The 237,483-nt window shown below is 42.8% G+C and overlaps 3 protein-coding genes across 3 annotated transcripts; 2 read left to right on the forward strand and 1 right to left on the reverse strand.

Annotated features, from left to right (window-relative positions):
* The first annotated feature begins 42,693 nt into the window (after positions 1-42,693).
* On the forward strand, positions 42,694-88,221 carry Echs1 (Enoyl-CoA hydratase, short chain 1). Its single transcript, XM_080277165.1, has 7 exons — positions 42,694-42,867; positions 53,089-53,292; positions 56,373-56,559; positions 68,236-68,378; positions 76,145-76,264; positions 81,465-81,532; positions 85,737-88,221. The coding sequence occupies exons 1-7, from the start codon at positions 42,732-42,734 to the stop codon at positions 85,800-85,802; spliced, it is 924 nt and encodes a 307-aa protein (XP_080133291.1). The 5' UTR covers positions 42,694-42,731; the 3' UTR covers positions 85,803-88,221.
* Positions 88,222-91,447: 3,226 nt separating this feature from the next.
* On the reverse strand, positions 91,448-169,391 carry LOC145405985 (tectonic-like complex member MKS1). The gene is made up of 13 exons (XM_080277167.1): positions 169,260-169,391; positions 166,952-167,155; positions 163,521-163,671; positions 151,666-151,739; positions 147,398-147,544; positions 145,410-145,520; positions 141,245-141,353; positions 134,971-135,145; positions 126,289-126,417; positions 122,597-122,695; positions 120,475-120,629; positions 113,297-113,393; positions 91,448-91,805 (listed from the first exon to the last, which is right to left on the reverse strand). The coding sequence occupies exons 1-13, from the start codon at positions 169,325-169,327 to the stop codon at positions 91,690-91,692; spliced, it is 1,635 nt and encodes a 544-aa protein (XP_080133293.1). The 5' UTR covers positions 169,328-169,391; the 3' UTR covers positions 91,448-91,689.
* Positions 169,392-180,479: 11,088 nt separating this feature from the next.
* Positions 180,480-218,734, forward strand: mRpL18 (mitochondrial ribosomal protein L18). The gene is made up of 4 exons (XM_080277166.1): positions 180,480-180,725; positions 201,451-201,625; positions 214,076-214,307; positions 218,129-218,734. The coding sequence occupies exons 1-4, from the start codon at positions 180,674-180,676 to the stop codon at positions 218,300-218,302; spliced, it is 633 nt and encodes a 210-aa protein (XP_080133292.1). The 5' UTR covers positions 180,480-180,673; the 3' UTR covers positions 218,303-218,734.
* The last annotated feature ends 18,749 nt before the right edge of the window (positions 218,735-237,483 follow it).

A 237,483-nucleotide genomic window follows, 5' to 3' on the forward strand; every position in this document is an offset into this window, starting at 1 on the left:
AATACTGTATTAGGGTAGGTCTGGGGCTGGTCCAGACTTATTGCACCCCCTTCGAATCCACCACTGTAGGGTCAGGAGGGAATGTGAGAAAATTACCATGCATACATTAGGCCGCTTGGAAAAAGGTAAAAGCAGCGTGTTTGATGTTTGTGATAACCCGGTTAGCATAGTGTAGCAACCGAGCAGACACCCTGCATGACGTGTTTCTCACATTATGGGGCGGCTCCTCAAATTGCTCACGACTCAGAGGGAAAAGCTGGCCAGTCTGCTTCACTTTCTGCTTTTCACTCTCACCTCGTTGTTCTTGTTGGTCACCCGAAATGCAGTCTAATATTCTGACTTTTAACTGCAAATATACTGCGAAAGTGTTGTTATTGCGACTCCTTTTCCGTTTTATTTCATCACAGTTGATAAGCGCTTATTTATTATTGTTGTTGGTATTGTTGTTGGTATTCTTGTTGTTGTTGCTGCTGCTGCTGTTATTGTTTTCTTGCCCTGCCTTACCACACATCACCATCCCAGCACACCTCTCTCACCCATCCCCAACTTTTTTTTTTTTCTGCTTTCCAAACGGAATGTCTGAGGAAAATCTTCGTAAGGACAACGCCGTGCTTCATAAACGTCCATTTTCACAGGATGTACTCGTCCCACCTCCCACCGCCGTCCCAGTCCATCCCATTTGCCCATTTCTGCTCACTCCACCTGTTTCCTGATTCAGTAAAGAACATTCAGTTTCTAACTGCTGAATCAAGTGCACTGCAGTTTTCCACATGTATCGGCATCACCCATCCCTCCTTAGTTGCCAACTTAGGTGTTAATTGGGTGCGGTCATTGACGACACGTGCCCAGCTTGTACAATAGGTCCACACCACATAACACATACTGTATAATGGGGCACTGCGCACCAGATGCCACATGAAGACGCAAACACAGTATCAACGGTGTAAGGAACCTATGGTGCGGCCCCATAGGGCGGTAGTTCTCAACTGGTGGTCCATGGTGACTTTTTGGGTGGGCCACAGGACGTTCACTATATTTGGTAATAAACTGGAGATTAGTGCATATATTTTTGAATTTACTGAAAACTCAGTAAGAGAAATTTTATCAAAATAAATAATTGGCCATTCATTTTATTGTATTATTCCTATTGATTATTCTAGTATGACTGATACTTACAAATCTGTCAACACATGCAGTCAGATGTCTTCTGCCATTTGCATCAACTTCCATGTGTGAGGCAGATTTTCATACTCGTATTTGTTGCACATTAAGTCCAAACAGAGGAATCGGCTTGCAGTGGAAAGCAATATTCATTGTGCATTATCAAGTACCACTCCTAACATTGAAAAGCTTGTCAGTGAGAAGAGAATCCAAAAGTCTGGTTGCAAAGAAAAATGTTAGTTGTATACTCCTACATATTTTCAAAATTCTGTTTGTTAGAAATAAATTTCACAGCAAAATGTTAGAGAAGTATTCATGTATTTCTGGAAATTTTGTTTGGAAGAAATATATTTCAGAACAAAATGTCAGCTGTCTACTATTTTATATCATTTCTCGAAATTCTGTTTGTTAGAAATATATTTCTAACCAAAATGTTTGTTGTCTATGCTTTATTTATCATTACTCAAAAATGAAATGGTCCACGATAGCTTTTTTAATTGGGCTGGTGGTCCATGGCCTGAAACGAGTTGAGAACCACTGCCATAGGGGAAGTTGCTTGCCTGCGATAGACTGGTATGCTCGGCCAGGCGGACCTGGGTTAAACATCAGCAACTCTGCAGTGAAGGGATTAAATTATGAAAAGGGAAGTGAACACGGTCTCCTATGATCCACTAAGCTGAATAAAATCGTCCGGCGTTGGCGAAATACTAGCACTGTGCTGGTAAAATATTAACATTGTGTTGATCATGAGGGAGTTAATGGTGGAAGTATTGACGCTCCTAGGTTCACTCTCAGTTAAATGAAATCATCTGGTGTTAGCCGGAACAGAATAACTTGGCTTGTCCCAATCGTGAGAGGGTTCATGTTAACATAATTAGCACTGGCAGGCTCCTGGGATTCAGTATCAGCTGTATATAATAACCTGCCATTAACCGGACTAAAACATTGGAAAGGACGTGATCATGACAAGGTTAGTAATAGTAATAGTAGCCCAGGTTCTCAGACACGTGTACTCGTACCCGCTGGACTGCAGACTAAAGTTTCGCTTCTCCGACAGTCCACCATCTCCCTTTCTGTGGTAGGGAGGGAATTGAGAGACTTTTGTATATCCGGACAAGGGAACCGCTATTATATCGGTGCCACCAAGTGAAGGCACCCTCACCAGCACCAACATGGAACCCTTATACTCCGTGTTTAAATTTCGCGGCACCGTCAGATTTTGTGCATAAAAGACGGTCTAATAAATTAATCGGAGTTTACTGCCCAGATCACGAGGTACATTTTATTCCTGCCGTCTCCAGTCCACTTATTCCACACCTGACAAGTGACCATTCTACCTTCATTTAGTGTGTGTGTGTGTGTGTGTGTGTGTGTGTGTGTGTGTGTGTGTGTGTGTGTGTGTGTGACATTTGAGAACACCACACCCACCTGCCTCATCCTCCCTCCCTTTCACTTCTTCCTTCCTTCCTTCCCTCCTTCCTTCTCTCTTTCATTCCTACCGTCCGTTCTTCCCGCCTCTTAATTCCTCTTCATCTATCCTTGCACTTTATACCTCTCGCTCTCTCTCTCTCTCTCTCTCTCTCTCTCATCCTTCCTCTTCATTTTTACTTCCTACCTGCCATCCTCATTTATCATTTTTTTCCTTCCATCCAACTATCCTTCCTATTTCTTTCTTCCCCTTTTTTCCTTCCTTCCTCCCTCACTCCCTTCCTTCCTCCTTTCCTTCCTTCCTTCCTTCCTTCCTTCCTTCTTATTATTCTTTCTTTTCTTTCTTCTTCGTTTCTCCTCTTCATTTCTTCATTGCATCTCCTTCTTGCTTACCTTTTTTCCTACTCTTCTCCCTTCTATCTTCCCTCTTCCTTCGCCTTTTCTTTCTCCTTTCCCTCTTTCCTCTTCTTCCTTCCGTTCTTCCCTTACCCTGCTTTCCTTCATTCCTTCCATCCTTCAATCCTTCCATCCTTCCTTTCTTCTGTCCATCCTTTCATCCTTCCTTCCTTCCTTCACTAATTCATTCGTTCCTTCCTCTTTCTCCTTCCTTCCTTCCATCCTTCCTTCCTTCCTTACTTAGTTAATTACTTATTCTTTCCCCCTTCCATCCTTCCTTCTTTCCTTCATTCATTCAATCTTTCATTCCTTCATTCCTTTGTTCTTTCCTTCCTTCCTTCCTCCCTCCCTCTTGCTATTTTCCCTTCTTCCTTCCTTCATTCATTCAGTCATTCATCTCCCTTCCTTTTCATCCCTTTTTTCTTTCTTTCCTTCTTTCTTTCTGACTGCCTTCTTTCCTTCAGTCAGAATCGACAAGCTGCTGACATCTGACTCTGTGTGTGTGTGTGTGTGTGTGTGTGTGTGTGTGTGTGTGTGTGTGTCTCTCTCTTTCTCTCTCATGAAGTAAGAGATCCATTCTACCACAATCACTGGCACGCTTCCCACCACAACCACCACCATCATTTACCACATCATTAGCTACCACAACTACCACCATCATTTACCACACCATTACCTACCATAACTACCACAACCACCACCATCATTTACCACACCATTACCTACCACAACTACCACAACCACCACCATCATTTACCACACCATTACCTACCACAACTACCACAACCACCACCATCATTTACCACACCATTACCTACCACAACCACCACCATCATTTACCACACCATTACCTACCACAACCACCACCATCATTTACCACACCATTACCTACCACAACTACCACAACCACCATCATCATTTACCACACCATTACCTACCACAACTACCACAACCACCACCATCATTTACCACACCATTACCTACCACAACTACCACTACCACCACCATCATCTGTCACAACCACTATGTACCATTGTCTCCTCACCTACCACACTACCACACTACAACCACTGTCCAGTTACCACTACTGCCACAACCATCATTACCACCACCGTCATCACCACAACTACCACCAGCATCACTACCACCACAACCACAACAAATGCTATTACCACAACTATTACCCCTGCCGCTGTTACTACCACTACCACAATTACCACCACTACCTGCAATACTACCACAACTACCACCACCACCAGCACAACCACACCAATTACCACTGCTGCTACTACTACCACCAATACCACAGCGACCACCACTACCACCACCTCTACCACATCAACCACTACTGCCAGTACTACTACTATCGATATTACCACCACAACTACCATTCATTACTACCAGGATCACAAATACTACAACTACCATACCCATCACCACCAAAACTACCACAACTACCACCATTATCACAACTACAACCACAACCACAACCACTCTTACTACAATATTAACACAACTATCAAAACTACAACAACTACCACTACCACAACTACCACTCCCTCTACCACTACCACAACTACCACTCCCTCTACCACTACCACAACTACCACTCCCTCTACCACTACCACAACTACCACTCCCTCTACCACTACCACAACTACCAACATCCGCCTAGAACTAGTTTCACCGTTTTCACTCCTACCCAAGTTTTTGCCACCGTTGTGTGTTTGTGTGTGTGTGTGTGTTTAGCTGCGTGTGCGTAAATATAATGATGCTTATGTGGGCAGGTATGTGTGTGTGTGTGTGTGTGTGTGTGTTTGTATGTATGTGCTCCTGCATGTGTGTGTGTATGTGTGTGTGTGTGTGTTTAGCTGCGTGTGCGTAAATATAATGATGCTTATGTGGGCAGGTATGTGTGTGTGTGTGTGTGTGTGTGTTTGTATGTATGTGCTCCTGCATGTGTGTGTGTATGTGTGTGTGTGTGTAATTATTCACCAGGTCGGTCAGGATCACTTGATGGTCGTGATCGTCAGCTTTTACCCTCCCGGAAGGGAGCTGAGAGCTCATATAGTCCGATCTAAGGGCAAGGCTGTGACCTTCACACACGCACACACCCGTCCCCTTGCTCAAGGGGGACAGTAACCACCCACTTCGTCAGTGAAACTTTTCGCAACCTGAGCGAGGCGCGAACTCCCGTCCACCAGTTGGCAAGCGGGAACGTTACCACTGCACCAGTGAGCGGTGTTGCACCAGCGAGCAGTGTGTGTGTGTGTGTGTGTGTGTGTGCATAACTGCCTGTGCTTGTGTCCAGGTGTGTTTATGTATGTGTATGTGTGGTCCTGCGCATATTTTGTTTTGTTGTGTGTGTGTGTGTGTGTTTACAAGCTGTTGTGTGTGTGTGTGTGTGTGTGTGTGTGTGTGTGTGTGTTTACAAGCTGTTGTGTGTGTGTGTGTGTGTGTGTGTGTGTGTATATATATGTCTATGTATATATATATGTATGTATATATATATATGTATGTATGTTTATATATATATATGTGTGTGTGTGTGTGTGTGTGTGTGTGTAGGTAGTTGTGTGTGTGTGTGTGTGTGTAGGTAGTTGTGTGTGTGTGTGTGCGCGTTTGCTTCGTCAAAGGTGCGTGTGCATGTAAATATGTGTAGGTATGTGTATGTATGTACAGTATAAAACAATTTTCGTGTTGAACTCCTGCACATACCTCCCTAAGCCCCAGCAGTCTTTCGTGCCCCACTTTTCACATGTCATTACATCGCCACTGTACCCACCGTCCATACTGAATACATAAAAGAACTGTCTCATTCAAGGCTAGAAACATTTTATTAGCAGGGGAGTTTTCGTGTCTCGTATAGGGTAAGTGAAATCTGTTCCTAAAAATTTCATTTCAAAGCGTTTTCTGCATGCCTCAGTCTAGGATCGAACTCACGTCCTTCAGAACAGGAGGGCCTGAATGAATAAGCTAAGATTAAGCCTCAGGGATCTGTTCATACGCGCCTCCTAGAAGCCACCCGGCACGTCCCTAAGCAGGTTTTGCCGCTAGACCCGACTTTGGAGACATGCCAACTTTAGCCACGGAATTGTAACTGTGAATCTGGGCCAAAATAATGCTGGATATTAAGTCTTAAGAATTTATTGTCTATTTACTGATACATATTACAATGGGAGAATACAATTATGATGTCGGTATTTTATTTATATTTCTCATTTTCCTTTCATCTTATTTATTTCATCTCGTTTTCTATTTGTTTTTCTATTCTCTTTCGCCTCATTTTCTCTTTCCTCTTGCACTTCTCTGCTTTAAACTGCCTCTCATTTTGTCTCCTTTCCTTCATCGTCCCTCTCTCTTTTCTCTTGTACCATTTTTCTTCGTTTTCTCCATCCTCTTTCATTTCCTGTCATCTTATTTCCTTTAGTGTCCTTTTCTCTTCTGTCTCCTGTCTTTTTCTCTTTTTAATTCATCAGTCTTTTCACTTTCGCTCTTTCATATTCCTCTTTTTGCTCTTTTATTTTCTGGTGATCATCTGTATCTCATTTTCTTTAATTCTCTCTCTCTCTCTCTCTCTCTCTCTCTCTCGAGAATTCTCTTTCAACATCCTTGTCTTTTTCTCAACCATTTATTACGTGACGGGAATTGCCTCGTATAAAAGCAGATATATCCTACTTAACAACTATACAGATATTCCCTGATTCCTATATTACCTCCAATGCTATTAATATTCTTATCTCTAAAAGTATTGAAATTCTCGGTCTTTCGCTTAATAATACCCTCAGCCACATTAGATTACTTGTTAAAATCGCTTCGAAGAAACTAAAATTATTGTGCAGAATCCGTAAGTTCTTCATCGTCGAGCAGTTAACTGTAATTTAGAAGTCACCCTCTCAGCTCGAATACTGCTCACCCTTGTGGGGTGGATGTGGAGAGGTTGCACTAAAACAACTAGACAAAATTCAGAACAAAGTTATAAGACTTATTAATAACCTACTATTACTAATGAACTACCTCCCCTACAAGCAAGACGGAATGTTTCCTCCCTTGCATTATTTTACAGATACTTTTATGGGAAATGCTCTGACGTAGTTGCATCCATGGTGCCACCTCACCACGCCTTCCCCCGCGCCACACGGGCATGTGGTAGAGCAAATGACTATTATAATGCCATATCGTAGAGCTTTTGCCTATCAGAAATGTTCTTTATTCTCTGAACTACTTCACTCTGGAACTTGCTTCTCTAGATTAGTGTCCCCTCAGGCTTCAACTGACAGCAGTTCAGGTCCAACTGTTACAGATTTTTTATGGATGAATGACACCTGTAATCTGGTATATGGATTTTTTATTTGTTTTCCCTTCCTCTGTCCATCATATATATATATATAGATAGATAGATAGATATAGATATAGATATAACATACATACATACATACATAGATATCATTATAATACATAAGCAGTAGTGTGTAAGTTTTTTGTCGTAAGAAGGTAAACTTACTCATCGTTTATCTCCCTAAGTTGGCGAAAAATTGTCTGCTGATGACTCTGACCTCGCTATTGTTGAGTCATTTTCATTCCTACTAGTTTTCCTAAGGCAATGAGGCACCTCCCTGGCCAGACCTAAAATATTCGTGCCCTGGAAGCAGTCGTAGGACGTTGGAGCTTTTGTAGATAAATCAACGAGCCTGCGATCATTCCTGTTACTTGGTAAAGTTCCTGAGACCTTCTCTGAATACTTGCCCAGACCACTTCCCTAACCACTTGACCACCTAAACGCCCCTCTCAGTGTGCCAGTCAGTCCTTTTGTCCCAGTTAATTGTTTCCTTCTGACATCCACCAGGCAGTTCTTTCAGCTGAGGCAACGCAGGTGTGATGTATTAGCATAGTGGCTGGAATGACACAACCAACCCCCCCGTGATAGCGTCTTCCCTTGTATTTTATTCCAACTAATGAAGGAGGATTTTATTCAGCTGTGAGTGAGTAACGGGAACCTAAGAGTGTTAATACTGGCACCATTAACCCTTCCATGGTAGAGATAACTGTATTATACTATTTCCAGCTAATGCCAGACGACTTTATTTAAACCAAGTCACTGGGTCCCTTTAGCGCCAGGACGCATTTCTTTTCTTCTCTTTTTTTCTTTGCGCCACAAGATTATTAAATTTTAGTCATCCTAGTAGCGCACCCCAGTAGTGGAAATAACGCAGACTATAGCCACTCCTCCCTCAAAGTCAGAAAAGTGTGTCTTGAACTGAAAAAAACAAAAAATCACATGAAATAAGCGAGAATGAGACGAAAAAGACGTGATCGCAGTGGGGTTCGTGGATATACAGCAAATGCCTTCACTTCGATGAGGCGACATTTTTTTCTCTTTTTTTTCAACTGGCCAGCAATTTCATTCAGCTTAGAGACACTCCTCGTTGTCAAAGGGTTGTAAACATTCTCCTGTAACTTCTTCTTCTACTTCTTCTTCTTCTACTTTTTTCCCTCTTCTTCTTCTTCTACCACTACTACTTCTTCTTTTCTCTCTTCTTCTTCGTCTTCTTCTTCGTCTCTTCTTCTTCTTCTTTTTTCTTCCTCCTCCTCCTCCTTCTTCTCTAGATAATTATTTCTCTGTTAAACCATTTCGGACAGACGAAGTAACGTTATTATTATTATTCCTTCCTCCAGGCAATTTTATTCAGCTGAGGGGTGACTCATCGAACTGCGGAAGGTAAATATAGCCCTAATTAACCTTTCTCACCTCCACAGTGCCTTCCCAGCGTGAGCAAAAACTAGTGCTGGCTTGATGGAAATGAGAAGTACTGGTATGTAACTGGACTGAGGGGTTACTATTGAATTTTTGCACTGAAGAGGTTAACTGAAGCCTCCATTAACCCCTCCACGACCAAGGGCTTACCTGAGACAAAAGAAAATCATCAGGTACCAGCAAGAAAAATGTGCACAAATCGTCATGGCAGTGAAATAACACCCATCTCAAGTTCTATACCCTCTTCACTCTAACCTGGCCCAATATTGCCATCTCCGTCTTCATTGCTGAGTTGTGACTAGAGATTAACACTAGAATATGATGCTGGTCACAAAGAGGTGCTATGGAAAGGATGTAGAGCCGTAGTATTGTCCTTTTTCTGCCATAGAGTTACGTAAAAGAAGCTGAAAGAAGAAGAAAATCTAGACCAAGTTAGAGGAAAGAGTATAGTATCATATCATCCGGAACGTGATCCCAAGCCGAAGCTGTCCTAATCCCGCAGTCGACCATCCTTTTCTCGGGGGATCAGGAAGGTGGTGAGGTGTCTTTTTCCAACAATTCACCTCAGCCAAATTGTATTATAAATCCTTGTATCATTTTCCTGTGGTAATTGAGAGGTGATTCTGTTCAGTCGAGGGGGAACCTTGAAGTGAAGAAGTAGGAGAGTGGAGAGGATGCAGTGACGGTGATAGTGTATGTGAGTAGCAGTGACAGTGGGTGGAGTGACAGTGACAGTGGGTAGAGTGACAGTGACAGTGGGTGGAGTGAGTGTGGCAGTGGATGGAGTCAGTGGCAGCAGGTGGAGTGACAGTGACTTGGTGGAGTGACAGTGACTGGGTGGTGACAGTGACAGTGGGTGGAGTGACAGTGACAGTGGGTGGAGTGACAGTGACTGGGTGGAGTGACAGTGACAGTGGGTGGAGTGACTGACAGTGGGAGTGACAGTGACAGTGGGTGGAGTGACAGTGACAGTGGGTGGATGACAGTGACAGTGAGTGGAGTGAGTGACAGTGGGTGGAGTGACAGTGACAGTGGGTGGAATGACAGTGACGATGGGTGGAGTGAGTGACAGTGGGTGGAGTAACAGTAGCATCGATATTAACAGTGAGTGATAGTGATAACCGTGACAGTGACAGTGACTGACAGTGACAGTAACGGTGAAAGTAACAGCAACAATAATTACCTTGACAGTGCGTGGAGTAAGTGACAGCGACAGTGAGGGACAGTGATTGCGACAGTGACAATAACAGTGGATGGAGTAACAGTGGCAGTGAGTGGAGTAAGTGACAGTGATGGTGAGTGGCAGTGGTGACAGTGAGAGCCACCATGACAGTGACAATGACAGTACCAATGTGAGAGCAACAATGACAGTGAGCGAGATTGACAGTGACAGTGACAGTGAAGATGATACACAGTAGGTGGAATGGTTGACGGTGACAGCGATATTAACAGTGACATTGACAGTGATGTGAACGAGTGAATCACAGTGGGTAGAGTTTCAGTGCCACTAACGGTAGCTATAAGAACGACAGTGATAGCGACAGTACCAGGGACTAACAGCGACAGTCACAGCCGCAGTGGGTGGAGTAAGAGTGACAGTGGGTGGGCCAGACGTTCCACCCTAACCACGTAGCCACCCACCACCCACCCATCAGCACTTAGCAGCGTCACACAAACACCTCCCTTAACTAGACGTGCTAATCATTGCTCTTATACACCTAGTCATTTGCATACAGTAATGAACAAGAACTTAAAAGGTGATCATGTGGGTATAAAATTTGCAGTTAAGGGAAAATAGAAAACTGAAAAGAAAGTGGAAAGTGTACAGGAAGTGAGAAAATGTGTCGGAAAAAAAAAAAAAAAAAAAAAGAGAGAGAGAGGAAAGTGGAAAAGAGGTATTTGTAAATCTGACACTAAAGGTAAGGCGTGGTGCGTGAGGGTAAGGCGGGGTGTGTCGTGGTGTGGATGTAATGGGGAGTGTGTGGGTGTTACCTGTTGCCTCCACACCACACCACATCATATAGTACCACCCATAACACACTACACAATACCACCCTGCACCACACCACATCACACCATACCATACCATACCATACTACCCCCACCTCTGTGTTTTGTGTGTGTGTGTGTGTGTGTGTGTGTGTGTGTGTGTGTGTGTGTGTGTGTGTGTACTTGTCTCATTAAGCCAGAACAACAAACCAGAATTACAAACAAGTAACCCTCGGAGTGACGGGAATGGGCCATTTATAAGATCTGTAGCTATTTGTTTACCATACGGTCGCAGCCTTTCCATATTTCCTATTGAAATGAGTCTTTCACAGATTACTTGTTATTATTCCAGGACTGCCACAGCTTCTGGACGTTATTATAAACTTACCTCTGAAAGTCATAAATGAGGATTTACAATGCGTAGATATTCCGCCGACGTCTGCCAGTAGCCGGCCATAATTAACGTTCTTAACGCGCAATTTTTAATTTGAAACCTGATTGTCAAATGCAGATGAGGTTTGGTTGGATTATCTTTAGTTTGGTTAGGTTAGGTTTGGTTAAATCATTAAGTTTCCCACTGTTTTGACACAGGATACGTTGACGCGGCCAGTCGGTGAGTTCGACGGTAAACATTGCCGCCGCCGACCTGGCCCCTTCATTAAATATCAAAGAATAGGCATATTTTGTCTTCTTGCAACCACTCCTGTCAGTCACAATTCAGCAGTTAACTATCTGTGTTGCACATGTACCAAAATTACATACTTGAGATCGTGGGTTTGTTATAATATAAGTGGAATCTCCATGAATGTTTGGCAAAGAATTATCAATCTTGAAAATAGTATCAAGTTAAACCTTGCCAGCAGTCATATATAAATGCATATTAATAGCTGGGATGTACCTGTTTCATAAATATGCTGATAGACACTAGCATATTAGCATACTGGTGTCTCAGTCAAAGATACACACACACACACACACACACACACACACACACACACACACATAGATAGATAGACAGATATACAGTTAGATAGATAGATAGATAGATAGATATGAGAAAATGGCTGTTATGTGACCGCCCTGATAGTGGCGATAGAGGCAGAAAAATATTACACAATGCCGGGAAGGTGGGATAAGGGAACCACCTACACTCCTCTCCCTCCACCGCTTACCTTCACCCCACTCCCTTACCTTCACCCCACTCCCTTACCCTCACCCCACTCCCTTACCCTCACCCCACTTCCTTCACCCCCTCACCTACCCTACACCCCCACCCCAACCAGGCACTACGCAAATCACTTCATACACACACCACCAACACACCCCTCCCCACACCCTCCCCCACACCACCACCCCCACTCCCACTTTCCACTCGTATATACTGAGTTGTTAAGCGATATGAAAGGATAATTGTGTTTTATGAACGTATGCAGATCAACGTGTGTGTGTGTGTGTGTGTGTGTGTGTGTGTGTGTGTCTTTCTCTCTCTCTCTCTCTTGGTGATTGTCATTTTCTTTCCCTTTCTAAACTTAAGAATCAACAGCGATAGTAATAGTAAATCTATTGAAAAAATGTGTTGAGATTAGTTTTGCACAGGTAGGGATGAAGAAACACTACCACTTTCGGCATCACTATCTTCATCACAGCCTCACTACACTCCGACATCACCACTCATCACACCTACCACCATTGGAATCACATACTAGTGCATCACCGTCACTACAAACATCGCTACTGCCATTACTATCATCATCACTATTATCATCAACATTACCACCATCGCTACTACCACCAATATTATCACCATCACTACTGTCACCAACATTATCATTACCACTACCACTGTCACTACTACAATCGCTACTACCATGGCTGCACCCATCACCACAACTACCACCGCTTCCACCATCACTACCAATACCACAACCTCACCGTAATCACTACCAGCATCACCAGCACTACAACCTCCACCATAACTAGATTACTGCCATCGCTGTCACCACCACCACCAATCCTAGTGTCACCATCACCCCTGCCATAGTCGCATCATCTAGTGTTCCATCACATAACCCCATACGAAATATTTCAGCTGGGAATGTCACAAGAACATGATAATTACCGTGTACGTACTGTAGGTGACCCATGAGGAATGTGTGTGTGTGTGTGTGTGTCAATTCGAGGAGGATACTTTGACACCTGTAGTTGCAAAAGTCTTTTCCAAAATCTTGTTGAACAGAATAGAGCCAGTAATTGATAAAATTTGAAGAGAAGAACAAGCGGGATTTGGAAAGGGTCGAGGTTGTAATGATCAGAATTTTATTGTAAGGCATCTAATGCAACAAGCTAATGAGATGAAAATGCCACTTAGTATGTGTTTTGTGGATTTCGAAAAGGCGTTTGATAGTGTTTCACGTGGAGCTATGTTGAAAATTATGAGATTCTATGGCATACCAGAAACGTTTGTAAATATTATTAGAAGCCTGCATGAAGGTACTTTTTGTAAGGTAATGGCAGGTAGTTCTTTGAGTGATCCATTTGAAGTTAGGTCAGGCGTGATTGAAGGAGGAGTTCTTTCGCCATTGCTGTTTGTTTTGGTTATGGATTATGTTATGAGAAAGGTTGTAAGGAGAACAGGTGCAGGAATTAACTGGAAAGGAAATAAGAAGCTGATGGATTTGGACTATGCTGATGATATTGTACTGATTTGCGGAAGTATTTACGAGATGCAGAGGGTGCTTGATTCTCTGGTGGAGGAAGGAGAAAAAGTGAGATGGGTAATAAATTGTGGAAAGACTGAAATTATTAATATGAACGTGGAGAACCAAATCGATTGTGTAATTGGGAAAAATGTGGTGAAGAATGAAGAAAACTTTAAATATCTGGGAACGATTGTATCATCTAATGGATCATTAAACAATGAAATTGAGGAGAGGATTAGACAGGCTTGGCGAGCTGTTGGAATGTTGAAATCTGTTTGGAATAATAATATGCTTTCGGTACATACTAAAGTGAAAATTTACAAGTCCTTGGTTAGACCAATTTTAATCTATGGGCATGAGTCATGGTACAGTACAATTGCAACAGATCAGAAAGTGTTGGGATTTGAGAATAAAATACTGAGAAGGATTCTTGGGGTAAAGTGGCAAGACAGAGTTACAAACGAAAGAGTAAGGGATATTACGAGAGTGGAACCAGTTAATGAATATGTGAGACTGTCTCGCTGGAAGTGGCTGGGACACATATACAGAAAAGAAGGTAGTTTAATACAGGATGTGCCAGAGTGGACTGCTAGAGGAAGAAGAGGTAGAGGTAGGCCGAGGGAAACCTGGTTGAGGACAATGAAAAAAGAAGCAGGAGAGGAGTGTTGGTGGGACCTGAAGGAGATGGCAAATATATATATATATATATATATATGTGTGTGTGTGTGTGTGTGTGTGTGTGTGTGAACCAGCAGCAACCCGGTCAGTGGCCACCTCCAGTCACTTTCCCCACTGAGGGGGAGGGGGGGGGAGTAAGTCTTTCTCCCTCACCACACACCAGCGCGATAAGCTCCACTAGGCACCGCTCTTTATTTAATCTATTATTATTATTATTATTATTATTATTATTATTATTATTATTATTATTATTATCATTATTATTATTATTATTATTATTATTATTATTATTATCATTTGTGGGACTAGTAGTATTAGTAGTAATCAGTGACTCTAGTCTGTGCACTTAGTGACAGACCAAATGGTTTTCTGTAGCCCAGGAAACCATTTACTACACTGGAGGGTAACCATATAGTAACCATAGAAGCAAGTAACGTCAGGTAATGTACTTCGTTAAGGCGCCTCAACCAGCCGATAGGAGTTACGTCACAGGGATGCTGCTCACCTTAAATGTCTGAAGTGACTAGTTTAGCCTCGGACCCCTACGCTCCTAATGGAGAAAAAATGAATGACAAATTAATTGATCTCTATTAATCCTAGTAGTTGTAGTAATAGTAATAGTAGTAGTGGTAGTAGTAGTAGTAGTAGTAGCAGTAAGAGTAGTGGAAGATGAAGGGAGGAGGGCGGTCTGGGCCTGCAGTCCACTGGGATCAAGTTTCAGCTGAATATGGAGCCACAACAACAGCATCTCCTCATCCTTATCCTCATCCTCTTCCTCACCGTCATGGTCATCCTCTTCACGCACGTCAGTCAGGTAAAGCAATAGAGAAAACGATGATGAACTGATGCTGTAGAGAGATGGACAGTAATTGGAGAGACTGATTACCTGATTGATGCTGAGAGAGAGAGAGAGAGAGAGAGAGAGAGAGACAGAGAGAGAGAGAGACAGAGAGAGAGAGAGACAGAGAGACAGAGACAGACAGACAGACAGACAAAAGATAGATAGGTAGACAGACAGAGAGATAAGTAGACAGACAGAGGAAAAGAGACACAGACACACAGACAGATCAGAAGACAATATATGTGTGTATCGGAACATTCTCTGTACGAACATGTGTGTGTGTGTGTGTGTGTGTGTGTGTGTGTGTGTGTGTGTGTGTGTGTGTGTGTGTGTGAGGGGCAGACTAGATGAAAAGTTTGGAAAAAAAAAGGGATCATATTCTCTTCCTCTCACCTTCTTACACCTCGCTTCTCTCCTCTTCCTTCCCTCCACCTCCTCTCTCTCTCTCTTCCCCCTCCTTCCCTTTATCCCTCTTTCCCCTTCCCTACAACATCCCTTCCTTCTATCCCTTTTTCTCTCACGTTTTCCTCTTCATCGTCCTCTTTCAAATTTCTGACTCCACTTTCTCTCCGTGTTCTCTCCCTCTCTCCTCCTCTTCCTCCTTCATTTCTTCCTCCAATCACCCCCCTCCCTCTTAATCTCTCTCCTTCACTTCCCCTTTCGCTGCCCACCTCCCCCTCCCGTTCCCTCTCCCCTTTCCCCTACCCACCTCCTCCTCTTGTTCTGTGTTTCCTACTCTCCCTTCCTCTTCCTTTCACTTTTCTTCTTTTTCCTTTCTCACTTACGTACCCTATTTCTTTCAAATGGGCTTTTTTGTTTTTCATTTTTATCAGTCCACCACCAGACGATTTTATTCAGCTGAGGGAGGACAACTGGCTATCCAAGTGTTAATGAAGGTTTATCTACTCCTTCCAGGTCGAAATATCTCGCCTACGCTAAATAAAATCGTCTGAAAATAGCGGTCAAGATTCCCCTCGTAGCGAATGGGTTGGTGTACCTGTAAGAAAATGTGCTCCGTATACATCTAAGAAGTAACATTAATCTCCATTCCAGTACATTTGCAACCTAACCTATCGTAACCTAATTAAACCTGACCATACCCAAACCCACTCGCATACTCATACTCACAAACCAAACATACTCGAACCTACTCATACACAAACATACTCAAACCTAACTCGCCCCAGTGTAACCCAACCCAGCCCACCCCAAGTCAACCTAACCTAACTTAAACCAACCCAACCCAGCTCGAAGTCAACCTACCCTAACCTAACCCAACCCAACCCACCGCAGGTCAACCTTATTTAACCTAACCTACCCACGAGGCGGAGGAATGAGGGCAACCGTAATGAGGCTAAGTGGGGTTGACGGCTGAGGCGACATAAAAGCACGCTTCCACAATGGCTGTTTTTTGCTAAGCTGTTAATTTCTCTGTTTCCGCTTGCACAGCCACGTTTGCCGGGGATGTTGGTGAGCACAGGGACGTCAGGTAATGTCAGCTAATTATACTCTTTTTACTCTAACTTGACCTAACATTGCCATCTCTCTACATACCTGAGTTTTAGCAAGAAATATAAACTATAATATGATGCTGTTCAGGAAGATGAGATGGGAAAAAGATGTCGAGCCGTAGTCAAGGCCGGTTCATGGTACAGGCGGTACAAACGACGGCTTGGGGCTCTATTTGTCTCTAGGGGACCCCCAAGACTGCCTCATGAATTAGTCATCATATGTATCAGTGACAGGGCTGACAGGCAGCTTTCTCATGATGAAGTTATGGATGACTTTGCAGCCAAGAGAGCAAGAAAAAAAAATTGAAGGCTTATATAAACGTCAATGCCCGTGGCCATTCATTTATTTTTTTTTAGTAATCAAGTGTCCTTCCATTAATAAAAACACTTGTGTGGTCTCATCCGTTTACAGAACCATTTAATATTGTCAGATGTTTTCAAGAAATTCTGACCTTTCATTTGGCACTTAAACAGTATCATCAAGTAAAAGAAGAAAAAATTTGTTTAATTTTCAGGACCTTAAACCTTTTCAAGTACTCAATATTCTTCCTAACTTCATTTTTATATGCCCTTTTAACAGTAATAAAAGAAAGCTTATCTATTCGTACCTATCTGAATCTTGCAGAAGAGCCATTAATGCCGATGACTATTGATATTACTGTAATGCTCATGTGGGTTTACCTGCCACACGGTAACTTACAGATGGGGTACATCAGGAGGCCCCAAATATTATGATATTTCTTTGGGCCACCACAAGGCTGGAGTTGGCACTGGCCGTATATATATATATATATATATATATATATATATATATATATATATATATATATATATATATATATATATATATAATGTGGTAGGTTGGGGCGCTCATCATACACTCACTCGATGTAGTGCTGCTCTCGGATGTCTCCCTTTTCCTCTCTTCCATCGTTCTTTCCTTCCATCCTCTTCTGTCTTTCTTTCCGTCATTCTTCCCTTGTCTTTCTGCCTACGGGTGACTTTACACTCCCTCTTCTCTCTGTCTTTCCTTCGTTCTTTCCTCTTCCTTCTGCCTGTGGGTGACTCTACACTGAGTGACAAGCCAAATGGTTTCCTGAACACCAGGAAACCATTTACCACGCTGGGTGGTAACCATATAACCAAATTGGTCCCTGGTGGTTTAGTGGGTAATTATTGCGCTCCAATCAGATTGAGCCGGTGAAGGTTTATATCCAAGGGGTGGTTGGGGTTGATTGCTCATGTAATGCCACTCAGGGATGAGTGAGGCTGGTCACTCTCATCTTAAATGTAGGGAACAATTGCCTAGCCCCGGGCTCCTACGCTCCTCATGGGGCAATGTAGGATTGGATGATGGATGGATAGATAGATAGATAGATAGATAGATGGATGGATAGATAGATAGATAGATAGATGGATGGATAGATAAATAGATAGATATAGATAGATAGATAGACAGACAGATAGATAGATCGATAGATATAGACAGATAGATAGATATTTAGACAGATAGATAGTTAACGCTAGGCGATTGTATTCGGCTGAGAATGAGTCATACCAGTCAGAGAGAGTTAACCCATTAGTACCCAGGGTTCCTGTGTGAGGGACTGTGCTGGAAAAGCACTAAGCGTACCGCCCTCCACTTATCGGCTCATAGTCGCGAAGCTCATAGGTCCGTACGCCTGGGTTCCTCCTTTTATAAACTTTTGAAAAAGCCCAGTTCCGTCCAATATGGAGGACACTGAACACAAACGGGGTAATACCGTCACCTTTAACTTTCACATGGTCATGAAAACTAGTGGACTATTCCTGTTAACACCAGGAGGTTTTATTCCGCTGACAGTGAGTCATCGGAGCCTGAAGGAGTTAAAATGAAAGACAGTTGGAAAACGATACCAAAAACATTGCTTTTATTCACATGATCGCCAACATCTTGAGACATTCCACTGCAGATGAAGGCCTCGCCCACCTCTCTCCTCGCTAACCAGCCCGGCTATTAACCTGGTCCACCAGGTCTTGGCGAATCTCCGAATTTCATCTCTCCGTCTTCTCTGTCTGTCTCGACCTCTCACTCCATCTCTTCATTGATATTCAGTTACCCGGGTTTTCCATCTGTTATCTGTTCTGCCAAGGACATGACGTCTCCACATCCTCTTTGCCTTATAAATACAGTGATTATATTCTCCACTTCCGTCTGCTCCCCGATCCAAGAAGCTATTTTCTCTCTCCACTCGCTATTTAACTTAAGTCGTTCCATTCCTCTTTGAGTAATTATGTGTTTTCATTCCAAAGAGTTTGTTACATTCCACATTTCTGATCTGTAAGTGAGAAGAGGAGGACACTGTATATACAGTTGCCATATTTATAACATACACTGTTTAGCCTTCATGATGCTCCAGCGGTATCCATAAGCTCTTCGTCTCATTCCTATTTTTCACTTGATTTCGTTGTCATGGACCGGAATCGCCTGAACTACCCTCCCTAAAATACGCATTCTTATTCACATTCTAGTTTTTCATCGACCTTTTTTTCTGAGAGGAGCTGAAAATGTTACCACGTTGAGGTTGAGGATATATTTAATCAATTTTCACTACCTATAAACAGTTTTACCCGGATGAGGATAGACTTCTCGCTTCGGAGGATGACATACAGCCTCCACCGATCCCTTCACTGCCTAACAGATCTCCTAAATTATATAGAAATCTTTTGAGTTTGACTGCAGGACGAACAAAGTGCTGATTGAGTGGCATAATTTCTGTCGTATTCTATCTTTAAACTCTCTCTCTCTCTCTCTATGCCAACTATCATTTCCCTCATTTTCGTCTCTGATTCACTAAGACAAACTTATATCATCAGCAAATCTAATGTTTTTAATTGTTTACGAGTTGTGTTAGTTTCTTGCCAGCCCAATCTGAGTAATTTCCCCTAGATCTGTACTGAAATAATTTGAATGGTTTTGTCTGTCTAGTATTTTCCATATCTGTGTTTTCTGATAGTCCTTAAGGTTTGTAACATATCGCTCTCTTTATAAATGCCTTCTATAATTCTTTTACCTTAACTTATCCCAGATTTCGTCCTTTTGCAGCTTATTTCACGTAGCTCAGTGGCGAAAAAGACTTCTATGGCTTTGCATCCTTTCCATAGCACTTCATCGTACCTAGCATCGTGTTATAGTGTTAATCTGCTGTTACATCTCGGCATTCAAGATGAAGAGATGACAATTTTAGGCCAAGTTAGAGTCAGAAGGGTATAGTACATTAGCATAAGTTCTTTGCACGCCTTTCCCGTCACTTACTTTCATCACTGCCGCTATGTTAACTGAACCACATACTTTCTCATAGTCAGTAAATACCATGCATAAAGGTCTACGAGTATTATGCCTATCTGGTTATTAACGTGCATTCGGTTTGTTCTCTAGGCTGGCTCGCAAAAGGTGTAGTGCTGATTTGATTTCTAGAACTTTCGAAAAAAAGGAATTTGTAGACAGTATGGACATGACATACTGGACGATGGTTTGTTTTTTGGGTTTTTAATGTCACTTGCAATGTGGTATAAAACAATATACGCATTTTTCCTTGATCTGGGTACCGCTTGAATTTATAAATATTTGGTTAATAGTTTTATAAGTTTATTTGCAGCACAGACACCTGCAAACTTACCCTTCTCACGGCCAGAACAGCAAAACGATTTTATTCAGCTGAGAGCGAGTTATGGGAGCCTGAGAGTGTTAATACCGCCATCACCTTCTTACCCCTCTTCACTCCTCTAAGACCTCGCTCTCTATGGCTGTAGTAATTAAGGAATATATGGTCAGTAGTTTTCATTACGCTGTTACTTTATAAATATCCGTCTCATAACATCATTCTTGAACTCACACAAATTTACCTTCTGATATTCCACTCCTGCGAGATGATGACGATGATGATGATGATGATGATGATGATGATGATGATGATTTTCCACTTCCTGTTCGGCTTATATTCATTCAGAGAGCGAAGGGGAAAGGAAGCCGTGGGGTCGAAAGGGCTGTGTGATTTATGTCATTTACTGTGACTACCTCCTTCTTTCCTTCCGTCCTTCCTTTCTTACTTTATTACTGTATTTCTTCCTTCCTTCCTCTCTCCTTCCTTCCTTTTCTTCTTCCTTCTCTTTTTCTTTTCTTCCTTCCTTCCTCCCTTTCTTCCTTCCTTCCTTCATCCATCCGTCCATCCCCCTTTCGTCTTTCTTCCAGTCTCCCTACCTTCCTTCCACCTTCCCCTCCTCCTTCCTCTCTCATTTCCTCCCTCTTCATTACCTTCACTCCCTCCTCCCTCCCTTCCTCCCTCCCTCCTCCCTGGGGCCATAGCTGACATTTTGCTCCACATTCCTCCCTTTTTTGTTCTCTTTTTTGGTAGACTCGCTTTCCCTTTCTCTCTCCCTTCCTGCCCCTCCCTCTTTCTTCTCCCTCCATCCCCTCCCTCTCTCTCCCTCCATCCCCTCCCATCCTCTCTCCCTTCCTGCCCCTCCCTCTCTCCTCCCTCCATCCCCTCCCTCTCTCTCCCTCCATCCCCTCCCTTTCCCTCCCCCTCCATCCCCTCCCTTTCTCTCTCCCCCTCCATCCCCTCCCTTTCTCTCTCCCCCTCCATCCCCTCCCTTTCTCTCCCCCTCCATCCCCTCCCTTTCCCTCCCCCTCCATCCCCTCCCTTTCCCTCCCCCTCCATCCCCTCCCTTTTCCTCCCCCTCCATCCCCTCCCTTTCCCTCCCCTCCCTTTCTCTCTCCCCCTCCATCCCCTCCCTTTCTCTCTCCCTCCATCCCCTCCCCTTTTCTCTCCCCCTCCATCCCCTCCCTTTCCCTCCCCCTCCATCCCCTCCCTTTCCCTCCCCCTCCATCCCCTCCCTTTCTCTCTCCCCTCCATCCCCTCCCTTTCCCTCCCCCTCCATCCCCTCCCTTTCCCTCCCCCTTCATCCCCTCCCTTTCTCTCTCCCCTCCATCCCCTCCCTTTCTCTCCTCCCTCCATCCCCTCCCTTTCTCTCTCTCTCCATCCACTCCCTTTCCCTCCCCCTCCATCCCCTCCCTCTCTCTCCACCTCCATCCCCTCCCTTTCCCTCCCCCTCCATCCCCTCCCTTTCCCTCCCCCTCCATCCTCTCCCTTTCTCTCCCCCCTCCATCTCTCCCTATCTCTCCCCCTCCATCCCCTCCCTTTCTCTCTCTCTCCATCCACTCCCTTTCCCTCCCCCTCCATCCTCTCCCTTTCTCTCCCCCCTCCATCTCTCCCTATCTCTCCCCCTCCATCCCCTCCCTTCCTCTCTCTCTCTCTCTCTCTCTCTCTCTCTCTCTCTCACACACACACACTGTTTACTGAAAGATGTGTTTGACCGCCGGTATTGTCTTCATGATCTTCGGAGAGTGATAAAAATGATAATAATAATAATAATAATAATAATAACAATAATAATAATAGTAGTAGTAGTAGTAGTAGTAGTAGCAGCAGTAGTAGTAGTTGTAGTAGTAGCAGTAGTAGTGGTAGTAGTAGTAGTAGTAGCAGTAGTAGTGGTAGTAGTAGTAGTAGTGGTAGTATTAGTAGTAGTAGTAGTAGTAGCAGTAGTAGTATTAGTATTAGTAGTAGTAGTAGCAGTAGTAGTAGTAGTAGTAGAAGCAGCAGTAGTAGTAGTAATAGTAGTAGCAGTAGTAGTGGTAGTAGTAGTAGTAGCAGTAGTAGTAGTAGTAGTAGTAGTAGTAGTAGCAGTAGTAGTAGCAGCAGCCGTAGTAGTAGTAGTAGTAGTAGTAGTAGTAGGAGAAGGAGGAGGAGGAGGAGGAGTAGTAGTAGTACCAGTAATAATAGTAGTAGTACCAGTAGTAGTAGTAGTAGTAGCAGCAGCAGCAGCAGCAGCAGCAGTAGTAGAAGTAGTAGTAGTAGTAGTAGTAAGAAGAAGAAGAAGAAGAAGAGGAAAAAGAAGAAAAGAAGACGAGTCCACTGCCTCCTGACAACACGACACAAGCATCAAGAGAACAATATCCACCATACTGGAATATTAACTGCATATATCCGTACTAAGACACACTGCAGAGTCCACGGTTATTTTGTATTATAACCCAGTGTGGACAGAGCGGTACTTGGGGATGTTATTCTGATTATATCCAAATCTTCTTATTTCACGTTAAAGCCCAGCACCACAAGGAGTTAAAATGCTTTACTCCATTTATCTTAACTTGGCCCAGATTTTCGTCCTTTTGCAGCTTATTTCACGTAGCTCAGTGGCAGGGTAACACAATACTATGGCTCTCCATCCTTTCCATTGCACTTCTTCGTGATTAGCACCTTATTCCTGTGTTAATCTCTTGTTACAACTCAGTATTCACGAAGGAGAGGTGTCAATTTTAGGCCAAGTTAGGGTGGAAAGGATACAGTACATAAATTAGTGCATTATCGTAACAGAAAAGCAAAGCATAGTATTATCCGCAGTTCGCTGTCCTAAAACCCCGCCTAAAGTTGATCTATGAAATCCATCAGGACGATAATCTATAGGTCTGGATGTGATTTGAAGTTAGATTTTTACAGCAGAGGTTAGAAAAGTAGACATAGAAGTAGGTAGAAAGGTAGGCAGGTAAGTAGGTAGGGAGGTATGTTTGGTAGAAAGGAAATTAAGTAGGGCTATGGGTAGGAATGGAAGTAGGTAGGGAGGTAGGGAGACTGATAGGTAGGTGGGAAAGAGTGATAAGAAGTACATGTTAATCCTTTCGTTGTTGAAGATTCACAGGTGTGGCACAAATAGCCGTTACGTGTGCTTCAGGGCTGGAACCGAGAATTTCGCAGGTTTGAGGATGAGTCAGTGGATGGATGGATCATTTCACTGGCCACTCTCTTGATGACTGCTGTTCTTTGTACTCTCATTTCAGGTCTGGATGGTACCCACATCATTCACTAGAGGAGGAGGAGGAGGAGGAATAACAACACAATACACACCAGGCAAATTCCACGTAACAAAAGAAAATTTGAAAGGACAGATAAGAAGTTTGTTATTCTGATTTCCACGTAATCCAGAAAACTTTATGAATCACCATCACAACACAAAATCCTGAACACAGTAGACAATAAGTTACTGATACAATATGTCAAAAGGAAATAATTTAACACAAAAAACTATCAAAAGAGCACTGCCTATGACACACACCATCAACAAGCCCTCCTGGTACTTCCCAACAGTGCCCCGCCTCTTATTAAAGTGATGCAGCAAGAAAGCTACTATCACCTGACGATGATCTTAAGAGCAAAATCTGCTGAAGAAGGCAATGGACTTTCTACAGCAGAGCAAACATGGAATACCCAAAGACTTCCTACTTTTAGAAATGTAGGCATCTATCTCAAACAACAGACAATCTCTTCATACAACAGATCCCCACATATCCTTTGTTCCCCTCAGCGCTACCACAGCATAGCATCACACTTCACAGGAAACTAAAACAGCCACGCTCTTTCCTGCTGGACCCTCAAAGAAAGGGCCTTTTTTTTTTTTTCTTTAATTAGGGTCTAGCATTTTTTTTTTTTCCACAAGACAAAATCGAGAGCACTGGAGCGGTTGAGACAAAACTGATATTCCCGTTCACGCTTTACAGGCCACAGTTGTAGATCTGTTTGGACGCCTGACGTGTCAAATATACCCTCTCAAGTGGACAGTGTGCCTGCCCTCGTCTTAGTGGTCGACACGCTCAGGTCAGCCCCAAGGTCAGTGGTCTTGGAAAAAATCATGGTCATAGAGCAAATCTCCCTATTTATGCGATGATAGGGATAAAATTGATATAGTTGGAAAGGGCACTCCAAAGTAAGTAGCCTAATGCGTGTCATCACAGTTTTTATACAGTCCACTAGATTTTGGCATATTCCAAAATAATGATAATCTATCTATCTATCGTCATAAGCCATAATCCCATACAGTGGCGTACCTGAGGGGGGGCGGGGGGGTTGTTTGAAACTGCCCCCCAGGCCCCCTAGCCCCCCGGGCCCCCAAATCTCTAGGTACGCCCCTGATCCCATAAGGGGTAGCCGTTTGTCTTTGAGTTAATGGATTTAATCATTCCCGAGCTAAGCAACTATGGCCATATAGCCCCGCTAGGTTACAGGAGCGCGCTACCACTCCCGGCAACGGTGACCCGTCAGAGGCTCGAACTAGCAACCTCGCGATTACGAGTCGGGCTCTGTACCTCTGAGCCACCGCCCCCCCTTTGACTTAATAGTTTTTCGAGGAGGGGCACTAACTTTCCACCAACCCACTTGCTGACACGTAGGGAACACGTGTGGGTTGGTTATCTGATTACCACCCAGTGTCGTCAATGGTTCCTGGTTTACAGGAAACCATTTGGCTTGTCACTCAATGTAGAGCCACCTGAAAAGGAAAGAAAGATAATAAAACGGGACAGGAAAGCTGGGAGAATTAGGAAGAGAGGAGGGTGGGCACAGAAAATCAGTGATGGAGGTGAAGGAAAAAGCAGGCAGCATTCACACAACTTCAGTACTAAGTTGCCTCATGAAATTCAGTTAACCTAAGTTATGGGATTAGACTGGGTCTCCTTGGGTACTTACCAAATCAACCTTCCAGTCTGACTACACTTTGTTATCGCCTGAGCTGAAAAGGGGTTACGAATCTGTCAGTAAGAGAAAACGATCAATATGTTAACAAGAATGGGTCTGGCGGTGCATAAAATGAAGGAAAGAGGTGGTAATGAGAAGCTGGTGGTGAAGCATTTTGTGTTTAGATCTTCCTAGCGCCAGATAATTATATTCAGCTAGACATTTTTCGGACTACTGGGTCATATGCAGCGTTCACTAACTCCTTCACCACGAGAGGTTTCCCCTTAAACTGAATGAAGTCGTCTGGAGGGAGCAAGAATAAAGTAAAAAGTTCGTCACTGGACTAAAGGAATTAAAGATTGCAGCGGGTTTTATTATAGTACAGATGAGTGAAGTAGTCTGACGTTAGCTGATATAAAGGTCGACGCTCTTTACTCACAGACAAAATAATACAGCCTTTTTATTTTGCGGCAACTTTCCACCGGTGATATAGTTTTTGTTTTATTGCCTTCAGACGAGATGTAGATCTTTTTTTTTTTTTACTATTGATTATTCAGCCTTCATTAACCCCCTTTACTATCAGGGTGTTCGCTTAATCTAAAAACAGTCGTGTGGCAGCATCAAGATATTTATAAACACCTACTGGGATCGAAGAGGCTAATACACGGAGGGAATAACACATGGAACAGTGAAGCCATAGGACAGGACTGACGGTGTACTGCGTCACTCAACCCATACTTTTTTTTCTTCTTCTCTGCGATGAATTTTCCCTTCCCTCCTCCTCGACGGACATAAAGCACGACAAGAAAGTTCTTTTTGGCCTGACAAAGATCCCCAGCTCCTTTCAGCTTAGTGGATCATCATTTGTAGCCAGACTGGAAGGTATTGTGCATAGTAACCAAGGAGATTTATTCCCAAGTCATAACTAAGCTTCATCAATTTTCATACAACCACGGCAAATTTTTCATATTGTGGGAATGTTCTAGATCCATCATGTGAAAACAAACCGTCTGCAGTAGTATATACAGTAGTTTATGGCGGACCGTATTCAAATTTTTCGAGAATGTCTCTCCAGAATCATCGTACAATTTTTCATTTGATTTTTTCATTTTCTCTGCCTCTCGTCTCCCTCTCAGCATGTGGGCCCAGGATACCTGGTGGACCCCACCCCTGCCCCGCCTACAATCCATACGCCCTAGAAAAAGTATTTCATAGAATATCCTTTATTTAACTCACAAAACTATTTTTTTTTTAATGGCAAATGAGGGAATACCTTGGTTACACCACAACACAGTTATACAGTTTTAACCGTCACGATGAAGGAGTGAAGAGCAAATTATAGCATCTTGCTGTTAAAGATGTTTATTAAAAACTTAGCCTCAAAAACCTAGTTTATCCTGCAAATTTTTATCGTTACAGGCAGTGTACGTACACTGAAATTTGTTATAATGCATTCATTTACTGTTGCCCAAATGGTTAGATTAATTGTTCCATGTCCGAAAAGACGCAAGTCTGGAAGGCCAGGGCAGGGACCAGTTTGATTACCTGGCATTTGAATTTTGTTGAAACAGATATTAGCGTTCTTTCTGCTAACGTGTCATATTAACACCCCCACCAATACCGTCACACCAGTCCTGAGTGACAGTGGGGATTGGCACCCAAATGATAACATGTGAAAGTGTGTAGCTCCGCGTGTAGAAGGGCTCCGGGGTCTAGAAGTACGTACTGTCAAGTAATGCCAAGAACAGTACACATTAATATATATATATATATATATATATATATGAATAGTAGAGCGTGTGTAAGAGTGGGAAATGCTGTGAGTGATTGGTTTCCTGTGAGAGTGGGGCTGCGACAGGGATGTGTGATGTCGCCTTGGTTATTTAACATTTACATGGATGGTGTTGTAAGGGAGGTGAATGCAAGAGTTTTAGGTGGAGGTCTGAGTCTGGTGAATGTTGATGGTGGAGAGTGGAATCTGAAGCAGCTGCTGTTTGCAGATGATACTGCACTGGTGACTGATTCAGAGGAGAGATTGAGACAGTTGGTAGAGGAGTTTGGAAGGGTGTGTGAAAGGAGGAAATTGAAAGTAAATGAGAATAAGAGTAAAGTGATGAAGTGTACGAGGTTGATAGATAGTAGGGGGATGAATATAGTTTTGAATGGTGAGTTGCTTGAGGAGGTAGATTGTTTTAAATATCTAGGGTCACATGTTGCTGTGGATGGAAGAATAGATGCAGAAGTGAAGTTTAGAATAAATGAAGTAGGAAAGGTGCTGGGAGGAATGAAAAAATTGTTTAAATGTCGTTCGCTTAGAATGGATGTAAAGAGAAGGCTGTATGAGGGTGTTGTGGTACCGACTGCATTATATGGGGCTGAAACATGGAATATGGGTGTAGCAGAGAGGAAAAGTTTGAATGTAATGGAGATGAGATGTCTGAGGAGTATGTGTGGAGTGACGCGTATGGATCGGGTGCGAAATGATGAAGTGCGAAAGAGAACTGGAGTTGTTCGGGAGATGGCTGGTAGAGTTGAGCAGAGGGTGTTGCGATGGTTTGGGCATATGGAGAGAATGGATAATGAGCGATTGGTGAAAAAGATAACTAGATCTGATGTGAGAGGTGTAAGACTGAGAGGAAGACCACGAATAGGATGGATGGACAGTGTGAAGAGAGCGCTGGATGCGAGAGGGATGTCTGTTGAGCAAGGAAGAGTGGCTGTGCGTGACAGAAATAAATGGAGAGAAATTGTAAATGAATAAGTGATGACGCAGCCCTGAGGGGATATTCTCCCGCATTTGGTCTGATCAGCTAGTCAGGTCAGGTGCGGGTAAGGGGATGGGTCTGTTATGATGTGGCAGGGGTAAACCAGTTCTGCTGTCGGGCCCTGCTGTGGATGTCACTGATTGCATTGCGCAGTTGACCCTTGTGTGGTGTGATGCGGTGAGGATCTGTCCGTTCTCCCCTTTGGGGCTAAGATGCGAATGAATGTGTTTGAATGGATGAGTAAATGGAGAGTGAGTCGTCCTGTCTCGGCTACCTCCCTTTCCTTGGGGGAAGCAGCCTAGGTATATATATATATATATATATATATATATATATATATATATATATAAGCAAATAATATATAAGCAAATAAATAAACTAGTAGTACTGATTAGTGATCAAAAACATTAAATTTAAAAAAAACGTCATATACAATGAACATAGTGCCTAACATGAACTAGCAAGATAAAAATCAAGCTTTCCTAATCTGGCAGCAGTAATTACAAATTCAATCAGCTGCTTCACAGGAAATCAACTTCTCTTTACGTTGTCTTTTTAAACATCATTTTCTTGTCAGACGGTGGTTCTCGGGTAGGATTCTCAGCCAAATTTATGATCGATTCCTTGTCGAAACCATGAATTATGTTTTGCGGAAAGAACTGCAGACATGGAAAGTTTATAGCGTGTGTGTGTGTGTGTGTGTGTGTGTGTGTGTCCTTCCAGATACGGCAGTTTTCCTCTCGTAACCAAGAACTGTTTTGGAAGAACGAAAACAAGAGTACAAATTTACTAGTGTCACTGACCATCCTGAGAACCTTTGAAAATCCCGTCCCAGGTTAGGAGTGAGTGCTGGCGGCAGGGTTGATGTGCATAAAATATAACCACTCCAGTTTCAAAACTCCCTCGCTCTTAGCTTTAACGGTCTGGCATTACCTGAAATAGAATACTAGAATTGTCCTGAGCATGAGAGGGATAACATCCTCTGAAAATTAGGTCGATAATAATAATAATAATAATAATAATAATCAGTATAAAGGACACAGGACAATATGACCCTTTCAGTCTGATGACGTGATGATGATGGTGATGATGATGATGATGATTTTCTTTAGTTTAGGATAGATTTTGAATTAGAAAGGTTAAGGCGCGATTCCACCGAGGCAACATTTTGGCAACAAGTGGCATGCTACATTGTGGCATAGGCCAAGTGTGTTGCAACCAGTTCAACACAAGGCAACATGTGGCATGCGACTGTGTGGCATGCAACAGGTGGCAACAAGTCGCCCGTAGAACGTGACGCATGCGACAAGATTTAGCCTGTTGCCTAGTGTTGCCCGCCTTCCCACCAGTCGCGGGAAGGATTCCATGTTGAAAGCAACAAGATGAATTGGTCTCAAGAATAAAACCGTAGAATTTATAGAAGAATATAGAAAACTTGTGGTTCTATGGGATATACGCTTGGAACAATACAAGAATAACCAGGCTAAACTAGATGCATTGCGGGGATTAGCCAAGAACACACACACACACACACACACACACACACACTGTCAAAGAAAAACACAAACAAAAAACATTAAAAAAACACCCCCTCACACGAAACCTCAAAGTTAGCCTTAAGGAGAAACCAAAATCAATAAAAACGAAAAAGCTGATGTTTTCTGTACGTAATGTGTTGCCCAAAGTTGAGAGAGAGAGAGAGAGAGAGAGAGAGAGAGAGAGAGAGAGAGAGAGAGAGAGAGAGAGAGAGTTATGAGTTGATGTTTCACTGATATGTTCGTCTGTAAATTACTGTGTGTGTGTGTGTGTGTGTGTGTGTGTGTGTGTGTGTGTGTGTGTGTGTGTGTGTGTGTTTTACACGGTATCTACCTGTATGGTTTTTTTGTTAAGCTCTGTCTGTCTTCATATCTGTCTGTCTGTCTGTTACATGGTGTTGACAACTGGCTCAGTTTTTGTTGAATCGGTGGAAAAGGTTTTGTGGCATTCAACATAAACATTGGCATGTAGCATGCTACATGAAACAACAATGTTGACTTGTGGCAGTCAACATGTCTCCTGGTTGAATGTCGCATTATACATACATGTTGACAGCCAGGCAAGTCGCATGCTACGTGTTGCCTGTGTTGCCCCGGTGGAATCGCGCCTTTAGATATAGAGCACCCATCACCCCATTAACTTCCAGATGCTATATTTCGTTCACTTTAACTTGGCCTAGATTTTCGTCAATTTGCAGCTTATTTCACGTAGCTCAGTGGCAGAAAAAATCAGTGCCACCCTCGCCACAACACTTCTTCGTGACTAGGATCATCTTCTAGCGCTAATCTCATATTCTAGCTCAGCATTCAAGATGAATTGGCATTTTTTGGCCAATTGAGAATAAAAAGACTGTAGTAATGAGAATAAAGAGTTTAAAGTGTGATATTCAATTAAAGTCGCTAAAGTGAGCAGCTACTAATACTGCTACTGCTACCGGTAATAATGTTGGTAATAATAATAATAACAACAGCAATAACAACAACAACAATAATAATAATAATAATAATAATATACCCACTTCACTTTAGCTTGGCTTAAATTGGCCATCTCCATCATGAATGCAGAATAGTTACAACAGATTAACGCTAGCATATTGTCACGAAGGAGTGTTATGGAAAGGATGAAGGGACGCAGTACTGTCTTCTGCCACTGAGCTACGTAAAATAAGCTGCAAAATAACGAAAATCTATGGCAACTTAGCGTAAAAGGACCATATACAATATCTCCCTAGCCAATCAGAACACAACAGATAACTCACAGTGCAGTATTTTGGTTTATATTTAGTTAATACTTTCTCTGTATTATATCCTTTATTTGGGACGGAGGGGTGGGGGACCTTAGTTTTTATGGGGACTCTCTCTCTCTCTCTCTCTCTCTCTCAGGGTCTTATAACTCCTTCACTACGATGACGTCTTTTCTATATTATTCTTGCCATTCGCAGACAATTTCACTCTGATCTGGAGAGAATTTTCGAACCGGGGAATTTGAATACAGTCACCATTAGCCCTTTCAGTACGAGATGCCTTTCTTTCGTTGAACAAAATTGTCTGTAGGAAAGAAAAATAAACCAATACAGTATGTCATCTGTTTCAGGGACCTGCTCCTTCAAATCGACGGTGTATTTTCTGCTATATTCTTGCTACAGTCTGCTTTATTTAGCATAGGAGAGACTTTTCGTTTTGGTAAAGTTCGGTACCGACTTGACTGGGCGCGTCACTTCTATGGTGCTGATGTAAAGCATATAAAATCGTCTGGTTGCATCAAGAATGAATTAGAGATGTGGTCCTCAGGCTGAAGGAGTTAAGACTGGCAGCGTCAAATCATTAGCAGGCCACTTATTTGCCACAGTTAATTACGAAATGCGTTTGAGGACAGCTTTTTACCTGTTTTTCACTTGATGTAATGCAACCAATATCTTTACTTTAACTTGGCCTAAAATTACCAGCTTCTCATCTGTGTACGCTGATAACAATAGAGTAATGCTAGAATATGATGCTACAAATAGTCACGAAGAATGCTAGAATATGATGCTATAAATAGTCATGAAGAAGTGCTACCGAAAGGATGCAGGGCCATAGCACTGCCTATTTCTGCCACTGAGCCACGTGAACTTAGATGCAAAATGACTATTAAACCAGTAACGAAGATTATTTCCTTTTTATCTTTGTCTTGTTTAAAAAGTGATGCAAAATTAGATTTAGCTCTCGACAATCTAATTATAAACCCTTCAGTACGGATATATATATATATATATATATATATATATATATATATATATATATATATATATATATATATATATATATATATATATATATTCATTTTATCCCTCCTGCCTTCAGACGATTTTATTCAGTTTAGTGGTGTTGGTGATGATTTCTTCCCGGAGAGAGAGAGAGAGAGAGAGAGATGGTCGGCCTACAACTAGCCCTGGCCTACCTGGGGGCTAGTGGCTATATCCGGGTTCAGACCTACCTTTAATACTTTTTATCCGAAGTATGTGGAACAGAAGAGGTGGATGGGAGTGGGGGGGAGGGGGCGGGTAGGTATGCAGGGGAGAAGTGGGGGGAAAGAAGGGAGAACTGATTCTTTTTTTCTGCGACCAACACTAAGCATTGCCTTAATAAACCAATCCCTGTGGCCCAAGAGTCTTACGTGCCACACACCTTCACATGTCACCACCTCGCCACTAATACAACTATTAGTATCGAAATGAATGGATCTTGAATTTGGCTCTCTCTTGTATTTGGTTTTTCTATTGAAGGGAACTGTTACTGAGGGCTCGTGGCCTTTGGTTCCTTCTTCCTCGCATAAAAAAAAGCGCCTCGCGGCCCTACCGGGCCGCTCAGCACTTGTCCATGTGAGAGCCGTTTCTGAACTGCACTTCGCTTGAGCAAATGCTATGCGGCCCAGTACAGCCGGAAAACACTTGTCCAAATGAAAACAGTTTCTGAACAGCTACCATCACCACCATGATCATCATCACAGCTTCCTCCACCACCACCACCACTACCATCATCATCACAGCTTCCTCTACCACCATCACCACCATCATCACAGCTTCCTCTGCCACCACCACCATCACCATCATCATCACGAACACCTACTGTATAGCACCACCATCACCACCACCACAGTTACCACCACCATCATCACAGCCACCACCCCGACTATCATCATAGCTATCACATTTTCTGCTGAATAACATCGTTTGTTCGTAGCATCAGTTAAGTACTAGACATCACACAGTAGATGTGCACCTCTCTCTCTCTCTCTCTGAGCGTGCGTGTGTGTGCGCGCGTGTGCGTTGGTGCCCGTGTGTGTGTGTGTGTGTGTGTGTGTGTGTGTGTGTGTGTGTGTGTGTGAAAGTCCACGGAAATGCCCCGCCGTATTTTTCGGCATATTCACTAATAACATGTAACACCATTGGCGACAAGTACTGGAGGCCACAACACCCCTTCAGAAATTATTAAACAACATGAAATTGAAACAAGCCCATCTGGGAGCAGTTCCACCATCCTACCAAGTTCCATCAAAATCCTTTTGCTACATTTGTCTGCGCTTCACACACACACACACACACACACACACACACACACACACACACACACACACACACACACACACACACACACACACACACACACAACGATTATAGTAAACTACTGTTTGCCCACAAAAATATGCGGGACTAACTAACTGCCTTCCTGGCGCAAAATGTCTTCAAATGCCATTATCTTTATTTCCATGCCATTACTGAGCCAGTAATGACCATTTCTGACCAAAAAGGAGAAAAAATTATTTTCGCATATTTTCGCATGCGGCGATTTCAAACAACTTCGCGCCGCGCACGATGGCAAAAATTTTTTATTCGTATTTTCTCTGACCTTCCCTGGACTTACCCCGACCTGATGCAAAAAGAATCAAGCTGATCGCTGTTACTGTTCTCGTGAAAGAATCAAACAAATAATCTTCGCATGTCGCGATTCTCGAGTTTTTTGCCGTCGGGTGACGGGCGATCACCAACATTTGTTTGGGATTTTTCTGACACTCCCTGGACTTATCCCGATATAATGCAAATAGAGAAAGTGGATATCTATTACCGTTCTGGTGAAAGAAACCAACGAACAAATGCACAGACAGACACACCAACACAGCCTGACTTTATGATTTAGACTGGCTGCATGCTAAAAGTGTCTCATTCAGGGTTGGTGTGATGATATTAGTGGGGATGTTTTTGTGACTTGCAGGTGGGTCTTGAGGATCAGCAAAGTCAGCTTTAGCGAAATTCAGATCATCAGAATGTTCCCTGTTCCAGACTGGGACTGAACTCGCATCCATTCTTGCAGCAGATCACTGTTCTAACCACTTGACTATCATAATTCCCATGCACAAGTGCTGCCAGTAATTCGTGTACATTCAAAAATATGCCAAAACCTAATGTCGGCCATATACAGGGTGGTGAGGGTGGGCCATGAAAATCGCAACTTGATTCTTATGTGTTGAGGTGTTGGCTCAGCGTTACAAGTGTCAGCCCTGCATCAATTTTTTTTTTTTTACCTTCCATAGTCCTGTTCAGGTTTTTAAATCTTTACGTCCATTGATTGCATGGTTGATAAATAACGTCATGAGGCAGCCAAGATGTACTTCCTCCTCACAAAAGCAGACTGAACACACAAGATTAGACAGCTCATTTGAAGTACCACCCTCTGCATGACTCCTAAAACACAACTATCTACCCAGTTCAGGCTTTAGAAAATCTACACCTGGCGAAATACAATGCAAACCCCATCTCTACTGGTGCATGTTTCAAATGATTCGATTTTTCCACTATATATTCGTCAAACTTTGGGAAGATACTTGAGTCTTAGATCGTGCATTACAATAACGCTTACTAGTTCTTGGAGGCTGTCTCGAAGCTGTCAAAACTTACATATATTAAAACTGTGTGTGTGTGTGTGTGTGTGTGTGAACCGAAACTGGAAAAAGAGCCTTGATGAAATGTGGCAGGATGGGTCACAGATGGGCTTGTTTCAGTTTGCGTCAATTAAAATTTCCCAAAGAGGTGTTTTGATCCCTAATTGTTCCCATTGGTTTTACATTATGTGGGATGTCCTGGGGATTTGCTGGTGATATTCTTGCGCCTGTATCGACACATAAAGCGTTGGTTTCGAGCAAAGCGAAGCGCGGTCCAGAAACGGCTCTCATCTGAACAAGTGATGGACGGTCCTGTAGGGTAATAAATCGCTTGTAACTTACTGAATTAAGGTTTTTAGGCTTCTGTAGCTCACTCTCACTCGTCTGGCGATTGTTGGAATAAAATACTCCGGCAGAACTCGCCCGATCGTGAGGGAGTTAATGATGGCTGCACACTCACTCTCAGACTCCTATACCCAACTCCCACCTGAATCAAATCGTCTGGCGCTACCTGGAACAGAACAAGAGTTGTCCCGATTATGAGATGGTTAGTAGTGACCGCATCAATGATCTCGGGTACCTTTGCTCACTCAGTCGAACAAAATAATTCGGCGTTTGGTGGAAGAGAATACAAGAACTGTGCCGACCATGAGAGGGTTAAAGCTGTGGTACTAGATAAAATATGAAAGGTTATACTGTCTCCTTATTATTCCGAACCCGAGAGCTGTAAAGGGATTTTTAACATCTACTGTATACCTAAAACAGACAAGTTCACACACACACACACACACACACACTGAGATGAAGCCTATCAATATATTAACAACAGATTATGTTCCTAGTCACAAAGAAGTACCTCGGAAAGGCTGCGGATCCGTAGTACTGTCTTATTATGCCACTGAACTAAAATTAATAATTAACACTAGAATACGATGATAGTCACGAAGAAGTGTTATGGAAAGGATGGAGAGCTTTAGTATTGTCATGTTCTGTCAATGAGCTGTAACTAGAGAAGGGCAACAGAATATGGTGATGGCCAAGAAGTACTGTGGAATGGATGTTGAGTCGTAGTATTATTCCGCCCTTGAGTTAACAAGAATGTGCTGTTGGCCACGAAGAAATACTATGGAAATGATGTGGAGCCCAATGTTCTTATTCTAAATGTTATCTAGTTCTACCAAATGTTGTCTTTTTCTGCCAAATGAGTGACAGGGAATCAGCTGCATAATCTCGGCGAACTCGTACAATAGGTTAACCCTTCACAACGATGACATATTTTGTAGTTAATTTTTGCTATTACCAGATCGTTTTGTTCAACTTAGGGCGAGAAATCAAGCTGTAATGGGGTTGATGGATATTGTTTCAAACCCCGTCTCTAGAAATGGATTATCCAAAGTTTAAAAAAAAAAAAAAGTCTGGCTCAAAGTGGAAAGCATGAACTGATTAGAAAGGCGACATTTGCGAGCAAGTTCATGACATTTCCCAAAGTTTCCTTCTAGAATAGCATCCCCCTATGCTAAGTGCAAGATCACTTTTCTCCTACCTGTATATCAGGCAAGGACCAAAGACACGTTGGACTCGAACTTGGCCTGCCCATTTTTAGGTGACTCGTGCCTTTTAAAAACACTTTTTGGCCTATTAAATCATTTTAAAGACATAAGTTGAAAACCTGAGGAAGGGGACTCGAGGCACCCGACCCAGAAATAAGTAAGGCCCAGAAATAAAGTCGTGAGCCCGAGGCAGCGAGCGTTAAGAACACACCAATACCAGCACCAAGAAGAAACAGACAAAAACAGAACACTCTTCCTTTGGTGGTGGTGGCTGTGGTGATACATATTGTTATGCAGCGTGTTCTGAGTCCAACTGCTTGTCCTCAGAAAACCGGGTACGGACTTGGGTTCTTTCTCAGGACCGGGTCTAGAGCATGCAACAAAGAAACAGGGCTCAAGCACAGGCTAAAGGGGGTATCACACAGTCCCTGAAATCATGGTTTGCCGACGGAACGCGTTCCTGGTTTGCTGGAAGCAGGCACAAACCCTATCACACACGTTCCTCGAAGCTGCCGACGGACGGCAAAAATGTAAACAAAGCATACAGGAGTCTGTCCCACCGTCTCACACGAGTCACACGTATCAGACGCAATATGGCTTTTCTTGAATTTGCTGACGGCAGAGTAATTGCTGCATTGGCTCTTGCAGTGGTGGTACTTGTGAAGAAAGAAGCAGCGGCACCCAAAACCACGAGAAGGCGGCTCAAGGCGGCTGTGGAGCCACCTTCTCGTGACAAGGGAATGGCCTTTTTTTTCTATGAGGGCAATTTCAGCAGCCCTTTTCCATACTATCTGTCCAGATGCTATCGTATCTGCAGTGTTGAACGAACGGCGAGATACATACTGTTATGCGGGGTGTTTTAGTCCGACCTCTTGTCCTAAAAACGCCCGAGACTGAGCGGGGTCCTCTTTCCGGACCGGAAATAAAGCGCCAACAAAGGAACAGGACATAATAACTCAGCAGTATACACCTTACAATATGAAACAAAGAGTTACTGGATACAGGATGGACAGGGTGACAGAGTTTGGCTTCAGATACAAAGTGCACAGACACAACAGTGATGTCGGGGACAGATTATACTGGTGATTACTTGTACAGATTCTGTCAGTCACTAGAGCACGGTACGGTTGTTAGTTTTTAGACATAATTAGGCATTTAATACATTCTATCCGAAGTGCTACATAAGAATGGAATAATGGGGCAGTTGGATCGATATTTCTATAAGGTCGTTATGGCGCGAGCCGCGGCACTCGGAAGTGTCACTTAGCCGCGGCGACACTATTTTTCTGGTATTACTATTATGGACTTAGTCTTTTTCCTGTGCGCCACTAGTATAGTCACAACACTGTTTATATATCACAACTGTCTCTGTCTCACAGTCCGTGCTCCTGACCCTTGCTTTCTGCCCTTGTATAGATATTCACTGTTCATCACTTTATATTGTATTTTCACGGTCCCACTGTCACTCTCTTTCACTTACTTAGGCACGACTCGAGAGGTGCGTTGGAGTCGCCACTATGCCCCTGGTCTCTGGGCTAATAGAGGTGGCGTCCGGGCGTGGGAGGGGGACCTTTTGGGCCCGGCAGTGTACGGGAAAAGTACACTACTCTCCAGCAGAGGGAATGCTCGCCAGAATCGGGGTGGGACTTACAGTGGAAAGTTCCCAGGCACACCCTCGGAAAACCGAGTCTTCTGGATTGGCTCCACACCTAAGTGAGGACTCAGGAGGAGCCTCTAGGGTTGCTATTCCCCTACCTAGACTGAAGGAGGGCACACTTCATCGGAGCTGTGGCGAAAGCCAAGAGAGGACGTCCAACCTCTTCCTTCCAACGTTACAGGCACAAGACCTTCCCACACGGAAGGAGGGCACACTCCGTCAGAGCTGTGGCGAAAGCTGAGAGAGTACGTTCGACCTCTTCCTCCTGATGTCCCCGGGACACGTAACCCCAACCCGACAAAGGGAGGGCACGCTCCATTGGAGCTGTGGCAAAAGCCGAGAATGTACGTCTGACCTCTTCCTCGCGACGTCTCCAGGGCAGGAGGCCCTAGCCCTATGACAGTAGTGCCCCTGCACCACCTGATCCACGTAGGAGCACAGGCAGTGCCCGACGGGGCTGCCTAACGAAACGAGTCACCTCTGGCTCGCCCCACCGCCCTGGTGTTAGAGCAAGGTACCACTCTTTCCAGCTCTCTCCTTGGAAGGCTGGAATCTCTCCCCCTACAGGCTCCCCACCTGAGTCCGGACCAGACGAGGTGCCCTGAGGCCTGGAATCCAGTCCCTGCAGCCCGGGCCACCCCAGACACTGATGGGCTCTGCCAGGACCAGAGGCTGCAGCCCTACCCTGTCGGCCTCCCCCTGCAGCAGCCAGCGGGCCTCCCCAGGTGCTTGCCGAGGCCGAAGGGCCTCCCCCGACGCAAGAGGCTGTAGTTCTCCCCTGACAGCTGCCCCGGCCCGGGGTATGGGCCGCCCTACCTCGGTGGCACCCTCTTCCCGGCTGACCCTCAGGCCAGGCCTCCACCAGGTCCTCCCCCGGACCCCAAAGATGACCAGGGGCCAACGGCATACAGCCCGACTTCTGGCCCTCTTCGGGCCCAGTCCCAAGCGCCCTGCCTCCTGCAGGGCCAACGAGGAGAAAGCCGCCCCGGGTGCCGCTCCATTACTCCCAGACTAGTGTCAACTCCACAGATCCCACTGTTCTGCACAACTCCCCAGAAGGCCTGCCTCCCACGCCTGGCCACTGCCTTGAGCTCCCTGCATTGGCCCTTTCCCCTGTGGGCCGTGGTCTCCTCTCCGTCAGAACTGTGAGTGACAGGTCTCGGATTATATACCTTCCCAGTGTTGTGAACCCCCCCCCACCTTTTCAGTGAACTACCAGTGAATCGTTCTCCTGTGTTCCTCTCCCCTATCCCCACACGCGGCACACACACACACCCCTGTCAGTGTCCCCCCCCCCCTTGCTGACGAATCGAGCCCCTGTGAATCACGTGCGGAGTGTATAACCCCAGCCCCGGGGTGAGCCCCCCCCCCCTTCGGACAGGACAGACGAGCCCGTATCACTCACGTAACACAGCAATATCTCAGCACTAGATCCTCCCCCTCCTCTCCTCCCTGCCCCCGGCCCGGCCCCACAGAGAGAAACCCTCCCTATCCTCAGTAAGCCCCTCGCCCCCCCACTTCCCCCCAATGTGACCTACGGTATATTCTCGACCTGTGTGACGCATATATAGAGACTAAGTTAGCTAGGGACTGCTGTACATATCACGCGGAGATGATATATTAGCTAGGACCCGTCTATGTCACGCGAGCACCTAGGCTTAAGAGCTGTCCCTGTGGGTATACTGGGTTGTGTTGTATGTAAACCTCTCTGTGTTGATGTATTATCTATACTGGCGCAATATTGCCTGTGATACTGTGAGGAAATAACCCAGATGTGAGACAAAGATGCTGAACTAAGTGGACAGTGATTCAGATCAACATCAGTGTAAGGCACTGTGTAATTTCGACTCTGGTCATAGAATATTGTGTGTGTAATTGTTTCTCTGTTAATATATTGGTGTATTTGTTCACTCGTGGTGTTTGTGTTTCCCTTCCTTGCTAGTGCTGACCCGGTCAGGAATTAAGGACACAGTTGCACCGTGACTGGACCCGAGAAGTCGGGACACAGATCACTCTGCATATCATTCACATTTTCTTCTCAGATAACTAATTTACACTGCTCTCACACCTGACTTGTGTCCTTCCAACAGGGTCCAAATTTCGCTTCCATACGTTTGAATATGGATCACATTTTTGTCATGCAACGACTTTTTTTACTTCTATGTTCTTTTCCCATTTCCTTAACATTGCTTCCAGTGAACCCTTCATAACATCTATTGGGCTTGAAGTGTTTTCAGTATCTTCATGGTAAGAATATGAAAACCTCAGGCGGAGATTCTTTGAAAATGTTTATCATGTCATATCCGACTGGTAATATGTCGGTAACAATGATTAAGTCACTGGCAACTTGCCGTTTACAATGTTAAACAAATCTGTTAGTCTATTAACAGGAGATTCAGATGGTTGGACACCTCATCTGTCGTTTGTTTTTTTATCATCACTGTCTAGTTTTTGTCGCTTTGTACCCTCGTCTTTATTGTCCCAGCGGTAAATGCCGACTTACGTCCAACTTGGTGCATGGAATCGAAAGCATTAAGGGTAAACTGCTGGCAGAGCAGTGGTGCAGGGCTGGGAGGCACAGGCCCACCCCATGATATTGCTGGGAAGGGGCAATGTACGCATGGGGCCACCCGGTATTTTTGCACTAAATTGTCATAGTGCCCAAAACTTTGTACTGTGACCTAGATAACCACCTACGTCCAGTACATAACATTCTTAAAAGAATTTTTTTTCATTTGAAAATTCCCCCATACTGCCTCGATCTGTTCCTTACCATCAGTCATTAAATTTTAGAGCTCTAGTCCATAAGACGGTCCACAGTGAATATTTTATTGAAATATACCGTACTTAACCAGACAAAGGATGTACAGCTACAGTAGTGCGCAATGGGGACAGCGCAGTGGCATTGCGGCCCAGGACAGCGAAGTGGCCCTTGTCCTGAGGAGAGCGCTAGAGAGTCCTCGACTCCTAGCGGCTCTCCGGGCTCTCCCAACAGTCACGTTTCATCCGTGTCAGTGAGTGTGTACGTACATGCCCCAACACTCCGTCTGGTATTTAAATATTTATTTATGCAGTAAATTTAGTTATCTTTAATGGAAAACCCAGCAATATTACGACTTTGACAATTTCCTCTCATTGTTTTCGTGAGCGATACTTTCCACACATGCCATCAGTCTCACTAATATAGTTATTTTTTCAGTATTTTTTGAAACATGTACAGTAATACATTTGACCATAATACAGATGATGTATTGTGATTTACATCAAAGGGACACATTACTGTAAATTACGAATAGAAGTAATTACTCTTATGTACTAATGGGCCATTGGCATTGCCGGAGGGGGGGGGGTCAAAGGGGTAAGCAAATCCCACATGAGCAAGACCGAGTCCTATATCAATCAATCAATCACTTCCTGTGGCACCCCACGGGATGCATAGGGCCTCAATGAACTCTCTCCACCAATATTTGTCTCTTGCCATCTCCTTCAGGTCCCACCAACACTCCTCTCCTGCTTCTTTTTTCATTGTCCTCAACCAGGTTTCCCTCGGCCTACCTCTACCTCTTCTTCCTCTAGCAGTCCACTCTGGCACATCCTGTATTAAACTACCTTCTTTTCTGTATATGTGCCCCAACCACTTCCAGCGAGACAGTCTCACATATTCATTAACTGGTTCCACTCTCGTAATATCTCTTACTCTTGCATTTGTAACTCTGTCTTGCCAATTTACCCCAAGAATCCTTCTCAGTATTTTATTCTCAAATCCTAATACTTTCTGATCTGTTGCAATTGTACTGTACCATGACTCATGCCCGTAAATTAAAATTGGTCTAACCAAGGACTTGTAAAGTTTCACTTCAGTATGTACCGAAAGCATATTATTATTCCAAACAGATTTCAACATTCCAACAGCTCGCCAAGCCTGTCTAATCCTCTCCTCAATTTCATTGTTTAATGATCCATTAGATGATACAATCGTTCCCAGATATTTAAAGTTTTCTACATTCTTCACCACATTTTTCCCAATTACACAATCGATTTGGTTCTCCACGTTCATATTAATAATTTCAGTCTTTCCACAATTTATTACCAATCCCACTTTTTCTCCTTCCTCCACCAGACAATCAAGCACCCTCTGCATCTCGTAAATACTTCTACAGATCAGTACAATATCATCAGCATAGTCAAATTCCATCAGCTTCTTATTTTCTTTCCAGTTAATTCCTGCACCTGTTCTCCTTACAACCTTTCTCATAACATAATCCATAACCAAAACAAACAACAATGGCGAAAGAACTCCTCCTTGAATCACGCCTGACCTAACTTGAAATGGATCACTCAAAGAACCACCCACCATTACCTTACAAAAAGTACCTTCATGCAGACTTCTAATAATATTTACAAACTTTTCTGGTATACCATAGAATCTCATAATTTTCAACATAGCTCCACGTGAAACACTATCAAACGCCTTTTCGAAATCCACAAAACACATACTAAGTGGCATTTTCATCTCATTAGCTTGTTGCATTAGATGCCTTACAATAAAAATCTGATCATTACAACCTCGACCCTTTCTAAATCCCGCTTGTTCTTCTCTTAAAATTTTATCAATTACTGGCTCTATTCTGTTCAACAAGATTTTGGAAAAGACTTTTGCAACTACAGGTGTCAAAGTTATCCCCCTTTATGTTAATTCCTTTTTACATTCTGTGTGACAAAAGCTTAATTGTTTTTTTGTTACTTATTTGTACTTCGAATATACTCTAATACCCAGTGCATACGGCCTCAAAGCGTCCCTTAAATTGGTAACTTTTCAAAAATTTCCCTGGGGGGATACTCACAGAGCCCTCCCTCCAGATCCCACAGCTGTTTGGGCTGGCTTCGCTCGCCATCCCCCTGTCTTATGCCTCCCCTGTGTCACACTGTTCCTACGCCTATGAATTTTATTTTTCATACAGGTTGCGGAACTCTTTAATTCTGATGCATTTACTGTTCATAAAATATCCTTTAGTTTACCCTAGTTTACAAGGTTTTCTTTTATACAACATGTTTTGATTTTCATATGGGCATAACCATAGAAAAGAAAGAAATTTAATGTTTTTTTTATTATTAATATACCTTGAAATCTTTTGATTGGTTTTGAAAGAAATTAGGAGCATGTCTTGAAAATTATAATTTTTCTCACTGGAAGCACTGATCTATGCGTTATCATGAAGGCGGTGGCAGACGTATGAATAAACCGCAGTCCGATCGGCCGGCGGTGTTATAGTTGGGTTAGAGGTCCATATAATTCATAAAAATGGCAAGTATAACGAGAGCCAGAATAATGCAAATCTCCAGAATGCTTCGACCTGCCGTGCAGAGTCACCAGAATGTCCCACAGGTCCGAATTAAAGCCTTAGTGAGCCCTGTGGCGTCCAGATATATGTCTTCAGGTGGGTGAACTAGGCAGTCCCTGTTGCTCTGTATTTGTGGTATATGCTTTGATATGATAGCGTGTCTTCAATTTTCAGGCTAAATATACGATACTATAAGGTGCTTTGATTCATGGCGAGTAGGTGTTTTAAGCAGCAGTTTGTTCAGAAAGATGGTGTTTCTTGTAGATAATCTGACCTTGACGTGCTTGAATTGTCGTCAAGGGAGTGATAATAGCCAGTTAGGCCTGTGACACATAATAATGCTAACATATACTGCCCCACCAGCTGATGCCAAAATTCTTATGTAATTACGGTATATGATATGGTTAGAGTTATGCTCCTTTTCATGTGTTTGTGTTTACCTAGCTGTAGCATACAAAATTTGAGCCAAAGCTGTATTGTCCTGCTTCCATACAGTATCTACTTTTATCTGTCCATCTGTCTATTGCCAGACGCCTCAGTCCCGTACGGGGTGGCCACAAACAAATCGCCTCCACGTCGCCCTGTCCCCTGCCATTTCACTGCCCTGCTCCCAACTCACACCCCCCTCTCTCATATACCTCCACCCCATCCCTCCATCTCATCCTTGGCCTCCCCATCCCTCTCCCCCCCCCTCCACCTCACTCACATACACTCTCCTCGTCAGTGTCTCACCCTCCATCCTCCACATGGCCAAACCACCTCAGTGTGTTCCTCATAACGCTTCCTATCACATCCACCTCCACACCACAATGCTCCTTTATATCCTCATTTGTCAGCCTGTCTCTCCATGTGACTCCACAGGCTTCTCTTAAATAATTCATTTCCACTGCTCTCACTCTTGACTTGTGTCCTTCCAACAATATCCAAGCTTCACTTCCATACGTTAGAGTTGGTATCACAATACTGTCATGTGGTAACTTTTTCACTTCCATGCTCACTTCCCTGTTTCTTATCACTGCTTTCAAAGAACCAGCAACCTTTCTTCTTTGTTTTACCCTTTCAAGCACTTCACCCTCCAAACTTCCATCCTTACTCATCACACTACCCAAGTACTTAAACGTACTCACATTTTCCAATTTCTCACCATCCAACCTCACTGTACATTCACCAACTTCACCTTTCTCAAAGACTTTTATCTGGTCTAATTTTAAATACGGTATATGGATGTGTTTTGGGTACGTCGCCTCCTCATGCAACCCATTCCAGATATCTGTACTTCAGTTGGGAAACTATGATAAAATATTTTCACATCGCTGAGACCAGGGTTGGCATAATTTAAATCAAGTGATTTAAAACTGGTTTAGAATATGCTTTAAATCAACAAGTTTTTGACACATTAAATGTGTCATAAATGTCAGAAATGCATATGGTAATTTCACAAGCAGTTTTATTTATTTGGCATTTTATTTATTTATTAATGCATAAGAAAATGCCGGCATTTGTTTTACTTATTTATTTATATATAATAATAACAGCTGAACAGTGAGTTGCAGTTGTGTAATCCTTTAATATAGCCAAAACAAATCATGGAAAGCTGTGATGGACACCAGGACTATCAGGTGAGACATTTTAGTACCGGTAGTGTATTATTTGTCATTATCTGACATTTATACTGTAGCTGTGGTATTGTGGGACAGCTTGAAATAGAGCTTTATGTACTGGTAAATTTTCATGTTTTTCAAATGTACAGCATTTTACTTTTTTTGTGTGAATTTATGACTTTTTAAATTTGTGACATTTATGACATGATTTAAATCACTGTCTTGTCTCTCTCATCTTCTCCCCTACCTCTACTCGCTAACCATTCACTATATCAATCAATCAGTCATTTCCTGTGGCACCCCACGGGATGCATAGGGCCTCAATGAACTCTCTCCACCAATATTTGTCTCTTGCCATCTCCTTCAGGTCCCACCAACACTCCTCTCCTGCTTCTTTTTTCATTGTCCTCAACCAGGTTTCCCTCGGCCTACCTCTACCTCTTCTTCCTCTAGCAGTCCACTCTGGCACATCCTGTATTAAACTAAGGTACCTTCTTTTCTGTATATGTGCCCCAGCCACTTCCAGCGAGACAGTCTCACATATTCATTAACTGGTTCCACTCTCGTAATATCCCTTACTCTTTGCATTTGTAACTCTGTCTTGCCACTTTACCCCAAGAATCCTTCTCAGTATTTTATTCTCAAATCCTAATACACTCTGATCTGTTGCAATTGTACTGTACCATGACTCATGCCCATAAAAATTAAAATTGGTCTAACCATGGACTTGTAAATTTTCACTTCAGTATGTACCAAAAGCATATTATTATTATATTATTATTCACTATATGCCTTCTTCTTTTGTTCCACAGCTTGTTTCACCTCATCATTCCACCATGCTGTCTGTTGCACACCCTTGTATCTCCTCCTCTCTCCACAAACCACCTCACATGCTGCTCCTATCTCTTCCATGAATATCTTACATATGTCTTCCACCTCTTCCATCTGCTCTATCTTATACCTTCCCAATCTTTCTTCCACTATACTCTTATACTCTTCCATTTTCTCACTATCTTGCAAATTCTCCACTCGTCTCACAGGAGCTGTTTCCTCCTGTCTTCCACTTCATCTCCTTAACCATTTTCTTTGCAGCTTTATCTTGGCCATCACTAAGTGATGGTCCGAGACTCCATTCCCCCACCCTCTCCACACTCTTGCATCCAACACTTGTCTTCTCATTCGCTCATCCACACACACATAGTCTATCATTGCCTTTCGTTCAACAAGTTCACCATCCATCCTCCTCATTACTCTCCATGTATACCGGTGGATCATCTTATGCCGAAAATAGGTGTTGGCTATTGTCAACCCTTTACCAGCACAGCTGTCCACCAAAGCTCTACCATTCCCATCTACTTCAGCTGGCACACCCCACTGACCAACCACTCCATCCACTCATACATTCCCAACTTTGCCATTCATGTCTCCAGTCAAAAGCACTCTCTCGCTCCTCTCAAATTTGTCCATACATGCTTCTACTCTCGCCCAAAACTCATCTTTCACTCTTGCCACTCGGTCCTCTGTCAGAGCACACACACATACAATCGCCCACGCTTGTATACCTACTTTCATCCTCACCCATACAATCCTTGCACCCACTGTTCCATACTCTCTTATATTCTCCTTCCACTTCTTGCTTGTCATCACACATACTCCCTGTCTTGCCCTCTCATTCTCATTAACTCCCACACAGTTATCTGTGATGAGTGTTTGCTCCCAGGGCCCAAAACATATTCCACGGCCAAATATGCCAACTGAAAATCGGTTATACCGGTATAAATGGTATACCCTCATCTTTGCTGGTGTTTATTTTATAAGATAAGCTAATAAAAACACATAAAAATGATAAGTAAAGGTACAGAAATGTAGTGAGGATAAAGTGTTCAGGAGTAAAACCATCTATCTATCTATCTATTGCCAGACGCCTCAATCCCGTTCAGGGTGGCCACAAACAAATCGCCTCCACGTCGCCCTGTCCCTCGCCATTTCACTGCCTTGCTCCCAACTCACACCCCCCTCTCTCATATACCTCTGCACCCCATCCCTCCATCTCATCCTCGGCCTCCCCCTCCCTCTCCCCCCCTCCACCTCACTCACATACACTCTCTTCATCAGTCTTTCACCCTCCATCATTTCCACATGGCCAAACCACCTCAGTGTATTCCTCCCAACACTTCCTATCACATCCACCTCCACACCACAATGCTCCTTTATATCCTCATTTGTCAGCCTGTCTCTCCAAGTGACTCCACAGGCTTCTCTTAAATAATTCATTTCCACTGCTCTCACTCCACGTTTGTCCTTCCAACAACGTCCAAGTTTCACTTCCATACGTTAGAGTTGGTATCACAATACTGTCATGTAGTAACTTTTTCACTTCCATGCTCACTTCCCCGCTTCTTATCACTGCTTTCGAGGAACCAGCAACCTTTCTTCCCTGCTGTACCCTTTCAAGCACTTCACCCTCCAAACCTGCATCCTTACTCATCACACTACCCAAGTACTTAAATGTACTCACATTTGCCAATTCCTCACCATCCAACCTCGCTGTACATTCACTGACTTCACCTCTCTCAAAGATCATCACTTTACTCTTCCCTACATTCACCTTTAGATTCCGTTTCTTACACACTCTCCCAAACTCATCCACCAAGCCCTGCAGCTCCCCTTCGTCTTCACTCAACAACACAGTATCATCTGCAAACAACAGTACAGGGAGTTTCCAAACACTACCCTCTCTCACCAGGGCCACTCCAACATCCACTACCCTACCTTGTACCTCTTTTATTACCCCATCCATGTACAGATTGAACAACCATGGAGACATGACACATCCCTGTTTCAACCCAACCTTCAAAGAGAAAAATTCACTTAGTTCACCATCCACACGCACTGCAGCCTTAGCACCATCATACATACTCTTCACAGCATTCCACAACTTCCCACCTACTCCATATATTATTAATACTTTCTGCAATCCTTGTCCATCCACCCTGTCATATGCTTTCTCCAAATCCATGAAAGCCGCATACAACTTCTTTCCCTTCTCTAGAAACTTCTCCACTAAAGATCTAAGAATGAATATCTGATCTACACAACCTCTTCCCTTCCTAAAACCTCCCTGTTCTTCTCCAACTAATTCCTCTGTTCTTTCTCTAACTCTGTCAATAAGTATCCTACCATGCACTTACCTTCATATAACTTCCCACTATCCTAGTGCAAAACTTTGCTAGCACCTTCCAACAGTTAAGCATATGTCTAGATGCAGAATTTCATGAGCTTTCTTGTGGTTTTTGTGGAATTTCAATACAACCAATAGTATTCAAATGAATCTCAAAAAAATGTGAAAACTCACGAGTCAGTGTTATCACCACGGAGGAGGGTCGGGACTGAGGGAGTGAGGGGGGGGGGGCTGGGAGGGTATGGAGGAGGGATGGGAGAGGGGGAGAAGCGAGGCTGTGGGCAGGAATCTCCCCCTTCTGCCAAGAGGTGGACGGGTGCTTTTACTGCACATTTACTCGTGGCTTGCAGTCTGTTAGAATTCGAGTGGCCATGCGGAAACACAACTCATGGTGACCGGGGGACTTTCGATGTTCCGTAGAGAGGTGGACGGCCACTGTCGCTGAACATGTATTCGTGGCTTGTGGTCTGTGCTCAGTGGTGGTGGCTTTTGGGAAAAACAGCCCCATGGCCGCGGGGTATTGAACATTTGGTTGGGAATGCGTACGGACGTTTTGACACCGCTTTCGAGTTAGTCATATTACTTGGGTGCTGGAGGTTTGTTGGGAGTGATCAGACAAACACGCGACTTTGATCAGTACGGTATATATGCAGTCATTACTCGTTTTACGATGGGGTTACGTCAGGTCATACCTTATCGTATACCGATTTTATCGTAAATCGGGAGATTGAAATCCATTATAAAATGGGGATTACGTCAACTCAACTTCCCAAAGTCACCTAACCAAGACTGGACCATAAATGACAACCCACCTTCATTCCTTCCTGTGTTGGTCCAAGTCGTCTCCAAGTCGTCCGCCCCAAGGCTGGGGGACAGCCTGTGCTTACAGGCACTAGTGGTCAGCCTCAGAGTCAGACAGGAACAGGTTAGGGGGAGAGGAATCTGGCTCATACCTACACAGACCTTAGCACTGGAACCCATACCAGCACCAACCACAAGTGCGGGGTGAATATCAAACAACAACAACATAGCACTGGGGACTACACTGGCACTGACCTTACCACTGGACACACAAATCCACAGTACAGGTAAGCCCTTAATTCACGCGAACTTTTTTCACGCGATTTCGGTTATCCACGAATTTATCGTACAATAATTAAAACATAAAATTATAGTATTCAAATAAATCATTTTCATATACAAGAGAAATAAATAAAATATAAAAATGCCTACCTGCTGTCTGTGTGCATACATGTGTCTGTGTGTGTGTGTGTGCAGAAGGTCGGTCCACACAGTCTGTTTGAATCCGATGGTCGAACCATGTATGACTCGCGAATCGTTATTTGTGGCTTATTTTTCTGCCTTTCAGTGATTGCTTGCCTTGTCTGCCAACCTGGGGCCTAAGCATACTGCTAGTGATGCATGTGGTAACACACCAAAACGGACTCGTAAAGTGATGTTGCTGACAGAGAAAGTTAAAGTGTTGGACAAACTTAAGGGAGGAATGTCGGCGACAATTCTCCGTCAGGACGATTCCCCATCATTTATTTACATACCAGTTTATTTAGCAAGTACAGTACACTAGTTTTTTACTTATATGAGATATAAAATCTACCTGAAAATTAGTTATTAAAGTATTAATTAATCAATAATAAGTATAATTATAGAATGACGGAATCATATGTTTTGATGGTGAATTGACTTCATGGTGAATTGTCTCTGAACCGTGTGTTTGGGGTGAGTCAACTGTTCTTACAATAAAGAAGACAGAACGTAGCATACGGAAGTCAGTGAGGGCTAGTGCACGAGACTGTGCTAAAGTGTCTTCACCTACGCCTGTGAACTGGCTTGGAACCGTATGTTTGGGGTGAATGAGTCAACTGTTTGGACAATAAAGAAGGCAGAATGTAGCATATGGGAGGCAGTGAGGGTTTGTGCACCAGACTGCTGAAGTGTCTCCACCTACGCTTGTGCTTGTCAGGTTTCAGTGTTAAATTTCTTACATTTTTGTTGTTTTTCATACTTTATGCTAGTTTATAAGGTGTATGTAATGCATAAACAGTATTATTCAGATGTAATATACTTAGTAGACATGCGTAATTATGTGCACACAAGGGCAGAATGTATACGCGAATTTACCACATACGCGAAGGGTTTGGGAACGTAACCCTCGCGTGAATTAAGGGCTTACCTGTACTATAGTATGATGTTTGGCTGAGAGGTGACGATAACAGGGGGGCACACATGAACAAGTTGAAAAGACAGGACTTTGAAGGGGTTTCGGGACCTAAACCATAACAATGCCTGCACGCCAGGGCTGCCATATTGCCGGAGACAAGCGACGGTCACCTTGCATGTGCCTGGCGCTTTCCGATGGCAAAATCATTATAGCAGGAAATTTATTGTAAATCGAATTTTGGGGTGGAACTTTTCTATTATTGTTGTAGCAAATTATTGTAAACCGAATCCGTAAAACAAGTACAGTAGGTTCGCACAGTGCGCGTCATCAGTGTGCAATTCGCATTGTGCGCGAGTGACCAAAAATCATAACCAAAAACCCTTGAATGCGCGAGTTTACCGCACAGAACGCGAGGCAGAGGCAAGGAGTGGCTCAAAAATGCCATTTTCTATTAGTGTGCGACCACCCCTCACACAGCGCGTCACGTGTCGTCATGTTGATGCGCAGAAATTCCCAGGCATTCTACTGTTGAGGATGAAGAGGATGCAGTGTCAGAAGTGTCAGCATTGGACTTTGAAAGGTTTATGGCCGAAGTGAGTGACTTTGATGCTCCTGGGGAGGGTGGTCAAGAGGAGTCTGTGGAGGGAAATGTTGGTGCGGTGGGGAGTGCGGCGCTGTAAGTGTTGCTGCGCCTCGGAACCCCTGTTATTTAAGGTCATCAGGCCTGTTGTCTACTGTTGTTAAGGTGACTACCCATATTTTTGTTATTGTAGCAATAGCTTTAGTACAGTGTCTGAAAAATATGACCTTTATTATGTCTCTAAAGGCCAAAAAATGTCCAGGTATGAGGGGGTACCACCCATATGTAATTATTCCCATAAGATTATGTATTCCCAGTGCGCGAGGTCGTGGACCGCCCAATCTCTCGCACACTGTGCGAGTCTACTGTATATACAGTATATATGTATATATATAAATACCTTCATCTCAGCATTCAGTTTCCTTATGAAGTAGCCTGTTCTTCTTGGCCTTCTATGCCTCCTTCTACTTTCAGACTTACTCATATTACGTGCCAGGTAGCACATATAACACCTGTTTCATTTTTCCTTCATTGCTGTTTCTTCTGTATCTTACTGGACTGTTCCTCATGTTAGTGACATTATTGCAGCACTGCACATGGCTTTTGCATTCCTAATCATTGTATGTACCCACAGACTGTACTTATGCAGGTGGTAGGTGGTGGCGACCATCATCCACTCACTTGATGTAGTGCATCCTACTCTTTCCTTCACCTTTATCATTCCATGTCTGTGTCTGCCCTTCTCTATTCCTAATTCTGTCTTTTCTTCCTATCACTGTTTATTACTCTTTTCATTTCAAGTTTATGTACACTGAGTAATGAGCCTCATGATTTCTCATAACCCAGGAAGCCACCTATTTTTCTGAAAGGTAACCATATAATCAAATTACGGGGTGAAGTAGAGCCTTCTGTGGTGCCCCTGTTAACTGGGCGGAGAGACCGAAGTGCATTGTTCATGCAAGAACCTTTACACTTTTCCTCACGCCTAGCTGTAGCAAGATGCTGTCTGTCACAAGAGAACATAAGTTCATTGCTTGAAATGGTTCTGTAGGGGAAGTTGCTTGCCTGTGGTTGATGGGTCTGTTTAGCCAGATGCACTTGGGTTGATCAACAACAACTGATATTGTAATATGCAGTAAATATTTTTAACAGGAACCCTTTAATAATTTCAGTTTTCATAGACTGCATAATTGAAACTCACTGTTTTACCTTCATGAAAATGTAAGGTATGTAAATAGACAGCCACTTTTCACATTACACGGACTAGAGTAGTGTACAAGGTTATAGAAGGGTAAGGAACCCTCAGGATTTGCCCACAAATTCAGTGCATCCTATTGGAGGGAATCATATATGAGCAGGGAAACATACCAAGCCTCTGTTAGGATAGGAATACTAAGTATTGTATTAACCAACAGAGGAAAGCATAATTTAGAAATGATGAAACAGGCAAATTTTTGCCCCAGCTGTAGTTATATTGGCCATGAACTACGAGTGGAGTACAGTAAGTCCTTGTATTTGGACGCATTTTACTTCGACTCTTTTGTTTTTCGCACAAGAAAAAAGTTTCCGAGTTGTCTCACAATTCGATGCTCCCAGCCAGCAGCCAACATTCAGCAGACGATGCGTACCAATGCTCAGTCTAGGCGCTGTTCATTTTTCTATCCAACAGTTTTCCGTGATCTTCATACAGCAGGTCCAGCGGGGCAGTAGACACACGTGAGTTTGTTACTGTTTATGATCATAACGAATGATCTTCAGCTGTGTCGTGCTACTATTTCTTAACAAAGAATCATTGCATGTTTCTCGTAACACTATTTATTTTTGTTTTGATGGACAAATACCTGAAATGGATGTAAGATAAAGCTTATCGATATTTAAGGAAGGAAAGAATAATCCAATCATCCATCCATCATCCAATCCTATAGTACATTGTCCCATGAGGAGCGTAAGAGCTCAGGGCTAAGCAGTTGGTCCCGATATTTAAGATGAGATAACTGTCCCAATTCAGAGATGGTAGACTCAGCCCACCAATTTTTTATTCTGTTTGACTATATTACAGCCTCTCTTCCTTGTAGCAGTGAGTAAAATAATGTTGTTATAATTTCTCCCTTCCTTTTAGTGACGAAGAGGGCACATAAAATGACCGGGGTTTAGTTAACTGACTTTGATGTCGAAAGTTTAATAATCTGGTGAAAAGTGGCAGTTTTTCCTTGGTTGGTGACACAGGGAACTAGCCCATCCACCCTCAACACACCTTCACTTGCCACTCAAGCCAGTCTTCACTTTATTTCTGGTAAGGATTTTTGGTGTTGCAGCTCATTTTAACAGTTTTAATGTCTTTTCAGTTACATGTTTATTGTGTTATGCTGTTTTAGCACTAGTAAACATCTTCATTTAATATTGGGTAGGGCCTGTCTGGTGCTTTAGTACTTTCTGATAGGGTAGGTGCATGTCGCACCGGAATGCTCCTCTGTTTTTCCCATTGATTCTTAACTTCACACTTCGACATTTCGTCATTTCGTGTTTCGTGTGGTTTTGGTGGAACATCCAAGCTGCGAAAAACGAGGATTTGCTGTATATAACTGGTATTGTAAATTGTGGGAAACTTGCAGATCAGCTTTTTACACAATAGTAAAACTATAGCTAATATGCTGTTTCTCTGCAGTTTATATGGATTTATTAGCCAATTTAAAGGGGGGGGGGATTTACTAGAGAATGCTAAGATGCATTGGCTGTGAGATATTAGAGTATGATTTTGCATGATCTCTACTACCAGATGTGGGTAGCTATGAGCACGTGTTGGTAGAGAAGCGTGGTGATGGCGGGTGTGTGGGTCTCATCACCCTCAACCGCCCTAAGGCCCTGAATGCCCTGTGTGACGCTCTCATGAAGGACCTGAGTGGTGCACTTGCTGCCCTGGATGCTGACCCCAAAGTTGCTGCCATAGTGCTGACTGGCAGTGAGAAGGCCTTTGCTGCAGGTTAGTCTGTGTGATGGTTGTGTCTGGTACTCTGTTGTAATATTGCAGTGTTTTCCAACACATCTCTGTTTATCTGTGGCAGTGGAAGGTACTGTGTGAAATATTTTTGTGATAGCAGTGTGAAGCATTGGTCAGAGGATAAGAAAAAGGACTAAGCTACCATACCTGACAGGATAATCATAATGTGGAAGTACATTCAGATGGCATTCAGCAGTGGAAATTACGATCATTCTTTGTACGGTCAAAGAAATACTGGCTGAGGACTTTTTTTTTTTTTCCCCACAGATTTTGCTTCTTAGGAGAACCAACATATCCAAGTAGGGTGGGTGACAGGAAAGGTCACTAACGTAGTTGTGTGATTTGTGGAACCCAGTAAAAAACATCGATTGACAGAGTAATCAGGTTTATTTGTAAGAGGGAGGTCAAGTAGCATATCATCAAACTCCTTCCAAGTCACAGGTATGGCTAGGGTGCTGTACAAGCTGCTGTGGGTTGTTAAGATCTGGAGAAGGTATAGGAATGTTCACCCGGTGGATCAGTAATTGGAGAAGAAATCCCAAAGTGAACGTGAACATCTAATTTTAAAATGGAGATTTTAGAGAAGAGAGAAGTCGAAAAAATGTGTAGAACTTTACCAATGAGATAGTATAAGAATTTGGGATAGTCACTAGGTACAAGGTAAGTAAACAGCACAGATATATGGTATGGGATAAGTAGACCACTAGAACATGAGAACAAGTTAGATGATTGCATTCATACATGCAAAAACAACCCTTAGCTCTGAAATGGTTATAAAGTAGGAATATACAGACTAGGTTCTGTTGTCTGTGGCATCACTGAGCTTAATCATAGTTAAGAAAAGAAAATGAGATTAAAGAAGGGTGTTCAGCAGAGAGATACTATTAGGAAAGGCCATGAAAATGTTGTAGATATTGATGAAAAGTGAGTCAGATATTGGTCCAGAACTGGTGGTCATCAGAATAGGCAGAGTGACGGAGATATTTGTGACCCTCTCCCATGGTAACTGAAATTACAGAATGCTATACAATACAGTATTTTAATTTTAGAACATTTTTTCTTGTATACTATATGCGAATAGTTTGGTTCTCATTGTGTTAGGCATTCACCTAAGGTAGTCTGCTGGACTACAGTGGAGTCTCTTTTATCCAAAAATCATGGGACTTTCAAAGTTTCATTTAATCAATTTTTTCGGATAAAAGATACTGTAATAATATGTAGGATACAAGGGAACAGTATTGTACTCACCCATCACCCATTTCTGGCGACGTCTAGCTCACCACCGCCACCATCACTGAGCACCCCAAAAGCCACTGAACCATCACCAAAACACTTAATACACTGTAGTAACTACGAATGTATGTAACTGCACTTTTATAACTTTAATAGAAACTGTTAACTTAAATAGATCTTCACTCAAATAAACTTAAATAAACCTTCACCAAAACAATTACGTCATTCACTATAAGCAATTCGAACAAATAAAGTCTTAAACGCTCGCTCTAGTGACTAGGAGAGCAACCGTTAACTAACGCTAGTGGCACGAAACAAGCCCGCCGTGTTTGAATTTTTGGATAGATTTCAGAGTTTTGCGGTTAATCGAAATGAGAAAGTTTTAGTAAAACTTACGGTTAATGGCAAGTTACGGTTAAAAGAATTTCGGATAAAAGAGACTCCACTGTATTTTCCATAATAAAACACTAGAAAAGGTAAGCAGAGGAAGATTGCTAGGAGTTGGGTCCTGAGTACAGTACTAGTAAAACAGGAGCCCCACTTCTGCCTATAGCCAGCATTTATCTGCCTCAAATGTACTGTCTTTTTTAACTGATGTTACAGCCTGATGATGTGGTGATGGGGGGGTGGTGGAGGCTGGCTCGTGGATACCACACTTCCGCACCGTGAGGCCTCCACCACCCATTCATTGCCATAATTACTACCGTCATCACTACACCTAACATCATCATCACATTCAGTATTGCCTCCTAAATTTTATCAGTAATGGTAACACTTGTTCCATTTTACCCATTGGTTTTATAGGTGTCTAATATTTGGTTACCTCAGTCCAGAACATTTTAAGGTAGGACACTAGCATACACCCCCACTACAGTGAAGTCACATGCAGCAAGCAAAGAACTGTAGTGTGTAAGTACTGTACTGGTAAACAAAATAATGAAAATAGTAGTGGGTATTATTAGAATGTGAAAAGAGCAAAAAACTTCATCCATCCATCCATCATCCAATCCCACATTGCCCCATGAGGAGCGTAGGAGCCCGGGGCTAGGCAGTTGGTCCCGACATTTAAGATGAGAGTGACCAGCCTCACTCATCCCTGAGTGGCATTACATGAGCAATCAACCCCAACCATCCCTTGGATATAAACCTTCGCCGGCTCAATCCGATTGGAGCACAATAATTATCCACTAAACCACCAGGCGCCAAAATTTGATTATATGGTTACCACCCAGCGTAGTAAATGGTTTCCTGGTGCACAGGAAACCATTTGGCTTGTCACTCAGTGTAGAGTCACCAACAGGCAGAAGGAAGAGGAAAGAATGAAGGAATGAAAGACAGAAGAGGGAGTGTAAAGTCACCCGTAGGCAGAAGGACGAGGAAAGAATGAAGGAAAGAAAGATAGAAGAAGATGGAAGGAAAGAAGGATGGAGGAGGGGACAGGGCAGACACCCGAGAGCAGCACTACATTGAGTGAGTGGATGGTGAGCGCCCCCACCTACCACATAAAATGCCAGAAAATTATGGACTGATGGTTAGACCTGGTAGATGAAGCAAGGATTCCAGTGCTTGAATCATGTGTGAATGTGTGGATCATTTCTCTGGTTATACTGTTAATGGTATCCTTCTTTTGTACTTTCACATTCCTGGTGTTCTAGACCCATCTTGTTGTGTGAACAGGTTGGGGGAAAAGGTCAGGATGATAATGTTGATCTTAGCTTTGGTTACAGGCATATACTTACTATACTGTTTTAATTATTTATTTTTAGTATTTATTTATTTTTTTACAACACTCTCTCATATTCTTGCTAATTCCTTGCCATCTCTACCAGGTGCTGATATTAAGGAAATGCAGAATAAAAAATTTGTGGACTGCTTCCTTGGAGGTTTCTTGGAAGGGTGGAACTTCATCACTAAGATGAAGAAGCCAGTCATTGCTGCGGTCAACGGCTACGCTCTTGGTGGTGGCTGTGAGGTGGCCATGATGTGTGATATAATTCTGGCAGGCGAGAAGGCAAAGTGAGTGGTTTATGTGGCATCAGAGGAGGAATATATATAGTTGTAGTTTTGGTGAATAAGTTTGGGAGTGTGTGAATGAGTTTGCGAGTGTGTGTAATAAATGGAATCTAAAGTGAACGTAGGGAAGAGTAAAGCGATGATCTTTCAGAGAAATGAAGTCACTGAATGTACAGTGTGGTTGGGTGAAGAGGAAATGGAAAATGTGAGTGCATTTAAATAGTTGGGTAGTGTGATAAATAAGGATGGAAGTTTAGAGGGTGAAGTGCTTGAAAGGGTACAACAGGGAAGAAAGGTTGCTGGTTCTTAGAAAGCAGTGATAAGAAATAAGGAAGTGAGCATAGAAGTAAAAAAGTTATTACATGACAGTATTGTGATACCAACTCTGGCGAATGGAAGCTTGGACCTTATTGGAAGGACACAAGTCAAGAGAGAGAGCAGTGGAAATGAGTTAGTTGAGAGGAGCGTGTGGACTGTGTGGACTTGGTTACGACTGAATCCTTAACCCTATTCACACACTCACACACTGATCAAACCATAAATGCACTCTCACTCTGCTGGTGTGGGCATAAAAATAGTCAAATTGGGTATTTGTTTGGTGTTATGTAAGGCAAGTGCAGTAAGTCTTCATTACTAAGTTGGTTGTTTTGATGCTTTTTTTTTTGCATACAGGCAGTTGTCATTGTAAGTCAGGGATATGTTCTGAGATATCATAATTGTTTCTTCCTAATCATTAGAGCTGGAGATTTTGGTTGGGAACTGTCAAACCAGTTTTATAGGTAGCAGTAGAATTTGGGATAGCAGTATTCATTTACCATGCTATATACATAGTAGCAGCAAAAAAGAACATCAAAACAGACACCATATAATAGATACCTTCTGTATAAAATACTTTATGTAGCTATCTTGTGATGTTACCATTTTTGGTTTAACTGTAAGTGTAAATAAACTGACTTAAAATTTCATTGCTATAATGCTTAAAAACCAGTTTCTTATGTTTTATAGCACCGGTCATGGTTCAGTGATCCCTTGCTTATCGCACATAATTGGTAGTGCGCCTAGTGCGTGATAATGAAATTACATGATTATGGAAGCATTGAATCATCATCATCATCGTCATCATCATCCAGACCTCCTTTCCCACCCAAGGGCAAGGTGAGGAGTAGCAATGTCGAGACAGCACAAACTTGCCCAATCCAAATAGGCCACGCTTCCATTCACTCATCATTGAAGCCCCCAGAATCCTGGCTGTACCGGATACGCCAAAAGCATTCACCACATTCTGCAGCTTCACACAAACGTATCCAATCGAGTCAATCCAGGCGCTGCCATCCTCACAAGAGGTGCCAAAATCCCTGGTCATGCACTTCTCACAGCATTCATCCAGCCAGCTCGATCTCTTGTCAGTTTCCTGGCCTCACCGACTTCCAAACCTCTCTTCCACAAACACTCATCCACCATATCTCTCCACCTTCTCCTTGGTCTACCTCGCCTCCTCACTCCTTCAAATTCGCTCAGGTATACCTTTTTCACCACTCTATTGTTATCCATTCTTTCCACATGACCATACCATCTCTGGACACTCTTCGATTCTGGTGTCCACCGACTTCCTCACCCCACACCTTTCACGAATCACATTATTTCGTATCCAATCCACCCTCTGTACCCCACATGCATTCCTCAGCAGTCCCATCTCCACTGCTCTTACTCTTGACTTTTCATTTTCATGCCACACCATAGTCTCACACCCATATGTTAAAGTTGGCACTAACACTCCCTCATGTAAGCCTTGTGTAGCTGAAACACTCAAGCTTCTGTTTCTTATCAAGGCCTTCATTGCACCAGCTACTTTTCTTCCTTGTGTCTCTCTACTTTCAACTTCTTTTGCACATTTTCCTCTCTTTTTGATCACTGTACCCAAGTGTTTGAACTCTCTCACCAATTCCAGTCTCTCTCCATTCACTGTGACATCACACTGGGAGTCGCCTTCTCTCTCAATAACCATCGCTTTACTCTTCTCTACATTTACTCTCAAGGCACGACACTCACAGACATCAGCAAACTCTGCACTAGCCTACCAAGTTCTTGTCAGGAACTTGCAAGCAGTACTGCAACATCAGCATGCAACAATTTGAGATATTCCATGTATCACCTTTCATTACCAGCACCATCCCTCTCTCCATTACTTGTGTTTTTACTTCTTTCATCACCCCATCCATTTATGAATTGAACAACCATGGGGACATCACACAACCTTGTCGCACGTTCACACCAATCGTGAACCATTCACTTAGATGCCCATTAACCCTTACACATGCTACACTACCATCATAAAAACTCTTGACAGCACCTAGCAGCTTACCGTCTACACCATACATGTGCAAAACTTTCCACAATCCCTCTCTGTCTGCCTTGTTGTATGCTTTTTCCAGATCCATGAAAGCCATTAATACCTTATGGTCCTTCTCACAAGCCTTCTCTGCTATCTGTCTCACTTCAAATACTTGATCCACACATCCTCTGCCACTCCTAAAGCCACCCTGTTCATCACTCACTAGGACTTCTGATATTGCTCTTACTATCTCTATAATAATTCTTCCATATACCTTCCCTACCACACTCAATAAACTTATGCCATGATAATTTTTGCACTGACTTCGCTCACCTTTATTTTTGTACTGGGGTACAGTCACAGCCTTTTTCCACTTTGCAGGCACAGTTTCACTCATCCATGCCTTCTTACATATCTCCAACAAGCACTTCAATCCACTCTCTCCTCTACACTTAAGCATCTCTGCATACACCTCATCAACCCCAGCTGCTTTCCCATTTTTCAGCCATTTCACAGCACTCTTCACCTGTGCGAGTGTCACATCTCATGGCACCGCATTCCTTCTCTGCACACTCCCAAATCCAATCATGTTTACAGCTACTCTGCTCTGTCTGTTCCCATTCATCAGGCTTTCAAAATATTCTTTCCATCTGGTCCTTACTTCATTTCCATGGGTTAGTAACCTACCACCTGCATCCTTTACACCATCACATTTCTTTCCACTTTCACTTCTTCATTTCTGCACCTCTTTCCAGAATAACTTTGTATTTTCAGAGAAGTTCGCATTCATTTTTCTTCCCAGATCATCATTTACCTCTTCCTTTTTCCTCTTCACTAGTCTCCTTACGTGCTTCTTGCTCTTGATATACTCAGTTCTTATTTCAATTGAACCCCTATCCTGTAACCATTTTAGCCACTTCTTCCTCTTTTCCTCCACTGGTCTCTTTACCTCCTCATCACACCATGCCATACCCTTCTTTTTTGTTGATACTCATGCCACACCACACATCACTTTAGCATTCCTAACTAAGCAATCACTATATGCATTCCACATGCTGTCCTGATCCAATTCATTCCAGTTCACTGATTCTAACACATCCTCTACTTTGATCCTGTAATCATCTGCCATTTCTTTGATCCTCAGCTTCTCAACTTTTAGTCTTTCTCCATGATTGCTCCTCTCTCTCTTGATCCACCTCACTCCTCTCAGTTTGATCTTGCATACCTCGATCATATGATCTGACAGACCTCCACATCATCCTCTCACAGCCCTGGTATCAGCAACCATTCCCATCATCCATCTTTATGAGCATGTAATCAGTCAGGCTTCTTTCAACACGATCCCCATTTCCTCTATACCATGTATATTTATGTGCATCTTTGTGTTTGAAATACAAATTACGAATGCACAACCTCCTCTCCTGACACATATCTTTTAGTCGATTACCATTATCATTTTCTCCTGGTACTCCATAACAACCCATTATGTCATCCTCAGGACCAGTGCCTACTCCTCCATTCATATCCCCCATCACAATCACTTTATAGCTTCAGGGCGTTTCTCCCACTACTTCACCCAGCTCATCCCAAAGCCTGTCTTTTTCTCTCTAACTCCTGTCCTCACATGGTGCATATGCTACAATCACTGCCACTTTCACCTTCTCAAACTTGAACTTGACATACATACACCTCGAGCTGACACATTTGTAGTCTCTCATTCCACTCTGCCACACTTCATTCATCAACAAAGCAACTCCTTCCTTACATCTTCCTCTCCCATTCATTCCCGATCTTACACATTTCACACCCTTCCTCTCCTCCACTACGCACTCTTTCATCTTTGTTTCACACAATGCCATCACAGCATATCTCGCACTCTTGAACACATTCACCACTTCCGCCCTCTTGCTCTCCTCATTCACACCTCTCGCGTTCCACATAGTCATGCGAGTCTGCCCATTTGGTTGGGGCCCTGGGCAGGTATTGGGCCCTCCGAGGCTCTCTGAAACAACTGCCATGATTAAGTGATTTTGGATTGGGGAATTGGGGGGACACTTACCCCTGCCAGAAACCCCGGTTATGTGGTTACTACCCAGCGTAGTAAATGGTTTCTTGGGTAAAGGAAATCATTTGGCTTTTCACTCAATGTAGAGCTCATATGGCATCACTGTACATTGAGTGAGTGGATGATGGGCACCCCCACATACCACAACATAGAACCCAAATTTTCCCTTTTACGACAGTTTAGACTCACTCAATGCATACATGCTATTTTTGGTAAGTACATGTATCAGAAACACACACTAGCATGGTTAGATTAGTAGGAAATTATGAAAAGTGCACAATTAGGAAAAAACACATTCCGTATAGGGACCTGGGATGGGCTTCAGGTAAGGGGTTGTGAGGCTAGGAGGTGGAGAGTTACGGCCGTGGTCTTAACCCTTTAAGTCCGGGTCGGGTCTTAAGACGGGTTCTCTTGATGGATTCCGGGTCGGGACTTTTGAGTAAAAGAGCCTCAGGCAACGGGTGGCATCGTTTGATACCCCCAACCTTCCACGTTGCACTCAGAGGGGTCTGGGCTCTGACGTCATATGTAAACAAACCTGCTGGTACAAATGTACCGGGTTTTAGGGTGGATTTTTTTTTAATTTTCGCATTTTATGCTCAAATAATTACCTAAAAATGACTCATAAACCATAAGATAATTTTCTACAAACAAATATATGCCTAAAATCCTTCAAAAATATGCTGTAATAACAGTACATGTGACCGATTTTTTTTTCACGTCTGCAACGCGCGGAGGTTAGGCAGCGCGATTGTGTGTATCGTGGAGTTAGAGGGAAGTCTTCACTTTTCGCCCTCAGCACAGTATTCAGATGAGATGGCAGAACCGGACAGCAATTTGCAGAACTCTGAAGTGACTAGTAGACTTGATGAAGAGAGGGAAGTGCATGACATCACCGATTTTGAAGGATTTTCCGACAGTGATACACAAACTCCGTCAACCTCAGGGGTATCAGTGAGTAGTGCTGGCGTGAAACGTAAGTTATCGCCAGGTTTGGAGTACGATAGTGATGACCAGGAGAGTGGTAGTGACAGTGAGGGGATGGCACAGGAGAGTGGTAGTGACAGTGAGGGGATGGCAGACAGTGACAGTGATGGATTTATTCCCGTGAGTGACGAGAGTGATGATGATTCAGACCTAAGTGATGATGATGATGATCCCAGGGTGTGTGACCCTCCCCGTAGGCCTGGTGGTATTGGTAGTGCTGGTGGATCTGGGTTTATCTGGGCAAATGGTGATAGATTCTTACCAAATTGCTATAGATTTGATGCAACTCACAGTGGAGTGACAAGGGCTGCTGGAGTAGACAAAAACAGTTCTGAAATGGAGTATTTTCTCCTGTTTTTTGATGGTGAAATTCTTGATTATTTGGTACAAGAAATAAGTTTTTCTAATAAGAAAAGAATGTTCTGTTCAAACTATAAGAAGAAGAAAAGTTTTGTTGAATGAGAGGAAATAAGTTCTGTTCTAATTACTGGTAGCATTAGTAAAGTTCAGAAGTTGAAATTACAATTTTTTGAATATGGAAACAAGTTCTGTTTTGAAAATAATTGTACACAGAAGCAAGAAATAAGTTTTTCTAATAAGGAAAGAATGTTCTGTTCAAGCTATAAGTGAAAACACCAGATAGAAAAAAGTTGTTTGTTTACTTTCTGCGGCATCCTCATGGATTACCCATACTGCATTCATCAGCTTCATCAGCTGTAATTTCAGTAATGGGTAGGTAAAATATATTTATTTTATTATTTTTATTGATATTTCATCATTATCCATCATCCCAAACACATAAATCATAAAAATATGACATGTCAAATTTCCCGAAACTTTTGCCTCCCGGGGCATGTCTGCGGATTCTGAATTGCCTCACAGAGGGGTTAAACTGTGGGAAAGCGTTCACCTTGCCCTATCCACATCTTTTGGTAGTCTTAAAGCACGAAAGGGAGAGCATTCCCTGGTGAACGGGAAAGGATACCACAGTGTAGTAATGGAATCCGCGGGGGGTCTCATAGCACCCCTTCGTATGCCCCTTCGTCATATTATAACAGCCTTGTGCAAAGAGAACTACGTAGAATTTGAAGGACCCTATGGTGTGTGTGATAGGAATTTTAATTTAATGATAAAAACATCGTGTAAAGAAAACTTAAGCATTTAATATTTTTATAATTTTAAAAGACTTCACCACTTCTCCAGGGATGGTTGATTTACGACGAGACGAAAACAAAGATGAGATACTGTATCCACTTCATTTTATTTCTCAATATTTCTGCCAAGCTGTTTTTCAGATATGGTGCATGATACTTTTATAATTAGTTTGATTAGTACATGAAATAATTCCAACAGCAAAGAATGGCCGAGTACTACCTAAACAGACGACTAGTGCACAGCCAGTTAGCTTGAATTACGAAGTCTCATGTTTGCGTTCGGTGAGCTTTTACGAGTCCGCACTATTTTGTTTTGGTTTGGCAGTATATTTTTCTGGTGTATTTTGGTGTGATCTGAACGAATTTGGCTTTTTTTTTTTTTTTTGGTGTTCATGCTTGGTTTTCAAATTAACCTCCCCACCCCGTGTCTTGGGGGGTGGGATTTGGGGGTTATGGGTGAGAAGAATGGCAAAAACAAGCATTTAGGGCAGAAATATGGTCAAAATCGGTATGACCAGCCAAGGCTTTTTCGTAAGGTTATTACTGACCACATGAACTCCTTTGAAGCTATGTCTGTCACCGAATTTTTCCAGCGGCACAGGATCTCCAAATCCTGTATGCATACTCATATACAGAGTATTTAAGAACAAATGCCAGTCTTTAATAAGTGAATAGGTAAGACTTGTAATCATTAATAGATTTTATTGTGCGTGAATCTTAGAAACTGTCATATGTATTGTTTTCATTTTAAGATTTTGAATTTTAAAATTAATCAATGTTACCAACTCATATGGTAGAATACTCATTGATAGGGTTAGGTATATGACGGAGGAGCTAGTTGGAGAAGAACAAGGGGGATTTAGGAAGGGAAAAGGGTGTGTAGATCAGATATTTGTTCTAAGATGTTTAGTGGAGAAGTATCTAGAGAAGGGAAGGAAAGTGTATGCTGCCTTCATGGACTTGGAGAAAGCTTATGACAGAATAGATAGGCAAGGTATGTGGAAGGTATTAAGAATATATGGAGTGGAGGGGAAATTGTTGAGTGCTGTGAAGAGTATGTACGAGGGAGCTAGGGCTACGGTGCGAGTGGATGGTGAGCTGAGTGAGTTCTTTGATCTCATTGTGGGACTGAAACAGGGGTGTGTGATGTCTCCATGGCTGTTTAATATATATATGGATGGGGTTGTAAAGGACGTGCATGGTAGGGCAGTGGATGTGGGGCTGGCCCTAATGAATGAGGGTGAGATTTGGAAGCTTCTGGTGTTGCTGTTTGCTGATGATACAGTATTGTTGAGTGAAGATGAATGGGAGTTGCAAGGTTTGGTGAATGAATTTGGGACAGTGTGTAGGAGGAGGAAGCTGAAAGTTAATGTAAACAAAAGTAAAGTTATGGTGTTTGAGAGGAATGAAGTCACAGAGTGTGCAGTGAGGTTGGATGGTGAGGATATGGAGAATGTGAGTGCATTCAAGTACTTGGGTAGTGTGATGAGTAAGGATGGAACTTTGGGGGATGAAGTACGTGAAAGGGTACAGCAGGGAAGGAAGGTTGTTGGTACACTGAAAACAGTGATGAGAAATAGGGAGGTGAGTATGGAAGTTAAGAAGTCACTGCATGATAGTATTGTGATCCCTACCCTGACGTATGGAAGCGAGGCGTGGACCTTGCAAGAGGGGAACAAGTCAAGAGTGAGAGCAGTGGAAATGAGTTACTTGAGAGGAGCATGTGGAGTGACATGGAGGGACAGGTTGAAGAATGAAGAAGTGAAGGAACGTTGTGGGGTAGATGTGGATGTGGTTGAGAAGATTAGGAGAAATACACTGAGGTGGTTTGGACATGTGGAGAGAATGGAGAATGAAAGACTGACTAAGAGGGTGTATGTAGGTGAGGTGGAGGGAGGGAGAGGGAGGGGTAGACCGAGGATGAGGTGGAAGGATGGAGTTGAGAGGTATATGAGGGAGGGGGGGGTGAGTTGGGGGGAGGGTAGTCAAATGGTGGGTGACAGAGTGACTTGGAGGCGTTTTGTCTGCGGCCACCCTTTGCGGGATTAGGGCGTCGGGCTATAGATAGATAGATAGACCAGCTCATTGACACGCCTACCCACACGAAGGGGTGCGCTCTCCCGCTTTCAAGATTACCACTTACGTTGAAGGTGTGAGCTTCCACCTCGAGTGGGGTGCAGGAAGGGTAACCCCTGCCCTCAGTTTCAAGACTACGGGCGTTAGTGGTCTCACCACCTGGGATTAACCTTTCAAGTAGGGACTCAACTTTTAATCCCTCAAAGCCATCAGAAACCACAACTTTTGCACCATAATTCTCAGCTGAAATGAGCTTAAGTGCAAGATAAATTTTATATTTACAGTATATATATAGCCCCAAAATGCATGGTATCAGCAGCAGTGCAGATTTTCATATAGCACCGATAATGAAAATTGTAATAACTAAGTTCACAGAAAACCAAGAGATCACGCCACATATATGGAAAAAGCTGTGCTATAGTGATACCTCTTTATTACAGACTAATTTGGGGAAAAACCAGATAGTGTATCTGACAATATGGTACTGTAATCTCTCATTTATCTGATGTAACAGGGCTCTTGCTAACTGCCAATGGTTGCGAGCCACTTGGCTCCTAAGGTTTGAGATTTACAGGCCAAATAAATTTTTAGTAGCCAAACTGACTATGAGCCACAGTATTTATAAACAAACCATTTCTGGAACTTTCGGGCTTTAGTTTGGGTACGCTCGGCAGTGTTCGTTGGTCAGTTTTTAAACATTCACAGTGGTGACAAGGAAAGACTTAATAATCAGACACAACGTGCTTTTTTGTTCATTTAATTGAGATTTACTTATTTTGTACTTTAATGGGTTTTGAAGTGGATGTATTTTCTCCTCGTCAGAAAGCGACTTGCTTGTAAAATTACTTCGTCAAAGGGAAAAAATATTCGCATTTGCAAGCTGTGGCTCGCCAAACAAGAGCCCTGTGTAATAGAACCAAAGGCATGTCCGGAAAATGGATCTGTCCTGCTAATGGACTTCTCCCCTGGCCCTCCTTCGTACATAACTTTGAAAGCCATTGTAAAAGGCCACTACGGTACATCGTACAACACCAGTTAAAGCAGTTGGGTGATAGTCAGAGCTTGGGAATGGACACCCTTCTTTGGAACTGGCTGAATGAGAGCAAGCAAAAATTATTCTGCACTCTTACAGCACGTATCATTTTGAAACATGGATGATGCATTGTGTTACATGGGGCATCCTGTAAATATAAGTGCAAATATTATTGTTGGTAATTATTAGAACTCAAAATTGCAGAAAGATTCACTTACTGGGTGGTATATGATTTGAGGCACCTCATTTATAGACTCATATATGTCTGAAGTTGCTCATTTTCACAACCATTGTACCCAAAAGTACCAAATAACTTTTGTGTGAGTGTACAGTAGTGTGTTGTTGAAGAGGGTTTGGTAATGTTTATGAGGTGATTGTTTTATGTGCCAAGTTGTGGTTTGTGGCTCTGATATATAATGACAGTTGTATTTTAGCACAGGCTGTCATATGGAATTGTTTGCATATCAAGATATTATCTAACAAGGAGGACTTTAGTTTCAAAGCATAAGTGAGCTGTGGGAGTGGTACTGTATTGATGCAGCCAGTGATAATGCATAGTGTTGTTCTAAATGGTCTGCAAGAAGCTGTAAGGGGTCAGTTAGGATGGGAGCTCATATTGGGAAGGCACAGGGCATTGCGAACTGGTTTGTTATTTGTTGCTCATCTAAGTTTGTCCCTGTAAGTGCGCTGAGTCTGAGAGTGCTCAGGCTCTTGATGTCTTGCATGTGGTCCTTGAAAGTAAGCATAGTAGAGGGTGTGTGACACAGGCACATTATTAATTATGATGTTAGGGATGTACCCGTGCTAATGATTGCTGATTATGATTGTGGATGTGGATTTAGCCTGAGCAGTCATCAGGCTTTTGTCCTCAACCCATGCTTGAAATGTGTGGAGGAAATCTTTTTCCCTGACAATCTCCACAAGCTCTCCCCAAGACACCGCACACATGAAATCAGCATTATCTCACAGTCTGTCTCTAATACCACTACATCTCTCAGGCACCCACTTATCAAAAACACTGCACAAGATGGAATTACGTCCCACGCCCTTGTGGCAAACCGTGCATGGACTACTCCTTGATAGTACTGCCACCAACCCTAGATACCATCACCTTTTTTGTGCATTTGCTCTCAAGCCCTTGTGTACCATACCATCTCTCCGCTTCCTAAATCTATCTTTCGATTCAGTTTCATTCACTACAGCCAACACCAGATCATCAGGATACATCTCACATGGGAGTCCACCTCTGAAGTCATGTGAGAGGGCTTCAAGCACCGTGATAAACAATAAGGTGCTCAAGGCTGACCCCTGATGCACTCCATCATTTATGGAAAACTCATCACTCAAATCTCCATTCACTCTCATCTGGGTGCAAGTACCCACATACATAGCCATAATCACGCTAACCAGCCACTCCTCAATCCCAGTCTCTCTCACTGCCCACTTCACCATCTCCCCAGGGACTCTGTGAAAAACATTCTGCAAATCAACAAAAATAAAGTACAGATCCCTTTTGTTTCTTATATATTTTTTCTGAAGCTGTTGTACAATGAATATGGCTTCAGTGATATCATTGCCTGGCATAAACCCAAGCTGCATCTCATCAGTATTCACTCTTCCCCTAATCATACCTTCTAGGACTCTCTCATTACCTTCATTATCTGGGCCAAAAGCTTTATGTTTCTATAATTGTATCTTTCCAGGGCATCACCCTTCCCCTTGTACACATTTACAATCACACTTTGCAGCCAGTTATCTGGGACAACACAGTGATATATAATTGTATTTTTCAAATCGGTAATTAACGTCACTCCTAATGTGAGCAATAAATCACAGTAACCTCCCAGGAGTAAGTCCTTTTGGAATACCTAAGCTCACAAGACAACCAGGCAATGAGGTGGCATCAGCATACAGCATGAAGGCACATCCTTGATTTCCCTGCTTTACTATGTATGATAGAGATAATATAAATGATTTTATGGCAGGTCTGCATGTGTTGAGTTGATGGTACAGTAGGGTATGGATATTGCAGGTTTGGTCAGCCGGAAATCATCATTGGTACCATCCCAGGCGCAGGAGGAACCCAGCGACTCGCCAAGGCAATTGGCAAGTCCCGTGCCATGCAGATGTGTCTCACTGGTGACCCCATCGGTGCGCAACAGGCATCAGATTGGGGTCAGTGGATCCATTCTTTTTATATGGGATTTAATAATCTAAACTAATTTTATCATTGAATTTACGGTTAAGTGGGCCATAAGGCATACTACCATAACAGTTTTTCTCTAATGTGGCAAAACATTTGTCGGCAGTGCAACCTAAAAGGCATAATATGATAGTATTGAGTAAGAAATGCTTTCAGATTTACAAAGTATATGGATTCCAGTGTCAGTAGTCACAGTGCATGCCTTGTTCTGAGCATGACAGTTATTGAGCCACAAGGATCATTTTGGACTGTGTAGACTCGCTGTTCTTGCAGCAAGCTGTATTTAACCCCTTGGCCATGACGTTCCTTTAAAAAAGTCCGATTGACAGGCTGCGACATTCCTTTTAAAATCCACAAATCATTTTCAAAAGTTGTGCCATGTATTTTGGCACGAGTACTTTGTGTTTTCATCTGCCCATGCTTGGGGTTGTGAGTTTGTCCTTTTAGTATCCTTCACACCACATCACGCATTACGTAACCATGTGAGCCCAGTTTGCTTCAAGAAGTCACAGCATTTACAGGTGGTCCGTTGTGTTCGCCCCAGCCTTCAGCTTTGCCTGGTGTTGCCAGGAAAAGAGGTGCTAGAGGTCATATTCCATAGAAATGGAAGTATGCACCTACGAGTGACAGCAATTCTAGTGATTCTAGTGAGGAATATACTTTAAAACCTCTGAAAAAACAAGCCAGCACACCACGTTCCAAGCGATGCCAACCCACTTGTGTTACACCACCGTGACTCACACACTTGTCAACTTTTAGCTCCTCAAGAAAAGTGACTGAACAAATGTAAATAAGTGATAGAGATTAAGTGTAAGTGACTAAAATATAAGGAAAAATGAAAGTGTCTCGTGTAAGCAATGTAAATATCTTCCATTGAGTTTAGCATTATTTACTATTACTGAATAGTTTTTCACAGTTTAGTATCACATAATTTTATTTTATCCATGAATCCATCCATCATCCAATCCTACATTGCCCCATGAGGAGCATAGGAGTCCGGGGCTAGGCAGTTGGTCTCGGCATTTAAGATGAGAGTGACCCTCACTCATCCCTGAGTGGCATTACATGAACAATCAACCCCAACTACCCCTTGGATACAAACCTTCACCGGCTCAATCTGACTATAATGTTCATAAAATAATGATTTTGAAGTGCTAAGTGAAGCAGTCAAGATAATGCTAAGAAAGTGGTGCGTATAGTGGTGCCTGGTCAGGAAATGAAGTGTGGTGAGCAGCATTGTGGGTAGTGGTGTGTGACAGACACCTCACTCTGCAGCATCATAGGAGTATCTAAACATTCACTGATGGGCCCACAGGTAAGAAGAAAGGTCTTTTATTTATTTTTATTCCATCCATCCATCATCCAATCCTACATTGCCCCATGAGGAGCGTAGGAGCCCGGGGCTTGGCAGTTGGTCCTGACATTTAAGATGAGAGTGACCAGCCTCACTCATCCTTGAGTGGTATTACATGAGCAATCAACCCCAACCATCCCTTGGATATAAACCTTATTATTATTATTTTTTTTTTTAGAAAATTATTTTATTGAAAATGGGTAACTTTTGTATGGATTGCCTTAACAGGGGAATGGCTCATGCCACCTTAACCCCTAAGTGGCTGCCGGTGTCAAATGACGCATAGCCAATAAATGTCCCGCAGGTGTCATTTGAGCATGGCCTATAAAAAAATGCAAAAATTTTGGGGAAGTGAACGAACATTCTGAACATCTCCAGACTGACCAACACTACACTCCCATACATCCCATCAAGCAGTTCAGAGCCTGCTGCTGTGATGAGTGGGTTTTTTATTTTTCCGGGAATGGAAGAAGGGTGGTAGCAAGGAGGAATACTTGGCTGCCAAGCGTAGGGCTAGAAAAGAGGTATACAGGGTGAAGTCTGAGTCACAGAGACTTTTACTTGATAACCTGAGTCATGGGGAAAGGAAAAATATGATATTTAAGGTGGCAAATCAGATGAAGAGGGATAATTGGGATATTATAGGTGAGCAGTGTGTGAAAAATGATGAAGGAATGGTAATGGTGAACTGTGAGGATATTAACCCGCGCCGTCCCGGCGACGTGAATTAATGCGGTAACATTGCAAGGTCCCTACTTTGCACAATTTTCAATTTTCGCGAGTGATTTCGCGAGTGATTTTTGGCATGTATACACGGGACACCTTCCTCTATTCCTCTACAAGATGCCAAGCAGGAACAATGCCTTACACTGCATAATCCCCCCGCATGCCATTGTCTCGGCAATTCACCTGTTACCAGTGACCTGGCCAATAAAGACATTCAGGGCCAGAGTGATTCCCCAATCGATGACAATGTGGAGGACAAAGTTTACATAGCATTAGAGGAAGAAACAGTCAGAAATGATGATCAGGTAATGTGGGAAAAAAAAGGTCATGAATGGTGATGAGTTAGTGAGTGAAACAATGCTTATAATGCCTATATTACTGTTTGAAAACCAATATACCCTTGTACTACATATAAATTCATACTAAGTAAATAAATAAATACTGTTTATGAGTGGATAAAATAGTTACTCTCCCATAGAACTCGTTTTCTTTGGTGCCAGCCTGTTAGAAAACCCAGTCAGGTAAGGAAGTACTCGCACCTAAATCCGGTATTTTAAACCTCAGGTGAGCGATTTCTTTATGAATTTTCAATGTTTCTCACCAAAAGCGGATGTTTGGGCCAAAAAAAAAAAAGGTCCAAAAACGTCGGGATGGGGCGGGTTAAAGTTGCATGGAGAGAGCATTATAGTCAGTTGTTGAATGAGGCTTTTGACTGGCACAGGGAGGGTTTGGAGCCAGCAGATCCAGTGTATGGCCCTTGGCCTTTGATTGATGCTGCTACTGTGAGTGAGGCAATAGGCAGGATGAAGGTGGGGAAGGCAGCAGGTGTGTCTGGGTTGACTGCCGAAATGTTGAAGGCCTCAGGCGATATAGGGGTGAGTTTAGTCACTAACCTGATAAATAGGATTATTTATGAGTGTGTTGTCCCATATGATTGGCTGAAGAGTGTAATTGTAAATGTGTATAAAGGGAAGGGTGATGCCCTGGAAAGAGGAAATTATAGAGGTATAAAGCTTTTAGATCAGGTAATGAAGGTAATGGAAACACGAGGGAGAGTGGCCATGTGCAATTTGCCACAAGGGTGCGGGAAGTAATTCCATCTTGTGCGGTGTTTGTGATAAATGGGTGCACAAGAGATGTAGTGGTATCAGAGGTAGACTGCGAGATAATGCTGATTTTATATGTACGGCGTGCCTGGGAGAGCAGGTGGAGATTGTCAGGCGTGAAAGGATTGAACTTGCTAGTGAATCTCTTGAGTGTGTGGAAGAGTTTTGTTAGCTGGGAGACATGTTGTGTGCTTGAGGTGGAGCTGGAGCTAGCTCTGTGGCTAGGGTGAGAAGTGGTTTGAAGAAGTTCAGGAAGCTCTTGCACTCCTGACATTGAGAGGACTCTCCCTACATGCTAAGGGGTCTTTGTATGCAGCATGTGTTAGGAGTGTAATGCTGTATGGTAGTGAGACCTGGGCAGTAAAGGAGGAGGATATTCCCAGGCTCAGATGTACAGAAATGATTATGATTAGGTGGATGTTTAGTGCGTCCCTGCGTGCAAGGTCTGGGGGGGGCTGGGTTTACGATGGAAGGGTTGAGAGGTAGGATGGGACTGGAGTGTATTGGTGTTGTGATGAGGAGAGGTAGATTGAGGTGGTTTGGGTATGTGGAGAGGATGGGGGATGATAATTGGCTGAGGAAAGTGAGAAGTGTTAATATTGGGGGTGGGGTTGTGAGGGGTAGACCGAGAAAGACATAGGACGAGGTCATTAAGTGTGACCTTAGGGTTAAGGGACTGAACAGGGAGGCTGCAATAGATCATGCAGCATGGAGAGCCGCCATTAAGTGACCAAGGCCGACGCATGCAAGCATGTTGGAGCCATTAAAAACGAAATGAAACGAAACAGCCATGCCTAAACAAGCACAACTATACTCATTATCTCGACCCAGGCAAAAAATATCATCTTTGTCCTCTCCTGCAAAACACACACAACTACCTGTTTATGATCATAAATTAATATAGGCACAAACAAAAAAGACATGATAAGTGAAAAAAACATTTTTGTCTTGGTATCTTTATGTATTTGCTCAGGTTTGTTGTACTGGTTTCGATCATTCAGTGCAATGCGACGTGTAGAAAACTGTGAACACTTTTGGGAAGTGAACGAACATCAGGGACATGAGACTGACCTTCACTTCATCCTCTCACACCTCATCTGTTAGTTCACCACCTGCTGCCATGATGAGTGGATGTACGATATTTTCACTCGTGGCCATGCCTAAACACTCATAGCTACACACATTATCTCAACCCAGACAGAAAATATCATCTTTCTCCTTCCTTGCAAAACACACACAACCACCCTGTTTACGATTATAAATAAACACAGGCATAAACAAAAAAAACATGAAAATAAAAGAAAAACTAATTTTTGTTTGGTATCTTTTCCTATTTGCTTAGGTTTGTTGCACTGTTTTGAATCATTTTACATATTTTTTGCCTTTTATAAGCATGACAGGATAGTTTTCTGTGTCCACGTGATGCTTTCGTGGGTGAAAAGAACGTCCTTCCCTTCCTGCTAATCAGCTCATGCGAGGTGTGAATGGCAGGTCATTTCACACTTCTGACCGTGTAAAGTATTGGGAAATATCTAGCTGTACCCTTTTTCCTTACCCAGGCAGAAAATATCATAATTTCCCACACTCACGACAGACAGCAACATACTGTATATTGCGCAAATAACATGGTAAAATGATAGAGAAATCTGAACGTGTTATTACGGAAAAAATACGTTTTCCCCCGTCTGTAAACATATTCATATCTGCTTTATCTCTGTATTCATAATAATTAGACTTGTAGTTTTGAAACTGCTTTACGATTCTATTTTTAACCATGCACATGGTGTGGGAGTGGCAAGTTCCGACTCAGCTTCCATATTGCTAATTGGATCTGACCCTTCACTTCCATCTCCCGTGGGAGAGCCTAGCCTTGGGGGACGGGCAATTTTCTCATTTAGGACTGAAAATTCAACCCTTTCACTCCGTTTTCCAAGCGTGGGCACAACAATAACTTAAAAAAATAACTCTATCGTAAAGATATTTTATATTTTTTTTTTTTTTTTTTTTTTTTTTTTTTTATAGCCAGTCGTATCATGTACTGCAATCATTCGATATCATCATATCTAATATATGTGCAACATTTCAGCAACATTCACATTGTTTGGGGGGGTAAAAAAAGTGATAACACATGCTATGTTGCAGTGCAGCAACACCTCTCGGCGGCAGATATATTTTGCCGATATTTCTGCAGCTTTTGCACTCCATTGCAAGCCACAGAATGGGTGTAGGAAGCTGGGATTTGTACTGTTAGGTGCATCTGAACTTTATCTTCAGTGCAGTGAGAAAATAAAATCAATTTTCGAAACTTCAGAAAATGGCCCCAGCATCAGCCTGGGGTGCACATAAAATTCTGGACCCATGGCCATGGAGGGGTTAACGGTCAAGGGGTTAATGGTTGTCGTGGTGGACTATGTGGACTCACTGTTCTTGCAACAAGCTATATTTAATAGTTGCCATGGTGGCACACTGGCCAGTCTTTGAGGATGGATGTGTTGTGCAAAGACCCTACTTTAATTATAAAACTGTAATAACCAGTCCCTTTTTACATCTTTGGGGGGCCCAGTGGGATTGGGGTGTGGATAAGAGGCTAGGCTTTCATAGTCAGGTAATTTAAAGCATAGATCATCCTGTGTTCTCAAATTACCATGCTTATTGTCATACAAGGAGGGTAGAAAAGTTGCAAGAGGGTGGAAAAAAGGCAGAATATAAGAGGAAAGTGGAGGAGCAATTTGGGACAGATGGGGAGGGTTGAATATGTGTGCAAGATATTCACAGAAGAAATCTGTGTAGCATGTCAGGTGGCGTGTGGGATATAGAGAAGACGAAAGGGAGTGCAAGGAAGAGCATGGCGAAATGAAGAGGTGAGACAAGCTGTGGCACAAAAGAAGAATTTATCAGTGTCAGTGTCATATGGCAAGTGGGTGCAAAGCAGAGGCATGGAGAAAGTTGAGAGACAGAAGAAAGAGTTATATGTAGAGAGGAAGAGAGAGATGAAAAGATTAGTAAGAGTAAGAAGAGAGTGGATGAGGATTGGAAGGAATTTGAGTGTAAAGTGGTGGGAATGTAAGAAAATGATCTGGAAGGAGGTAAAGAGAGTTAGACAGGTTGATAAAGAAGTTAGTAGGGGATTGAAAGATAAAAGTGGTAGACTGTCAGTGGAGAAGGAAGAAAAAGCAAAAGAGGCTGAGGATGAGATGGAGGGATGGGGTGGAGAGGTATATGAGAGAGGGGGGTGTGAGTTGGGAGCAGGGCAGTGAAATGGCAGGGGACAGGGTGACGTGGAGGCGATTTGTTTGTGGCCACCCCAAACGGGATTGAGGCGTCTGGCAATAGATAGATAGACATTGAGGTGGTTTGGCCATGTGGAGTGGATGGAGAGCGAGAGACTAACGAGGAGAGTGTATGTGAGGGAGGTGGAGAGGGGGAGAGGGAGCCCAAGGCCAAGGATGAAATGGAGGGATGAAGTGGAGAGGTATATGAGAGAGGGGGGTGAGATGGGGGGAGGGCAGTGAAATAGCAGGGGATAGGATGACATGGGGATGATTTGTTTGTGGCCACCCCTGACAGGATTAAGGCATCTGGCAGAAGACAGATATATGCTCATGATAGTGCAGTACAGAATTCGAGTTACTATTTCTGCATCTCAGTTGGTTTTACCTTACTTGGCCAAAAATTCATGTCATTCAGAGTACAGAGTTCTTTTCTGATAAAAAAGCAAATGAAACAAAAATGGGTTGTGGTTGCAGAGCCAGAATACCCACAGGGAACTGAGGTGAAGATGTCTTTTTTTACTTAAGGGATATTGTTATCTTTTTCAGCTGAGGATAAACCTGCCGTTGCATTTTTCTCTGGCATTCCTACCACCATGTATGTCAACCTACAAAATCATCTTTGTAAATACATGTAGTAGTAGCAAGTTGTCTGTTGTCTGAGAATAATGTACACTCATGTGTGGGAAATGGTATAGGAACAAGCATCAGTTCTCTTGGAAGCTGTTGTCTGCAAAGCTCAGCAACCACTTCTGCCTCTCTCGCCAGTCTGATGCCACTCAATATTGTAGTCTTGCTTCCACTTGATGATTATAGCTTAGGATAGACTATTTGAACTGAAGGGCCTAGATATATGTCGTATAAAACCTGTCTCCAATAGAAAATCCTTCCAAAATGTGATCAGATCATCTGGACGTAGGAAGAATAAAATGATGTGTCCGTTGAAAAAAAAAAAAAAAAAAAAAAGCAATTATACTGTAGTCTTGTAGTAGCGAAGATAACTTGTAGTTTCTGTTAATGTGAATGTTTTTGTTTGCTAAGATGTTTTGAGTAAGGGAGTTCAAAATGTAAACAAGAGGCATTGCATTACTCATACTGTGTTCATGAAGAGGGTTTTCTTTATATCACTGGGCATGCTGGTGACATTTTTTTTTTTTTCCCTCTTTTTCTAGATTTTGCTTCACCCTATCCTTAGGCAGAAATAAAGAAGTCAGGATGATGATGATGATAGTGGTAATTTAATGATAATGAACTCAGTGACTAAATAAACTGTTACATTACAGGTCTGGTAAGCTCAGTGCATCCCCCAGACCAGCTGGTGAATGAGGCTATCAAGTTGGGCGAGCGCATTGCCACACATTCTAAACTGATTGTTGCAATGGCCAAGGAGTCTGTCAACAATTGTAAGTTTGGTACTGTCACACTGTTAGAATGGCTAATGGTTTTGTTGCCATCAGCTCACTTGGATATTTTATTAAAACTGCCACCGGATGATTTTGTTCAGTGGAGGAATCGTGATAACCAAAGACTTTAAAAATTGTCTGGAGTAGCTAAGCATTTTTCTTCTCTTGGTACACTGAGGGATTTTATTTAGACTGACATCAGACAATTCTTATTCAGCCAAGAGAAAGCTTAGCAACCAAAGAGTTAAGTACACACTGCACTGTTCAGTATCTCAGTAAAAAAACCGTATACAGTGATCCCTTGGTTGTTGCAGTTTTTGCTATCACTGCAAGATAAAAATCTGCATTCATGCCATTATAATGCATTTTTTTTTTTTTGGCTCAAAAACACCATTATCACATGCCTGAGCTGGGCCGAGTCCAAGACTCGCAAAAACTGGCTTGGCGCATCAGCCCATGATATCACACAGTTGAGCTGTTTTCATTTGTCTAGATCTTTAAGCCATGATTACTTGCTTTTCATTAGCTCACACCATCACAGCTGGGGTAGAAAATGAGTTTCATGAAGCATTACTCACACCCCAAATTCATGATACAGCAATATTGTGTTGGCCAGATGCATGCTAATACTACCATATGTTTTCAGTTAAACACATTATAATGCTCATTTTCGTGCTTCATAAACTCGTAACGTATTAATATACTTGTAATTGCGGATGAAATAGTCAGATTTTAAAAAAGACACAGTAGTATACAACTGATGTTGGTTTGACCATGTATTGTTTACAAGCGAGCCTGCCATTCAAGATCACAGACTACCTCACGTTAGTTGAAAAGGAAAATTGCCTTACTGATTCACTTCCTATTGTCCCTGGTTGTTTTCTATATTATACTTACTAGTTTTATGTTGGTAAATTATTGTTTATTGATGATTTTCAAATCCCTCTTCTGTATGTCAGTGTTCATCCCAATCCACTCGTGTTTGCTTATTGAGTATAATGGTAGACTTAACTAAAACCTACTTAAGTGTAATTAAATTTATTATTACAGGCTTAACCTTTAACCTAACAAAGTAGTATAACCTAACACAACCAAAAATAACAACGTAACCAAGCACACCTAATTATCATACAGTAGGTTAGGTTAGAATAATATTTCTTCATTGAGTTATTTATAATTTTACATTAAATTTTTTATTTAAAGTGAAAATATGTGAACGTGAGAATTTTCACTGCCACCTTCGTTGACGAGATCAGCTGTTCTTATGTTTACAATTTACCAATGGGCTTGGCATGGTGCAATCACTCGATCCTTGATCTGTATGCACATTTAACCCACCAAATGGTTAGTTTACTGTGTATTTATGATAATACATACTCATCTAAGTCTGCGTCATGGAAATTTTTATTACCACAGTAATTAGTAAGGCTTCTGACTGTTGGTGGCCTTTGTACCAGTCACCGTGTAGGCCTATCCCAAACGATGACAGTGTGTGTGCATGTTTGCGCACATGCATGCATGTGTAAAAAAAATAAATATTTTTTGGGGTGAAGGTGCACATTATATGGCAAGAAATACCTTAGGTTGAGTTGTTACAAGAATTTAGGCATTTTTGGAGTCAGCACTGATAAGGGTAATTTCATACCAAAAGTAGTGTTCTAAGATGGCATCTGTCTGTCTTTGGCACACCACAAACTGGCATCCATCTCTTTGGTGCTGTTAGGAATTGTAAGCAGAGTTTACCATCATTGTGGCAGTCATTAACTGTAATAATAATCAGAAAAGTATGGAAAGCAAACTTTATTAAAAAGTAAATTGGTAAGGTCTTGCTGCTGCCTAAACTAAATGTACATATACCTCAGCGAGTCTACAGTTATGTGTAAGGATAGTGGCTGGTTAAGTGTTTGCCAGGGTAAGTGTGCTTTATAACAGATTAAATATTCTCCCCTGTTGTGCCCTTGTCATCACATTCCCTTAACCAAACAATGTTTGTGTTTGTTTCTAGTACTAAACATAACAGAATGTAGGTATTTATTGGGTCTAAATGGTCATGAAAGGGAAAGTTTGGACTTGTACTTGAGGTGCCTGGTACCAGTTAGGATAAAATAGGTTCTGTGTATTCGTTAGGTGCTATTCCATTATCACTTACCATGTTTGGTACCAGTTATGCATTACAACTAAGGGATCACCATACATTTATGTGAAATGTTAAGGTTAACCAGCATGGAGCAGCCATGATTAATGGTATAGTCACTAAAGTAAAAAAATACTGTAATAATATTTACCTGAAATTCTTTATGGCATTGTTTATGGTATTTGTGGATATGGAATAAGCATACGACAAAGTAGACAGAGAAGGATTGTGGAAAGTTTTGCACATGTACGAGATGGTAAACTACTAGGTGCTGTCGAGAGTTTTCATAATGATAGTGAGGCATGTGTAAGGGTAAATGGGCATCTAAGTGAATGGTTCATGATCATTGTGGGCATTCGACAAGGTTGTGTGATGTCCCCATGGTTATTTAATATACAGGTATACCCCGGTTTAACAAAGCAGTTGGTTAAGTAAAAAAAAACCATTGTTAGGTGGGGTGTCATATCTCGGGGTAGATATAATGTGTAAAGTATAGTAATGCATTTTTGAGCCCTGGGCTTCCCCCCAACCAAGTCCTAAACCCTTCCAAATGAGTCTAAAAACAAGTTTAAAGCCAATCTAAATGGTCTAACGGCTGTAAAAGAAGCTAACCTAAGCCTAACACTTGTAAATAGCTCAATAAACCAACAAATAAAATCTGAAAATGGTCAAATATAAGTCTGGAAAAAATCAAGCTTAGTAAACTGTACCCCAAAATGACAATGTTCACCCCACCTGTGGCTAAAGCCCATTAATCTAAAAGTCTAGAAACAGTTTAGAAATCAACCTAAACACACAATTTTAGGCTTAATATCACCAAAATCATCATCATCAAAATTAGTAAAAAAAACAAAAAACAAAAAAAAACAAAGCCCATCATTAAACTGGGGTTTGGCCATTGTTAGGCAGAGTATGGTGGTATTTCTACACCCATCGCTAAGCGGGGGTATTGTATATTGAGGTATACCTGTATATATATATATGGATGGAGTGATGAGAGACATGAAAATACGAGTAATGGAGAGAGGGATGGCATTGGTAATGATGGTGATGGATGGAGTATCTCAAATTTGTTGTATGCTGATGATGCAGTGCTACTTACAAATACCAGACGAGAACTTGGTAGACTAGTGCAGAGTTTTGCTGATGTCTGTGAATGTCGTGCCTTGAGAATAAGTGTAGAAAAGAGTATTATCATCATCATCAAGCTTAGTAAACTGTACCCCAAAATGACATTGTTCACCCAACCTGTGGCTAAAACCCATTAATCTAAGTCTAAAAACAGGTGACTCCCAGTGTGATGTTACGGGAGAGAGACTGGAATAGGTGACCTGGGTACAGTGATAGAAAAGAGAGGAAAATGTGCAACAGAAGTGGAAAGTAGAGTGACAAGGAAGGAAGGTGGCTGGTGCTATGAAGGCCTTGTTAAGAAACAGAGGCTTGAGTGTTGCAGCTGTGCAAGGCCTACATGGAGTGTTAGTGTCAGCTGTAACATGCAGATGTGAGACTATGGTGTGGCATGGAAATGAAAAGTCAAAAGTGAGAGCAGTGGAGATGGGACTGCTGAATAAAGTATGTGGAGTACAGAGAGTGGATGTGATACAAAATAATGTGATTCATGCAAGATGCAGAGTTGAGGTAGTCTGTGGACACCAGAATTGAAGAGAATGTACTGAGATGGTATGGTCATGTGAAGAGAATGGGTGACAATAGAGTTGTGAAAAAGACATTTCTGAGCAAATCTGAAGGAGGGAGGAGGCGAGGTAGTCTAAGGAGAAGGTGGAGGGATATGATGGATGAGTATGTGAGGTATGGAAGTCGGTGAGACTAGGGGACTGACAAGAGATTGAGCCAGCAGGATGAATGCTGTGAGAAGTGCATGATCATGGATTTGGCACCCCTTTTTAATGTGACAGCGTTTGAATTGACTCTGTCGTATACATTTCTGTGAAGCTACAGAACGTGGTGAAAGGTTTTGGCATATCAAATAGAGCCAGGATTCTGGGGGCTTGAATGATGAATGCATGGAAGTGTGGCCCATTGGATTGGGCAAACTTGGGCTGTCTGGACGTTGCTACTCCTCACCGTTCCGTAGTGTGGGAAAGGAGGTGCAGATGATGATCATCATCATGATCATGATGAATTCTTAAAAATCAGAATACTGTATTCCATAAACTGGATGTTGGGTATGAAAACTAAATAAATTAATGACTGAGGTATGAAATGGTTCATATATTTGCCACTTTCGTTGGTGCTTCAGTCGCTTCCTGCTCTTGCCTGCAACCCAAGCAGTCCTCCAGACATTGTTTATCTAGACACACTTGTGTGCAACACACAGTTCCCTCTGTATTTGTTACTGTCTGCCTTGTTTCTTTTCACAGTGAATAAAAGGCTATGTTTCAGCAGCAGTATTAGTAGTGATGATGGTAAAATAACCAGAAAAAGGAAGTACAAGCTTACTTTAGCATAGTTTAAAAAGTGAATATTATATGAGATAGAGGTGCATCAGCAAAGACAGTGAATACAGTAACAAAATCATTGAACAATATCCTTATAGCTAGAAAGAGTTATGAAGAGTATGAAAATGTGGATTGATGCCAGGCCGGTTCTGTTCATGTTGCATAACACTATTCACAGCACCACTTCCCTGTAAATTGTAGTCAGATACTGTCCACAGCACTGCTTCCCATAAATTGTTACTTAATGCTGTCTATAGCGTTGTTTCCCATGTTGTTGTCCACCCCTGTCCATGGCACTGCTTCCCATAAAGCATTGCCTAATACTGTATTCTGGATACATTATGAAAATAGATTTTTAAATGTGTGAATGGTTTGCCTGTGAATTTTGATGGCATTAAGGTTGAGTAAATGGATGTATGATTCATTTTGCATAGCACTTTAGTAGTTCTCATACTTTATGCTTTCATGCTTAATGTTTATAATTATACACCTGCTTATTACTGTTCCAGAAAATGAAATTTAGTTAGGATGACATTGAAATTGAATGTAAATGTGAGAGTATTGTGTAAATATCCTATGAATTTTGACTACCTTTTTTACCCCACAGCATTTGAGTTGCCCCTGAGTGAAGGACTGCATTTTGAGAAGAGGTTGTTCCATTCCACATTTGCCACTGTAAGTTCGATGTTGTAATTGTCTCTAATTCATACAGTACGATATCTACCTATATGTGTGTCTCAGCATGAGTCACACATTATCTTATCAAGGCTTAAAATATGGATAAGTAGGGTCTCACTGAATGACAGAACTGAGAGTAGTGTGCTGTTAGAGATCTGGCAGTTAAGCTATAAGCTGTGGAGAGGGGTTGTCTGATGTACACCTGGTTCAGGGGGGGGGGGGAATCCAGTTGAAAGAACTTGTTGAAGTGTGTATATCTCAAGGTATGTGTCATAGTTACCATCTGCAACATTTTGGAATTTGGTATTCTTTCCTCTTCTGCCTATGAGTGACCTTACAATCCCTCTTGTCTTTCTTTCCTTCATTCTTTCCTCTTCCTTCTGCCAATGGGAGACTCTGCACTGAGGGACAAGCCAAATGGTTTCCTGTACACCAGGAAACCATTTACTACACTGGGTGGTAACCATATAACCAAATTATGGCTCCTGATTGTTTAGTGGGTAATTAAGTTGCTCCAGTCAGATGGAGCCTGTGTAGGTTTATATCCAAGTGGTGGTTGGAGTTTATTGCTCATGTATTGCCACTCAGGGATGAGTGAGGCTGGTCACTCTCTGAAATGTCATCAACTTGCCTAGCCCCGGGCTCCTACGCTCTTCATAGGGCAACATAGGATTGGATGATGGATGGATGGTATGTTGTGGATGGGGAGGATTTGGTGATGGTTATAGGGGCTGGGGAAGAGGTGGTTGAGTGGGGGAGGAAGGATTGGAGAGGAAGATAGAGATGAGGTGGAGTGGAATTGGGGTCACAGGGAGTGGTTGCAGCCCAGCCGTCAGTCTCCGTCTGCCTTGGTGTAGCCCAGTCCATCAGTTCAAGTTTACAGTCTAGTTTTAGCAGCCATTAAGTGCAAAGACTGCACATACTGGCATGGCCATTAGTCTTCAAACATAAACAGTGCCTAGGACCCATTGGTCTACTACATCATTCCAGTACATCTAAAGGTAGATAACCTGCCATTTTGCCATTACATGGCCAAACATGACAGAGGATGCCTTTGAAAGCAGCACCCACCCAAATGACATCCTTCTGGTTCACAGGGTGTCCCAGTACACCCTACTGCCCTTTGCTTTATTTATAACTATTCCAGCACAATGCAGGTTCACAGTCAACTACATGCGCACCACACGCACCTTAAACCTACCACAGATACACACGCTAGAGTAACAAAACATGAAACAACAGCCTATAACACTTATACAAGGACCAGAACCAAAGAAGCCTTTAACTATTATAATAATATCAGAAACTAAGCCAAAACTATTATCAATTTTTCTAAATCAAACTTTCTACATAGACAAGCTAACAAACTACTAAACAATCCAAATGATAAAATATTCTGGTCAGCCCTTAATTCATTCAAAACTAACTTCACTACCACCTCTTCCATTCCACCATTACAGTCCCCCAATGGAAGTCTAGTAAGTGACCCACGTGGAAAAGCCAACCTTCTTGTTGACATTTTTTCAACAAACTCAACCCTAAATTCAGAAAATCATAATATTCCTGTACTTGATTTTGATTCCCCTTAAATACCTCCTTTCATGATTCACACCAGATACTTACAAGCTGTATTACAGAATCAATCAGCAGACAAAGCCACTGGTCCGGATGAAATTCCTTCAATAGTACTTAAAAATTGCTCCTCAGTGTTGGCTCCTGTATTAGCAAAGTTTTTCCACTTATGCATCCGTACCTCAATTTTTCCAGCCCCTTGGAAAGAAGCAAATATCCATCCTGTTCCTAAAAAGGGGGCAACTTCTGATCCATCAAACTATAGACCAATTGCAATAATTTCCATTCTTGGTAAAGTTTTTGAGAAACTAATTAACAAACGCAGTCAAGCACTGGAAATCAATAAATTGATCAATGATCAGCAGTATGGATTTAGGAACATTCAACTGTAGATATTCTTTGCCTTCTTACCCATCAGATTAACAAAACAATAGACCAACATGGTGAAACACACACAATAGCACTTGATATTTCAAAAGCATTTGACAGAGTATGGCACCAGGCCTTATTGTCTAAGATGTCACACTATGGCCTTGCATCACTGGTTCCTCTAATTTCTTCTTACCTTCATAGTAGAAAAATACGGGTCATGGTAGATGGAATTTATTCTCAGTTTCATTCATAAATGCTGTCATACCTCAGGGATCAGTTTTGGCGCCAACCCTCTTTCTCATACATATAAATGACCTCCTATCTGTCACGCACAACCCAGTACACTCTTATGCTGATGACTCGACCCTTCATAGTTCTTTTGCATTTAGTACCTCCTTTACGCAATTTGATATTATTAATTTCCAAATAAACACAGCAATTTCTCTGAACCAGGACCTTTCTAAAATTAATCATTGGGGACAAAAAAATCTGGTCTCATTTAATGCTCAGAAAACTAAATACATTAATTTCTCCAATAGAAAGAATCTCTCAGACTCTCACATAATTTTAAATGATGTCAGTATTCCCATATCCACTACAATTGATATCCTAGGTGTTACTCTAAACCTCAACCTAAGCTGGACAGCTTATGTTAAATCCCTTGCTAAAAATGCTTCTAATAAACTGGGACTTATGTACAGAGTTCGTGAGTTCTTCACTGACGAGCAGATGGCCACAATATACAAAAGTCATGTGCGTTCTCAGATCGAATACTGTTCACCACTGTGGAGTGGATGTGGAGCGATTGCATTGAGGCAGTTGGACAAAATTCAAAATAAAGCCATTAGATTAATCAATAATCCTGCCATAACGCAGGACCTTCCTCCATTATCAGGACGTTGAGATGTTGCTTCTTTAGCACTATTTTATTGACATTTTTACCGTACCGGGTAAGTGCTCTAACGAACTAGCTTCAATTGTGTCTCCCCTTCACATTTTCTCCCGAAATACTCGGGCAGCTGGGAGCGCCCAAGAGCTCACACTCTCACCCCCACAATGCAGAACCTCTGCTTATCAAAATTCATTTATTCCCAGAACTACTACTCTCTGGAATTCACTTCCTGGGAGTTGCTTCCCACTTACATTTAATCAACTCAATTTTAAATCCAATTGTTGTAAGTATTTTATGAATGGAGGATGCCTTTAGGCACATGGACTTATTTTTTTTCCTTTGTTTTTCCTTCCTCCATTCATTATTAAAAAAAAAAAAAAACTATACCTGAACTCTACCCTTCAAAACATTACAGTGACTCTATGAGGGAGTTTCACAGCTAAAGGCTTGCTGTGGGTCTGGTAGCTGCCACTGCCACCCCCCACGAAACTTCCATCATCTCTTGGAACCTTAGTCTGTGGACATGGAAAGGCTTGAAATCCAGCTTGTGTCTTCTCAGTACTTCACCATTCAGTCATTTTGTTTACTGTTTATATACAGATATTTGTTACCTCACAAACAGTTCTTTATGCCATCACACTTACCTCATGCATCACACAGTCACAGCACAAACAGTCCTTTAACATAACCTAAGCCAAAGACCTCTGGGAGTGACTGGTTGAAGTTGCATGTTTATTCCAGTCTACTAGGTTCATGATCAGATGAGCATGGGATTGCAATAACAGCAGCAGCAATCACATAAAGTAAATCTAATAAAATCAGTGCACCAGAGTGGTTAGCATTACTGACTGCGAAGCTGTTGGCCTGGTAGTGCCAGAGTTTGAATCCTGGTGTGGGCAGCTGGTGTCACTCGATTCAGGCGTCCATCTACCCTTTGTGGGTTAGTAGGTAAAGTGAGTACCTAGGGGACGTATCTAGGGTAGCCTGGATGATCCAGTGGCCTTGTATCCCTGGATATTGGGTGAATAACCTGCCATTGGCTCAGTGGCCATGTTGCAGTGATGAGCATTGTGGCCAAGCACCTCATGGGATCGGCCCCAGCCATTACTTTATTTCATAATGACTTGGACGGCCCTCAGTGTATCACCAGGAAACCCTTCGGTATACCATTTAAAAACCCCAGCTACTATATGTAGGATGAAACTTGTTTATTTCATGGTGTCTGAGAGGGTCAAGTGAATTGGCTATTGATTTATTATATTTTATAAAGATATTGTGTTTTCAGGTTATTATATTTGATTTTTAAGGAAACCATGTATTCAGATGGAACAGTACAACTAAACCATATGTATCTTGTTATTGCAGGATGACCGTTCTGAAGGAATGACTGCCTTTGTAGAGAAGCGGAAGCCCAACTTCACAGACAGCTAATACTAGTCATATTTAAGGAAATTGCCAGGTATTGGCTACTGGAGCAGAGATATGGAGATTAGTGAATGCTTTCACTTTTTTTTTTTTTTTTTTTTTTTTTCCTGGCTACCTCCAAGTGAAGAAATTAAAACAATGAAAAACATTCTGGATGAAGCCAGATGATTTTATGCAGCTAAGGAAAAACAATTTGGTTGAGAAATTGAATAACACGATCTGCAGATGTGTTTAGTAGCTTGCACTGTACAAGTAACAAACAAAAGTATCGATATAATGTGTGAAGATATTTATAGGGTAGCCTATGTGTGGTGTGACTACTTCAGTGAACACTGAAGTCAGCATAATTTCATGTACAGTAAAAGCTTGATATAACAAACACGCGATAAAATGGAAGCTTGAGAAAATGCAACAACTTTTTTCTGTAAGGTACGTGCAACATACCGGAAGTTTTCCGTTCTGTCGCGAGGCGTCGGGTTTCCATAACGGAAACAGGCCAGTTTGTCCATGGCTGTGGAAAAATCGTGTTGCACTGGAACGTTTCCGGTCAATCTCGAGACGTGGGGCTTTGTCACAGACCTCGGCAACAAGTTGCTTTGTCCTAGGCCGGGTGATGCCACTCACTTGGCCGCACTGTACCAGCAACCCCCACACAGTTCAGATCTTCTCTCCAAGTGTGCATGATTACCTTGGCATTACAAACTTTTTCGCGCCTTTTCTGTAGAAAATAAGCAAACCAGTTGTTCGCCATGCCTAAAGTGCAGGAAAAAAAGGAATGGGTGAGGCTTTCTCTGGGCCAGAAATTAGAAATAATCTCAAAGCATCACGCCTGACACATGTTTGGGGGCTGTGTCAGGCATAATTCTACAAACAAGTCATATCCCCCCATTTTGGAGGTGAGTTTTTTACTGGTTTATTTATTATTATTATTGTGGGTTCTGACTGCTGTGTGTGTATCATTATGACTAGCATAGGCAGCATTGTGTATGTGTGTGTAGCAAAAGAAGCTATTTAGTAGCAACTGTGTATAGGCTTCAGGTCACGAGTTAGGGAAGAAATATGGGAAAAATCGCAAATTTCCGGAAAATTCTGTTCCATCTATGGTTTTGGAACGGAAGCTTGAAAAAGCGGAATATTTGATCAAACGGAATAGGGGTTGGCTGAATTATTCCGTTATATCAAGCTTTTACTGTACTATACAAATTTATTCTGGGAAAATAACCAGTTTTTGGAAAACAAACTCTTTACTAATGTTAGTGGAGAATATGAAATGTAGAAGTTGTGGCTTATACTAGAGGTCATTTTATGGTAGCACATCTAGCTTCCATTGGTTTGAAAAAGCTACACTGGATGTCAGTATTGCACTGAAAATCAGTCTCAGTAGGGTAATACATTTAATAATAAAGTGTTTCCACTTTGTAAACTTGTACTCATTCTGCACTCTGCCTGTCAGACTTCATCAGTTTCCTAACCTGTCAGTGATGCAGCTGTATTGACACTGTGTTGCTGTACCAAACTTTAAGATATGCACACCAAAAACCAGATTATTCTATTAGATTACTTACTGAGACCTCCAGAACACTTATTTCTCTTCATCAGACACCCCCTTCTGAGTCCCCAACACTATCACTGTGTATGTGCCATATAATGAATGCCTCCTTATATATTTCTTTGATTAACAGAAAAACCCAAGAGCCATAGTGACAGACAATATATTTACCTGTATGTTAGAAAACTAATATGTAAGCAATGAAGTTTCAACATTCTTGAGACTGTGGTGAGAGGAAGGGCATGCAAATTGGGAATGTACTATATAATTTAATGAATCATAACATTGAATTCTGGCCTCCCACTTAATTCCCCCCCCCCCTCCCAGAAGAGTCACATTACCAACTGATAGTTATCTTATTGATTTAACTACTATAATTTGGTATAGGAATTCAACAAACCATCATTCGATAATATATGAGGACAGCTGCACAGTAATATGACTCCACCTTTTAAACCAAGACTTATGAAACTCTTACATAATATTCCAAAAGTTTGTTAGCTTTTGAGATTGCATCACAAGGTTTCAAGTGACAGTGCTCAGGCCTTGTCATTTGCTGTAAGGAAGTGGGTTGATATCAGTGTGTGCAACTATCACTCACAGGCAAGGGCCTATTTAACTAGTAATTGTTCAGCAGTAACTATATAATGACTAGAGATTTGAGGCAATGGCTGTGTCGTAAGTGAGGCAGCAGCTGTGAAAAGGTAGCAAGTGTAATGCCAAGATTAAACATTCTTAGTATTCCCATGACACAAATACAGCGTGTGCTTCAAGGGAACTTATGGGAATTTTTTTCCTGTGTGCTATATTTTTGGGGAAGTCATACTTGCTATATGGGACTAATGTGCAGTATTGTATCATATCGTTTATAAAAGATCCAACATATTGTATTGTATCGTTTATAAGGGCCCCAACATATGCATGCGTGTCAGCCTTCATTACCTAATGATGGCTTTCCACAATTCTCAGTCTTTAGCAGCTACTCTATTCAGTCCCTTATCCTTCAGGATGTGCTGTATGACATCGTCTCGAGTCTTTTTCAGTAGGCCTCTCATAACTCTACGTTAAACGTTCATACTTCATATCCTCTGCACCCAGTTGTCATCCACTGTCCACTCCACATGCCCAGACCATCTCAATCTACCCCTTCTCATCACTGGATTAATACATGCAAGTCCCATCCTTCCTCTCAGCTCTTCATTCACAACCCTACCCCCCCCCCCAAGGCCTGTCATTAACCCCTTGGCTGTGCCTGTTGTAGCAAGAGCAATAACCCCTGTTGTAGCAGTGCACACAAAAGTTACCCATTTCCATTGCAATAATTTTCATGTTAATACATAAATACATAAGAAAAAATAAAACATGCACAAGAAAGCAAAACCTTTCTTCTTACTTTTGAGCATATCAGTGAATGTTTCGATGCTTCTACAATGCTGTAGAGAGAGGTGGAAGCAATGTCATTTTCTGTGTAGTAGTTGTAGTAGTAGTGGTTGTTCCCTAGGCAGTCTGGCTGAACAGCCCCGAGTCCCTTAGGAAGGCCATGGCCGAGACCGGGCTTTCCCACAGAGCTCTCAAAGAGTGTATGTTGTGTTGTTGGCGTAGGTGATTGTGTGCAATGCAGTCTTCCATAATGTGCTTAATAGTATGGGGTGCTGTGTTGCATCCTGGATAGGCATCAGCCACAGAGTCATCATTTTCTGTGCGTTTTGCTTTGCTGTAGCTGTCCGTCATGCATGACCACCCACGCCGCCGCTCACCACATTTCATTTCCCCTCACACCACTATATGCATCACTTTCTTTGCATTATCTTGAATAGTTCACTTAACATTTCAAAATCATTATTTTACAGACATTTTAATTGATGTAGTGGTGCTCTGAATGTCTGCCCTTTCCTCTCTTCCTTCCTTCCTCTTTTGTCTTTCTTTCCTTCATTCTTTCCTCTTTCTTCTGCCTATGTATGACTCTACAGTGAGTGACAAGCCCAATAGTTTCCCATACACCAGGAAACCATTTACTATGCTGGGTGGTAACCATATAATGACACCATGGCACCTGGTGATTTGGTAAGTAACTAAAGCACTCCAGCCGTATTGAGCCTGTGTAAGTTTATATCCAAAGGGTGGTTGGGATTTATTGCTCATGTACAGTAATGCCACTCAGGGATGAGTGAGGCTGGTCATTCTCATCTTAAATCTCAGGACCAACTTGCCTAGCCCTGGTCTCCAGTGCTCTTCATAGGGCAACACAGGATTAGATGTATGAATGTATGAGAATGATCATTATATGCTTGGTTCGTTTCATTTAGCCATTTCCTAATTGCAGGAGAGGAAAAAATAATTTTGAAATGCTTTAGTGTAATAGTTCTACTTTACAAATATTGATTAGCTTTTTGGTTCTGAAATGGTATCAATCATATCATCATCATCATCATCAGTTGGACCTCCTTTCCCACCCTAGGGCTTTTTTAAACTATGTATAATGGTTTATTTGTTATTATGCAAGCACTACAAGTAGAGACTTTAAAATAAAGATTTAAGAATTGCATCTATCAGAATTCATGAATATTGATTATTTACTTGCATCATGTCCATGCAGTATTTTAGCAGAGTACTGTATATACTGTACGTAAGTCGGAGTCAGAGTCGTATTTGTAAAACTTCTGGAATCGGAGTTGGGAAATATTATCGCCGACTTCACAACTCTAGGGATGAGGTCATAGTGTGACCTCAGGGCTAAGGGACTGAATAGGACTGCTGCCACAGACTGAGCAACGTGGAGAGCTGCCACTGGATGACCAAGCCTGATGCATGCTTGCAAACATAGTGAAGCCTTTATAAACGGTAGGAACAATTTGAACTGCACAAAATTAAAATATTTCCTACATCTTCGTGGCAAACTGCATATAGCCATACTCTGCTATGACAGTACCTTCACCTGCCCTAGATATCATCCATATGTCATACCCATATTTACTGTACTCTCCAATCTTTGTACACCATTCTCTCTTACTTATTAACTCTTTCCTCCACCAGCTTCTCATTCTCCAATCATCACAGCAGTCCTAAATGAGACAGCCATAGGATGTATTCAATATATGTTAGAGCAGTGCTAAATGAGACAGCCTTAGCATGTATGGTACAGGCATACCCTGATATCCAATGGGTATGCGTACCTATGATAATCATCGAATATGATACTGTCAGATTTTGAAGCTATTTTTCCCATAAGTTTCATAAGAAATAAAGATGATGCACTCCAGCCCCCACCCAAAACTCAAAAATATGTTTAGCAACAAAGGACATCACATACAATGAGTGTCTACAGGATTTATTTATACTAAAACTACCATGATCAGGTGTTCGTACCATAACCATTCTATGTAGTCATTAAACTCAGCATATTATGCATACCAGTTCTGTGTATGCTGGGATATGTTTTTCCATTATAAAACCTCACACTGGCAGGCCATGACTTTTATCAGTTTCTCTCCTCTCCTTCTCTACTTCTCCTTTTCCTCATCCTTTATCTCTTCTTTTCCTGTCGTCTTTCCTTGCCTCCTCTAGTTACTTTTATTTCTCTCATATTCATTTTTGAGTCAGATTCAAAGGTTATAAAAGAAAACACTAAAATTCAGCAAAAGTAGACATTTTAGTCCCTTGCCAACTTATCACTTGCCAAGGCAATTTTGGCCTGTGTAACTTTCATAAGAACTACCTAGTCTCTCTCTCTCTCTCTCTCTCTCTCAGTCCAGCACTGGAGGCAAAAGTGACTTTTAGATTAAGCATGATGATGTAAGAGGAATCCTTGCATGCTGATCCCTTGTATAAATATAAATACCCTTTTGTGTGTGTGTGTGTGTGTGTGTGTGTGTGTGTGTGTGTGTGTGTGTGTGTGTGTGTGTGTGTGTGGTGTGTGTGTGTGTGTGTGTGGTGTGTGTGTTGAAATATACACATGAACTAAACTCCATGCATTTCAAATTGCCTTTGGCCAGATCATTAGAAGCGTGACACAATTGAAGGACAACATAATTGTTATCCAGGGTATGTCACCTATTGTTTATTCTCAAAAAAACAAATCATCAGTTTTTGACTTGTCATTTATCCAGGTATGGCTGTACAGTATTCAGTACATGTTGAGAGTACAGAGCTGAAATAGTGACACGGAGGTATGTGACTCGTAGGAAAACTGACCCTGAGGGAACAGCCTGATCAGTCTGTGCCTTGGAGAACGAAGTATCTGTAATTATACTAGTTTGTTCTACATTAATAACAGCCCTGGTTATGGCACATCAACACAGCAGTATTTTCAGTTCACAAAACAAATGTTATACTGAGAAAGAAATTCTACTGAAGACCTTGCTTTGCTGCTTTTAGCTTTTGTCTTGACTTGTTGAAGGCTTGTATTACAGCAAGAGTAGACAGCTGCCACCGTGAAGGTTTCTCAAGTCTCACTCCTAAATCTGCACAGAAGAAGTTTATGTTATGTTTCACTTAAAGAAAGATGCCACAAACTCATGTTGAACACTTCAACTTCCTAAGCTTCCACACCTTACTTCTTCATACACTGATGGACTCTGTTCATTCACCTTCTTGACTCATCACACCACCTCCCACCTTCAAACTCACTCAAATGCACCTGTTTCACCACCCTGTCAACATCCATGACCTCCATGATCATCCTATCCACTCTGCACTCCATATTGACAGTTTAATTTCCACTTATTTTACTCCTGAGTTTTCACATTCATGCCATGCAAGTCTCACACAAGTTAATAGGGTCAGTGACATATTTTTGTGCAATCCTCTTGCAGCTTCAACACTCTGATAACTGTCGCACATCCAGGTTTTCATATAACCAGTCATATTTCTGTCCTGAGCCATACTACTCTACATTTAATTTTCTATTATATGCACCAAACCATCACATTAATAGCCAGCTCCACTCTTAAAATCCATCACCTTACTCATACCCATGTTTACATTCAAAGGACACCATTCACAGATATTCAGAAAACACTGAACCAGTCTGCATAGATCCTGTTCACTATTAGCAAGTGGTGGTAGGTGGTGGAAACCATCATCCACTCACCCAATGCAGTGCTACCTCCTACTTCACATTTATTATTCTTTTTTTGTCTCCTATATCTCTCATCCTTCCTATCACTATTACATTTCTTTCCACTTCAAGTGGCTCTACACTGAGTGACAAACCTGATGGTTTCCTGTAACCCAGGCAACCATTTACAATGCTGGATGGTACCTATATAACCAGATAACAGGGTGATGCAGAGCCCATTATGGTGCCCTTGTTATCTACGGAGGAGATGCAAATGCGGCACTCACTGCACAGAATGGACCTACAGTGGTTTGCTCAGCCAGACAGAGTGGGGTTAACAACAATTATCAGCAAGTAACTGCATCATCTACATACAGTTCATCAAATATGAGATACTCCATCCTCTGTATTTCTATAGCCAAACGCTGTAATCCTGGAAGGAGTGGCCGTTTGTCTTTCAGTTGTTTTACGGGGAGGAGCACTAACTCTCTGCCAACCCACTTGTTGAAGGAGAACTAACTCTCCATCAACCCACTTGTTGACAAACAGGGAACACATATGAGTTGGTTATATGGTTACCACCCAAAATTATAAATGGTTTCATGGCTTACAGGAAACCATTAAGCCTGTCACTCACTGTCTCAAAATAATGTCACCTAAAAAAATAATAATAATAATAAAAAGAGACAAGAAAGATGGGAGAAATATGAAGAAAGGAAGGTAGACACAGAAAAAGTACTCTATCCTTCTTATTTTATTACCATCCTCAGTCCACCTTCCACAACTGGAACTTTAACCTCACTCCTACCCCATCATTATATAGCAATCCCCCAGTTATCCAACACTGCATCACCCAACAAACATAATTATCCAAAAAAGCAAAAAGTATGGCAGCATTTAAGTCATATCAGCTTTTTAGGAATGAATTGACAGCATACAGGGACTCTGAATTTTTCAAATTGCCCGCCACTCCTTGGCACCCACACATCACCAATAGTGTAGTAGTAGTTGTTCCCTAGGCAGTCTGGCCAAACAGCCCTGAGTCCCTTAGGAAGGCCATGGCCGAGACCGGGCTTTCCCACAGACCTCTCAAAGAGTGTATGTTGTGTTATTGGCGTAGGTGATTGTGTGCAATGCAGTCTTCCATAATGTGCATTAAGTGTGGGGTGCTGTGTTGCATCCTGGACAGTCATCAGCGACGGAGTCATCCAGCCTCTTCTGGTAGCTTAAGAGGGCTGGATGGTGCCCACATTTCAGCCTGACCAGGTGGACCCTGTCCTCACGAGGAAGATAGGATTCAGAAGGGTGGATGTCAGGAGGCCGTGCATGCAGCTGTGTGTTGTCTTTAAGTGACTGAATGGAACGGCGAGTGATCTGAGTGTGGATATGCTTCTGGAAACTGGTCTGAGGTGGGCGAGGGGGGAGAGATGACAGTATTTGTGTATGGTATCATGTGCTGGGTGTTGTTTTGATGTTCCTTGGTGTGGGTGGATGTGCTGCCATGTACAGTAGTGGATGTTGTGGGTTTGTGGAGGCTGCAGCAAGAAACAGGTGCCTCTCATGTCTAAGTGATCCTTGACTTTGAGGACTTTGGTTTCTTGATGTAGGTGGTCTGTGGGTGTAGTAGCTGTGCAGCCTGTGATTATTTTTAGGGCCTTGTTCTGTATGGTCTGTAGAGTGTTGTAGTGTGTTTTGGTGACGTTAGAAACCCAGGCAGGGCTTGCATAATTCATCACTGAATGTATGTATTGTTTGTATACTGTGGTGGTGGTTTCTTTGTTGTGTCCGAATGTTGTATGGGCAAGTGACCTCAAGGCACTGAGTCTTGGTGTTATTTTATTTTTAATGTTTGTGATGTGTTGTTTAAATGACACTGATGTATTGTATGTTACACCAAGGATTTTGGGTGTGTGTGTGTGTGTGTGGTAGGGGTGTTGTTTATGGTGAGGTGTGGTATGTGACTGTGTTCTGCTGTCCAGTTTGTGAGAAGAGTCACTGTAGATTTGGCTGGGGCTATTTTGAGCTTGTTTGTGGTGAACCATTTTGTTTGTAGTGTGTTGAGGTAAGGTTGAATGATGTGTGCAGCTGTGTTTGCATTTTGGTGCGTACATGTAAGTGTTATATCATCTGCATAGGAAGCTATGTGTATCTGTGGTGTGTAGGGTGTGGGTACGTCATGCATGTATAGGTTAAAGAGTGTAGGGGACAAAACAGATCCTTGGGGACGCCGTTTGTGAAGTTGACAGGCAAATGTTACGTGTGCACATCTGCCTGCTAAGTAGTTTGCCAGCCATCTTTTTGTGTTATTGTGCATGTTTGTGTTGAGTATTTTGTTTGTGAGGTTGTGGCAAGGGATGGCATCAAAAGCTTTGCTAATGTCTAGTGTGATTAGAAGTGTTCTGTGTGGTGGCCTAGCTGAATTCATCCCATTGAAAACTCTCTGTGTGAGGTCTGTAAGAAGGGTGTCTGTGGAGTGTAGTGGCCTAAAGCCATGTTGTGACTGGGCTAGGGGAATGTGAGGTGTGACTAGTTGTAGTACCAGTCGTTCAGTGACTTTAGATGGGGTGCAGAGGAGTGTGATGGGGCGATGTGAGGAGGGTAACGTGGGGTCTTTGTTGGGTTTAGGGATATTGATGATATTGCCATCCTTCCAGATGTTGGGTATTATGTTGTGTGAGTAGCTGTAGTTTGATATGTTGGTGAGTGCTTGTATGCCTTGTGGTCCAAGGTGTTTAAGGTGTATGTTGCTTATGTTGTCTGGTCCACAGGCAGATAAGTGCTTGAGGTTGTTAATGATGTGCTTCATCTGGCTGTAAGTGAAAGGTGTGTAGTCTGGGTCTGTGAGGAACTGTCTCTTACGTCGGATGATACATCGGTCTTTGGGATGGGGGTTTAGATGGCTGACTTGTGAAAAGTGATGAGAGTGTTTGCTTGTTGTTTGTTTGAGGGTATGGTGTCTGTTGTTGTGATGGCAGCGTGTGATTGTGTGGTTTTGCTGTTGGAAAGTGTGATGCTGTTTAGTGTTTTGTAGAGTTTGCTGATGTTTGTTTTGTGGTCAAGTGTTTGGAGGTAATTTTTCCAGTTTAGTGTTTGCTGTTCTGATATTTAATTGTTTATTTGAGTGTTGAGTTCTTGTATTTGTTGTACGGTGTCTTGTGTATGGGGTGTTGGGGAGTGTCGCGGTGTGTCCCGTTGTCTGATGAGGCCTTGAATTTCTGGTGTGAAGTTGGGGTTGTGTCTCTTTCTGTTGCCTCTAGGAATGTGTCTTTTGTCTGCGTTTTGTATAATTGTATTGAAAGTGTGCACAGCAGTGTTGATGTTTGTGATGGGTGTACTGTTTAGTGTTTCGAGATGTTGTTCTGTTTCACTTACAAAGGCCTCCCAGTTGGCTCTCATATAATTAGTGTATGTGTGTTTGTGGCCACCTTGGGTGATTCTGGTAGTGATGATGATGATTGGGAGGTGATCAGAACCTAGGGTTTTGGCCACTCTCCATGATGTAGTGGGGGCCAGGTTTTGGGAGCAGAAGGTGATGTCTGGAGATGATGGGAGGAAAAGGGCTTGGTGTGGGATATGGGTATGTTGGTCTAGACTGTTCAGTATGAAAAGGTGGTCTGTCTGGGATTGTAATACCAGACCTCTGTCTGTGTCAGGGTTGTTGACATGTCAGGCCGACGACTTGGTGTTGAAATCACCACCCAGGATAATGTTGGGTATGTTAGTGATGTGGTGTATCTGTGGAGAGTAATTGTGTGGTACTGTGGGGGACAATTGGGGGGGAATGTATGTGTTAGCGATTGTTATGTGTGGTTTGTTGCCAGTGCGTATTTTAATTGATTGTATTTCTGTTGTGGTGTCACATAGGGGGAGAAGGGACTTTGTGTGTGCAGTTGTATCTGCAAAGTTGATGGATTTGTGTACCAGGGTGGTGAGTCTACCGCCGCCGCCGTTGGCCCGGTCTTGTCGAATGGTGGTGAAGTTATGAAATGTCGGTGTTTTCTGTGCTCTGTATAGTTTTGTTTCTTGAAAGATGGCAATGTGTATGTTCTGCTGTTTGATGAATTGTATGAGTTCATGTTTTTTGGTGTTTATGCCATCTATGTTTAACTGAAGGATGTTTATGTTGTGTGTGCGATGTGTGTTGGCTGCTGCAGCACGGGGTGGAGGTGGTGTGGGTGGAGGGGAAGGGGTAGGAGGAGGTTGTGATGGAGGTAAGGGTTGAGGTGGAATGGGAGGAGTTGTGGGACTGGATGGTGTGGGAAGGGTCGGTGGGTTTGGCAGCGGAGGTGTGAAGGAAGTAGGAGTAGGATTGAAAGGGGGGTTGATGGGTGGGGGGAAGGAGCATAAGGAGCAGGTCCAGGTGTTTGTGTAATGTTTTCTGGATGCAAGTGTTGTGCAGGTGTAATGGGTCCAGTTCTTGCAGGTGTTGCACTGAACTGAACCCTTTGTCTGTCGGCTCGACGTGATAGGTTTTGAGCATGTTGGACATATGTATTTGTTGGTGGGTCCTGGATTGCTCACCAATAGTGTCTGACAACATGGTCCAGACTGCCCACTCTGCCACAGTCAAACACATAGACCTGTGGAATAACCTGGACAAAGAGATCATCCAGTCTAAAACTTAAATGAGTTCAAAGCAAAATTCAACTTATCGAGACACAGAGACGGGACCCTATGAGCGTAGTTCATTTCCTGTATATCACAACTGGGTAAATATAACCAGGTAATTAAGCAACGTTGGGTCTGGTTAGTACTTGGATGGGTGACCGCCTGGGAACACCAGATGCTGTTGGCATCCCTACGTGTCAAGTGGGGTTGGTGGAGGATTAGTGCCCCTCCCCGTAAAACAATTAACCCTAAGCCCTTGGCCACCCCGATTGGGATACATGGCGTCTGGCAATGAATGAATGAATGAATGAAATACTGTAATGATATCTGGTGCTGGTGTACATTAAGTTTGTCACTGTTGCCCCACCAGAGCTTCTGCAGGGGATTATGTTGCTTGTCCTTATGCTTGCATGTGTATGAATGGCCCAACCTCCTACCAAGCATGCATGGAATGGAGTGTTTGCTGCCAGCATCTGTCCAGCACTCCACTCACCCTTACCTTTTTTTTTTTTCTTTCTTTCTTTCTTTTTTTTATGTGTCCAACTCTGGGCATAGGCTTCACAGCCTGCTATCAAGGCCCAGCAGTCCTCCTACATACCATACACCTCTACATGTCACCACTTCGGCGCTAACACCCTCTGTCCATATTGAATACATGCTAGGGCTGTCTTATACAGGACTGGTGTATTGGTATTAACAGGGGTATTTTTACATGTCGGCGGGTCTTCTGGAAGATCAGTAAAGCCTAATTTAATGAAATTCAAATCCTTAAACCGTTCCCGGCCCCAGCCGGGATTCGAACCTGGGTCTGTTAGGACTGCAGGCCACCTCTCTACCAATTGAGCCACTGCCTCCCCCACACACTGGCAAGTGGCATCACCGATAATCATGTAGTGTTGTCAGATGGCTTTCCGTACAATTTGCTATAACAAGCGCAAAAAATGGCTAGAAACTGGTTAAGCTGAAGCTTATAGGACTAAAAATAAGGCTAACTCTTCACTGCACACATTTTAACATAACCACATCATCGCTGTCTTCATTTTACTCAGAGTATGATGATGCAGATATGCTTGGTTCATTTTTATTTGACTGTCCATACAACTTGAGGTTGGAAGGTTACATGACAGAATTTTGCTCTGTTTATTTTGTACTTATAATGAACACAGTTTTGTTAGAAGCTCTGTCTTTCTTAAATCCATTCTCAGCATATGTGCTTTTCCAGCCACTGTTTGCTAAATTTCTGTGTGTGAATGCTACTAAGGCATCTTTCCAGCAATTAGATGCAACTGCAAAGTGAATGTATTGGCCTTGACTTGTACTCTCATACAGTTCCTTGCACAGGTGGCAACTTGACTGAAACGCAAGACATCCACACATAAGCCTGTGGGCCAATTAAAGTTGCCTACAAGAATATGACATGTCCAAATGGTCTGGTATGATCCTGCCCTCCCCTCTTTCCTCGCACATACCTCCCCAGCCTGGACTTTACTCCAGGCTTTTATGGTTACTTTAAATGGAGGACATATTTTCCTAACAGCTAAATTTTGAAGATTTGATTTGATTTGATAATATTTGAGAAAGAGGGAGGTGCATTTGGTGGCTGGCGTGCTGCAGCTGGTAAGCGAGCCTAGATATGGCATGGTGTTTGAACTTCTAACCCTCGCCTGCACACTGAAGTTAAATACCGGTATCATCCTTCTGCCTACAGGTAACTTTACACTCCCTCTTCTTTCTTTCCTTATTCTTTCCTCTTCCTTCTGCCTGTGGGTGACTACACTGAGTGACATGCCAAATGGTCTCCTGTACACCAGGAAACCATTTACTACACTGGGTGGTAACCATATAACCAAATTCTGGCGCCTGGTGGTTTAGTGGGTAATTATGGCACTCCAATCGGATTGAGCCAGCGAAGGTTTATATCCAGGGGATGGTTGGGGTTTACTGCTCAAGTAATGCCACTCAGGGATGAGTGAGGCTGGTCACTCTCATCTTAAATGTCAGTATCAGTACCAACTTGCTTAGCCCCAGGTTCCTATGCACCTCATGGGGCAATGTAGGATTGGATGATGAAGATGATTAAAATATTAAATATCTGTGTGGTATTTTAAATCATGTATAGTGAAACTTGTACAAACTCACATAAGTTGTGACATGACAGTACTGCATTACCGCATGTCTATTTTTTCAGCATGAATCACTGTACATACAGTATACTATATGCACAGTACAGTAATACTGTGAACCACGCCCTCATTTTACAATGAAGATGCATCTGAAAAAAAATCCATCTCATGACAGTTTATCATATATTTAGTCATCTATAACACTGTTCAGTGGGGAAATGTTTTGGCCAAGGATCACTCACCCAACAAAGTCTATAAACACATTTTGTACTCAGCCCAACAAGCCCTGTACAGTACTCATCTGCCTCTGACACAAGCCATCCGTCTGCTGATCAAAAAGTTAACATAGGTGGGGTAGGAGTGCAACTTCTTCAGGGATCATTAACCCTTTAACCGCGGGCATTGTTTTGCCCCGACTGGTCTCTCCCGCTGGGGTTCCAGCCAAATGTAAACAAACCTTTAAACCTTAATAACTCTGCACAGAATAAAGCTAGAGCAAAAAATAAGGTACCATTAGAAAGTACTAACCTTCAGCTTTGCAGTGATGTAGGTTTCATGACTTTGCGGACTTTCACAGGACGGGCAGTGCCGTTAGAAGTGAGCGGTGTAAAATCACTATTTTACGCCCCACACACCAGTACCAAATGCCAACCACTCTCTGATAATAGTACTATAAACATATATGAACACTGCACATACGATAAACGCCCACTCTGTGTTCACTGAGGTAGGTAACAGGAACTGTAATTGCCCGCACGTCACTGCGGCATCACACGCTCACTGACGTTTGGTTAGAGGCGATGTTTTCATTATTTCTAACTTCTATTACTATTTTACATATAATCTGGGCAATATACATTATATTTACACTGCACTTATTACTATATTGCGTCACTGTCGCATCACAGAATTACAGCAGTGCCGCAGATTTTCTTATTACCATATCACTTATGTACTGGCCATATTTACATAATTTTCTAGGTAAAATGTATTATACAATTATTGGTAAAGCACGTCACTGTCGCATCACAGAATCACAGCAGTGCCGCAGATTTTCTTATTACCATATCACTTATTATACTGGTCAATATTTACATTGTTTTCTAGGCAAAATATCCCTTATTACTACATTATCCCTTATACAATTATTGGTAAAGCAAGTCACTGTCGCATCACTGTATATCACTGTCACTGTCAGTATTTACTCAGCGAGTGGTACTCGGCAAAGCACGGAGTCACACAGAGAGCGACTTCGCATTCCTGGCACTGGTGTGTGCTCATTTTTCTCGCCCGAGGCCTCCGTGTGGTGTTATGACACACTCTGCAGCGGCCCTGTGACAACCTGCCGCCTGCGGTGAGAGGCAATTTCACAAGCTGGTGCCGGCTCATGTAATTGCGGCACTCAAGACGGTCAGGTTGTGTGTCAGAGTGTCGCCTCGGGACCAATGCCGTCACCTGACCAAATCGTGCAAGCAGCTGCTGCACGACAGTCTTGGAGAACTGTCTCAGGGATGGTTGCCTTATGCCCCCGACTTGTGTCTTGTAGAGGAGGAAGGCGCTGAGCATGCACATATCGAGCATGTGGAGGCAAGCCTTCCTGTACCATCGGGTGTTTCTCCTGAGACAGTCTATCTCACCAATCATCATGTCCGACTTATCAACAAGTCTCATGTTGATATTATAGTCAATGACGGCATCGGGCTTCATGATTGGCTCTCCCGTCCTGTAGCTGACCTTCCCAGTTCTCTGCAATTCCCCCTTGTGGATGGTGCTGAGCATATTCACGACCTTCTTGTCGTGCCACCTGATCGCCAGAAGCTTGTCAGACTTCTTCAGGTGCACATCTCCCTTGGATGAGGATGATGCTTCAGGGAAACTTGGCCACTCTTTCCTGTGGCTCCGAACAGTGCCAACAGTGCCGATGCCGTGTTCAGCCAGGTATTTGGCGAGTTTCGGTGTTGTGTAGTAATTGTCCGTGTACAGCACATGATTCCCACCAAAATACCTCTCCATCAGCACTTTTACTACGGAGCCAAGGGGATCTTTCCTGTCCACGTCCATTGTGTTTGCAGAGTAGATGACGAAATCAAGGATATACCCCGTCTCACAGTCACACAGCACAAAGAACTTTATCCCAAAGCGGTGGCGTTTGCTGGGGATGTACTGACTGAATTTGAGACGTCCTCTGAACAATACCAGAGATTCATATATGACGACTTTTTGCATAGGACGGAAAAATCGCATAAATCGATCCCTAATCTTGTTGAGGAAATCCCTCACTTTCCACAAAGGGTCAGTTTGGGACGGGTTTTCATTGTCAGCGAAGTGCAGGTATCCTAGCAGCTGTCGGAACCGATCTTGTGACATGTATTTGCCGAATGTTGGGATAGAAGTGATGTCATCAACCAGCCAGTACTCCTCCAACTCATGTCTCTTGATATGGGGCATCAAGAACATGAGAGTAAAGAACACATACAGCTCTCTGATCCCTACAGGCAACCACAACACTTGCTTTGGTGAGCCAATAGGTCCCAGCCCTTCTGTTGCACACTGAGCTGCATACCTATTGGTCTCATCGCTGACAAATTGCACGATTTCGTCATCCATGAAGGCCAGGAAGTAGTCCACAAAGTCATCTCCTTCGTTGCATGGGAAGGCAGGCTGTATTCCCGCGTCTGTCATGTCAAACGGCGGATTGTGTGGCTGAAAATCAGCACCGTCAGACCAAACAAATGCATCCACTTTCCCGATGCGTGGTTCAGTGGCAGTGGCAGGTCGCATTGCACTCTTTTCCCGGTGAGAAGGAGTTGAGGTGGAGGCAATGTGTGAGGCAGGAGGTGAGCAGGAGGGGGGGTGAGTGGGAGGGGGTGGTGAGGGGGAGGGAGCTGGGCGGGGGGCAGGCGGGGGGGGGTTACTGACCTGGTGTGTGGTGAAACCTGACCTCTCTTTCTTCCCCGCTTATCACCTCGCTTATCACCCCGCTTTGCCCTCCGGCTGCCATGCATCCCCTCTGTTCTAGGCCGGCCTGCCCTGCTTACCCTGCCTGCCCGGCCTGCACGGCCTGCCTTTCCTCGCTGTGCAGGCTCTGGGAATTCATATTCCTCAGATGATGTTGACTGAGGAGAGGGCACGGCAGAAGATGAAGATGATGTGAGGGCAATAGGGCTAGGGGAACGGGAAATTGGTGGGAAATGCTTGCTAGGGCCGGGTGTAGGAGACGTAAGTTTCCACTTCACTCCCTTCCCACGTGCTACACCCATTTTCCCCATGGGCGCCTTCCCTTTTCCAGAGTAAGTTGTGGGTGGTGGGGGGGAGACAACATGTTCAATTTCATCACTGTCACTGCCCAATTTTTCAACCATAAACGGTTCCCCAGCAATAACTGCATAGTCATCATTACTTGCGGTAAGTGTATCACTCTCACTGCCACAATCCAGAGTTGTACTTACAGTTTTGTCCAGCTCTGTCCTAGGGGGGCGCGGTAGCACAGTGGTAGCGCGCCGGATTCGTAATCGGGGGATTGCGAGTTCAAGCCTCGCCCGGGCTGCCGTGCCGGGAGTGGTAGCTCGCTCCTGTAACCCTAGCGGGGCTATATAGTCCAATACAGGGCTTAGCTCGGGGGAACTCCATTTCTCCCATTTCTCCCAGCTCTGTTCTAATTTCTGGGGTGCTCAACCCCTTCTGCCTCACTGTCGGCAGTTCCTTCCTCGGTGTAGAGGTCGAAGGCACACTAGCACTAGGAATTTCCGAGGAGGAAGTGAGTGATGATGACTCGGGACGGAGCGCCATTGTCATGCACAGAGCTGGACAGATACTGACTGATGCATGTCAGGGCAGGGGTGGGGGGGGCCCCCGGGGGGTGGGAGGAGGGAGGTGTGGGAGGGCTGGTGTGAAAGAACTCGACAGCTACTCTTGCGTGAAACAATTTGTGCACAGAAAAAACGCGCGGTGTTCAAAATATTCACGAACATTCCAGAATGACACCTGCGGTTTGGTCCAGTTTTTTCAATGTCATTCTGGAATGACACCCGGGGTTAAAGGGTTAAGCAACTCAAAGGTCATTTGCATGAAAACGATCTTCCACCTTCTCAGTGATTTCCTTGACATACCTCTCCTTGTTCCTTCTCAGCAAAATTCTTGCCTGACAAGACAGAAGTCTGTGCCACTCCTGATCCTCAACCAGTCTAGCAGCACAACTTTTATCAGTTGTAGCCAGTCTCCCCGGAGAGAGAAATTCTATCCGGGAATGGAAGAAGGGTGGTAGCAAAGAGGAATATTTGGCTGCCAAGCGTAGGGCTAGAAGAGAGGTGTACAAGGCAAAGTCTGAGTCACAGAGACAATTACTTGATAACCTAAATCATGGGGAAAGGAAAAATATATTTAGGGTGGCAGGTCAGGTGAAGAGGGATAATCGGGACATTATAGGTGAGCAGTGTGTGAAGAATGATGAAGGAAGGGTAGTGGTGAACAGTGAGGATATTACAGATGCATGGAGAGAGCATTATAACCGGTTGTTGAATGAGGAGTTTGACTGGGACAGGGAAGGTTTAGAGCCAGCAGATTCAGTGTCTGGCCCTTGGCCTTTGATTGATACTGCTACTGTGAGTGAGGAAATAGGCAGGATGAGGGTGGGGAAGGCAGCAGGTGTGTCTGGGTTGACTGCCGAAATGCTGAAGGCCTCAGGCGATATAGGGGTGAGTTTAGTCACTGACCTGATAAATAGGATTATTTATGAGTGTGTTGTCCCAGATGATTGGCTGAAGAGTGTAATTGTAAATGTGTATAAAGGGAAGGGTGATGCCCTGGAAAGAGGAAATTATAGAGGTATAAAGCTTTTAGATCAGATAATGAAGGTAATGGAGAGAGTTTTAGAAGGTATGATTAGAGAAAGAGTGGATATTGATGAGATGCAGATTGGGTTTATGCCAGGTAGGGGGACTACTGATGCCATATTCATTGTTCGATGGCTTCAGGAAAAATATATTGGTAGGAGAAGGGATCTTTATTTTGCTTTAGTTGATTTGGAAAAGGCCTTTGACAGAGTCCCTAGAGAGGTGGGTGGCAATGAGAAAGCTTGGCTTGGAGGAGTGGCTGGTTAGGGTGGTTATGGCTATGTATGTGGGTGCTCACACCCAGGTAAGAGTGAATGGAGATTTGAGTGATGAGTTTTCGGTGAATGATGGTGTGCATCAAGGGTCAGTCTTGAGTCCCATGTTGTTTATCATGGTACTTGAAGCCCTTTCACATGACTTTAGAAACGGACTCCCGTGGGAGTTGTTGTATGCTGATGATTTGGGGAGGCAGAGGAAAGGTTTAGGAAGGAAAGAGATGGTATGGGGCACAAGGGTTTAACCCCTAAAATGCGGCCATGGACAGCCGACATCCCCGAGTGGCGGGGTTGGATCACGGTCTGAGTACCTGTAGGAAAATATTAGCCAAAAATCAGAGATTAACCCTAGAACATTATACTTGGTATGGCAGATAGTACTTACATTCAGCTTTCTCCAGAGACAGGTGTTGAGCCTTCGTGGACTACCCAAGGACTTGTGGAGACTTGCAAAGTTGGGTAACAAAATCTTCACTTTCACACCTCCAGCAACCCGGTTTCCCCTCTACCACAGCCTCATTCTGTCACAGTAAACTTTATACTACAACATACAGGTAGTTTGGAATCCGTATTTGTACAATATGCACTCATAATAAGGCTAAAATCAACGAAGCGTATGGCAGACATGCAGCGCAGCGGTGATCTTCCCGTCACTCAACAAACATTTCCATTTTCACAGCCAAAAACACGTATACTACATTATTTTCAATCATATTACTTCCCAAAAGATCACCGCGGCGCGCTTTTATTCTGCCTTACACCCGTCACTTTATTCTCGTTCCTGTCGGCCGCTCGCACTGACTCGGAAGAGCTAGAACTTGCCATATGTCACTTTGAAAGCCTGCAGTAAACTGACGCTAAACAAGGGCAAACCGCGCGAAAAAAAGCTAGCGTGACAACTGGGGAAACAAGCGTTTCCTATTAGCATAAACTGCTTGTGAGAGGAGAGTGCAGATTTACAGTTCTGAGTAGTCAGAGCGCTGCCATATATCACAGCCAGGCTGGCCGGGCCATGGTGGGGGGGGGGAGGGGGGAAAAATGCGATACTTGGCAACAATGGAGGTCAGTAGTACAAAGGTCAAGTATGCTAATTGTAGCTAAAGGGTGGTGGTACTGATAGACAATACCAGCTGGAACATCCTTGCCCGCGTTTATTCAAAATTAACTTGAATCGCAAACGCGACGCTCCGCCGTTATGTCCTTTTTGGCGATTGTCCCAAAAGCGACGATCCGCCTTTACAGGGTTAAGGGTAAATGCAGATAAAACAAAAGTGATGATATCTAGGGTTGGTGGCGATACTGTCAAAGACGAGGGAGAGTGGCCATGTGCAGTATGCCACAAGGGCGTGGGAAGTAATTCCATCTTGTGCGGTGTTTGTGATAAATGGGTGCATAAGAGATGTAGTGGTATCAGAGGTAGACTGCGAGATAATGCTGATTTTATGTGTACGGTGTGTCGGGGTGAGCAGGTGGAGATTGTCAGATGTGAAAGGATTGAACTTGCTGGTGAATCTCTTGAGTGTGTGGAAGAGGTTTGTTATTTGGGAGACATGTTGTGTGCTGGAGGTGGGGCTGGAGCTAGCTCTGTAGCTAGGGTGAGAAGTGGTTGGAAGACGTTCAGGGAGCTCTTGCCTCTCCTGACATTGAGAGGACTCTCCCTACGTGCTAAGGGGCCTTTGTATGCAGCATGTGTTAGGAGTGTAATGCTGTATGGTAGTGAGACCTGAACAGTGAAGGAGGAAGATATTCGCTGGCTCAGACGTACAGAAATGACAATGATTAGGTGGATGTGCCGTGCGTCCCTGCGTCCAAGACCTGGAGGGGCTGGGTTTACGATGGAAGAGTTGAGAGGCAGGATGGGACTGGAGTGTATTGGTGTTGTGATGAGGAGTGGTAGACTGAGATGGTTTGGACATGTGGAGAGGATAGGGGATGATAATTGGGTGAGGAAGTTGAGAAGTGTTAATATTGGGGGTGGGGTTATGAGGGGTAGACCAAGAAAGACATGGGACGAGGTCATTAAGTGTGACCTCAGGGTTAAGGGACTGAACAGGGAGGCTGCAATGGATCGTGCAACATGGAGAGCCGCCATTAGGTGACCAAGGCCGACACATGCAAGCATGTTGGAGCCTTTAAAAATGAAACGAAACGATCATGGACATTCTCCAATGCATTCATCAGCTACTGCCAGGGAAACATGCTCAACATCAATGAACGCTTCAAACTGATTAGAGGCTGTCACTACGTACAACTTTATTCGTATCATTTATAAAGGCTCCAACATGCTTGCAAGCATCAGCCTTGGTCACCTAATGGCAGCTCTCCATGCTGCTCAATCTCTGGCAGCTTCCCTATTCAGTCCCTTATTCCTGAGGCCACACTCTATGACCTTGTCCCAGGTCTTTTTTGGTCTGCCTCTCACAACCCTACCTCCAACACTCACACTTCTCACCTTCTGCACCCATTATCATCCTCCATCCTCTCAACATGCCCAAGCCATCTCAGGCGTACCCCTCCTCATCACAACACCAATACACTCCAGTCCCATTCTTCCTCACAACTCTTCAGTTGCAATACTAGCCCCCCCAAGCCTCACATTCAAGGACACAATATACATCCATCTAATCACTGTTGTTTCTGTATGTCTGAGTCTACAAATAGCCTCTTCCTTTATAGCCCAAGTCTCACTACCATACAGCATTACACCCCTAACACACCGCATACAAGGATCCCTTAGCACGGAGGGAGAGCCCTCTCAATGTCAGGAGAGGCAAGAGCTCTCTGAACTTCTCCAACCATTCCTTACCCTAGCCACAGAGCTAGCTCCAACCCCACCTCCAGCACACAACATCCAAATAACAAACTCCTCTGCACACTCAAAAGACTCACCAACAAGATAGGTCCTTTCATGCCTGACATTATATACATGCTCTCCTCAACACACCACACACATGAAATCAACATTATCTCACAGTGTACCTCTAATACCACTACATCTCTTATGCACCCACTTAGCACAACAATGCATTGGATGGAGTTACTTCCCACACTCTTGTGGCCACCCATACATGGCCACTCTGCTTTGACAGTACTGGCCCGAGATATCATCACTTTTGTTTTATCCACATTAACTCTCAAACCCTTGTGCCCCATTCCATCTCTCTATTTCCTAAATCTTTCCTCCATCTCCCTTTCATTTGCTGCAATCAACAGCAAATCATCAGCATCCATTTCCCCTTTTCTGAAGTCACGTAAGAGCTTCAACCAACATGACAAAGTATTAGGGGCTCAAGACTGACCCCTGATGCATGCCAACATTTGCAGGAAACTCAAATCTCCATTTACTTTCACTTGGGTGTGAACACCCACATACACAGCCATAACCACTCTAACCAACCACTCCTCGATTCCAAGCTTTCCCGTTGCCCACTTCACCACCTTCCTACAGACTCTGTCAAAGGCCTGCTCCAAATCAACAAAAACAAAATACAGCTCCCTCTTCTTTCCTATACATTTTTCCTAAAGCTGACTGACAGTGAATATGGCATCAGTGGTCCCTCTGTCTTGCATAAACCCAAGGTGAATATCATCAATATTCACTCTTTCTATAATCATACCTTCTAGAACTCTCTCCATTACCTTCATTACTTCGTCCAAAAGTTTTACGCATCTATAATTTTCTCTTTCTAGGGCATCACCCTTCCCCCTGTACACATTTACAATCACACTCTACAGCCAATCATCTGGGAAAACATACTCATATACTCTATAATCATATTTATCAAATCAGTAACTAAACCCACTCCTATATCTCTTGAGGCCTTCAGCATTTCAGCATTCAACACAAACACACCCGCCAACATCCCTAACTGGATCCTGCCTATTGCCCTACTCACAGTAACAGCATCAATCTAAGGCCAAGGGCTAAACACTGGAATACTGACTCCAAAACTTCCCTGTTCCAATCAGATTCCTCATTCAATAATCAGTTATAATGCTCTCTCTAAGCATCTTTAATATTCTTCCTGTCCATCATTACCTTTCCTTCATCATTCTTCACACACAGCTCATCTATGATATCCTTGGTTTCTCTCTTCATCTGATTTGTCACCTTAAATACCATATTCTTCCTTTCAGCACTATTCAGGTTATCCAGTGAAAGTCTGAGATTCAGATTCTGCACTGTATACCTCCACTCTTTCTAGCCCTACACTTGGCAGCCAGGTATTCCTCTCTGTTACCACCACTCTTCCATTCCTGGAAAAGCTTTCTTTTCTCTTTAATTGTGGTTTCTGCACCCTCATTCTACCACCATGTTATCGTATGTCTTGGAGTGCTCCTTGTCCATCCACACACTGAATCAGTAACTCTCGGGAGACTGTTCTTGAGAGCTCTATACTATTCATTAACATTAATGTCAACAGTTCCCTGTTCAGGCACACCTCATCTTTGGGGAGGCAGTGGCTCAATCGGTAGAGAGGCAGCCTGCAGTCCTAACGGACCCAGGATCGAATCCCAGCTGGGGCAGGGAACAATTTAAGGATTTAAATTTCATAAAATTGGACTTTATTGATCTACCACAAGACCTGCCGACAGGTCAGAGAAATACCCCTGCTAATACCACTTCACCAGTCCTGTATGAGGCAACCCTAGCATGTGTTCAATGGACAATGGGTGTTAGCACTGAAGTGGTTCCATGTGCAGGTGTGTAGGAGGACTACTGGGCCTAGAGATAGGCCTTGAAGCCTTTGCCCATAGTTGGACACACACACACACACACACACACACACACACACACACACACACACACACACACACACACAAATCTTGCTAAAGAAGGCATCCCATACTGCTTGGTTTTTCAACTTACATACTGTATTTTCCTCTTGGGTGCAGCGGTCCTCTTCTTCACCACCCGCTTCTTAAGCACCATGCCATATACAGGTAGCTAATTTGTGTTGCTGCACACACTCTTTGCTCCCTATAACTTTAACATCCCTCACCAACTTCCTATCAGCCTTCCTGACCAGGAATAGTCAATCTGGCTACTATTTCCTCCAGACTCATATGTAGTAAACCTACTCTCTTTTCCTAAAATGTGTGTTGCACACTCTTTATTATTACTTTCTGCTAAATCATAATGCTAATCTCTTCACTCTACAACAAACACATAACATTAGAAAATATAGAATTCAACAGGTACTCAGCACCTGAAACATTTACGACAACATGGTATCCAGATTCACACAAACATCAGTAACTCTACACATGCACACTGTAACATTCCCATCATTTAAAAACTAGGATAAACCCTAGTTCTTCACAAAAACCCAAAACACTACTTTGCACATGCACATCATCCAAAATAGCCAAATGCCTGCTTCTTAACAAAGTTACACCTAACATTCTCCTTGCTCTCTCATAACAGGGTTTTAAAGCACTTCACTCCACAAACATCTTAATAACCAACTTCACACAACATGCATCTGAAGCACACACACTGTATACTTCTTACAACAATTGACATTAGTAAAGCTTTTGATGCTATCTGCTGATGCAAACTAATCACTAAAATCTACAACACAAACATGGAAAACAACAACAATTGCTGGTTTGCCAACTACCTATTACAATGATAAGCAGATGTGACAATTCAGGGCAATTCACCCTGTACACAAAATTCCATAATGGGATTCCTCAGGGCTCCATTCTTTCACTTACATTTTTTAACCTGTGTGTGCATCATATTCCCACACCATAATCGCCAAAAAAAAAAAAAATTACTTCGTATGCAGATGATATTAAAATAACAACTGCAAACCACATCGCAGACAGCATGGTCACTGCAACAAGGCTACTTTCATACACTTCAGACATGGGTCACACACAACAATGTGATGACTGTTGTAGCCGTGTCTACCACCACACTCATCATGAGTGACAAACATGAGCACCGATACATCCCTGGCATCACACTTAACAATGTACCTGTGCCACATACCTCTTCAGCCAAGATCCCTGTAGTAACATGGCACTGAAGACACCATCAAGATAATGAGGCAATGCACCCCCAAACTAAATGCACTTAGAGCTCTTGCTGGGAAAACCTTTGGGCAACAAACACTCTTTCTACTGTGCATCTCCAGCATGGGCTCCCATCCTATCTAAAATCCACTACAAAACCCTGCAGACTATACAGAACAGCATCCTATGTATCATTACTGCTGCACCAATAATATTCTTGTTGGTCATTTGTCTTCCAAAGCTAAAGTCCTCACTGGTTAGGACTGTCTCAATATGTGAAGCACACAATTCTATTTGGCAGCTTGTACAAACATAGAACACCCCTGTCATTATGACAGAAACACACAATACAACTGGGAACATAAAACCATACCCACACAATCATTCTTAGACCCTCATGAACAACATCCCACCTCCAGATACTCCTATATTAGCAATGAATAATTTTACATGCTTACTTCACATGCAGGGCAACACAACACCTGGATCAGAATACTATAAAAGACCCCCCCCCCCCAAATCCAACCATCAGAGGTATTATTAAATAAAGCTGATTGAGTTTACCTAGCTAGAATTTAATCAGGACACCATCCTCCTACGCTACCAATTTTTATTTGGGTTGTGTGCAGTCACAGATGACTTATGGCCCACTTGTAAATTAGGCCCAAATGAGAGGACACAAATAGTGGACCACTGCATAGCACATAATACACTAAGACAGATATAACATCAACAGGATAAGGAAACTATGGAACAATCCCATAGGGACAGTTGCTTATCTGTGGTTGATGGGTCAACTTGAGCACACAGATCTGGGTTAAATCACAAAAACAACTTTGCATCAACACATGCTGTCTTTCCATTCTTCAACCTCTTCACGGCATTCTTCACTTTTGCAAATGTCACACTCTCAAGCACCACATTTCTTCTCTGTGCAACACTAAAACCAACCATACTGACTAAGGTTCTTTCTCATCAGCCTTTCAAAATATTCCCTCCATCTTATTTCATGTCCACTGTTATTATTACTTATTTATTTACAGTCAAGTCACCTATGGTGCATGCTCCTATGGCATGGTTTTCTATGACACAGCAAGGTGCCAGACCCAAAAAAATGAATCACACGCATAAACTATACCTATGGCACGGATGCGGCAAGGTTTGAAACGCACCTCTAGCCTTGGAATCCCCAGCCCTACCCCTTCCACTTATGCACTATCGTCATCGGAGTCAGGTACGTATAGTACAGTCACTACTTGTTATACGATGAACCAGTATACAGTAATTCGCTACAATGATAACAAAAAAGTTACACCCCAAAATCCAATTTACGATGAATTTCCCACTATAACGATATTGCCATCGGAAAATTTTGTACGAAACGCAAGGCGCATGCAAAGCGACCGTCGCTCGTCTCAGGCAAGATGGCGGCCCCGGCGTGCAGAGCTGCATTGTTTTAATTCAGTTGCACAGTCCCGCCACCCCTTCAAAGCCCTACCTTTTCCACTCGTTCACGTGTGCCCCCCTGCTATCGTCACCTCTCAGCCAAGCATCGTACTACAGTATACACTGTGTAGCACCAGGCTAACATTATGTAAGTGTGATTATTGTGTTGTTGCAACGATTTACTGTACGTGAATAACGCTGCCTGTATTGGTGTGATAGTGTTTGTTTTGGTCTTGGAGACGACTTGGACCGACACAGGAAGTGATTAAGGTGGGTTGTCATTTTTGTTTGACTGATTGCTTGACTGTGTGTGTGAGTAAAGTGGGGAAAAATAGGGAAAAGTGGGGTGAAAGGGGGAACTTCGAGCGAACGTCCAGAACCAAATTGCATATTTCTCACAGGTTTAGTTATTTGGTGGCGACCATCATCCACTCACTTGATGTAGTGCTGCCTACTTCTTCCTTAGCCTGCATCATTCTTTCTGTGCCTCCCCTCCTCTCTTCCTATTTCTCCCATCTTTCCTGTCACTTCTTATTGCTTTTCTTTCCTTTACAGGTGGCTTTACATTGAGTGACAAGCCAAATGGTTTCCTGAAACCCAAGAAACCATTTACAACGCTGGGTGGTAACCATATAACCAAACCATACGCGCTCCCTACGTATCAGCAACTGGGTTGGTGGAAGGTTAGTGCCCCTCCCCGTAAAACAAATAACTCAAGTCAAATGACCACCCCTTATGGGATTATGGCGTCTGGCAATAGATAGATAGATAGTTTTCTGTGGCACAGGCTCAGTCCAGAACCAATTAGCCACGCCTTATGCGACTTGACTGTACTTATTTTTTTACACATTCCTGCCATCAAAAATATACCGGTACTTCACTGATCCCTTGGGTATCACACATAAATGGTTCTGAACATGGTTCGTGATCAAGAATTCATGAGATACCAAATACTGTACCTAGACCTATTTATCCCAACTGGTCCCAGGCACCTCACACTCAATCCCCAATTGTCCTTTTTATGACGATTTAGACCCATGAAGTACATACATACTGTTATGGTAAGTACAGTACTAGAAACACACAAGGGCATGGTTAGGTTACCAGAAAGTGATGAAAAGGGCACCATATGGATGAATATTAAATTTGTTAGTGGGTACACATACCTTGGAGAGGCATGAGATGGGCTTGAGGTAAAGGGTTCTGAGGCTAGAAATTGGAAAGCTAGTGGTCTCCACCCTTGGGAGTAACTCCTAAAAGTGTGTCTCATCTTCAAATCCCTCACAACCATCAGAAACTACAAACACTGCATCCTCACTGTTGGCTCAGGCATGTGATAATGATTTTTTTTTCTTCTTCTTCTTTTTAACTGAAAAATACAATATAAGGGCAGGAGTGGAAATTTTCATCAAGCACTGATAACGAAAACTGTGATACCCAAGTATGCTATAACCAAAGGATCACTGTATGTAACTAATGCACAGAACTGCACATTACAGTACAATGTACACTAGTAATAGGACTCATAGTCTACCATCTTAGTTGGTATATGATATGAGGTCATAATGAATGAATTGAAATATTCACCTGTGTCTGCAAAGTCACCTTGCACGACTGTGTTCAGTCTGAGTTCTATGCTGCCACTACTAACTGTGCTGAACCCAAGGCGACTCAAGCGCTGGACCTGCAGAAGTAATTACATATAAGAGAAAGTACAACTGCCAGCATTAATAACTGGAACAGTGGCTGGTGCATTTTGATAGATGTGGCAAGAGCGTATTTGTTCATACCATAGTTAGAAGGTATTAAGGGACTTGCAAATCCTGTTACTTTAATCAGATCAAATTGCTTGACATTCCTGGTCCAAATACAGTAAGCTAAAGTTGTTGGTAAATACAGTAAGTTTATATGCAATGTATTATATCCACATGATATATATAGATGCAGTACTTGTAATACTGTATATATATATATATTTTAGACAATAATTCATTTGGGTAAGTGTGCTGGGTTTGAGCCCATATTCCTATTAGTTATGGTGTCTCCACAGCACATCTTCCTCTGATACCTATTTTTGAATATGGCTAATTAATATACTTTTGTATGTTTTCTATGCAGAGTACAGTGATATTAAAGATTTATGTATCATACAGGACAATTAGGTGTAATAAAAAAAGTTGCTTGGGAAAAGATGTTAGAGAGCTTCCTTAACCAACAAGACTATGGGTCTTGGTTCAGGTGAACTGGTGCACTGATGCAGCTGACATCAGATGTTTTATTAATAACCCAGCAGGTTCAAGCATGGTATGCACACAATAAAACAAAAGTAAAAATACAATATTATACACAAAATAACATGTTTTGCAGAATCAGAGTTATATTAGATATCAGATATGGATGCAGAGTTTGAAGGGTTTGAACAAATCCCCCTTTCTTTATAATGTTTGACAAATGGATGATCATGCATGAAAATATATATATTTTTTAATGATTACAGTACTTACTTTATTGATGTGGACTGCTAATATGAAAAATGAAATGACTAAGGAATTATGTTCATGATAAAGAAGCTCCCTTTCCCTCACTCTGAAACACACTCCCCATCCCTTCTCCTGTCTCTTACACACCTTGGCCACCTAATGATGACTCTCCCTGCTGCTCATTCTCTGGCAACTCCCCTATTCAGTCCCTTACCCTTGAGTTCACACAATGTGACCTTATCCCAAGTCTTTATTTTAGGAGGTCTGCCTCTCATAACACTACTCTCAATGTTCACACCTCCAACTCTCCACACCCAGCTGTCCTATCCTCTTAACATGCCCAAACCATCTCAGTCTTCCCCCTCCTCATCACAGCAGTATTATCTTGTGTATAATATTGTATTTGTACTTGAGTTTTATTATGTGTATACCATGCCAAACCCTGCTAGCTTATTTATAAGATGTCTGACACAACTACCCAAACAAATAATATACTTGATATGCAGAGGCCTCAATGCTGCTTCACAACTTAACAACATGTATATTCTCAACAACACCTCACAATACACCCTCATCCCACACCAGGCAAACTGCACCCCCTCCTCCCCAGACATCACATTCTGTTTGCCAACACCTGCACTCAGCACTACTTGCCAAACAGAACCCAAGCTCATTACAGATTGTCTCCCCAACATTATCACCATAGAAACACAATCGAAACCAGAGTGATCACATCTCACATTAACAAGAAAGCAGACTGGAAAAAAAATTCACTGATGATACAGAACAACACTTCAACACACCAAACAAAACACACATCACCAACATTAACAGGCACATTACATAGTTCAGGAACATCATATTCAGTGCGGACAAACACCACATTCCAACATTCCATGAGGCAACAGAAGATATTACAATCCAAAAATCACACTAGAGACTGCCTGCTTCATAAGTCAATGCAACAGACTTAAAAACACGATTCACCTCTCTGACACACACACTAGATAACATCTGCACGGTGAGATCAACAACAAAATTAATACAAAGAAAATGAAGAACTGGAAGAACAAAGAAAATGAAAAATGGAAGACTTTTGTTGCAACACACAGTCACTCCACGGACCTCTCTCAGCTCCACAAAACACTTGACAATATCATTAAATCACAAGCATGCACTTCCAAGACCCATGCTGCCAACACTTCCAACACCTAACACATCCCTTCCTATAAAGAACAAGCAAACATACAGTACTTGTAAACCACTGTGCAACACAAGTCACTTAACACCAACACGCACTGAGTCTGAAAAGCAGCTCTCTCAACACATAGAGTCCTTTCCACTCAATCACAATGCAACCCCCTTCACTCCAGAACAGACACTTAACATTATCCAGAAAACAAAAAACTCTATAAACACAGGTCTGGATAGCATCAGCAACCTGCAGCTGAAACTTTTGTGACCACAAGGCATCCAAGCCTTCAAAAACATCAGCAACTACTCACATGCACACCATAGCACTCCCAATATTTGGAAACATGGAACAATTATCACTTACCTCAAACCAAACAGACCCTACACTCTCATCTTTGTACTGACCCATAACTAACTTAGCACACCATCCAAAATAACTGAATGCATCATTCTCAACAAAGTTGCTCCTCATGTCCCCCTTGCTCCTTCACAACATGGATTCAGAGCACTGCACTCTACAAGCACCTTATTGACTAATCTTACACAATAAACATCGAACGGCATCAACATGGCACCAACTCAGTGTACGCTTCAAGCAATAACAGATATTAGTAAAGCCTTCAATGCTATCTCATGACACAAACAAATCACCAAGATATACAATACAAATATGGAAGGCATCAAAAATTGGCCTGCTAACTACTTTTCTAATAGACAAGCACATGTTACATTCCAGGGCAAGTCATCGTGAACACAAAACCTCCCTAACAGAGTTCCACATGACATCAACGGGGCCAAACTTTGGCCAACAAAAAGAACACTCTCCTAATTCTACAAATAATACATTAGATTAGTGATGTCCTGTACCTCCCCAGCATGGGCTCCCATGCTATCTAATACCCAGTACAGCACCCTACCAATTATATAGAACAATGTCCTATGCATCAGCAATGCCTGCACCAAAACTACTCCCACAGCTCGCACTCTGAAACTAAAGTCCTCCTGTCAGAGAATACCTTGATATGAGGGATACGAAATCTATGCAGCAGTCTGTTCCAATACTCAACATCCCTGTCATTACATGATGGAGACACACAACACAAATATACTCGGTTCCAGGGAGTCTGATGCGCTGATTTTGCCAGCTGAGGACAGGTGGAATTGGTAACACTGCGTGATGCTGTAGGGCAGTGATTGGTCAATTCCCGTCATGTTTGAATGTGCACCAAATTGACTTCGTATTCCAACCGAGGCCCTCATTTATTTGTAAGATACCGGATTATACAGATACAACTTAAAGCAATGATATCTCTAATGATAAATATGTGCCTTTTAAATTATTGGAGATAAACCTGAAAGACACTGATAACAAAACTAAGTAAAGTCGCAACTGGACGCATACAGACACAGTTAGCAACTGTGGCGGGAATTCAAACGTTCATATCAAGGTGGTCCCAAGGTCCTGTGAAGGCTCGAATGTTTTTCCCACCACTATTACACAGTGTCACAGTCTACAGTACAGTCTGTGCTATGCCTTTTATTATCTCATCTACTAATATACAACCTTACCCCAAATACGCTTAGCTTAACTTCCAATAATTATAATTTGTGTAACCCCCCCCCACACACACACACCTCACTGGGGCCAATACATGCTATTCTCAATACATATAGTGTACATACACATTTTCACTACCTTCATGGGTAACAATAGCTTTAATAATCTGCATTTGTTTGTATGCACAGTCAGGTTCAATAAAATTACTTCTTCATTAATAAGTTTGGTGTTTGATTTTCCTGAACATTTTCATAAGTATCATAACAGATAGACATACAGACAGACAGACATACACCCTATCCCTGGCCACCATGCACTCTCTCCTCAAGCATGATGTGTCTATGTCCCCTTGACAGACAGGAGCCGGGAAAGTAATGGATTACATCACTGTAGAATGAACCAAACTTTTGTTAATGGTGGAAGAAAGAAAATTAAGAGTAAAGCAAACCCCATGAGAAAATAACAGCTGAACTATGCTGCCATAATAAAATCGCATGCAGTGTGAATGAAATCAAACATGATGAACTGAATTTAAACAAATAAATCAGCTGCTGACTGTTGTCCATATGCATCCAGTTGCGACTTTACTTAGCTTTGTTATCAATGTCGTTCAGGTTTATCTCTAATAATAAAAGAGTATCGTGCAGTGTTACCAATTCCACCTGTCCTCAGCTGGCAAAATCGGTGCATCAGACTCCCTGAAACCGACTATAGACAAAAAAAAAAAAAAAAAATCACCACAAAAACATTATGAAACCCTCTACAGCAATATCTCGCCTCCAAACATTCCAACACTAGCAAAATAAAAAACACCTACATACTCACTTCATTCATAGGGCAATACAACACCTCACTCACAGTACCATACTACATGCCCTACCCTCCTGACATCCACCCAGCAGAGATATCTTTAAACAAAGATGATCGAGTTCATCTAACTAGGCTTAGAGCAGGACATCATCCAGACCTCCTCAACTACCAGCTTAGATTTGGGTTGGGTAGAATTACAGATGACACATGCCTAACTTGTAGATTAGTTTTTGTGTCATTTATAAAGGCTCCAACATGCTTGCATGTGTCAGCTTTGGTCATCTAATGGTGGTTCTCCATGCTGCTTGATTTCTGGCAGCTTCCCTGTTCAGTCACTTATCCTTGAGGTCACACTCAATGACCTCGTCCCAGGTCTTTTTTTAGTCTGCTTTCGCAACACTACCCCCGAAGTTCTCATTTTCCCCACACAATTGTCATCCTCCATTCTCTCCACATGCCCAAACCATCTCAATCTGTCCCTCCTCATAAAGCGCCAACACATTCCAGTCCCATCCTCCCTCTCAAATCTTCAGACATAAACCTAGCCCCTCTAGGCCTTGCATTCAAGGATGCACTACATATCCATTTAATCACTGTCATTTCTGTATGCTTGAGCCTGCAAATATCCTCCTCCATTACTGCCCAGGTCTCACTACCACAAAGCATTACATTCCTAAAATATGCTGCATTCAAAGATCCCTTAGCACAGAAGGAGAGCCTTCTCAATGTCCAAACACTCCTTACCGTAGCCGAAGAGCTAGCTCTAGCCCCACCTCCAGCACATAAAATGTCCCCCAAATAACACAGCTCTTCCACACTCAAGACACTCACTAGCAAGATCAATCCTTTCATGCTTGACAATCTCTATAATGCTCTCCCCAAAACAGTGATATAACACACATAATGGAGCACAGCACAGCACTGGCAACACTAAGATGCAGAAACATCAGTGATGTAGGGATCCTGTGGGACAACCCTAAAGGGACAGCTGCTAACTTCCAGTCAACGGGTCTGCTTGATCAGATGGACTGGGGCTGAGCAACAACAACACATGTTTGTCTAAGTTATATATATCATGAGTACAGGAGCTATATTTTGCATGGATGTGCTATGCATACATATACTTTATATACCAATAACTTTAGTTTATATGGACAATGAATCTCAAACACTGTGGCCTGGTCATAATAGCAGGGTCTGCCAGCTCCATTCCCCTAAAGATGTGATATAAACAAATAAACTCTTGCCACATCTATCCAAGTGAACCAGCCATTGTACCTGTTATCAGTGCTGGTAATTGTACAATATTGTACACTGTTGTATTTATACATATTTCACATGAACACTAAATGACTATTTTCTGACAGCAAAAGCTGCAGCCACAGTAAGCAGTAAAAGATGAGGCAAAGAGTAAAATTGCTCTTTGAAGTTAGCTGATGCAAACAAAGTTGGCGTGGCTTTGTGAGTTTTTACCTCATTTTACTGCATGATTTTCTACAGTGTTTAATAATGGGCATATGTCATTAAACACAGAAAGAGAGGGGGAAATGGTGGCATCAAGAGAGGCATGGAGTGTGCTGAAATGAAAGGAACTGTTCTTATACTGCCAGTAATCTGGAGGGGGTAATGACTAAATTTTTTACACTTTTAAATCCTAGCTTCAGTAGAGAAGAATTTTTAAAGATTTTTCATAGCATCCTAGATGTGGGATGATGCAGGAAGGGGGTAATGTGGGATATACGGGAACATGTGAAGGTTCTGGTTGGGTGGCTGGAACCAAGATAGGTGTCTGGTAACAAAACTAAACTGTTGTTGCCACACAAGTCCCACATTTACAGTTGTGCCTGGTATCATTGCAAGTTATCACAGTACAGCTTTTCAAATCATTCCATTTAATGGGATTCATGACAACACAAAAAGAGTACCATAATGATGTAGGTGATAGTGATGGCAACCACATCCACTCACATAATGTAGCTCTGCCTATTTCTTCCTTCACTTTACCATTCTTTTCTGTGTCTGCCCTCCTTTCTTCCTATTTCTCCAACCCTTCCTGTAACTTTTAATGCTCTTATTTCCACTTCAGGAGGCTCAACAGATTGACAAGTGAAATGGTTTCACAATGCTGGGTGGTACCCAAATAACCAAATAATCGGTTGACACGGAGCTCACAATGTGCTCGTGTTAACTGGGTGGATAGAAAAAAATGTGGCATCCATCTGGGAGCCAAACCTCTACATTCTGCAAGAGAACACTGGTTCACTGCATGGGACGACCCTGCAAGATCTGTTGCTTGTCTGCGGTTGATGGATCTGCTCGGTCACACAGAATAGCGTTACTCAATAGCAACAAGCATAATGATGTTTAAAATGTTGTTTTTAACATGTCAAAGAATTCCAAGAACTAAAAAGACAGATGTTCAGCCATCTTAAGATTACTTACCTCACATGAAATGCACAACACATTAAAGGCAAGAAAAAGACGTAATATATTAATGTTAATACTGTAGTCTGTCTGCTTTCATCTCAGGGAACTTGATCACTTGCACAACTTGAATACTAAGATGTGGTTCCATGAAATTCAATAAGCCTTTATTATAATGAAGCAAAAAGTCTCCTTGGTTACTAGACAAATCAAGCCTTTAATCTGAATACACTTAATCATTAACTGAACAAAAAGGGATTAGGGATCTTTGCCAGGTCAGAGTAAATATGCTGTAGTACCTGAGAGGAGACAGGGAAGGCCAAGTAAGTTGGGTCAGTAATGAGTTGGCAGCCTCCAAGGAAGAACCTGCGCATCTTGTCCAGAGGTGAGGTTTGTGCCGGGCGCCAGGTGCCAACAGTGAATATACCATCCTGCTCACTGTCACCACTGCCTCCTGTTCGAAAACCACTAATCTTGGATATCTGTTTACAGTGCAGATACCCTGCTCACCACCACCACCATTGCCACTATCTTCTGTTGTATCAAAGAACCAAATATTAAAAGGCTACAAGCTCATATTTTTTCTCTTTTTTTAATTCATGAACTCCTTCTTTAACATGAAAATATAACTCCAGAAGAATCATAACCATATATAAAACTGTTTATTGTACAGATACAACTTGGATCCTCATCAATTTCCACACGTGGATATAATTCTTCCATCTGCACGGAACAATTCATGGCACCATGAAATCCAGATATAAATATATTGGACTCTGTTGCTGTTGTCCCACACCTTCATGGACATAAACCCAATGTACTGCCAGAAATTTAATGTTTCAATTGGCTGCTCATATTGTCATATTGTATTATTTATAAATGCTCCAACATGCATGTGTCAGCCTTAGTCACCTAATGGCGGCTCTCCACGTTGCTCGATCTTTGGCAGCCTCCCTATTCAGTCCCTTGTCTCTGAGGTCACAGTCTATAACCTCGTCCCAGGTCTTTTTGGGTCTGCCTCTCACAACTCCATCCCCGATGTTCACACTTCTCAGTTTCTGCACCCAACTGTCATCCTCCATCTTCTCAACATGTGCAAATCATCTCAGTCTGTCCCTCCTCATCATAACACCAATGCAATCCAGTCCTATCCTTCCTCCAAACTCTTCAGTCACAAACCTAGTCCCCGCAGGTTTCACATTCAAGGATGCATGACACATTCATCTAATCACTGTCATTTCTGTACTTCTCATCCTATGAACATCCTCTTCCTTTACAGCCCAGGTCTCACTACCATACAGCATTACATTCCTAACACATGCTGCATACAAAGATCCCTTTGCCTGGAGGAACAGCCTCCTCAATGTCTGGAGAGGCAACAGCTCCCTGAACTTCTTCCAATCACTCCTTGCCTTAGCCACAGAGCTAACCCCAGCCCCACCTACCAGCAGAGAGAATTTTGGCAGAAGTTAGGTATTACTGTCTGTTGTTACGAGAGTTTAGTGCAAGTGGTTAGTAAATGTGATGTGAGGGGCTGTAGTACACTTAGGGAATATTATTTTAATTGAGTTGTATTTAACAATGGTAGAGAAAAAGAGAAGGGTGACAGATACACTGTAGTCTATCTAGGTGAACTCGTTTCTCTAAGTAGGACAGTTTTAGTGAGATGAATGACTTTTTTTTTTGTGTGTGTGTCCGGCTCTGGGCATAGGCTTCACAGCCTGCTACCAAGGCCCAGTAGTCCTCCTACATACCATATACCTCCACATGCCACCGCTTCGGAGCTAACACCCACCATCCATATTGAATACATGCTAGGGCTGTCTCATACAGGATTGATGTATTGGTATTCATGTGGGTATTTTTACAACATGTTGGCAGGTCTTCTAGGAGATCAGTAAAGGCTGCCTTTTATGAAATTCAAATCCATAAACTGTTCCCTGCCCCAGTGGAGATTTGAACCTGGGTCCATTAGGACTGCAGGCCACCTCTCTACTAACTGAGCCATTGCCTCCACTTTGTACACTTTAATTAACCTTTTCTTATGCTCGGTGACGTTCCTAGAGGTTGTATGTGTACTACAATGAATATTAGGTATGATCAGGATTGAGTCAAAGAGGGGACTTTAGGAAAATTTTGGAATTCACTTTACCAATTAGCCATATAACATGGGTTTCAATGGTGCAATTTGTGCATATCAATTTGCAAGGTAAAATTCACCGATACATTTGCCATGCAAAATGAGGGTCTACTGTACAAGGGCCGTACTTTCTCTTCCCCAATCCCAGAGATAATGTCAGTTCTAAGGCTAATCACTCAAGAACAATAACAAGCATCCCGGTATGCAGGAAGTCACGTGCTTTATCACTCAAAATTAGAGTCACCTGTTGGTTGACCATATAAATGCTCCACATAACCAACCTTGACCAGTAAGCGTAAAGGAAGCATATCCTTCATCTCTGTCCCGACCAAGCCAGTCAACTGAAAAGGCACCCAACAAAAGCATGGGCCAACCTGTACCTGAAAATTTAAATTTGTATCATTTTAAATTCTTTGGAAAAACCACAGATACAGAAGTTAGTTCTGCATAAAAAAATTCACCCTTTGTCATAATATCCTTTACTGAAAAATTTCTGAAACTAAACTAAAAACTAATTGTGGTAGGTGGGGGCGCTCACCATCCACTCACTCAATGTAGTGCTGCTGTCGGGTGTCTGCCCTTTCCTCTCCTCCATCCTTCTTTCCTTCTAGCCTCTTCTGTTTTTCTTTCCTTCATTCTTTCCTTGTCCTTCTGCCTGCAGGTGACATTACACTCCCTCTTCTGTCTCTCTTTCCTTCATTCTTTCCTCTTCCTTCTGCCTGTGGGTGACTCTACACTGAGTGACAAGCCAAATGGTTTCCTGTACACCAGGAATCCATTTTCTACGCAGGGTTGCAACCATATAACCAAATTTTGGCGCCTGGTGGTTTAGTGGGTAATTATTGTGCTCCAATCGGATTGAGCCGGTGAAAGTTTATATCCATGGGATGGTTGGGGTTTATTGGTCATGTAAATGCCACTCAGGGATGAGTGAGGCTGGTCACTCTCATCTTAAATGTCGAGACCAACTGCCTAGCCTCGGGCTCCTACGCTCCTCCTGGGGCAATGTAGGATTGGATGACGGATGGATAGAAACAACACTGCATGTTATTCTTTGCTTCCATTTCCAGTATTACATTATTATAATCATCAATACTGACTAACAATCATGCTGTTAGTGTCTGCTTACCTAAAGTACTGAATGCTGTGTTCCTTTATATGCAGTACAACATACAGTAGATACTTCTTTGCAACATATTTTATATGCCTTTTTTTTCTCTTACAATGTACATTTACAATTAGAATGTGTTTTTCTATCATCATCCTAGTAAAATGCCAACATTCAGACACAGTTATGATGTCTCTGATATACTGGGAAAAGGATTCAGAGGAAAAAGGAAGCTCCACATACAAACATCCCTATACAGGTACTTATAGCATGGGATGAGCAGATGGAGAAAATAGTTGGCCTACTATTCCACAAAATCTACTTCACACTTAGGACATGTCTGCCACTTTTCTCCCTTGCATTTCACATTAATGAGACTCATTTACAGACAAAGAAAAATACCCAGCCTCTCTCAGATTAGGAACACTGGCCAGCATATGAAAGTAGCGAGAAGAGGTAGAGTATTATATGAATTTTTGTCCCCGGCTATACGAGGTTACTTACAACACAAGTGCTGGGTGGTGGGGTTGCCATATTCCCAAATCAATACAATGCAGGTAGATTTCCAAGTTAATACTCCTACCCCTCTGACCCCTTCAGTCTGAGGTCTTATCATATTCCTGCTACTGACAGATTATTGTCTTCCAGTTCAGAGAAAACATCATGTAGTGAAGGCCATATAAACCCCCACAATTCAGTAATTCTTGAACCTAAAATATATAACCATCTAGTGACAGAAATAATCAAATGAAAGAGGCTCATAACACATACAGCATAAGGGTTGCTTTCTTTCTCCTTCACCACCAGTAAGTATCAACACTAGTACTGTACAACCACCAACATTTAGGTATTTACCACAACAGTCTCTCACCTACAACTTGGTGAAGATTTCTATCCTTTTGCAGCTTCTTCCCCACAGTTCTGTGCCAAATTAAGACAATACTATGGCTCTACATCCTTTCCATTGTATTCTTCATGACTAGCACTATATTCCAGTGTTCTCTCATTACAGCTCAGCATTCAAGATGGAATGATGGCAATTTTAAAGCAAATTAAAATGGACACAGTACAGCACTTCTCTAACCTACAACACTTCTTGATAACTAGCAGGACCACTAGCACTTATCTGACAACTAGTTATTCTTTGAAAAATAGCATTTCTCTAACCCCCCACCGCACCATAAGTTTTCTGTATGTGTGTGACATGATCAGAGAAAATACTTAGAGGGCAAGCGGGACTCGTGCACAAAGGAAAACATTCCCATGTACTTTATTTGCCCAAGAAATTAGTTATACTGGTATAAATTGTATACCATTATCTTCCCTGATGTTTATACAGTACTATATGATGAGCTAATAAAAACACACAAAATTGATGAGTAAAAGTATTGTGAAAGTACTGAAATGAGGTGAGAATAAAGTTGTTCAACAGTGAATATTACTGCCCTACACTCTAGCACAAAATTTTGCCTGCATAATGCAAGAGCTAAGCATTTGTCTAGAAGCAGAATTTTACGAGCTTTCACGTGGTGTTGTCAGAATTCTGATACGACCAATAGTTTTCGAGTACTTCACCAAAAATCGGGCGTGTCCCCCCCTCCCCAAGCCAAAAACTGAGAGAATGCCGACCATTTGAGAGTGTTGGCCTGGAAATAGACACCCTCCCCTATGCCTCACCACATACTGACACATTTCATACTAAAACATAATTTTTGGTGAATATTTTTATCCAGAACTGCCTAATTGGCATCCCTTGAGACCAACACTAACAAATGCATCATAGTGTGTCATAAGTTCCTCTTCAGACTAACACCGTTTTGACTCGTTTTGAGTCATCATGTGTACAAGGGTTAACATCTAGCATTTCTTTGATAATTAGTACTGTACTTCATTGACAACTAGTACTTCTCTGGCAACTATACTCTGTCCATGTTTACTTGGCTTGTAAGTGCCACATCTTCATAAAAAATGTGGATCCATAACAAGAGACTAACACCAGAATATGGTGTTAGTCCTACAGTGCTACTAATATTCTTATCTCCAAAAGTATTGAAATTCTAGTTGTTTCACTTAACAATGCCCTCAGCTGAACCTTTCATTTCATATCACTTGCTAAAACTGCCTCAAAGAAACTTGGATTATTGTACAGAATTCGTAGCTTCTTCACTGACTAGCAGTTAGCTATAAATTATAAGAATCATGTGCACTTTCAGCTGGAATATTGCTCACCTTTGTGGAATGGATGTGGAGAGGTTGCACAAAAACAACCAGACAAAATTCAGAACAAACCTGTTCGAATTATTAATAACACTCCTATTACAAATAAACTACCTTCCCTACAGGTAAGAAGGAATGTTGCCTCCCATGCATTATTTTACAGATACTTTTATGGCACACGCTGAGACGAAGTTTCATCCATTGTGTCACCTCTCCATGCCTTCTCCTGTGCTATGCAGGCATCTGGAAGCACTCATGACTGGAATGTCACACTGCCATATTGCAGAACTTTCGCCTATCGGAAATCTTTTATTCCCCAAACTGCATCTCTTTGGAAGTCGTTTCCCCAGAGTTGTTTCCCCCCAAACTTTGACCTACAGCTGTTCAAGTCCAACTGTTACAAATTTCTTATGAATGGAGGACACCAATAATCTGGTGTATGGATTATTTTGTTTTTTATTCATTTGTTTTTCCTTCCTCTGTTCTGTTATTCAAAAAGGAAAAAAAAGGTATTTTGGAAATGGTAAAGAGTCAGACTAAATAAACTGGAAGAGGAAAAAGAAATCTGTTCCTAAGTCAAGGTTGATGAATTATAGCAATTGTTTCAATTCCTTTTGCTTTCTAATGGATGGGGTGAGTAGATTTTACCTGAATGGAGTCGTGTGAAGTCGAAAGTGAAGGGTGTAGAGTAGTGGGCTGTGGGGATGTCATCAATGTAGCTCACTGCACAGGCTGGTGTCAACCCTTCACATTCACTCTCAATGTTGCTTCTCCATCCTGCAAAAGTACAAGCTGATCTACAATAAAAGCCAATCCTATATTACCCTATTATCCCCTTCTGAACTGAAGCTCAGTACAACTGAGGGTAGATGACCAGCCTAATCTCCTTGGTAGCTTTACATGACTGAAGAATCAATTTTCAGTCATTATCATTCCATCCAAGCCAAAAGAAGACAGGTCAGTATTTTACAAGTCTCTATCTATCTATTGCCAGATGCCATAATCCCGTAAGGGGTGGCCATTTGACTTTGAGTTATTTGTTTTATGGAGAGAGGCACTAACCCTCCACCACCCCACTTGTTGACACGTAGGGAGCACGTATGGTTTGGTTATATGGTTACCACCCAGCGTTGTAAATGGTTTCCTGGCTTACAGGAAACCTGGCTTACAGGAAACCATTTGGCTTGTCACTCAATGTAAAGCCACCTGTAAAGGAAAGAAAAGCAATAAGAAGTGACAGGAAAGATGGGAGAAACAGGAAGAAAGGAGAGCAGGCACAGAAAAAGAATGATAAAGGCTAAGGAAGAAGTAAGCAGCACTACATCAAGTGAGTGGATGATGGTTGCCACCACCTACCACTTAACCCTAAAGATATTAAGAAAAATATGGAAAACAAACTGTGACAATAAGAAATGAACTGGTAAGGTCTATCTGCTGATTAAACTAAACCATATATTTCCCAAAAATTTAAAGGAATTATGTTGAAGAGTTTTGTTCCTTGGGAGACATGTTATATGCTGGAGGTGGGGCTGGAGCTAGCTCTGTGGCTAGAGTGAGGAGTGGTTGGAAGAGGTTCAGGGAGCTGTTGCCTCTCCTGACATTGAGAGGGCTCTCCGTCCATGCTAAGGGATCTTTGAATGCAGAATGTGTTAGGAGTGGAATGCAGAAGTCATAGTGAGACGTGGGCAAGTCTCAAATATAGCATTTATTTTTCCATGTTCATATGGGTTGGAAGGAGATCTGGAACATAAGAGCCCTGATCTAGGGAATAATAGAAAGCCAAAGTGTTAGGAAATGGACCCATCATTACCCTAAGCCAGTACAGATCAAAGAGAGGTTTCTAGTCTCCATTACTGTGTCTTTGTGCCATCTTTTACACAACATTGCAAACGCAGTATATGGACAGTAATCTTTCTCTCCTGTCCCTAAGCCAAGAACATATTTTTTTATCCTCATATTTGAACTTAAAAATCCATCTATAATACATGAATAAGTATTCAAATGAATTAGTATAATAAAGCAACCATGACAACTGCTCTTACAGTACACAAATGTACACCTCAAACAAAATCTGGAACTATATAAATGAGTGCAGGTGATGTATGGTGGCAGGATAATCAGACTGTGGATGGCAGTAGTAGTAACAGATGCTACCCCTGGCTCATCTGAATCTGAACCCCATGGTGACCAGTCTCTTAACACTCAGCAGCATTACTTGAACAATAAACCCCAAATACCCCCTGAGCTTTAACTCCTATCAGTCACATCCATCTGGACTATCTTAACCCACTGGTCCACCAGGCACCAATTTCCTGGTTATATCATTGCAATCCAAAATCCTGAAAGTCTTTCTGTACCACAGATCATCTAACTCATCATTCACAACACAGACAGGTGAAGATAGTATTATGTAAAATGAATACTGTAGATGGTAACATTTCCTCCCCTTCCTTCCCCCCCCCCCCAAAAAAAAAGGGGAGTGAGGGAACTACATAAAATGGCTCTCTACTCTCTACTTCACAGATCCTAAGGCAGACAGGGAGAGAGCTAAGAATAAGAAGGCGGTCATGAATATGAAGCATCCATTCTGAGATGGAGGCCTTGTGTCTCTCATGAAAGTTGGCTGAACAAAACTGACGAGATGATACTCTGGATGGCATCATCATGGCAGCATATCTGTGAATGCACAGTGTGCACAGATGCCACAGAACACATGTGAGATGTGATGTCTGCCATAAAAGGGCAACAGTTTACAAGTATATGGCACATTCACCTGGACCACACATATGGGGAGATAACAAACATATTGTACTTTTATACCAAGGGCAGATCCCATGAAGAAGAACTGCCTCCCAGCCCAATCCTTGTAAGGCTGACCCCAAAGTTGTCAAAGTAAACTTTTCCTGACGAGTACAACAGTGTATGTCAAGTGCTTAATACTGAAATTTAATTACATGAATGAATTACAACACAGATAAGTAATCATAAGATAGAAGCACTGTTCACTTTCAGGAAGCTGGCCTCCAACTAGTGAAGAATCAGGTACACTATCAGTGTGTATTTACCTATTTGTAGTATACTGGAACTGAGCTATGCCTGTGTTGTCCTGTCTCCATATCTACATTTATCCAGTCTAGTTTTAAACACATGAATGACTCTTGCCTGTACCATCTCTTCATCACAATCACTCCAAATACCTATGCTTCTATTTGGGAAACTGAACCTTTAAAGATCATTAAGACATCTGCTTTTCCTCAACTTGAAGTCATGACCTCTTGTTCTTCCGTCATCCAGCACAAAAAGATCCTCTCTATCCATCCTTTCCAATTCTCTTACATTTCTAAATATCGTGATCAGTCACCTCTTTCCCTTCTCTCGTGCAGTGTTGGTAACTTCAGTTTTTCCAATCTCTCCTCGTAGGTCAGTTCCCTTAAGCATGGTATCATCCTTCCTGCCAACCGCTGAACCCTCTCCAGTTTATCAATATGCTTCTTCGAATGAGGCGACCATACCACAGCCGCGTACTCTAGTCTTGGTCTTATCATGGTCACTATCAATTCCCTCAGCATTTCCTCATCCATATACAGTAATTAAAAGCCACTCTCATGTTGGTCAGTAATCCATAAGTGCCTCCAATGACTCTGTTTATATGCACTGTGCTCAAAACAACCTAAAAGAGAAGAGCTGTAAGGGATCTCAAGTAACAGTGGAGAAGATCAGAGCCACAAAGGGCACAAGAATCAAGGTAGAGTATAACAGGAGAGAAGTGATCAGGAAGATGCTACATCAAAGTCTAAGCAGTGCTAGGTTAGTTAGTTGGACAAGAAAGATGAATGCTGGTGCTAATACTGATGGTGAGGAAGGTGACACTGCCAATCCTTAGATGCAGCTATGGTACATAGTGTCCAGGGACTCTAGGAGCCCACAAAAATAAAGCTGAGCATCCAAGTACAGCAATAGAATGGAAACATCAATGAGCAAACACAAAAGAGTCAGGGAGTGATAGAAAATAGGTGAAAATAGAAACATCATATCAAGAGGAATTATAACCATACTGCTCAGACACAACATAACCCATGCACTACAGAGTGGTTGCTTCAAATTAACACACAGGAAAATGTGAATGCATTTAAGTATGTGGGTAGAGTGACAAATAGGGATGCAAGTTTGGAAGGTGAAGTGCTTGAATGGGTACAACAAGGATGAAAGGTTGCTGGTTCTTTGAAAGCAGTGATAAGAGAGGAAGAGAGAGGTGAAAAGATTAGTAAGGGAGAGTAAGAAGAAAGTGGATAAGGAATTTGGAAGGAATTTAAGTGTAAAGTGGAGGGAATGTAAGAAAATTTTTGGAAAGAGATAAAGTGAGTTGGACAGGGTGATAAAGATGTAAGTTGGGGAGTGAAAGATATAAATGGTAGACTGCTAGTGGAGAGGGGAGAAAAAGTGAGCAGATTGAGAGAACACTTTAAGAAATTGTTAAACATCAAGAATGAAAGTAATGCAAGTATAAGTGGCTGTGGAATGGCCGGGAGAAGGAGGGAGGTGAGAAGAGAGGAAGAAATCAGTAGGATCAAAATTATGGAAGTAATGAAGAAAGTCAAAATGGGAAAAGCCCCAGGAATTGATGAAGTGTGTGATGAAATGCTGAAGCTTGGGGGAGAGATAGTAGTAGAATGGATATGAAAGATGTGCAGATTGGCCTGGGAGAAAGGTAGTCCCAGAGGATTAGAAGTCAGGTATAATTATTCTTTGAACAAAGGAAAGGGGGAAAAAGAAGTGTGTGGTAATCACAGGGGCATTTGTCTTCTTGGTGTAATAGGGAAAGTTTATGGTAGGTTACTTACTGACAGAGTTAGATAAATAATAGAGGAATTAGTTGGAGAAGAACATGAAGGTTTTAGGAGTGGAAGTGGTTGTGTAGATCAGATATTCATTCTTAAGTCTTTTGTGGAAAAGTTTCTACAGAAGGAAAAGAAGTTGTATGCAGCCTTCATGGATGAAAATGGGAAGTTGTTGAATGCCGTGAAGAGTACGTATGAGGGGGCTAAGGCTGCAGTGCATGGGGATTGTGAACTGAGTGAATTTTTCTATCTGAATGTTGGACTGAAACAAGGACGTGTCATGTCCCCATGGTTGTTCAATCTGTATATGGATGGGGTTATAAAAGAGATACAAGGTAAGGTAGTGGATGTTGGAATGACCCTAACAAGAGAAGGCAGTGTTAGGAAACTCCCTGTACAGTTGTTTGCAGGTGATATTGTAAAGTGAAGATGAAGGGGAACTGCAAAGCTTAATGAATGAGTTTGGGAGTGTGTGTATGAAACAGAATCTAAAGGTGAATGTGAGATAGAGTAAATTTATGGTCTTTGGGAGCAGTGAAGTCACTGAATGTACAGTGCAGTTGGAAGAGGAGGAAACAGAAAATATAAGTGCATTTCAGTACAGTAATCCCCCTAAGATCCGACATAATAAAGCCCAAGCAACGTCCGGGACTTGGTCTTGTCTGGGACTTGGGAAAAATGCCCCTGGACAGGTACTTATAGACCCCAACCCAACCTAACTTTGAAAGCCACCTAAATAACTCACTACTGGACATGCACAGCACCTACTGTATTTAAGACCCTATTCACACAAATAAGGGACAGAAACCATAAAATAAATGAAAAGGAACCAGAGAATGAGAAAGTAAAAGTGAGGAAAATATTTAGCAGTGTACAGGATACGTCCATGGCCGTCACGAAGATTAACTCGCCTCCTCTATGGCTCTGACAGTGGTGAAAGTGCATTTGATGCACGTACAGTAATCCAGTGTTGCACTGAACTTAACCCTTTGCACTGTGAATTATAATTGTTTAGCAATGCACATTCTGTTCTTACTTGCGCCACACCAGTTGCAACACACCAGTGTTGCACTCTGCACTTAATCCTTTGCACTCTGAATTCTAATTTCTTAACATTGCACAACACCGTAAATTCCCATGTGGTCTAATGGCGAGGTATTGCAGTTTATTCACTGTTTATTTACAAAAGCGAGCACATGGGCAGCCATGGCAATGAGTGTGCAGTCACAACAGTAGGTAGGTGGGAAATGGGGAGGACGCAGGGGTGCTCTAGAGGACGTCGCCGGAACTACGTGCCAAAACACAGCTGTTTGTCACCGCGTGGCAAATTTAGAGTAGGGATATACACATATCGGCTGTTTTTTGCATTTTGATGTTTTTTGGCCATTTTTGGTGTCTCAGATGTCAGGATGTCTTAGAGGATAATCCGAGACTTGGACTAATGGACCCAAGCCCAAAATGTCTGGGACTTGGGGTGTCCGGGTCTTGGGCATCCGGGTTTTAAAGGGATTACTGTACTTATATAGTGTGATAGGTAAGGATGGAAGTTTAGAGGGTGAAGTGCTGGAAAGGGTACAACAGGGAAGAAAGGTTGCTGGTTCTTTGAAAACAGTGATGAGGAACAGGGAAGTGAGCATGGAAGTAAAAAGGTCGTTACAGTATTGTGATACCAACTCTAATGTATGGAAATGAAGCTTGGACCTTGTTGGAAGGACACAAGTCAAGAATGAGAGGAGAAGAAATGAGTTATTTGAGAGATGCATGGGTTGGAGTCACATGGAGAGAGACTGACAAATGATGATGTGAAAGTATGCTGTGGTGTGGATGTGAAAGTGATAGAAAGTGTTAGGATAAGTACAGAGGTGGTTTGGCCATGTGCAGAGGATGGAAAGAGAGGGACTAATGATGAGAGAGTATGCTGGAGATGGAAAGAGGAAGGGGGAGGCCAAGGATGAGATGGAGGGATAGAGTGGAAAGGTATATGAGAGGGGGGTGTGAGCTGAGAACAAGGCAGTGATGTGGCATTGGACGGTGTTACACGGAGACGATTAGTTTGTGGCCAACCCTTACGGGATTAAGGCATCTGGTAATAGACAGATAGATATATAGTAAATTTTCTTCTGACACACCTGGGAAGACAGCTGTGTCTTAGATTGTACATAATGTAAAAATAATATTTTTTAGTCTGCTGTTACAAGTAAGAACAGAAAACAAGACTCTCTGTCTGCCTCCTCTCAGCTACCAGCCACTGAGCGTGGCCTTAACATGCCACCACTCATCTCACTCACCTCTCACCACCTCCCTGCCTGCGCACAATTTGAAGCGAGTAACATTACATTATTCATTTGTTCAGCTGCTGTGCTCCATTTATGAATGTTTTACCAGATGTTAAACCAGAAAGTAGCTTGCCTTTTAAGGGCTAAATACCAAGACCTTTAATTTTCTTATATTCTCCTTTCATATAAAAGAACCAGTGGTGGGCAGCACAAATGAAGAAGGACCTTGCGCAAGCACAAAGCGCAATCCACAGTTCACTACCTTGCGCAAGCGCAAATGCGCAATCTGACAAATATTTAGCTTGCGCAATGTTGCAAAGCGCAAGTGCAAACCATTTGCATAAATTTTTGGGAATTGCTGAAAAATATTGAGATATTTAAATAAAACAGCATACCTACTTACTTACTTTTAATTATTATTATTTTCTATTATTTGTAATTTGCGCAAGTGAGCAATCTAATATTTAGCTTGTGCAATGACGCAAAACGCTAGCACAAATCATTTGCATATATTTGTGGGAATTACTGTAAAATGTATATTGGTATAACTAAATAAATTACTAAATTAGCAACCTGCCCACCACCTGCAGTGACTGAGGTACAGTAGGTCATTGTCCAGGAAAAACAGCCTATATTTACCAAGGCATTGGCAAAGATCACATGATTACTGTATCATCAACTCTCTCTCTCTCTCTCTCTCCGACAGAGGAGGGAGGGAATGGAGAATAAGAGAGAGAGGAGGGAAGGAATAGAATAATTGAGAGAGGACGGAAGGAATGGAGAATAAGATAGAGAAGAGGGACGAAGTTTATGCCCTATCTCCACACTCAAAGGGACGCTCCTTTGCCATTCCCGTATTTTCTCTCTCTCTCTCTCTCCGACAGAGGAGGGAGGGAATGGAGAATAAGAGAGAGAGGAGGGAAGGAATGGAGAATAAGAGAGAGAAGAGGGACGAAGTTTATGCCTTATCTCCACACTCAAAGGGAAGCTCCTTTGCCATTCCTGTATTTACTCTCTCTCTCTCTCTCTCTCTCTCTCTCTCTCTCTCAGAGTAATGCTCTTTATCTCTCTCTCTCTCTCTCGTCTTGTCAAGACAATTTATTTAATAATTCAATATAGATATACAATAGCATATGTAATTCGTTACAAAAAAATAAAAAATCATGAAAACAGTATTTAAATCAAATATCCACAGCCTTATAAATTACTAGGCTGTGGATATTTGATTTAAATAATATGTGTTAATGGTTTTTGTAAGGAATTGCATATGCTAATCTTAATAAATAATGTATATTTATTATTATTTACTAATAATAATAATTTTTAAAATATTAAAAATACTGTACATTATTATCTCTGTTGAAGCATATTAAGAAATGCTACAACCCCCTTCCCTACCGCCTCCCCTCACCAACCCACCCTCACGACCCGCCCCAGCCTCTCCCATCCATTGTCCAGCCATGCGGGAAGCTCCCAAGACCACGTGTCCTTTGGACTGTGCAGTGCGCAATCCACAGGGCAGGTGCGCAAGGCAGGTGCACAAGTGCAAATTTAGTTGTGCAAGCGTAACTAAGTTTGCGTTTGCGCACCTGCCTTTTCATGTGTGCAAGCGCAAAATTGCGCATGGCTGCGGTGCGCAATGCGCAAACGATATCACCGGAGCACAAGGGTGCGCAATTGCACTTTGCGCAAGTGTTTGCGCACCTGCCCAGCACTGAAAATGACCATGTTACAAAAGCATTCTGCAAAGAAACTTTATATACCAAAATAGTCAAGAGAAACAGGCTTATAACATATTTGTAGGACAACATGAAATTGTAGATACAAAGGGGATTTTAATGGCCTTGCACGCTGTTAGGGAATTTATAAAAACTGTATGCACCAACTCTAAAGAATTCTCCCCAAAAAATTTATGGATGTATTTTGGTTTGTTTTCTGTATGTTGAAGAATAAACATTCCTTAATATACTGAGTCTGTAACTAATAACCCAGACTTTACTAAGTTCTGCTGAAGAATAATTTAAGCTAAAAAAAAACACTGATTTGGGCATACTTATTGGCAACTACACTCTACGGAGGGAAATGAGGGGTGTTTGCCTAACCAGCCAGCAAAGCCACCCAGTTATGTAGGTATAGTAACACTGCATGAAAGTATCCCTCTGCAGCACCAAAGTGATATGCAATAACATAAAAAAAATTCCATTAACATTACTAACCAGGTGGAAGGTACAGGGTGTAGTGAATATAGATATAATCAGCCTGGTCAAAGTTGAGGGCTCGTGTGATCTCTCCCATCACAACCACTCTCAGTTCACCCTCTCCTCGCAGTCCTGACTCATCCCACTCACATGCTGACAATTTCTGCACTTCCTCAATCCGCTGTCGTGCTAGCTGCAGAATTGAAATGTTGGAATATTAAAGAGCCACAGCACTATCATATATCAAACCTATCTATCTATTGCCAGACACCTTAATCCCATTTGGGGTGGCCACAAACAAATCGCCTCCACGTCGCCCTGTCCCTCGCCATTTCACTGCCCTGCTCCCAACTCACACCCCCCTCTCTCATATACCTCTCCACCTCATCCCTCCATCTCATCCTTGGCCTCCCCCTCCCTCTTCCCCCCTCCACCTCACTCACATACACTCTCTTCGTCAGTCTTTCACCCTCCATCCTCTCCACATGGACAAACCACCTCAGTGTATTCCTCCTAACGCTTCCTATCACATCCACATCCACACCACAATGCTCCTTTATATCCTCATTTGTCAGCCTGTCTCTCCATGTGACTCCACAGGCTCCTCTTAAATAACTCATTTCCACTGCTCTCACTCTTGACTTGTGTCCTTCCAGCAACGTCCAAGCTTCACTTCCATACGTTGGAGTTGGTATCACAATACTGTCATGTAATAACTTTTTCACTTCCATGCTCACTTCCCTGCTTCTTATCACTGCTTTCAAGGAACCAGCAACCTTTCTTCCCTGCTGCACCCTTTCAAACACTTCACCCTCCAAACCTCCATCCTTACTCATCACACTACCCAAGTACTTAAATGTACTCACATTTTCCAATTCCTCACCATCCAACCTCGCTGTACATTCACTGACTTCACCTCTCTCAAAGACCATCACTTTACTCTTCCCTACATTCACCTTTAGATTCCGTTTCTTACACACTCTCCCAAACTCATCCACCAAGCCTTGCAGCTCCCCTTCGTCTTCAATCAACAACACAATATCATCTGCAAACAACAGTACAGGGAGTTTCCAAACACTACCCTCTCTCACCAAGGCCACTCCAACATCCACTACCCGACCTTGTACCTCTTTTATTACCCCATCCATGTACAGATTGAACAACCATGGAGACATGACACATCCCTGTTCCAACCCAACCTTCAAAGAGAAAAATTCACTCAGTTCACCATCCACACGCACTGTAGCCTTAGCACCATCATACATACTCATCACAGCATTCAACAACTTCTCATCTACTCTATATATTCTTAATACTTTCCACAATCCTTGTCTATCCACCTTGTCATATGCTTTCTCCAAATCCATGAAAGCCGCATACAACTTCTTTCTCTTCTCTAGAAAATTTTCCACTAAAGATCTAAGAATGAATATCTGATCTACACAACCTCTTCCCTTCCTAAAACCTCCCTGTTCTTCTCCAACTAATTCCTCTGTTCTTTCTCAAACTCTGTCAATAAGTATCCTACCATACACTTTTCCTATTATACTAAGAAGACAAATGCCCCTATGATTACCACACACTTCTTTCTCCCCTTTTCCTTTGTACAGGGGAATAATTATACCTGGATATAAATGCTGACAGCTTGATAGTCACACTTCAGAATACAGTAAGGTCACATAATTATAACATATTTTGGTACATGCTGGTCATCACATCACTGAAATTTGCATTCTACAATATATATATATATATATATATATATATATATATATATATATATATATATCCATCCATCCATCATCCAATCCTATATTGCCCCATGAGGAGTGTAGAAGCCCGGGGCTAGGCAGTTGGTCCTGACATTTAAGAAGAGACTGACTAGCCTCACTCATCCCTGGGTGGCATTACATGAGCAATAAACCCCAATCACCCCTTGGATATAAACCTTCACTGGTTCAATCCGACTGGAGCACAATAATTACCCACTAAACCACCAGGCACCAAAATTTGGTTATATGGTTACCACCCAGCATAGTAAATGGTTTCCTGGTGTACAGGAAACCATTTGGCTTGTCACTCAGTGTGGAGTCACCCACAGGCAGAAGGAAGAGGAAAGAATGAAGGAATGAAAAACAGAAGAGGGAGTGTAAAGTCACCCGTAGGCAGAAGGAAGAGGAAAGAATGAAGGAAAAAAAGACAGAAGAAGATGGAAAGAAACAAGGATGGAGGAGAGGACAGGGCAGACACCCGAGAGCAGCACTACACTGAGTGAGTGATATATATATATATATATATATATATATATATATATATATCTATCTATCTATTGCCAGACGCCTCAATCCCGTTTGGGGTGGCCACAAACAAATCGCCTCCATGTCGCCCTGTCCCCCGCCATTTCACTGCCCTTCTCACAACTCACACCCCCCTCTCTCATATACCTCTCCACCCCATCCCTCCATCTCATCCTCGGCCTCCCCCTCCCTCTTCCCCCCTCCACCTCACTCACATACACTCTCTTCGTCAGTCTCTCACCCTCCATCCTCTCCACATGGCCAAACCACCTCAGTGTGTTCCTCATAACACTTCCTATCACATCCTCATCAACACCACAACGCTCCTTTATATCCTAATTCGTCAGTCTGTCTCTCCATGTGACTCCACAGGCTCCTCTTAAATAACTCATTTCCACTGCTCTCACTCTTGACTGTGTCCTTCCAACAACGTCCAAGCTTCACTTCCATACGTTAGAGTTGGTATCACAATACTGTCAAGTAGTAACTTTTTCACTTCCATGCTCACTTCCCTGCTTCTTATCACTGCTTTCAAAGAACCAGCAACCTTTCTTCCCTGCTGTACCCTTTCAAGCACTTCACCCTCCAAACCTCCATCCTTACTCATCACACTACCCAAGTACTTAAACGTACTCACATTTTCCAATTCCTCACCATCCAACCTCGCTGTATATTCACTGACTTCACCTCTCTCAAAGACCATCACTTTACTCTTCCCTACATTCACGTTTAGATTCCGTTTCCTACACACTCTCCCAAACTCATCCACCAAGCCTTGCAACTCCCCTTCGTCTTCACTCAACAATACAGTATCATCTGCAAACAACAGTACAGGGAGTTTCCAAACACTATCCTCTCTCACCAGGGCCACTCCAACATCCACTACCCTACATTGTACCTCTTTTATTACCCCATCCATGTACAGTTTGAACAACCACGGAGACATGACACATCCCTGTTTCAACCCAACCTTCAAAGAGAAAAATTCACTTAGTTCACCATCCACACGCACTGCAGCCTTAGCACCATCACACATACTCTTCACAGCATTCAACAATTCCCATCTACTCCATATATTCTTAATACTTTCCACAATCCTTGTCTATCCACTCTGTCATATGCTTTCTCCAAATCCATGAAAGCCACATACAACTTCTTTCCCTTCTCTAGAAACTTTTCTACTAAAGATCTAAGAATGAATATCTGATCTACACAACCTCTACCCTTCCTAAAGCCTCCCTGTTCTTCTCCAATTAATTCCTCTGTTCTTTCTCTAACTCTGTCAATAAGTATCCTACCATACACTTTTCCTATTATACTAAGAAGACAAATGCCCCTATGATTACCACACACTTCTTTTTCCCCTTTTCCTTTGTACAAGGAAATAATTATACCCGACTTCCAATCCTCCGGGACTCTACCTTCCTCCCAGGCCAATCTGCACATCTTCCACATCCATTCTACTACTATCTCTCCCCCATGCTTCAGCATTTCACCACACACACACACACACACACATATATATATATATATATATATATATATATATATATATATATATATATCAATTATCTCAAGACAGCAGAGTTGCCATAAACATGACTGGTTTTGTCGGTGTGCAGAGAAATGTGGTGCGTGAAAATGCAATAATGGAAGAAGTGAAGAACACTGAAGAAGGTGAAGAATGGGAAAGCATCAAGTGATGAAGAAGTATATGCAGACATGATTAAGTGTAGTTGAGAGAGTGAAATGGAAATATGCAAGAAAACTTGAATGAGTGAAACCGTACCAGTGGAGAAGTAGACTGTGATGTTATGTTAGGTTAGGTCAGGAACAGCCTAAACATCTTCAGCCTAAAAGTATCACGACCAAAAATAAATATGAGGGCGTGGTGGCTCAGAGGTAGAGTGCCTGACTTGTGATCGTGACATTGTGAGTTCAAGCTTCTGACAGGTCACTGTTGCCGGGAGTGGTAGCGCGCTCCTGTAACCTAGCAGGGCCATGTGGCCATAGTTGCCTAGCTTGGGGATGATTAAATCCCTTAAAAATAAATATGGCCTGACAGTCTCGAATCCCTCCCTATCCATTCAAGTACAGTATTGTCATCAGGTAAGAACCTTACAATATTGTTCATTTCCATTAAATGTTTTACTAATTTCTTTTTCCAGGTTGTTAGTGTTTCCTGATGACCAGTTTGATGTCGGTTTTGACCAGTTAGATGTAGTTTGGGGGTAAGGGGGGAAACTTTTCCAAGATGACAGAATCATAAATAATTTTCCCCATAGGATTAGTTAATTCTAACTCATGAAATTCTCAAATAGTGGCCTATGCCCAGTCTCATAAGACTGTATCTATTTATCTATAGCCAGATGTCTTTCCCAGACAGGTTGGCTAAAAATGAACTACGTCCATGTCACCCTGCTTTTTTGCCATCAGGCTACCCTAGCTCCACCTCCCATCTTTTCACTCATATACCACTCCAACCCATTCCTCCATCTCTTCCTCAAATTGCCCTCTCCTCCATCTCACTCACATAAACTCTCCTAGTCAATCTCTCATTTTTCAGCCTCTCCATATGGCCAAAATATCTCATAATACTTATGTTTTCCAGCACATCCACAACACACCACAACACTTCTTCATTTCCTCATTTGTCTCTCTGTCTCTCCACATAACTCCACATACTCCTCTCAACTCATTTCCACTGCTCTAATTCCTGACTTGTCCTTCCAACAGAATCCAAGTTTCACTTCCAAACATTAGCACAGAAGGCATGCAGTGACTTTTTCACTTCATGCTCACTTCCTTATTTCTTATCATTGCTCTCAGTGCATCTGCAACCTTTCTTCCTTCCTTATGCTACTACCATGGGCAGGGCAATAGGCAGGATGCAGTTGGGGAAGGCAGCAGGTGTGTCTGGGCTGACTGCTGAAATGCTGAAGGCATTAGGAGTGGGTTTAGTTGCTGATCTGATAAATTCCATTATGCATGAGTATGTTGTCCCAGATGACACTGAGGAGTAAGGGTGATGCCTTGGAGAGAGGAAATCATGGAAGCACAAAACTTTTGGAAAGGATAATGAAGGTAACAGAGAGAGTCCTAAATGGAATGATAAGGGAATGAGTGGAATTTGATGAGATGTAGTTTGGGTTTAAGTCAGGCAAAGGGACCACTGATGTCATATTCACTCACAAACAGCTTCAGGAAAAATATAGAGGAAAGAAAAGGGAGTTGTACTTTGTTTTTCTTGATTTGGTGAAGGCCTTGACAAAGTCCCTGGGGCACAGGTGAAGTGGGCAATGAGAAAGCTTGCAATTGAGGAGTGGCTGGTTAGAGCAGTTATGGCTACATATGAGTGGGTGCTCACACCCAGGCGAGAGTGAATGGAGATTTGAGATACAAGTTTTCCATGAATGTTGGCGTGCATCAGGAGTCAGTCTTGAGCCCCTTACTATCTGTCGTAGTGCTTGATGCTCTCTCACATGACTTCAGAAATGGACTCCCTTGGAAGATGCTGCATGCTGATGACCTGGCAATGACTGCAGAGAATGAAAGGAAGGCAGAGGAAAGATTCAGGAAACGGATAGGCAGAACAGGGCGGTAAGGTTTGAGAGTAAACGCAGATAAAACAAAAGTGATGATATCTAGGGTTGGTGGTGGTATTGTCAAAGCAGAGGGAATGTAGTCATGTGCAGTTTGTCATAAGGGACTCAACAGGAAGACTGCCAGCGATCGAGCAGCATGGAGTCACTTTTAAGTGACTAAGGCATATGCATGCAAGCATGTTGGAGCCTTTATAAATGATACAACAATACAATCTTCCTAACTACACCATCCATCCACTTACATCACCTATTTTAATAACAGATACCGCTATCTTATATCATACAGGAGAGATAGCCTTGGGCTGCAACAACATGAGCAATAATAATGGACACCTAAATTAAGTTGTCTGTACTGTATTTGACAACATAATTCACTGTAACACTACTAACCTGCATTACCAGCTGGTCCTCTTGTTGTTTTTCCTCTGCTGAGCGGGAAGGAGAGACATTTTCTAGCTTGTACTCATACAGAGCATTGTCTGAACCATAGCTCTCCAAGCTGGAAAGTAAACACATTATTTTTTTCTTTCATTCATTCATCATCTAATCCTGTGTTTCTTCATGCGGAGTATATGAGCCCGGGGCTAGGCAAGCTGGTTCTGACATTTAAGATGAGTGACCAGCCTCATTCATCCCTGAGTTTTCCTAACTAATATTAGTGCTGCCAGAACTCTCAAACTCTCACACTAAGGCGATCTCTTGATTAGCAGTACTCATCCCTAAATTAATCAACCCCCAAATTGAATGACCACTTATCCTTAGTCCCACTATTTTAGCTTATCAGTCCTGATAATGTGTTAACTGCCCAAGCAGTGAGGAATTCTCTCTCCCTTTGAGCACTTTTCTTCCATTTTTTTTGTTATGAGAGTGCTAGTTTTTTTGTTTTTCTTTCTTTATTACAAAAACTGATTACTTATGCTTTCTATGAATGGGAAATGAAACAAAAGCATGCAGTACTCATAATCTGCCATTATGTCAGTTATGCAATTCAGTGAGCTTCAGTTACGAGGTAGGAATGAGTCTCCTCAGTTACTAGCCAATTCAACTCTCCAGTACAACTATACTTGGCCATCAACCCAGCTAAAAGTGGGCCCCTGGGTAGCATACCTAACTTATAATGGCAAGTAGCCCTGCTATAAAAAACTGCATTATACAGCCATTGGAAACCATTATAAACCTCTAAATGCTTCTGGCCACTTTGAGAAAGTCACCCTTTTCCCTCTATACCTCTACAAAAAAAACACTTGACGTACCTTGCCAACACACTAACCTACTGAACACACACACACAAAGCACAAACAACAAACATAAAACACACAAACAACATAAAACAGACAAATAAAACACACACGCAAGCCGACTACACCAAAACAGAGTAGCGTTATGCTTGGCTTTAGCCAAGCATGACCCCCTGAGTCAACCATATCACTCATGAGAGGGGTTGTAATTTTACTTACAGTGCTATTCATATTCACACAAGCAACTAACTCAGTATCTGAGGGATCACCATAGTATGATTTTTCATACTTTTATGTGCTCCCCTTTCCTTTGTCCATTTCATTTAAGCTTATGATACACTTCCTTATTTGGGCCTTTTACCCTTAAAAATCTGTCAGTGAAGGGAAGCCTACATATGGTGTCACTGTGCACCCTGGGTGAAGCAGCTGCTGTACCCAACCAGGACACAAACCTCTCCATATTTCCCTGAACCTCACTGTGGAAAGAACCCTGGTCTGGCCCTGGTGAGGTACTGTCTACCATAACAGGTCACCAGATCCCAACACAGTGTATGTTCTGAGCTGTACCTGAAGGATGGCCTCACAGAAGCAGCTGCTTACTTGCAGTTGACAGGTCTGCACAGCCAGACAGACTGGGGTTAAGCAACAACAGCAACCCTTATACAGCTAAATCAATCATAACCATCTCCAAGACTCACACCATCATTACCTCCAACACCCAATACTGTACATCCCTCATAAACACGTAGCATTATCAAAAAAACAAAAAGCTCTATAAGCACAGACCCAGTTGGCATCATCAACCTACAGCTAAAACAATTAGAACTACACAGCATCCAGGTCCTCGCAAACATCAGCAACTACTTATATGCACATTGAAGCATTTCCAACATTTTGAAACATGGAACAATCATCATTATTCTTAAACCAAATAAGAATCCAATACAAATTTCTTTGTACAGATACATAATGCTTCTTAGCATACCATTCAAGATAGCTGAACACCTATTTTTTGACAAAGGTACACTTGCTCTCTCACAACACGGCTTTAGAGCAGTACACTCTACAAATGCCTTTCACTAACTTCACACAGCAAGCATCTGATGGCATCAACTCTGCATAACCTGCACAACATACACTTCTTACAGCAAGAGATGTAAGTAACGCCTCTGACACCATCCCCTGATGCAAACTAATTACCAAAATCTGCTACACAAACGAGAACAAAACTGAATGCTGGCTTGCCAACTACGCATCTGGTTGACACACACATATAGTATTACACTCCAACAAAAGTCATCATGAACACAAAGCTTCCCTAATGGAGTTCCACAGAGCTCTGCTCTTTCACTCACACTTTTCAAGTGATATAGGTATGACATTCCTACACCCGAGCTGCCCATAAGCATTGTCTCACATGCAGATGACATTACCATAACATCCACACACCACACTAAAGAAACAGCCTGCAAAATGCAACAAGACTACCTCAACACATCTGAGTACAACATGCTGACAATCACTACAGCCAAATCCACCACTACACTCACCACCAGCAGCAATCATGAGCACAGATACACCCCTAACATCACACTTAGTACACCTGTGCAACACACACCCTCCACTAAGATCCTCAGTTGTCAAATACAAAACATCAAGAGGCAATCCACTCCAAAACTCAGCACATTCAGGGTACTTCCAGGGAGAGATTGTAGGCAATAAAAAGAAACTCTCCCTACTACAAACAATACACCAAATCAGTGATATCCCACACCTTCCCAGCATGGGCCCCCATCTTATCTAACATCCACTAAAACACCTTGTAGACCAAACAGAACAATGCTCTATATATCATCATTGGCTGCACCAACACCACTTCCACAGCTCACTTACATCGAAAATAAAGTTTTCTCTATTAGAAGACATCTTCATATAAGGGGAACACAATTCTACACTGCAACCTGTGCAAACACACAACACCCCTGTCACTCTATGACAATGTAACACAATACAACTATGGTGGTACCATTCTTAACTGGCGGTTTGGGTGGGGCACCAACCTCTGTACAGTGTTGCCACGTTTTCCATACCCGCGATGCCTCTCTCTCTCTCTCCTGGGGGGGGATGTGCGTCACCCTCGGGAATTTTGTTTCTTTTATGAGTGACATAAACTTGTGCTTTCATTTCTTTATTTTGTTTTTATTATATCTAATTATATTTAAAAATATTATTGTTTTACATATGGCGCCAGATGACCCAAATATTGTGGCGCCATGATTTGTTTTCATTCAATCACTCTCTCCCTCCTTCGTTCCCTCCCTTCCTCCATCCCTCACTCGGCTGCACTCAACACTGCCCCTGGTCTGCCTTCCCCACCCCTCTCTCTCTCTCTCTCTCTTCTGTGGTATTTTAGGATACATTTTGGTTATTTTCTTTTACGTTATAATGTATATATTGTAAATTTGACTTTATTTCCACACCACCCAGGAGGTAAAAGTCTTGACACGTCTTTTTTTAAGTGTCCCCAAACAGGCCTAGGATAGACGAAGCTCTGGCCAGGTGGGACTGGGTGTGTGTGAGTGTTTCCTCTCACGAGGGTTTAATGTATTACTGTATTTTTTTTTTTACTAAGAAACTGACATATTTTTACTTATATTCCTGCACATTATCTTATAATCATAATTGTGACATTATTACCAATCCCAGAAATACGGTAACAGCCAATAAAAGTGACTACTTTTTTTTAAGCAACACTGTAAAATATTTATGCCACGTTTCTGTATTGCTGTATAAATATTTTACGCATAATAAGTTTACTGTTCTTTCATATACTATAATAAACACGTTACCATTATATTCTTATGTGTTTATCTTATTGTGATGCCTATTAAATATATCAGAGCCGTTCACATAGCGGGTATGGAACACGTGGCAACACTGTACAGAGGTTCGTGCCCTACCTAAACCGCCACTTAAGATTGGTACCACCATAGGAATACAAAACTATCATCACCATCATCATCATCATCATCATCTCTTTTCCCACTTAACAACAGGGTAAGGCAGATTCCAGAGAGCAGGAAAAACATGATACACATAATAAGGGAGAACTATCTGCCCAGTTACCACAACCAGGCCATACTCTAATTCACTCACCATTCAAGCCCTCCAAATCCTGACTCCACCTCACTGTGTCTCACTTGAGCTAAATAAAATCATTAAATGGTAAAAAGAATAAACTATACAGGACCTCATGGTTATGAAGGGGTTAATTTGGCTTGGTAACCTTGACTCTGACATACTGTGTTGTGACTCACCGGTATGGTTTAGCACCAGCCTTGGTGAAGTCTGGCAACACAGTCAGTTGGCCTTGGGTGCTATACCGCAGCTCACACAACACAACCTCGTACACTCGACTCTCTCCAAGACTGTTAGGAAAGAACTCATTATAAGAAACTGGATAATGCAAGGTGTTAATCACTTATTTTTTTCTGTGTCTTCCAATATACATAGATCTGATTGTCCATTCCTGAGCAATCCTCCTACATGTCACCACTTTGGAACTAATACCCACCATTCATACTACAGTATATACATTCTAGGGCTGTCTAGTGTGATGGTACGAACTCACACAACACAACCTTATACACTCAACTCTCACCAAGAAAGTCAAAGAAGATGAACTTTAAATTAGAAACAGTTGCTTGCATGGCAGTCAGGAACAAAAGTTGGTTTACAGTGTTACTATTTCTACTTCCCCTTTAGGGGATGTATATCTGTTTTCTTCCTGACTCATCATTCCATAGAGAATCATCTATGGGCAGAGAGACACACCAAGCCTCTCCTAGCATTGGAATAATAGACAAAAGAGGAAACAAAGCCAAGCATAAGTAAAATATCAGATGATCATTTATGAAAAAAAAGAAAAATTCCAACACTTTCCTGCCAGCTGTGGAAATGGAAAGTGTTAGTGGCACATGAAATATATACTGTATTATGACAATGTAAGGCACACAATAAATGAGTAGAAGGGAGGATACTGTGGCACTTGAGAGGAATGAGAAAAGTGGAAGGCAGGACATAAAGGTGGCAGAGGAATGTCAGAGAACTTTTGCTTAAGACAGTACAATATGTTTTTGCTATATGTTCAGGATGTGTTCCAAAAAATCACAACTACTGTAGTATCAGTACTGTAAATTGGAGGGAAAGGGTAAATTAGCTTATAGGTAGCATCAAAACACTGATAGGCAATTTTTTTATGATTACTGTGAACTTAATGGTGAAAAATAGCATTTAAGAAATTACTGTAACAGGTGGGACAGCTACTGTACACAGTATTTAATCCCTTCACTACAAGGTCACCTCAAAGTTAAACAGCAATTTTTGATGGTAGCAAGAATAGAAATAAAAAGTATAAGGTGTTGATGATTTATGATCTATCTATCTACTATCTATCTACTGCCAGACGCCATAATCCCGTAAGGGGTGGCCGTTTGACTTTGAGTTACTTGTTTTACGGAGAGGGACACTAACCCTCCACCAACCCACTTGTTGACACGTAGGGAGCACGTATGGTTTGGTTATATGGTTACCACCCAGCGTTGTAAATGATTTCTTGGCTTACAGGAAACCAATTGGCTTGTCACTCAATGTAAAGCCACCTGTAAAGGAAAGAAAAGCAATAAGAAGTGACAGGAAAGATGGGAGAAATAAGAAGAGAGGAGGGCAGGCACAGAAAAAGAATGATAAAGACTAAGGAAGAAGTAGGCAGCACTACATCAAGTGAGTGGATGATGGTCGCCACCACCTACCACTAATGATTTATGATACTATCAATATTATAAGCCTCTTTTATTCTGATTATTACTGTCCGGAGGTTGCAAGATCATATGTAAAGTCAAAATAGTATCATAGTAGTGAACAGGTTTAGAGGCAAGGTATTAGTGTTCTCAACCACTGAAGTACAGTTTAAACTATGGTGATACTTAACATTGATTACATGCACCAAATACAGGTACTCCTCATTATACATCAGGGATATGACTCAATTCACACTCTATCTTTTTTCATACAAGAGGTACTATAAACAAAGGAACACTAGCAGATCAGTTTTACAAACAGAAATGAAACTTTAAGAGACAATATATTCCTACCTTTTTGTCAATTTACCAAAAGAAAAAAAAGAAAAGAAAAAAGAAACAAAGAAAAAAGAAGCAAAGAAAAAAATTAAAATAATAATGTAAAATTTAATAGATTAACTGTACTGTACCTCTTGCAAACAAACACTACATATATAACCACCCACTTCTCAACTGGTGCAAGATCTGCCATTATATAGAAGTACTGCAGGTCTGGCAATTCCTCCTCCTCAGACTTCTTTTTCTTCCTCTTTCTTCTGTTTGCTGTGTGTGTGGCATGATTCTCCTGAGAGGTGCTGGCTTCATCAACATTCCTGGAATATGAGGTAGTATGGAAGAGTAAGACCCATAATCTTCAGCCTCAAAAAAGGACATGGTTCGAATTACAACTTGGAATGTAAAGAGTGCGAATGATGAGGTGAAAGAGAGAGAAACTGTCCCAGTGCTTCTGGGTGCAAAAGTGGACATTTGTGGATTAACTGAGACTAAGTGAAGAGGTGAGAATGTGAGAGAATGAGTATGCATGGGGTATACGCATGGGAGTAGGTAAGAATGAGAGGACAAAAAAGGCTGTAAGTACTGTTGTTTGCAGGAGATGGAAGGAGAATATAAGAAAATATGGATCAGCTGGTCTGAGGATTGAGTAGGTGAGATTGAAGGTAGGATTCCATATGTGGGCAATTGTGTGTATGTGCCAATGCAAGATCATGCAAGCAGAGTGAAAGAAGAGTTTTGGGCAAATGTGGATGCATGCATGGAATAGTTTGAGAGGAATGAGAGTGCTTTTGATTGGAGAAATGAATGGAAAAGTAGAGAATGTGAAGGTGCATGGAGCAGTTGGTGAGTGGGGTGTGCCTATAGAAGTGGATGAGAATGGCAGTGCTCCTGTGGACATTTGTGCAGGGAGGGAGTTGGTGATAGCCAATACCCTCTTTAGGAACAAAATGATCCACAGCTATACGTGGCAAGTGAAGTGAAGGGTTGGTGGTAAATTGAATGAACTGAAGGCAATGATTGCTCATGTGTGTGTGGATGACAGAATGAGAAGGTATGTAATGGATGCAAGAGTATACAGAGGCTGGGGGAATAGACTTTCAGACCAACACTTGGTGATGGTGAATGTCAAGGTTCAAGTGCAATGGAGGAATAGAAGAAGGGAAGGACAGGGCGAAGTAGTCCATACAACAAGAGTAGAAAGGTTGCAAGAGGATGAAAAAAAGGCAGAATATAGGAGAAAAGTGGAGAAGCAATTAGATAAATAAGATGTGGAGCAGATGGGTAAGGTGGAAGGTATGTACATGATATTCACAGAAGAAATTTGTGCAGCATGTGAGGTGGTGTGTGGGGTGAAGAGAAGACACAAGGGGGTGCAAGGAACAGCATGGTGGAATGAAGTGATGGGTCAAGCTATGGCTTAAAAGAAGAAATCATATGGTGAGTACATGGAAAGCAGAGGTATGGAGGAAGTTGAGAGACGGAAGAGTGAGTTATATGTAGAGAAGAAGAAAGAGGTGAAAAGATTGGTAAGAGAGAGTAAGAAGAGAGTGGATGAGGAATTTGGAAGGAATTTGAGTGTAAAGTAGAAGGAATGTAAGAAAATGTTCTGGAAGGAGGTAAAGAGAGTTAGACAGGGTGATAAAGAAGCTATTAAGGGGGTGAAAGATAAAAATGGTAGACTGATGGTGGAGATGGGAGGAAAAGTAAGCAGATGGAGTGAAAACTTTAAGAAAATGTTAAACATAGAGAATGAAGTAATGTGAATGTAAGTGGCTGGGGAAAAGGAAGGAAGAGTTCAGTAGGATGGAAGGAGTGAAAGCAACAAAGAAAGTCAAAATGGGGAAAGCCCCAGGAATTGATGGAGTGTGTGGCGAAATGATTAAGCATGGGGGAGAGATAGTAATAGAATGGATATGGAAGATGTGCAAATTAGCCTGGGAGGAAGGTAGAGTCTCAGAGGACTGGAGGTCAGGTATAATAATTCCCTTGCACAAAGGACAAGGGGAAAAAAGAAGTGTGTGGTAATCATAGGGGCATTTCTCTTCTTAGTGTAATACGAAAAGTATATGGTAGAATACATACTGAAAGTGAGCACGGAAGTGAAAAAGCTACTACATGACAGTACTGTGATACCAAATCTAACATATGGATGTGAAACTTGGACCTTGTTGGAGGGACACAAGTCAAGAGTGAGAGCAGTGGAAATGAGTTATTTGAGAGGAGCATGTGGAGTCACATGGAAAGACAGACTGACAAATGAGGAAGTGAAGGAGTGTTGTGGTGTAGATGTGATAAAGAAACACACTGAGGTGATTGGCCATTTGGAGAGGATCAAGTAAGAGACTGACGAGGAAAGTGTATGTGAGTGGGGTGAAGGAGGGGAGAGGGAAAGGGAGGCCAAGGATGAGATGAAGGGATGGAGTGGAGAGGTATATGAGAGAGGGGTGTGTGTGCTGGAAGCAGGGCAATGAGATGGCGGGGGACAGGGCGACTTGGAGGCGATTTGTTTGTGGCCACCCCTTACCAGATTAAGGCATCTGACAATAGACAGACAGACAGAGACTTACTGAAAGAGTTAGAGAAATAACAGAGGAATCTGTTGGTGAAGAAGAGAGATGTTTTAGGAAGGGAAGAGGTTGTGTAAATCAGATATTCATCCTTAGGTCTTTAGTGGAAAAGATTGTAGAGAAGGGAGAGAAGTTGTACGTGGCCTTCAGGGATTTGGAGAAAGATATAACAAAGTGGATTGACAGGGAATGTAGAAAATATTACAAATATATTTCCTGTACACCAGGAACCACTTCCTATGCAGGGTGGTAACCATATAACCAAGTTATGGTGCCTGGTGGTTTAGTGAGTAATTAAAGCGCTCCAATCGGATTGAGCCTGTGTAGGTTTATATCCAAGGGGTGGCTGGGGTTTATTGCTCACGTAATGCCACTCAAGGATGTGACGCTGGTCACTTTCATCTTAAATGTCAGGACCAACTTGCCTGGCCCCGAGCTCCTACGCTCCTAATAGGGCAACATAAGATTCGCTGATGGATGGATGGACGGATGGACGGGGTAAATGGGAAGTTGCTGAATGCTTTGAAGAGTATGTATGAGGGTGCTAAGGCTGCAGTGTGTGGATAAGGAACAGAGTGAATTTTTCTGTCTGAATGCTGGATTGAAACAGGGATGTGTCATGACTCCGTGGTTGTTCAATCTGTATATGGATGGGGTTGTAAAAGAGGTACAAGGCAGGGCAGTGGATGCTGGAGTGGCCCTAATGAGAGAGGGCAATGTTGGGAACTTCCTGTACTGTTGTTTGCAGATGATACTGTATTATTATGTGAAAATGAAGGGGAACTGCAAGGCTTAGAGAATGAGTTTGGGAAAGTGGGTAAGAACAGGAATCTAAAGGAGAATGTAGGGAAGAGTGTAAAGTTATGGTCTTCGTGAGAAATGAGGCCATTGAATGTACAGTAAGGCAGGATGACAAGGAAACAAAAAAATGTGAATGCAATTAGTACTTGGTTAGTGTGATAAGTAAGGATGGAAGTTTGGAGGATGAAGTGCTTGAAAGGGTTCAACAAGGAAGAAAGGTTGCTGGTTCTTTGAATGGCAGTGATAAGAAATAGGGAAGTGAACATGGAAGTAAAAAAGTCACTGCATGACAGTACTGTGATACTAACTCTAAAGTATGGAAGCGAAGGTTGGACCTTGTTGGAAGGAAACAAGTCAAAAGTGAGAGTAATGGAAATGAGTTACTTGAAAGGAGCATGTGGAGTCACATGGAGAGACGGACTGACAAATGAGGAAGGGAAGGAGCATTGTGGTGTGGATGTGGATGTGACAGAAAATATTAGGAGACATACACTGAGGTGGTTTGGCCATGTGGAGAGGATGAAGAGCGAGAGACTAATGAGGAGAGTGTATGTGAGTGAGGTGGAGGGGGGGGGAGGGAGGGGGAGATTGAGGAAGAGATGGAGGGATGGAGTGGAGAGGTACATGAGAGACAGGGGGGGGGGGTGAACTGAGGGGAGGGCAGTGAAATGGTGGGGACAGGGCGACATGGAGGCGATTTGCTCGTGGCCTCCCCTTATGGGACTGAGGCATCTGGCAACAGACAGATATACAAAGGTATCACGAAAGTAGTCTTCAATTATTTCACCGTTTTCCACTAAACATTATAATGTCTTACTACCCCAAATTAAACTACACTATTTTGTAAGTATGTACATATGTATGTATGTACAGTATGCTGCATTAATCATTTTACCAGTCTGCCAATACCTGTTGATGGACAATAAGCTATTCTTATAAAATGTGGCTGCTAAAGACAATACATATGAATCAAAATACTGTACATCAAAGTAACCACTCTAAAATATACTTCTGGCCTTATACATTGGTAGAGATTGCAGTGATGCAAGAACAGAACCACCTTATGGTACCTGGCAACATTTCTTCTCTGTCTCAGCCAATTCTCAGGCTCCACCTTCTTGGATGTGGAGGCTTTCTGCCAGTTCTGCTGAGTCAGGGAAAGAAGGTTCAAACTCAGTACAGTTATATACCAATAACAGTGATACAATCTTATTCTCCAACATATGCACTGTAATATCATGTGCGTGTGTGTGTGTGTGTGTGTGTGTGTGTGTGTGTGTGTGTGTGTGTGTGTGTGTGTGTGTGTGTGTGTGTGTTCTTACCTAATGTATCTTTACAGGAATGAGTCAAGCTCGTTCTGTCCCATGTCTTAAACCATATTTATCATACATATCCTTAAAACTGTGAATTATTTTGGCACACACTATTTCATTCGGTAGAGCATTCCACTGATCAATTGCTCTATTTGGGAAACTAAATTTCCTTAAGTCTTTATCACCTCTCTTCTTATGCAGTTTTTTGCAGTGTCCTCTTGCTGATGCTTCCCCATAGGTTAAGTAATCATTTATGTCTATTTTCTCCTTCCCTGATATGCATTTATATAGCATAATCATGTCACCTCTTCTCCTTCTCTCCTGTAGTGTTCGTAGATTTAGTTTATTTAGTCTTTCTTCGTAGCTTAGATCCCTTAAGCTTGGTACCCATCTTGTAGCGGCCCTTTGAACTTTTTCAATCTTGTTTATGTGTTTTTTGAGATGAGGACTCCAGACTGCTCATGCATACTCCAGGGTTGGTCTGATAAATGATGTTATTATCTTTCTTAGCATGTCTTCATTTATGTATGTGAATGCTATTCTCATATTTGCAAGCAGTGTATACATGTTCCGTACCTTCTCACTGATGTGGTCAGCCGGAGATAGTCTGGTATTGATAATCATACCTAGGTCCTTCTCTCTTTCTGATGTGTGTAGGGTTTTATTTCCTAACATATAATCCCAATCAGGTCTTTTTCCACTTTTACCAAACTTGATTACATGACACTTGTCCACATTGAATTCCATTTGCCATGTATTACTCCATTCATGAAGTTTATTAATTCTTCTTGTAGCTCTTTACAAGAGTCTGTGTTAGTAATTCTCCTTTGTATTTTTGCATCATCTGCAAACATATTTAGAGAGCTTTCATTTCCAGTGTTACTGTCTATATCATTTATATACACTAAAAACATGATTGGTACCAGCACTGAGCCCTGTGGTACTCCACTAGTCACTTCTTTCCATGATGAGTAATTTCCCCTAAGTACTGTTCTCATTTCTCTTTTCATGAGAAAATCTTGCATCCAACAATACAGTTTCCCTCGAATTCCTCCTTGATAGTACAGTTTCCATAAAAGTCTTTGGTGTGGTACTGTGTCAAATGCTTTCTTGAAATCTAAATAGTTACTGTCCACCCATCCTTCTCTTTCCTGTAATGTGTCTGTTATTCTGTCATAGTAGCTCAACAGATTAGTAACACATGATTTTCCTTTTCTGAAACCAAACTGTCTTTCTGTTATCATACTGTGTTCTTCTAGATGATTTACCCAAGCTTTTCTTATAAGCTTTTCTAATACCTTGCTTACAACAGTGGTTAGTGATACTGGTCAGTAGCTGAGTGGATTTTGTCTATTCCCTTTCTTGAATAAGGGAACAATGTTTGCTGTCTTCCACATATCAGGTAGTTTCCCTTGACTCAAGGATTTCTTGAAAATTAAAAATAATGGTTTACTTAACTCCTTTGCACATTCACGTAGTAACCAACATGAAATTTCATCAGGACCATTTGCTTTTCCTCTGTCTAATCTACTTAACTCCTCCTGTGTTACTTTTTCTGATGTTTGTATATCTGGTAGTATGTGTGGGCATGCATGTTCCACATAATCCCTCTCAAAAAATTTTTCCTCTGTAAAAACTGATTGGAAATTCTTGTTTAGTGCTACACAAATATCCTTCTCTTGTGTATAGGTGATTCCCTCGTCCGTAATGGATTGTATTTTATCTTTTACTTTGGTTTTGCTTCCGATGTAGCTGTAAAATAGCTTCGGTTGATCGCTACTTTTATTTATGACATCCTCCTCAAACTGTTTTTGGGCTTCACTCCTTATTCTTGTATAATCGTTTCTTGCCTGTTTGTAATTATTATATGCCCTTTCACTAGTGTGTCTTCTGTATCTATTCCACAACAAATCTCTTTTTTCTTTTGATTTTTACATTCTGTATTGAACCATTTCTGTATTTTCTTTTCTGCTTCTTTGTGCTGTGGGATGTACTTCTGGACTCCTATTTCATAAGGTTCACAGAATTTTTTATATATAGCATTTAAATCTTGTCCTCTAAGCTCCTTTCCCCAATCAATTTCTAAGAAGTACTTCTTTAGGTCATGATAGTTTCCCTTTTTATAGTTTAAGCTCTTTTTGTAACTTTCATTGCTGTTAACTATGTCATATGCAATCCTGAAGTTGCAATTTAGTACTGAATGGTCGCTTTTGCCGAATGGAGGGTGGTATATTAAATTGTCATCATCGTTTTCTTGCCTAGTAAATATGAGATCTAGCATTAAGGGTACATCGGGTCCTCTTTTTCTGGTGCTTTCCCTTACATGTTGTGTTAGGAAAAACTCTTTCACGAGATCCAGGAGCTTTTGGTCCCAACAGCTTTCTTGGCTTATTATATCTAGAGTATTCCAATTTATATTTGTATCAAAATCTCCAGTTAGTATAATTCTTTCCAATTTCCCTTCCATTTTATGTAGTAATGCTCTTAAACTCTGAATTGTATTCTCTGCCAGGTCCTCATATTCGTCTCTTTCCCATGTGTTTGACTTGGGTGGCATGTACAAATTGGCTACAATTACTTTCCCTTCAGATGTATTGATCTCTACTGCGATCAGTTCTACTGGTGAGGGTATATCTAGTTCTATTTCTTTGACTTTTAGATTTTTCTTAGTTAATATTATAATTCCTCCTCCTTTTTTTAAGTTCCTATCTCTTCTCCATGTATTATATTCCTCAAAGTTTAGGATGTCATTTGATATCCTTGGTGTTAATTTTGTTTCAGTTAGGCATATTATATGTGGTTCATTTTCTCTGACATAATCATTCATCTTTAATAATTTAGATACCATTCCATCCACATTTGAGTACATCAACTTAATCATCTTGTTTATATACTTGTCATGACATGGTTCTACTACCTTCCTCCTTTTTATTCCCTCCTGTTTATGTACCACTTTCGTACCTGCAATCCTATTGCTTTGTAAAAAAAAATGTATTCTTCTCCTCCTCTGATCTTCCCTCACTTTTGTTTTTGCTTCCTCCCTCTTCTCTTTCAGTAATTCCAGTTCCTCTTGTGTTAGGCATCATTTTATCCATACAATTTTGAACTCCTCTTTTTCCATATGTTTCTTTGCATTTTTTAGTATCTCCTCCATGGTGTTTACACTCTGGAAGGTTACCTTTAGGGGTCTTGCCTTGCATCTCTCGTATTTCCCCAACCTTTTGTGTTCCTCTATGTCTTTACTACAGATTTCCTCTGATTCTTTCAATATGCTCATTACATTTGCCATCTCCTTTTTGTCTCTTGAGATCTTGTTTTTTACTTCTTCCTCTTCAATACCAGTGATTACTATAGATTTGTTGATATCTACTGAATCTCTGACTAACTTAGGATTGTTTTGGATTATTCTTTTCACTTCCTATTTAATGCTTTTTTCTTTCACCTTTGTTTCTAAGTCTTTCTTTACTTTCACCATTTCAGCATAAGTGGTTTGCACATCATTTTTATAACTTTGCACAGCTTCATTCATCTGTGTTATCTTCTCCTCAATATCACTGCTCTGGTCTATCACACTGCTTACTTGCCTAATTGTCTCTGTATCATTTTTTAACTCTTCCATATTACTCTCGTGGTTGACTACTGTACTTGCCATTTCACTAATTTTTCTCCTAAGTGAACCCAATTCTACTATCAGCTCATCTATGATTGTGTCTTTCTTGTTGACTTCCTTTCCTAATTTTACTATTTCTTCCTTTTGCAAGTGCATCTGTTTCTTAATTTCATCAATCTCATTTTGAAAAGCCATCTCTAGCCTGTGTACTCGTTCTACCAGTTTATTGTGAGTCTCCATTTCAACCAGTTCTTGGTAGAAATCATCGTCCTGCTTTCTATCTTTATCCCTTTTCTTTTCCAGATTTGCTTTACTAAAGTATGTATCCATTTTGCAATACTAAAAGTACAGAGTATGTACTTACATTTCCCGTGCTGCTGTAGTCTAAGCAAACCTCAGCTGACTGAGCGTTCTTTCGTCTTGGTTCTCTTTTCTGTTTGAACAAGTCTTGTTTAAACTTTTTTTTTTTTTTTTCTTTTAATAATGAAAAATTATTTAGTCTAACCTGGTACAGAGCTTGACTCATATAAAGATACTAATTTAGGTAATGCCGCTGGCCGTGTTGGTTCGGTATGGAGCGCCGATGTCGTACATCTGCCTCCTTTGACTCCCTGTGTGTGTGTGTGTGTGTGTGTGTGTGTGTGTGTAGTGCGATAAAAAAGAAGATACATGGATATACTTATATACCTTGATATACTACAAACTACACAGTACAAGTAGTACAGTCAGCAAAAAAAATTTACTGCAGGTCTCTAAGTGTGATGTGAGCTGGTGATATGGAAACAATGTATGAGGAACTGCTAACAGACATACTTTTAACAGCCAGTTATTTACAGGGATGATGACAAAAATATGTACCAACTGGCTCAGTACATACAGCATTTCTCTAGTCAACTACTTCAATCCGACAACATGTTTTAACTTCAAAAAATATTCTTGCTATCTCCCAATGACTGTACTTGGCTTAACTCATAGACTGAGACAGGAGGGGTGGGGTATGCGAAATAGGCTCTGTGATGTGGCAATATGATCAATTTAGCAACCACTGCTAAAATATTTCAAATGTATTCCACCATCTTGGAAAAGATATTACTGCACACAACTACCCATAAAATTCCAGTATTTCTTATCAACTCACCATAGTTGTGTTCTTATTATGGTCGGAAATTTTCCAGTTGGCAGGAAACCTGCAACTATACAGTATATGTGGGACTCACTCCTATCACAGCTTCAGTGAGCTGCCAGTTAGTCTAATAAGCATAACTTCAGCATGATATGCTACTTTCAATAATTTTTTTCATCTTTCCCTCTTTTCCATTAATCACTGTTGGTCTCATTAAAAAATGAGCTTTTATGACAGGCTTGTGGGAAGGTAAACGGATCAGGAAGTTCAAGAATTTTGTTTAATGTAGGTAGTTATTTTGTTTTGGGTTGAACCTAGGGGTGGGAAGGAGAGATGACAGAAAGATTAATATCCTAAAAAAACTGCATGATGCCACTCCTACAAGAAACTTTGTGGTGCACTGTTAAAAATCCCGCTCATATGAGGCAGGCCACATACCATCTGAGTTGACTCATACGAGATAAGTTGCATGCCATGGGTTAACAGGGACTTCTCAGAGTGGAGGCGTTATATCATAATAAACTGTACATTAATTCCTTCACTACAAGAGGTGTCCCCTGAAATGTAATGAGCCACTTACCTCAACAAAAGTAAAGTGCTTTAACTGTGATATACCTCAATAAAGACCAATTAAAATAAATTTCCTGTGCTTCCATTTCTATGATGCTCAATACAGCTAAAGCACTGTAGATAGTGACTTAGAAAAGTGCCTATCCACACTTCAGTATGCCCTCTTCCATCTCATACCCATAAAACTGGTCTTTGATTAAATATTTCACAGGCATTTTTTTTTTTCTTTTTTTCTGAAAATTTTTAAAAATCCAAGCACCGTAATTTTTTACTATTGCACATACAATATACTCCATCACATTCTATGCAAACCATTATGATAATTTTTCCTTTTCCTTGTACGCACTGCAGACTTTCTCAATACCACAGTTCAAGGAATAAGCAGAATGGAATCATCTGGTGGTAGCATTGTTTCATTTGTTCACTTCATTTATAAAGGTTTCAACATATCTTCATGCATCTGAATGGTGATTCTCCACACTATTTGATCTCTAGCAGCCCTTCTTTTCTACAGATGGAATTAATAAAAGGTGGAAATGGACCACAGGCCCTATCCACAGTCCTGAGCCCAGATGGGAGGGTCTGGGACAGCCCCAGCCCTATCCCAGCCCAAAGCAATGCTGATAGAGCCTGACCAATGCCTCCCCTCATGTCTGCCATTAAGTACTGTAGCAGGGTCAAAGCTTTCTGGCCACAAGTCCTTGCTGGCACCAACTCCTGTGTTGCAGGAGGGTACGATGTGTGATAAGTAAAGTGCATGTGGTGTAATGAACTGTGGAGTGTGGACAGTAAGAGGAAATATGTTTGGGAGAGTATGCTGGCCTACTCTCCATGCTAGTGTCACTCTGGGAATAAGTCAACAAATGGAGATGGTCTGGAGCTTGTCCTGAGGGCTAGTGAAATGGAAACTCTAGCTCTTCCTATCACCAGCTTTCTATCCTCCTTGGGAGTACCACCCTGATTGGTTGGAGCTATATCCCTCTCCCTAACAGCATGAACTGAGCAAAAACTATTCTCACACTGAAATGTTAACAGCAAACACTAGGACAGTGTTAGATGTGTAATATTTAACAAACAATGTTAATGATATACATCTGACATTCTGTAAAGCAACTCATGACCAGAGATAGAGACATGAAAACTGAAACTGCTACAATACCAATATTGTCAGTGAGTCTTTCTCATGCTTACCGACATATTAAGTTTTTAGCACTTAATCTGAAGCTGCAAGAAACCACAAAGCATTGTTACCCTTGTAAAAGAAAAACAAAAATTTCTTGATAGGTGTTTCCCAATTATCAACTTTTGGTACAATCCCAGTTCTATCTCACTCTTCCTCCCCATTCCACTATCCTCTTCCCTGCACTCTCTCCCCAGCCTTCTAACTTCCTACTCACCCCTCTGTCCTCTCCCTCTCAACTCCTTCATCCTCTCTCTCCCCAACCCTCTCTCCTCTCCCTCCCCATGCCTCTGTCTTCTCTCTCTCTCCACCCTTTTGTCTTCTAACTCCCCACCCCTCCATCCTCTCCCTCAACTCCTCTGTCCTCTCCCTCCCCATCCCTGTGCTCTTCCTCTGCTCCCCTCTGTCTTCTCCCTCCCCAACCCTTCATTCTCTTTCTCCCCACCCCTCATTCCTAACCCTTTCCAATCCTCTGTGTCTTCTAACTCCCCATCCCTTTATCTTCTTCCTCCTCATCCCTCTGTCCTCTCTCTCCCCATCCCTCTGTCCTCTCTCTCCCCATCCCTCTTTCCTCTCCCTCGCCATCCCTGTGTCCTCTCCCTCCCCATCCCTCTGTCCTCTCTCTCTCCTCCCCATTCCTGTGTCCTCTCCCTCCCCTCCCCATCCCTCCATCCTCTCCCTCCCCTCTGTATCCCTCTGCCGTGTCCCTGCCCATCCCTCTGTCGTGTCCCTGCCCATCCCTCTGTCCTCTCTCCCCATCCTCCTGTCCTCTCTTTCCCCATCCCTCTGACCTCTCTCTCCCCATCCCTCTGTCTTCTCGCTCCCCATCCCTATGTCCTATCCCTGCCCATCCCTCTGTCCTCTCTCCCCATCCTTCTGTCCTCTCTCTCCCCATCCTTCTGTCCTCTCTCTCCCCATCCCTCTGTCCTCTCTCTCCCCATCCCTCTGTCTTCTCCCTACCCATCCCTGTGTCCTCTCCCTCCCCATCCCTCTGTCCTCTCCCTCCTCACTGCGCTGATCCATGTAATCACTGGGTACTTCTCTTCTCAATCTGCATCTAACTGTGACATGAAGCAGTTGTACTAAAAATGACATCATCTTCACCATCGGCTATCTACAGTATTGGCTGCACTGACAAAATATCAGATTACAAGCATCAATTATTGCAGGCAACTGGTTCCACATAAATGCAACAAATAAGTAGTTTGAGAATAGAATACATGATAGATAAGACCATGTAAAGAATTCACCTTGTTCAAACTTTCCAAAATCAACCCTCCCTTTAACCCGCCATGTAACGGCTATTTTTAGCCGTCTGGGTAACCCCAGTGCCAACCATTTTTCGACCTATCTTTTTTTGGCTAAAATGATAGATTTTGATGTGGAAACAACGAACTTTGCCATTAAAATGCTCACCGAAGCTCGAAAATGAGTTTTACTGAGTCCTGCATACTCGTGTACAGGTATAGCCGCTCTCTCACACTCACCACGTACGTGAGAGAAAGCCGTTTTCTTTATAAGGTATACTCAGGTATTTATGCTGGGAAGGTATAACAATGTTCAGTACACTTTTCTGATCACTTATTACTTCAGTATCTATCACAATTTGCGTGTCTTTCTCACTGCGAATGCATTATCTTACACTTACTTGAAGATAGGTACAACCTGCCTTCATTACATAAAGTCCTGGCACTTACAAGAAGGTATTTACAACTTGACTTCACTATATAGTCCTTACACTTACAAGAAAATTTTTACAACTTACACTTACAGTGCTCGTCAGAAGTATGGAGCGCCCTGCGTCCCTCCTGAGAAACAAACCTTTCAACATTGAGAAAACATATAAATAATGCATTTTATTTACCTTTAGTGCTTCGTAGGGTAGCCTTTACGTTTCTTCACGGACCTGAGACGTCTTGGAAGTGAAAGGGCGAGGCTCCTGAGGTGCTGGAGCGGTATTTTGTCCCAGGAGTCATGAATGGCGGCTTCCAGCTTAGGCAGAGAGCTCACGTCCTTCCCTTGGAGACTCTTCTTTACGAGGTACCAGAGGTTTTCAATCGGGTTGAGGTCTGGGCTATTTCCTGGCCAGTCTGTCATGAATGATACCTCACAGTCACGAAGCCAATTGGTGACCGATTTGGCCTTGTGGGCAGGTGCACCGTCCTGCTGAAACACTCGTGCACCTGTTAGCTCGAAGGAGTCTGGTAAATGATCACACAGAAGCTCCAGGTAAACATCCTGATTCACTCTGAGGTTCTTGGGAAGTACAACAAGCTTCCCCAAACCCTTCCCTGAGAAACAACCCCATACCATGAGTGAATCAGGATGTTTAATTGTGCTTTCTACATACCGTGGGTCAATTGGGTCACTACCTTTGCGTGCTCCTCTGTTACAGGTAACACTAAACGTTGCCTCATCAGACCACAACACTGACAACCATTGCTCCTCACCCCAGTTTAGATATTTATTAGCAAAGGCAAGCCTACGAATTCTCTGGCTGCTAGAGAGAAGAGGCTTTTTCACAGGCCTGTGACTTGTGTAACCAAGCTCATGCACCCTACGAGACACTGTTCTCACTGACACCTCACCAAACACTTCTGGGTTGCTCTCCTTAATTTTCCTTGCACTCACACGAGGATTAAACTCCACTGCACGTTTTAAAACATTAACAGACCTTGGGGAAGTTTTCCTAGGCCTACCAGACCTCGGTTTCTTTGTGGGAACTTCACCACTGTTTTCCTCCCGAAACCGCGCACACCAACGACGCACTGTCGATCGTGCCACACCAACCAATTCACTAATTTCCTTTGTCTGGTGGCCTGCCTCCTTTAGAGCAATGATCTGGGATATGATTTCACTCGATAGTTCACGGGTAGGTGCCATAGCAAAGTTTTAAAGGCCAAAACACTGTGGGACACTCGGTAAAAAATGGCGCAATTTGAGAGGGACACTCGGCGGAGTTCCTCTCTCTCAGGCAGCCCGTGGGCGACTGAGGCGGGAACCAACCAGCATGTCGGAAGGCCTCAGGCTACCGTGACGTCATGCTCGGAGCTCAAACTTGTGGCTCAATTCTTACCCCCAAAAATGGGTGATTCTTTTTGGGCCATAAGTATTGCGCGCCCGGCGGACAACGCTGAATACTTCTGACGAGTACTGTACATGAAAATATTTACAAAATGCCTTCACTATGTACAGCACTGGGAGAGGCACACAGGCAGAGTGAGGCAGAGCGAGCATGAGGGGGAGAGCGAGTGAGCGTATGGCCTTGACAGCCTGGGGGATGGTAAGTTACCTTACATGCCTGCCAATTTTTACCCGCGAATCTTGAAAAATGCGGTCAGTGAAGTTTTTTATTTTAGATCGTTTTAAAACAGCACTGGCACAGGCCACGGAATTATGTCAGACCGTTTTAAAACGGCACTGGCATGCAGCGGGTTAATCAGTAAGACCCATTATAATGCCACCCAGGTAATTCTTTAAGTGAGTCATTGCAACAAGATATTATAAAAATGGGGAAAGAGAGAGATGGAGTCTGAAAGGAGAGTGGAGAGCAGTGGGCAAGTTTTTTTTTTTTTTTTTTTTTTTTTTTTTTAACGTGTCCGACTCTGGGCAAAGGCTTCAGGGCCTATTCCCAAATCCCAGTGGTCCTCCTTGGGGCCAAGTAGTCCTCCTACATCTCCACATGTGACCATTTCGGCACTATCACTCACCATCCACATCGAATACATGCTAGGGCTGTCTCATACAAGATTGGTGTACTGGTGTACTGTAAAACAACTGCAAATCCATCACCACCCACCAACAATCATTTCATTTTGTTTTTGAAGGCTCCAACATGCTTGCATGCATCAGCCCTGGACCCCTAATGGCAGCTCTCCATGCTGGCCATGCTGGCAGCTTCCCTATTCAGTCCCTTATCCCTGCAGTCACACTCAGTGACCTCATCCTAGGTCTTTTTCAGTCTACCTCTCACAACCTTACCTACAACATTTAACACTTCTCACTTTCTGCACCCAATTATCATCCCCCATCCTCTCCACATGCCCAAACCATCTCAATCTACCTCTCCTCATCACGACACCAATACACTCCAGTCCCATTCTGCCCCTCAACTCTTCCATCGTAAACCTAGCCTCCCCAGGCCTCACACTCAGGGACGCACTGCACATCCACCTATCATTGTCATTTCTGTATGTTTGAGCCTGCAAATATTCTCTTCCTTTACTCCCCAGGTCTCACTACCATACAGCATTACACTCCTAACACATGCTGCATACAAAGATCCTTTAGCATGGAAGGAGAACACTCTCAGTGTCAGGAGAAGCAACAGCTCCCCGAACTTCTTCCTACCACTCCCCATTCCAGCCACAGAGCTAGCTCCAGCCCCACCTCCAGCACATAACATGTCTCCCAAATAACAAAACTCTTCCACACATTCAAGAGACTCACCAGAAAGTTCAATCCTTTCATGCCTGACAATCTCCACCCGCTCTTCCCAACACACTGCATACATGATATCAGCATTATCTTGTAGTCTACCTCTAATATCATTGCATCTCATCTGCACCCACTTATCACACACACTGCACAAGATGGAATTACTTCCCAACCCCATGTTTATTTAGAGCTATTCATAATGTATATCAAGCCAGATTTTCATACATGCTAACACTTTGTTTTGTTTCATTTATAAAGGCTCCAATATGCTGCTCTGTCTCTGGCAGCATCCCTATTTAGTCCCTTATCCCTGAGGTCACATACTATGATCTCATCCCAGGTTTTTTTTGGTCTGCTTATCACAACCTACCCCTAACATTCACACTTTTCACTTCCATAATTATAATCAACAAGGTAAATGAGTCTGCAATGAAGTGGCAAGCACTAAAATTACAATAACAGTTCCTCAAAGGTAACTGCATTTCTCTGGAGGAAAGTGATATTAAATTATTTAACCAACTGAAAACTACTAGGCATTTAATTATATTTCTGCCCAATAATGCAAGTGTCCTTTTCAGAGACAGACCTAATCTTCATCAGTTTTTATGTCCTCTCTCTGTACACCAAAAAAGATGACTCTCTATATGATTATGCACAACAGTTCATCTGTACAGCGGTGTAGTCATTCTTACCTGAAACTGATAATTGTCGTGGTGTTGGTATGTAAATATCCGCTGTTTACGTTTTTTGCGTTTCTTCTGCTTAAGGGCCTGCTGATGTTTGGATTTGTGCTGTGGGTCATCTGCATACACTGGCCGGCTGTACTCCACAGTCTCACACGCACTGCCATATGATACAATTTTACAAACATTACTATAACATCCTGATGGTTAAGTGGTCTGACGGTGACTTGTGGTCTAGTGTTTAGATCACCTAATTTGGAACGATAGCCTTGTTATGCCCATAGACTGAAAAATCATGTTCAGTATACACCACCAATGGGAGCAGGCTGGTTCTCTGCTCTAAATGTACTGTACCCAACTGTGGTAAGTCATCCCTGAGTCCTACACCTAGAAGTACTGTAAGTAATATGGGATTAGCTGTCACCATTATTTTTTTCTGCCTGTCAACAGCCAATCCCACATAACCCTCTTCACAGTGTAAGGGCCCAAGATAAGGCTACCACAGTCCATTACACTTAAGGGTAAATGATTATTTACTCGTATTACATGAATACAAAAACTTCAGTCACCTTTTGAAGACCAAACCTGGGTCCGGAACAATTACGGGTGAGTGACCAACTAAGACTCCTTGATGTAATGCACAACCAAATAATCTTCACCTGTCATTTACATTTGAAGCAATATGTTCATAGCTTATCACTTTTATCCCAACCTGCACCTTAAACACTTACACCAACAAGCATCTGTTGCATACAGCGTACAGTAAGATAAACTCATCAATCTGGACACAGCTGCTCCAATATTCATGCATTTGAATGCAATGAAAAAACAAAACAAAAAAAAAGGTCCCCCCAAACAAGAAGAATGAACTTTCTGTACAAAATGATCAGCTATCATTATAGAATGTTCCTCCAAACATGTAACTGGTAATTCGTTTTGTTTATTTCGTTTCATTTTTGAAGGCTCCTACATGCTTGTCTGCGTCGGCCTCAGTCACCTAACATAAAGGTGGTTCTCCACGCTGCTCAATCTCTAGAAGCTTCTCTATTCAGTCCTTAATCCCTGAGTGCCTTGAGAGTAAATGTAGAAAAGAGTAAAGCGATGGTTACTGAGAGAGCAGGTGACTCCCAGAGCGATGTTACAGTGAATGGAGAGAGACTGGAACTTGTGAGACTTCAAATACTGTACCTGGGTGCAGTGATAGAAAAGAGAGGAAAATGTTCAAAAGACGTGGAGAGTAGAGTCAAACAAGGAAGGAATGTAGCTTGTGCCATGAAGGCCTTGATATGAAACAAAGGCTTGAGTGTTGCAGTTGCACGAGGCTTACACGGAGTATTAGTGCCAACTTTAACATATGGATGAGAGACTATGGTGTGGCATGAAAATGAAAAGTCAAGAGTGAGAGCAGTGGAGATGGGACTGCTGAGGAATGTATGTGGAGTACAGAGGGTCGATAGGCTATGAAATACTGTAATTCATGAAAGATGCGGAGAGGAAGTCTGTGGACACCAGAATCGAAGTGAGTGTACAGTACTGAGATGGTAAAGTCATGTGGGGAGAACAGATAACCATAGAGTGGTGAAAAAGGTATATCTGAGTGAATCTGAAGGAGGGAGGAGGCAAAGTAGGCCAAAGAGAAGGTGGAGGGATACGGTGGATGAGTGTGTGAGGAAGATAGGTATGGAAGTCAGTGAGGCTAGGGCACTGACAAGAGATCGAGCTGGCTGGATGAATGTTGTGAGAAGTGCATGATCAGGGATCTGGCACCCATTTTTAACATGACGGCATCTGGATTGACTCAGATATGTTTATGTTAGGCTACAGAATGTGGTGAATTTTTTTGGCCTATCAGGGGGCACTCACCATCCACTCACTCAATGTAGTGCTACTCTCAGGTGTCTGCCCTTTCCTCACCTCCTTCTTTGTTTCCTTCCATCCTCTTCCGTCTTTCTTTCCTTCATTCTTTACTCATCCCTCTGCTTGTGGGTGACTTTACACTCCATCTTCTGTCTTTCTTTCCTTCATTCTTTCCTCTTCCTTCTGCCTGTGGGTGACTCTACACTAAGTGAAAAGCCAAATGGTTTCCCATACACCAGGAAACCATTTACTACACTGGGTGGTAACAATATAACCAAATTTTGGTGCCTGGTGGTTAGTGGGCAAGTACGGCATTCCAACTGAACTGAGCCAGTGAAGGTTTATACCCAAGGTGTGGTTGGGGTTCATTGGCCACATAATGCCACTCAGGGATAAATGAGGCTGATCATTTTCATTTTAAATGTCAGGACCAACTTGCCTAGCCTCAGGCTCCTACGTTCCTCATGGGACTTCTTAGGACTGGATTATGAATGAATGAATGAATCAAGATTCCAGGGGCCTGAATGATGAGTGAATGGAAATGTGGCCCATTGGATTGGGCAAACTTGGGTTGTCTGGACACTGCTACTCCTCATCCTTCCCTAGGATGGGAAAGGAGGTCCAGATGATGATGATGATGATGAGAAAAAGAGACGTGATGATACAAACTTAGCTCAAATCCTGGATGATACAATAAGATAAATATCTATCTATCTATCTATTGCCAGACGCCACAGTCCCGTAAGGGGTGGCCATTTGACTTTGAGTTATTTGTTTTATGGGGAGGGGCACTAATCCTCCACCAACCCACTTGTTGACACGTAGGGAGCATGTATGGTTTGGTTATATGGTTACCACCCAGCGTAGTAAATGGTTTCTTGGCTTACAGGGAACCATTTGGCTTGTCACTCAATGTAAAGCCACCTGTAAAGGAAAGAAAAACAATAAGAAGTGACAGGACAGATGGGAGAAATATGGAGAGAGGAGGGCAGACACAGAAAAAGAATGATAAAGGCTAAGGAAGAAGTAGGCAGCTCTACATCAAGTGAGTGGATGATGGTCGCCACCACCTACCACAATAAGGTAAACACAATTTGGTAAATATATGCAGGATCAAATATCTTTTTTTTTTAAATCAAAATATCTATGTTAATTTAAATATCTTTAAGCATTCTAGAATTAGAGGGCACTGTGTGTGGCATGGAGCACCCATGTTAGCAACTAGAATTTTGAATAAATTCAAATGCAACAGCTTTGAAACTATGTTATCATAAAATCTAAGGATATAATTCATTCAACTTCACACACAGTAATAGACAGGATAATCTTATGCCAATACAAAGAGCATTAAAAGAACAGTCTAGGTCTTCCGATGTTTTTATGGTGATGTGCAATGCAACGGGAAAAAGTTTTCTGTTTGAAGTGGTACATTTATCCTAGCTACCTGTTAACCATTAGTTGAAATACAGTTATACTACTGTAGTATGTTCATAATTAGCTTGTTAATCATGTTACAATACTGTATGATTACAAAGCATTGTAGCATGAAATGACAGTAAATAGTGTACATGGTATGTAAATACCTGAGCAGCTTCTGTTGCCACTTAATGACCATGTGTTGTGTGTGAGATGAAGTGGATTGATGGGGCAGGTGGTCAGTGTCAGTGGAGGTGGAGAGAGACATAAGTGGGAAATCCTCTCCTCTCCCTCCTCCACCTAACTCTCCCTCTAGCACTCGGGGTGAGGCTGCCATTAGCTGGGATCCACTCAACTGCTGCAGTGTCACTCTGCAATAAACAATTACATTAGCTAATAGTTTTTTTACACCATCCAACAACTATAGGCAGTATAAAACTCTTCATTTAATCCCTTCTTCTTCTTCTTCTTCTTCTTCTTCATCTCCTCTCTCTCTCTCTTTCTCTCTCTCTCTCTGTGCTCCCACCAAATACCGGTAATCATATTCATCTGGAAGATTGCTCACAGTGAAGGGATTAACCCGCGCCATCCCGGCGACGTGAATTAACGCGGCAACATTGCAAGGTCCCTAATTTGCACAATTTTCAATTTTCGCGAGTGATTTCGCAAGTGATTTTTGGCACGTATACACGGGACACCTTCCTCTATTCCTCTACAAGATGCCAAGCAGGAACAGTGCCTTACACCACATAACCTCTCCTCCCCCCCCTGCATGCCATTGTCTTGGCAATTCACCTGTTACCAGTGACCTGGCCAATAAAGATATTCAGGGCCAGAGTGATTCCCCAATCGATGAAAATGTGGAGGACAAAGTTCACATAGCATTAGAGGAAGAAACAGTCAGAAATGATGATCAGGTAATGTGGGAAAAAAAAGGTCATGAATGGTGATGAGTTAGTGAGTGAAACAATGCTTATAATGCCTATATTACTGTTTGAAAACCAATATACTCTTGTACTACATAAAATTTGTACCAAGTAAATAAATAAATACTCTTTATGAGTGGATAAAATAGTTACCCTCCCACAGAACTCGTTTTCTTTGGTGCCAGCCTGTTAGAAAACCCAGTCAGGTAAGGAAGTACTCGCACCTAAATCCGGTATTTTAAACCTCAAGTGAGCGATTTCTTTATGAATTTTCGATGTTTCTCACCTAAAGCGGATGTTTGAGCCAAAAAAAAAAAAGGTCCAAAAACGTCGGGATGGAGCGGGTTAATGCACAAGATTCATCTTTTCTTGACACTGTACTGATACCCAAAGTAACTGTAATTTTGTACTTAGTTACAGTATAGTACTGGCAAAATGTACAAATTCAAGAATACTGTGCCATGAAATTATAATCATATTCTCATCTTCATATTACAGAGATACAGTATATACTTCTCATTACAAGTCAGGAATGTGTTTCACACATCCATACAACAGATACTGTAAAGTGGGAGAGGCTGAGTAACCAAGTTTACAGGTATCAGTGGAACTTTGATAAGAGATACCGTAGTTCTTTATTTACTTCGACTTTTTAGCAACAAACAACGATAAAAAGGCAACTTATACCTATAATGAGGGCTTACAGGCGGTGGCTCAATTGGTAGAGAGGTGGCCTGTAGTCCTAACGGACCTGGGTTCAAACCACGCTGGGGCAGGGAACAGTTTAAGGATTTGAATTTCGTAAAAATCAGACTTTACTGATCTACCAAAAGACTCAGCGACATGTCGTGAAAATACCACTGCTAATACCAATACACCAGTCCTGTATGAGACAGCTCTAGCATGTATTCAATATGGACGGTGGGTGTCAGCACCGAAGTGGTGACATGTAGAGGTGTATGGTACGTAGATCTCCTGCATTCGAATGTTGGGAAGAAAAGGGGTGAGAGTCTGCTGACAAACAGGTGCTATATGCATGCCATATTGGAGAGAGATGTATGCAAACAGTTCAGAAGAGCAATAACCATTGAAGTAGCAACTGAAAAGAGATAAAAATGCAACAATGCAGTGAAGAGACAGAAGCTAAAAAGTCAGTAACAAGAGAAGAGTTAATGAGCTGGAAAGGTTTTGACTCAACCCTTCTGAGAAGAGGGTGGGAAGCCCCCACACTGCTACTGTTCTTTAAAGGAAAAAAATTCGGGACAGACATGCCAGCGGTTCAGGTGAGGACAAAAAAAAAAAAAGTATGGTACAAAATGAACAAATCCTTCAATTTAAAAAATATATATATAATAAGTCATAAGTAATTTAATTATGAAACAACTTCAAGTGAAGCAATTTTAAATGGGGAATAACTATTTGGATCAGTACCGTAAGAAGATATCATAACCATCAATATTTCTTCTGCAATACAGTATTACTAGTATGCTCTTTATCTTACCATTCTTAACAAACTGAATAAAAACTTTGGAAATCCTTCAAACATTACCTGATCTGGAGATTCTCAATTTGCTCCTTGGCGAAGTAATATGCACATTGGTCTCTTGCAGGCTCCATTTCAAATAGCTTCTTGCCTCCAATTCATAAATCTAATTACAGTACTGTAATAATAAACAACCGGGCACTTCCATTCAACTCAGTAATGGTCAGAGTATCATCGTACAGTACATTAAGAAGCATACTGCCACTATTATAAGAGAAACTGTTAAGAAATTTTATTCAAGCAATGAAAAATTAAATGATCTTAATGTATTAGGTGTACTTAATCTTTCTACACACACACACACACACACACACACAAACACGCATGCACGCACACACACACGAGAATCACTTGTCAGAGATGCAGCAGACAAAAAAAAAAAAAAAAAAAATGTGTAATTATCTCAGGCTTGAAAGAAAAACATGCCAGTGAGGTCAGAATGAGAAAGGCAAGAACTGAGAAAGGCAGAGCAAACAGTGTTAATAGTTATGGAAGGAAATGACAATGCCCAAGAGGAGATCAAAGAAGTGTTTAGGCTGGGAATATATGTGGAGGCAGGGGCAAGGCAAATCTCAGGCCGTGGTAAATGAAATAAACAATAAGACTTAGAACGTAGCAGATCGGGAGGGATATAAAAATATTGGTATTATTTTACAAGTGGACAATACGCAGTTTAGGAATTTTAGCACAATTAAAGTATAGTATTGTCCCTAAGGATCATAATGAACCCCCATAACCCCATTCGGAAATTGATATTTTCATAGATAATGAATCTAATTTAAATTTCCAAAAAAAACTACCTTGGATCTTCACTCGGCCACTCCGGGTTCAGTTGTTTTTTACTTCATTTTTCTTGGAAAATGCTTGATTTAACCTACTTGTCCAATCAAGGTTCATGATTGGAAAAGAGGGAAAATGAGGCATTTCCAACAAAAATGAAGGTCAGAAACATTCGAATTGCATCAAAAACTGCCAGAAAAATATATTGCACTACCTGGGGGGTGTATTGTCCACTTGTAAAATGACACCCAAAAAGATTGAAAGTGACATATGCTAATGTAGATGGTCTGATCTCAGCAAGGGTGGAAACAGATGATTTTTTGAGGGTAAATGAGCCAGACATTATGTGCTTTGTTGAGACCAAGCTAAGAGAGAATACTGAAATTCAAATGGGAGATGGGGAAGACAAACTATGGAGAAGAGATAGAAAAGAAAAAAAAAAGGGAGGAGGAGTGATGATAGCAGTGAAAAACAGCCTAAATATGAATAGAGTGGAACTGGGAGAAGGTATGGCTGAAGTGATAACCATGCTAACAGAAACCAGAGGGAAAGGCAAGACAGACATCACAGTAGCATATGTCCCCCCTAAGACAAGTGCATGGAATGAGGAGGAATATCAGATGTTGTTAGGCATGGTTAGATATCTTCAGAAAGTGATTGAGAAAAGCAACAACATAATCCTGATGGGTGACTTTAATTGTAAAGAAAGAAACTGGGAGGAGTGGGACTCAGGAAGTAGTGAAGATCCATGGGGCAGCATATGGTTAAAAACAGCACTGAATAATGTAATGACCCAGTGGGTTAAAGAAGTGACAAGATTTAGAGGTAATGACACACCAGCAAGACTAGATTTAATTCTAACCAAAGAACCTGATGCAATTGAATCTCTGAAATATCTGTGTCCAATAGAAAAAAGTGATCATGTAGTGATAGAGTTCCAAATGATAGACGGGAAATGGGGAGACAAGAGATGAGCTATATAGGCATGGAAGACACAACTTTGGGAATGCAAACTTTTCAGGACTGAGAAAATTTTTGAAGAAGGGGATTGGCGAGAATTCAGGGACGCATGAGAGATACAGATGAAGTGGGATATCTTTCTAGACATCTATTATATGGGTGTGGAAAAGTATGTGCCAAAAGTTAGTGGAAAGAGAACTGGAAAAATGACTGGTTCAAGAAAAGGTGAATGACAGCAAAAAAAGAAAGGGCTAAGGCATGAAATGGAAAAAATAGAAGAAGGGAAGGACAGGAGGAAGTAGTTCATACAAGGAAGGTGGAAAGGTTACAAGAGGATGGAAAAAAGGCAGAATGTAAGGGAGAAGTGGAGGAGCGATTGGGTAAGTATGGATTGGAGCAGATCGGGGACATGGAAGGTGTGTGCAAGATATTCACAGAAGAAATCTGTGCAGCATGTGAGGTGGTGTGTGGGGTGAAGAGAAGATGAAAGGGGGTGCAGGGAACAGCATGGTGGAATGAAGAGGAAAGAGAGGCTGTGGCACAAAAGAAGAAAGCATATAGGGAGTGGATGAGAAACAGGGGTGTGGAAGAAGTTGAAAGACGGAAGAGAGAGTTATATGTAGAGAGGAAGAGAGAGGTGAAAAGATTAGTAAGAGAGAGTAAGAAGAGAATGCATGAGGAATTTGGCAGGAATTTGAGTGTAAAGTTCTGGAAAGAGGTAAAGAGAGTTAGACAGGGTGGCAAAGAAGTTAGTCGGGGAGTGAAAGATAAAAATGGTAGATTATTAGTGGAGCAGGGAGAAAAAGTGAGAAGATGGAGAGAAATCTTTAAGGAATTGTTGAACATAGAGAATGAAAGTAATGCAAGTAAAAGCGGCTGGGGAATGGCTGGGAGACACAGGGATGTGAGAAGAGAGGAAAAAATTAGTAGGATGGAAGTTGTGGAAGCAATGAAGAAAGTCAAAATAGCCCCAGGAATTGATAGAGTGTGTGGTGAAATGCTGAAGCATGGGAGAGAGATAGTAGTAGAATGGATGTGAAAGATGTGCAGATTGGCCTGGGAGAAAGGTAGAGTCCTGGAGGATTGGAAGTCAGGTATAATTATTCCCTTGTACAAAGGAAAAGGGGAAAAAGAAGTGTGGTAATCATAGAGGCATTTGTCTTCTTACTGTACTAGGAGAAGTGTATGGTAGGATACTTATTGACAGAGTTAGGGAAATAACAGAGGAATTAGTTGAAGAAGAACAGGGAGGTTTTGGGAAGAGAAGAGGTTGTGTAGATCAGATATTATTAGACCTTTAGTGGAAAAATTTCTAAAGAAGAGAAAAAAATTGTATGCAGCCTTCATGGATTTGGAGAAAGCATATGACAGGGTGGATAGACATGGATTGTGAAAAGCATTAAGAATACTGTATTGGTAGTAGTCAGCAAGTTGTTGAATGCTGTGAAAAGTATGTATAAGGATGCTAAGGCTGCAGTGCATGTGGATAGTAAAATGAGTGAATTTTTCTATCTGAAGGTTGGATTGAAACAGGGATGTGTCATGTCTCTGTGGCTGTTCAATCTGTATATGGATGTGGTTATAAAAGAGATACAAGGTAGGGCAGTGGATGCTGGAGTGGCCCAAATGAGAGAGGGAAGTGTCCGGAAACTCCCTGTCCTGTTGTTCGCAGATGATACTGTGTTATTAAATGAAGACGAAGGGGACCTGCAAGGCTTAGTGAATGAGTTTGGGAGTGTGTTTAAGAAACAGAATCTAAAGGTGAATGTAGGGAAGAGTAAAATTATGGTCTTTGAGAGAAGTGAAGTCAATGAATGTACAGTGAGGTTGGATGAGGAGGAAATGGAAAATGTGAGTGTGTTTAAGTACTGTACTTGGGTGGTGTGATGAGTAAGGATGGAAGTTTAAAGGGTGAAGTGCTTGAAAGGGTACAACAAGGAAGAAAGGTTGCTGGTTCCTTGAAAGCAGTGATAAGAAACAACGAAGTGAGTATGGAAGTGAAAAAGTTACTACATAACAGTATTGTGATACCAACCCTAAAGTATGGAAGTGAAGCTTGGACCTTGTTGGAGGGACAGAAGTCAAGAGTGAGAGCAGTGGAAATGAATTACTTGAGAGAAGCATGTGGAGCCACATGGAGAGATGGACTGCCAAATGAGGAAGTGAAGGAGCATTGTGGTGTGGCTGTGGATGTGATAGGAAGTGTTATGAGAAACACAGTGAGGTGGTTCAGCCATGTGGAGGGGATGGAGAGTGAGAGACTGATGAGGAAAGTTTATGTGAGAGAGGTAGAAGGGAGCAAGAAGGAGGTGGAGGCCAAGGATGAGATGAAGGGATGGAGTGGAGAGGTTTATGAGATAAAGGGGTGTGAGCTGGGAGCAGGGCAGTGAAATGGCAGGGAACAGGGCAACATGGAAGTGATTTTTTTGTGGCCACCCTTTACAGGATTAAGGCATCTGGCAATAGATATACAGATAGATAAGGCATGGAACAAATGGAGAAAGAGAAGTAATGATAGAACAAAGGAAGAATATAAAAGAACTAGAAATGAATATACAAGAATATGTAGAGATGAAGAAAGGAACTTTGAAAAAGGTATAATTAACAATTGTAAGGATGAACTTAAACTGTTCAAACCTGTAACTGTTCAATAGGTTTGTTATTGGCAACTGAAACAGAAAGAAGGAATCAGTAAGCTGAAAGCAGAAAGAAATGTCCTTAAAGATACAGTTATGCAAGCTTAAATAATGAACAGATGCTTCCAATCAGTCTTCACAAGAGAATGTGATTTTGTGGAGGAGGAGGAATGACAAGAAATGTAGTGTTAACAGAAGTAAAAGTTGAAGTGAAAGAAGTGTACATATTACCGGAAACCCAAGATGTGAGGAAGGCCCCAGGACCCGCAGAATCTCTAACTGCATACAAAAGGTATGCTGAGAACAACTGGCGGATAAGATTCAGTGTTTAATTTTGTGTTCTCTGAAAGAAGGGAAAGTGCCTCAGCAATGGAAGAGGGCCAATATGGTACCAATTTATAAGGGAGGGAACAAGAAACCCCTGAACTATAGACCAGTGTCCCTGACCAGCTTGGTTGCAAAATTGTGTGAGAGAATCCTGAAAGACAGATGGATAAAATATCTGGAGGAGATGGACATTTTGGCAGAAAGTCAGTTTGGATTCTGCAGTGGAAGGTCGTGTGTTTCCACCTTGTTGAGCTTCTACCCTAGGGTGATTGACGTGCCACATGAAAGAGATAGTTGGGTGGATTGTGTGTATTTAGATTTGGAGAAAGCCTTTGATAAGGTACCCCACAAGCAACTAATGTGGAAATTGGAACACATAGGAGGACTGAAAGGGAACCTCTTGGAGTGGATAAGAGATTTCTTGAGAGATAGGCAACTGAGGACAGTAATAAAGGACAGGATATCTGGATGGAGAGAAGTAACAAGTGGAGTTAGCGCCCATAATGTTCCTGATTTATGTAAACAATATGGTAGATGGAATGAACAGTTATGCAAGTCTGTTTGCTGATGAAGATCTTGAGGAGATAGAAGTTAAGGAAGACTGTAAAATACTGCAGGAGGACCTGGATAGGATTCATGAGTGGAGCCGGATGTGGAATATGAAATTCAATGCAAAAAAATGTAAAATACAATATTGGAAATGAGTAGAAGTACCGAGAGACCATCACTGAATTATTTGATGGGTAATGAACCAATCACAAAAGTGAGAAAAGAGAAGGACTTGGGAATGCTGGTCCAGGATCATTTGTCACCCGAAAAACACATTAACAAGATGGTTAGAGAGACGTGTAATCTCTTAACTAACATAAGAGTAGCATTTCATTACATGGATGAGCAGATGATAAAAAAATTGATAATGGTCATGATCCACCCCACGTTGGAATATGCGGCAGTGGTGTGGTCCCCACATAAAAAGAGAGATATAAACAAACTCGAGAGAATACAAAGAACAGCAACCAATATGGTACCTAGCCTGGCAGATCTTTCGTATAGGGAAAGGCTGGAAAAGCTAGATCTGCCTACCTTAAAAGAATGGAAAGAGATTGAGGGGCGATATGGCTGCAGTGTTCAGGGCCATGATGGGAGTAGAAAAAATTGACAGAGAAGATCTGTTTGTATGGGATTTGAGAATAACAAGAGGACATGGAATGAAACTTAAAAAGCCAAGTTAACTAAAGGATATCAAGATAGTTTTCCACAACTGTAGATGCCCTGTGGAATAGCCTGGACAAAGAGATCATCCAGTCTAAAAACTTAAACGAATTCAGACCGAATCTGACTTACTAAGAAACGAAGACAGGACCCTACGAGCATAGCTCATTTCCTGTATAACACAACTAGGTAAATACACGATATATATATGAGGTCTGTTCAGAAAGTATCCAACCTTGGACTCTAAAAAAATAAATAGCTAACCTATTGACCTGGGACTCTAATCCCCCTCAGAGTTGGCTCCTTCTGACTTCACACACATAGCCCAGTGTTCTGTCTACTGCCTGAAACATTTTTCAAAGTTGGTTTTTAGTACTTCCTGCAGGTGCCTCATCGTATTTGCCATGATCTCTTTCTCATCCCAAATCAGGAACCCTTCAGTGGAGTTTACGGTTTGGAGAGTAACCAAGTCACGCGGAGCCATGTCTGGTGAGTAGAGGGTCTGCTGGGCCTGCGAGATGTTGTGCTTCGCCAAAAATTCCTGAATCAGTTGAGAAGAATGGGTAGGGGCATTGTCATGGTGCAGCTTCCAACCTGCTGCTTTCCAAAGGTCTGATTTCTTCCACCGAACTGCGTCAAAAAGATGAGGGATAACGTCGAGGTAGTACTGTTGGTTGACAGTCTGACTTTCTGGTCCGTATTCGTGATGCACAACACCACAGTAGTCGAAAAAAAACTTCAACAAGTAAGTGCATTTCACCTTGCTGCAGACCTATCATGCATTTTTTGACTGAGGCAACCCTGCATGCTTCCACTGGGACGATTGTGCTTTGGTTTCCAGGTTGTATCTGTATTCCAAAGACACATCTACAGTGATAACTATCATCAGAAAGTCTGGATCGCGATTTGCTCATTCCAACATGTCTTGAGCAACATTTATCCGAGATAAGAGATCAGGACAAATGCGAAGAAGCACCTGCAGGAGATAGCAGTACTGAAAACTATCTATCTATCTATCTATTGCCAGACGCCTTAATCCCATACGGGGTGGTGACAAACAAATCGCCTCCACATCACACTGTCCCCTGCCATTTCACTGCCCTGCTCCCAACTCACACCCTCCTCTCTCATATACCTCTCCACTCCATCCCTCCATCTCATTCTCGGCCTCCCCCCTCCCTCTCCCCCCCTCCACTTCACTCACATACACTCTCCTCATCAGGCTCTCACCCTCCATCCTCTCCACATGGCCAAACCACCTCAGTGTGTTCCTCCTAATGCTTCCTATCACATCCACATCCACACCACAACGCTCTTTTATATCCTCATTTGTCAGCCTGTCTCTCCTTGTGACTCCACAGGCTCCTCTTAAATAACTCATTTCCACTGCTTTCACTCTTGACTTGTGTCCTTCCAACAACGTCCAAGCTTCACTTCCATACGTTAGAGTTGGTATCACAATACAGTCATGTAGTAACTTTTTCACTTCCATTCTCACTTCCCTGCTTCTTATCACTGCTTTCAAGGAACCAGCAACCTTTCTTCCTTGTGGTACCCTTTCAAGCACTTCACCCTCCAAACTTCCATCTTTACTCATCACACTCCCCAAGTATTTAAACGTACTCACATTTTCCACTTCCTCCTCATCCAACCTCACTGTATATTCACTGACTTCACCTCTCTCAAAGACCATCACTTTACTCTTCCCTACATTCATCTTTAGATTCTGTTTCTTACACACTCTCCCAAACTCATCCACCAAGCCCTGCAGCTCCCCTTCGTCTTCACTTAACAACACAGTATCATCTGCAAACAACAATTCAGTGAGTTTCCAAACACTACCCTCTCTCACTAGGGCTACTCCAACATCCACTACCCTACCTTGTATCTCTTTTATTACCCCATCCATGTACAGATTGAACAACCAAGGAGACATGACACATTCCTGTTTCAACCCAACTTTCAAAGAGAAAAATCCACTCAGTTCACTCTCCACACGCACTGCAGCCTTAGCACCATCATACATACTCTTCACAGCATTCAACAACGTCCCATCTATTCCATATTTTCCTAATACTTTCCACAATCCTTGTCTATCCACCCTGTCATATGCTTTCTCCAAATCCATGAAGGCCGCATACAACTTCTTTCCCATCTCTAGAAACTTTTCCACTAAAGATCTAAGAATGAATATCTGAACTACACAACCTCTTCCCTTCCTAAAGCCTCCCTGTTCTTCTCCAACTAATTCCTCTGTTCTTTCCCTAACTCTGTCAATAATTATCCTACCATACACTTTTACTATTACACTACGAAGACAAATGCCCCTATGATTACCAAACACTTCTTTTTCCGCCTTTCCTTTGTACAAGGGAATAATTATACCTGACTTCCAATCCTCTGGGACTCTTCCTTCCTCCCAGGCCAATCTGCACATTTTCCACAGAAATGTTTCAAGAAGTGGAAAGAACACTGGGCTGTGTGTGTCAAATCAGAAGGGGCCTACCTTGTCAGGGAATAGTGTTCTAGCTCAACAGTTTAGTTATTTATTTTTTAAGAGCCTAAGGTCAGATACTTTCTGAACAGACCTTGTATATATCTATCTATATATACAGTGTACCGTATAGTTATATATATACATGGTGGCAGCCATTATCCATTCATTTGATGTTATGTCGCCTACTTCTTCCTTCACCTTTATCATTATTTTTCTGTGTCTGCCCTCCTCTCATCCTATTTCTCCCACTTTTCTTGTCACTTTTTATTATGGTACCGGTACATTTCTTTCCTTATCAGGTAGCTTTACACTGAATGACAAACCTAATGGTTTCCTGTAAGCCATGAAACCATTTACAATGTTGGGTGGTACAGTAACCATATAACCAACCCATACGATTTCCCTACATGTCAACAAGTGGGTTGGCAGAAGGTTAGCATCCCTCCCTGTAAAACAACTACTGTACCATAACTCAAAGTCACACGGCCACCCCTTACAGGATTAGGGTGTCTGGCTATGGACAGACAGAGAGTAAATGCAGACGAAACAAAGGTGATGGTATCTAGGGTTAGTGGCATTACTGTCATCACAAATCAATTCACTCCACTTCAGTCCCACCCCTCCTCTCAACTCTTCAGTCATAATCCTAGCCCCCTAATGCTTCTCATTCAAGGACACATCACACATCCATCTGATCACTGTTGTTTCTGTACATCTGAGCCTACAAAGCATCCTCTCTCTCTCTTTACTGCCCATCTCACTACAATACAGCATTCCACTCCTAACACATGCTGCATTCAGAGATCCCTTAGCATGGACGGAGAGCCCTCTCAATGTCAGGAGAGGCAACAGTTCCCTGAACCTCTTCCAGCAACTCCTCACTCTAGCCACAGGGCTAGTTCCAGCCCTACCTGCAGCATATAACATGTCTCCCAAGGAACAAAACTCTCCAACATAATTCCTTTAAATTTGTGGGAAATATATTGTTTAGTTTAATCAGCAGAAGGATCTTACCAGTTCATTTCTTGTCACAGTTTGTTTTCCATAGTTTTCTTAATATCTTTAGGGTGGTAAATGATTGCTTCATGATCATTTTGTTTCCCCATTTTTTCTATTCATGCTTTGTTTTCCCAAATGAGTTGTTTTTTTGGCAGTAATGGCAGTCCTTTGCTAAAAGCCATGCAACTGTACCAAAATTCATTTACCAGTAGTTTTCCATTTCGACATGTCTGGCTGGTTTGGTTAGGTCAAAACAGGTTATTTTTGGTTAAGTAAGGATATATTGTTTTATCAGGTTAGATAAGTCTAAGTTAGATAAGGCTAAGTTTTGAATATGTAAGGTTTGACCAGAACAGCTTTTTTTTTTTTTTTTTTTTTTTTTTTTTATGTCCCACTCTGGGCAAAGGCTTCAGTGCCTATTCCCAAGTCCCAGTAGTCCTCCTTGGGGCCCAGTAGTCCTTCTACATCTCCACATGTCACCACTTCAGTACTAACACCCACCATCCATACTGAACACATGCTACGACTGTCCCATACAGGACTGGTGTATTGGTATTAGCAGGGGTACTTTTATGACATGTCGGCAGGTCATCTGGTAGATCAGAAAAGTCAGCTTTTATGAAATTCAAATCCTTAAACTGTTCCCAGCCCCAGCTGGGATTCAAACCTGGGCCCATTAGGATTGCAGGCTGCCTCTTTACTGATTCAGCCACTGCCTCAATAACTTTCAGTTGATTAGAGTAGGTTTTAAAGTCCATCATTTTGCTTGAGAACCAGACAGAAAGGTCACTGATAAAAACAAGAAAACAAAGATCTGCATAAACAATCACTTATTCATTCATTCATTGCCAGACGCCATGTATCCCAGATGGGGTAGCCAAGGGCTTAGAGTTAATTGTTTTACAGGGAGGACCACTAATCCTCCACCAACCCCACTTGACGTAGGGATGCCAACAGCATCTGGTGTTCCCAGGCGGTCACCCATCCAAGTACTAACCAGACCCAACGTTGCTTAACACTACATAAATTATTGAAAAATTGGTAAAATTATAGTTTCAGACTAAAACAGAATTATGAGATTTTTATCCGTTTTCTTGGTTTTAGAATTTATCGGTATTTTCTAAAAGACACAATTCTTCTACCGGTATGGCATTTTTGTTGCGATTTATATTCTTGAAGATAACCTAACCTAACCTTCAGGAGTACACTAAAAATAATTTGCGACGAAAATGCCATACAAGTGTCTAAAGTACCGAATAACGGATAAAAATCTCGTAATTCTGTCTTTGGCTGAAGCTATAATAATTCCGACTAATTAAAGAAAGCAACCAAGAAGTGCACTGGTAAAGTATTTCTGCTACTTAAACTAAACCGGATTTTTTCTAGGTAGTTAAGGGTGCTGGTCAGCAGATCGTCAGCCTTATGCTCTCAGTTTAAAAACGTTTTTGGTCTTCGGGTGTACAGAAATTATTCTTCAACAACAACAAAAAAAAAAGCACCAGTCAAGTTTTGCTTGTTTACAAACATTGAAACGGAATGATGATGACACAAATTCCTAATGAAGGTAAAGAAGTATTGCCTTATCAGATGTTTAGGGAGCTGATTTTAGGAAAGATTTATTCGTAATTTATTTCTATAATTATTGACATTTTTAGAATTTTGTGTAGTCGCATATATATTAAAGTCTAAGGTTACACCTGCAACAAACTTCACCTTCCATCCCAGTTTTATACTACAATAAATTCCTGCTGAGATAATATAGTTTGGTCATGCAGTAGATATAACGCAAAAAGCACAGGTGAAGACCTAACTGTAAGGACATTGAGCAGAGGAGCATCGTCTGCGGTTTGTTGTGAGGCATTCGGAAAGTGGTGATAAGTGTATTGTTAAAGTCACCGATGTTTAACGTTAGTGATACAAGAAGCAAACAAGATATTATGTGAACCGTATTCCCTTCTATTTTGAATACATAACTCTTAAAAGATACTGTTCATCGTCCTTCGCACAGCATGTCCTCTTCAACGCTATTGTCTCGCCTTCCTGCAGCCGTCAGGATTTTCGGTAAGTGGCCTACAGTACAGGCCTGTTATACCTTATCTATCCCACCCACAGAGTTATACATATAGAGCGCGCGTTCCTGTGTTGTGGTATGGGCGATAAGTGAAGCCAGCGGGCCCGGCGCGGCGGCCATCTTAGGATGCCCACTCTACCGAGTCCCGACCTTCCCGTACAGCTCATCATAATTCACAAATACTAACCTTTCCCGAGTGTTTTTTGCAGTATATCCTGATGTAAATAGATAGAGCAGTTATCAGTATAATTACTTTAGCTATTTTAGGCCTTTTCTCTATTACTATTGCGCTCTGAATGAAGTGAGAAGAAAAGTTATTCCCGGTCCCCTTACCTTGTCTCTACGGACCATTTTACTTTGGATACACAAAAATCAACGATTAGAAGCGAACATATACCAATTTATTAATAGCTAACATTAATTGAGTGGATGGTGAGTGTCCTCACTTACTGGTTCTTAAATAATACTAACTTAGTGTTTTCCTAACATAACAGCCTCTTACTTTAGCAGTGGTTGCTTTTGCAAGATGATGCAAACGTATCTTGCAATATGCAAGCACCACTGCTTTAATAAGAGAAAAAATGTGATTATTATCAGGTGAACATTCAAACATATGGGAATTATGTATTTTAAATGCAGTGCTACCAGTCTCTTTCAATACAGAATATGCAACTAGAGAGGAAATTCTGGGAATGTTACGTAGCTCTTTGTCATGACTTTTCAACATTTTCTGAAATATTTTCTCTGTGGATATGCAGACAGACACAGCACTCATAGAGGGCTTTATCAAGCCGCCTTTGTCCTTAACCAATATCAATGCACAACTTTTATCATTGTTCTTAATTTCTGTTGCTGTAAGTGCAGACAAGCAGTCTGGACATGAAATATTTCTCTTTACCATTTTAACTGCATCTCCGGCAATGCAACCTACTGCAGCTTCCTTATAATATGACACATCTGTAAAGTTTGGACAGTCTACATAATCATGATCTTCTTGGGCAGGACTACGAGGAATGATATCATATCTTCTTGCCATCATAATATCTTCAGTTTTATCCTCTAAAGCTTTCTTCATGACACTGCTAGATGTTGCAGATGTGAGCACTTCAGTGAGGTCTTGTGCAGAGACATTCCCGTTTGACGTTTTTATTTCATGCCTCAGAAGGAGTCTCTTGTATGCTGCCATGAGGTTTAACGCAGAAGGGTTATTTCGAAAGCCACCAGATGCTCGAATTGCACAGAAAAAGAGTTCTAAGTGATCCTGTGACAGCTTATAAGTTAGAAAGTACTGGAGTGGCTTATTTACACCTACAAACTGTTTATAAAGTGCCTGAACACTCTTAATGGCAGCCAAAAAACCAATGAAAGGTGTCTTTCTAGAAGTTTTGTACATGAGGATGTCATCAGAATTAGTGATAGTCATTAGATAAGCAAATGCTTGATCTAAGAATGACATTGAAACTACTTCTGTCTCAGGTTGAAGTGCTGCTTTCATTCCTCTAGCAAATTTGTTTCTCGAGTTCAGTACATCAAAAAGTTTATCAGCCATTTGCAGAAATTTAACTGTACCCTGACAATCCTTAAACTGTGGGAGATGTAATGAATCCCGACAGAAGATTAATGCATCAGCTACACTAGAACTCAGTGTTTGCGCAGCAAGTTTTACTTTCATCTTTTGAGTGTGCCTTGAAAGATGGATATCCCTGAGTCTATTTCCTAAATGAAGGCCCTCCTCTTCTTGAAGTTGATGCAGTGCTTGAATATATTTACATTCTATTTTATTTCCTGATCACAGAGAAGCGAGAACATCTTACCTGTTTTGAATTGAGCGTGAGACTGGGCATCCCAATATGGCCGCTGAGCCACTTCCGGTTGCGTCACTTTCAAACCAGGGTGGCGCACTCTATATGTATAACTCTGTGATCCCACCCCCGTCTTCTGCCCCCACTCCACCGTCCTTCCGTGGCTTGACCTCTCCCCCATGGTATCCCCAGACCTCCCCGTCCCATTTCGGAAGTCCTCTGATGCTTTGTAGGCCCGCCAAATTTTCAGTCTTATGGATACCTCTCTCTATGAAGGCTTCTTTCGAATCATTACTGATGGTTCATACTCCCCTCCCGCGCCTCAGCAGTAGTGGAGGGCTATATCGATTTTTTTCTGTAATCGATTATTTCGATTACTTTTGTGGTCAGTAATTGATTCCTTTTACCTTAAAATAGATATTATTTGGGTATATTGGTAAAGTACAGTATAGGTAAACTGTTATAGCTTTATTGTGGTCTCTCTCTCTCTCTCTCTCTCTCTCTCCAAGCATTAACCCCTTAAACGCGGATCGTCGCATTTGCGGCTTTCGGCCCAAAGGACATAACGGCGGATCGTCGCGTTTGCGATTTGAGTAAATTTTGAATACCCGCGGGCAAGCAGGCTCCAGCTGGTATTGTCTATCAGTACCACCACCCTCTAACTACAACTAGCATACTTTACCTTTGTACTACTGACCTCAGTTGTTACCAAATATCGCGTTTTCCCCCCGTCCCCCCCCCACCACGGCCCGGCCAGCCTGGCTGTGATACATGGCAGCGCTCTGAGCGCTCAGAACTGTAAATCTGCGATCTCCTCTCACAAGCAGTTTATGCTACTAGGAAACGCTTGTTTCCCCAGTTGTAACACTAGCTTGTTTTCTCACGGTTTGCCCCTGTTTAGCGTCAGTTTACTGCAGGCTTTCAAAGTGAGATTATGGCGAGTTCTAGCTCTTCCCAGTCAGTGCAAGCGGCCGACAGGAACGAGAATAAAGTGGCGGACGTAAGGCAGAATAAAAAGCGCGCCGTGGTGATCTTTTGGGAAGTAATATGATTGAAAATAATGTAGTATACATGTTTTTAGCTGTGAAAATGGAAATGTTTGTTGAGTGACGGGAAGACCGCTGCCACAGTGCATGTCGGCCGTACGCTCCGTTGATTTTAGCCTTATTTTCAGTGCTTATTGTACAAATACGGATTCCTAACTACCTTTACGTTGTAGTATAAAGTTTACTGTGACAGAATGAGGCTGTGGTAGAGGGGAAACCGGGTTGCTGGAGGTGTGAAAGTGAAGATTTGGTTGCCCAACTTTGCAAGTTTCCACAAGTCCTTGGGTAGTCCACGAAGGCTCAACACCTGTCTCTGGAGAAAGCTGAATGTAAGTACTATCTGCCATACCAAGTATAATGTTCTAGGGTTAATCTCTGATTTTTGGCGAATATTTTCCTACAGGTACTCAGACCGCGATACAACCCCGTCACTCGGGGGGGGGAACGACTGTACACAGCCGCGTTTAAGGGGTTAAGTTAAAGAAAAAGATCCGGAAAAAGTCTATCTATCTATCTATAGGCCGACGCCCTAATCCTGCAAAAGGTGGCCTTTACAAAACGCCTCCAAATTGCTCTGTCACCCACCATTTGACTACCCTCTCCCCAACTCACTCCCCCCTCCCTCATATACCTCTCAACTCCATCCCTCCACCTCATCCTCGGTCTACCCCTCCCTCTCCCTCCCTTCACCTCACCTACATACACCCTCTTAGTCTGTCTTTCATTCTCCACTCTCTCCACATGTCCAAACCACCTCAGTGTATTTCTCCTAATCTCAACCACATCCACATCCACCCCACAACGTTCCTTCGCTTCTTCATTCATCAACCTGTCCCTCCATGTCACTCCATATATGCTCCTCTCAAGTAACTCATTTCCACTGCTCTCACTCTTGACTTGTTTCCCTCTTGCAAGGTCCATGCCTCGTTTCCATATGTTAGGGTCGGGATCACAATACTATCATGCAGTGACTTCTTAACTTCCATACTCACCTCCTTGTTTCTCATCACTGCTTTCAATGAACCAACAACCTTCCTTCCCTGCTGTACTCTTTCATGCACTTCATCCCCCAACATTCCATCTTTACTCATCACACTACCCAAGTACTGTACTTGAATGCACTCACATTCTCCATATCCTCACCATCCAACCTCACTGTACACTCTGTGAATTCATTCCTCTCAAACACCATAACTTTACTTTTGTTTACATTAACTTTCAGATTCCTATTCGTACACACTGTCCCAAATTCATTCACCAAACCTTGCAGCTCCCATTCATCTTCACTCAACAATACTGTATTGTCAGCAAACAACAACACCGGAATCTTCCAAATCTCACCTTCATTCATTAGAGCCACCTCCACATCCACTGCCCTACCTTGCACCTCCTTTACAACCCCATCCATGCATTAGGCTAAACAGCCATGGAAACATCACACAACCCTGTTTCAGTCCCACATTGAGATCAAAGAACTCACTCGCTCACCATCCACTCACACTGTAACCCTAGCTCCTTCGTACATACTCTTCACAGCACTCAACAATGTCCCTTCCACTCCATATATTCTTAATACCTTCCACATACCTTGCCTATCTATTCTGTCATAAGCTTTCTCCAAGTCCATGAAGGCAGCATACACTTTCTTTCCCTTCTCTAGATACTTCTTCACTAAACATCTTAGAACAAATATCTGATCTACACACCCTTTTCCCTTCCTAAATCCCCCTTGTTCTTCTCCAACTAGCTCCTCTGTCAAATGCCTAACCCTATCGATGAGTATTCTACCATATATTTTTCCAATCACACTAAGAAGGCTAATACCCCCTATGGTTACCACAAACTTCTCTCTCCCCTTTTCCTTTGTGTAAAGGAACAATTATACCTGATTTCCAGTCCTCTGGAACTCTTCCCTCTTCCCAAGCCAATCTGCACAACTTCCATATCCACTCCACAACAATCTCACCCCCATACTTCAGCGTTTCACCACACACTCCATCAATTCCTGGGTCCTTTCCCATCTTGATCCTCTTCATTGCTTCCACTACTTCCGCCCTAGTGATATCTTCCTCCTCCACTCATCTCCTCTTCTCCCAGCCATTCCCCAACCACTTATACTCGCACTGCTCTCACTCTCTACATTCAACAAATCCTCAAAGTGCTCCTTCCATCTCCTCAATTTCTCTCTCTTCTCCACCAACAGTCTATTATTTGTATCTTTCACTCCCCTACTATTTCCCCTTTCACGCTGCCTTACTTTCTTTACCTCCTTCTAAAACAGTTTCTTACTCTTCCTCCATTTCACACTCAGATTCCTCCCAAATTCTTCATCCACTTTCTTCTTACTTTCCTTCACCAGTCTCTTCAACTCCCTTCTCCTGCTCACATATACCTCTCTCTTCTCTCTCTCATCTTCTCCCCTACCTCTACTCGCTAGCCATTCACTATATGCCTTCTTCTTTTGTTCCACAGCTTGTTTCACCTCATCATTCCACCATGCTGTCCCTTGCACACCCTTGCATCTCCTCCTCACTCCACAAACCACCTCACACGCTGCACCTATCTCTTCCATGAATATCTTACATACGTCTTCCACCCCTTCCATCTGCTCAAACTCATACCTTCCCAATCTTTCTTCCACAATGCTCTTATACTCTGCCATTTTCTCACTATCTTGCAACTTCTCCACTCTTCTCACAGGAGCTGTTTCCTCCTGTCTTCCCCTTCGCCTCTTCAACCATTTTCTTTGCAGCTTTACCTTGGCCAACTAAGTGATGGTCCGAGACTCCATTCCCCCACCTTCTCCACACTCTTGCATCCAACACTTGTCTTCTCAATCGCTCATCTACACACACGTAGTCTATCATTGCCTTTCGTTCAACAAGTTCACCATCCATCCTCCTCATTACTCTCCATATATACCGGTGGATCATCTTATGCCGAAAGTAGGTGTTAGCTATTGCCAACCCCTTACCAGCACAGCTGTCCACCAAAGCACTACCATTCTTATCTACTTCAGCTGGCACACCCCACTGACCAACCACTCCATCCACTCGTACATTCCCAACTGTGCCATTCATGTCTCCAATCAAAAGCACTCTCTTACTCCTCTCAGATTTGTCCATACATGCTTCTACATTCGCCCAAAACTCATCTTTCACTCTTACCACTCAATCCTCTGTCGGCACATACACACATACAATTGCCCACGCTTGTAGACCTACTTTCATCATCACCCATACAATCCTTGCACCCACTGTTCCATACATTATTAATACCGGTACCTGAAAATGTAATTAACCAGTAATCAGATCTGCTGAGCCTCCCGCCGCACAGTCACATGACTCACTGCCACACAGCTGGCATCTGTGCAGTGCACACCTGCCACAGTCTACACAGGACACAGTAGTACACAGAAACTGCATGTACGAGATTGTTTTTGTTTTAGGTTTGTCTTCTCCAATGTCTGAGGCCCTGGTTTTTTATTTTGCTCATACACACTATTAATTCTCAGCTACCTCTTTTTTACATATATCTTTATAAATTAATATGTTTATAACAGATTAATAAATTTTTGGTAAAATCCATTGAATAAGCAAGTGTCTATAATATATACTTAATGTTTAATTTATGCTGGGAGTAATCGCTTGGTGATCGATTACTGGGAACTTTAATCAGTTAGTGAAAATTTTTACTTTGTAATCGATTACACCCACCATTGCTCAGCAGTATAACCTACTTTGAAGACCTCTTTCTCTGCCAGACCTGGACCCTATCTGGACCCCACTCTGTCCTCACTACAGAACTATATGCCATTCTCCAAGCACTGACTTTTGTAAAATGCCATTTGCCACCCCAACCAGTAGTGCTTTACACTGACTCCCAATCATCTTTACACCTTTTCAGTCAGCCATCCTCCCATGTGCGACTAGTCCTTGCAATTCACTCCCTCCTTGTCTATTTTGCCTCCCCCCCCTCCCCCCCTGGGCTGTGCACCTTCAGTGGGTCCCTTCACATGTTGGCATTCGCAGCAATGAAATGGTGGACCACGCAGCTCAGCAAGCCTTCCACTCCCAACATCTCACTCATCTAGATCCAGATCCCGCTCCTCTCCCCTCCCATATCCAACAAGTCTGCAGATCTCTTTGGGAGCAGTCCCTCTCCCTTGATCTAGATGCAACCTTTCTAAGACTCATCCGTGCTGATGCTGCAATTTGCCCCTGGGACTGCCATCCCTGCTACCAACTGGATGTGGCCCTCACCCACTTGCACATTGGCCATACTGGTCTGAATGGCCACCTACACCGTCTAGGTGTTATAGATTCCCTGTGGTGTCCCTGGTGTCCCCATACTGAGGAGACTGTTGAGCACTTCCTCTTGTGGTGTCCCAGATTTCACTCCCACTGGGTGGCCCTCCAAGATCACTTGGCTACCTTTGGATACCCCAATACCCCCGCCTTTCCCTCCTCTCCTACTTAGTGGTGGCTCCGGTGACCCTGATACACATCTATAAGTTATGTGCCTGCTGTGTAGATTCCTGCGATCGTCAGGGCAGCTCACCCGCCTGTGACCTAAGACCCTGCACCATCGACTGAGGAATCATGTCCTCAACCATGGTCCTTTATACCCACAAGAAGAAGAAGGATTTTCGGTAATCATTGTAGCATATACATGTGTTAATCAGTCTGTCTGTATTGCCAAGCGCCTTAGGCCATGCTGGGATGGTCACTTACATATTGCCTGCACACCGTCCTGTCCATTTCGCCATGTAGTCCCCCTCTTACTGTCTCTTCCACCTCGCCTTCACAATAATCGCTGTTTCTGTTCTTGTGCCACATGATTGGTAAATTTTCAAAATATGCTCAACAAAGGAACACCAAAATTTATAAGCTCATTTCATTTTAACATTCATAAGTAAGTTTATTAATACTTTACCAAACAGACACAGCCTTTCCATACTTCCTATTGAAATGTTTTGCAGGTTACTTGTTATTATTCCTGGGTTACCACAGCTACTGAGGGTTTTTATAAACTTGCCTCTGAAAGCTATAAATGAGAAATTACAATGCATAAATATTCCACTGACATCTGCTAGTATCCAGCCATATTTAACATTCCTAACATGCATTTTTTAATTTGAAAGCTGACTGTCAACTGCAGGTGAGGTTCGGTTAGATTAGGTTTGGTTAAATCATTAAGTTTCCCCTTGCTTTGACACGTGGTACATTGACACGTCCAGTGGAAGCCATGGTTGGTAGCCAACGCAGCCAGTCAGAGAGATCGTTGGTAAACATTGCTGCAGGCAACCTGGCTGCTTCCTTAAATACCCCAAAATAGGTATAGTTTGTCTTTTTCTAATCACTTCTTGCAGTCACCATTCAATAGTTAACTATGTGTGTGTGGCATATGTTGCAAAATTACTTACCTTGAGATTGTGTGTTTGTTACCGTATAATCTACTGGTAGGTGAATTGCCGCACCCGTTTGGTAAAGGATTACCATAATTTCTATATACATCCATTGAAAATGTATTTTTAAGCATGGTATGATAATTTACCATAATGTAGTGCAGTACATAGGAAGGAGGGAGATCCCTCAACTCATTTCTGCAGTTCACATCAGCTTTAAAATGTTCTGTAACTAAGCCTAGGTATTTTTTTTTTTTATACTTAAGCACCTAACGATCCCACAGTTTGTTCAAGTGTTTTATGACATTTTCACTTCAAATTAGTAGCGTCGACCTTATGACGTTTCTCTCGTAAGTACATCTTTCTGGGGGTATTACGTTCATCCTGAAATTACACCAGGTCCAAGATGATAAGTGCAAAGAAGGTGTGAGTGGCTTTTCAGGATAGGTTTAGTGGTGGTCCCGATGGTTAATGTCATGGGGTGTGTGGGGCAGCTCTACCCAGTTAGACCAGGGTTTCTTATTGTTTTTTCATGTGCATTGGGTAATTTTTTATTATGCCCAATTTTTATCAGAAATGCCATATTTTGCCATGGTGATGGAGGAGGGTTTAAATCATGACACATGAAAGCACATCAGAAGAAATAGAAATCAGGAGAAAAATACCTGGTAAATTAGTTAAAACAAAAAATCTCATAATTAACCTAATGTAATCAGACTATCTAATTTTAATATAAGTATAATAATATTCAGAGCTAGGAGCTAGACAGTTCCCCCACCCACTCTGTTTTTACTAAGGGTACACATCATCCACTCACTTGATGTATTGCTGCCACCTTCTTCACCTCTTGTTATAATTTTTTGGTCCCAACCCACCTCTCTTCCTGTTTTCTCCTATCCGTCCTGTCATCTTTGATCTTCTTTCCACTTCAGGTGACTACTCCACCCTGAGTGATAAGCATAATAGTTTCCCGCAACCCAGGAAACTATTCAGGCTATCATGCCAAGTAACAGGGTGATGTGGAACCTGCTATGGTGCTAGTTAACTGGGTGGAGAGATGCGGTTTTATTTTTTCTTTTAATAGCTAACAGAACAGAGGAAAGAAAAACAAATGGATACAAAAATATAATAATAATGCTGTGTCCATCTGGGAACTTCCCTTTCCTTGCTGTGGCAAGGTGCTTTTTGCTGCAAGGAAACAGTAATTAGAGGCTTCACCAAACCTGTTTCAGCGGTCTGCCACCAGGTGGTCTAGCGTTGCCCAGCCTCGATTAAATATTTTTGTGGGGATTTAAAGACCTGTGAAATTGTACCTAATACTAAGTTGATAATAATATTTCTGTTTATAGGAATATTTTTTCTTATTCAATCAAGCGCATATATATATATATACCTGTAAAGAAAGAATAACCAGGCTTTCAGAGAATCTTAGCTTGGGGACTAAAATAGTGTGCTGTCTGTTTACATATATTTGAATAAATCGTGTGCAGTTAGTAAAAGGAGATTACCTTCAGGACTTCTGATGTGTCTTTTAGCATGCTTTAAAGTAGTAAGCAGTTCCACTGAAAATAATGTACTGAACGACTGCCTGGTTGGTGAGTCAGCCATATTTATCCAAACAAACGGCAGTGCGGTATGACACTATAATCATAACAGAGTAAGAGGAGTTGAAGTTTAAACTTATCAAACTGTGCAGTGGAGCCAGGGAAACATTTAAAAGAATTATTTGTGTTAGACTTTGGTTACTAAGACGACCAAGACGTCCAACAGGTCCGTAGTGTTATGAAGAGTCATACGTCAGGCAGGTTGGCATATCGAAAGGTGTAGCTAAATATGTGGCTACACATCTATTTTCTTTTGTGGATACTAATGAATGACAAATATTTTAATCACTCTAGTAGTAGTAGTAGTTGTTCCCTAGGCAGTCTGGCCGAACAGCCCCGAGTCCCTTAGGAAGGCCATGGCCGAGACCGGGCTTTCCCACAGAGCTCTCAAAGAGTGTATGTTGTGTTGGCGTAGGTGATTGTGTGCAATGCAGTCTTCCATAATGTGCTTAATAGTATGAGGTGCTGTGTTGCATCCTGGACAGGCATCAACGACGGAGTCATCCAGCCTCTTCTGGTAGCTTAAGAGGGCTGGATTGTGCCCACATCTCAGCCTGGCCAGGTGGACCCTGTCCTCATGAGGAAGATAGGATTCAGAAGGGTGGATGTCAGGAGGCCGTGCATGCAGTTGTGTGTTGTCTTAAAGTGACTGAATGGAGCAGCGAGTGATCTGAGTGTGGATATGCTTCTGGAAGCTGGTCTGAGGTGGGCGAGGGGGGAGAGATGACAGTATTTGTGTATGGTATCATGTGCTGGGTGTTGTTTTGATGTTCCTTGGTGTGGGTGGAAGTGCTGCCATGTACTGTAGTGGATGTTGTGGGTTTGTGGAGGCTGCATCAAGAAACTGGGTGCCTCTCATGTCTAGGTGATCCTTGACTTTGAGGACTTTGGTTTCTTGATGTAGGTGGTCTGTGGGTGTAGTAGCTGTGCAGCCTGTGATTATTTTTAGGGCCTTGTTCTGTATGGTGTGTAGAGTGTTGTTGTGTGTTTTGGTGACGTTAGAAGCCCAGGCAAGGCTTGCATAATTCATCACTGAACGTATGTATTGTTTGTATACTGTGGTGGTAGTTTCTTTGTTGTGTCCGAACGTTGTATGGGCAAGTGACCTCAAAACATTGAGTCTTGGTGTTATTTTATTTTTAATGTTTGTGATGTGTTGTTTAAATGACATTGATGTATTGTATGTTACACCAAGGATTTTGGGTGTGTGTGTGTGTGGTAGGGGAGTGTTGTTTATGGTGAGGTGTGGTATGTGACTGTGTTCTGCTGTCCAGTTTGTGAGAAGAGTCACTGTAAATTTTGCTGAGGCTATTTTGAGCCTGTTTGTGGTGAACCATTCGTGTAGTGTGTTGAGGTAAGGTTGAATGATGTGTGAAGCTGTGTTTGCGTTTTGTTGCGTGCATGTAAGTGTTATATCATCTGCATAGGAAGCTATGTGTATCTGTGGTGTGTGGGGTGTGGGTATGTCGTGAATGTATAGGTTAAAGAGTGTAGGGGACAAAACAGATCCTTGGGGGACGCCGTTTGTGAAGTTTCTGATGTTAGAAGATTGACTGGCAAATATTATGTGTGCACATCTGCCTGCTAAGTAGTTTGCCAGCCATCTTTTTGTGTTATTGTGCATGTTTGTGTTGAGTATTTTGTTTGTGAGGTTGTGGCGGGGGATGGCATCAAAAGCGTTGCTAATGTCTAGTGTGATTAGGAGTGTTCTGTGTGGTGGCCTGGCTGAATTTATGCCATCGAAAACTCTCTGTGTAAGGTCTGTAAGAAGGGTGTATGTGGAGTGTAGTGCCCTAAAACCATGTTGTGACTGGGCTAGGGGAATATGAGGTGTGACTAGTTGTAGTACCAGTCGTTCAGTGACTTTAGAGGGGGTGCAGAGGAGTGTGATGGGGCGATGTGAGGAGGGTAACGTGGGGTCTTTGTTGGGTTTAGGGATAGTGATGATATTTCCATGCTTCCAGATGTTGGGTATTATGTTGTGTGAGTAGCTGTAGTTTGATATGTTGGTGAGTGCTTGTATGCCTTGTGGTCCTGGGTGTTTAAGGTCTTAAAATGTTGCTTATGTTGTCTGGTCCACAGGCAGATGAGTGCTTGAGGTTGTTAATGATGTGCTTTGTCTGGTTGTAAGTGAAAGGTGCGTAGTCTGGGTCTGTGGGGAACTGTCTCTTGTGTCGGATGATACGTCGGTCTTCGGGATGGGGGTTTAGATGGCTGACTTGTGAAAAGTGATTGATGAGAGTGTTTGCTTGTTTGTTTGAGGGTATGGTGTCTGTTGTTGTGATGGCAGCGTGTGATTGTGTGGTGTTGCTGTAGAAAGTGTGATGCTGTTTAGTGTTTTGTAGAGTTTGCTGATGTTTGTTTTGTGGTCAAGTGTTTGGAGGTAATTTTTCCAGTTTAGTGTTTGCTGTTCTGATATTTTAGTGTTTATCTCAATGTTGAGTTATGGATGGTTCTAGTAAAATTGCCTAGGTTTTGTCTCTATGTTATGCTTACAGAGATGAGTAAACTGACGAAAGCCAAGTTTACAAAATTACACTTATAATACATTATATATATTCAAAGGGCTCCCATATTGTAATTTCTTTGTAGCATATCATGCCATCTGGGTAATTTGATGAGTAAAATATATTTTGAGGTGTTTTACTTTATGTTAAAATTATAAAGAAATTAAGCACTGGCTACTTTTTCAATGCCTACCCCGCATCACAGCTGAGCGACAGAAGCAAACCTAGTAGCAGATTTCTGAAACAGGATCTGGTGAAGTCTCTAATTCACTGCATGGGATGACTATGCAAAGGCGATTGCCTGCTTATGGTTGATGGGTCAGCTTGGTAAGACAGACCAAGGTTATGCAGCAACAACAACAATAGCATTTGCATATCCTGTATGAGACAGCTCCAGCATGTATTGAATATGGACGGTGGGTGTGAGCACCAAAGTGGTGACATGTGGAAGTGTAGGAGGACTACTGGGCCTTGGAATAGGCCATTGCCCCCGAGAAATAGGCTCTGAAGCCTTTGCCCAGAGTCGGACACATTAAAAAAAAGAGAAAGAGAGAGAGAGAGGGAAATTGCTTAGACTTGCATATACAGTACTAAGTGGTGAGCATAGCTATTAATTTCAGTAGTCATTAGAAATGGGTGGAATATGTTATGAATGTTTTGAGAGTAAGCGATAGGATATTGGTTGTGAAAATTCTGTTGGGAAGAAAGGTAGCTGTGATTATATCGGCATATGCTCCACAGGCAGGATTGGATGAATCAGAGAAAGATAGATTTTGGGATGATTTAATACGTGTAGTGGGTGGTATGCGGGATGATGAGATAGTGATTTTGGGAGGGGACTTAAATGGTCATGTAGGTGAAGCAGCCCAAGGTTATGAAGGAGTGCATGGGGGATGTGCATATGGTCTAAGGAATGCAGAAGGGGAAAGGATACTCGAGTTTGGGGAGGCAACGGACATGATTGTGTGCAACACATATTTTAGGAAAAGAGACAGTAGGTTAATTACGTATGAGTCTGGGGGAAATAGCAGTCAGATAGATTATTTTCTGGTTAGGAGGGCCGATAGGAGGTTAGTGAGGGATGTTAAAGTTATAGGAAGTGAGGAGTGGGTGCAGCAGCACAAACTATTGATTTGTGATATGGTGCTTAAAGAACAAGTGATGAAAAAGAGGACTTATGTACCTAGGAGGAAAATATGGAAGCTGAAAAACCAAGTAGTAAGGGATGCCTTCTATAGCGAGTTGAGGAGAGTGGTGGCTGAACAGGGAGCTGTAGACAGAGGCGTTAATGAACAGTACAGAGCCCTCAAGAACAATTTCTTGAGAGTTACTGATGTAACATGCGGCTGGACAAGAGGACCACTGAGACATAAAGTAACTTGGTGGTGGGATGAGGGTGTAGAAGCTGCAATTAAGGAGAAAAGAAGGCTTTTCCGGGAATGGAAGAAGGGTGGTAGCAAAGAGGAATATTTGGCTGCCAAGCGTAGGGCTAGATGAGGTATACAGGGCAAAGTCTGAGTCACAGAGACAATTACTTGATAACCTAAATCATGGGGAAAGGAAAAATATATTTAGGGTGGCAGGTCAGGTGAAGAGGGATAATCAGGATATCATAGGTGAGCAGTGTGTGAAGAATGATGAAGGAAGGGTAGTGGTGAACAGTGAGGATATTAAAGATGCATGGAGAGAGCATTATAACCGGTTGTTGAATGAGGAGTTTGACTGGGACAGGGAAGGTTTGGAGCCAGCAGATCCAGTGTCTGGCCCTTGGCCTTTGATTGATACTGCTACTGTGAGTGAGGCAATAAGCAGGATGAGGGTGGGGAAGGCAGCAGGTGTGTCTGGGTTGACTGCCAAAATGTTGAAGGCCTCAGGCGATATAGGGGTGAGTTTAGTCACTGACCTGATAAATAGGATTATTTATGAGTGTGTTGTCCCAGATGATTGGCTGAAGAGTGTAATTGTAAATGTGTATAAAGGGAAGGGTGATGCCCTGGAAAGAGGGAATTATAGAGGTATAAAGCTTTTAGATCAGATAATGAAGGTAATGGAGAGAGTATTAGAAGGTATGATTAGAGAAAGAGTGAAAATTGATGAGATGCAGTTTGGGTATATGCCAGGTAGGGGGACCACTGATGCCATATTCATTGTTCGACAGCTTCAGGAAAAATATATTGGAAGGAGAAGGGATCTTTATTTTGTTTTTGTTGATTTGGAAAAGGCCTTTGACAGAGTCCCTAGAGAGGTGGTGAAGTGGGCAATGAGAAAGCTTGGCTTGGAGGAGTGGCTGGTTAGGGTGGTTATGGCCATGTATGTGGGTGCTCACACCCAGGTGAGAGTGAATGGAGATTTGAGTGATGAGTTTTCCGTGAATGTTGGTGTGCATCAGGGGTCAGTCTTGAGTCCCATGTTGTTTATCATGGTACTTGAAGCCCTTTCACGTGACTTTAGAAACGGACTCCCGTGGGAGTTGTTGTATGCTGATGATTTGGTGTTGATTGCAGAGAATGAAAGGGAGGCAGAGGAAAGGTTTAGGAAGTGGAGAGATGGTATGGGGCAAAAGGGTTTAAGGGTAAATGCAGATAAAACAAAAGTGATCATATCTAGGGTTGGTGGCAGTACTGTCAAAGACGAGGGAGAGTGGCCATGTGCAGTTTGCCACAAGGGCGTGGGAAGTAATTCCATCTTGTGCGGTGTGTGTGATAAATGGGTGCATAAGAGATGTAGTGGTATCAGAGGTAGACTGCGAGATAATGCTGATTTTATGTGTACGGCGTGCCGGGGGTGAGCAGGTGGAGATCGTCAGACGTGAAAGAATTGAACTTGCTGGTGAATCTCTTGAGTGTGTGGAAGAGTTTTGTTATTTAGGAGACATGTTGTGTGCTGGAGGTGGGGCTGGAGCTAGCTCTGTGGCTAGGGTGAGAAGTGGTTGGAAGAAGTTCAGGGAGCTCTTGCCTCTCCTGACATTGAGGGGGCTCTCCCTACGTGCTAAGGGGTCTTTGTATGCAGCGTGTGTTAGGAGTGTAATGCTGTATGGCAGTGAGACCTGGGCAGTGAAGGAGGAAGACATTTGCCGGCTCAGACGTACAGAAATGACAATGATTAGGTGGATGTGCAGTGCGTCCCTGCGTCCAAGGCCTGGAGGGGCTGGGTTTACAATGGAAGAGTTGAGAGGTAGGATGGGACTGGAGTGTATTGGTGTTGTGATGAGGAGAGGTAGATTGAGGTGGTTTGGACATGTGGAGAGGATGGGGGATGATAGTTGGGTGAGGAAGGTGAGAAGTGTTAATATTGGGGGTGGGGTTATGAGGGGTAGACCGAGAAAGACATGGGACGAGGTCATTAAGTGTGACCTTAGGGTTAAGGGACTGAACAGGGAGGCTGCAATGGATCGTGCAGCATGGAGAGCCGCCATTAGGTGACCAAGGCCGACACATGCAAGCATGTTGGAGCCTTTAAAAACGAAAACGAAAACGAAAACGATTAGTAGGGTGTCAGACTGTGTACAGTATCTATAGCCAGATGCCCTAGTCCTATAAGGGGTGGCTGTTTGTCTTTGAGTTAAGGGGCACTAATTCTCCGCCAACCCACATGTCGATGTGTATGGAACACATGTGGATTGGTTATATGATTACCACCCAGCACTGTAAATGGTTTCCTGGCTCACAGGAAACCATTAGGCTTGTCACTCAAAAGTTGCCTGAAAAGGAAAGAAGAGTAATATACAGTGACAGGCAAGATGGGAGAAATAGGAAGAAAGGAGAGCAGACACATGGCTGCCACCCAAGTCATACTATTTTAGGGGACAATGACTTGGGAGACTCAGAGACACAGGCTTAGCCTTTTGCGGTATATTATCTACGGTAATTTATGGAATCATTCATCAGTTGCTTACAGAAAGGACTGAGAGTACCAGTTAACTCCTGCATTAGTGAGTTGGACAAAAATAAACAGGGAGTGCATTGCTTGACAGGTGCTGGGCACTCACTATAAAGGGGGTTGATGCAAGAAGATGGCTATGAAGAGTAGTGATCATTGAAACCGTGACAGTGGAGGGAAAGAGTAATGCAGTATTATGGCAAAGAGAGAGAGGCGGAAGGGTGTCATTGAGATAGGGGAATTGACGAGACAAAATGTCTTGACTTCATTCTGTTTAGAAGAGCTCTAAGTGGTGAGCCCCACATACTGTATATGAGAGTTATGCTTCGCACAGGTGTATAAGGCCCCTGTACAGAGTCAGTAATTGTGCTGAGTTATAGAAGATTCAGAGTCTGTTTAGCATGCCCAGTCTCTGGGAAATTGATTTTGGAAGGGAAGTACTGTACAGTAATGTGATCTTTCCATGGTAAATCCTGAGAGGAAGGAATCCCATGAATATTGGGGGGGTTTTCCAAGAATACTCCCCCAGTATCCCTGCTTGTCATAAAAGGCGACTAAAAGGGTTGGCGGAGGGTTAGTGCCCCTCCCCAGAAAACAACTAACTAAAAAAACAAACAAGAAGCCTCAGACAAGGACTGACCTAACGATGACAACCCAGGACCGGACAAAGGACTTGGTAATGGCTACATGGAATGTAAGAGGAGCGAATGATGAGGTGAGAGAGAGAGAGAGAGAGAGAGATTGTCCAGGTGCTTGAGGGTGCGAAAGTGGATGTATGTGGAATAACTGAAACAAAATGGAGAGGAGAAAGTGTGAGAGAATGGGAGTATGGATGGGGTATATGTGCAGGAGTAGGTGAGAATGAGAGGGCAAAGGAAGGAGTATGTATAGTTGTGAGTAAAAGATGGAAGAAGAGCATAAGACAGTATGGATCAGTTGGGTCAAGGATTGTGTGGGTAAAGTTGAAAGTTGGAATACAAATGTGGGCGATTGTGTGTGTGTATGCGCCAACGCAAGATCGTGCTAGCAGAGTGAGAGAAGAGTTCTGGACAAATGTGGAAGTGTGCATGGAAAAGTTTGGAAGGAATGAGAGAGTGTTTTTGATCGGTGATGTGAATGGTAAAGTAGGGAATGTGAAGGTGGATGGAGTAGTTGGTGAGTGGGGTGTGCCTGCTGAGATAGATGAGAATGGGAGTGCGTTAGTGGACATTTGTGCTGGGAGGGGGTTGTTGATAGCCAATACCCTCTTCAGGCATAAAATGATCCACAGGTATACATGGCGAGTGATGAGAAGGGTGGGTGGTGAACTGAATGAAGGGAAGGCAATGATTGATTATGTGTGTGTGGATGAAAGGATGCGAAGATGTATAATGGATGCAAGAGCTTATAGAGGTTGGGGGAGTGGTCTTTCTGACCACTACTTGGTGGTGGCCAGAATTAGGATCCAAGTAAGATAGAGGAATAGAAGAAGGGAAAGACGAGAGGAAGGAGTAGTTGCAAGGAGAGTGGAAAGGTTACAAGGGGATGAGAAAAAGGCAGAGTATAAGAGAGAAGTGGAGGAACAATTGGGCAAATATGAATTGGAGCAGATGGGGGACGTGGAAGGTGTGTGCAGGATATTTACAGAAGAAATATGTGCAGCATGTGATGTGGTGTGTGGGAGGGAGAGAAGACGGAGGGGGGTGCAAGGAACAGCATGGTGGACTGAAGAGGTGAGACAGGCTATGGCACAAAAGAAGCAAGCATACAATGAATGGATGAGAAATAGAGGCGTGGAAGAAGTTGAGAGGCGGAAGAGAGAGTTATATGTAGAAAGAAAGAGAGAGGTGAAAAGATTAGTAAGAGATAGTAAGAAGAGAGTGGATGAGGAATTTGGAAGGAATTTGAGTGTAAAGTGGAGGGACTGTAAGAAAATGTTCTGGAAAGAGGTGAAGAGAGTAAGACTGGGTGGAAGTGAGGTTAGCAGGGGAGTGAAAGATAAAAATGGTAGTTTACTAGTGGAGAAGGGAGAAAAAGTGAGCAGATGGAGAGAACACTTTAAGGAATTGTTGAACATAGAGGATGGAAGTAATGCGAGTATAAGTGGCTGGGGAATGGCTGGGAGAAGGAGGGAGGTGAGAAGACAGGAAGAAATCAGTAGGATAGAAGTTGTGGAAGCAATGAAGAAAGTTAAAATGGGAAAAGCCTCAGGAATTGATGGAGTGTGTGGTGAAATGCTGAAGCTTGGGGGAGAGATAGTAGTAGAATGGATGTGGAAGATGTGCAGATTGGCCTGGGAGGAAGGTAGAGTCCCGGAGGATTGGAAGTCAGGTATAATTATTCCCTTGTACAAAGGAAAAGGGGAAAAAGAAGTGTGTGGTAATCATAGGGGCATTTGTCTTCTTAGTATAATAGGAAAAGTGTATAGTAGGATACTTATTGACAGAGTTAGAGAAAGAACAGAGGAATTAGTTGGAGAAGAACAGGGAGGCTTTAGGATGGGAAGAGGTTGTGTAGATCAGATATTCATTCTTAGATCTTTAGTGGAAAAGTTTCTAGAGAAGGGAAAGAAGTTGTATGCAGCTTTCATGGATTTGGAGAAAGCATATGACAGGGTGGATAGACAAGGATTGTTGAAAGTATTATGAATATATGGAGTAGATGGGAAGTTGTTGAATTCTGTGAAGAGTATGTATGATGGTGCTAAGGCTGCAGTGTGTGTGGATGGTGAAATAAGTGAATTTTTCTCTTTGAAGGTTGGGTTGAAACAGGGATGTGTCATGTCTCCATGGTTGTTCAATCTGTACATGGATGGGGTAATAAAAGAGGTATCAGGAAGGGTAGTGGATGTTGGAGTGGCCCTGGTGAGAGAGGATAGTGTTTGGAAACTCCCTGTACTGTTGTTTGCAGATGATACTGTGCTGTTGAGTGAAGACGAAGGAGAGCAGCAAGGCTTGGTGGATGAGTTTGGGAGAGTGTGTAAGAAACGGATTCTAAAGGTGAATGTAGGGAAGAGTAAAGTGATGGTCTTTGAGAGAGGTGAAGTCAGTGAATGTACAGCGAGGTTGGATGGTGAGGAATTGGAAAATGTGAGTACGTTTAAGTACTTGGATAGTGTGATGAGTAAGGATAGAGGTTTGGAGGGTGAAGTGCTTGAAAGGGTACAGCAGGGAAGCAAGGTTGCTGGTTCTTTGAAATCAGTGATAAGAAGCAGGGAAGTGAGCATGGAAGTGAAAAAGTTACTACATGACAGTATTGTGATACCAACTCTAACGTATGTAAGTGAAGCTTGGATTTTGTTGGAAGGACACAAGTCAAGAGTGAGAGCAGTGGAAATGAGTTATTTAAGAGGAGCCTGTGGAGTCACATGGAGAGACAGGCTGACGAATGAGGATATAAAAGAGCGTTGTGGTGTGGATGTGGATGTGATAGGAAGTGTTAGGAGAAACACACTGAGGTGGTTTGGCCATGTGGAGAGAATGGAGGGTGAGAGACTGACAAAGAGAGTGTATGTAAGTGAGGTGGAGGGGGGAAGAGGGAGGGGGAGGCCAAGGATGAGATGGAGGGATGGGATGGAGAGGTATATGAGAGAGGGGTGTGTGAGTTAGGAGCAGGGCAGTGAAATGGCAGGGGACAAGGCGACATGGAGGCGATTTGTTTGTGGCCACCCCAAACGGGATTGAGGCGTCTGGCAATAGATAGATAGATAGATAGATTATTAAGGGATATTCTTGAGGAAAGACTGATCCTGGCTGAAAGGTGGGGGAATTGAGTTTGATGTGTTGAAACTTTTAGCCCAGTCAGAAGTAATAAGTCAGAAACCATGCACGCCATACTCTCATTCGGTGAGTGTTGAAGTAACTGCGTTGATGGATGATGTGAAAAGCAGGTGGGAAAGTGAAGGGTGGCATCATGAGTGTATGAGTGGATAGGGGTAGATGTTCAGTCAAATGATAATGAATAGGAGGAAGAGAGTTGGTGAAAGGACAGATCCTTGAGAAACATCACTATTCATAGCTGTACAAAAAAACAGTACAATATCAGGCTACATTAGCAGCTAGCTATTGAATGACCAGCAAAGATACAACAGATGATGGCACACATTGAAGGTCAATGTGTAGATATGAGGGTATTAAGAAAATTAAAGGATGCCTTTACACATGAGCATGTTGACAGGTTCGCATAGGCTAGGGGTTGTGATCATTCATTTCTACTTGATCAAGTTTTCTGCTAGAATGAATTGGAAGTTATTATAATTTTAGTTTGGTGCTTTTGTTACAGAAGTGAGCTGTAACATCAGCAAATTTAATATGATAAGAAGAAGAAAAGAAAAGAGGTCTCCATTATGGGTGTAATGCTTATCCTTATAACAGTCATTAGTTGCAAGCAGCCAACAGTATTTCCTACACTTTATTCATCAGTGTGAAAAGAAATACAGTACTTGATTACATTCCAATGCCAAAGGATCATTAACATTAAAGGCTTTTTCAGGGTTGCATACAAGAGCTTTAGTTTCACAGCAAGCCCAGTGTAGTAGTTACAGTGAAAACGATGACGTTGTTACAACCCTAGTCAACCGCAATCCTCGCAACATGGAGATGCTGCGGTTGGCACGCAAACCTCAGGGCTGGCACCTGGAGGCGTCATCACCACGCTACTGGTACAAGTAAGACCAGTCCACTTCTCTGTCATTAGTTATTGCCTCGTATTTAGCTGAAATGTAATTTCAAGTACAGTAATCCTTCCACCATCCAATGTAATAGAGCCAAAGGCATGTCTGGAAAGTGGTCCCATCTGGATAGTGGGCCCCAGTCTCCTGGACCTGTACTTAAGGACCGTAACCCAGCCTAACTTTGAAAGCTACCTAAATAACTCCCTACCGGACATGCATAGCTCCTATTTAAACCTATTTAAGACCCTATTCACACCAATAATGGACATAAAGCATGATATAAATGAAAAGGAACCAAAGAAGGAGGAATTAGAAGTGACTGTACAGTCATGGACAAAGAAACCTGGGCACTCAGGGGCTGAGCTGATAGTTTCTTTTTCCTTTTCGATTTTTCCACTAAATCTTCGTCCATATGAACTGTACCCCCCCATCCCCTTCCTTCCCTCTCCGTCCTACCCATATGCACCCGGGAAGGCTGGTCATTCCCAGGGGACAAGTGGATACCCCTCACCTCTCTCTCTCTCTCTCTCTCTCAATCCCTGCTATGTATATATATATATATATATATATATATATATATGTTTATCTGTGTGTGTGTGTGCAATTATTATCATGACTATTTCATGACTACTGGCATGCTCTGAATTGGAAAGTAAAGATGAGGAGAAATATAGTGGATCTTTGGCGAAAATGGTGGCAGAAGGGTGTAGGCAAGTATGAGGGGGGACGTTAATTGGCCCGCAGGGAAATAACGACAGTTCCACATGCTGACATCTAGAGAGGATTTCCTGCAGTTGGTCCCTCTAAATATGTTCAGGTGTTTTAATTTGTAATTCTTATATCACATACTTTGCACTGACATTGTTATTCACTCCTACAGAATATTGAGAGAGAGATGGGGGGACAAGTGGTCACTCCTCACTTCTCTCTCTCTCTCTCTCTCTCTCGTATGCAGATCCAAAATCAGGAGGAGTTGCCTCGCATGGGCCAACCAGCCTACTGCAGTTGTTTTCATTAAATATATTCTTAAGTTTTACTTTATAATACTTATATCACAGTAATAAAGGCATACTTTGCACTGACATTACTATTCACTGCTACAGAATCTTGAAAAGAGAGAGAGAGGGAGAGCAGCTGCATATACAAGGAATGAAGATGATCTTCTCGTGTGTGTGTGTGTGGGTGTGGGTGTGGGTGTTTGAGCAGAGTATCCGTAGGGAAGAGGGATGGATGGGTTGTGATCAGAAAAATGTAGGGAGTTGCTTGTGTCAAGGATACACACACACACACACACACACACACACACACGGTTCAAGGTCAGCGGATTAGCGAACTGGCATGTATGGGGGCAGGGAAGGGGGGATGGGGAGTACAGCCTGGCAGGTGCTATGAAGAGAGGGTAAACGGGATGGGGAAAAGGAGTCATGAACGAAGAGTGACTGACAAGCTGGGGGAAAAGAGAAAATATGACATTTGCCTTGCCTCACCTGTCCAGGTTTCTCTGCCCATGACTGTACCTCAGCCAGGGTACTTACAGCATGTCTGTGACCGCTTTCTCTAAGGCTTTGGCAGTGGTGAAATGCTCTTTAAACACGTACACTAATCCAGTGTTGTGCTGCACTTGTGGTAATTCTTTGCACTGTGAGTTATAATTGTTTAACACCACATTCTGTTAATTGCGCCACACCGATTTCAACCGCCAGTTTGCACTCCACAGTTAATCCTTTGCACTCTAAATTCTAATTTCTTAACACTGCACAACTTTGTAAATTCCCGTGTGGTCTAGTGGTGAGGTATTGCAGTTTATTCACTGTTTATTCACAAAAATGAGCATGTGTGGCATCCATTGCGATAATAAGCTACTCGTGATCGCCGTAAGGCGGTAACTGGTGGTGAGGGGGAAGCAGAGTTGCCAGATCGCAACTCGGCCACATTACCAAACTTCTGAATTTTCATTACCAAATTCATAAAGCAAGCATTTATTCTTCACTAATTATATATACAAGTGGAAATACATGTAATCACTCTCCTTATAATTAACAGCATGTTGATTATTTTCATGCTATGTAGGGTAGCAGATTAATCAGAGAGAGCAAACAATCCACCATCTCCATCCTGTGTATCCTTATACATGCAAAAAATCCGTTTGGTAATGCATTATTCTGATTCATTACCAAACAAATTTTTCATTACCAAATTGGCCCACATTTGGTAATGAAAAATACCAAATGGCAACCCTGACAGGGGAGGGAGTAGGAAGGAAGGGATGAAGGGGCTGTGGTGTAAACAGCTATTCGGCGCCGCGCAGCTATTTCAAATTACGGGTGGGAAAAAATTAAGATTTTGGGGGGATTTTTTTCATTTCTTGGCCATTTTCGGGTTTCAAAGGTCCAGGCCCACAATGTCTGGTAAGTGGGGTGTCCGGAAGGTGGGCATCTGGATAATACAGGGATTACTTATTAGTCATATAACACCACTCCCCTTATACAGGCTCATTATAGAGGTATTCCTGCATCTAAGATTAGCTGTAGGGTTCACAGATGTGACCACTTTCCATTTGCCTTGAATTCCATAATTTTCCTTCTTTTCCACACCATGTCCCTCAATCTTCTTGTGGCTGTGTTTAAGGCAGCTTGATGTTTGGGCAGTTTTATAACAGTTTATTTGTTATTATGCAAGCACAATAAGTAGAGAATAAAAGATTTAAGAATTGCATCTATCAGAATCCATGAATATTATTCATTTACCCGCATCATGTCAGTGTGCCTTTATTATTAGTACAGTACTATACTTAAGTCGGAGTCGTACTTGTAAAATTTCTGGCATCGGAATCGGAAAGTATTATCACACACTCCACAACCCTGTACAGAGAAGTGTGTGTGTGTGCGTGTGCGCGTGTGTGTGTGTGCGCGTGTGTGTGTGTGCGCGTGTGTGTGTGTGTGTGTGTGTGTGTGTGTGTCTGTGTGCATGCATGTGTGCGTGTTCTATCAGAATCCATGGATATTATTCATTTACCTGCATCATGTCCATGTACCTTTATTATTAGTACAGTACTATACTATACTTAAGTCGGAGTCGTACTTGTAAAATTTCTGGCGTCAGAATCGGGAAGTATTATCACACACTCCACAACCCTGTACAGATAAGTGTGTGTGTGTGTGTGTGTGTGCGCGCGTGCGTGCGTGCGTGTTAAGTGTCCTGCTCACCTTTTTTTTTTTTTTTTTTTTTTTTTTTTTTTTTTTCCCTCTAACCTAGGAAACAGAATTTTGCACAGAGGCAGACTTCTACCCTGATTAATTTTAGACAGACTGGGACTAGTGAAGGTCCCTATCTACACCTGGACCAGACTTGTCGCTCCCACTCCCCTGTAATATAAGTTATGTATTACAGTATTAAATTGGGTGGTGTAGGTGGGTGGGTGGTGCAGGTAGGAAGATGGTGTAAATTAATGGGTGGGTGTAGGTTGGAGGGTAGTGTCGGCAGGAAGGCATTGTAGATAGGTGAGTGTTGTAGATGGGAGGGTGTTGTAAGTGTATAGTATAGGTGAGAAGGTAGCATTTGTAGGAGAGTGATGTAGGTGGGTGGGTGGATGATGGAGGTAGGAGGGTGGTGTAGATGGGAGAGTGGCAGAATTCATGTCAGTTAAAGTAAATAAAATTATTACATTTTAAAAGCTTGGGTAGTAATGGTAGTAATGGTTTTGTAGTGATGATAGTGGTAAAGATAACACTGGCCGTGCCTTATGGTAGGTGGGGGCGCTCACCATCCACTCACTCGATGTTGTGCTGCTGTCGGGTGTCTGCCCTTTCCTCTCCTCCATCCTTCTTTCCTTCCATCCTCTTCTGTCTTCCTTTGCTTCATTCTTTCCTCTTCCTTCTGCCTGTGGGTGACTCTATGTCACGGGGTTTTTATAATATCTCAGTAATTTTGAAATAAATGGTTTAAATATTATTTAATTTGATAATAATATTCAATAATATTGAAGAGCAGAGACAATGATTGTCTTGCTACATCAAGCAACGATTACTTTACGCTGATTTGCTAAGATTCTCTAAGAACGAGAATTTATAAACTTTCTCAACAGTACTCAGCAGAGACTAATTACTCACAATTGCTGAATTACTGTACTGTTAGCCTCTGGAGAAAGTTACATCACCCCTGACAATAAATAACTAATACTAATAATAATAACATCAGGTTCTTGCTGATGCATTAACTCCTGGCACAACGGATTTTAAGTTAATACAAGACTGGTCTAAGTACCAGTTATGAATAGTAAAACGTTTATGCAAGCTAGGAGCTATATGGAAAATAAGCTTAATTATGGAGAAATGAAACAAGATTTACTCTACATTAAGCTCAAGAAATAGAACTGTTAAATTTATTAATTACAAAAATAAATTTAACATTACATTTCAAATCAAATTAAATGAGACGCACTCGCTCACTCACACAGAAGCTAAATACTTACGCCTAGGAAAAACACCTTAACTAAGCTCTTAAAACTACAAAATACACAAAAGAAATACCAGTCGATGAATACTGTGTATCACCACTAAGGTGGGAGAGCTGGGATTAACTGTACTAATGGAGCTTGGGGTGCTAGCTGACCTCTCCACTTCTGAGCACAGACCCTTTCTCCGTCACAGCAAACACAAAACTGAATTCAAATACATTGTATGGGCAGGACGCAAGGCGTGGCTAACGGTTGAGGGAAGCAGAGGCAAACGATAAAGAAATAATTGTATCGCTCAGTAGCGCACTTAGTGACGTGCATTAAATCGGTCACTTTTTGAAAACGGTTAACTGAGCGATACACAGTGAGTTTTCCACTAATAGTTCGTGGCTTCTCACAAAAAGGAAATGTCGCGAATTGATTCGTGACATTACGCCCCATGAAAATTAAATCTTTCTTCCTTCAGAAGAAAGATTTCCATATACATATATATAAATCCTAACTCAGTCACACAAGATTCACACTGTGGTGTGTGTGCTATCCTGCTACAGGAGAAAATCGCAGTCGCCAGTGAGCGAAAAAACCTCGTATTTACGTTAATAGAAGCAAGCTTGAGGGAAAAAACTCCGTGACGACGGTGAAAATCCTGTACTCAGGTCAAACTGAGCGAAAATTCGCTACATTTACACTGACAACTAATTGTTGTGTAGCGTGGTGTATGTAATACACGGTGTAGGTGTGACAGTTGTAGTGTAACTGTACCTACGTGTAAAATGACACAGTAAATAATATGGCGACGACGAAGGCAGAGGAGAAGAGGCGGCAGCGTGCGGCAGACGATCAGCTGGTCCGCACAGCAAAACTGCTACACCCATTGCTGAACCTGCAAAACCAATTAAGGTGGAGCATCAAAAGTGTCAATGAGACAAAATTCTTATTATGTTACAATTACTCTCTCTGGCTAGCAGTCAGTACATGCTATGAAAAGTACACTCGAGGTCGCCATTAATTTTAGCACACGATTATGGTAGGCAAGTTGAGAATCCCTGTGCAAACTCGGGTCTTCCATAGCCTCGAACTGCACACGGGTCCTCAACCTGTGCCTTAACCTACAATACTTATATTAATATCGGAGAGCTGAGAATCCTTGTGCAAACTTGGGTCTTCCATAGCCTCAAGTCGCCTCTGCGGAGTTCTCTCTCGAACTTCCCCCTTAACCTACAGTACTTCTATTAGTACCGGGAAGCTGAGAATCCTTATGCAAACTTGGGTCTTCCATAGCCTCAAGTCGCCACTGCGGAGTTCTCTCTCTCGAACTTCCCCCTTAACCTACAGTACTTCTATTAGTACCGGGAAGCTGAGAATCCTTTTGCAAACTTGGGTCTTCCATAGCCTCAAGTCGCCACTGCGGAGTTCTCTCTCGAACTTCCCCCTTAACCTACAGTACTTCTATTAGTACTGGGAAGCTGAGAATCCTTATGCAAACTTGGGTCTTCCATAGCCTCAAGTCGCCACTGCGGAGTTCTCTCTCGAACTTCCCCCTTAACCTACAGTACTTCTATTAGTACTGGGAAGCTGAGAATCCTTATGCAAACTTGGGTCTTCCATAGCCTCAAGTCGCCACTGCGGAGTTCTCTCTCGAACTTCCCCCTTAACCTACAGTACTTCTATTAGTACTGGGAAGCTGAGAATCCTTGTGCAAACTTGGGTCTTCCATAGCCTCAAGTCGCCACTGCGGAGTTCTCTCTCGAACTTCCCCCTTAACCTACAGTACTTCTATTAGTACCGGGAAGCTGAGAATCCTTATGCAAACTTGGGTCTTCCATAGCCTCAAGTCGCCTCTCAACTTCCCCCTTAACTTACGGTACATATATTAGTACCGGGAAGCTGAGAATCCTTATGCAAACTTGGGTCTTCCATAGCCTCAAGTCGCCTCTCAATTTCCCCCTTAACTTAAGGTACATAATATGCATGTACAGGCCCTGGACATACTGTGTCCTGTGGGGCCAATGGGCGAGACATCAGGTCTGCACCCACTTCACCACTACCCTGTCTCTCAACTGACTCAGAGATTACAGGTGTGGTTATGAACGGCACAGGAAGGACATGTCCCTGATCAGTGGTGATACTTTGGCACACACTGCAGGAACGGACAAAACTATCTATGTCCCGTCCCATCCCTGGCCAGAAAAAGTCAGCTCGGATACGGCCCTGGGTCTTCCTTTTGCCCAGGTGACCTCCTGAGGCTGGACAATGACCCCATTGTAACACTGCTGGGCGGTACTTGGCGGGAACGACAAACTGCAGTCGAACCTCGCCTCGGGTGTTCGTGACTCACGGTAGAGCCGTCCTTGTTTGCGAAGGAACTTGGCTCGACCTCCCCGTGAATACTTAATCACTCGACCCTTTTGTTTATTCCGCACGGCAGCAAGTGTCGGGTCAGAATATTGTTCTTGTACAACAAGTTGACTACACATCAGATCTTGCGGCGATTCAATGATCACTGGGGTGACACAATCTGGAGCCTCAGTCATGGCTCGTGTTACCGCAGCAGCTGAAGTCTGAGTAGCGCCATCGGAGCAACTATCCTTGACTCCATTAATATTGCCTACTATTAAGTCAAATAGAGGCTCTGGCATGACAACTGCAAGTGTCATACCAGTATAAAATGGAGATGCCACCTGGATACATGCCTCAGGGAACAATCTCACTGATCCATCAATAAGCTTTGCATGGATCTGTCGACCTGTATACTGTTCAGGCCGAACCAAACTCTGCTTAACAGAGCAACCTGAGGAACCATTGTCTCTCAGGACCTTCACAGGAATGCCTCCCACAAACCCTGGCTGAACAAGGAAGGTACTGTCACCTGTGGGAGGGCCTGTGGAGGAAGCAGCTAGCCACTCATGAGGCTGCTGAATTGATGTGGCAAACATTGTGCCTTGAGGGTTATATTGGGAAGATGGAACATTGGCCATCTGTGGAGGGGGGTTCACTGTCACTGTGGGACTAGTGAACTGTGGGGAAGTACCCACACTGGTAGGGACGTGACCACCAGGCTGCTGCTGAGGAATGAAGGCTGCATTCGCTTCCTGCCTCTTTTGAGCTGGTGGTGAAAAAGTTTGTCCCGACGGTCGGTTGCGTGGCTGATACTGCTGCTGGTTGGGGTGCTTGTTGTACCTCTTCCACTCAGGTTTCTGAGTGTTTTGCCCCTGGTCCTTCCACTGCGGTTTGCTAGGACCTTGACCATTACTCTGAGAACGGCCTTGGTGCTGGGATTCAGTCTGAGACGGCTTCCCAGACTTGGCAGTATCTTTTCTGCTCCAGGTGTTTTGCTTACGAGCTTGATACCCGTATGCAGTAAAGAATGCGTCAGCCTTTTCTGCCATTTGGCTGGCATCTTTCACCTGGCAGATCTTAAGCTGTGCTATGAGCTCAGCAGGCCACGACCTCTCTAGCTGTGTACGCAGCATAAGGTCAATTATCCCCTCACGCGTGGAAGGAGTTTCATCTTTCTCCATCCACTCATTTAAGTAAGCTGTGAGGCGATCAAGGAACTGAACAGCTGTCTCCTTGTCTTGGAGACGAGCTCGCATGAACTGAACTTTGGCGTCGTCTACTGTGAGACCATACGCCTTAATGAGTGCAGCTTTCATCATCTCATATGTGAGATTGTCTCCACGAATTCTGTGGAGAATATCGAGGGCAGGGCCCTCAAATAGGCCTAAGAAACTGAAGCCGCTTAGCTGCCTCATCCAGTTGATATAAGTCTGCCATGTCCTCAAAAGCAGGCTATGTACGGCTCGATTCGCTCGCTTCTCCTTGTATGAAGGAAGCTTGATGCGTGGGGTCGCCAGGACATGTGCAGGGGAACGCTCGTGGAGCTTTGACCAACTGCACCAGACGTGTCTGAAGCCAAGGAATCTCGCTTGAGCTTCATCATTTCAAGTTCATGTTTTTCTCGTGCCTCACGTTCGGCACGTTCATGTTCTCGTTCTCGCTCGCGTTGTTCACGCTCGTATTCGCGCTGTTCTCGCTCTTTTTCTAACTCGAGCTCGCGTTGTTTTTGCTCGTATTCGCGCTCTTTCTCACGCTGCTCTTGTTCATAAGCACGCTCTCTTTCACGTTCCTCACGCTGTTCTCGCTCGTATTCGCTGTTCTCGCTCGCATTCGCATGCTCTCGCTCGTACTCGCTGAATCCTCGCTCTTCACGAGCATCTTTCTCACGTTCTTGCTCGTAATTGAACCGTGAGAGAACGTAACTCTGTATTTTCTCTGGGTCTGTGAGACCAATATCTTTGGCTTCCTGTACATAAGCACTGGCTGCCATGATGCTAGCTCAATTTACTAAGAAACCGAAACTGAGTACTGACTGCTTAGCGACGAATACTAATAAACACCAGTAAAGAATACAGACACAAGCTAGTGGTGACCAGTCTTATCCAGTTAACTGGCAAAGAATAAATCAAAAATGTAAATGACTGGGAAGACTCAATAATAAACACAATGGGTACGGCGACTTCCCAGGAGCGAATAAAATCGTCTGGCGTTACCAAGAATAAACTAGAGTTAAGTACTCTATGGATTGATAAAGCAAAATTCACTTGCTAAATTAAGGGTAAACACCAGCAAGCTTGTGCCTATAAACTTTAATGATAAATACCTAAATATGAATGAGTGAGCACTATCTCGTGAATAGCTTTAGAGCTAGGAGTTAATATCCTGGAATGAGGTCGCCAATTGTCACGGGGTTTTTATAATATCTCAGTAATTTTGAAATAAATGGTTTAAATATTATTTAATTTGATAATAATATTCAATAATATTGAAGAGCAGAGACAATGATTGTCTTGCTACATCAAGCAACGATTACTTTACGCTGATTTGCTAAGATTCTCTAAGAACGAGAATTTATAAACTTTCTCAACAGTACTCAGCAGAGACTAATTACTCACAATTGCTGAATTACTGTACTGTTAGCCTCTGGAGAAAGTTACATCACCCCTGACAATAAATAACTAATACTAATAATAATAACATCAGGTTCTTGCTGATGCATTAACTCCTGGCACAACGGATTTTAAGTTAATACAAGACTGGTCTAAGTACCAGTTATGAATAGTAAAACGTTTATGCAAGCTAGGAGCTATATGGAAAATAAGCTTAATTATGGAGAAATGAAACAAGATTTACTCTACATTAAGCTCAAGAAATAGAACTGTTAAATTTATTAATTACAAAAATAAATTTAACATTACATTTCAAATCAAATTAAATGAGACGCACTCGCTCACTCACACAGAAGCTAAATACTTACGCCTAGGAAAAACACCTTAACTAAGCTCTTAAAACTACAAAATACACAAAAGAAATACCAGTCGATGAATACTGTGTATCACCACTAAGGTGGGAGAGCTGGGATTAACTGTACTAATGGAGCTTGGGGTGCTAGCTGACCTCTCCACTTCTGAGCACAGACCCTTTCTCCGTCACAGCAAACACAAAACTGAATTCAAATACATTGTATGGGCAGGACGCAAGGCGTGGCTAACGGTTGAGGGAAGCAGAGGCAAACGATAAAGAAACAATTGTATCGCTCAGTAACGCACTTAGTGACGTGCATTAAATCGGTCACTTTTTGAAAACGGTTAACTGAGCGATACACAGTGAGTTTTCCACTAATAGTTCGTGGCTTCTCACAAAAAGGAAATGTCGCGAATTGATTCGTGACACTCTACAACCATCCCTTGGATATAAACCTTCATTGGCTTAGTCCAATTGGAGTGCAATAATTACCCACTAAACCACCAGGTGCCAAAATTTTGTTATATGGTTACCACCCAGTGTACTAAATGGTTTCCTGGTATGGAAACCATTTAGTACACTGGGTGGTAACCATATAACCAAATTTTGGCACCCGGTGGTTTAGTGGGTAATTATTGCACTCCAATTGGATTGAGCTGATGAAGGTTTATATCCAAGGGATGGTTGGAGTTGATTGCTCATGTAATGCCACTCAGGGATGAGTGAGGCTGGTCACTCTCATCTTTAATTGTCAGGACCATCTGCCTAACCCCGGGCTTCTACGGTCCTCATGGGGCAATCTAGGATTGGATGATGGATGGATGGATGGATTGTAGTGGGGTAATCCCTGGGGGTTTCAGGCTGTACCAGCATGAATGTATCACCCCATCCTCCTTTTTTTAATGTAAGCAGTGCTGGGTACCCTTGCTGTATATAATGTATATGGTTGCAATACAAATATTGATTCATGAAGAAAGTTAAATCGGGGAAAGCCCCAGGAATTGATGGAGTGTGTGGTGAAATGCTGAAGCATGGGGGAGAGATAGTAGTAGAATGGATGTGGAAGATGTGCAGATTGGCCTGGGAGGAAGGTAGAGTCCCGGAGGATTGGAAGTCAGGTATAATTATTCCCGTGTACAAAGGAAAAGGGGAAAAAGAAGTGTGTGGTAATCATAGGGGCATTTGTCTTTTTAGTATAATAGGAAAAGTGTATGGTAGGATACTTATTGACAGAGTTAGAGAAAGAACAAAGAAATTAGTTGGAGAAGAACAGGGAAGCTTTAGGAAGGGAAGAGGTTGTGTAGATCAGATATTCATTCTTAGATCTTTAGTGGAAAAGTTTCTAGAGAAGAGAAAGAAGTTGTATGCGGCTTTCATGGATTTGGAGAAAGCATATGACAGAGTGGATAGACAAGGATTGTGGAAAGTGTTAAGAATATATGGAGTAGATGGGAAGTTGCTGAATGCTGTGAAGAGTATGTACAATGGTGCGAAGGCTGCAGTGCGTGTGGATGGTGAACTAAGTGAATTTTTCTCTTTGAAGGTTGAGTTGAAGCAGGGATGTGTCATGGCTCCATGGTTGTTCAATCTGTACATGGATGGGGTAATAAAAGAGGTACAAGGTAGGGTAGTGGATGTTGGAGTGGCCCTGGTGAGAGAGGTTAGTGTTTGGAAACACCCTGTACTGTTGTTTGCAGATGATACTGTGTTGTTGAGTGAAGACGAAGGGGAGCTGCAGGGCTTGGTGGATGAGTTTGGGAGAGTGTGTAAGAAACGGAATCTAAAGGTGAATGTAGGGAAGAGTAAAGTGATGGTCTTTGAGAGAGGTGAAGTCAGTGAATGTACAGCGAGGTCGGATGGTGAGGAATTGGAAAATGTGAGTACTTTTAAGTACTTGGGTAGTGTGATGAGTAAGGATGGAGGTTTGGAGGGTGAAGTGCTTGAAAGGGTACAGCAGGGAAGAAAGGTTGCTGGTTCTTTGAAAGGAGTGATAAGAAACAGAGAAGTGAGCATGGAAGTGAAAAAGTTACTACATGACAGTATTGTGATACCAACTCTAACATATGGAAGTGAAGCTTGGAGGTTGTTGGAAGGACACAAGTCAAGAGTGAGAGCAGTGGAAATGAGTTGTTTAAGAGGAGCCTGTGGAGTCACATGGAGAGGCAGGCTGACGAATGAGGATATAAAGGAGCGTTGTGGTGTGGATGTGGATGTGATAGGAAGTGTTATGAGGAATACACTGAGGTGGTTTGGCCATGTGGAGAGGATGGAGGGTGAGAGACTGACGAAGAGAGTGTATGTGAGTAAGGTGGAGGTGGGAAGAGGGAGGGGGAGGCCGAGGATGAGATGGAGGGATGGGATGGAGAGGTATATGAGAGAGGGGGATGTTAGTTGGGAGCAGGGCAGTGAAATGGTGGGGGACAGGGCGACTTGGAGGCGATTTGTTTGTGGCCCTCCCAAACGGGATTGAGGCGTTTGGCAATAGATAGATAGATAAATTCATGTAAATGGTATGAGAGTGGAAATATTTCACTGTTGAGAGGCTCATTAGAGGCCAGTTCAGTAAGTATCCTTTTTATATCATTGTAGTGGAACCTTGCTGTAGTTGTACAGTTTTTGAGTTTAAATATTGTTCAGATCGCAGTGGACTTATGTAAGCATTGTTTGTGTCTGTTGGTCATCAGACTGATGTTAGATCAGAGCAAGCGACACATCACAGGCCGTGTGGAGCACCATACGGGCACCACAGTTGTGTCAGCATCCACACGTGAATCAGCACTCAAGCAACACCTATATTCCACATCAGATGTCTCCGCTGCTCTCAATATTGGACGTGTCCTGGCACACCGCTGTTTGCAGTCCGGCATAACAGAAGTATACTCAGAACTTGACCATCACGAGGAAACCTCAGAGAAGGTATGCTTGATAAGATCAGTCTATTTATGCTGCATTCTAGTTTGTTGTTAATTTCATTTTACCTTAGTGTAATATCTATTCTCTTTATCTTTTTAATAGTTTTAATTATATCTATATACTGTAATGCATTATCTGTAATGCATTATATGCTGCTACCCTGCCCCATAATCCAACCTGTGTGGTCATTGAGTAGAAGAGCTACTAATCCCCCATCCACTTGACTAAGTACAGTGTAATTTCCAACATCTGAAATGATCAGGATCAAGAGGTTTATAGATATTTTTTTTTTGCTGTCGGGCCCTGCTGCGGATGTCACTGATTGCATTGCGCAGTTGACCCTTGTGCGGTGTGGTGCGGTGAGGATCTGTCCGTTCTCCCCTTTGGGGCTAAGATGTGAATGAATGTGTTTAAATGGATGAGTAAATGGAGAGTGTGTCGTCCTGTCTCGGCTACCTCCCTTTCCTTGGGGGAAGCAGCCTAGGTATATAGATAGATAGATTTTTTTTTTTTGGGGGGGAGGGGAAGGGGGCTGGAATTCTGTATCAGTTATATGTATAGCCAGCAACCTTCTTGGCATTTCCTTTAAATCATCACTGTATCCATGTTATGATTTATTATCAACAGTCATGGTTTGAATAGTTCAGGGGTGAAAATTTTGCAATAATTTTTTTTTCCATGGGAACAATCACAGAACAGATATGATGAAATCAGCCTCGTGGTTTAGGCAATCAGCGTAAGCTAATTTTGATGACTGGATTACTGTGGTACAGTATAGTTGCAACCATGGAAAGTAAACCAAGAACACTTGTATTTTTGGAAGTAATAGCCAACCATTGAATTATGTGGAGTTTTTCCCAACTGTGTGAGGAGCAACTGACCTCTGGTTGTTGATTAAGTGGTTAGAAAAGAAATCTGCCATGTGAATGAATATTTATGTAAACTGACCTCTGACTGGTGATTAAGTGGTTAGAGAAGAAGCCTGCCGTGTGAAAGAATATATATTTTGTTCCAGGCTGATGCAGGGAACAGTTTGATGATATAAATCTGTGAAACAGACATTCCTCGTTTTCCACAGGTCCCACTAATAGTCATAAAAACTCCCATGCTAATATCCTTACAGTACTCTTGAATGATTGCTAGTGGAGAAGGTAGAAAGGTGAGCAGATGGAGAGAACCACCCTTTGAGGAATTGTTAACCCATGGATTGCGAGCCACAGCTCAGGCGGGGTAGCGTCGCGTTGCGAACCACAGCTCAAGCTGTGCTGGCCATGCATCGCCGTAAACAACTCGACCCCTATGCAAACTTACGCAAGGCACTATGCAAAGACAGAGAGAGAGATTTTTTTCTTTTCACCAGTTGATGCCCTGGATGTTTATTTTCAGGTTTATAATAAAAAATAAAGTTTTAATTTTTTTTTCATTTTTTCACTACTCCCGTATGTAAACTTACGCATGGCCCTACGCAAAGATGGAGAGAGAGAGAGATATATCTTTTCACCAGATGATGCCCTGGATGTTTATCTTCAAGTTTATAATAAAAAAAAAAAAAAAAAAACTTCATTTTTTGCACACCACAGGGTGGGATAGAAAAAGGTAATTGCACAGTCCATGGGTTAAACATAGGGCATGAAAGTATGCAAGTATAAGTGACTGGGAAATGGCTGGGAGGAGGAGGGAGGTGAGAAGGGAGGAAAGTAGTGGAAGCAATGAAGAAAGTCAAAATGAGGAAAGCTCCAGGAATTGATGGAGTGTGTGGTGAAATGCTGAAGCATGGGGGAGAGATAGTAGTAGAATGGGTATGGAATATGTGCGATTGGCCTGGGAGAAACGTATAGTCCCGGAGGATTGAAAGTCAGGTATAATTATTCTCCTGTATGAAGGGAAAGGAGAAAAAGAGGTGTGTGGTAATCATAGGGGGATTTGTCTTCTTAGTGTAATAGGAAAAGTATATGGTAGGATACTTATTGACAGAGTTAGGGATATATTCATCATCATCATCCAATCCTACGTTGCCCCATGAGGAGCGTAGAAGCCCGGGGCTAGGCAGGTGGTCCTGACATTTGTGATGAGAGTGACCAGCCTCACTCATCCCTGAGTGGCATTACACGAGCAATAAACCCCAACCACCCTTTGGATATAAACCTTCACCAGTTCAATCTGACTGGAGCACAGTAATTACCCACTAAACCACCAGGCTCCAAAATTTGGTTATATGGTTACCACCCAGCATAGTAAATGGTTTCCTGGTGTACAGGAAACCATTTGGCTTGTCACTCAGTGTAGAGTCACCCACAGGCAGAAGGGAGAGGAAAGAATGAAGGAATGTAAGACAGAAGAGGGAGTGTAAAGTCACCCGTAGGCAGAACTTTACACTTCCTCTTCTGTCTTTCATATTTGAAGATAAATTTTCATCGTAGACATGTATAAGAGCAGACAATAAATTGCTACTAAAAGGTACAGTCACTACTCATTATACGTTGATCCAGTATCCGATAGTTCGCTACAACAATGACAGAAAAGTTCCACCCCAAATCCGATTTACGATGAATTTCCCGCTATAACAATATTGCCCTCGGAAAATTTTGTACGAAGCGCCATGCACACGCAAGGCGACCATCGCTTGTCTCAGGTAAGATGATGGCCCCAGTGTGCAGAGCATTGTTTTGGTTCAGTTGCAGTCCTACCACCCTTTCAAAGCCCTGGTTTTTCCACTCGTTCATGTGTGTCCCCCAGCTATTATCACCTCTCAGCCAAGCATCGTGCTACAGTAGGCCTATACATCATGTAGCACCAGGCCAACTGTACGCAAGTGTGATTGTTGTGTTGTTGCAACAATTTACTGTACGTGAGTAACACTGCCTGTATTGGTGTGATGTGTTTGTTTTGGTCTTGGAGATGATTGGACCGACACAGGAAGTGATTAAGGTGGGTTGTCATTTTTGTTTCAGTCTTGGGTAGGTGACTTTGGGAAGTTGAGTTGACGTAACCCCCTTTTTATAATGTACATATTTCAGTCTCCCGATTAATGATAAACTCATACATTAAGGTATGATCTGACATAACCCCATCGTATAATGAGTAGTGACTGTACTGCATTGTATTTATTGTTCACAGTACTTTAGACTATTTTTTATATGATTTTATCATAGTTATTATGATTTCACACTCCAGAATATTCCGTTTTCCATAAAGCCTTCGTAGATAGAGTAAGAATGTTTTTATAGTACTGCAATGCACTGAATTCTTAAAAACGAATTACAGGAAAGCTGATCGCTTGTATAATTTGTGGCTATAGAAGTGTTGTCAGAGCTGCCCACAAAGAGAGGGTCTTGGCTGGAAGTATCAGTAGTATATGAAGCAGTTTTACAGAATAATTGGAGGAATAACAGTTGCAACTAACATAGTAATATGGTAACTCACAGCAACACCAAATTTTACCTTAATCTTACTATCAGTACATAGCCATGAATTTTGAGCTCACCATAAGGTTTACAGAAATGTTTACCCATTTACTGTATTTTTCCTTGCCAGTGAAGGGAGTTCGCCATTTCATTCCAACAATGTATTTTTGTCATTTATTCTTGCTGTCGCCAGATGATTTTACTCAACTTAGAAGGGTCCCTTGGTAGTGAAGGAGTTGATGTGGGGTATATCTAAGTACAATACCAATCCACTGCCTCTCTCCTAAGGTGTATAAGATCATCTTAAGACAGTGAAAATGAAATAAAAGTGCATAGTTGGATTGACAGTTAAGGAGATAAGGTAATAGACTGACATGAAATTTCCAACCCTGACCCTACTTGTTCTGCACTGAACTGCAGGTCCGTATGTTCTTGACGGCAATAAGGGATGGTGGTGTTGTGATGGAGGAACCAAATTTCATCCATGAACTCGATGTCAGCATGTTTGCACGTGTGAGACCAGTCCTGCCTTGGCGTGTCACTGAGGAAGAAGCACTTCACACATCTGCTGCAGACACATCTATGCCAAATTAACTCTTCAGCCTGAGGACATATGTTGGCACAGAAATAACATAGGGACTCCACCGCATTGCATAACTTATGTCCCTTAGCTTCTTCCCTGTCCTCCCAAAAGAGGATGGTAGACTGTGGGACTAGGGCAACTTACCCTGCAGACCATCAGGTTCACAATCAGATGAGCCTGAAGCTCCAACTTATTGCAACCCAGGAACATGATTCCATATTCAGTCTTGCTTATCTCCAGACAAATTTATTCTATTTGAGGCAGGGTTTTGGACTAGGGAAGTTTGGTATAGCCTTAATTAGTCCCTTCAGTCCCACAGATCCTTCCATACTTGAAAGAATCTGGAAGTAACAAAATTAACCCAAACTTTACAGTGTTCATACATAAGCTAGTGCTATGATCTTTTGTTATTGCATGTGTGCTGGATATTTGTAAATAAAGTAGTGTGATTTATTACAGTTTATGAATTTTGCTACCTTTCACTCTTTTGTTACAGGTACTTTTACAAATGATAAGACCAAAGTCTAAACAGTTACATAATATTAAGGCCCCTATAACGAGAACTCTTCTTACTGAAACTTTTTAAATGGTTCTTGGATTCATACTTAAATCTCGGACATCTGGAAGAAGGGCATCGGTACCCCAGCAGTTAGTCAGATAAACAGCTTTATGGTCTATCATTATATAAACCAGTGTTACTGTTCTGCAGACTGTCAGAATCGTTAAAAAAAATCTCATGATTCCCAACATTCCACTGTTCAAATCTCAACATACTGTAGTTTTAATCTAAGCTGTCAACCACCACACACCCTTTAAGCTTATGCAACTAATTTTGATAGCTTCAACATGAATATACATTTATTTAGAACCACATTAGCAGCAACAGATATGATGAAAGCTTTTGACACAGTACAGTAACTCCTCATTTAACACAGATGTTCCTAATTATTCCATGCCAAGTGAAATTTGCATCAAGATAAAGCTCTGACCATGATAGATTAACTTCTCAAGTATTAAAAATCATATTCAAGGCTGCAAGTTGGTTTTAATTCACCTGCTGTGATGAGGTTACCTCTGTTTGCAAGTGTAGTATTCAGTTTGAGATTCCATTTGTAATTTAATACAATAAACATAAGTTAGAGGTAATACCAATGAATTATTTTAACTCAGAGCCTCACTCCACATCCTCATGACTTACTAATGAACAAATGGCATGTGATATGAAAGCATTTGTAAGATGATTTAACATTTACTGCAAAAATGTCTTGACTTAATATACAAGTATGTTAATTGGGGAATTATTATGTTTTACTGAGACATCAGCTAAGTCTTAAGCACAAACACAGATGATTATCCACTGGTCAACAGCCAAAATGGTTCTGACTTATTCTTACTTGTTTCTAACTAATTTGTTAACCCCACTTTCTAAACGGACCCTAAAATTTGGCTATCACGTAACATTGTCATACTACATCATAAGTGAGGGAAAATTCCATGAAACATGCATATTCACCAAATAAGTATCAATGAGTCTATATATTGTTACAAAAATAATATACTTAGTCTTTAATTTATATCATATACTAAGCACAAACTGATATATATACAAAACATTATTACATGATCTTTGCACATTAGCAGTGCCTCTGCATTTTGCGTTTGTAGGAGCAATTACCCTCATGCTGTAAAGTCCAACAATAGTCACTCATTATGTTTGGATTGAATCGGCCTTGAAATCAGCTCTCCATAATGACAATTTGGTGGTGAAACCATTTGCCACATTCATCACTGACATTGCCAAGAATAAAAAGAAAGAAGTCCAAATAAGAATGGAAGAAATTTATCTTGAGTGACATTCAAGCACCGAGTGCATAGTAACTCTTCAACATCTTGTCAACGAGCTCCTCATAATTCAGTGCTCGAAAATTTCCTAGGTAATTCTTGGTAAGAACCATGAAGCTCTCCCAAGCAGCCCCTTCCAGTTCAGATAAGCTCTTTACAAAATCCTGATCGATGAGTATAAGATGAATTTGAGGGACTTGAAAAAATCTGCCTTTACTTTGGCCTCAGATACAGTGCCTTGGAACTTCATTAGCAAGCAGTGGAAGCCAGCACCATCTTGATCCATGGCCTTCACAAAGTTCATCATCAAAGTTTCAAATGAAGTGGAGGCAAGAATACCATCTCAGGGTCAACAAGATGTTTGTTAAGACAGTTGAACTTTCCAGTCATATCTTTCGGTCACACTGGACATTCCTTTTGTGTGTAATGCTTAGCATCTGCTATGCTGTCCCATGAACAGACAAAACACATGTGTCTTGTGTAACCTTGCTAAAATCCTAGAAGCAAGCAGATCACTTTCAGGTCCCCACAGATGCTCCATTGATGTGTTTTGTAACCAGTAGCCATCAACTGAGTACTCATAGTTTCACTACTTTCATTCATGCCATGGGCATGCACAACTGGAGCAGAAAGAAGCTCATTTCCATTATGGAGAAGGACTGCCTTAAGTGCATTCTTCCTAGAATCCATGTACAACCACCATTTTCCTTTTTGATAAAGACATAACTTACAAAGATGTTGCATTCATGATACATCATCACAGTAACAAATCATGTCATCTGTCTTGAAGTACATTGAGAGCTTTTCATGTCTATGATGGAAGGTGGTGGTACAAACTCCACTTTGTAGCATGTTCCATTGCTTGAGTCGAGATCCAATGTAATCATTTTTCTCCTTGGGGGAGTTAAGGTCTCATAAGGTCATGCAGCTCTACATGACTGATGGGGTATGGCTCTTTGCTCTCTAAATCTTCTTGAAAGTTGGCATCCATGCAACACTCCTTCTCACTAGATTCTGATTCACTTGTGGTACTTAATGGAGGATCTGGAATTGGAAGGTCAGGACCATGGGGTGCTTGCCTTAAAGTTGGTATGTAAGGATACCTGATCTTGGACTGATTTTTCACTGAATTTCCTTTGGTGTTAGTGAGGCAAAAGTAGCAGTCAGGACAGTGATCATTTGGTTCACACCAAACCATTGGTACAGCAAAAGGCTTATCAATGGCTGTTTCATGTGGTTTACATCGAGCTTGCATGCAATATGGGGTGCCCACTTCTTGTCTTGATTACTGAAATATCCACCCCAATGGGAGACCACAGAAGGGGTGACGCAATACCCACCCCGTGGAGGAGCCACGAACTGGGTGTTGCAACACCCCCCCCAGGAGGAGACCACAGGGAGGCACATAGGGCGTGCGGAAGGCCCACTCAAGACAGGCCTATGTCCCTACTACCGCGTGCCCCTCTTCCCCTCAACAGAGCCAGAAGCAGGAACGCCACCCTGGCAGACTACTCTCCAGCCAGGCCAGCACTCGCCAGGAACGGGGTGGGACTTGCAGAGGTACAGTCCCAGGCAGCACCGCGATGACGGCCACTGTCCACATCGGGGAAGAGTCTACCACCGTACGCTCTTCAGCTGCTACCCCCTGCTGGACTGTGGTGATGGCCACCATTCACACCGGGGAAGGGACGGCCACCGTATGGCCTTCACCTGCAGTCACTCCTGGGAAGAGCACCACGGTGATGACCACCGTCTGCACCGGGGGGAAAACAGCCACCGTACGTCTCCCCTCTGTGACCCCAGATAAGGGCAGAACTGCAGTGACAGCCACCGTCTGCGCCAGGGAAGAATCGGCCATCGTCTGTCCTTCATCTGCCACCTCCTTAGGGAGCAGGACTGTGGTGACGGCCACCCTCTGCACCGGGGAAGGGATGGCCACCATACGCCCTTCACCTGCTGTCTCAGGGGCACACGGAACTGCAGTGATGGCCACCGTCCGCGTCAAGGAGGACGTCCCTTGCTTGCCTCATCATCCACCCAGAGGCCGAGTGGGACACCCTTCTCTCTCTCCCCACAGGAGTGGTTCCCAGGCATAGTTGCAGCTGGAGGAGATCTGGCGAGGCCTAGTAGTGAGTCTGGGAGTCTGTGCCCTGCAGCCAGCGCCCCGGCGACGCCCCTTGCTGTTGGACCCCACAGGTAAGGGACACTGCAGGCAACTCCTGATGGTGACTTGACCCAAACAAGGCCACAGCCCCCATTCACCCAGGGGCGCTCCCAGGACTCCGGGATGTGACCTCCCGAGCCCCATTAGCAAGCCGTCCTCCTCCAGAAGCAGGCATAGGCAAACCCACCTGCTCGCCCTGTTCGGCTCCAGTCCCAAGGACCACCTTCCCCACTGAGGCCACACTAGGGAAGGGTGTCCCTCCACACTGCCCAGCAGTCCACTCTGGACACCCCAGCCCCGGGCCGTGGTCCGGTGCCTCCTGCGGGAGGGCACACCTGACGAGATTCCTCTCACACCCAGACGACGCCTATGAGCAGCCCAAACCAGAGTCCACCTGTCCTATTGCATCCCTTACCTGTTCATTGTGTAATATTAACATTGTATTCTGTCTTGAGTTGTAACTAAGGTAATATTGTAAGGTTGGTTGACCCGAGTTTTTATGCCCTATTCCTCTTGTACACTCTAGACCCGGTCTTGAAGGGAACCAGCTCAGTAGCTCATGTTCAGAGGACAAGAAGTTCACCCTTGAACACGTAGCATAACATTGGTGGCTAGCGGTGGTTCTTGGTCCAGTCAGAGAGCAACGGAATGTAAAGGAAAGTTTAGCATAATGGCGGCCAAACCACACGTGCAATTACCAAAGTTCGACCCCGAACAATACGATATTAATACATACCTGTCCATGGTTAAGCCACTATTGGACATAGGATTCAACCACGACAGGGAAAAGATAGCAGTTACCCTGTCACACTTGGGCAAGGCTGTGTCAAGTATTGCCACCAAGATCGTCCTGCAACGGACATGGGCGCAATTTACCCACATTGTGACTCAGGCAGTCACGCCATCCTTGGGAAGTTGTAGCTCTGTCACAGCTCGATGCCCTCACCTACAATGGCAACCTGGATGACACACTTATCCAGGCCAGGTGACTCGTCACCGCCACGTACCTGGAGGCCGATGCAGCCACCCGGGAACTGCATATACAGTATTTAATACTTTATTGAGGATCCTCCCTAGCACCATAAGGGAACACTTAACAATATACAACCCAACAGGAGACCTTGACAAAGATGTCCAGCTCGTGTGGCACCTCTTAGCCACCCGCTTCATCCCACAGCACATCGGTGTAGTCAGTAAGTTCCCCACCCAGAGGACAATAACACTCCACAAACCTCAGATGCCCCCCACCCATGCAAGCCCTTCAACAACACCCACTATACCCAGGGCACACCCTACCAAGAGGCGGCCCAGCCCCAAGGAGAATGTGAGTATTATCTGTATCAACCCGTGGGAATTCTTCGCCTGCAGCCGCAGTTGCCCTTTCCACGACACCCGTGACCCACTAAAGGCTGCCCCGGTGCAAGACAACCACCCAAGGGCGCCGCAAAGTCTCCTCTCTAGACAACGAGGGCGCTGTGGACTACACCTCATCCACCAACTACACCGACTCCGAGGAAGTGGAGCCCAAAGAGGAAGACAACCCAGAACAGCTGGATTTTTAGGACTGCCCCTGCAGCTCCTCACGGTGGCGGGGGCCATCTCACAGAAATACTGTCCCCCAGTCTACGACAGGATGAGACTGAATGGGGGTAAAAGCGAGGCTACTGGTCGACAAAGGAGTGGCCAGATCCTACCTCTACAGCCATTTCTACTCCCGCCGCATCTCGGCTTTCGGCCCACTTCTTCCCACCTCATAGATGCGTGAGAACGCCCCCTACCAATATGTGGGGAAACCCGGGCCCTACATGCCAATACCCACCAGCAAGTATCCATCCAATACAAGTTCATCATTTTCGACTCAACTTGCTGTGCCTATGATGGCTACTTGGGGCTGGACCTCCTGCAGAAGTTACACACCAGCATCGACTGTCACAAACAATGTCTCCATATCCAGAAGCCTCCAGCCCCTCCTTCCAGCCACTCTGCACATGCACACCCCCATCCTCCACCTCACCCTACCCCCCGTGCCATGTCCTCCACACAGCCCCAACACCCCTGGCCCCCCCCCCCGCTCCTCCACACCCCATCTTCCCTGCAACCATCGCCTCTTCCCTAACCATTCCCCCTAGCACAGGGCCTGGCTACACCTGAACAGACCCACCAGAACCTCCATCCTGTTCTCCCCTAGCCTACCACCTGGGGCCCTCTACTCTTGCCTACTGTCTCCTACCTTCCTCGCCCCCCCACCTCGGAGCAGTACGCATCGCCAACATTTCCATCACCCCCCTCACCCTCCCCAGAGGATTAGTGTTGGAGAAATGAAGGAGGCCGAGTCTTGTGCAAAGCCCCCCCCTCCCCTGCTGCCTTACTCCCCTCTTCCTGAACACCTCTCACCCCACCAGGCTGACAGCCAACGACGCCTCCTCCTGGACTTCCAAAACCTATTTTCGTCAGGACCAGCAGACATCGCCCACACCACGTACTTGACACAGAATATGTGAGAGAAGCCACCACACCCTTCTCAACCAGGTGTGGGTCCAAATACAAGAAACAAAGAGTGAAGACTGGCCGGTGCATGTGAAAATTATACAATGGGGGATGAACACCTGCCCCCAAGAAGACAGTATCACCCCCCTCAAATGGGTGTTTTGGGAAACCCCTCTCCTCCTACCCATATGACACCACCTCCAACCGACCTCCATGTCCCCCACGTCTGACCCCCTTCACCACCTTAAGAGCCAACTACACCACTTATGAAAACACCAGGACTTACAACCTGACATCACCCCATCCAACCCCTACAAGCCAGGAGACTCGGTAGTAGTAGTGCAACTACTGACCCGAAACAAGGTCTCACCATGGTTCGAGGGACCCTACACCGTCATCAATGTCCCCAACCCCTATTAAGTTACCATTCAGTATCACAACACCCAACGCACATATTGCAACTGCCACGTGTGACTGTTTCACCCCCCCACCTGACACCGCCCAACCAGGCTGCACCCACTCCGCCACCCGCCACGCCACCCCACCACCAACTGCCACCCCAGATCATGCATCTGACTCATACACCTGCTATTTCATGCCCTCCTCCTACTCACCCTCTCCTACCCCACCTACCACAGCCACCTACCCTACCCCACCCCCCACCCGCTCCACACCATCCCCATGGGCCCATGACGCATCGACAACGACCTCACCTGACACCTCACCCCCCACCGCCATGCCGCCTCCACAGGACACAAACGCCCAGCCACTCAGCCAGGAGACCCCCCACCCACCCCCAGTCACCCCACCATGTCACCAACACCACACACCACCCACCGTCACCCCTACATCCACACAGTTCTCTTCCCCACACACAGCCCGCTCCACAACCACAACCTATGCCAGACCATGCACCAGCCCCTCATCCACCACCACTGCCACAACTCCACTTACTCCACCACCAAGACAGTCAACCATCCATCCACGCCCGGCCACCGCACCACGTGGCCCCACCACCCACACCTGTCCTCACCACCACCACAACCAGATCCGGCTGCCTCTCCCGCCTACCAGCCCAGTACACAGCCACACCCTCACCCACACCCACAACATCACCACAAGCACCCTCACCCACCCCCACTACACCCAACACAACCCCCATAACACTAAGAATACACCAGGTGCAATGGAAACTTCCACCAACCCAATCCTCCTGGGAGAGGATTTGCACCTGCCCTCAGAACTCCCATAAAACCCAAGTCACCTCACGCATTGCCAGCATTCAGCCAGGGTCTCATCAGCCACTCACCACCACCAGAGATGAAAATACGCCACGTGACCTGGACTACCCCTGCCCAGGGGAAACACCAGCGTATCCGAGGGACATCTCACCTCCTCTGCCTCCTCCTGAAGAGACTGCATTCCTCCACCCCCCGTGTTGCCTACGCCCCACACCAGGAACCAAACCCACCCACACATCACTGGACCACTCTCCTTCGCTACCTCACACCATCCCACTGGACCACCACCTTGGACACCTACCACCTCCAGCCACTGGGACGTGCCTTTTTCCCCACCGACAGTGGTGAAATACCCAATGGAAGGGGTGGCGCAATACTCACTCCATGGAGGAGCCACGGACCAGGTGTCACAACACCCACTCCAAGGGGAGACCACAGGGAGGTGCATAGGGCACACAGAAGGCCCACTCAGGACGGGCCTATGTCCCCTACTACCTTGTGCCCCTCGTCTCCTCAATGGAGCCAGAAGCATGAACGCCGCCCAAGCAGACAACTCTCCAGCCGGGCCAGCACTCGCCAGGATTAGGGTGGGACTTGTAGAGATACAGTCCCAGGCAGCACCGTGATGACGGCCACCATCCGCATCGGGGAAGAGTCAGCCACCGTAGCTCTTCAGCTACAACCCCCCGCAGGACCGCGGTGATGGCCACCATCTGCACCAGGTAAGGGATGGCCATTGTACGGCCTTCACCTGCAGCCACTCCTAGGCATAGCACCGCAGTGACAGCCACTGTCAGCACCTGGGGGAGATCGACCACCGTATGTCTCCTTTCTATGACCCCAGAGAAGGGCAGAACCACGGCGATGGCCACCATCAGCGCCGGGAAAGGATTGGCCACCATCTGTCCTTCATCTGCCACCTCCCCAGGGAGCAGGACAGCAGCGATGGCCATCATCTGTGCTGGGGAAGGGTAGGCCACCATACAACCTTCACCTGCTGTCCCAGGGGCACGTAGAACCGCCGTGATGGCAACGGTTCGTGCCAGGGAGGGATCAGCCACAGTACGTTCCTCGTTTGCTGCCCCTGTGACTACCCTTATGGAGGATATCCCTTGCTTGCCTCACCACCCACCCAGAGGCCAAGCGGGACACCCTTCTCTCTCTCCCCACAGATGCAGTTCCCAGGCGGAGTTGCAGCTGGAGGAGATTTTGTGAGGCCCTGTGGATCCATGCCCTGCAGCCAGTGCCCCAGCGATGCCCCTCACTGTCGAACTCCAGGAGGAAAGGACACCGCAGTTAGTCCCTGACAGTGACTCGACCTGAGTGGGACCGCAGCCTCCAGTCACCCAGGGGCGCCCCCAGGACTCAGGGGCGTGACTGTTATGTTAGGTGTTTTTGGGTCGGCTTCACGTCCTAACAACACCTAAGGTTTAGCTGGGTCCCCTTTCTAGACCAGAGCTAAGATACAATGTGAGAGGAACAGGGCATAAAAACTCTGGACAACTACCTTACATGTATATTACCAGATTCTCTAATACAGGACAGACAGACGATCTCACAGGACTCTATAAAAAAGTCAAAACTCGGACTGGCAGATAGATTACGGGTATCACACAGGATACCACCAGTCTCGAGAGTGGAAGACAGACACTGTACTTAAGTGATGATAGAAGTACACTTTGTTCTCGGGCTACATATACTTCACAGTTATTATGTTCATGTCTCGTGTTACACTAAGTGGAGTTATGATGGTTAGGCACTGTTTGTGTCCTGTTTCATACTCAGTGGAGTTAGGATAGTTACGCACTGCCACTAGCGTTCTAAACACTGGCTGTCAGTTCTCACTTTCACTCCATGGGGACTTGAATCACAGTCACGGTAGGTGTATGGGGCAAGGGAGCGGGCTGACTGGGGGGGGGGGCTGGTGACTCACTGTCGGCCCGGCATCGGTGGAGTCCCTTCAGGCGTCCTCTCGTATAGGGGCCATGGGACTATGCGTAGGGGCGTCGTCCTCCATTGTGGGCTGTGGTCAGGCGTGGTGAAAGGCCCTGCACTGGTGGGGCTGAGCACAGGGGTTTGGCTTTCAGGACTGAGGCCGAACAACCTCTGCATGTGCTCCTGTAGGCGCCCAGTGCAGGAAGGGCACCGCTCCTCCTCGGGACTGGAGAGGTCGCACCCTGGGGTACTAGGGGCGTTGTTGAGAGCCTGTCTACTGTGGCCTCACTCCTGTTGCTTTGCCGTCAGGGTAGAGCTGTGGCGTTGCCTACGGCAGGAGTCTGACAGGCATTGGTCTCCCTCTGGTGCCAGCTGGATGGAATGCAACCCTGGGGATAACACAGGGCCTCTCCACCAGTCCTCTATAAGGAGGTTCTGCTTCTGAGGGCTGCCTCGGTCTGAGGAGTTGGAGGTGGGACCTACTTTGCCACTGGTGAGGTGGCTCGAGCAGGGGTCGCCCTCGGGTTGTGAATTCACAGGGGGCGAGGGACTTTCATGGCGTCCCTCCCTGGCATGGCTACCGGCCATTGCCGAGGTCCCTTGGGCATCGGGAGGAGGGTGGCTACAGGCTGTCCCTTTCCCATCGGTGCAGCAACCAGCCATCACTGGGGCCTGACTTCCTGACAGGACCGCAGACGAAGTGCGGCTACCTGCCATCACCTGTCTATGGGCGTGACTACCGGCCATCGCCAAAATCCCGTATGAGGGACAACGTGTAGGCAAGGGGCGGCTACAGGCCATCCCCTGTCAACTGGTGCAGCTGCCAGCCATCACCGGTGTCATGCCCCTCAAGGCAACTGCAGAAGAGAGGGCGTACTTTCTCTCCCCACGTGGCTGCCGGCCATCACGGGTCCTGCAGGGGGCGTGGGCAGCACTAAGAATGGCTACAGGCCGTCTCTTTATATGCACGGCTACCGGCCGTCACTGTTGCACGGCTGCAGGCTGTCTCAGTTGTGCGGCTACTGGCCTTCACTGGGGTGCTGCCTGGAGCTAAGTTGGTAGCTCCACCCCGATCCTGGCAAGGGCTGGCTTGGTTGGAGGGTAAGGCACCCGGATTGAGATGTTCATGCCAGGTGCACTCCGAGGAACAGGGTCACGCGGCCATATGGGACGTATGCCCATATCTCACGGACGTCATGCGCGCCCTATCTACCCGTCCTGGGGGTGTTGTGATGCCCTCGGTTGCCACGGCTGCTGTTCAGTGACCTCCCCAGCCCCATCGGCAAGCAGTCCTCTTCCAGGAGTGATCGTGGACAAGCGCGCCTGCTTGCTCTGTTCGGCCCCAGTCCCGAGGGCCACCTTCCCCACCGAGGCCCCACAAGGGAAGGGCCTCCTTCCACGCCGCCCAGCAGCCCACACCGGACGCCCCAGCCCCTGGTAGTGGTTCCGTGCCTCCTGCGGGAGGGCACACCTGACGAGAGTCCTCCCACACCCGGACGACACCTGTGAGCAGCCCAAACCAGAGTCCACCCGTCCTATTGTGTCCCTTACCTGCTCAGTGTGTAATATTAACATTGTATTCTGTCTTGAGTTGTAACTAAGGTAATATATGTGTAAGGTTGGTTGACCCGAGTTTTTATTCCCTCTTCCTCTTGTACACTCTAGAATGATCCGGTCTCTAATGGAACCCCAGCTCAGTAGCTCGTGTTCTGAGGACAAGAAGCTGACCCTTGAACACGTAGCATAACAGTTACATCTATTTTTTTCTCCATAGCAGTCCTCTATTTCCATTCTCTAATGTTCAGGCGTGTTATTTTTTATTTTTTCAGTATGGGTTTGAATCATCACACCTCCCCCAAACTCCCTCTCTCCTTCCTCCACTCATTATAGTTGTTCCATCCGAATAATTGTGTATCAGTAACCCGGGGCAATTTGGTCTCCACCAAGCAAAATTAATAATTTCAGGTTTCTTTTCATTTACATAGTCTCCAGTTTCCCTTTTCTTAGATAATAATCCATCTATATTACTATACATGATTTTTTTTTTATTTACTGCCTTAGTATTCTAGTTCATTTGTGTGAATTGCGTAAACATGAGCTCCATTAGTCAATGAGGTGAAAGCAAACTTTTGAGCTAAAGGATCGGGGGATCACGATAGGAAGTGGTCGTATTGTAATTAAGAGCTTCCAAATACAATTAACTTAACCGCATTGTATATATCTAAAGGGTGGACTTTCAGCTATCAGAACAGTCGACCACTGTGATGTGTCATTTTGTTTATAAAAATAATAACCATGAAGAAACTTGCTTCCTCTTTATGAACGGTCCTTTAGTTTCCTCCGTGATGAGTTAGTTCCAATATTATGAAATATATATTTTTGAAGGAGTGTTTCATTGTATTAGACTTATATATATGTTCAAAGAATCATTTGAATTCGAGCGACAGTTAAAAGATCACAATGATTCATGAAGAAATGTAAGTACAGAAAAATGTATAGTACTTTATAAAGATGATGATGGTACGGTTGGGGAATAAAGGAGCTACAGGGTGGCGCGAGGTGTTTTTCCTGCTTATTTACCTTGGGGATAGGTCAGGTGAGGTCAAACACTTTGTTGCACCTTTGTCACACCCCACTTCGGCTGTTTTGGGGTGCAGGCATGCCCCTCCGAAGCACATGACCTCGTACCATGGACCTGGATGACTAGACATTTGTGGAAGAGCAGGGCCGGGTGGGTAAATAGGTGCGAGGATGTAAACAAGTCCTGGAGGCCAACACTGGCGGACTTAAAGGTTTCGGTTTCATTCCTTACACCTCCTTATTTTCATACCCACATGCTCAGTTGCTACAGACACTGATACTTAGGCCATTTGGCTGGAGTATAGCCACAACCTTACCATTAAAATCGGGTTAATGTGTCTCTGAAGAGGGGACTGAGAGGTTGGTGTCCAGACCCAAGTCCTTGCTTGTGGCTGGAGAAGCATACAACTCACCCAGTGTTTCCATCCAAGGTCACACTGGTACGTTCACACATGGCATATTTATCGTGGTTGAGTCACCCTTTGTATGTGTGACACCATACAAAATGTATGTTTTGTATAATTGTTAGATCTAAATCTTGGTGTAAAGTTTAGATGCAACATTTGACACCAAAGTCTCAAAGGGTGTTCATTATGTTGGGTTTATGCAAAGACTAATGTGATAGAAAGTGAAATTAATTTTATTGTCTCATTTAGGCAGGTCTGCAGAAGCCCAGTTGAAGTTCTTTTGACTCTGCAGTCATATTTCTTGAAGAGGTATTTGGGTTGAAACTGGTGTAGGCTTACGCACATGTCAGTAAAATAATTTGATACAGTAGAATAACTTATGGTACTAGTCATGGTAAAACAGTCAGATTGCAAAGCCATGCTGGACTGTTTGTATGGTCTAGTGTATATTGTAGTTAGCCAGTGGTGTACAACTAACAAGCATAAACTCACATGTTGCCAGCATATTATTAAATGTATTTCACTGAAATACCGGTATATACACAAGAAAATAAACCATACCACCAAGGGATAGTGATTAGTAAAATCTTACCACCAGGAGATAGTGTTTTTAACTGTCATCTTAAATTTTCTTGATTGTAAAGAAAATAATATTAGTACAGTTAACAAACAATAGATAACTTCTTGTTGATTTCATATAATAAAAAATGAGTAGGATAAGCAATGTATTGTACATATTTTGGGATACTGATGGAAGGCGCCTGAAGGTAGCATGTTTACTGACCATCTCGCTGATTGGATACATTAGTGCATCAGACATCCCTCTGGTGTGGACAGATTAAAAACCATAACTAACCCAGTCAAAGTATTTTAGAATCTGACAATCTGACCTGACAACCTAATCTGACCTAACCAAGCCCAACCTGACTGAAGCCCCCGAGACTCCCAATCATTCTAACTGCCTAGGCTTGCCACTAGACCTAACCTTGAAAGCCCTCAGTAACTCAGGACAAATTCAGCCTCAGTTTGTTTTAGCCTCTTCAGTGGTGAATTCAGCATAGGCTATGACAGCTTTGACGAGGGAGATACAAAGTGCAGAGGGTAAACATACTACAGTTTAGGTTAAGCAGCTGAAATACCTCACTGATTCATATCCACTTCATGGTTGTTTTCTCTCATTTTTAAATAATATTTGTGGTGGTAAATGATTGTTTGTTGCTGATTTTGTTTTGCTGTTATTTATATCAGTGTCCATTCCAATTTACTTTTTTTTTTTTTTTTTTTTTTTTGTAAGCATAATGATAAACTATCTAAAAACTACCGGTACTCATATCAACCAACATTTACTATTAGAGCTCTTCAAGCTAAACCTTAAATGTTCGAAATCTAGACTAATTTATCCTAACAAAACAGTGTACTGTAACCTGACCTTATGTAACTTAACCTAACCTAACCCAGTTTAACCTATCCTAACCAATGGTAACTTGGCCAAACACGCCAAAACAGAAACCAAATGAACTCTGAAACAGTTGCATAGTTTTTAGAAGTGTCCATCATTATGCTCAAGAAATAGGATGCATCAGGAAAACAAAACATGGATGAAAATAACAGAGCAAACTAATTATGAAGCAATCATTTATCACCATAAGCATAATAATAAAAGTATGGAGAACAAACTTTGGTAAATTATTACAAGTTGCCAATACACCCCCGAGGTAGTGCACTATATTTTTCTGGTAGTTTTTGATGTGATTTGAATGTTTTTGACCATCATTTTTGTCGTAAATGTCTCATTTCCTCTCTTTTCGAATCGTGAACTTTGATTGGACAAGTAGGCGAAATCAAGCATTTTCCGGAAAAAATTAAGTAAAAAAACAGTATTATTTTACAAGTTGCCAATATGCAGTTCAGGAATTTTAGCGCCATTAACATACAGTATATTTCCTACGGATCATAATGAACCCTATAACCCCATTCGGAAATTGATATTTTCAGAGATAATGAATTTAATTTAAAATTCCCAAAAATACATACCTTGAATCTTCACTCGGCCAGTCCGTGTTAAAAATGCATGCGTTCGTAGGTGTGTTTCTCTTCCTTTTGACTGCACATGCGTCTTGTAGGTCTGTATCACCCACTCATAGGCCTACTTTAGATCACGTGATGGTATTCTACCAATCAATTTGAACCACAGTCTTTGATTCCTTGTGGATGGAAAACTCAAATCCTTCTTGGTATGGCCTCTGAAGAAGAAAGACATGTTGTGTGTCCCGGTTGTGATATTGATTATTTATGGGTGATTAAATGTTTCCCCTCAGAACCTGAGGAGGCTATTGAGTTTCTTAGAAGACTCGGTGTATTACCTTTGGAAGTTTATTGTCCAGACTGTCAGGAACTGTGTAAATTTAGAAAAGACAGACATGAGTGGTACTGTGGTCGGTACAAAAAGTCTATCTATCTATTGCCAGACGCCTCAATCCCGTTTGGGGTGGCCACAAACAAATCGCCTCCAAGTTGCCCTGTCCCCCGCCATTTCACTGCCCTGCTCCCAACTCACACCCCCCTCTCTCATATACCTCTCCACCCCATCCCTCCATCTCATCCTCGGCCTCCCCCTCCCTCTTCCCCCCTCCACCTCACTCACATACACTCTCTTCGTACAAAAAGTACCTATGCAAAAACCAAGAAACGTATACAGTGTAGTTTTTGTGTTTCTGACCAAAAAGGAACTTTTTAGGACAACACACACCTTCCTGCTTGGCAAATTATATTGTTCATAAACCACTGGATTCAAAAGTTCTGGAACCACGACGCTATTGCCAGATGACCCTCATCCTGGACCATTATATCTCTAGGGTAAGCATTCCCCTAGGATAGGTTAGGTATGTTGGGTTAGGTTTAGTGTGTTTGGTGAGGTTATGTTACGTAGTCCCCTAGGATAGGTGAGGTATTGTATGTTGGGTTAGGTTTGGTTAGGTTTAGTGTGTTTGGTGAGGTTACATTGCGTTTTTGGTTAGGTTTCATCTGTTCCGTTATGGTACGTTAACCGTTGGTGCAGTATATTTTTCTGGTGGTTTTTGGTGCAATTTGTTTTTTAGGTATTATTTTACAAGTTGCCAATACTCATTCATTCATTCATTCATTGCCAGACGCCATGTATCCCACACGGGGTGGCCAAGGGCTTAGAGTTAATTGTTTTACAGGGAGGGGCACTAATCCTCCACCAACCCCACTTAACACGTAGGGATGCCAACAGCATCTGGGTGTTCCCAGGCAGTCACCCATCCAAGTACTAACCAGACCCAATGTTGCTTAAACAGTTCAGGAATTTTAGTACCATTAACGTATAGTATTATCCCTACAGATCACAATGAACCCTATAAAAATTTACCAACCATTCATGGCATTCATTGAATGTTCTGAGTGCATTTTTAAGTTTCTATGTACAGTCATCCCTCAACATCTGTGGGGGGTAGCAGAGACACCCGCGAATGTTAAAAATCCGTGGATATAATCTGTTAAAAGCACCTCTGGTCCCACTATTTCCTTATACAACTAAAGAAAAACCCTATGTACATGCTTACAATCACTTTATTTAATACAGGAACACTAAACAACTACTTTATTTAATACAAGAACACTGAAAGTTAAAATAATGAACAGTGTATTCCTGCATGGCCTCTTCTGACCACTGTGCTCATCCCAGCTCCCTGCAAAAGGAAGATGTTACAGAATATTTCATTCACTGGATAATGCCATTGCTGTACTAAAACAGCCACAGACTGTGCCTGGGATAATGTTACAGTGTCAGCAGAGTTCAACAAGATAATTTTTTTTTTCTGTAGCCATCTGCGGATATTCAAAACCCTGTATGTTAAAACCGCGGATGTTAAGGGATGACTGTACATATTTTTCTTTTATAAGTGATGAACAGCATTTTAAAAAGCGGACTCTGGTTACAACCCTGAACGATGCCAAAGGCAGACAGTCACGATCTTGTAGTGCGCCAAGGACAACCGGTCACCATTTTCGGCATGAAATTGCCAATGTCAATGCTGATTTTCCAAACTTAACCAAAATTTTGCATAATTTAACCAAACCTAATTTATCTTAACCTACCCTAACCTAAGCCATTTTTATTAACCTAACCAAACTTATCTTAACCTAACCTGTTCCATTTATATTTTCCCTGTTTATTAGTGGATCATTTTCATACTCAAAAATGCACTTCTGTACACCTTTATGAAGTCACTTATTTCAGATTTAGCAAAAAAAAAAAAATAATAATAATAATATTTAAGAGGTGGTCCTATGTCTTCATGAAAATTACAAGTTATCACAAGCAGTTTGGGTAGACTCGTGGCACCTACATTTAGCTGTATTACAGTGCGTGTGGATAGTGAACTGAGTGAATTTTTCTATCTGAATGTTGGATTGAAACAGGGATGTCATGTTCCTATGGCTGTTCAGTCTGTATATGGATGGGGTTATAAGAGAGATACAAGGTAGGGCAGTGGATGTTGGAATGACCCTAATGAGAGAGGGCAGTGATTGGAAACTCCCTGTACTGTTGTTTGCAGATGATGCTGTATTGTTAAGTGAAGACAAAGGGGAACTGCAAGGCTTGGTGAATGACTTTGGGAGTGTAATATAATGGTAAATGTACAGTCGGGAAGAGTAAAGTTATGGTAAGAAATGAAGTCATTGAATGTACAGTGAGGCTGGATGAGGAGGAAATGGAAAATATGAGTACTTTTAAGTACTTGGATATAGAGCTGAGTTAGGATGGAAGTGTAGAGGGTGAAGTAAATGAAAGTTTACAACAGGGAAGAAAGTTTGCTGGTTCTTTGAAAGCATTGATAAGGAACAGGGAAGTGGGCATGGAAGTAAAAAAAAGAGTCACTGCATGACAATATTGTGATAACTACTGTAATGTATGGAATGAAGCTTGTACCTTGTTGGAAGGACAGAAGTCAAGAGTGAGAGCAGTGGAAATGAGTTATTTGAGAGGAGCGTGTGAAGTTACATGGAGAAATAGACTGACAAATGGGGAAGTGAAGCAGTGTTGTGGTGTGGATGTGGAAGTGATAGAAAGTGTTAGGAGAAATACAGAGGTGGTTTGTGGTTTGGCCATGTGAAGAGGATGAAGAACAAGAGACTAATGAGGAGAGTGTATGCGAGTGAGGTGGAGGAAGGGAGAGTGAGGGGAAGCAAGCGGATGAGATGGAGAGATGGAGTGGAGACGTATACGGGAGAGGGGTGTGTGAGCTGGGAGCAAGGCAGTGAGATGGCATTGGACAGAGCATCATAGAGGTAATTTGTTTGTGGCCACCTCTTATGGGATTTTTGGTGAGAGTAGCTACATAGACATAGGCTGATCATGGCAGGGAAACTACCTTATCATACTCAGGACAAAGGATACTGAGGAAGGAAGGTGGAGGTTGGGTGGAGGGGTCTCTGGTAGGGGTGAGGGAGGTATGAAACACCCCTCTAGTGCAGGGGAGGTGGTGTGGGGGGTATTGTGGTGGGAGGAAACACAAAGCGATCAGAGCAGGGAAATTGCCGCATCAGTTGTTATGAAAGAAGGGATGGATGGAGGTGAAGGAGGGGGGGGGGGGTGAGCAGGCATGAGACACCCCACCATACAATGTAGATGTGGTATTGGAGAGTAGTTTGGGTGGGATGGGACAGAGCTGGCTGTATCCAATCAGCCAGAGGGAGGTGGAGAAGTGGCTGGAGGGGCATCCCCCCACAGACTAGGTGAGAGGGCAAGATCTTCCTTCTCACCACTTCATCCCTTAGTTCTGACTGGGTAGGAACCATTTACATCATAAAAGGGTCAGGCTTAATGTTCGGCATTTTTTGACAGACCAGCGATTGTCATTCATAGGTCTCTACTTGGCAGTCTAGCAAACTGACGATCGTCAGTCATAGTACTTCAGGGGTTAATAGAGCCGAGCCAACAGCCCTGGATATTGTGTTGAACCGGATATCGCAATAATGGATAATTGAGAATTTACTGTACTGCATTCTCAAAATATGGAAGGTGCTGGGTGAGGTGTCTTTTCTTTTAACAGCTTACAGTATCCATTTTTTACCACCCAGAACTGCCAACCCAACCACATCATCACAGGCAGACGTCCCCATGTCAGTAAGCTCCCAAAAGTCATTGGGAGCGACTGTGAAATCCAGAGGTGCTTTTGATTTGAGCCCAACACACGTTTGGGCCTGAAAGGTTAGGGACAACTGCCAGAGGAAGTTAGTGTGAGATTGAAAGTACGTAGCCTAATACTGTACTTTTGTTTGAGTAAGTCCATATGTAGTGAGGAAAGATGGGTGGGGAATGGAACTGTATATTTGAGAGAGAGAGAGAGAAAGATTGAAAAAAGCATGGGAGGATCAGGTAACCTGGAGGTCATTCTGTCATGGCCGTCCCCTGTTTGGGGGGAGGGGGTCAGAGGAAGGAGCAAGGCACTGGAATTGATGATGATGAACATCATCATAATTATCTGCCCGTAAGGACACTAGGATAACTT

Source organism: Coenobita brevimanus, chromosome 69 (genome assembly GCF_032717465.1).
Source record: "Coenobita brevimanus isolate Jiangsu-jjx chromosome 69, ASM3271746v2, whole genome shotgun sequence".
NCBI classification, from domain to species: Eukaryota; Metazoa; Arthropoda; class Malacostraca; order Decapoda; family Coenobitidae; genus Coenobita; species Coenobita brevimanus.

Coding starts and splice junctions, on each gene's coding strand:
- mRpL18 (XM_080277166.1), top strand. CDS start 180,674: ATGTCCTCTTCAACGCTATTGTCTCGCCTTCCTGCAGCCGTCAGGATT. Junction 180,726..201,450: donor TGCAGCCGTCAGGATTTTCG/GTAAGTGGCCTA, acceptor AGGCTTTTTCAG/GGTTGCATACAAGAGCTTTA. Junction 214,308..218,128: donor ACGAGGAAACCTCAGAGAAG/GTATGCTTGATA, acceptor ACTGAACTGCAG/GTCCGTATGTTCTTGACGGC.
- Echs1 (XM_080277165.1), top strand. CDS start 42,732: ATGGCAAGTATAACGAGAGCCAGAATAATGCAAATCTCCAGAATGCTT. Junction 68,379..76,144: donor GCAACAGGCATCAGATTGGG/GTCAGTGGATCC, acceptor GTTACATTACAG/GTCTGGTAAGCTCAGTGCAT. Junction 76,265..81,464: donor CAAGGAGTCTGTCAACAATT/GTAAGTTTGGTA, acceptor TTTACCCCACAG/CATTTGAGTTGCCCCTGAGT.
- LOC145405985 (XM_080277167.1), bottom strand. CDS start 169,327: ATGGAGCCTGCAAGAGACCAATGTGCATATTACTTCGCCAAGGAGCAA. Junction 135,146..141,244: donor AGGACCAGCTGGTAATGCAG/GTTAGTAGTGTT, acceptor TCAATTCTGCAG/CTAGCACGACAGCGGATTGA. Junction 120,630..122,596: donor CTTTACGCTTACTGGTCAAG/GTTGGTTATGTG, acceptor GTTTTCGAACAG/GAGGCAGTGGTGACAGTGAG.